General features: G+C 41.8%; 4 protein-coding genes and 1 long non-coding RNA gene across 15 annotated transcripts; 2 read left to right on the top strand and 3 right to left on the bottom strand.

The window, feature by feature from the left end:
* Nucleotides 1-10236: 10236 nt before the first annotated feature.
* On the bottom strand, nt 10237-92103 carry ZZEF1 (zinc finger ZZ-type and EF-hand domain containing 1). Of its 3 annotated transcripts, none has more exons than XM_037880229.2 (55): nt 91575-92094; nt 84768-84912; nt 82776-82970; nt 82204-82375; nt 81094-81293; nt 79706-79916; nt 75570-75686; nt 74072-74250; nt 72417-72515; nt 70490-70581; nt 67200-67348; nt 66585-66696; nt 65127-65339; nt 64344-64444; nt 62991-63160; nt 61695-61828; nt 60685-60755; nt 60084-60198; nt 59247-59406; nt 58076-58197; nt 57848-57970; nt 55907-56073; nt 55171-55252; nt 54267-54468; nt 52413-52561; nt 51887-52127; nt 50400-50479; nt 48881-48974; nt 47883-48399; nt 46979-47143; nt 45693-45812; nt 44600-44761; nt 43725-43854; nt 43289-43427; nt 42173-42338; nt 41364-41623; nt 40212-40384; nt 39480-39642; nt 36752-36888; nt 35439-35716; nt 34100-34274; nt 33379-33511; nt 31087-31283; nt 30353-30472; nt 29155-29340; nt 28718-28818; nt 27995-28130; nt 24820-25200; nt 22962-23105; nt 21676-21844; nt 19501-19599; nt 18481-18646; nt 16741-16894; nt 14808-14879; nt 10237-13443 (listed from the first exon to the last, which is right to left on the bottom strand). In XM_037880229.2, the coding sequence occupies exons 1-55, from the start codon at nt 91932-91934 to the stop codon at nt 13369-13371; spliced, it is 8973 nt and encodes a 2990-aa protein (XP_037736157.1). In that variant the 5' UTR covers nt 91935-92094; the 3' UTR covers nt 10237-13368. The 3 variants fall into 3 exon arrangements, with proteins under 3 accessions (XP_037736157.1, XP_037736158.1, XP_043387299.1); XM_037880230.2 differs by having other exon boundaries at nt 24820-25179; nt 91575-92093; XM_043531364.1 differs by lacking the exons at nt 10237-13443; nt 14808-14879; nt 16741-16894; ... (4 more) ...; nt 24820-25200; nt 27995-28130 and having other exon boundaries at nt 28757-28829; nt 91575-92103.
* An 89-nt stretch (nt 92104-92192) lies between these two features.
* LOC102936557 (neuferricin) lies at nt 92193-99420 on the top strand. Of its 4 annotated transcripts, none has more exons than XM_037880235.2 (4): nt 92193-92341; nt 92997-93137; nt 94577-94760; nt 97867-99420. In XM_037880235.2, the coding sequence occupies exons 2-4, from the start codon at nt 93083-93085 to the stop codon at nt 98075-98077; spliced, it is 450 nt and encodes a 149-aa protein (XP_037736163.1). In that variant the 5' UTR covers nt 92193-92341; nt 92997-93082; the 3' UTR covers nt 98078-99420. The 4 variants fall into 4 exon arrangements, with proteins under 4 accessions (XP_037736163.1, XP_027687063.2, XP_037736162.1 ...); XM_027831262.3 differs by having other exon boundaries at nt 92237-92664; XM_037880234.2 differs by having other exon boundaries at nt 92250-92398.
* Nucleotides 99421-103919: 4499 nt separating this feature from the next.
* On the bottom strand, nt 103920-157234 carry ANKFY1 (ankyrin repeat and FYVE domain containing 1). Of its 4 annotated transcripts, none has more exons than XM_037880231.2 (25): nt 157079-157234; nt 142579-142771; nt 140776-140894; nt 137104-137239; nt 134963-135086; nt 132859-133008; nt 131669-131834; nt 128635-128839; nt 127699-127767; nt 126421-126620; nt 125400-125497; nt 124738-124963; nt 123377-123475; nt 121183-121336; nt 119832-120000; nt 116913-117031; nt 115857-116013; nt 114394-114594; nt 112236-112412; nt 111137-111284; nt 110801-110891; nt 110232-110356; nt 109168-109314; nt 108406-108496; nt 103920-106582 (listed from the first exon to the last, which is right to left on the bottom strand). In XM_037880231.2, the coding sequence occupies exons 1-25, from the start codon at nt 157086-157088 to the stop codon at nt 106450-106452; spliced, it is 3507 nt and encodes a 1168-aa protein (XP_037736159.1). In that variant the 5' UTR covers nt 157089-157234; the 3' UTR covers nt 103920-106449. The 4 variants fall into 4 exon arrangements, with proteins under 4 accessions (XP_037736159.1, XP_043387300.1, XP_037736160.1 ...); XM_043531365.1 differs by having other exon boundaries at nt 125400-125464; XM_037880232.2 differs by lacking the exon at nt 157079-157234 and adding an exon at nt 154350-154536.
* An 8020-nt stretch (nt 157235-165254) lies between these two features.
* On the bottom strand, nt 165255-206962 carry UBE2G1 (ubiquitin conjugating enzyme E2 G1). 3 transcript variants are annotated; one of them, XM_037880431.2, is made up of 6 exons: nt 206658-206959; nt 183460-183562; nt 175081-175178; nt 173688-173866; nt 169188-169312; nt 165255-166388 (listed from the first exon to the last, which is right to left on the bottom strand). In XM_037880431.2, exons 1-5 carry the CDS (start codon nt 206701-206703, stop codon nt 169226-169228), a joined length of 513 nt encoding a protein of 170 aa, XP_037736359.1. In that variant the 5' UTR covers nt 206704-206959; the 3' UTR covers nt 165255-166388; nt 169188-169225. The 3 variants fall into 3 exon arrangements, 2 of the variants coding, with proteins under 2 accessions (XP_037736359.1, XP_037736358.1); XR_006286306.1 differs by having other exon boundaries at nt 169188-173866; nt 206658-206962; XM_037880430.2 differs by lacking the exon at nt 206658-206959 and having other exon boundaries at nt 175081-175173.
* Nucleotides 206963-216715: 9753 nt separating this feature from the next.
* On the top strand, nt 216716-220562 carry LOC119563880. The gene is made up of 3 exons (XR_005222635.2): nt 216716-217386; nt 218898-218975; nt 219395-220562. It is a non-coding gene; the product is annotated as an uncharacterized LOC119563880 (long non-coding RNA).
* Nucleotides 220563-232107: the final 11545 nt, after the last annotated feature.

Below are 232107 nucleotides of genomic sequence, written 5' to 3'. Positions count from 1 at the left end.
AGTCACAGATCAGGGCTGACAACTGGGGTAGTCTGCATACGTAAACTCATTACTATGCTGGCAACTTCAAGCAGCCTTGGGTAAGCGGATTCAACACTTCAATGTCAAGCATGTTTACTATCACGGGGCTGGTGTTTGAGCCAGCACCGTTACTTCAGCAAATGAAAAAGCAGCAAGGCCAGCCCCAGGGAGCTGGAGACCAAATAATTTAGTGGAGCTGGGCAGTAGTCAACACGCTGTCCAGCTGGACGAAGCAGTAGTTCAGATGGAAGGGGATTCTGTGCCAGCATTCCTGATGTATGGGCTACCAGACGACTGTCAAGAGAAACAATCCCCAAAATAAAGAGGCCACTGTGTGAAGCTTTAAAAGGGGGATGAGGCAGGGATTCACCCTCTGCCAGGAGCGTAACTTCAAAAGAGTCTTGTGGAGGTGGGGAGAGGGGAAATCAAGTACCAGAAAGTTTTTAAAGTTAGGGATTTGCCCAGCCCTGTTGAGATTTGTTCAGTTCATTTCACCTGGATGCTTCCCTTCTTCACTCTATAGTGCCATGTGCTGGGCTCAGGGACTGGCAAAGTGTGGCGAGGACTCTGCTGCCTTTCTTTGGGACTTGAGAGAGCTGCAAATCCTCAGGAGACACACAGAGTCCCAATCTTGGGAAGATCTCAGATCACACAGGACAGGGAAAGGCCAAGACTCAGTTTGGAGGAGACTGCTGAGAGCCGCAGCTCAGTGTACTTTGGAGAGATCACTGCTACAGTCGTTGTCTGTTTCTTAGCAGGCTGTTGAATAAAAAGGGCTGACAACTTTCTGCAAGCTTCTGTCTGACTCCCTCTCTCCCTCCTCCCCACTGGGACAGGCATGCATTACCAGGTCACTTCCCAGGGCACACACACACCTAGGAAGTACCCAAGCAAGACAGGCAGAGAATTCAGCTCCAGCAGACTTAGCTCTCCTGCCCTGGAGCACTATTAACCCACTGAGTGCTGGCCAGGTTTGGGGGCAGGAAGGTTACAAACAGTAGCAATTGCCATCTAGCCCAGTTTTCTGTAGACACCGCAGAAGCTCTCTAGGCCCCCGCAAAAGTCAGCCACATCTCGAGTCAATGAGCACAGTCTCTTCTTGAACTGACCACGCTGACCAAACTCCTGAGCAATGTGAGAATAAGCCTCCCCAATGCATGCGGAAAGTAGCTCCCACGAACGAGGGCAGAGAGAACGGCAATATACACACAACCTTCTCTCGGAGGCTCACAGACAGCAGCTCTGTGGGTGGGAACCCTCTCCGCTGCACTGAGGCTGTATGTCACTTCGCTGAAATTCTGAGAACAGGCGTTCCCAGTCTCTGCATCAGGACAGAGCGTTCTTCGCTAGCAAGTCATGGCGTTCAGCTGCCTTGATAGAAATTTGGACACACTTGAGCTAATGTATTTACCCTTGTCTATGCTTCAAGATTCAGGCAGTTTCCAGATAAGAGTAGCATAAAGTCTCAAGCTAAGGCAATATACATAACAGTCTACTAATGGCCAGGACAATACCTAACCACGTCTAGCATTCATTGTTTTGAGAGAACAGCGCTAGCACTGTGGACATCCAGAGACTACCACTGCATCAAGCATACACAAAAAATGGAGAACGGACAAAGAGTCTCTAGGAATATATGGAACCAGCAGAGAGCTAACATGCCAAACGGGCACCATCTCCAGCCCTTTGAGTTGCAATATTTGGCAGCAAGAATGAAATATCACACAAAGAAAAACAGTGCTTTTGACAGTAGCCTATGCACTTCAATCACACAAGTTAAGCCCGAGTTACGGAGCTTGCCAGGGGCCCTGCAGTTAGGTTTCTAATTCCTTGAGAGCAGGCCCCTTATTATTTATATGGCAGTACAATCTAGAAGCCTCGGTTGGGATTGGTGCTATACATACATTTCCTAAGAGAAAGTCCCTCCACTGTGAGCTAAACAGACAAGGCAGACAAGGATGGGAAAGGAAAAGCACAGGACCAGAGAGGAGAACTGAAGGTCACCTAGTGACAGAGGATGTGGAAAAAGCTAATGTACTCAATGCTTTTTTTGCCTCTGTCTTCACGAACAAGGTCAGCTCCCAGACTACTGCACTGGGCAGCACAGCATGGGGAGGAGGTGACCAGCCCTCTGTGGCGAAAGAAGTGGTTCGGGACTATTTAGAAAAGCTGGACGTGCACAAGTCCATGGGGCTGGATGCGTTGCATCCGAGAGTGTTAAAGGAGTTGGTGGATGTGATAGCAGAGCCATTGGCCGTTATCTTTGAAAACTCATGGCGATCGGGGGAACTCCCAGACAGCTGGAAAAAGGCTAATGTAGTGCCCATCTTTAAAAAAGGGAAGGAGGAGGATCCTGGGAACTACAGGCCAGTCAGCCTCACCTCAGTCCCTGGAAAAATCATGGAGCAGGTCCTCAAGGAATCAATTCTGAAACACTTAGAGGAGAGGAAAGTGATCAGGAACAGTCAGCATGGATTCACCAAGGGCAAGTCATGCCTGACTAATCTAATTGCCTTCTATGACAAGATAACTGGCTCTGTGGATGAAGGGAAAGCAGTGGACGTGTTGTTCCTTGACTTTAGCAAATCTTTTGACACTGTCTCCCACAGTATTCTTGCCAGCAAGTTAAAGAAGTATGGGCTGGATGAATGGACTATAAGGTGGATAGAAAGCTGGCTAGATTGTCAGGCTCAACGGGTAGTGATCAATGGCTCCATGTCTAGTTGGCAGTCGGTATCAAGTGGAGTGCCCCAAGGGTCGGTCCTGGGTCCGGTTTTGTTCAATATCTTCATAAATGATCTGGAGGATGGTGTGGATTGCACCCTCAGCAAGTTGCAGATGACACTAAACTGTGAGGAGAGGTAGATATGCTGGAGGGTAGGGATAGGATACGGAGGGACCTAGACAAATTGGAGGATTGGGCCAAAAGAAATCTGAGGAGGTTCAACAAGGACAAGTGCAGAGTCCTGCACTTAGGACGGAAGAATCCAATGCACGGCTACAGACTAGGGACCAAATGGCTCGGCAGCAGTTCTGCAGAAAAGGACCTAGGGGTTACAGTGGACGAGAAGCTGGATATGAGTCAACAGCGTGCCCTTGTTGCCAAGAAGGCCAATGGCATTTTGGGATGTATAAGTAGGGGGATTGCCAGCAGATCGAGGGACGTGATCGTTCCCCTCTATTCGACACTGGTGAGGCCTCATCTGGAGTACTGTGTCAAGTTTTGGGCCCCACACTACAAGAAGGATGTGGAAAAATTGGAAAGAGTCCAGCAGAGGGCAACAAAAATGATTAGGGGTCTGGAACACATGACTTATGAGGAGAGGCTGAGGGAACTGGGGATGTTTAGTCTACGGAAGAGAAGAATGAGGGGGGATTTGATAGCTGCTTTTAACTACCTGAAAGAGGGTTCCAAAGAGGATGGCTCTAGACTGTTCTCAGTGGTAGCAGATGACAGAACAAGGAGTAATGGTCTCAAGTTGCAGTGGGGGAGATTTAGGTTGGATATTAGGAAAAACTTTTTCACTAGGAGGGTGGTGAAACACTGGAATGCGTTACCTAGGGAGGTGGTGGAATCTCCTTCCTTAGAAGTTTTTAAGGTCAGGCTTGACAAAGCCCTGGCTGGGATGATTTAATTGGGGATCGGTCCTGCTTTGAGCAGGGGGTTGGACTAGATGACCTCCTGAGGTCCCTTCCAACCCTGATATTCTATGATTCTATGAAATAGTGGACCGCTTTGCACAAATTGGTTTCCCTAACTGTGGAGGGGTGATAGATGGCACACACATTCCAATTTTGGCACCAGACTGCCTTGCGACAGAGTACATCAATAGGAAGGGATACTTGTCCATGCTGTTGCGCAGGTGCTTGTGGATCACCCTGGGCGTTTCACTGATATAAACATGGGGTGGTCCAGGAAGGTGCACGACACACGCATCTTCAGGAACACTGGCCTGTACAGAAAGCTACAAGCGGGGACTTTCTTTCCAGATCAGATTATAGTGGGGGATGTTGAAATGTCAAGAGTGATCCTGGGAGACCGGGCGTACTCCTTAGAACCATGGCTCATGAAACCTTACATGGGAAACTTGGACAGCAGTAAGGAGTGGTTCAACAATAGGCTGTGTAGGTGCCAGATGACAGTGGAATGTGTCTTTGGCAGATTAAAGGTGTGCTGGCGATCCATTTTGGGAGGTTAGACCTCAGTGAGGATAATATTCCCATGGTTATAGTTGCGTGCTGTATGTTGCATAATCTCTGTGAAGCTAAGGGTGAAAGGCTCGCTCAGGGGTGGAGTGTTGAGGCAGACTGCTTGGCTGCTGATTTTGAGCAGCCAGATACCAGGGCTATCAGACGGGGGCAATTCGAATCAGGGAGGCTTTGAGGCAAAACTTTGAAAATGAGAACCAGTAATGTATATCTCTGATGGGTACTGCGAAGTTACATTACATGTAGTTTTCCTAGGAAAAATGGTGACATTTGGGGCTTTACATTCCAGTAAGCAAATGATTAAACTGCCTGCTATCTCAATTTGTAGAGAGCAAATAAAGATGAGCTACCATTCAAAAATTTGCTTTTATTGCATAAGAAACCACACAAAGATGATTGATGGGAAAGGAGGTATCCAGGAAGCGCAGACTTTCAGAGTTCTGCGTAGGTCCAGCTATTATTTTGAAAGTTGTCCGAGGGGATGGAGTGAAGGTGAAACCGAGAAGTTCCAGAAAGCAGAAAGGACTGTGCGGGCGGAGTTTCGGGGGACATGGAAAAGAGTTCTGAATATCCTGCAGGGGACAGCAGGCACGCATCTGCTCAGTCTACATCATTAAAGACTTCAGAATCTGCGTTTGCTCCTCCATGACTTTAAACATCTGCTTAGTAGCATCCTTAACAAAATTCCTGATTTTCTTTTCTGTCTTGCCTTTCGGCTTCCCTCCACTCCTTGCGTTCCCTCTTCTCTGCATTGGAAAAGTGCAGTACCGCACAGAACACGTCTTCTTTACTCAGTCTTGGGCACTTTCTTATCTAGTGGAGATGCTTGGCCAGTACGTGCGGGGTGTTCACAAAGGCCACATCTGCCAAAGCTGAAGGAACAATACACAGAAGCATGGCTGTTAAATTCACACACAGCATTGAAACATTTCAGTAAATCACACCTTTTGTAACATAACAAATCACTTTCTCACTGACCCTTGGCAAGCACACATCTCTGCAAACACCCAAAGCATGGTAAGTGTTAGCTGGGGAGTGGGGGGCGCTCTACATGGGGGAAAAAAGCACTCTGCAAGGGTTGCAGTGCAGCCAACTAGGGAAAAAAAATTCTAAAATTCTCCCACACATTTCCACAGGCAGGGGTCATTGCTGAGGGTAAGCAGGGAAGCGAGGGTTCATCTATTACACGTTTGTGGCTTTTGCCTGCATGCCGCTTTGGTCCCTGCACAAGCGATTGACGAATGGCGCGGGAAAGTTTCTTTCAATGGGGGAAGGAACAAAGCAGCTCTGCCAAGGAACCTGCAGCAGAGGATTACCGAGTACCTCCAGGAAACTTTCCTGGAGATCTCTCTGGAGGAGTCCCATGAGATCTCGGCATGCATCAAAACCCTGTTCCACCATACTGATTAGCTAGACAGGGAAATGTCCAGCTCACAGAAAAACAGCCAACCTTGTACATTTCTATACCCTGAACCCAGCTCCGCACTACACAAACCACAGCCACTTACCAGGCGTCTCCTCTCCTGCTTCTTACTTGCTGGAGAGCAACTGCTGAGACTGGCTAAACATCTCTGGAATGGTGAGCAGTTCCTGGCTGCCTGCCCCACCGGGCGACCCTGCCAGGAGCTGCATATCCTCATCTAACTCCACCTCTTCATCAATGACTTCATCCTCTGGGTTTGGTCCTCTTTCCGCCACCTCCAGACCCCCCAAAGTATCCACAGGGTTCTTGATGGTGGAGGTAGAGTCGCCACAGAGGATAGTGTCCAGCTCCTTTAGAACCAGCAGGTCTTAGGTGTAGCACCAGAGCAACGGTTCACCTCCCTTGCCTTATGGTAGGCCTGCCTCAGCTCCTTTTCGGTCTGCGGTCTGCAATGTGTCCTGATCATAGCCTTTTTCGCACAAGCCTCGAGAAATCTGCCCGTAGGTATCAAAATTCCTTAAGCGCAGCTGGGACTGCACAGCCTCCTGTCCCCATATACTGAGCAGATCCAGCAGCTCCACAGTGGTCCAAGTGGGAGAGCGTTTGCTGCGATAACCTGTGAAGATGCGATGAGACCTCTCCACGTGGAGCAAACAGGAAATGAGAATTTCAAAAATTCCCAGGGCTTCTAAGGGGGAGGGGTAGATGGTTGTTTACCTGGCTGCAGGGCAGTGGAGTTCAAACTCCTCATCAGAGCGGTCAGGATGGGCATTGTGGGACACCTCCTGGAGGCGAATTAAAGCGATAAAATGAAGTGTGGTGCCTACACCAGCACTTTGGCTTTTTGCGCAAAATTTTTGTTGACAATGTCTCTCATTGGAGTGGTTTTATTTTGTCGCCAAACCAGGGCATTTGAGGCCAAAAGTCACAATGCAGTGTGTACATATCCACTGTTTTGTCAACAAAAGCTACCTTTTGTCGACAAAACCCTGTAGTGTAGACAAGACCTAAAAATATGGATTTAACAGACAGCTGGGTTTTATGCCTCATTGTAACACACCCTGTCACCTACTAACTCTCCATTGTCCACTTCATTTTAAATGTTTCTCCTACAACACGGGTGAACCCCTAATGCTTATTCTGTCCCACCTTGTATTTAGCTTGGACTCGTTTCCTTCTCCAGCCCGGAGGAAGTGCTCTGTGACGCTCAAAAGCTTCTCCCTTCTTGAAATTGGTCTAATAAAAGATATTACCTCATCCACCTTGTGTCTCAAACAAATAAAAAGTTGAAAAACAGAATTAGCTCAGTTGACATTTTTGGTTAATATGAGTTTTACTGTAGCTGGTTTATGTAATGGAAAATGGTAAGAATGCAAGAGAGATGACCTATTCTTAAGCATTTCGATGAGAACCAAGAATTCCGTGCCTCTCTGCCCTTTTATATAGGAATATTCCTGCTTACAATAGCAGGCCAAACAAAACGTTTAAGCACATGGTTAGGTCCATCTCCAAGACAAGCACTTAAGTATTTAATTAACTTTAGGTATTTGCATAAGGCCATGCCTTAAGCATGTACCTAAAGTTAAGCATGTGTTTAAATGCTTTGATGAACAGAGAGGGACTGCACTCCTGCCGACAAAGCGCTGTTCACACTGGTGCTTTTTGTCGGTAAAACTTTTGTCGTTCGGCGTGTGTGTGGTTTTTTAACACCCCTGAACGACAAAAGTTTTGCCGACGAAGTGCCCGTGTAGACATAAGCCACAAGAGAGAACGGACCACTGACAAATATTTCAAGTAGCTTCAATCTCACCCTTCGTCAGTTTACTGACACTTTCTGCTCTTGTTGCACACTATACAGGTTAAGTCTTTCCTCTTACTTGCACGGAAGATGTAAAAAAAAAAGGCTGAAGCATTGATGGAAGGACAGGCTGTACGATGGGGAAATGGAACAAGAAACCAGGGGAGGGAGGAGGAATGAAGTGAGGCAGGAAGAGCAGGGGTGAAAAACAGCACCAGGAGAACACCTCACAGATTTGATTAAGTAGGGCACGGGGTAGGGAAATCTCTATTCACTAAGACCAACCATTGAAGCCAAGCACTAGAGTTTTTCAAGTGCACTGTCTACACTGCCACTTTCCAGCACAGAAACTTGCATCGTGTGTGTGTGTGTTTGTGTGTGTTTTCAAAGAAAGTTTCAGTGCTTTAAGTGGCAGTGTAGACAAGGCCTCAGACACAGTTATCAGCCTCCCAACTGAGAATGGCCTTTCAATGACTGGCTGGTGTCAGCAGAGGAACTTTGAAAAGCATCCTCTTCAGGAACATGTCATTGTGTGTTTGTTTCTATTTAAAAGGTTTGTTTAGGACTTTTGCCTAAAACCAAACTTGTGCTGTTTAGGACTTCAGGTGACAGGCAAGTACCGCAATCACATGAAGACAACCCGCCACTTGTGACAGTCCCTTTTAAAACAGTCCCTCGTGATAGTTCAGTTGTGTCACAAAGCAGCACAATCCTGTTTGCATGAAATACGCTGTTCATAACAAACAAGGGAAACAAAAGTATAGGATCAGAGCACTGGGCTAGACTGTTGTAGATGTGCTCAGGTTTTACACCAGGGCAGTTCCAGTGATTTAAAATGGAGTCATTCCTAATTTATACTGTTATAACAGACAGCAGATTTAGGCTCAAGGTCTACAACTAGAATTCTGTGCAAGTTGTCCAAAACATGTCAAAGGGTCTTTATATTTGATTCAGACTACAGAGGCTGTTATTCACCACCAAGGAAAATACATTGCCTTTATATAGCACCTGTGACCCAGGAGCTCAAAGCACTTCACAAACATTAAGCCAACCACAATTCATCTGAATTAGATGAATATTGCCCCATTTCACCAATGGAGAAATTGAGCCAACAAGATCGCTCCCAGTCAGCAGCAGAGACTCAACTACAAACCCAGAGCCAGTTCTCAGTCCTATATTTTAACCACTACACTACACTCTCCCTACATACATTAAACATATTTTAAATGCAGCATTCCACTGCCAATGTTTTAAGCTAATGTGTAACCTACAACCACTCCCTCAAAATGACCCCAATCCCTCTTTCATTTTCGCAGCAAGCACCTACCAGCTTCCAGACCTGTGTACTGTCGCATCAGCTTCCTCAATGATGTGTAATGAATTTACAGAAGTAAACGTAAGGCAGCCTTATTGACTTCTGCTCCATTAGAAACCAGAAAATCCATGTCTGTAAATTGAAGACAGGCAAAACTGGTGGGAGGGGATGGGGGGGGAGAGAGGCATCGCTCCATTTTACTAGCAATTCTCCACTGGCAGCTTCTATATTATCAGGGTTTGTCTGCACACAGAGTTGTCCCACTTTCACTTAGAGTGTGATTTTAAACTAATTTAGTTAAACCAGTGCGCACGCTTATTCTGGTTTATCTTAAATTTATTAGGAACAGACATAAGCTAAATCTATAGAAATCACTTAAAACCAAAATAAGCACGTACCCACAGAGATTTGGACCGGTTTAGCAGAGCAAATTTTTGTGGACACCACTTCTAAAGTCAGTCTAATATATTAAAAGGATCTAGTTTCTTAAAGGATTAGACAGAAGGCACTCGGATGCTATTAGCTGTAAGGGGTTGTGGCAACAGACTAAGAGCGTGTAGGTACAAATGCGTGGGTGGGGCAGGAAAGGTCAATGGTATTTGCCTATTTTGCTTTAAGCATGCCATTGAGTTTTGCTCTTAAAAGCACCAGGGGTGGAAAAAGTAGTGCATCCCACAATAAATGAATGCAAACAGCTAGTTTACAGCCTGATCCTGCTCACAATAATGTGAGAGGAACATCCCTGTCCTAGATTCTCCTTGCCCTTAGAGGATCACTCGAGTATAGTGCATCCTACAGTTCAGGTTATCAATATGTATTTAGTAAACACACTCATGACAAATCTCTTTGGCCTTGTACGAAAGGGGAAACCAACTTCCGGACTGGCCAAATGCTAGAGACTCCCAACTTGCCACTCCACGGAAAACCCTCATGTTCCCACCAACCAGCCTCTCAGGAAAAAGCCTGTGTAAATAAATAGGCTTTGTAGCATGCTTAGAAGGCCAACAAACTGCAGCTCTAATGGACCAGTGGGGAGAATCACCCTTGCCAGCAACCTCCTCCTATTTACAGTATGGGAGTGGCTATGGCACAGAAGTGTCTCTCAATGTAGCCAAGACTCACACTTGTACAGGAACTCTATAGGTGTGAACCACCACCTTGAAACAAATTGTGGCCCAACCCTACAACTGGATCCACACAGACAGACCCCCACTGAAGTCAACGGGCCTCTATATAGGCACAGGGGTTAGTCCACATTGAACCAATTGCAGGATTGGAGCCAAGCCAAGCCTCATGTGATGTTTGTGTGGCAGAGTGTGATATCAGCTATAAAATACTAAGGAGGACAAGCAGGTTTACTTACAGTCATCTTGCCCCTAATGATTAACACTCAAAGTAAACCTCTAGCTCTTGCTGCAAATTCAATATTTAATCTTCAGTGAGGGAAAGAAAAACAGAAAACTACAGACACCGTGTTGTACTTTTTATAGAATTTTTACAATATATTTCTCTTCATTTGCATATTTTACCCACATCTATAACTTTCTTGTTACATGTTGAGCTGAACTGGAATAAATCTAAAGGTCTGATCTATTTCAAACAACCAAAAACGATAAAAATTGCAAAGTAGTAAACCCGTAAGAAAAAAAATTAAAAACCTCTTAAAGTGTTTAATGAAAGCAAGTCACATGTATCATTAGGAACAATGTGATTTGTTTTAAATACATCATCTGTGAATCAGGACACAATCGTTTTTTAATTAGGCACATTTTTTTCTTCAGCATACCTGTTTTCCAGCCAGCTTTGTACTATTCCACAGTATCATCTGCATCCACTTGGAACTGCTGCAGGATTTCAGAGAGCTATTGGTCATAAATACTAAATTCACTTTGTTACTCCTCCTCCCCTTTTTACATGATAGAAAAAAAATCAATATTTCTTGCCCCCCTAAAAACCCACAATGAACGAGCATGTTGTAAGGCAGTGAAAGACTGACTCAGTGTCAAGCCAGGTGACAGCCCTTCAGTTCCATCTAGTGGTTGGAAAGAATATTTAGCAGCTAATGCCACTTGCAGCCCTTTGAGAGCAAGATGGCTGACTGGCAGACCTGCTGGTAAGGGTAGTAAGTGGTATGCCTAGATAGTAATTTTGGCCACTCCTGTGTCATTCTTACAGCCTTTATGCATATTGTTATATAGAAAGTAAAAATACAGTGCAACAGAAAAAGAACGAGAATGAGGAAACGCCATGATAGGATCAGTGACGGATCTCTGTACAGTCTGTAACCCTGATGTAAAAAGAGGAAAAAACCTTCTGTAAATAAACGTAGGCAGATCTCAACAGCACATCACATACCTTACATACGGCACAATCAGCCTATCGCATATCTTTACCAATTAGCCGGGACTCGTTCCGAGACAGCGGGTAGGAAATCCCACACTGTCCCAGAGCAGCAGTTTTAAAATGCTCATCTGACCCTTTGATACAATACACACTGTTCATTAAAGTGGACTTCAGAAGATGACCATAGTTTTGGTGTAATAACCCCTGCCCCACCCCAGATTCTCCAGTAGGAGTTCACACTGTCAGAAAGAGACATGTATTTGGTTGATCAGGGAAGCTCCTAGCCTCTCCTGCAGTCTGCTGACAAGTTTAAAGGCATCACGAAGAGGGAACCAAAGCATAAGACTGCAAATTCCTTTATCTAGGAGTTAAAGGTATGACAAGTAAATCTCATGTTTAGTACTCAAAAGTCTCTCATCCTGGAAAGGGAGAGGGAACTAACTTTCATTATGTAATATTGCAGGCTCGTTTTCAGAGGAGTATGCATTTCTCTGCCTCTTTCCAAACTTGGGCAGAGGACAAGTTCTTCCTCCACTCTAGGATTTGCTTTGACTAAGAGAGCCATCCCATCCCCTAAAGAAGGTGATTGCAACTTCTGGTGCCAATGAGGGTCTTCAGTTTTTAACCCCTTCATTCAGAGTACTCTTTCCAGTTTAAACTTCTCTCCCAAAACAGTACTGGCCTTGCATTCTCCTAATGGAATAGGAGCCAACTTGCTACTTCCAAGGCTGCAGCACCAATGACCACCCAAAAAATGGGGGCACTAAAGCACATTGCACATTTCCCTCCCAGAGGGAAATAGCACCGCCTTTAAGATACTCCCAGTCCCAGGTGGCTGGAAGAGCACCATTCCACAAACTATTCCCAAATGCAGGGCTCCTATACACATGACAGTGCTACCCACTGGCCTTTTTGGACAAATAAGACCAGTGAACACAACACTCCGTTCCAACACAGTCATTGTCCTTATGCCATTTTGATCAGCTTTCCAGTCTCCACTACAGATGCATCTGGCTCTGCTTTCTTCATAGTTTCATTCTGGAAAAAAAAAATCTAAGCAGAATAGAAGTTTTGGAGATTTTACATTCAACAAAACCAACCAGGCAATTAGCACACACAAAATGTAGCCCCACAACCCTTTAAGCTCTTTGCAGTCTTCTTTGGAAACGGAATAACCAGCAAATTTGGGCAAGATTAAAGCCAATTTATTTCAACACAGGGGTCTGCTATTTATTCCACATTCAGCAGGAGTAATGCAGTTATTGCTATATGAGATAAATTGGGTTAATCACTAACCCCCCCATCATCCCTTGATGCTGGGAATCAGGGTTTCCCAATGTTCACCAGAAGGAGCTCCTGGGCCACCAGTAACAAAGAGTTAAGAAAAAATTATGCCATGAATAATTTCTTGGAAAGATGCCATCTTTGAGAAACATACAAGTTATGCATCACAGCCAGTGCGCCTCAGCTTCTCATACCACATCTTCGAAAGCTACTCCAAGGGAGCCATTGTGGTTTCTGTACTAAACCAGAACAATGCATTGTACATATTTAAGACAAAGTAGGGTAAGATCAGTCGATCAAACCAAAAAGAACAGTAGAGGCTTTCACCTCTCACAAGGGTGCTCTGCCATCGGAATCTTTTAACTGCTCTTTGAATCTCTATATTTGTTTTAAAACCTAAAAGTTTAGTAATGAGTTAGTTGCTGCAGGTTTTTCTCCATGGGTAGCGGCTTTCAAAGCAAAGTGAAACATGGAAGGTTTCAAGCGTGGGCCATTTTTACTCTTACACAGTCCACCAAGACTCTTCTTCACTAATTTTACTTCCAGTGAAAAATGGATGCTACTGGTGGTACCAGCGTAAGTTCAGCAAAACTTTTCAAGCTGTCCCTTCCAGTTATAGTCACTCGGTTTTACTGGGAGCAGATAATACAAGAACTGGGCCTTCTCCATTCTCATACTTCAGAAATCTTCGCCCGTTCACTCTCTGAATAAAAAAATACTTTTCTGTTTACTCTAACATGCTACAATATGTGCGTATGTAACTGTAGGTGACGCGTGAGTTACTCCAAAATGTGCTTTTTCTTTGAAGTGCGCTTTTACTTTTACAAATTCTACATCAAAGTGGAAGGAAGGCAGGCTGCAGAGTACCCATATGCTGAAGCTGAAGTAACTTTTCCTGAACGGAGTGAAGATGTTTGTTCCAAGGTTTCTATGGACAAACTATTCTATCCCATGCACTCCAGCCATGAGCCAGTATTAAACATTCCAGAGACTTGTTGATTTGTTTGGATAGTTAATGGCAAGGCTGATAGCAGCAATGTTTTTCAAGGCCTGGAGGGGAGGAAGAAAAGGAAGTTTAGCATCACAAAGATTATCACCATCAAGTAATGGTTACTTTAAGTTCTAAAAAGCCACCCTCTGTTGTGTGCGTTTAACAGACATAGGAATAGTCTGTTCTCTATCCATCTGATTATCTTCTGGCAATGAAGTAAACGGTCATGCATCCAACAAGCTCTGGACGCTTAACAAAAAAGCAACTGCATTTCCGATTGCCCAGATGCCTCCATCTGCTAAATCTTTGCTTATGTAGAGCACAAGTCAGTTAAGGTGGATGCACCAAGCAAAGCCCATTGTAGTATCACTTCTAAATGGACAGTGGGTTTTACTAAGATGAAGAAGAAGAAGGAGTCTCATATCAAATGAGTTAACAGTTAAGAAGGAAGCTGGTGATGCGACAGAGATGTTGGGAGCGCAAAACTGAACTCAGGAAGTGTCTGGAAAAAATAACTCTTTTGGGGCCAAGGGCTGCTAATATTGAATTCAGTAGGGAAGCTCCCCTGAATTCAGTGGGAGCAGAATCGGGCTCTATGACTTAAGTGATAGGAAAAGGAATGCAGAAAGCCTGATTTGGGACATGAGTTTTGGTTTTGATAACTCTCATCCACTCAACTGCCATTATCTGTAATATTATTCTTGGGTGGCTATCAATAAAGGAGGACACCATTTGTGAGTAGTTTCATTCAGCAGGAGCGCAAAGGGACCCAAACCATGGTGTCAGGAAGGAAGATGCAGATAGTGCTGGATCTACACCAATCTTGCAAGACTACTCAAATCATCTGGGGAAGGTAAAACAACTTTAAATAGGAGAGTACTTTTTTTTCATTGCCAACCACTATACTAATAAGCAGACAACTAAATTTTATGTGTGGGCTTATAAATTTCCATCAGTTTTGCAAGATTGATACAAAAACTTACAAGGCAGTTTTCTTGTTGATTAAATTCACAGGGTAGACCACTCACTTGACAGACAACACTAAGTTAGGTGACTTGAGTCAGTCTGTAGCTCCCATTTCCTCCCCCGGCTATTTCATATTGATTTTGTGTTTCATGCACTGGGGCTGTAGTGCCATAATCTGAAACTATAAACTCTTTTTTGTAACCAACTACATTGAAATATGAACGTCAGATTGGGGTGGGTGTGAAGAGGGAACAGATGGTGTATGGATCAGGGCACTAGCCTTTCACATCTAAGGAATCATTATTCAAACCAGTGAAATTGAATTTTGGGATCTTGTGCTAATCAACAGTGACTATATATCTGACAAAAAGCTTATCCCGCAATCAGGAATGACTGGCTGTCTCCTGCAGGACGGGGCAGAGGAGATACTTCTGACAGGGATTTTTTGTTTTTTTACCTGTGCTGTGCAACGATGAAGATGCTCTTCACTATTTAAGGCAAGCAAGTAGTCCTGTAGAGATCCAAGCTCCTGAAGCCAGAAACATGCTTAGTGAGATTGCTTTAGCAAGGTGTCTTTAACAAAGTTATTCTACAGATCAGCATTACCATTCCACTCTCCATAGGATCTACAGAGCCAATTCATCAACATTTTTACAAACCCATAGAAATATAGGGCTAAAAGAGACGTTGAAAAGTTATCTAGTACAGCCTTCTGCACATACACAGACTATCCCTGACAAGTGTTTGTCAACCTATTCTTACAGTCTCAAATGATGGCGATTCCATAACCTTCCTTGGAAGACTATCCCAGAGCTTAACTACTATCGTAGTTAGAAACTTTTTCATAATATCTAACTTAAATCTCCCTTGCTTCTTTATTTACTTCTTGTCCTACACCTTCAGTGGATATGGAGAGAAATTTTTATAACAGCACTTAAAATATTTGAAGACTGTCATCAAGTCTCCCCTCAGTCTTCTTTTCTCAAGACTAAACATGTCCAGTTTCTTTGACCTTTCCTCACAGATCAGGTTTCCTAAACCTCTTATAATTTTTACTCCTCTTTTCTGGACTCTTCACATTTATCAATTTTTATTTATTTGTTAAAGAGTGACGCCCAGAACGGAACATAATACTCCAGCTGTGGTTGGCACTGGTGAGGCCTGAGTTGGACAATTACCTTCCATTTCTTACATACTACAACCCTATCAATCCACCCCAGAACATTTTATTTTTTTTTGCACTTGCATCATGTTGTTGATTCACATTACATTTGTGATGCACTATATCCCCTAAATCCTCTTTGACAGTACTACTGCCTACCCAGTTGTTCTCCATTTTGGAGTTGTGCAATTGATTTTTCCTTCTCAAATCCTTTATACTTGTCTTTATGGAATTTCATCTTGTTTTCAGACCAATTCTCCAATTTGTCAAGGCCGTTGTGAATACTCATTCTATCCTCCAAAGAACTAGAAATCCCACCCTGCTTAGTGTCATCCGCACATTTTATAAGCACAGTCTCCATTTCATTATCCAAGTCATTAATTAAGACATTGAATAGCACTGGACCCAGAACAAACTTGTGCTGGACCTCACTAGATACGTCTCCCCAGTTTGGACAGCAAACCACTGATAACTACTCTTTGAGTGCAGCCTTTCACTAGACCACATTTCCCTAGTTTGCTTAGGAGAATGTCACGTGGGACTGCACCACAAGATTTACTTAAGTCAAGATATAATCACATCTACCTATTCATTAGGCTAGGAACCCTGCCCAAGAAAGAAGTTGGGTTGGTTTGGCATGGCTTGATTTGTTCTCAACAAATTCGTACTGGCTATTACTTATAACCCTATTATCCTCTAGGGGCTTACAAATTGATTGTTCAATAATTTGTTCCAGTATCTTTCCAGATATTGAAGTTCAGTTGATAGGTCTATACCTCCCCCAGTTGGTCTATAGTTATGCTCAAGGTTACAGGATTTGAGCACAATTTTGACTTTGGGTTTCAGTGTAGATTGGCCCCATCTATACTGATAGCAATCCAGCTCAGAGAGTGTCACATTTAAACCATGTTTTCAAATGGTTATCAAACCCAGCTCTCCCCTGAGCATAGGCAAAGGCTTAGAATATGCCTCTTTTAGTACCTTAGGAAGAAATATGCCCATTATTTAAGGTTGTATAATTAATAAGGAGGTAGCATAGTACAGGTATATGTCCCTGTATTAGAACTTGACATTGAACTCCACAAGAGAAAATGCTCCCAACCTATCTGATGCCTATGAAATCCTGACCTATTTGTGCTGAGGAGCCAGAAAGCAGTCTAACAGTGCATTCTATATGCTGTGCCCATTGCTGGAGAAAGGGGAACATACGAGTAAATGGACTGCTTACATTCACTCTGCTCTCTGTAACGAAGAAGAGTTCCGTAAGTGCACGATGAAGAGGAAGAAGAAGAACACCAGGCTTGGTCGTGTCATAGCACAGGTTATTTTCCATGTGGGTGAAAAGCTGCCAGAGTGGCTTTAACAAGGTGAGGTCGCAGTCCCTTAAAAAAAAAAACAAAAAAAAACAAACCAACAACAGTCATTTAAGCAGAATGAGGGTAACTCATATTAATGACCCCATTTCCGAATTAAAGAACAATATTTTCAAGGGAGCCGAAACCTAATGATAATTGCCCGAGAGCACTATGAAGCATGTAACAAGAAGCTGATTACGAAGGTAGACTTGGGTTTCAAAGTACTTGGTTACAGAAATGTAGCAGCACAAATAAAACTCTATCCTAAAGGCTTGCAAGGCCCCTAACTTTTTTTGACCCAAGGTCAAAGCATTTAAGCACATGCCTAATTTCTTCCCCCTATGCAGCAATGCACTTATGCCCCTGCTTCACATTAGACATTTTCATGGACTTAAGCAAGTCCAAAGCACTTGCTGAATAAGGCTGAATTGCCGAATTGGGGTCTTTGAAATAAATGAATGCAGCACTTCATTAAATGTCTTGATTCCACTGGTTAGAACTTTGCAAGTCTAAGCTATAAACAGAAAGGGTATCCTAATTTTTTTTTTTTTTACATAGGTATAGGTAATTAGTATCACTTTGCAAGTAACAGGGTTTCCAACCCTGCTTCTCTTCACATTCCCATTCAAACATCGCTGTATTGTATAGTCTCTTCTACACATACGTAAAGTAGGCATCATCAAAAGAGAACTCCATTTCAGAGGCCTTGATCAGAGTACTACAGAAGAAAATTTGAAGTATTATTAGGATATTATTTCCAAAATGAAGATTTTACCCTATGTTAAATTGTTGCCCACAGACAAAGGCACAAGGGTTTTTGAGCACAAAATGAAAGAAGAAATTAGATACACATTCAGTAATAAATAACTCTGAACAATGGCTATGTACCTTTTAGCAAAGTTGCAGCTGTTCAGACTTGAATGTGGGCTAAAGTATCAAAATTCACAATGATTCATACAAATTTTGTACGTCATTGTCTGAAATTGCTGCAAAAATATTTTTATATATACAGATCAATACAACACTTCTGCATACTTTGAGCTAGAAAAAGCAGAAGGTTGCTGACGCCTCCAGGATTTTACTTAACTGAACACTGTAACTGAAGTGAGGGTCCATATATTGACCAACTGTCTACTTCTGCCCAGCACAATCACCTCTGCCACCCAGAATCAAGCATTAACTCACCTTAAGCTATAGCTCCATTTATAAAGCTTGCACTGGCACAAATCAAAGAAAGTTACCACCCTTATTGCAATACTGAATCTGGCAATGTTTTGTCTGCACTTTTTTCTTGATCTCCTCATGTTAACTAAGAGGAGGAGACTCACCCTTGGATCCTTAAATTTATTTTAATAGAATCAACATGGAATCTGACTTATTCTGACTACAGGATTTGTTCCACAGAATCTTTTAAAAAAGCCATCTAGAAAAAGAAAAAAATGATTTTCAGAACATCACTACTTCAACAGGTTTTGGCTAGCAAGCCACTGCGAATACCCATCAGCAAGCCAAACTATAGTGCCTGCTTTAAATTATGATTCTCTGGCTCTGGAATTTAGCAAACCCTCTCTGCAGAGGCAGGTGTAGTGGACAATGTGGAGCAATGGGCTTACCTGTGGCTGCTGCCCTGCACTATCTTCAGGAGTAGGTGGATGGCCTTTAAACGCTGGTGCCCAATCTGGCAGCATGCGACTCCTACCTGCCATTCCCAGATTTTGGCTAGTGGGAGATGTGGAACCACCCTTTCCTCCGACAGCATTTGCTTCAGAATCTCAAACCCTGGAATTGAAGAGAATTGTTGTTATTTCTGGAGGTAGACATTCTACTCACCTGCAAAACTGTCTTCTCCCCATAGATTTAGAATTGTTATGACAAACAAAGATAAAGATATAAAAACCAAAACTTGATCTGGAGAAAGAGAATAAGGGCCAACTCCTGTCATCCTTAGTCCTTTCTTGGGCAAAAATTAATGGGAGTTACGTGGCTAAATTCCTTACACCTATATTTGAAAATCCTAATTCTAATATTTGCAATGAGAGTTTTGCCCAGGGAAGGACAACAGAATTTGAGCCCTAGTTAATATCGGAGGGACAGCAGGCCTAAGATAACTGTAAAGCGTTCACAATCCAGATGCATATTTCAAAAGACTATTAAAAATATTATTAATCTGTTAAATAAACCAGCAAAGCTTTTCACACTGCATCTGCAAATGAAAACCAGAAGCAGTCCATCATAACCGATATAATTATTCTTTAAACACAACTTAAATTACCTCCATTTACGTTTATCATTATTATGACAGCTCTGAAGTGGCCTGTTAAACCCAGGGCATAAATTATGACAAGTATCCTGGAGACTGTGTGTGTGTGACTGGTCTCTGTGTTTTCAAGCTTCAGCATTTAGATACTGCTGTCAGTGTTAAGCCAGTGTGACTAGAAGTCACTCATCAAAACCCAAGTCACACAATGAATCAAGTCACAACACTAGATCGTCTTTTAAGAACACTTGAGGGGAAAAAAAAGCCTACGCTAAGCAACCTAAAAAAGTATATGCCAAGGAATATTTATACAAAAAAAATTGTGAAAGCATGGATCAAAATAAGTCCCTTTGGTCACACTCTGAATGGAGCTTACCTGTCTGGAACCTTCCAAGGTGACCTGCTGTCACTGTAAACTTGTAACCCCATTCAGTATTACTCATGTCAGAGGTAAACCGATAATACAGTGTATCTCCTGTGCAGCAGGGAAGGAAAAAACCATCCACATTAGAAAAAACAATAACTCAATAAGGTACTATAACAAAGAATAGAATACAGCAGAAAAGATTATTAAAATAATTTGCTTCTAGATGAAATCATCTTTTATTCTTCTGGTAATTCCAAAGTGAACAGAACATAAGACAAATGGGAGACTGATCCACAATGCAAAACAGCTGCCACCAGTGTATAAAAATACACACACAGAGATTAATGCTTTCTATATTTTTGTCAGATAGTTGCTTCAGACAAGTGGGGAGATTATAAAGGAAACTGTAGTGCACATTAATAAACCTCTTTTTTTCTGACTGTACTGAGAACGATTAATGATTTAGGAGATATTTATGAGATAACCAAAACTCTTATATGTCCAGCAGAATTTCTAGTACATTAACAAGAAAACATAGTAAGTTACTAAAGCAGGAATCACTGCTTTTAATTACCAGATGGGAGTCCTTAAGCTTCTGAAACCTCTTTTCTGTACAAAGGATGTTTTTCAAGAGGCTCCTTTCCAGGAAGCTCTCTTTTTTCCTTCTCTTTTGTGTAGTGCCTATGGAAGGCAGTACATAAAACAACGTGTCTATGGCTGTTCATTTCAATGTCAATAGCCCTTGTTTCCATGGCATGTACATAAGCTGGCACGTGACACTTAGCTATTCATGTAACTTCTGGGAGGATGCTCTGAAATGACTTGTCAGAAAAGCAGTGCAGAATTGCAGACTTCCACTACAGGAATTAAACTGTTGTATTTGGTCACTCAAAGTTGGTGACAAGTAAACCCTTCCATTCAAGAAGAGTTTTCAAAAAGTTTAACAGTTTTATGATCAGGCTGTGGAGCAACCCAAGAAGTCCTTGCTGTTTTTATATTCAAGCTATGACTTTATGAAAGGGCAAGGTAGCTATCAAACTATAATCCCAAAACACAAAATACCTCTATCCACTTGGTTACTTATAGCTGCCACCAGCGCTCCAAGTCAGAAAGCCCTTGCAATGCTGCCTCAGAAGTCTATGCTAGGACATGCAATAAGTTAATAGTCAAGTTAGTGCATAACTTGCAAAATGAGTCCAATCACAGAATCATAGAAATGTAGGACTGGAACGGACCTTGAGAAAGGTCATCTAGTCCAGCCCTGTGTACTGAGGCGGGGCAAATATACCTAGACCATCCTTGACAGGTGTTGGTCTAACTTGTTCTTGGAAACTGCTAATGATGGGAATTCCACAACCTCCCTTGGTAACCTGTTCCAGTGCTTAACTATACTTCTAGTTAGAAAGTTTTTCCTAATATCTAACCTAAATCTCCCTTGCTGCAGATTAAGTCAATTACTTCTTGTCCTACCTTCAGCAGACACAGAATAATTTATCACTGTCCTCTTTGTAACAGCTCTTAACATATCTGAAGACTGTAATTAGGTACCCTCTCCGTCTTCTTTTCTCAACACTAAAATGCCCTCCTCCCCCCTTTTTTTAAACCTTTCCACATAGATCAGTTTTTTAAAACCTTTTTTAAAATTTCTGTTGCTCTCCTCTGGACTTCCGCCAATTTGTGGGAGCCCAGATTTGGACACAATATTCCAGCTGAGACCTCACCAGTGCCAAGCAGAGTGGAACAATTACCTCCTGCATTTTACACAATGCTTCTGTTAATACACCCCAGAACGATATTAGTCTTTGGCACAACCGTATCACATTGTTGGCTTGTATTGAATTTGTGATTCATTATAACCCCCAAATCTTTCTCAGCAGTACTATGCTTAGCCAGGTATTACACATTTTGTATTTGCATATTTTATTTTTCCTTCTTAAGTGTAGTACTTTGCACTTGTCTTTATTGAATTTCATCCCTGTTGCTTTCAGGCTAGTTCTACAAAGCAAATGGAGAACACAAAATGTATTTGAGCAAAGAGAAGATGGGGTAAGAGCAGAAGTTTTGCCACAAACATCAGGGGATATAACTGACATTAAGATCTCGGTCTCTCACATCACAGGCTATCAGTAGCTCTCTACACTTGTTTGTACTCACATTCATTGTAGATCTACACGGTCCACTTACCTGGAAGCTCAAAATCAGTCCACTTCTGCAGAGACCCACTGAAACTGTGCCGATCCTGTTGAAAATCACTGCTGCTGGACATGATTAATTCATCACAACCTTCTTCTGTATTACACTGAGAGTCAAATTTGATTGAGAGATAGATAGCACCAGGGATGTGAACTTTATCCTGAGGAAGGCAAACAGATAGCACCCACACCATTGCACTGTATCTGTATACAAATATTCAAAAGGCAGATTTCAAATAAGGTATAACAAAGATTACGATATTTCTATTTAAGAGTCTTCATTAGTTTGGTTGTGGGCTAGTTCAAAGAGTGCTGTCGACACTGCCAACTACATATAAAAGAGTCTGCAAAATCTAATTTCTAGAAGTGCTCATGTTTAAATAAGCACAGTAATACTGTATGCCTGTAAACTGATGCACTAATCCAGAAAGCCAGTTTCCAAGATACTGACCTCCAGGGCACATCTTAAACGATAATATTGCATGTACTAAAAAACCCTCACAACAGAATTCCTACTGCATACAAAAGCTAAGAAAACTCCCAGGGTTGCCATGAGAATTTCTGGTTCCAGGGGACATTCCTCTTTATTCTATCCACATGCCCCCTTTCTTTGCTTCATCTCTTTGCCCAATACGGGACACTGGGGAGATGTCACTCATGGTGCTGTTGAGTGCTCTCCTAGAAGAGATGACTGCCTTTTACTCTCTAACTAGTACGGTGCTGCAAACTAATATCAGGAAAAGAGAATCATTAAGACTGTGTATAGAGGAAAGGTAGCCCAAAACTAAAAACACAGGAAGAAGTTTCATACTTAATTTTCCACTGATGTCTCAAGAATTTGAGATGCTTGTTGAAACAGGCCCTTGGATGAAAGTACAATTTGTTGCCTATTAAACCCATAAAATTCAGCCAGGTACTTCAGCATAGGTTTAGCTTTAAACACATGAGTAGTCCCAATGAAGTTAATGGGACTACTCGCATGCTTAAATGAGGCACACACTTAAGTACCTCACTGAGTGGGACCCTTACTTATATATTCTTGTACAAGGTGAAACTTTAATTATCGGGAATGTCCTGCTAACTGAAAGGTCATGAGTGAGATTTTTCCAGGGAGTGCCTCAACAGGTTAGGAACACAAGTGCCATTGCCTGAACCCAGTGGAAGGCAACGGGACTTGGGCTCCATAAGCCACCGAGGTGCTTTTGAAAATCCCACCCAATGTATTCAATTCATGCACAACCCATGCATACTCATTGCACTGTAACAAATGTAAATTACCTCAAAGTTAGTATTGTTGTTATAAGGATGTTTGGATTCCCGCACTTGGATTGCCATTCCAGGTTCCTCCATAAACTGACAGGCAGTCAGTGCCATTGTTCCCAACATGCTCTCGCTGCATCCATGCAGCACTTTCTGCAAGATCTGAGGAAATACAACACATCATGCAAGGTCAATTTGCTATCAAATCAGCATTTGCAGTCGGATTTGACAAGGATTGACAAAAAAAGTTGTTTTAGGAACACAGCCCTCAGAAGAGGGAAAACAAGCCACTGACAGAAAGTAAAAGAGAAACTCATAAATGAAATTGCCAACTGGCCTTACTAGGTGTGTGTATTGTCTCCTGTAAATGTGGACGGTTTAATTTAGTCCTTGGACTGCGTTTCAAATCCTGCGTGTTACTTTAAAGAGATTCTCGTGTATTGAGACAACTTTGGAAGGCCAGAAATTGTCTAACCTCACTGCACAGACGTTGGCATAAAAGGCTAATCCCACAATAGATTGAGATAGGTAAATAAAGCCTAAAACAAATAAGGCAGGTAATTTTGATCCAGAGAATTTTGTTAACATACCAGATAGACCCTTTACCTTCCATATCTGCAAGGAGTTTCAGTTTTAAGAAACAATGTCAAATAGTTCAGGTTTCATATTGCACAATCCTACCTACAAAAATGAGTCTTATCAAATAACCCCCTACCACCATTATAAAAGTACTAGTGTTTTATTTTAAAATTAGTCTTCTGCTGTAATGAATGTCACAATTAATATAGGTCCTATCCATAAACAAAGTGGTGATAGTGGAAGCAGAGTCTGAAATGCAGACTCTAGACTAAATGGTATTTGTTTGTATTTTTAAGATTAGGATACTCAAAAGTTGATATTTAAAACCATATTGATATAACCAGGATGTTTACTAGCAAACAACCTTTGGTTTTAGAAAAATATATGGAGAATTCCTTCAGCAATGTTCTTATGTTTACTTTAAAAAAAAATAATGACGAAGTTTAAAACACTACTTCTTTCCTCCAGTATCTGGGAAGTCCTAACATATCTATGGCAATGGATGATTCTGACTTAACTCAGGAAGGCAAAAATTAAGAATATGTGAAGACAAAATGGACTCAAATTCCTGTACATAAATTAATGAGGAAGTCCGGATAGTTCAATTTTCTTTTTGATTAACAACCAGTTCTTAACCTAAGCTGTAAGCATGTGTGCAACAGAGGCCAGGGCTGAGATGAGGCACGGTGGAACAGCCAGCTGAATAATGCAAGAAAAGATATTGGAGGAGTATTTGTTTCCTGGACATGCACACACACTTTATTAGTTATATTCCAGTAGTGTCCAAAAGCCCTAATCTGGAGACGCAACTACGTTAGGTGCTGTATGGATAGCTAGGTAGTTATTACTTGTCTTCAGCTACAATTCTGAGACCTTGTTTGCTGGTAACAAACTTTTATTTTTTAATACACAGAAGATTTTTAAAATACATACTGAAACCAAGCTAAAAACAGCACTCCAATTTGGATCCTTATCCCATTGACTTCTATGCAGAACAGAATTTTCCCCATCCTAATTGCTCATTTATTTGAAACAGCTGCATCCAAAAGAAGTATGTTTTTCAGTTTTCTGTTGGTCACAAAGTCATTTTGTAAAAATATTGTCAAACCTCATTGTTTCTGGCTGAGGACGGAGTTATTATTATAGAAGAAATATATGATTTGAAGCTTAAAGTCTTTGAAGGTTTTGTATTTATTTTTTTTAAAAAGAATCACAAGTATCTCTGGGAGTTTGCTAATCAGCTGGAAGTTTATGTACATATCGGATTGACTCAGACATACAAATGCAGCCCAATTACCTTCTCCCATCGCTGCTTCTCCTCTAGCTGCATAAGCATGTCCAAAATGTAAGTCATGTGCGCTGGGCCACTGAGCTCCAGGATTTCTTCATTTACTGCCACGTCATCAGGCCATTCAGCCAACAACGAGGCAAGTACATGCCTGGCATAAAGAACAGCAGTAGCCTCATTCACCCGATACAGGTAATCCCGCACAGCTTTTTTGCTCCTGGAATCCAGCTCTTTGTGTAAGAGTATGGAACTCTTGGTGCGACGCTGTTTGGCATAGCTAAGCTGGAGATCACTCTCCGTGTTGGTTATCAGTTTCTGGGTAATGGGATTGGATTCCTCAGTGGCTTTATCACAGAGTACAGGTTTTGACTGTAAAAGACAAGCACAAGCCTGAAAAGAGATTCAGAGCAATTTACTTCTTCATGTCTACAAATCTATGACCAAAAGTTTAATTAATTGTTTACAGGTTGACAGACTCATCAAAAATTACAAGCTCCAATCTTTCATAGAGAACACAACTAAGTCTGCCTGTGGACAATTTACCTTAAGTTTGCCCCTGGTATCCATGTATATAGTTACAAATTATATACCACTGATATTAAATGCAGGCAAGAACCAACTGATTCTGAACACTGAGAGCTTAAACTTAAGCTGAATTGTACAGGTGAAGCACTAGTGATAATGCTCCACACTTTTTTTGTGGTTCTCCTGTTAGATGTATTGTAACTACTGATTATCCCAGTAATCACAGCCACTGAAGAGGGACTAATAAATTAGCAGCTTTATTTCCTTCCTGACCCTTTGGTGAAGATCTAGCTGGCATTTCTGTCAAATACCATGGTGTTCCACAAGCCATGCTAGTCTACTAAGGAACTCAAATGCCCAGTACCAAACACGGATCTATCTTCATTCTTGTTTAGTGGAAAATGGGCCCACTTTTCAATGTCACTTTAGATAAGCCATAAATGTACTAAGGTATCAAATATGCAAAGACTACAAAGGTGCAATTTCTTTTCTTTTTTTTTTTTTTTAAACTGAAGGTAAGTTTAGTACTGGAACAGATTACCAATATATGTGGTTAATTCTCCATCCCTTGGAGTCTTTAAAATCAAGACTGGATGTTTTTCTGAAAGATATGTGCACTTCAAGCACAAATCAGTGGGGTAGATACTGGAATGACTGGATGAAATTCTATGACCCATACAATGCGAAAGGTCATACTAGATTATGATATGTCCTCTGGCCTTAAAAAACTATGAATCCATGCTTAATCTCTTTGTGGATGGTCATTAAATGAGAACATCCATAAATTACCATGACACTATATTGTAGATCTTCGCAATATCAAATACAGATTTATCATAGAATATAAGAGTTGGAAGGGACCTCTGGAGGTCATCTAGTCCAACCCCTTGCCCAGAGCAGGACCAATCCCAACTAAATCATCCCAGCCAGGGCTTTGTCAAGCCTGACCTTAAAAACTTCTAAGGAAGGGGATTCCACCACCTCCCTAGGTAACGCATTCCAGTGTTTCACCACCCTCCTAGTGAAAAAGTTTTTCCTAATATCCAACCTAAATCTCCCCCACTGCAACTTGAGACCATTACTCCTTGTTCTGTCATCTGCTATCACTGAGAATAGTCTAGATCCATCCTCTTTGGTTCCACCTTTCAGGTGGTTAAAAGCAGCTATCAAATCCCCCCTCATTCTTCTCTTCCGTAGACTAAACAATCCCAGTTCCCTCAGCCTCTCCTCATAAGTCATGTGTTCCAGACCCCTAATCATTTTTGTTGCCCTTCGCTGGACTCTCTCCAATTTCTCCACATCCTTCTTGTAGCCTTCTTCTCCACATCCTTTTGGAGCCCAAAACTGGACACAGTACTCCAAATGAGGCCTCACCAATGTCGAATAGAGGGGAACGATCATGTCCCTCGATCTGCTGGCAATGCCCCTACTTATACATCCCAAAATGCCATTGGCCTTCTTGGCAACAAGGGCACACTGTTGACTCATATCCAGCTTCTCGTCCACTGTCACCCCTAGGTCCTTCTCTGCAGAACTGCTGCCTAGCCATTCGGTCCCTAGTCTGTAGTGGTGCATTCGATTCTTCTGTCCTAAGTGCAGGACTCTGCACTTGTCCTTGTTGAACCTCATCAGATTTCTTTTGGCCCAATCCTCCAATTTGTCTAGGTCCCTCTGTATCCTATCCCTACCCTCCAGCGTATCTACCACTCCTCCCAGTTTAGTGTCATCCGCAAACTTGCTGAGGGTGCAATCCACACCATCCTCCAGATCATTATCCATTTGTAGAAGCCAGTAAGTATTAAATAAGCTGTTTTTTAAAAGAAATTAATGTTTTAAATATATGTTTCCTGTAAGTGAAGATTAGTGATGCCCATAAATACCTGAGCTTTTCCACGGATCCATGTTGGGCCCATACTCAAGATTTCCTGCATTTTAGTTGCATCCCAATACATGGCTAATTGACACTTGCTATCTAGTTATATATTCACTTAACTTCTCTTTTGCTACTAGAGTCATGCTGTCCATTTTGGCAAAACAGATTCACCATTCTTTGGTATTACTGAAACTATTCATATGGTAACATTGCAGTGAGGTGGTCAGCGTACATGTTTATGGTTGTATATTAGGTCAAATCTCTCTTGTATGAGATAAGGAATTCATAGCATTCCAATAAAGCCATAATTTGTTCTCCTGATCGAAAATCTAGTTCTTCTAAATCTTCAAGAGAGAAGCTGCAGAGAAGAAAGCTAAGTTCTTGCTGATATCTTGCCTATTCTTTTTAACACAATAAAACAGATTAATCTCAGGAGCTTTAATAACAATCTTAAATTTGGACCTTCTAAATTATTTGAATCACTAAGTCTTGTTTCAGAGTAGCAGCCGTGTTAGTCTGTATTCACAAAAAGAAAAGGAGTACTTGTGGCACCTTAGAGACTAACCAATTTATTTGAGCATAAGCTTTCGTGAGCTGTAGCTCACATGCATCCGATGAAGTGAGCTGTAGCTCACGAAAGCTTATGCCCAAATAAACTGGTTAGTCTCTAAGGTGCCACAAGTACTGCTTTTCTTTTTACCAAGTCTTGTGATATCAAATTTTCTTTTCTTCCCCCTCCCTTTTTCTTTCTTTTTTTTTTTTTTTTAAAAAAAAGAGAGCACACACCAAACATGGCAAGATGATCATGTCTGTATCCACTGCTTTTGAACTCTGCTCTTCCAATCTCAAACGCTTGCTGGGTTGCCATTTCTGGGCCAGCGTTCGGATCCTTTCATCTGTTGTAATTACATCTCCATCAAACCTTAAAAGTGACAAATTTTGCAGTCAATAAACTTTTTTTAAAAAAAAGAAGATATATTTGCATGTAAAGCTTCCCTGACTTGCATTTAGAAAGCTCTTATCCAAGTACTGCCTTACTCTTTTGTGAGGTCAGATCAAATAACATTCTTGTTTGATCTTATTAACTGAAAAATATGTTCATGTCTTCGAACTTGATTTTGTAAGAAGCAGATGGTACCAGAAGCTGCTCTGAGTGCCAGTAAGTCTATGCACATCACTCTTCCTCAGTTAGGAGGACATTTGAGAAATACTGGTATCTTGCTGACTTTCCATCCATAAAAGCAGTTTCTTCTACAGAGATATACTGTGCATGTGAGTAAAGTTATCCAAAGGAACATACAACATACTTCAAAAATGTTAGCTCTGTCCTCACATCTGCAGTTCCAAATGTAACAGGAGTCAATTTTCCAATTACATTTTAGGAAACACTACAAAGCAGTTCCATATCCTTTTCTTTACAGCAGTTTCTGCTTAGCTTCCCTGTTAACTGAGTAAAAGTTACCTTTCACATTCAATGACTTTTTCTGCTGGATTCAGTAGTTCACTTACCTCTTTTGAACTTCCAGGAAGAAAGAATCTGTTCTTTTCATCTGCAGCTCATACATGGCACGAAGAATATGCAACGGTGCATTGAGTGCGTCATGCGTCATCTGAAATAAAACTGAGGTAAGGTTAGGCGAGGAAAGATGAATTTCAATTGGGGTTATCTACACACACATTTTTCCTGTTCAGCACATGAATAAAGGACTTATGACTTTCATAATCTCTACAGCAATAATTTACTAAAAACATTAGAAATATTTATTATTGCAGTCCAAGCATAAAATTATACTTAATCTAAGCAATAATACCAGAATCAGTTTATGAATAACTAAAAATTAAAAGTAACATCTGTATTAAAGACCAACATATGGAAACAATTTTGTGTAATCCAAATGAGGCACAATATCTTCAAAAATGGGAAAAACAGTTAGTCTAATAAGTACCAAGAAACATATTTTGGTTGCTTCATCCAAGCCCTCTAGAGGATCAAGTTTGCTCTGATCCAGATCAATGGTACTGATGGATTGGTCCACGTTCTGATCTCGGTCCCTTTCCTCTAGTTCTGTATCCTCACGTTCAGCCAGGGAGCTGATCTCCTTCTTTGAGGAGTACAGCATTATTGACAAAATCTGCATGGAGAAAGGCAACATATGGTATAACACCTGTAGGTAGTATTAGTGTAGGTGCAATTGGCACTTGTAAGAACATTATAAACACTGGGACTACGTATATTAACACATGCTTTTCTAAAGAGGAACAGCACTTAAACAGCATTTCCCATTCCATAAATGCTTTACACTTTACAGGCTTCTATGAAGACGTCTCAAATAATTAACCATACATTTAAAAAAAACAGAGAAAAAACATTAATTCTTAAACAAGTTTGAGTATATTAATATTCAAGCATTCCAAGATGGGAACATAATAGAGTTAGCTGTAATCATCATCTACAGGCAAAATGGTGTTTTTTAGCCACCAGTTCCTTTCCTGAAAAATAAATAAGTTCGATATTTGGCTCCAGCATGCACAGTAACATTAACTACTCATTATTAGGAAGAGCAGCAGGGCAACACATCACCTTGGTCTTGCCAATTTAGATCAACTGTAAGCATCAAGGCCAGTACAGACACCATGAGAAAAACCTCATAGAGCTTTTCTGTTGCCATAACACAGAAAAGCACACTGCCAATTCTCCCTGCAACAACAGATGTTCAAAAGAACAAAGTGTCCAAGTGTATGTTGGATCTCCCACCAGTTACACTATTGTAATGATTCATGTGTATCTGCTTAAGGACTGTGTACAGCATCAGTATCAAATAGGTCTCCTGGAGATCTACGGATACGATTTTTGAAGTTAAAAGCTGGGATTTTCAAAAGGGCTAAAAGGAATTGGAAAAAAAATTGCAAGGAGACTTTGGCTCCTACCCCCATTAAGCCCCTTCAAAAATCTCAGATCATATCAGTTCAACACTAGCAGTATTCAAAATGTATTTTCCATCATGTTCTGGGAACAAAATAGTAAATATATTTAATATATAAATAATAATGCTTCAAAAGTTTAACGTGCGGTGAAAATGCGATGCCTTGTGCTTTTATGCCAATGGCTACACTGACTGTCACAAAATGTTGTTATTCTCTTACTTCCAAGTCTCTGAGAAGCCATGTCTTACTGAAACCAGTTCCTTTGCTGCACTTCTTCACCAGCAGCTTAAGTAAGCCCGACTGAAGAAAGGCTGCTTGGATTTCCTCAAAACCATGAGTCTGTCAAAGAGAGAGAAAAGTTACTGTGAGAGCTGCCTGACAATACACAATTCTGACTGAGCAGGACCTTCTTTATGAGAAAAATAATTCTCCTTTTTTTTTTTAAATTCCAGCAAAACTATAGAGTTTCTCACTACTCAAGTCTTTAGTAGTACTCGCAATGAGATGTGTAATACCACTACTACCTCGTTGTTGTTAGAGTAAAACTAATTGTACTCCGCACAACAAAAAAGGCCAGATGAACTCAAATGCATAATTTTTTCTTCAGAGTTTTGAGAATTCCCCCACCCATATTTCCTCCACTCTGACCAAAATCTACCGTTATGGTCCAGCATCTTCACAGTCAGCCTTATCACAGAGGAAAATTGATCAAACACATGTCAACAATATTCCTTAATCTACTCTTTTGAGCTACGCTCTCAGACTCTTTATGCAGAGGATGCAAGGGGCCAGGTCTGACAAGTGACCTTCGCTATTACAAGAACCCCTCAAGGATCAGGTCCCCATTACGTGAGGTGCTGCATACATAGGATGGCCCCTGACCCAGACAGCTCACAGTCTTCACTCCAAACTTTTATGTAGCTAGTAAGACATTTAAAAAAAAAAAAAATCACCTTAAGTGTTCTGTACAATCCTTTCAGAGCAAGAGACAAGACCCAGGTGGCTTCCACTGCCTCTGCATAGCTACTGTCCATGCTGGTCTGCAAAAGGTGGCTGGTTATAAAAGCAAAATGCTGGAGATACTGTCTCAGCTGGGTTTGGGATTCAGTGCTCTCTTGTTCACATTTCTGAGCCAACTGGTAGTCTTTTACTAGAAGAAAAAAAACCTGTCATGTTGGAGTTTTCCTCTAGGCTCAGTTTATTATACTTATCATTTGTATTAACGTAGCGTCTGGGAGACCCAGTCATGGACCAGGGTCCAATTGCGCCAGGCTGCACAAACACATAACCTGCTCCCAAAGAATTTATAATCTAAAGTATAAAACAAAAGGCAACATGTGGCTAGACACACAGACCAGCAAGAGAGTACAAGGGAGACAATACAGATCAGTAGGATACGCCGCGGTCTAAGCACACTAGCAGCCTAACTGTTAAGTTTTTTATAGGAATCACAGCAAAAGAGATGCTGGCAAGACCTCTCCTAACACTAAGCATTAAGTTAAAACTAGACAAGTATATTCAAGTCAATAATTAATGTGGGAATTAAATTCCAATAAAGCAGAATCGCATTTAAAACTGGTGACATGAATTCCTTCATGAGGGCATATAGTTTTGCTACAGCTACACATTTTCCTCATTTTTGTTGGAGCGTATTGATAAAATGTTCTCTTCCCTTTTAGTACAGAATAAAAATGCTTGGATAGTGAGCTGTCTTCTTACCACTTCCTTTGTACTGAAAATAATCGCAAGTATAGTTAAAAATAGCACATACTTCTGTTTAGCACTAGACAGAGAGTCAGTGGGCACAGAAGTACAAGTGTTATCTCATGGAACAGACAAAATGAGGGAAAACTAATGACCCAAAACTGATCTGGTGAATTAAATTATTATGTCTTCCTTTCACTATTCCTGCTAATGCCTGATCCATTTTTGACTCAACCAATAAGAAAAAAAGAGAGTCCACACCTATATGTCTGAACCTTCCCGACTATCAAAGTCAAGCTTCTTAACTAGATAATCCTTTGCTTTCCACCTACTTTTAAGTACTACAATAATTTCAATGTTCCTGGCATGCATAATAGTATTTGTTTTATTAGTTTCAAAATCTTAGTGCACTGGTAGAGTTATGTGTTGCCACTAAACACTATATGCTAAGACTGAAAAGATCAACTTTCATAATTTGTTTTGTTTACTATGCAATTTCTATTTGGGCTTTACCTTGTGATTTTTCTGAACAAGGTAAAATTACATTTTAAAAAGTCTTTACTTTGGATTTTGCTTGCAATACAACTACAGTATGCAGAGTGTCCAGTACAAACAAAAGACACCCTTTAAAGCAAATTTAAAGGTTACACTAGCAAGCCCATTCTACTGCCATGCCCCAGAATGCATCATTCTAAGATGTCAGAGATAACACATCCTCCCTAGAGTACAGATCAGCACATCTGGTACAGAACAATCATTTTTGCATTGAATGTAGCATGACTGTCAACATTTCTTGTTTAGTCTTATTGCATAACTTCCAAGGTAGATTTCACAGACTTGAAATTGTGTAGTATTAAAAAAGTAGGGTTTATCTACTACATAGCCTCATTCTTTGCAATGGGACAGGAAAAACCTGATTGGGTCACAGCTAACACAGGTCCCTTTATTGGCAATTAGCATATTTCATAGGGCCTTTCTCCCCCGCCCCCCAGACTCCATCTGCTAGTAGGTGCTCATGTCATATTTACTGTCAGAATGGCCATTAAGATATTTGAAGATTCATTTCTGGGCAGCAGAGTGAACTGACCAGCATATATTTATGCTGTGCATGCTCCTTTGGGTGGCGGGGTTAAGTATATGCTGGAGGAGCAAGTATTTTTAAATTTGCAATTAATTAAAACCTTTTAAACGCTCACAAATAAAGGACAAGACAGCAGCAATGACCAAACAAACAACTGTCATGTTAACTTCAGATACAAGGACTGTTTTGTGAGGTCTCTGCAATAACAATAGGAAGTGTCATATTCTGAGTACATTTATAAAAGCAACAATTCTTGTACCAAGTGATGTTATATTAGTTTAGCAGAAACCTAAAAAATTTGTTCTGCTTTATGGGTGGAAATCAGATATATTTTCTGTAAGGAATCCAGCTCATAAAGCTCTGTATAAAATCATTTAGTAAAACTTCAGGTTTTGGATACTCCTAAGAGATACTGTAAGGAAATATCACATGATTCTTCGATATAAGAACGTCAAGGAACCTGTTTTCCTTTTCCGGGTTTTGATGTCTACAACAACCGCCCTGTTTTTCTCAGTGAAGTGCTTTAGGATGATAACATTATGAGGCTCATTGGCATTATCCATGTACACGGAGCGAGTTCCCATACACAGCACCTGCATTAGCAAAACAAAGGGAGACAAAGGACTTCAGTTACCAGTCTAACTTCATATAATACTTATAACTTATTTTTTACATTATCTTACATATGTGGCTGCATTTTGGTTACAGTTAATACCATACTTGTTATTTAAACAATTGTCCATTGCCAAATATGTGCTGGTATTTAGACATATGAAGTAGATTTTTGTAGCAAAATACCTCAGGTGCATATTAACAACTTAATGGTACTCTGGTGATATATCAGAGATACCAATATTAAGAATAATGGCTTGTTTTATACTGGTATAAAGCCCTTTTTTGATGTTCAATGTTATGCTATTCTGGATTTCAAGTTGCTGGTTACAAGTTGCCCACAATGAAATGTATCCAAGCAAAACCAGAGCTATGTAATTATATTGTTTTCCATTAGACAAAGACTACAACCAACTGTGCAAGAGACAAAGGATGAAGTCTCAGACATATCTCTGAGTTTTGTGGCTTTTGTCAATTTATGGCATTAAAGTGTAGTTTTTAGTGTTTAAAAGTAGAATTTGTAATTATCATAGCTCAAATCATTATGTATTGATCAGTATTCCAATTACCTCTGGAAATCCAACAAGTACCAATAAGGTGAAGATATTGGTGTGTTTTAACTGGAAGGGCAGCTGCTTAATACAATGGTCTGTGAAAGCTGCAATCACACTATGCCACTGTGCAGAGGAGTTCAAAGCTCGAAGAATATCCGCCATGGAGCACGCCCAGTCCAGACCTATGCGGCTGGAGAACAAGGTTCGACTGTATTAGGTGGTTTGACTACACATTGTTACACAACTATTTTCCCTCAAAACACAAAATCATTATTACATTATTTCCAACTGTCAGATGATCTTACTTTTTCATAGCATCGCTTGAGGATTTGAATTCAGATATATGAATGCTATTAATTCCACTCATCATTTAAAAAAAAAAAAATCACATTGGCCTGCCATCTTAAATAGGACTGAAGGCCACAATGAATAAAAAAAGTTGATAGAAATTCAAGGCAACACATGGTCTCGCTAACTTTAGTTTAGGACTGGAAATTTTCTTTCCTTCCTTTGCTTCTCCTTGCACATGAGTAAGACAGGCTTGGGAAATCTGTTTTAGAGATTTAATTTGCTGACTTAATATTTTGATATAATTGGATGCCAAAATAGCTTCACATAATACAAAGGATTGTGTATTTCCTTGATTGATGAATCTCTTTATAAGACCAGTAGATTCTCCGTGTATTTTATCTTTGTATCTGCATGCTTTTCTAATTGGTTTATTAACCTTTCCAATCCCTCTTCCCAAATAAAAAAAACCTAGAGTGAAGAATAATACTTAACACAGTATTTAACAAAGCATGCTATTAACCTTCACTCTTCAAGAGTGTTCTACTTCCACTTAAGGTACTGAAGACTGTACCTTCAAAGCAACTTTACTATCTCTCCCTGAATGCAAGACTTCTTTCTACCTTGCTAGACTCCTCTACAAAGACAGCTCCCTCTATCCTCCACTATAGGCCTTGCCTCCCCATGTTGGTTCTTTCCAGCTTGACCTTTCGATATGACCTACCTTCTCCTGGACTGAGGTACATGTTGGAATTAGGAGGATAGGGAGACAGGTCACATCAAACGTTTAGGTAGTAGGACTGGCCCTTGCTCTTCTCTAAACCCCAAAATCCTACCTCTTCCACAACAGTGTCCTATATTAGCCTCTGAAAATTACCCATCTCCCAGTTGATAGCATCACGTGGCATGACCCTAAGAGATGTTGACTTCAATGGGAGCTATGGCTAATATGCACTTCACAGGACTGGGCTCAAGAATTAACCCAAATCAGGTTACACTCCTCCCCTCCTCCTGTTGAGCATATAAAATCAAGAATTCTCTTAAAGATTAACATTAAAAAAAGCACCTGTCTAAGCATACGGCTCCCAGACTGAACAAAAGATGAGTAGTCTTCCAGCCTTCTGGCACTGTAGACCCATCTCCTGCTGCAAACAGGCTGTGTTTGGCTGAAAGGACTTTTGTCACTGCAGCATCGACTTCTGCAGGCATAAGTCTCAGAATTAACTGGCCCAGAAGACCCAGGGTTAAATGATAGGTTTCATTTAAGTGGCCAGCATTGGAGATTACAACCTGAAACATCAGTGGGAGGATCTGTTCCAGGTTAATCAAAGACATAGTGCATCCCTGTAAATAAGAAAGAAAAATCTCATTAGAACAGAAAATATAGCAAAGCCTTTAGTCATAGTTATACAGTATAATGAGGGTTCGAGTAACTTATTAGTAGGTACTCAATGCTCAGAAACCTTCACCTTTTTGGCTGAAGTTTTCCAGCCTTGTATCTACATAAAGGAGGAAAATGTGAGGGAAAGTTATTCAACCACTTCTCAGCATGAGGGAGTAAACAAAAACACAATTTTTAAAAAAGTTTAAGAACTTTTGGCACGTAGAAAGTGAAGTCTGGCATGGAAATAGCTCTGGCTGAGAAGATACTTCCATTGTTAAAGAAAAAATTGCTTTTGATTTGAGAGATAAGCGCCTGTAAAAGTCATACTGGATACAGTATGAATATTGTAAAAGTCATACTGGATACAGTGAATTTTTTCTAGCTAAGCTTACCAAGTGTGCACCCAGAAAAGAACTGAGACACAAATTAACTGCATAGTGATAAGCCTACTCATTGGTGCAAATCAATAGGGACAACCAGAACTGAGGGAAAACGACTCCTGTGGCCCTTGCAAGGTGTTTAGGGGATGGGGGAAGAGGGCCTTTGGCCTTTTCAAGCTGCTTTCAGTTATGTTTCTTTTATACTGGAAATACTTTTCCCATAAAATAGGATGGGGGGGGGGGGGACAAGGAGAGGAATTTACTCTGTGGTAAAACCTGGTGCATAAGCCCAGAGCAAAAATGTTAATATCACATTTAGTTGGGCTGATTTAAAGTTACACAACAAACAAATCTGAACTTTACCTGATGGTTGGTAGTTAATTAATAATGTAACTACCTAATGTAATAAAACACTTCAACATTAGCATTTTGACATAAGCTAGCAAAAAGGAAGAACTAGAGTAGCTCTTCCCTGCCCGCACCTTCCCAGCCTCTCCTTCTCCCATTGCATCATTTGTTTCAGCTTGAATTTTCCCCATTTTTCTCATCAGTGTGTGTCACAAATCAACTAGTTTCCTGAGGGGTAGGGTAGAAGGGTTTGTACTTCATTCTTACAGATCTGAAAGGTGGTAACATAGCTGCCAGCAAGCCAAGAATCCTCTTCTGAGAGCATTCAGCAAAGACTTGCTCCTGGCTAGGCATTAGAGCCTTCTCTGCCTGCTTTTGGGATGAATCTTCTGAATTTTCAACATCTGTGTTTTAAATAAATATGAAATTAAATTAAATATGAAATAAATTAAAAACAGTAAAACTGTAGAACGTAAGTGAAAATTTGACATTTAAAGTCTGAAATAGTAAGTATAAATAGACAAATATAAAGATGATGGGCTTGTCTACACAGTGCATTAGTGCACACAAGCAGGCTGTCAATTCTAGACTACACTAGCATGAGGTTCACCCTCCGTGGACCCTGCTGGCTTGCACTACAAGTTCCTTAGTGTGCGTTAACATATAGTCTCATTTCAAACAATACTACTTTAATGCATCTTTATAACAAACCCTACACCTAGTAAGCTGGCTCACATCATTTAAAGTCACATCATTCTGATTACCATCTTGTGTCTCCTCTTCCAACTTTATCAAACCTTATTTCAGAAGCTTGTGTGTCTCGGACTACTAGAATTAGAACCACTGCTGCGTATACAATATGAATGGGTGGAATCCCAGCTTTTAAATACTGCAAAAAACATTTAACTTCCCACTTCATGGGTTCTCAAAAATACTGACTGCTAAACCTATACCTGATATGAAATGAGTGGGTGAGTATAGCTGGAAAAGACAGACTAAATCAAAAAGCTTTGCTTTTAAAGGCATGGGTTGTGATGAAGCAGGATTTTTTTGGAAATATTTTTATGTATCCTCTGTGTGCTTCAGTTTCCCCCTATACTGTGCACTGCTACCCAGGGTAGGAAATATGATTAAGACTGCTTTCAGGGCAGACCGAGAGACACAGGAGAGAGACAGATGTGTGTCTAACTATCTGAGTGGACTGAATGGGTCACTAAAAGGATTTACCAAGGCCAGCCCATATAAACGGAAAACCCTAGAAGACAATGGAAAGCCCCAATCACCGGAACATTTGACACCTAGCAACCAATAACCCAAAGGAAGGAGCTTTTCTCTGCCTTTCAGCAGGGTCTGTGAACTCCTTATGGCCCTGCCCAAAGAACAAAGCACAGAGATGACCTCCAGGAGATAAAGAGTTGGTTCTGGAGGTGGCTGGCTGCTCTCCCCTGGAACTGACTCAGGAGGTCTGAGTGAGACAGAGCCCGACATGGAGTTCACTACAGCATGGCTAGTGAACTGCTTAGTCTTGACCAGAATGCACTACACTTCATCCTTTATTTCTCTAGGCTAACCCAAGGACTACCAATACTGTGTTCCAGTTGACTAATAAATCCTACTCTGTTTTGAAAATGTAGCTTGGGTGCCACTGCAAATACTTGCCAAGGTGCATTCTTGAAGTGTACACAAATCTCTACAGGAGTCTACCTCAATGGGACTTGCTGGGCAGAGCTCACAGTATTGAAGCAGGAGTACTGGAGCTGAGAGGCTGGAGTCGGGGAGGCAAGGAGACTGGGAGCCTACCCTGAAGGAAGAAGTGGGACTCCCTGGGGATCTGCCACACTGAAGAGGTTCCTCCAAGAGACACTGTTTAAAAGCTGGGGTGTAGCACTAAGCCTGTTAATCCATGATATGGTGGTCTCCCAACTTGTCATCTATGGGCAGACTTGATTCCACAATTGTCCCCATTTCCTTCTCACTGATGCGAAGATGTCAACAGCAATCCAAAAGGAGTGAGAAATGGGTTTGCAGAGATAAATGAAGTTACCGTTACTGTTAAGTCATCTTTCTTTCTCCTTTGAGAATTGCCTCTACACATTTTCACCCTAGGAAACCCTTCATTTCTGGCTTAGGGAGGAAAAACTGACATTATGAGAACATTGGCTTGTAATTAGATTCTCCAGTCCCTTGTGAATACAGCCACACATGGATAATACTATGCATGGGATCTTAAATCTTGTTTAAATATAATTAAAATTATGTCTAACAAATAACTTGTATTATGCAAGGGTACTATTAAACCATTATTTCATTTTACTGACCACTATTTAGTTTTTTTAAAATGTAAGCGGTACTTTCTATTATATACCTTAATCAATAAAGGCATCTCTATAAAACCTCTAATTTTATACGAAAAATTTAAAAAAAGACAAGATCATAGGCACAGCACAGCTTTTGACGTACACTTTGAAGAGAACACAAAGGGAAGGAATTGACTTTAAAATAGTAGAAAAATGAAAACGAAGAACACAGAGAGGGGAAGGAAGAGAAAAAGATTTAAATCATCTCTGCAAATTAATACACGGCAAGCAGATAATGATTATATTGACTATATTCACTTGAGTAATGTAGAGAAATGGGTTTGAAATGCCAGGGAGAAATTTACTAAGCAAGAAAGCATGTTTAATTTTTGTAATGCATTAGATCCAATAGCACTATAATTTGTAATACACTTTACCGAAATCACATAACGTATGCAATTCAGGTTGATCTTTCAAACCTACTGCTAGCTGTGTGGCAATCTGTACAAATTGAAATCCAGGTAAAATGCTCTACGTATGGGTATTCCAAAGCAATAAGATGATCAGGTCTTGATGTAGTAGACTGTTTACTGAAACGGAATCTATTTACACATGTACAAGATAAGGATGGACACAAAAATACAGCTGTGTATATGTTTGGAATATGTGTATGTTGGATGAAATGGGAAATCTCTTACCTGGAAGATGTGAAGATATGCTATCATCTACAGAATTAAGAGTCAGTGTCTCTGAATCCTGGCTCAAAACATCTTTCTTTGATAAAGGAGCACTAGGAGGATTGCTTTGGCTATCTTGTTTTTCTATAGAAGACTGAATTTCATCACAAACATCTCCTTTCCCCTAAAAATAAAACAAAAATATACATACCAAGAGACTGAAGAATTTAATTCACCGAGTTAAAGCCAGAGAAAGAAACTGAGTCAATAAATTTTCACTTGGCAAAAAAAGTTATTTTAAATTATAAAAACCCTTCATTGATATATTTCATGCTATGTTCAGGCCTTAAGATTCCATATACAAAATGAAAATTACACTTTTTCCTATGTTATATGTAATATTACATCCACAAATAAGTTTCTCTTACATGAGAAACTATTTGGCCTATGAAATCAAATTGTAACAGAATTGGAAGCCCTGGGGAGGGGCACTACATCCCTGAAAACTAATTTAGGCACCCACGGCCCATTCAGAGGGAAAATGTTGTTTTGTCCTTCTCACACACAGCTTTAGGAATCAAAGTCAACTTTAGAAATGTGAGGTGACCCAGCGATGCAGGTATAATGTGCCAGTTCACTTACTGTACCCCAGATCACTGGAGCAAAGAATGGAAATATTTATCACTGTTGAGGATCATACAAGAATGGGCATCAACTGAACTGTACTTTGGAATTTCGTAAAGCAGTACTTACATTGCAATATACAAAAGAGCCTGTCCTTGGCTTTTTATTCATTCTGTTGGCTGCTTTATCACCAGCATGGCCCTCTGTAGCGCCACCTTTTGGAGGGCTCACAGAAGTGGTCTCATTCTCTGAGAAAGATTCACCTTCTGGCAACATGCAGAGGAGAGCTAAAGCTTTCAAACCTGAGGGGAAAAGATTACAAACATCTATTTAAGGATTGAATACTAAAACATGTAGCGTTTCACAACCAAAATTTGGTAGCTGCTAGCAAGAGACTCAGATTCCGATGAAGTGAGCTGTAGCTCACGAAAGCTTATGCTCAAATAAATTTGTTAGTCTCTAAGGTGCCACAAGTACTCCTTTTCTTTCTGCGGATACAGATTAACACGGCTGCTACTCTGATTCCAGGATTGTAACCCTGAAGTGGCCAGAACCAGCTACAAGCACAGTTGAGAGCTTAGAATATCACCAGGTTCACTCATCACTGGTACTCACAGTCTGTTACCATCCAATTTAGGTTCTCAGCCATTTCCGGCTTTTTTACACTTTATAAATTGGACCTGCATGACAGAACAAGCTTTTTCCAACTTTTAAAGAAAACCTTTAAACTTTCAAAACACATTTTACATAGAGCTGTATTCTGCCATCTTATGTCACACGGAGTAGAATCTTACTCTGCCAGAAAGTCTCAGTGAAGTCAATGGGACTGTTTCTGCAGCAACTTATTCCACATCATGAATAAGATTAAAACTATCTGGCCAACAGTGAAGGTCAAGAAACACTTTTTACCATGTCGTTTTTCTTCTTCCCCAGGGCCCCTGTAAACAAGATAACTGCATCCACATCTAGGGACGGTGTGTCGTCTTAAACTGAAAATTTATGAGAAGTTGTCCCAGTATATTACTCTAATTTTCTTAAGTCTTCTGTTTTTCCATCACATGTTCCATTATCACTGAGAATATTGTTACTCTAATAATAGGACTTCTAAATGGTCAGTTATAAAACCTTCTCTGTACTATTAGTGAAATGCAAAGTAGCTTCCCTCTGATATTACGCTAGGCTTTTTTTTCCTTGGAAAACTGCAAAGTGATTAATCAGAGGCTTTGCACCAGGGTCACTCTAACAACTATTGTGTTTCAATAAACAGAGGATTTGGGTCACCTTTTCCATGCTGTGCTTTCATCAGGCAGTCTCCAATGAGCTGTATACATTGATGTTGCAGAACTCTAGCATGACTGAGAATCTGCGAATCAAGTTTCTCTCCTACTTCATCCCCACTTGCTAAGTCTGCACAGTAGAGAGTCAAGGCAGCAAACAGTAGCCAAGAATAGTTGTGGATATAAGGCTGGATGAGTCTCTGTCGGTCACTGATTCGAATGGTCACCATCGGATATATTGTGATGCTGTGCGTGGGAAGGTGACTGAAAGAAAGTGTTTACAGTTTAGAACTTAAGTTTAAACGTAAGTTTTCTTTCTGAAAAAGGAAGAATAGAAAGCATGTTTCAAACTTCCAAACTGCAGATCCTTACAAGGCTCAAAGAAGCGCTGATGATTTACACTAGTTGAAGATCTGCCCCTAGAACTCCAGCTCTACAAATCAAGTTTATGTGAGCAACACTGGTAGCAAACTTGGAGTAGTGGAGGTAATAAAAGTAAATATCCATATGTGTAAGGAGGGTCTTTCATGCTCACCAACTCTATCTCAATATTCTCACACTTCTGGGCAGTGAACACTTATGACTAAAAGGTGTGAAAGATTTGTAACCAAGCTACTATGAAGTTTGGGGTAGGATTTAGAGCTGAAAACTTTTGCTGAACATTTGCTACTTTTCTCCTAAGGATGGTAATTAGATGTTCTGGAGTCAGACACAGGCTCCCAAGGAGTGACATTAGAGCGACTGTCTGTAGGAGGTGTTAATTACTGCTGTTCTTGCCTACAAGCTGGTGAGTATGGAATCGTAGACCAATACCTGTCAGAGTATTTCTTTGCAGAATAACACCCATAGCAAAGATCAAAGTCATCACACACATTGCAGTTCATCCGGCGACCTATAATAACCCCTTGGCAATGATCACAGGCATATTCCATGTTAACCATTTCATGGTCATCCTCATGACCTTTAGGTTTAACGCCACCTATGCAGAATTAAAAAAATAAAAAAGTTTGCATCTGCAATGACCTTTAGGTACAGTATCTGTATCTTCCTATTCTTTTCATAATGTAATGCCAGTATATGCTTATGTCATTTTTCTGTTCTTTTATGGTTATTGATTAGAGGAGTACATATGACTAGAGAACTCTAACCCTCTAAGTACAGAGCTTGATTTACAAGCAGCATTAGATACTCAATGGAAGTCAACACCTAATTTGTAAGTTCTGGACACCAAAGTTCTGCTAGCAGTTCGGTGAAAAAAAAGTCTCTAGGAGTTGTGAAGGTATGTCCAAGTTGCAGCCAGTGATCAGATATGCCATATTAGAGAAACTTATTTTACTATATAAATTAACCTTACCATAGGATCTACAGTATATTGTGCTTTATGAACTGAATGATCAATGTCATTCACATCACTTATATTCTCTCTTTTCCAGCTCACCATGATCCTTTTGTAGAATATTGCAATATGACTGGTTCCAGTACAACCCATTGAGTTAACTCCAAAAGAAATCCATACTAATCAACTATGGTTACATTTTTGTTTGGGAGACAAAAAAAAATCAAAGATAAAAGGAAGGAGAAAAGACAAAGCAGAAATTTTATGTTCAGAATTCCATGCCAAATTCAAGTTCAGATGACACTGGCAACTTGCAAGTTTGAATCCTACAAGCACTTGTGAATTCAAAGTCACTTATCTAGTTGTACTTATGTTAGCATGTCCATTAAAAAGCACATGATTCAGATATATATTGAAAATGTAGGCAGGTGACATTCAGATTAGAAAACACAGGAAAAATTAGAAGCGTTAAGATCTTGGGAAGTTTCCAAAAGAAAAATCTTTCCCTCACTCATTTCATAGAAAGCTTTCTAATATATTATCTGGAAAGACACTGTTTTGGCTCCAGAAGTATTTTCTGACAAGATCCTTACCTAGGAAACAAGTTTTACATAGATCCATGTCATTGCACTGCAAACAACGGTAGCGATGCCAGGGTGCAATCTCATCACAACCATCACATGATATGTCCACATTCAATAGGTCACAGTAACGAGCAACAAACATGTGCATCTGAAACAATAAATGGACACAAAACTTACATGTTGAATCTTTTTTGGTTTTGAGAAAGCCCTTTTTAAACACAAAGCAGAATGTTCCCTTCTGCAAGAAAGCATGATGAGATATCTACGTGTGCATTTCCAAGGAGATTTTCAAAGGCACAAAGGGAAGTTTGGTGCCCAACTCCCAGAAAACCAGTGGGAGCTCATAGTCTCTTTCTTTGTGCCTTTGAAAAAAAAATCTCCTGTTTAACTCCTTCCTCAAACAAGCAAGGAGCATGAAAAAATAAAAAACAAATCATGAGGTCACCTTTCTCTGCTTCTCTGGATCAGCTTGGGCTATCTTTTCATACCAGGTCTCAAACATTACATCCTGACATTCATCCATCCACTCAGAGTTTTGCTTGTAGTCTGCAATTTCATCTTCTTCACTCCACTGACTAAAAAAAGCTCAAAATTAAAGTTTGAATGCAAACAGGCTTCCTAATAATGCACTTTGGGATAGTTTATTTTAAAAACTAAAATTCAGACACAATGTGCTAATAAAACAAGACCATGTATTTCACCTAAAAATTAAAACACCGCCACAATATTCCAGAGACCTTTCCCCCCCACACAAAGGAGGTTGTTGGTTTTTTTGTTTTGTTTAAAAAAAACAAAAAACAAACAAGTGCGCACACACTGGGGAGAACGCACATCACCTGGGAAATCCAAGCTCATAGAACTGCTGTTGGGTAACTATGACAGAATATAGGCATATGAAGATTATTTCCTTATAGAAGGAACGAGCCATGGGCAAAAGGGTAAGGTTAAATTGAACACACTCTGAGAGACATGTAGATGTGATGCTCCTGGCCAGAGGAGTAAGACGATGACTATCTTGCTGGTAACTTGCCAGTAGTGTGACACTGCTTGGCAATAGTCAGTTTAAAAACAACTTTCTGCTAGTGCAGAAATTACTACTCTTCACATCTCTATAAAGTTTTCAAAAGCACTTAAGACAATGCGACTTAGGAGCCTAAATGATTTTGAAGCTTTTGAAAAATGGGACATAGGTGCTTTTGAAAATTTTACCTCACCTGTCTTCAGCATCTTTACTACTTGTTTCAAAGTTCAGAGTTCATTCTTGCCAAAAACTGTACAAAAACTTAGTTCTATATAAAAATGATAGTCTTACTGACTTACCAAATCACACTGTCATGAACACTTATGTTTTCTTGTGACATAGTCATAAGGAGAAGTGGTAACTGTATATCAACAAAAAAGGAAAGATCACTTGGTTCCCAGCTCATATCCAAGAGGTGAAGGAGGGATGTCTGCACGCAGGATAAGGCAGGGAGCAATGATCTAAACAAATTGGGAAAACCATGACAGCTTTAATCTGAAGTTGAAACAGTATGATTTTGGGGGAACAGAATAAAGGATTTATGACTAAAGCCTTAAATAATACGTTATTATGTGTTAAATTAAATGAACAGTAGAACCTTACTTTACTAACCCACAAGCTTTCAAAATTCCAATAGTTCTCGTCAAAAAGTTGATTGTCTCACTGTGCAGTTTTAACAGCAGAGTGTGCTGTGGTGCTGTCTCCTGTCACTAATGCTTGGTTGTTCTTGCCAAATATGCTACAGTACATTTACTATTACCGATACTTCAAAGTGTATACTAAGAGCCAAAAGTTACATTACATATATCAAAATAAATGAACAAAGTAATCCAGTACTGTTGAATTTTATCCTTGTCCTTTTTAATTAGCAAAATTAAGTAAAAAGTGATTTTCTGTATTACAGTAGCACCAAAAGGCCCCAATAATAATTACAGCTAAGGCTAAGATTTTGTCACACATATTTTAAGTAAAAATCAGGGACAGGTCACGAGCAATAAGGAAAATTCACGGAAGCCTGTGACCCATCTGTGACTTTTACTAAAAATATGCATGACAAAATGGGGAGCTACAGGCTCCCCACACCACCCAGGGGGGTTCCCGCGGTGGCCCGGAGCTCAGTCTCTGCAGTTCCCAGCTACCAGGGGTGGCGGGGGACCCTACAGCTCCCAAGCGCTGCAGGGCTCAAGTCAGAGAGATCTCTGGAAGTCACGGACCCCATGACCTCCGTGACAAAATCGTAGTCCTAATTAGAGCTACATACAAACAGAGGAATTTACACTCTTCTTTGACACAAGACAATAAAAGTAACTAATAATAGGAGGGAAGGTGTGAGGGAGGACAAAGGTAACAAAAATAACATTCCATGTTATATAGGTAGGCTATTTTCTGTACCTGTCATTAATGCTGTTAAATCCCTTCATGGCATTGACCAAAAAGAGAACAAGCTGATAGTAGGACTCTCGAATTTCTTTGTGCAGTTCAGCACCACAACCTTCCAAGTGTCCAAAATAACTAAAAGTTAAAAAGTCAGTTTAGCAGATGTAGAATCCACCACTTTACTTCACATAGCACGCTTTGTTCAAATACAAGTAGCAATTTAATAAAAACCATCATGAATAAAGAGGACTTTAGCTCAGTTTTAAAAACCACAAAACAGATGATGCGCTATTCCAAAAAAAGAGTTAGAAGTGAGGTGCAAAACAGGACACCAAATGCAGATTGTTCCTATGGAACTGTCAAAAGTATCAAGATGATTCATAACATTTGGCCACCGGGGCCTGAAAAGCCCAACTTAAATAAATTTTAAAAAGCAAGAAAGCAGCTAACAGTTCTTACACTCTATAATGAGAACTCAGTTTGGGCAGCAAGTCACAGGCAATCAGCTTCAGAATCTATGTAGACTAACATTATAACCACCATCTTTTAAGAGTTATGTTGAACACCTATCAGTCATATTTAAAATAAATGTATCTTTTCAAATCACAACATTCATGGCGAAGCAACTGTATGACTAAAAAATGTGCCTTACTCGACTCCTCGAGAGTTGGTAAAATACTAGCCACAGGACATTGCCAGAGGAAGCTAGTTCCATAACAAAGTATCTAACTGCAGATTAGCTAATACATTAATTTATGGAGAAAAGTCACAAAAGGGAAAAGAACTCTCCCAAACAAGTATTGCTGACAGAGCAACTAAAATTAATCTAACCCAGCTAGCCGAGCTCCAGCTTAAATTCTTATAGAAGGAATAAGATGAACTGATCCTATTTAGGCAACAGTTTAAACTGAAATAATAAACAAAGCTGAAGAGTGTGAATGTCTGAAGACTATTCTAGTCTCATTTTCTGTGTTTTCGGTCATCCAGTTAGATAACTGGGAACATTTTAATAGCTATATGCTGCGGGTAAACTGCTGACCCCTGTTGGCATAAATAGGAATACTGCAACTAATTCTCCAAGTACCACGATGAAAATGTACACGATCAAAATGCACCATAGGAAGTGTGCACACAAACTTAAATATTGATCTCAGCACAATATATGCACTTGCTCTTGTATCTGTATTCACAAGAGCGTCACTTCTCATACTCTTTTCACCCTGGGTAATCAGTATTGAGTCAGGGCATACAGACGTTATACAGAACAGTGTTAGCTCCAATTTTCTAAGAAAGATACTTACTTTGTAAAATCTTTCTGGCAGGCCAGAAGTTCCAAGAGAAAGAGTACACAGGGTGGATGGAAACAGTGAGGCTGCCCAAGAGATTCTAAGCACTGGCGGATTGTCTTCAGCACTTCTAGGATACTTTGGGCTTGAGCTTTTCTCAAAACAAGGACCTTTAAAATACTAGGAAAAACACAAACTCCCAATGATGACTTCAAAACACCCATTCTTCAGTACCTCATAATGCAATCAACACTTGAGAAGTTAAACAAGTTTGATGAGTTGGCACCTAAATTAACTGTACTGTATATTGCCTTGAACACCTTGGTAATAATAATAGGTTATTTACAAATATTTTACCCAAAGTCGCAGGGTGAGTGGCAGAGCCAGGAACAGAACCCAGGATTCCCAACTCCCTGTTCCAACCTCTAAATCTTGGGCTGGTTCTGGAAGAATGTCCTCCAGTTAAAATTTGCATACTGGCCCTTTGAAGATCCCTTCTCTAACTGTTCTAGATCTGTTATCCAAGACCCACTAACTCAGCTAGGCAGTTGTGATTTCCAGAAGCAGTTCTTTCCACATTCAACCACAGACAGGACGCAACACCACCTCACAAGCAGATTTGATGAAGCAGGGCAAATTGCAGCATAGGGACAGTAAGGAAATGTAATCACTATTCATAATCCTGAAATTCTATGTGAGTTAAATGAGTCAGATTAAATATTCTTTGGGAGTCTAAAGTAGGTTGTGAGCCATAAGTTTGATGCCTTGATATCAAAATATAATGGACTGTTTTTCAAGAACCTGAAATTAGAGAAATATTACTAAAGTAAGATAAAAATATGCTTTATCCCATCATCTGAAACCTTTGAAATCTCTCAACCTTAAATACGATGGACTGCAAATTTTCAAGTTTGCTCACCTTTCATGAGAAAGTGATTGATCCTTAATAAAGTCTAATATATTTTTCAGTACAGGATATTTCTCCTTCACAGTGGGCACTGATTTAGGCTCTTCTATTGATCTAAAAGATAACAGCCTTAGTCTTCCACGGCTGAACTGAGATTTGCGAGTTGGAGTGGAGGGAGGAGATGCTGTGTCCTCTTGCTGTGAAACTGTATTTTCAAGGAGCTTACTTTGAGATTCAGAGGCTACTTCTGATTGGGGTGGGTCTGGCACTTGCTTAATCTTTGTGTCAGAGTCTACCACTCGACCCCTTTCTGCAGAAGCAGGATGAGTTACTCCATTCGAAGACAATGAGTTTGCTGCTTGAAAATCTGCTTCTACGATAGAACTAGTCCTTCGACGTTTATCATCGTGGTACTGTTGGACATCCTCTACTTCTGAAGCAACCCAGTTATCAGAAGCAAGATCTTTTGCCTTTGCTCTCACAGGCAAAAATTTTAACAACAATAAGCTCTTCTGAATACAGTGTTTTGCTGCAGTATAAAAATTGAGGGGAAAAAGGCAAGTTAGTAGAATCACCATATCACATATTGTGTAATACCTCTCTTATGTAATTTAAGTAAAAACTGGCTCTTAATTTTTTATCTTCTGGCCAGAAAGTCCTGAAAGTATGGTTTCCTGCCCCTTGATAGTGAGTCTGGATCAACCAACATCAAGTGCCTATTCAAAATATTCACACCAACTATACAAAGCAGCGACATGTGAAGTGTCATTACAAACAAGTTTTTAAAGTGACAGTTCAATCATCAGTCAGATGATCCAGTGCACTGGTTGTTTTCTCATTCTTTAGGAAAAATCTCTGGAGACAGTGCACATCAAATCAGCTAATTTATCCCGGTCCACAAAGTTTTAAACATAAGATAGCCTAAATTGCTAATTAATTTCCTTGCGCACAGAAAAAATGAGAAGAGCTACATAAGAAAGTTAGGCTAAGCCATCAGGAAAGACACTTACCAAGGATTTCTGGGTTCACTTCACTTATTTCTACATTCTGTTTCTCTGCTGTATCATTTCCTTTACCCATCAGGAACTTCTGCTTCATTTCTAACTGTAGACAGGATATTAATTAAATTAAAGATGTGAAATCCTGCCTATCCAGATGGCATGGCAGCACAAAGACTGCACCACAATTAGAGAATCTCATTAGTCCACTCCTGAGATTCTTAAGACATGCTAAGTCTCCAATACAGGACTAGTCCTTTATGGTCTAGCACAGGGGTTGGCAGCCTTTCAGAAGTGGTGTGCCGTGTCTTCATTTATTCACTCTAATTTAAGGTTTCGCGTGCCAGTAATACATTTTAATGTTTTTAGAAGGTCTCTTTCTACAAGTCTGTAATATATAACTAAACTATTGTTGTATGTAAAGTAAGTAAGGTTTTTAAAATGTTTAAGAAGCTTCATTTAAAATTAAATTAAAATGCAGAGCCCCCCGGACTGGTGACCAGGACCCGGACAGTGAGAGTGCCACTGAAAATCCGCTTGCGCCCCACCTTTGGCACGCGTGCCAAAGGTTGCCTACCCCTGGTCTAGAACGTCTTGCTGGTCAGCCTGTGGCACAACCCAGTGAAATCCACTGAAAAGCTTGACTCTTTCAAGCCAAAAGAAAGCTAAGCTGATGATCCCAGTTCTTTCAGACATGTTGTGCACAAGTGTTAAATCAGGTAAAAGTAAGTGTGTGTGTGTGTGTGTGTGTGTGTGTGTGTGTGTGTGTGTGTGTGTGTGTGTGTGTGTGTGTGTGTCTTCTCTTTTCAGTGAAGAGATCTGATCCCTGTGCATATCTTCAACCACAGCTGGTGATTTAAATGACAAAAAACCCACAATTATTTTACTACTCTTTCCTCTCCTCCGTTTAGCACAGTAGAGCCAAAATAACTATGTGAGGGAGATATTTCTTTCTGGCTGATTCATAAGCTCTGGAATAGGCTTCCAGGCGTGATTGTGAACTCCCTGTCATTGTAGGTTTTTAAGAACAGGTTAGACAAATACCTGTCAATATCATAGAAATGTAGGGCTGTCATTAGGGAAACTCTGCCTCAGCACAACAGGCTGAACTTGATAACTTCTCGAGGTGCATTCCAGCCCTCCATTTCTAGGATACTATAATCAAAAATTCCAATTGCCAGTCAAAATTCTACCCCTGCACCTTCACTGAAAAGCCTAGGGAAGAGCTTGGCTTGCAGAATCTTTAAAGACTGGTAATGATGCATGAAATGAAAGGCCTAAAAGCTGGACTATTAAAGCCAAAATTGACTGCAGGGCTGGCAGTCAGGAAAAATATGTTTTTACTTTTAAGATGAACAAATCTGATCTGCAATCATTGAGAGAAAATAAAAACAGACCCCTCCCCACAACAAAACCATTTTTAAAAGGCATTTCAAGGTACAGTGACACAGATTCTGCACTGGGACACAGGAGCAAAAATTATATGAAAGAAGAAAACCCAAATAGAAATAATCATCCTGAATAACCTTACCATCCATATTCTAATCCCATCAGCCAGAGAATATACTTGTGCAAACTCTTCATTCAGAGGCATCTTGCCTCCACTGATGACTGTGAAAACAAAAAGAAAGAGGAAAGTCCTTTTATTCACTGCTTCAGTTTCACATCACTCAAGGATTTAAAATAAAATAAGATACCTGCAAAAGGCTGTGATAGACCCTATCATCTACCTCTTAAGGCGATGCTGGGCAGGTTTTGTTCCCTGTTGTTCTTACAGATATACTATAAAGGCTGGTAATGCATTAAAACCATCTACTGTGCCCTGACTGCAGACCTATTTGCAAAGTTGAATAGTGAATGACTATGTACAGTTACAGTCAATACATATGGGTCCTGCAAATGTACAGGCAGGACAAATAGAGGCTATTCCTAGGACTTCAGTGGGAGTTGCATGTGCTCAGTACCCCTCAGAATCAGGCCCTGAGAGTCCATACAGCACTTTTTTATTCAACAGATGAGAACTTACTTCAGATAGCATGTTGTGACATAGAAGTAATGTATTGCACATTAGAAAGAAAAGTTGGCAACCCTACTCTCTGGAAAGGTACAAGTTGAAATACCGAGAGCCAACTGCATGAGTTAGGAGCAGAATATTAACTTAAAAACCACAGTGGGTTGCAAGCTCGCTTTCCATAGCGTGACAATATTTAGCGGATTAATTTGCATTTCCTCCCCAAACAGTATTGTTAAAATATAAATACTTTGTTCCTTGCTGTTTCGGAAACATTTAATGAGAGCTGAAAATGGCTGAATTAGAGAGTTGTGTTCTAGTGGCACAACTGGTGGGAAGATAGATACCTTTGAGTTACAATCCCCGTGCAAAAACCAATGTCCCTGTGGACTTGGTTAAATCACAGCATCTCTGGCTTAGAATCATAGAATATCAGGGTTGGAAGCGACCTCAGGAGGTCATCGAGTCCAACCCCCTGCTCAAAGCAGGACCTAATCCTCAACCAAATCATCCCAGCCAGGGCTTTGTCAAGCCTGACCTTAGGAGGGAGATTCCACCACCTCCCCAGGTAATCCATTCCAGTGCTTCACCACCCTGCTAGTGAAAAAGTTTTTCCTAATATCCAGCCTCAACCTCTCCCACTGCAACTAGAGACCATTACTCCTTGTTCTATCAAAAGGCTTAGTTTACTCATGTTTAAAACAAGGATAACCTTATTTGCCTATCCTACTCAGAGGATCTGTGATGATTAGCTAACCTTTGTAAAGAGCTGTGATGATGAAAAACACTAACAAAGCATTATAATCTTATTACAGTCTATTGTGGCAAGGTCTGCCTAGTTGGTGAGTGCACCACTGTAATATCTTCTTTGTACAGGATGAAACCTCTAACCTTCTGAATATTTATGAAACTAAATACATTTTTCAAGTTTTACAACTGAATTATAATAGGATTTCTTACAAAGTATCAGCCTTCATTATTGATATATTCACTAATAGAAGAGTTACCATATTTTTGTAGCTTCCCGTATAAACCTGGAGTGAGATACACCAAAGCAGCAAATGTGGCGTTCACAGCTTGATCAACAGTGGAACCAGCAACTATATCTGTCTTTGGGGCCTGTTTTTTACATGCCTGTATAAGTCCTTTGAAAAGCTCAGAATTTTGGCCACAGAAATCCTGGGAAGGATCTGATTTTGCAAAGTCGAGAAGAAAGTTACGGCAGTCATCTGCATGAGAGTTCTTCGTCTGGAAAGAGTATTAAAGCATTTACTAAAATATCGGTTTAAAAACGCTCACATCTCATTTATATATTTGAACAACCCACACCTCAGAAAGACGTTACAGTCAAAATGACAATATAAAGGGTACAGAACAAAAATTTCTCTTCTTTGACAATTCAACAGCCCATGAGATGGCAACCTCAGCCTAGCAGTGTACAGTTAGAGATGTGTCAGCTCATTAAGCCTGAACAAAACCACTCTCATGCATAGTGTTTTCCTACCCATAAAACAGAAACAGTGGCCTAAATACCTCTTTTTTATTTTGGTGCACTTGACTGGGTTCATTTGCTTCCAAAGTCGCCTCAGGACACATCTGATGCCTGAAGACAGGTTTCCATAAAGGAGAATTAAGAACTGATGTCACTTTTGAAGGAGGCAACTCTGCTTCACTACCTAGCTCTGCAAAAACAGCAAGACAGATGGGATGTTCAATACTAAATATTTTTGTTCAATTTTATATGATTGCAAAAATGCACAATTTTAAACATCTGCCACAAAAGGAAAACAAAAGCAAATGGCGTGTTGAACAAAAAAGTCTTAGATTAACAGTTACTCATGATGTTTAGTGCCACATACGCAACAGACATCACACCACTCCAGTACCGTCTTACTGCTGGCATTAATGCAGATTAACCAATGCAATGCTACAGCATGTTACTACTGTAAAACGCCCTACACTTAAACATCTAAACTGTACTCATGACCACAGTATCGAACTACTCATTAAAAAAGGTTCTCAAAGCACTTTACAAGCTACAGACACAGGGTTATTACTTCATCCATCACTGACTTGCCATAAGCCCTAGCATGCAACAAAATGCATTAAAACATATACACTGAGGTACAGATTTTCAAAAATAGAAACCCTAAACGTAAGTTCCCAAACCGAAAGCTAGGCCTCTGCCTGACTTTCTGGAGTCCTGACAACTTAAAAGCTCCTTTTGACCTCAATGAGAACTACAGGATGCTCAGCACTTTTGAAAAATAAAGCACATGTATAAATATAGACATGGGTTCCTATCTTTGGGCTCCATTTTTTGAAAATCTTAATTCATATATGAAACATACATATACGATTTTAATACCTGTGGCCAACCCTTTGCATGCTGTCTATCTTCACAGGCCTAAATCCCCGCAAACACATACATTCTTAGCTTTACTTATGTGTGTAGCCCGATTGAATTCACTGCTCATATGACTAAAGTTAAATATGTGCATAAGAGATTGTGGCACCAGGGCCTTAAATAGCAAGCTGTCTGGGGCAGGGATTGTAGAAGTAGACAGTGCTTAATATATTGTGGGTGATACCAGAATACATGTAAACAATCAAACATAGAATTGTGACTGAAAACTTCAGGGAAAGTTTAGATAGACAGAACAGAAATCTGGCCAAATCACATGGACAGATTCTACACTACAAAGCACTCATGAAGTTTCATACTGACCCCTCAACACACACAAGCAGAAGTTAATATCAGAATGAATTTTGCATTATGGTTCAGAGGTCTAGTAAATAAACTACAGATTATGGTGACATATGGTGCTCCAATACAAGAACTGAAATAAGTGTTCCCCCAGCTGCTTTTAGATTTAAGAAATTCCAAATGATCGAACGGAACATTTTAAAGTCAGCATAAATTATGTGCTATGAATTCTTACTTTTTCCGTTTTCTGGTGTAAATGTAATGCTGCCAAACTATGGAGAACGAAATCCTCATGAAATCCAGAGAAAAGATACAGCATATGCAATGGCAATGAAAGCTTCCCCCTCCACAATGTGCTTTAATGCTTAACATGACCACCTCCAGGGGTCAGAGTAGTTATGTCTCCAAGTCCATTCTACTCCTGGCCTCTTAAGACTGCAAAGGGTGCCAATAGTGATGGAGTTTTTTTGTAATGTTCCCAGACAAAAGGTTAAAGAGTTATAAATTTTGGTCATTATCAACTTGGTCTGTAACTGGCAACCTTGTTACGACTTTCTGTTTTCAAATATGAGTGGGCTGGAACAATCTGTATTCCTTTTAAGAATATAATATATTAGATTCTTGCACCTCATCCCCATCATGGAAACATGACTGCTAGAGAAACTAATTCAAAAACTTACCCAGTTGGGATTTCAGTGCCATACTCCGCGAAGCCAAGCGCCCCATCAACCTGGACACAAGAAGCTGCAAATCCAAGCCCCAAGTAACTGCGACATCGGGTAGGCCATAAGCAGTGATGGAGAACTTGTAGCCCCACTCATTATTACTGCTGTCAGAGTGAAAGAGAAACTGCAGCCGTGGGCCAGCCTGAAAGGTCACTTTCTACAGAGCAACAAAACAATCATTTTGCCAAATGTACATGACAGGAAGACATTTCGGGGTCATGAATTTCCTTCAGCACTTGCGTTTGTCAATATTCTCATGTTTTCTCTGCAATATGTGCAAGCACCCCATCACATGACTCAAAAGCCTACAGCAATTAAAGTTTCAACTTTCTATTCAAAAGAATAATTGAAAGTTTCAGCCCACAAAACAGCTTTTGATGTTAAAAAAAATATAATGGCAGAGAAAGATTACACTGGGGTAGCTATGAAGTAGCACCTGAGTGGCCACAAGAAAATAATAAATGAATTCAACTTCCCATCTCAAGATTTATTTAAAATTAATGAGGTACAAGGGGATCAGAGAACAATTTCAACTGTATGTTTAACTGCAGTGAAACATGGTTTTCTACATAGTAACTGGTAGGGAGTTAATCATACTAGTACTGGAAAGAACCTTCTGGGTCATTCATTCTATTCATTTGCATCACTGTGGAATTACAGGATTTCCCACCACCACCACCCCCCGTCCCTCTGAGAATTAGAGGTGGGTGTGGGCACACACCCACACCAAAGATAAGAAGTTATCAGATTACAAGGTCTCTGCAGAACCTCTTACCTATGATGCTAAAACACCACAGAGTTCCAGGATACCCTAATATTAACATATGTATATTTTGCACAATATTTTAAAGTCACTCACCTTGGGCCACTTCTCAGTGCCAACCTTTGTATCATAACGAGTTTTTGCACCTCTGGCATCAGTAAACTCCAGGTAATCATATCTGTGGAGAGTGCAACTCATTACTTACTCATTTTTATTTTTAAAATTTTTGGGCTAGTTTACTTTGGAATTTCTCATACTTCCCTAACCACCCCACTCTGGAGACTCAGCAATGTAGACACATTCCCTTCAGAGACATATTTACTGCTTTAGAGGATTATATAAACATTTCATTACTTCATACAGCACATACGGTCATTTCTACAACAGAGCTCCCTGATCCTTAATATCAAGTTAAAATATTAAGCATTTCTAAGTGGCAAGCCAGAAAGAAACAGAGGTAACTTACAGAAAGGACTGAACTTTGGCATAGTTGTGCTCAAGTAAGGTAAAGTGAATGCTGGGAACATGCAATGATAGCCACAGGTTTTTCAAGCGCTAATACCAGATCAATCAACGGAAAGCATAGTTCCACTGCCTGAGGGAGCAGAGCCTTGACACTCAGGGCCTGTGCAAAGAGTTTGCCTGCACCCTTTCAAGTCGGAGCTCAGCTGCGTCAAGAATCTTTAAGCACTGGTGCAAAGAAGAGTACAGGGTGGGTCGTGCATGCTGAGGGAGAAGTTGGTGCAGTAGGTAACGATTCTCTGCACACAGTGCAGGATTTGCCCCTTTGTGAATAGTTTTTGGAGTCAGAGATGGCACACTATTAAGTTACCTCCTTTCTGTTTCACATTTTTCATCAAATTCCACCTCAAAGTAAGTTGCCCCAGGACAAAGGAAGACGGAGACCTCATGGCAATTATTTTCATAGTTGTGAGGAGATTCCATTGTCCATGTTCGCAGCACCACGGGTTGTTCTTGCTGCCAGCTTTCCATGTCCACCTGTATAATTAAATACAACAACTTTCACCTTACAGGGTACAAATTCGAAGCATTCAGTAGGAGGATTACAGCACTACATTATTTCACACTTGAGTCCATGGCTTAAAGTAGTCATATACACACATACATGTACCATAAGCACTTATCCCTCTACTTACATCACTATAAAGAATGACGCTAAGTAAGATTATGAAGCATGTAGTAGAATTTTATTAACTTTTTATTTTTCCTCTTTTATCTCTCTCCTGTCTTCAATCCTTCTCCACTGTCCTATGTATTTTACAGGCTCATCATCTCAGTGTTATCATCTACTTATCTCTCCTCCTCCCATACCCAGGCTCTCAAGAAACCTTGTCTTCCCTTCCTTTTTATCACCTCCAAAACCCAGTCTTTCCTATCTATTCAAACTACCAGAACCCTCATACAAGCTTTGGTTAACTATAAATCCTCTCTTCTCTGGACTCCCAGTCACTCATCTCTTCCAGAATCAGTCTATCCAGAATGCTGACACTGAAACAATCTTCCTCTGTTGCCATATCAATTGCATCACTACTCCTCAAAACCTTTCACCACCTTGTTTAACTAAATCACGTGCAAGCTCTTCATTTCCACCTTCAGAACAAAAGCATATTTTCACCCTTAAATATATTTTTCCTCTTACTGTCCTCCAACTCCATCCCTTGCAGTCCACTCTCCCCTTCCCTTTCTCCACTTTCATAAACTCACATACCGCAATGATTGGTGTGGTATAAGAACCAGACCAGATATACATTTCCCACTCTTGGCTCTGCGTTTCATCATGCAGTTCCATATACTTGGAAGTAGGGTCCCAACCTTGTTTCAAACTTTACAGTAACCTTTAAAAAACTTCCACTCTCTCCTTTAAACCAATGTATCCCATTAATTTTCCCAACACAGATCTATGTGTTATATTGTAAGCTCCCAGGACAAGGGTCCTCTCTTTTGTTATATATTTATGATGCAATCCACAGTGTTAATTCACATTAACTTCTTAATCTAGGAAGCGATTCTATTTTTATCACATTGTGACTGACTTAAATTCTAAGTCAGTGGTTCTCAACTGGGGGCACACAGAGGTCTTTCAGGGAGTACATAAACTCATCTAGATAGCTACCTAGTTTTACAACAGGTTACATAAAAAGCACTAGCAAAGTCAGTACAAAGTAAAATTTCATACAGAGTGACTTGTTTTATACTGTTCTATATACTATATTCTGAAATGTAAGTACAGTATTTATATTCCAATCGATTTATTTTATAGTTATATGGCAAAAATGAGAAAGTACGCAATTCTTCAGTAATAGTGAGCTGTGACACTTTTGTATTTTTATGTCTGATTTTGTAAGCAAGTAGTTTTTAAGTGAGGTGAAACTTGAGGTACACAAGACAAATCAGACTCCTGAAAGGGGTGCAATAGTCTGCAAAAGGTTGAGAACCAATGAACTAAGTTACCATAGCATCTTCATTTGATCTACAACACATTTTACGTAAGTAAATGTGATCTTTTGAAATAAGGTGATGATGAATGCATAGTCCCTTTAAGGGTAGTATGTTCTGAACAGTTTTCTTACGTAACCTGGTTGCATACTTGTAGATGTGACTTCTCAGCGAAAAAACTGCTCAAAATCACTTTAGAGAGATCCTGAAGGGACAGGAGCTCATCGGATACACTGATGGTGGGCAAAGGAGATGCAGAATTCAAAAGGTTACAGAGAATCAGAGGTGTAAAGTATCTATATCTATCTTAGGCTACCTTATTAAGACTTTCTCCAGGTTCACTACAAAGGTTCTTCAGCAGCTGTGTCAGGGTACTGAAACCCTGAAGTAGGGTACAGTGTGGAATGTCTAAAGTGCAGAAATCCAACAAGAAAGTCACCTAAGGGGGGGGAGAAAAAAAAACAAACAACCTAAAAGTTACAAAGCCTTCTTAAATATATTCACATGGAAGGAAAACGGTAGGACATTCCAGTCATTCACCTACCAGTTGACGGGTTGCCATGGCAAAAACAGAGTTACTTAATTTTTCTACTATATGTTTTCCATTGTATTGGGACAAAAGTGATTCTAAAATTGTTCTGATATTTGACAGGAACTGGCCCACATCTAAAAAAGAAAGAAAAAACATTAGGTAATAGAAAGTTAGCCAAATGGAGGATTCACTACTGGGAGTCTGTGTTTTTACTGTGCAGCTCTAGTGGGGTTGATGTTGTGCAAAATAAAGAAAGACGGGTGTTGCCCCAAAACAAGGCAGTTGGGACACAATTTTACGCACGTATCCACTGCTGGCAATAGGACACTCTGTCACTAACACCACCAAAAGCACAATTCATAGAGAAGCTAGCACTGTAATCAAACTACGTCTCCTTGAGCTAAAACCCCTGTTTCAATAACCCTACTGTAAACATCTGATTTCCTGGATCATTGTTACACTAAGGAATGAAACATGAATTATGAGCAAGGCCAGCAACTTTTAGGTATTCAGTCAGTCAATCTAAAGTGTTCAGCTAACTAGTATAAAAATAAAACTATAGAATATAATCCAGGTTTGAATTTAGAAATAGCTCAACGTTACAAAATACAAATTTAATACCACTCAACCATTACATTTATGGCCCAAGTAATTATTCAAGTAACTTTGGGATGCTGTGCTGAGACAAAGCATGCTATGGTGATATGCGCCTTAAAAATGCCTACATTAAAAGGTCGTACTACAGACAAAATGAGTTCAGCTTTTCTTGTGATTACCCATATCTACCAAAACAACATGCTGCCTCAGCCGGGGGGATATTACTTTTGAGGGAGATGGAGGGAAGATGCCCTAATAACAGACAACTAAAGAAAAATATCGAAAATGGAAGCCTGTAACTAAATTTTGTTTCTTCATAGGTTCAATAGGCAGTGAAATTTTTGGTTCAAATTAGTTTCTCATGCATAACAATAATCCAACAACTTTAACCATAGTGATTACTGTAAATTGGTCCAGACGGCTCTGGGCCAATTTTGAAATTTGTTAGGAGCACTAGAATTATAAGGATGCTTCAGATACCATGATAAGTGTCTAGAGATAAAAATGCTAATCAGCTTCTTGAGATCATATTTTAAAGTCATGTATTATTGTATACACTAGGCACTGACTCCACTCTGGAACTTACATTTTTTAAGTATTTCTATGGCAAGACTCTTGGCTGTATTATCATTGCCCTTAAGTTGCAGGTAGCACCATGAAAGGAGGCTTCCCTGTACAGACCAGAATAAGGATGACAGTACTGTGCCACTCTCCTGCTGGGCAACATCCAGCATCATCATTTCACACTGAAAAGCAATAATACAACAATGATATCCCATGCACTGCAGTGTGACAGATTATGTGATACACCACCCTCCTCCCCACCGCACACCACCAGCCACAAAAAAAGATGAAAAGCAAGAGACCAGTCATATATGAACTGCTAGTGATTAAAAAAATTCACAAAGAAGTGATATTTGAAAGCTGTTTCAGTAACTCAGTAAGATGAACGGCAAACAGGTCTAAGTAGTTACAACTACATTGGGGGCAATCAATTAAGGCTTTCAGCACATTCGGTAACATAGGCTAATTATTTTCACATGTGAAAAGTCCTTACTTTCCCAAGCACAAGTCTTTCAGCCTATGGTACCATGAATGGTTCCCACCCTTCAATCTGGTTTAATTAGCTCAATTCTTTTACAGCTTCAAGGCAGTTACTATGGAACTCTATGGAAAAACTCCTTGAGGCAACCTATTCAGTATGTTGCCTTGCTTCTTAATATTAAAATGTTGTTACTGCTTAACACATAATATTTAAATTAGTGGGGGCCCGATCCTACAATCATACATAATTAATTTTACTCATATGAATAGTCCTGTTAACTACTGGCTTCAAGCTCTTCATGTGCAACATGCCTTTGAGAGCATACCACATACTGTAGAAAAGGAGAAGTGAGAATAGACAATCTCAAAGGATAGCTACCTCTCTCGCCGCCACCAACAGAAGGGTATCCATGACTGACAGCACTTGGCTGATGTCAAAGTCCTCAGAAACTTCTTTATCTGGTAACAATAAAAGTCCACCTGGATCCTGATCACTGCAAAAAATAGAGCTTACTAAGTAACAGCTAATGACAGAAGTCTGAAACAGATGCCCTGTTGTGATGATAATCTGCAGAGATCATTTGCACATCATTTCTGAAGGAAAAATCAAATGTTCTATAAAATACCTCCACACTGATAAATTTATAGATATAAACAATACCAACTGTTTCCAAGGACAACAGTAGTTTGAAAAAATTGATCAAGGATAAAACAGTAAACAATGCTGCTCAGAGACTCTGGGCAATATACCATAACCTCAGTAATTATTTTTACCCTTGTGCAATCTTTTGTTATTGCCTTTTGAGCCAGTCAATATTAGTAAGATGTATAGATTTTTATTCTCTGAAAGAGAAAGTGCATTAACAATTTTGCTGACTTGCATCTCTTTTTTCAGAAGAATGTGGAATTATTGAAAAGGATCAGTAGGATGAAGATAATCAGAGAAAAAAAAGTTATTTTTCAATATCAAAGAGCCTTACCTGAAGTATATACACAGGGACCTGAAGGTGAGATGCACAGATTGCTTATGTTCCTGTTCTGTGATGTTTTTCTAGGAAATGGAAGAGGTTTATGTTTAAAAAACCGTTTTTTATAATAGCAAAGAATTACAAAGAATGACAGGACCACGAAATACTTTTTGCGGACTACAGAAGGATTAGTATTTACACAACTCCAAGAGATGTTTGGTCTGCATTTTCATTATGAAAAATACCCATTTTCTGAGCTTTATCCTTGGTTTGTAAAAATGTTTTAAAAAAATTCAGTCACCATTGAAATTGGATCTGTAAGTTCTCTGCCACTAAGCAAACCTTGATTTTAAAATGGCATTTAAATCACTTTTCCTCGCATCTCCTAATTGTGTCTTTTCTAAATGCTACTGTGCTTACCCAAAATTTTATTTTTATACTATAAATGTAGTATCCCATCACACATAAGAAATCCTACAGACCCATATGCACACGCAAGAGTTAAAAAAAAACACAGCACATGAATTTTATACTTTCAGTATTCCAATAGGTGCTAAATCATGAGGAAAAATAGGACATAAAATATTTTAACGGTCTTCTTTTAAGTTCTCACACAGACTTGGACACTAGAACATATGTAAAGTCACTGCATCCTGTGCCTCTGGTTTCCTCCTATATAAAATAGGGGTTATTATATGTACAAGGTTTATTTGTAAAGTGAGCAGAGCCCATCACTTAAAGACCACGAATATGTAACTTCACAATGCCATGTTCCCTGGTTAACTTTTGAGATTATACGAGAGCCTTCCTTTGAAGGCTGACATTCTAAGACAGACCATCTGAACTGAAACGACTACTTTATGGAAAGGTAAAGGCAAGCTCGCCTCATCTGGAATGAAGTGATTGTGGAGAAAAAGAGAGGAATAAACAGATACCTGCTTTCTTTTCTGCATGAAGATAAGATACCTTAGAAAATAATTCTAACAAAACCAAAAGCAATCATTTCTCATTGCATGGTTTACCATCATGGTGAAGAGCTGGTCCTGTCTGGTCTGTCTATCTGGGAAAAAGATAGCTGCTCCATTGAGCAATGTGTTCTTAACTTCCTGCTTTAGCGCTGTCATGGGTGTGAAGTTGCTATCACTCATGTCCACTACTGTTCATAAAAAAAAGGAAACTGTTACAATTTCAAATCAGTAACCAAGTATATATCTTCAATACACTATACAATTTCATTTCTTTTCCATGACACTAGTCTTTCCAAAGCACATAAAACACTCATCACACACACACACACGTAAGGATTGATCTTCAAGAACATTAATCTTGCAACAAGCTGGGATGTAAATTTACATTGAGGTAGTCTGCTGCACAACAACTGTCCATATGGACCCTGTTAACATGCTCTAACAGTTCCTTAGTCCACTCTGATCTACCCCACTTTGATATGGGAGTAGGATCAAAACGCGCAGTAAGGAACTACTAGTGTGTATCAGCAGAGTCCACATGGACAGCACACTCAAAAAGGACAGATTTCAACCCAGCTTACTGCAAACTAAATGTTACTTAAGGCTTGTCTACACAAACATGTGAGAAAGCCTTTTGAATTCTAGCAAGAAAGATCTTATGACGAGAAGACCTCTGATTCAAATGATTGATTCACTTCAGGACCTTCAATGTTATATTTATTCATAAGACCAACTATCAAAACTGGGGGGGAAAAAACTTCCGAAACGTACCACACTCAGTACAAAGTCATTCATCTATTCCTTGTTTTTCATAATTTCTTACTACGTATACTAGTTATTGAAAACATTGTACTTAAATATATAAGGCAAAATACTGGCTCCAAAGAAATCTATGACAATATTCCCATCGACTTCAACGAGGCCAGGATTTCACTTGTACTTTGCCGACCATGTGGATTCATTCTAGCACAGTGATGAGGTTAGAAACACTCGATATAAACCAATCTAATCCTTCTACTTATTCCGATACTGAAGTCAAAGGACCAAATTCTCCACTGGTGCAAGTAGATACAGCTCCACTGAAATAAAATTTGCCATTGCAACCACTTTCAGGCAACATATTAACAGGACTGATGCAAGATCACTTCTTCAGAGGCTCAAAGAAAGTACAGAAGCAAGCTCTCAGCTAAACCCATTGATCTAAAATAGCGATAAAGCACAACAATCTGAAACAGCAGCTGGCTTGGGTTTTGGAAAATTCTTTTTCCAAGTTCACACTAGTATAAACTCCTTCTTTAAAACAAAACAATAACAACAAAGTTAGTAAGTGACAGCATAATATTAACGAACCTTCACACAAATGCTTGTAGAGCTGTACTGCAGCTTCTGTTTGGCCAGAAGTTTTGCTTTGAGAAACTTCCTGAGATTTAATAGATTTATTGTTTCCAGTAAGTACAGAGAAGCAGCTTTGAAGAAGCTGCAGTAGCACAGTCTGGGCAGAGAGACACTCTTCCCTTGGGCTAAAAGGAAAACAAAAAAACAAACAGGAGTAAAATCTTCACAGGAAGAGCTCATTTCCAGCACACACTACTATGCTAAAGCAAGCATCACTGTCTCTATTCTATGAGACAGTGACACTAAGACAGGGGTGGGCAAACTTTTTGACCCGAGGGCCACACTGGGGTGCAAAACGGTATGGAGAGCCGGGTAGGGAAGGCTGTGCCTCCCCAAACAGCCTGGCCCCTGCCCCCTATCCGCCCCCTCCCACTTCCTGCCCCTTGACTGCCCCCCTCAGAACCCCTGACCCATCCAACCCCCCTGCTCCCTGTCCCCTGACTGCCCCGACCCTTATCCACACCCCTGCCCCCCGACAGGCCCCCCGGGACCCCCGACCCTTATCCACGCCCCTGCCCCCCGACAGGCCCCCCGGGACCCCCATCCCATCCAATCTCCCTCCCCCGCCCCCTGACAGGCCCCCCGGGACCCCCGTCCCATCCAACCTCCCCCCCCCACCGCTCCCTCCCGGGACCCCCGTCCCTAACTACCCCCCCCCCAGGACCCCACCTCCTATCCAACCCCCCCTGCTCCCTGTTCCCACCCGACCCCCTGGGACCCCACCCCCTATCCAGCCCCCCTGCTCTCTGTCTCCTGACCCTCCCCAAACCTCTGCCCCATCCAATCGCCCCCTGTCCTCAGACTGCCCCCATGCAACCCACCCTCCCCACCACCCCCTTACCATGCTGCTCAGAGCCGCAGGACAGGCTTATTGGAAAGCCTGAGAGGTGGGTGGGCACGCACAAGCCATGCTGCCTGTGCAGCAACAACATAACTGCAGGGGAGGGGCCGGGGACTAGCCTCCCCGGCTGGGAGCTCAGGGGCCGGGCAGGACGGTCCTGCAGGCCGGATGTGGCCCACAGGTCGTAGTTTGCCCACCTCTGCACTAAGAGATCCTCTGAGTAAAGAAAACAAAGCCCAGAACTCAAAAAGAACAACCCCTAACACCTAAACAGGAATCAAACTCACTGTACTGGAACTTAAAGGTTACAAACATCATTAATGTTATATCTAAAAAAACCAGACGACAAAACAGAGACAAGGGAAAATATCGACTACTTCAGCTTAATGGCAGAAAACATCAGCTGAATAAAATGCACTTTTTGTAAACATATTTATGGCTAACTTTGTGATGCAGGAGAGCCCTACTTTTGGTGTAGTTTATTGTAAAAATTCCAGAAAAGCTGCAAGTCAAGGCCTGTGAAGTCCAAGAATGATCTGTACTTTAATCCACTTTCTTTTTGATGAACCTAAAAGAGGCAAAGAACATATAGGATTGAAGAATTCACTCTACACAATGCATGTTTACAAAAACACAGTGAAAACTGCAACATATGGGAGTATGAAAGAAATATCAAGCTGCATCTGAAATGCCACTGCAGCTCAGGACACAACATGGTCAGGCTCCCATTAGGATGAACCAGCTAGATCTTCTTTTTGTTGTGTCAGACTAACAATTTTCACTTCCTTTTGCATGTCTCAACTTTCTCACAAACCTAACTCACTCAAATAGTGGAGAACAAGTTCTAGTCTATACACCTGTTCTAATCCTCCTGTATGCTTCTGAGAGATGCAGCAGGGCTATTTAAAAAGCTGTGGAACTTTTATATATGTTGCATTAATCACACGAAGCACTTTATCATAATGTGAGAGATATGGAAATGCAGTTCAGTTCTGGTTTCCTTAAAGAAGGCATATTTCTAACTTAAAGTGCCCTCTTAGAAGGCATCTTAGTATACTAAAAGTCATTTTCCAGACACTTCAAGTTTCATGACTTGCATATTATTACCACTGAATGTAGTTACAGCTTACTTCTTTGGCCACTACATTATTTTATAATGCCTCTTAGGTTTGTCTTTAGTGTACCACCATTTATTTTTGTAACATGACCACATGCTTTAAAGAAGTAAAGCAATGTGGAGAGAAACATACCAGGTCCTGTGCAAGTTGTTGGATGAAATGAAGCGTCTTCAGGAGAAGGGTTGTTCCACAAATGCCGTCATCTGTTGCTTTGCATTTCAGACAGTTCATGCTTCTGTTGGGCTCCCCTACCACAGGCCGAAGATACCCCAGAACATTCAGGCCTTGAACTCCTAGGCGCTCTGCTGTGTCTTGCCTTGTGCACAAGAACTTCACCATTAAATACTGGATAGAGACATAAAAATAGCACAAGTGCTGTTCATAAATCCTGATTTCAAGAGTCTCACATCTTGTGCAGGTTGTGTGTATTTTCCTCCATACTTAGCTTGCCCATGCAGCACTGCTTCATTATTAAAGGCCAACATTAGCAAAATCCACAATTAGAACAGCATTACAGAATATCAAGGTTTTATATGAGCTACATACTAGGGGGTTCTGTGACTGCCATGTTCACCTGCAAACTCAGTCATTTCATTACCAATCTAACTCATTTTGTAAACTGTGTTCTATTTCTTAATCTTATAGTGCCAGGTTTCCTTGCAAGTGGAAAATCATTAGCTTAATATAAAAACCAAGTAGAGGATAAACATTCAATGTAAATTATATTATATTATATAATTTAATTTATATAAATAATATACACACATATACCTATACACACGCACACACATTTAACTTGCAATTCTTTCCACATTAGTATAAAGAACCTGAAGCCGAGAGTATCCATTAAGGAATGCATCCCCAGAGTCCAAAAGGTATTTTTTTAATCCTGTAATCACAAAATTTGGGGAACGAATATGTACAGTACATGCCTAACAGTTCACACAGCTACTGAATAAGGAAATGGCATGTTCTGGATTCCATTATGCAATGAGGACTTTTCACTTTTGTCCCTGGGCAGGCACCTCTGGTATTTTCTCCCCCCTGGAAGAAGAGATTTGGGATCCTGAAACCAAATTAAAATTGAACCCAAAACAACAACATGCACTGGAAGACAACAAGTTTCACTTTTAATTGCCGCAAATTAAGATGCTGAGTAGTGCAGTACTCAATTAGTTCCATTCAAATCCATGGAATTACTCAAGGAACAAGGTGCTACTTATCATGAATAAGGGTTGCAGAATCTAGTCTTTATTCTGTAGTAATTAAAAGTGAGCAAATTAGAATATAGAAGAACTGTGATTGCACAGCTTGTTTCATGTTCTAATCATTAGGCTTACAGTGGAACTCATCCTCTTGACACAATAAAGTGAGTGGAAACTTTCTACACTTTTTAGACAGTAATGTCCATGCTAAATATATATAAACTGTGGCCTTAGCACCCATGGCTTTCACTGACTTTTTAGCTCTAGTCAAGGCCTCTTCTTGGGTAACAGAAACCGGTTAATTATTTAGCTGGTCTTCAAGAAAGCAGGAAGATGATCATTTCCTCATTCACACCTGAGTCAGTCTGTTCTAATTATTTCTTACTTGGGAAATTCTGCACTGCTGCATTTTGACAGCCACTTCATCCCAATCTTCTTCCACCTCAAACCAGCCAACAGGATCATCCTCTCCCAACTCATCACATGAACAATCATTTCTGCAGATAAAAGCAGATCAACCAAAGTTATAATTAAAAAAACATAGGGATTGCCCCACTGCTATGTTACCCAACTATTTTTACCTGTTAGAAAAATTAAAGATTCAGGAAAACGCAGCAGAAACATTTCACGTGCACAGACTCCAGCAAATGCATATCTGCCATAAATTTATTTTGTTTTTAAAGTCAATAATTTTACAGCATACTTGTAGAGAAAGGCAACAATACAGCTATTAGGAATCAGCACTCTGTATAGACACAGCTTCTCAAAAACATCAAACTGAGATTTTCATTCAGACTGGGCTGATCATGATTAAGTTTTAAATGTAGACCTTCAGTGGCAAGTGACTTTATTTGCAGCTACAGCAGAAGGCACAAAGAAATATTACTTAAAGACTACTTTTCCCACCTCATTCCACACTCTGAATTTCATAACAGGGTAGAAAAGGTTTGCTGCAACATTAATCTTAAAAAATTTTCATTGCCACCCTGCCCACCTTTACCTGTTTTTTAAAAATTGCCTGAATTCTTGTAGCTTCCACTTGTCATAGCTTTCAAATTTTTTAAAATGTTCCTCTGCATGAAATTTTTCCGAAGAGCTGTTATAAGCAAACACCAACCCACACTGGGCTCCAATAGCACCTTTCCGAACCTGAAAGGAGAACATAATGCTAGAGCAACACAGAGAAAATGAGGATAATGACAAAACAGTGTTTCTCCTTGTAAGGAAGAGTTACTCAAATCAAACCAGAGACTGGCAAAATTGATCTGTGATTCTTTGGAATCATATTATGTATTTATTTAAAGGAACATGACACAGAAAACGGTTACTCATCTTCTCGTAACTCTTGTTCTTCGAGATGTGTTGTTCATGTCCATTCCAATCAGGTGTGTGCGCACGCACATGCACGATGGCCGGAAGATTTTTCCTTAGCAGCATCCGTCAGGTCGGCCTGGGCACCCCTTGGAGTCGCGCCCTTATGGCGCCTAATACACAGCCCTGCCAATCCGTCACCCGTTCAGTTCCTTCTTGCCGGCTACTCTGACAGAGGGGTAGGAGGGCAGGTATTGGAATGGACATGAACACCACATCTCGAAGAACAACAGTTACGAGAAGGTGAGTAACCGTTTTTTCTTCTTTGAGTGCTTATTCATGTTGATTCCAATCAGGTGACTCCCAAGCAAAATTAGGACGCGGTGTGGTAAGAGCTGTCCACTGATTGGAGTACTGCTCTACCAAAGGCTGCATCATCTCTGGCCTGTCTAGTAATTCCATAGTGTGCGGCGAAAGTGTGTATCAATGACCAGGTCGCTGCCCTGCAGATTTCCTGGGAGGGGACTTGGACCAGGAAGGCTGTTGATGAAGCTTGTGCTCTTGTAGAGTGCACCATTATCGGGGGCGCTGGGATCCCTGCTAGATTGTAGCACTCGGTAATGCAGGCCACAATCCATGATGAAATGAGCTGTGTCGAAACAGGCTGGCCCTTCATTCTGTCCACTACTGCGACAAAAAGCTGTACCAACTTCCTGAATGGTTTCGTCCTTTCTATGTAAAAGGCCAGCACTCTGAGGATGTTGTGAGCATGGAGTCTCTACTCCCTGCTACTTGCATGAGACTTGGGGTAGAACACCGGGAGGAAAAATGTCCTGGTTGATGTGGAACTGCAATACCATCTTCGGGAGGAAGGCCAGATGGGGTCTGAGCCGCCCTACACAGTGGTTTTTTTTTTTTTTTTTAAGGGCAAGGTGCAGCTCTGACGCTAGAGCCCTAAGCTCAGACACCCTCCGGGCTGAAGTTATCGCCACCAAGAACACGACCTTGTAGGAGAGGTAGAGCAGGGAGCATGTTGCTAGAGGCTAAAAGGGATTCCCCATAAGCTAAGAGAGGACCAGGTGAAGGTCCCAAGCAGGAACCGGTTGGCGGATGTGTGGGTACAACCTGTCAAGGCCCTTCAGGAAGCGACTGATCAGGGGGTTAGCGAAAACTGAGCGGCCCTGTACTCCCAGGTGGAAAGCTGAGATGGCACCCAGGTGTACTCTTATAGAAGACAAGGAGAGACCTTCTTGCTTTAGATGGAAAAGATAATCCAAAATCTGGGGCACTGAGGCTAGTGCTGGGGGAAAGTCGCGCTGAGTTGACCAGATTGAAAATCTCTTCCACTTGGCCAGGTACGTGGCCCTAGTGGAGGGTTTCCTGCTGCCCAGGAGAACCTGTCTGACTTGTTCTGATTCAGCCATGGAGCCTCCATGCTGTGAGATGTAGCGACTGCAGGTTTGGGTGCTGGAGCTGCCCGTGATCCTGCATGAGAAGGTCTGGGAAAAGCGGCAGGGTCGCTGAAGGCGCGGGGTGCTCCGTGTCAAGGACAACGCCGTTGGGATTGGATCTCTCAAGCCCGTATCAGAGTGGGGGCACAAGGTTGCCTCCATGAGGATCACCTTCAGCCGCGGTTCCCAATCTTTAAGTGTTCTCTGGCAGAACTCGCGGCAGATCTTGCAAAGATCTTTCTGATCAGTCTTCTCCGGGCACCGAAGAAACGATGAGTGGGGATCACTTTTAGGCATGCACTTGGCGCAAGTCACACAGTTCTTAAATCCCATGCCACGACACCGGGGCCGGAATGGGGGGAACCACCAACAACTATGCTATACTAAACTTTAAACTGGTACTACTAACAACTAACTATAACAGAATGACAAAGAATGACAGATGACAGAACGACAAAGAAAACTTGCTGAACAAGAACCAAGGGAAGTTCCAGCCACTGTCCCTGGTGGTAAGAAGGAACTGAAGGGGTGGCGGGTCAGCAGGGCTATATATTAGGTGCCATAAGGGCACAACTCCAGGGGGCGCCCAGGCCGACCCAACGGATGCTGTTAAGGGAAAAATCTTCCAGCCATCATTTACGTACCCGCCTGATTGGAATAGACATGAACAAGCACTTGAAGAAGAAGAAATGTTTCAGAAAGATTAAACATCTCTGAAAGAATAGGATCAAACTCACAGCGAAGTTTCATTTTAGCCACCATCTCGCCTGGAGCCAAGCAAGAAATAAGAACCTCCATCTTAACTTTGATTCAATTTGCTTTTCTGCTGTTTTATACAAAAAGTAGTGGCAATTTTTTTTTTTTTTAAATTATAACCAGGTATCATTCCACTATAATTTTTAAACAGTTGAGATATTGGCCTCTCCTCCATCCCCAACTGATGAGAACGTATAAGCACAAGAGTCTAGTCAACCTCAATTCAGGTGGGCACTACAAAGCATGCATACATGCTTTGGTAAAGTAAGCTACAGGTTTTTTTAAACAGCTAATAAAAAAATCAAACAATGGAAAAGCAAGCTGTAGAAACCTCATCACAGCTTCCGTCCTGCTATGAGATTCTACCAACGTTTGGGGCATAAGATTTTAATTCCACACCAAAGTAATGTTGCTGTTTAAATACATGGCAAGCATTATACTACATACACAAGAACTAGAAATACCTCATTGGCCTGAATAAGATATAGACAAAAGCAACATAAAATAGATGGAACGCTTTACAGAGTACACTAGTGGCAGCATTCTGTAACCAGATGAAATTTCTATTTTTCTTTTTCTGCAGTTTCCGGTGACTCATGCAAACACAAAACAAAACCCAAACTGCTGTCACTCCATGAGGAGGCTCAAATTTCTTGCAAATTAATCACAAAGCTGTACATTCAATCAAAGGTGAATAATTGTCTAAATTCCACCACCAAGAAAAAAGCATTAATCCAAGAATCTGCTTGAATAATGCAAACAAGTTCCTTACCTTTATTCTAATTTGTGTCACCTGGAATGTAGATTCAGTTCCTGCAGAAAGAATGATACTTGCTCTGGTTTTTCCAGTCTCAGTAAGGAAACCTAAAGGAACAATGAAAATAGGATGAGGTTTAGAGGATTGTCACCTTAAAGTAAATGGATACAGAATTATAATGGGAGGAGTAAAACAAAACCCAGCACTCTGTTCTATAACAAAGATTCAGCCAGTGAATGAGACTTGAGAGTCCAAATGAAATAGTAAATTATAATGCTGGCATTAGTAATTTTGCTTATAAAAGATGATGCTGTATCAAAAGGTGTCCATACAACACAGTGTTGTGTTAGTATATCCTTCCTCAGGACCATGTCTTCACAGCCACAGTCTCTCCTGGGACTGTACTATTATTAACAGGAAAATTCTTACAACTGCTAAGTTTTAGTGAAAAGTCACTCCCAGCGAATGTTACTGGGATCACTGAATGACCATGTTTACTTATCTAAATGACAGCTTTTCTGAAGCCAGAATAACACTGTCAAGACCATTCTACCTCCTCCCTTTCCTCTTAAATGAAAGAAAAACCTCAGAATCAAATCTACAAATCACTCCTTTTGTTACAATATCCTGAAGTTTAATCTGTGGCATCAAGAGCAAAATACCAGGACAATGTTACCTGTTTACTTCAGCTAGAAGCTGAAGAAACAAAACTTTTCAATGCAAACACCCCCAAACTTTGACTGCAAACAACCCAAGAAAGACAAACCAATTTCCAATGTGCATGCCACCTCTGCAGTGCACAACTTACATGCCCCCCAGTATGTTGTGTGCTAAGCACCTCAAAAGGCGTTTTAGAGAAGTGCACGTTGCTTTGACTTGCAGAGCCATTATTTACTGCCTCATTTATACTGTTATTTCTGATTTTTAAGAATATTTTGACTAAGAGACATCAACAATTAAAGGATTGTTGACTCTTGAAAGCAAATATTCAGCCACCCAAGGATATTCTATATCATATTCTCTTCCATCCTTCCATCAGTGTTTGGGAAGCCCCTAGTGATTCAGAGCAAAATGCTGCTCTGCTATGCACTTCTTCACACCAGCCTGCTCTTCACTTTCAGCCAATGCACCAATAACCCGACCTAAGATACCAAACTTGTTTTACAAAAAGAAAAGGAGTACTTGTGGCGCCTTAGAGACTAACCAATTTATTTGAGCATAAGCTTTCGTGAGCTACAGCTCACTTCATCGGATGCATACTGTGGAAAATACAGAAGATGTTCTTATACATACAAACCATGAAAAAATGGGTGTTTACCACTACAAAAGGTTTTCTCTCACCCCACCCCACTTTCCTGCTGGTAATAGCCTTTTGCTATTACCCCCACTGATGGAGGGATGGAAGAGAATATGATATAGAATATCCTTGGGTGGCTGAATATTTGCTTTCAAGAGTCAACAATCCTTTAATTGTTGATGTCTCTTAGTCAAAATATTCTTAAAAATCAGAAATAACAGTATAAATGAGGCAGTAAATAATTACCAGCAGGAGAGCGGGGTGGGGGGAGAGAAAACCTTTTGTAGTGGTAAACACCCATTTTTTCTTTTTTTGTATGTATAAGAACATCTTCTGTGTTTTCCACAGTATGCATCTGATGAAGTGAGCTGTAGCTCACGAAAGCTTATGCTCAAATAAATTGGTTAGTCTCTAAGGTGCCACAAGTACTCCTTTTCTTTTTGCGAATACAGACTAACACGGCTGCTACTCTGAAACTTGTTTTAGGGGAAGGAACAGTTCCTAAGAGAAATTCCCTGTGAGTGAGAATTACAATTTAGAAGCGCTATGTCCACCGTAGTTCCTTTTTTCTAGCTGTCAAGCAGTGTGAAAATGTACAGATCTGAACCACTACAAGAAACCATAAACAAAAGACTATACACTTACCATCCCCTGTCCATGGCTCAACAAGGAGGTTTTCAGGCCCTGATTTATCTTCCTTTCCTTTTACATCACATGCCTGAAGGGTCAGCTGTAGCGGCTTTCCTGAACAAGCAAATCAACAGGTTTATCAGAGCTATGAAAACAAACAATATAGAGCCTGTTTGCCAATGGCATTCTAAATTCTTTACACAGAGAGAAGGTAAAAAATTAAGAAAAAAAATTAGAGAATCACAACACCACAGGATCTTTTTACCTTGTACAAAGGAAACAAATGCAAAATCCATGTTACTGCAACATTAGTTGAAATTTTAAGTGTAAAAAGACAAGAAATTAAGAATTGTTACAGCTGAAGGACCCATAACTGTCAAAATACACACATTTTGAATTAAAGAGTTCACAGCACATGAAATAAATACCACTTTTATTATGAGGAGCCAGAGATACAGTTGCTGTGGGAAACAGAAGTGACTTTCCAGAATTCTGAGCATAATGTTGTAGTAACAATATTTTATGCATAACATATTTACATTTGTCACACACCAGAACCAGCGGTTGAGTCTGGTAAATGTATTTCTCTACATTAGGTTCACACCCACATGCCTGCTACGAATGTCCAGTAATTCAGGACTGGAAAAAAGTGGTTAAAGTGATACCATCAACCTGAGATGAAGTCAATTTTAAAAAACTGATTAAAAATTATTTTTGGTACTACACCTGTTGCTAAGTCTGCATGCTAATTGTGGTTTTGCAATCACATTTTCCTATTTAAAAATGTTTTTTTTTCTATGTTGCTGAGTGAAAATACAAACAAACAAAATGGAACCTGACTACACAGAAGGAAATGGTGATATTGACCATACACAAAATACTGTTAAATGAGCAAAGTATACAAACTGAAAACTCCAAAAAAACAAAAAACCATCACTTTCAGTCATATTAACCTTATTTGTAGCTACAGAGGCTAAAACATGTCTGACAGAAGTAAAGCCTAAGTTGATACCCACAGAAAAACATTTTACTGCCTTATGCTAGACCAGGTTCATGTTTAAACCTACAAACATCATCCAGAAAAGTTTATTTATTGAAAGCGAAAACAAAAGAATTAGACCTAGATCTGAGTTACACTACATGATACAGCTATGACAAAAACGTTAACAAAAATTAAAAATGTCATTCTACTCTCAGTAAACACTGGACAGCAAAAATTCAGGAACTTTTTGTAGGAAGAAAAAGACTAATACCACTAGATAAACATAATAGAGATGCAAACACCTTTACTATTTTACTACAGAGCCAACTGCCCATGCAGTTCTTGAGCGCAGGATTACAGAATTCCTTCTCCAAGGTGACATCACCTTTGGTTCTTGGAAGGATCACAAGGATCTCAAATTCTACTACTAGCACTGCTCTGATGCAAGTACTGTTTTAGGAGACATACCTTTCTTTTCAGCTTGATAATATTCATTAAAATAAAATCCTTTTATACCCTGATTAAAAGGCCAAACAACCACTTTACACACAAAAGACAATTTGGAAAGCTGTCTGTGATCGATTGATCTCTCTCTTGCGCGCGCGCACACACTCTCTCTCTCTCATTCTCTGAAGGATGTAGTAACTATTCATTTGAGTAGCTTTAAAGATGTCCCTGAAATATTTACCGTATTTATAAAGCAGGTTTTGTCTAACAGTTGCCATGGAAGAGATGAGTGAAGAAGCCTTGTATAGTGTGTCCAGATGATCAGCGATAGCACAAAGTGAACTTATCACTTTAGCAACACTCCCTCTGGCTAGGGCAAAAGCCAACAATGTAAGTTCAACCTCTGGAGTGGCACAACAACTAGGAGATGAAAAGACCATGTATAAATATATAAGAAAGGAAACCTGCAGTTTCATAATCAAGTACATGAAATGTTACATCAATAATTTCAATTAATACCAGTGACTTATCATATGGCCTATTTATATAGCAATTTAAGCCATCTGTTTCTAAAAACTTGATAGCTAATCGTCCTGTTCCAGTTGCTGAAATCAACACTGGATGAATCATCCACTCTTTTATACAGAATCATTGAAAATGTTTTATCATCTAGTTAAAAGCTAGAACATAAAAAAGGCGATTTAGATTTATCACAGGAATTCAGTATTTAAGGTTTTGGGATATAGATTTTTTAAAGGAGTACGCTCCTACTAGTACAGCCTACTTCAACCATTATCAGTCTAGAGCCTCCATTTGGCACCCTTATTTCATTCCCTTATATTTTCTCTCTTTATTTCTTCCAATAGTTCTCTCTACTTTCTGTACACCCACATAGCTAGGAAGCACAAAAAAGTTCACATCCCAATAACCTGGTGTAGGCAGACCCGATAACCTGAAGTTTTGTTTTACTATGTCTCTAAGTACACTCGTATGGGAAATGAGTTTATACCTAACACTTGAGGTTTTTTTATATAAATATATTGCAAACATATTATTTATTCGGTCTTTTTCTTTATAACTTAAGACCTGGTTGACTAGTCCCTGATCACATGTAAACATTTCTAATAAAGTATAATTTATAAGAAGAAGTACATTAAACAAAAGGAAGCCAGTAGCAAAACTTCAAATTGATTGCAGTGGGAGCAGGATAGGGCCAGTCACATTGGTCTGTATACCAAAGTAATTCCTTAAAAGCTATTCATGATGGCAATATACTTCCTTATTACAACAGCAGTTAAGGTACAAAAAAAAAAAAAAAAAATAGGCTGAACGATGGTACCTCATGACTGCTTTTGGGACCAGATTTTCACTATTTCTAGCACGCACATTTTGGATTAATCGCTTAGAATTTATTCTCAATGGAAGAAAGGAGAAAAATGTTATTATCTCCTCCGAAGGTCCATAAACAGTTTTCACTGCAGATCTAATGTCACACCAACTTAACGTTAAATATACCTCAGCACTATGCCAAAGACGGAGGAATGAGCTTTTGGCTTCTAGGTCAGCTAAATGCTTAAATTGAAGAGCTGAGGAAACAATTTTTCATATTTATCTTTGAATTTGTCAATGTATGAACAAACAACAACAACAAATAAGGACTATGATAAATGGAAACTATTTTTGCAGTACCCATTTACTCTATCATTTGCTTACCATACAAGTACACTAATGAAATTTACCTGGTTATTCTTATAAGAAAACTATCTACTTCCTCCAAAACATTGGGAGATAAGAAGCTTGAGAAGTCTGTAGAACCCGACGTCAGGGACAGTGGCGGCATGTGCTGCAATGCCTTCCTACAAAGGGAAAAGAGCAAGACATTAGAAATAAACTCAAGTCAGACAGAACTGAAGAGACACAAGCTTCAAAAAAGGAAGAACCACTCAGAATCTTTATGCTTATGTGGCTGGATCTCTGAGTTTAGGGTAGATGTTCTCTACTGTGTGAGGAGCATTATTAATGCTCTTCCTGCATTAGAAATGCAAAGCACTTGGCTTCTAGATGGAGAAAGTAGGGCATGGAATTTTTTTTTTAATAAAAGAGGCTGTGCAAATATCACACAAACCTCAACCGTGCAATTGAATACTTGCAGGCAGACTCTAGTTTAGTGAGATAGAGCACAACAAAACCATTTGATGAAAAATTCTATGAACTTCTACCCAAAAAGAAGTCTTACACTAAGTAACTCCTTGTTTGAAACATATTTTAAAACAAAGTAGCAGTCCCTTATTAAGAACTAATGATGTGCACACATTCATTTAAAAATGTAAAAATAGCTTCTCTCACAGCAATACAAAATAACCTTTCAAAACTTTAATAAAAATCTATTTATTTGCTTCCATAAGTCAAGCTTCCACACCAGTGAGGGTAATTTTTTCTGCTAACTCTTTAGTTCCACACAAAAGGAGCACTTTCTGGTCCAGGCCAAAATGAATTCTTATGGCAGAGTTATAAGACCCTGAAAATTGGAAGTTTAGAAAGGACAGGCTGCCAGAGTCTTAATTATTAATACTATACTAAAACTTTTCAGTACTTAGGGTTTGTCTACACTATCAAAACTATACTGGTGTAACTATGTTGTGCTAATTATTATGGCATAACCCTGTAGTGTAGACTCAGCCTTCACTGATGGAAGGGTTTTTTTCCCTATTGGTATAGGAACACCACTTCTCTGAATGACCGTAACTACGTTGATGAAAGCATAGCTGTATCTAAACTGGGAGGTAGGTTGGTATAGCTACTTGGGTCAGGGTTGAGTTTTTTTTCTACACCTCTGACCTAAGTTGCTAGGTTGACTTAACTTTTAAGTGTAGCATAGGCCTTAGTTTCATGATCATTTTATTTTTTATATAGAATTATTTTCTGATTGTACAGTGTCTAGCTCAGGGTTTATGCTACACAGAAAAGTAGTTTTGTACAAAACACTTCACAGGTTGTCGTTTTCTGAATATCTAAAAGGTAGTAAAACGCAAGGCTCCAATCCCAGAAATGTTTTGTGTCCGAGGAACTTCTTCAATGGAACTGCTGACATGCATAAAGTTACTCAGATGTATAACAGACCTTTCAAAGTCTGTGCATAGGATAAACTAGGCAAATTAGAGGTAAAGTTTTCAAGGATTTTGTCATGTGAAGTAGTGGTGTTTTTTAAAAAACACATGAAAATTGAATACCATAAAGCTGTTGTGGTTGTGTTATGATTTTAGTAAGATTTCAAACTTTGTGAAGTCATTGAGCAGATGACAGTTTTACAGTTATTCAAGGAAACATTATGCAGCAAAACAACCAGTCACCACAAAAGGAATGCCTGCACTGAAATACTGTAAATACCCTACCACAGCCCAGAAATATTCTGCACAATATTAATGGAAAGAAACCTTCTTTGGGAGATAGGCATTTGGAGGAGAAACAAAACCGAAAATTATTCCTGAAAAATCAAGGTGGGACAGGCCACCACACTGACAAGAAACAAGGCACCTACAGGAGATTTTTGCCTGTCACGTGCCTGGCAAAATGTGTTTAGTTCCTTTTTGCCACTGTATAAAAACCTGTTCATCAGCACAGAAGAATTTTAATACTTTGCTATGTTGCCTCTTTGATATGAGAGCAGGGATGGAGGGGCTGCTTATCACTAACTGCAGTGTTTCAGGGGGTCTTCTCCACATATTTTCACTCATGGGATCAAGGCATCTACGTAGACACTTACGCATCAGAGGAGATACCGTCTATCCATGAAAATGGCATAACTGCAGACTGCTCATTCCATACACCACATGGGATGCAGTGCCTTTTTAGTGCCTGAAATATCTGGATATATTCAAAGAATATTCAAAATTTTTAATGGCTATTAGGATAGTAAAGGCATAAAAATTTGGAAGCCTTTTCTCCCATGAAAGGAGATGCTTTAATAAACTATTAAAATCTTATATAGGTATTGGCTATTTTGAGAATAATTAATATATCAATATGCACTGGATATTAGGGAAACGAAGAATATAAGAAAGAAAAAGAATATACTTGTAGAGTTAAGCAGACTACATTAACACAGTTAAAAGCTACAAAAATATTTGAATTGATGTGAAGCAACAACTATATGCTCTTTGAGACTACAGTAGAACCTCAGAGTTCTACTGTAGTCTCAAAGAAACAAACGTTACTCAAAAGTAACAAACTGACCAGTCAACCACAACCACATCTGGAACCAGAAGTACGTAACCAGACAGCAGAGACACCCCCCACCTCCCTCAAAAAAAAGAGCAAATCCAGTACATTTAACACAGTACTGTACTGTGTAAACTACTAAAAATAAGTTTAACAAAAGATTTGACAAGGTAAGGAAACTGTTTCTGTGCTTGTTTCATTTAAATTAAGATGGTTAAAGCAGCATTTTTCTTCTGCATGGCAAAGTTTCAAAGCTGTATTAAGTCAATGTTCAGTTGTAACCTTTTGAAAGAACCACGGTAACATTTTGTTCAGAATTACAAACATTTCAGAGTTACGAACAACCTCCATTCCCAAAGTGATCCTAACTGACTTTCTACTGTACTTTTTAAGCTAACGTGTCCGTGAATAATTATTAGCTTGAGTGGACTGAAAGGACACTGTCAGGAATGACAGGTTTCAGAGTAACAGCCGTGTTAGTCTGTATTCGCAAAAAGAAAAGGAGTACTTGTGGCACCTTAGAGACTCACGAAAGCTTATGCTCAAATAAATTGGTTAGTCTCTAAGGTGCCACAAGTACTCCTTTTCTGTCAGGAATGAGAGTCCAAATATCTCACCTATTCTATAATACAAATTACAATCCAATGGAAAAATCCCTGGGATTTTAACTGTATTCTTTTATTTTAAGAACTACTCCGTTCCTGAGAAATTACAACTCTGTTGGCTTGAAAGCAGACTTTTACTTGCACATGCAATTCCCAAAGCTGTGCTGGCATTAATTGCTGGTGCATAAACAGACATTTTGGCATGATACGGCTCTACATGACTGAGGGTTATTAAAAAAAACAACTATACTAAATTAAGCTCCATTCATAAAGAAAATGCAACAAATAAATATGCACATATATACATCCAAATCCTTTTAATTTATTTATTGCTAGCAATAAGTCTGTTGGAAAAGTGATAATAAACATACAACTATCACTTTTCACAGCAGACTAACTCAGCCCAGCAAGCCAGGGGACAAATTAAGCCTTGGATAGGGGGTTGGGGGGAGGCAGCAGCCGCCAGGGATGATGGGGGACGGGGGGAGGCACTGAGGGGGATGGAACCTGAAGCCCCACAGCTGGGGGACATAGTCCGAATCCATGCAGTCGGAGCCTGGGGCCTGCCACTGCACAGCTGAAGCCCCAACGCCCCACCCCAGGGCTGAAGCCCCAACCCTGAGCTCCACCACCCCTGGAAAGGTAGGGAACTCACTGTCTGCCTGCTCCTTCAGTGTTGTGCCCCAGATGTCTCCAGAGGGGGGCAGAGCCCATCCCCTGCTGGCGGCCCCAGCAACCAAGGCAGTGCATTTAGGAGCACCAGGGAGGGGGAGGGGCTGCTGCTCCTCCCCCCAGTCACAGCCCAGAAGGCTGCATCCACAAGAAAGGTCCCTGGTGGCCGCATTTGAGAAACGCTGGGCTAAGCAGATTACTTCTGGGCACTGGCCATGTATTACAGTGCAAAGGAATGACCATTTGTAAATTTAACAAACTGGTAACCAAGGGGATGTTTAAATATCCTAATGGAGGGACTGGAAACCAGTTATACAAGACTGTGTTTCTGTCATTTATAAACTTTTTATATCAAAAAGCAATGAAAGTTTGGGACTTACTGAGTATTTTGTAGGATAGTGTGAACAAATGCTGGATTGGTTTCCATGGAAGCCGTTACCAATGAGGTGAGCAAAGACCAGTACCAGATAGCTGAAGCATCACACACTGAGATGCCAACTTTCTTAACTCTTTGATAGCCAACAGCCCTGAGCCCATGGATTCTAGTATCACATCCATCACTAAGGCAACGCTTGATGTTTATCTGTACATCTGTTGGTAACATCAAACAAGAAAAAAAATAGGTAATTTCTTCCAGCCACTACTAACAATAATAACAGACATAAGAGAATCACTAAGTTCAAAAGAAGAACTTCCTAAAGATCTATCTGCATTACAAAAATGTATAACTAAAGAACCTAGTATGAATGTGACCGTGTGTGCATACACTATTGCACTTGTGAGCGTACACATGAACAGACTGATTTGGAAAATTTCGGCTTCAGTGGACTCACATGACCAACTACCTGAAATAGTAGCTTCTGTAACACAAAACGTGAGGTTACCTGGGGTCACAAATTATGAGTGAAAAAAGTAAACAAAATACTCCCCAAAATGCAAATAATCAATGTATTTTACCAAATAGCTACATCTCAAAGGAAAATTTCTTTAGTAAGACTCTCTGGCACTTCCATCATATGACCGTGAAATGCTAATTATTTCAAAATCAGAATATAAGTATTTAAACATGCTGTCTTAGTTCCTTTGCATAGACAATATACTTTCAGAGTTAGTTTTGAGAAAGGAGGTCCCTCTGTGGGCACGTCAGGAAGCTATAAAAAATTATTTTTTTAAAAATGGAAAACACCCATTTGAACAAAACCATTGTTCAGCTAAGATTTTAAACCTTCAGAAATTGTCATTGGGGTCTACTCCAAAAAGGCAGCCACAGATCTGTCATGCTTAAGATGACAACACTAAAGATAGTTTGTTAACATAAAAATATTTGACTTTTTGTTTAACACTTTACAAAAGTCATCTCACTCCTGTACTGACATAGGTGTGAGATATAACACTTGAGTTACGTTAATTTATTTTTTGGGTATGTTTTTTAACCAGAAGTGGGATTTTTGCTACATGCTAGCATCTAGCATATTGTGGCACTGCATAAAAGGAAATATATATTTCAGCATGCCATCATATCTTCAAAGTGAGATGCTGGAACTGCATCCAGAATTATTTCAGTGGTCTACCTTTAACAAAAATTAAAACCAGATGCTATGCAAAAAGATTTTACAAAGCGAGCCAGGAACCACAATCAAAACTCTTTTGGAATCATGGGCTTAGCCAAAAGCCTCAGTATGAACACCACAAATTTCAGCAAGCTACCCAGCCTTTCACTTTCACAAAACCAAAAAAGAAAACACCAATTGTGTCTTTATTGACTCACACATCTGACTAATGTTAGCGTTTTCCAACAATGTCACGTAGCCAGTGATATTGCTGGGAATGTGAACATCTCGGACCTCCTGGAGATTGCTGGCATTCCTTCCAACTGCTACCGTAACCTGCTGCGGCATATAACTCTGGTCATTAGCTGCCACTGCAATGGACAGATGTCTCAGAACAACATCTGGTTTCATCTTTAAACTGTAAGATGGGGAGAGAGAGAAAGACATATATATTTTTTTCTCTTTAGGAGCTAAGGGCCCAACTTTCAGCCTAGCCTCTGCCAACCTCCACTTCTGCAAGCATAAGCAACTGCAATGGCATTTATCTGCCTAGGTACTCGTACCTCATTACCATAGCATGTGAGTGCTTGAACTGCAGATGCAATGAGGTATTGTTTAACTTCTACTATTTGAGCCCATAAATACAAAAGTCACCTCTGAGAATCAGGTCCTGAAACTTTACATCATTCAGCACAATCTTTACTGTGCTATCTTGGCCATCACAGGAGTGTGAAGGCAGAACAGCACGATAATAGGACTGTCAGGTTTCGTTTCCACAGTACACTAGTACTAAATAGAATGTAATAACTGACTTACACGACAGTTCAACATGGATGATATTTGTCCTTATAAAAACTTATCTTCCACTCTATATTAAATGTCATGTTCATGTTTACAGAAGCAGTGTTACATTTTACTTCAAGACTGTGACATAATGAGTTTACCTTTAAGCACTAACAAATACAGGTATATTAACATTCATATTACAGCTCAAAAACTTTTTAAAAATCCCAGAGATGCAAAAAAAAAATTTAAAAAGCAACAAAACCCCCCTCCCCCCCAGCCCATTCCCGCATACCCAAAAACAAATGGGGAATACATATAAAACTCTAAGGTTTAACTTCAGGTCTTTTTAGCCAGTTGAAAATAAAGTGAATACTTTTCATCCCAACGTAAAGATTAAGATGATGTAGCCCACCTCCAAAAATCATGTGTTTGCGCCAGACTACTCAAAGTTACAGTCCAGTGACAGTAAAATAATCTCTTCCCACTGTAAATCCTAAGGGCTGAAACCCTAAAATCCAGGGGCCTATTACTATGCTACTCACCGTATCCAATGTGAGCGAGCACTCCCATCTGACTGCCAGAAGGATGAGGTTTCTCCATTCGTCATCTTGTCAATGTCAGCAGAGTTTGATGAGCTTTCTATATGAATATAGCACTTTGTGACAGTTTTGAGTTTGTCCATTTCTTGGTTACCATTCAGATCACTAGGGCATTCTGTAAAGACACGGAAAAAATAAGTCACTGATAAGGATAAGTATGGAAGACTAGAAAATGTATAAAGTCAAGACAAAAATTTAGGAAGTGAAGTAAGCTTTTTATTTAAAATGTCAAACACCTATTAACATAGTGCCAGTCTTACTCAAATTCTCATACAATATGCCACTTGTGTAACCACAGAAAACACGTAGCCAACAAGTTAACAGACTTCTTTTCTACTTGACAATTTGCTTTAGAAAACATACACATGGAAATGTGCGTCAGCCTCAGAAGTCACTTCCAGTAGAAGTTTAGAAACAGCTTAGGGGGATTTGTCGCTGCTGTTGTTTTTAATTCCTACTTCAAGCCCTAGTTACACCAACCACATCATTAGAGATATTTTAGCAAGTTCACATACCCTTTTCTTTTAGTAGCAGCCTATCTAAAGAATCCTTCAGTACTGAAGATCGCATAGTACAAATATTATTGAAGTACTCCAACACTGGGTATGGGATGACAGTACTGGAAATGCGGTTCCGATGCAAGAATCTCAGTATCATTGAAGCATGAAGACCAAGGTGCTCTTTCGATTCAGAAAATATGTCAATAAAACCTGAAGAGACATAAAAGTTACTTCTGTTTCCTGTACCACCTACCTCACCCTACAGCAACCAAACATCACCCTCTCCCTCACCACAATATCTTATCACGATCAGCTGCATTTAAATCAGCTAATGAATCAGCTTGTAGAAGAGTTTTCCAAAAGAAATGGTGCAAGCTTAAGACATTTAAAACTTGACTAGGAAAAGCATAAAAACACAAATATGTTTCCAGTCACTGGAACGATTTGGATAGGCTGACAAGTGTTATGATTCTAAATTCTCTATTTTGATGTCTCAGATTAAAAAGAACAGTTAAAAAGTTATTCAGTGACCAGTATTATGACTTTAACAGGGCTCCAGTGCATTTATTTTAATACTGATCTATCAGATTCGAATGCTAACTTGATAACAGTAATTTGACTTGAACAGCGTGCTACATTGGTGGACAGAATCAGACACTCTCACTCTTCTGTTAGCCAGCATGAAAAGCTGCTTGTCTAGTCCTATTAATTACATCTACATTGAGCGCTTCCTGAGAAGGATAATTACAATTATGAAGAAAATTAAGTGACTGATACATATTCCATTAAAGCCTTAGGAGGCTGAAGTCTGGAAAGTGACAGATGTTTCAAACATCTGAAATTTGGAAGATATGCAGAAGAAATTGTGATGTACATTATCCTTTTTACTTCCTCCAATGGATTACACATTAGAACATTAACTACCAGAACTCAAAACTCTTGCATATTAAAGTTTATAATGAATAGTTCAATTTTTTAGACACTTAACAGGATATGGCAGTTTGAGTTCTATCTCTCTCTAATACCTTTACTATATTTACTTTAGGTGTGTACAAACTGAGCTACTATAAGCGGTATGAAAGCTAAAATTACTCATGAGCCATGACTATCTTTGAAGTAACTCAGGAAAATAAAACAAAGTAGAACCTCAGAGTTATGAACTGCAGAGTTCCGAACTCATCAGTTAACCATACACCTCATTTGGAACTGCAAGTACACAATCAGGCAGCAGCAAAGACACACAAAAAAAAGCAAATACAGTACTGTGTTTAATGTAAACTACTAAAAAAAGGGAAAGCTGCATTTTTTCCTCTATATAGTCAAGTTTCAAAGCTGTATTAGGTCAATGTTCAATTGTAAACTTTTGAAACAACCACCATAACGTTTTGTTCGGAGTTCCGAACATTTCAGAATTACGAACAACCTCCATTCCTGAGATGTTCGTAACTCTGAGATTCTACTGTATGCAAATGATGCACATCAATCAGGACTGAAAACAAAATCAGAGAGTCAATGATAGTAGTTAATGGGTCCTTTTACTGCCTGTTATACAAAGAGGGTTGGGTGGTGAAAGCATGGATGACATGACTGCGGACCTAGTCAGATGGAGTGATAGATGAGGATATCTCAATTACCAAGTGTGATGCCGGCATTGCCAACTACATGACATTAGCCAGAAAAATCACTCTGTGATGGCCAAGTTCAATGAGGAACTTGTTTTCTATCTGTGATTTAAACCATATAAATTAAGAAATTTCCCACTCACAATGAGGAAAAAAATGTATTTATGCAAGCTAGCTTGCTGGTAATTTTGGGAAATCATGATTCTTCAAAAACTTCACTTCCGTTTCTCATTTGAGGAAATGTTAACTACTTGGAGTGAAAACAGTTCGGGGAGAAGGATTTAGGACTAAAACCATTAAATTACATTGTTTATTGCAATAGCCTCCCTGGTGGTGGTGATGGGGAAATGGGGAGGACATAAGAGGATGAGGAAACCACTCTCACCTGGAACAAGAGAGCAAGCCTGCAGCTGTCTGATTACATGACTAAGTTCCCCTTGAAGATTGGCTCCACTGGAATTCTTGAGGGCCTCCAGCATGTTCTCCACATCCACGGTGCCATCTCCCTCAGCATCAAACTGTGCAAAGGCCTGCAAGAAAGAAGAATGAAGCAAGACGGGTATTTATTCCAAACAGAAAAAGAATGGCTGTATGCGATATACTGAACAAAAGAACATTCTAAAAGGATTTTTAAAAAAAATCAACATTTCCTGCAAAACTGAATTCATGGCAACAGGAAATGCGACTTAGCTGATTACAGATGTCAATTAATTCTATGGCATGTGTGCGTCTCTCCCACAAAATCAATTAATGAGTTATATCTTAGGGCAATAACAGGCCATTTGCAACAGAGAGTCAGCAGGACAATTAAACATCTCCCAGCATCTCCTCCTAATAGGGTGGGTTCACAGGAAAACTCTGTCAATCTGTTAGGAATAGGAGATCAAGTCAGTTCCCCACTGCCATAAAAATCCATCACTCACTATCACCACACCTAATTTACAGTGGGTGCCCTTCAAACCAGAAGGAACTTCTTGAGATAATAAAGGTCTCAGAGATGTTCCCTATATTTAAGAAGAGAAATATTATTAGAACCAGAAGAAACTTTTCAAACTTCCACTACACACTGTGCTCCTAAACTAAGCATTACATCCAAATAAAGTTTGCAAAAATATCCACAAAGTCAAAACAAGAAGATAATAGGTGTTTAGAAGATTCCATTTTTTATTCAAGCGATTTCCAGTCTCCCAGTATGTTGACCTTAGTGTACATGTATGCAAATTATAAATGTTTATATTAAATACTGTTCTTTATACACTTAAAACAAATCTTTATAACATATTAAACGCTCATCTCCAGCTTTTTATTCTTCCCCAAAACACCAAAAAGGAGTTGTGTTCAACAAGGCGGCCTATAAAAAATAACAAATGCAGAATGTCTAAACTAAGCCATTTTAGAGACATGACAAACCAAAAAAAAAAAAAAAAAGTTCTCTCCCTCTGCAAAAATCCAAACTATAGTTGCATTTTCATAAAATTAGAGCTTTAGAACTCTAACTTTTATCTAACTGCCCCCCCCCCAAAAAAAACTAAACAAACAAAACCCAACTACTATGACTGGAAATGCAGCATGCAAAATGTCAGGAAGATCTGTTTCTCTTGAAATATGTAGAGGATTACCCTAACCTTAACTATGAAGAACTTAGCTGGGAGACCTATATATTTCAAAGCCGGTCAAAGCCAGTTTACACAGGGCTCCAGGTGCTTGTCTTATTTTTACAGTGTAGGAAATACAAGAAATCAAATTTATTGGGGGAGAGGATGTTTGTGTATGAATCCCTTGTTTTGTTGTTTGAATATCAAACTTAATATGCCTTTAAAAATAACATTAGAGCAGTGGTCACCAACCCATCCATCGCAATTGACTGGTCGATCCTGGAGCCTCTGCCAGTCCATCTTGATCTCCGGCCGCTAGAAGTTCGACAGCACAGCGGGGCTCAGGCCAGGAACTGGCCAATGGGAACGGCGGGGAAGGCGCTTGTGGGCGCAGGCAGAGCACGGAGACCTGATGGCCCCATTCCCCTGAGGGGCCGCAGAGGCATGCCATCAGCCAGCTGCTTTCAGAAGCGGCATGATGCCGGGACCAGGGCAGGCAAACTGGGAGCCACCTGTAGTAAGTGCCTCCCAGCCGGAGCCTGCACCTCGTACCCCCTCCTGCATCCCAACCCTCAGCCCCAGTCCAGAGCCCCCTCCTGCACCAAATTCCCTCCCAGAGCCCACACCCCCTCATGGACCCTAACCCCCTCCCCAGCCCGGAACCCCCTCCTGCACCAAACTTCCTCCCAGAGCCCAAACCCCTCACCTTCTCCTGCACCCCAACACTCTGTCCCAGCCTGGAGCCCCCTCTTGCACCCAAACTCCCACCCAGAGCTTGCACCCCTCACTCCTGCACCCCAATCCCCTGCCCCAGGCTCAGCCAATGCACACCCAACAGTTGAGACTATTACACTGATTTGTGACCAATCCCTGAAGGATTTTGGATCTATAAACCAGAAATGACACTAATAAAAAGTAAAACTCATGAAACGTCCAATGGATTCTATGAGATTAGGTGCAGTGTGACCATATGACCCCTGCACCCAAACTCCCTCCCAGAGCTTGCACCCCAACCCACTGCCCCAGGCTCAGCTGAGAGCTCCCCTCCCACACTCCAAACCCCTCGGCCCCAGCCCAGAGCCTGCACCCCCTCCCGCACCCTAACCACCTGCCCCAGCCTGGTGAAAGTGAGTGAGGGGGGAATGGAGTGAGTGGAGTGGGGCCTCGGGGAGGGGGCAGGGTAGATCCTGGGTTGATCTTAAATTCAAAAAGTGATCTTGTGTGTAAAAATGTTGGAGACCACTGCATTAGAGAGAGGTCACTTGAAATAACTAGTTAGCTCAAGATAGCTAGCCAAGTAACCATTACCTGCTTAAACTAGGTAAAAAGAAAAGGAGTACTTGTGGCACCTTAGCGACTAACCAATTTATTTGAGCATAAGCTTTCGTGAGCTACAGCTCACTTCATTGTAGGTCATGAAAGCTTATGCTCAAATAAATTGGTTAGTCTCTAAGGTGCCACAAGTACTCCTTTTCTTTTTGCGAATACAGACTAACACGGCTGTTACTCTGAAACCTGTCATTAAACTAGGTAGACTCCAGAAGATGAAGCCTAAAATAAGGAGCCTAAAAGCCTTGACAGCATCTCTATGGCACATAGCCCAGTTTCAGTTGGAGTGTTAGAGATTTCAGTTTTTCCTACAGCTGAGAATGTGTTTGCAACAATGATCAAACACTGTTGCTAGCACAGTTTCAGTGGTAGTGAGGTTATGGCATTAAGTGCAACAGCAAAGCAAGAAACTTAGAACTTTGTTTCTGAGTGGAACAATACAGTGAGAATTAACTTTATCAAACATTACTCAGGTTGTCAAAACAGAGTTCAAAGTACAGTTCAGAGTCAACCCACTGTTATCTTAATAAGACTTTTTCTCCTGACCTTTGAAGTCAAAAGATAGTGTATCCTGATTAATATTGGAAGCAAACAGTTTTTATGCTGTTAACAGGGCATGCCCTGAATATGAAGAATCAAACACACACCCTGAAATCACTTAATGACACTTCCACCCAGCAGTAAACCTGGAATTATATTTGTAGCTTCCAGAATCCCATATAAGAATATGTTTAGCCCACTACTGTTTAAGTAGACACTTACAGCTCCTGAGAGTAATAGGCTTGATCTGCTGACAGCTATTCTATCCTAATTGCTTAGGGTAACAATATATAGGTGAGATTTTCAAATATACTTCTTGACGCTCTGATTTTTTTTTTTAACATCCTGCGGTCAGGTAATTTATTTCCATACAGACAACAAAAAAGATTCCCCCAGGAGTAGAGTTAAAGCAACCTTCTGCGTCCACATGGATCCTCATTTCAGGATCAAGGTATAAGTACCCTGAAGTAGGAGAGATGGGGAGGAAGGCAGAGAGCAGATTAGTCAGTTGAGAGTATGCATTAGCTTAGTCTGTCCCTGGTCTTTTCTCAGGGAGAGGTGAGGGTGCTCCCTCCTTCTCTGAGGGCAAACAGACCCCAAGACTCACTTAGTTGCTCCTAGCTTCCCATCCTTCTTCAGCTCCCCCTCCCTTGGGACCCTTGCCCCAGGAACTGTGCCCCCTCAGCTGCTCCTCCCACACTCACTGTCCCCTCCCTCAGGGCATAGCCCTATGCCCTCACCTCTCCCTTCCCCTGGAAACTGGCTCCCTTTCTCATCACACTGGCACCCCCAGGTTCCAATACCTCCCACCACTGGGGACCCTCTGCTTCCCCCCCGCCCACCACCACTGGGGACCCTCTGCTACCCCCCCCCCAACAACCATTGGGGCTCCTATGCTCCCTTGTGTCCCACCACCAGCACAGGTTACCCTATGCTTCCCCCACCCACTAGAGGGTACCCTATGTTCCCCCCTCTCACCCTGAATCCTTGCCTGCCCCTCCCCCAGAGGCCCTAACACAGCAGAGGAAACTAACCATGAGAGAAATAGTCAGAGAACCCCGGCTCCTGGAGGAGAGGAACCTGCCTGTGCAGTGCTGCAAGTAAGAACTCTGCCTGGGGCATGCGCCACGAGAAGACCTCTGGTACAAAACTGGAGGGGGGTAGGTGCCCCCCTGCCCTCCCTAAATGGCACCCTGGCCAAGGCTCACAGCGGCTTCCCCACTGCTGTTTGTGTCAGCCCCATGCCTCTGCAGGGTGTGCATAGCAATGGAGGCAAGGGGTGTGCACTGAAACTGCCTCCCAGTGGCGAGTACAGGCAACCGGCTGCACAGAGGTGGGAGACCACCCTGTAGCCCACCCCCTGGGACACAGACTTGGCAGTCAGGCTGCACCTGACCTGCCTGTCCCAGTAACACCCGGGGGCCTGCCCCTCCACGGCAGGTACACCGCGATAGTAAGCAAGAGGGACAAAGTCTCGCACGCACGCCCAGCCCTGCCTCCTCCTCAGACAGTGATTTACATCTCTCCCAGCTGCCCGAACCGACATGCCCACTCAGAATGGCTGCCAGGGAGAGGCGCATGACTCCTCTAGTGGCTTATCTTTGCTTCCCCATCAGAATCTATTATTCTGCAAGGAAACAAACAAACAAAAAAAAATCTTTGGGGGACATGAATTCTGTGTGCGCACAGTGGTGCAGAATTCCCACAGGAATAGCACTAGGCATTCTTCCAATAATTTCCTATCTTTGCTACCATCAATTCCTCTCCACTAGAGATAGCAGCAACGGAAGTGCTAGCGTAGGTAGAGTACCCAGCAGTTGTAAGTGATTTAAATATCATCCATCTAACCTTGCTCAATACAGGTCTAAAAAAAATGGAAACTATCATGACAGCCTGTCTACACTAGTGCTACCATCATTGATAACAATACCAGATTTATATATTTGCAAAAAACAAACAAACAAAAAAAACTTAGTGTAAACAAGGCCTAAGAATGGAGCAACTGCCGAAGAGGTCTCTGTTACTCACCAGATAAATTTCACTATTGGTTAGTAATTATATTTCTGAAGCCCTCTGTCAGTTCATTTACATTTAGAACATACAATACTTTCCAGTTAAAACTCCAGAGATGTGCCTTCAGCTGTACAGACTAGAAAGATTAGCTAGTTTCCATAGCCTAAGAAACCATCATTTCTAAAAAAAATCATATGATATAATTGTTTTGCCATTTTGGGTGGAGAGAAAGCATGACAACATCAGGAAGAAAGGCCACAGTAAGCGCTTGGCAGACCCAGCTACTACACAGCTGGCTAGATGTATAAAGGTGGTGCTACAAATATCTGTGCCGCATTTCCTCTTATACCACTTCCTATTCTTCTCTGGCCTCTTCTGATCCTCCCAATCCCTACACTCCATAGTTCCTTATATGCTCCTCCGGTTCTTCTCCCTCATCCCAGTGCCCTCATTGTCCCACCTGTTCCCTCCCATCACAGCTCGTCTAGCCCACACATAACCCCCAAATGCATCTGATGATCCCTAGCCCCTCGAACTACCTCTAATCCTATTGGCCCCCATAGTTACCCTAATGTTCCTACAATCCCCCATTGTCCAAACTCTTTCAGTGCCTTTAATCCCTTCAACTCCTATTCCTCAGCCCCAGTCCTCCCGCCCACCACAACCTCCACTCAGCTAACATCCTCTGTATCCCCAATGTCACCACAACTTCCCTGTTTCCCTCACTAACCCCAATCATCACATGACTCCCCCCCCCATCCCCATACAACTCCCAGCCCCGCTCCTGTGCACTCAGCTAGCTCCCAATGCCCCAAGCACCACTTTGTTACATAAACCCCTTCAGCCTTCCTCCATTCCTATTTCTCTCAGCCTATCCTGATCCTCCCACTGCCTGCACCTCTCTCTAGCTCATCTCCCCCACTGCAGCACCCTCAACACTGATCTCCATCTAGTTACTTCAGACCCCCCCCGTCACTCCCTCCCCACCCCTCCCTCATCCCACCCCCACATCCGTCCCTGCCTTCCCACCCCACCTCTCCCTCACCCGTCCCTGCCTTCCCACCCCCCCCACTGATCAGTCACTCCCTCCCCACCTACCCCCTCATCCCTCCCCTCCAATCAGTCACTCCCTCCCCCCCTCATCCCACCCCCACATCCGTCCCTGCCTTCCCACCCCACCCCTCCCTCACCCGTCCCTGCCTTCCCACCCCCCATCAGTCACTCCCTCCCCACCGACTCCCTCATCCCACCCCTCCAATCAGTCACTCCCTCCCCCCTCATCCCACCCTCACATCCATCCCTGCCTTCCCACCCCCCCGATCAGTCACTTCCTCCCCACCTACCCCCTCATCCCGCCCCCCCAGTCACTCCGTTCCCCCTCATTCCACCCCCACATCCGTCCCTGCCTTCCCACCCCACCCCTCCCTCATCCTCCTCACCGTCCCTGCCTTCCCACCACCCCATCAGTCACTCCCTCCCCACCTACCCCCTCATCCTGCCCCTCCAATCAGTCACTCCCTCCCCCCTCATCCCACCCTCACATCCGTCCCTGCCTTCCCACCCCACCCCTCCCCCCGATCAGTCACTCCCTCCCCACCTACCCCCTCATCCCGCCCCTCCAATAAGTCACTCCCTCCCCCACATCCGTCCCTGCCTTCCCACCCCACCCCACCCCACCCCTCCCTCACCCTCCTCCCGCCCCTCCCCGCCCTCACCTCCTCGCTCTCGCTGCGGGCCCCGGCCGCCGGCCCCGAGGCGCGGCTCTCCAGCACCTCGCAGAACTGCTCCAGGCTGACGGCCTCCTCGCCGCGGCCCAGCCGCTCCTCCAGCCAGCGCACCAGGGTGCTGTGGTGGCGGGACACCAGCGACTCGGGCAGGGCGGCCTCCCGCAGCCGGGCCGTGGCCTCCCGCAGCCGGGCCTGCTCCAGCAGCACCGCGGCCGGCGGCAGCGGAGGGAGCGGGCCCAGCCCAGCCCAGGAGGCAGCCCCGGGCTGCTCGGCTGCCGCCGTCCCTTCCATCTCCTCCTCGGCCCCCTCCTCCTCCTCCTCGCTGCTGTGGCTCGCCACGTTCCCCATGGACCAGGAGCGCGCTCTTGCCGGCGGCGGCCTCAGGCCTCGCGCAGCCGCCGCCTCCGACCGACCCGGCTTAGTCAGCAGCCTCCCCCGGCCGCCCGACACCTGTCAATCCCGGAGGGAGGGGAGTCACACAGCCGCCAAGCGACAGCCGGCGTCGTAAAACCAGCACCCCGTCGGCGTTTTTACCAAATTACCGTAAAGCGAGGGGCGTCCTCGGGGTGAAGGCGGCGCCGTTGCCACACTGCCGTAATTTGACGAGTGAGGTCGTCGTGACACAACCAGCGACAACGCGCCGCCGTTCTTTTTGGCCGCGCCACCGTAAAGCGACGCAAGCGTCGTAAAAGCTAAGGCAAAAAGTACTTGCCCGCGGGCAAAATGGCGGCTGAACGCACCCGTGAAGAAACGGGGTGAGGCCCGCTGCCATTCCCGCCATTTTGATTACGGGCGGCTGCAGCCCTTTCAAGGCAGGCTTCGATGGGGCTAGGGGGGCTCGTGGTTCCCGCGCTGGGCGTGGCTGCCGCCTGGCTGCTGGGCCTCGGGCTCGATCCCAGCTCCTGGCCGCTCCCTTTCTTCTCCGGGCGGGGCCGGCTGCTGAGCCCCGCCGAGCTCGCGCGTTACACGGGCGCGCAGGGCGGCCCCGGCCTCTACCTGGCGGTGCTGGGGCAGGTGTTCGACGTGCGCCGGGGGCACAAGCACTACGGGCCGGGGGGGGCCTACAGTGTCTTCGCAGGTATCCCCTGTCGGCGCGGGATCCCGGGGAGAGCACCCCATGCCACTGGGTTTTGTCCCGGCCCCCCACCCCCGCTTTCCCCGTGGGGCAGGCCCAGAGCCCCGCTGCTCCTGCTGGCGGCAGGGTTGGAGCCAGCCCACCCCCCGCCGTCCCGTATGGATCCCGTAGCCGGGGGCAGGTAGGTTGTCGGCCTCTTTGGCTGAAACGGGGGGCAAGGGGCGCGCTGTGGATTACAGAGCGGATCCTTAGCTCGTCGGGGGGGGGGGTGTCCGTCTGCGCACCCACGAGCCGAAGCCTGTCCCAGCTGGATGCTCATCATGCCTGTCCTACAGGGAAAGATGCCTCCAGGGCTTTTGTGACCGGAGATTTCACCTCCACCGGCCTTGTGGATGATGTTTCTGGGTTATCTCCATCAGAAATGTTGACGATACAAAACTGGCTCTCTTTCTACAGCGAGAACTACATTTGTGTTGGTACGTGATCTGTAGCATAGCAGAGTAGTAATATAGCAGCATACCTGGCTTAATCCTCAGAAGCCTTGTTTGCTTTAGATAATCAACGCTTAATACTGTAGCAGATGAGCAGGCACACACTTGCATCCATAGAGTAATGGGCCCGCCAATTGTCTCGCTTCTCTAGCTGTGTTGTTATTCCAAGGAAAGCATTCTTTTAGTATTACAAAGTTACAGTTTGGGCTACCACATGCAAAGCAGCAAAAAATTCCCTTTGAAGCAGGTAGGACAGTAATGTGGTCCATATCAGTAGTGAAGACAGAGAGCTAAAAGCTGCACCAAACTCTTTTAATTCCTGAATTGTAACATGCCACAGAAAGTAGAAGAGAGTGATGTACCAAAAGTCTGTTTGTAGTTTAGAAGAATATACCAAATTTGCTGATTATTCCTCCTAAGAAGCTTGTAACAGGTGGGAGAGAGAGAGAGTTGAAGGAAAATGGGTATGTTTGAGTCCCAGTCCTATAAACACGCATCTGAATAATCCTGTTGAGTTCAGTGAGACTGTTTGCTCACAGCAAACATATTTTATCTCGGACCTGTTTACACTTAGCCAGGAATACGTGATGGAACTCAACCATGACTCTTGTATTTGTGACTAAAGGAATTAGGCAAGAGGATTGACCTTTTCATTTAGATAAACTAGAGCTTCCCTGAGCTGTTGGCTGAAAATGTATACTGACTTCTGTAACCTTACCTTCACACACAACAATTGTAAACCTGGTTTTTATTTCTGATCAATTCATCTTTTTTCACACTGGATATAGTGACTAATGTTCTCAAAGTATCTGAAATCTCCTGTGTTCCAGAAATTTGTCCCATTGACACCAGGATCCATTATGTGTACATCCATCTTACTCTGTACGTTAGCCAAGTAATTGGGTTTGGGGAGCATTGCAACAAGAAGGGAATTAAATGAGGAGTGTAAATTTTATTTTCTACTGCTACACAAATGTAATAAAATTGCAACAGTAAGAATAGTCTGACAGAAATCTATTTGGCATTTCAGGAGCAGTATTGTGAGAAAAGACTGTATAATGTGGGAAGCAGTGTTGTCTAGTGGTTAGATAAGAGGACTGATTGTTAAGACTCTTGGATTCTATTGATGATCTTCAGTGTGTGATTTAACATCTGTGCCAGTTTCTCCATCTGTAAAATAGGCTTAATTCATTATCTCTATCATGTCTATATGTTAATGTTTGTAAAATGTTTTGAGATTCCTGGTCAGAAGGGACTAAGTTGTGGACACTTAATTATGTTATTTCTAAAACAATATATGTGGGATTTCCCAAAGCAGCACTTATATAATACAGTATGCTGCTTTTGATAGGGTTCCTAGAGCTTTTTGAGGCATTTTTAAAAAAATGCTACGATCTTAGTGGCTCTTTTTGTTCCCTCAAAAGGCAAACTGGTAGGAAGATTCTATGATGAAAATGGGGCCCCCACAAAAGCTCTGGAACAGGCCAAGGCTGTCATTGAAGAAGTGCTGAAGTTCAATGGACAAAACGATGAGAAGAAGCAGTTCCCTCCCTGTAACTCTGAATGGAGCTCAACCAGTGGCAGCAGATTCTGGTGTTCCAAACAAAGGTAAACATTGCCTTCCTCCTGGTGTGGTCGGACTCTGCAGCGCCAAGCACCTTGACATCTCTGATCTGAGACCTTATCTACGCTGGTCTAAGTACCACAGACAGTTTTGGCACAGATCCAGTGGAAATCATTTTTGGTGTGGTTTGGCCAGGCAGCAAAGATGATTGTTTTGTATAAGTGTGTGGGCACTTAACCTCTTATCCCCATCCGACAGATGAGATAGCTAAGTAAACTATAGCAGAGGGAGAACTCTGCTATAGCTAAGAACTCCTTTCTGTTTGCAGGTTGATGCTAAGTGCTCTAAAACCTGCAAGGGGTTACTTGGATCCTCCCCACATTCTCCCCTCCCCTGTTCCTTGAGGTGGGGGGTCTGAGCCCCTTTCCCTGCTCCCCTCATGTGAGTTGAGACCAGAGGGTCCCTGTGCCTCTTGGGGAAGTGGGCTGAGCCTCTTTCCTTGAAATTTGAAATAGCTTAACTTGTCCATTCCTAATTCTAAGACATTTTTGAGTTTTGCTGAACTCTCATTCTGGGTGGGCTGAGATAACACAGAATTAAGGGTGCCCAATTGTAGCAAAGCTTTTTTGTCAGTGAATTATATCTAACACACAGGAGTGTTGCAAGTATTGCTTAGCAAGGCCCTTGTACAGCACTGTGGAAGTCAGAGCCTTCTAAGTACTTGCTCACTCTGGCAAGCCTCAGCTTAGTAGAATGGGTAGGAATTCTGTATTAGCATTAACATAGCCTGGGAAGTGGTATCTTCAGAGACCTTAAACTTAGAAAGTACAGAAGCTAACTTTAAGATTCTACTGTGTAGTATGTAAAATGCTGTTTATACTAACTACTATTCTGTTGGGGCTTTTTACCTAAAGATAGCAGTCTGAGTAGGCGAGTTGAGACCTGTGCGTGAGCAGCAATTCCAACAACTGAAACCAGTTGCAAGGATCTGATGGAAGCATTAGTACAAAATGAAGGTTGCAGTTTCCCAGCAGTTCTGCCCATGTAGTGAATGTTGGAGACAGTATCTGTCTGACAAAATTCATTTGAAGTTTGGCAGATGTAACCAGCATGAACTGCATTCTAATAAAAATCAGCAGAGAAACAAACACTGCCACAGATACCAGCGCCAACGGGCAAGACACATTTTTCTCTATTTACAGAAATGTACACGTAGCCCTTAAGCACTTGATTTTTAAATTAAAAAAAAAAAGGCGCAAATTGGAGAAAGTTCTGTGGAGAGCAACAAAAATGATTAGAGGTCTAGAAAACATGACCTATGAGGAAATATTGAAAGGAAGGGGTTTGTTTAGCCTGGAGGAGAGAAGACTGAGGGGGACATAAGTCTTCAAGTATGTAAAAGTTTTTATCAAGAGGAGGGTACTTGTCCTGTCCTCAGTAGTCAAGGAAAACAAGAAGTAATAGGCTTAAATTGCAGCAAGGGAGATTTAATGTAGACATTAGGGAAAACTTCCTAACTGTAAGGGTAGTTAAGAACTGGAACATATTACCTAGGGATGTTATGTAATCTCAGTCACACTGGAGATTTTTAAGAACATGTTATCTAGATCATCCTGGATGAGTGTTTGTCTAATACTTCAGGCCTGTCTACACCAAAAAGTAAGTCAACTTAAGTTGATGTACAGCTACCACAGTAATTAAAACCATGGTTCATGTGCACACTGTGCTTCTTCTGTCAGCTGTGTGCATCCCCACCAGGAGTGCTTCCACTGACTGAAGTGGGGCATTGTGGGGCACTGACAGCCAGAGCCCTACCTGGGGACTGACAGCTAACAAGCAATGGAAGTAACACAGGGAATACAGGGACCCTGTTGCCCTAATTCCATTGGCCTAAGTCATAGAACTCTTTCAGAAGTGGAGTCATGTTGATGTTCTGGGTGACTTACAGTGGCAGGAGCACTATTGTAGTGTAGACAGTTAGATGTAAGCTGCCTTATGTTGACCTAGCTCTGGAGTATAGAGTAGGCTTCAGTCCTATATTAGTGCTGGGGCCTGAACTAGATGACCTATTGAGGTCCTTTCCCCAACCTACATTTCTAGGATTCTCTGTTCCAGTGTGCTATTGAATTGAGGCCCATAGCATTTTCCTGTGGGTAATGTTTAGACGCAATACTGGATGGTGTTCAGTGCATTCAGCTCTTGTTTAAAAAAACACAGCTGTTAAGGAACTTTGCATCTTGCAGTACCAGGCCTGAGAAGAGGCAATAGTATATTAAGTTGACCTTTTCTTTAGTAACTTCAGCACAGGAGTCTATGGTATACATAATAAAAGGCATTGTTTTATTGCAAGAGAGTTTATCCACAAGAATATGAAAGGTGGGGAGGGGTGTCTGCTGTTTATGATATGATAGAAGTATATAAATCTTAAGTGGTGTGGAGAAAATGAATAAGGAAAAGTTATGTACTTGTTCCCATAATATAACTAGGGGCCACCAAATGAAAATAATGGGTAGCAGGTTTAAAACAAATAAAAGGAAGTTCTTCATTCAACACGCACTCAACCTGTGGAACTCCTTGCAAGAGGAGATTGTGAAGGCTAGGACTATAATGGGTTTAAAAGAGAACTGGATAAATTCATGGAGGTTAAGTTCATTAATGGCTATCCCTAGCCTCTGTTAGTCAGAGGGTGGAGATGGATGGCAGGAGAGAGATCACTAGATCATTACTTGTTAAGTTCACTCCCTCTGGGGCACCTGGCATTGGCCACTGTCAGGGGGCTGGATGGACCTTTGGTCTGACCCAGTATGGCTATTCTTGTGGTGTTTGGGGGGATTTTAAGAAATGGAGAAATAAAGGATGAATGTTAGTCATTTGCTCTTTGCTGGGTGAGAGTACCCAGAGTGAAACTTACTTTACAGGGTCCAGCCAACAACTTGTTGCTCAGTAGGTCCAACAAAAGTTACCAGAAAGCTTGTGGATGCTGGATAATAAGGTTGCTGGCTTCTGGAAATGCTTAGCCCAGGTTTCAGTGTATGTGTAGTTGCCCCCCACCCCTCCTTCAGAAGGGTCTCCCACTCAGCTGAGGGTGGGAAATAATATGGGTTGATTTAAGCTGTTAGCTTGTATTTGATCATATTCTTCTGTCCCTAGTGGGGGAGTGAACAGAGACTGGATTGGAGTCCCCAGGAAGCTGTACAAGCCTGGTTTCAGGGACAGTCAATGTGTGTGTGTAAGAACTACTGGACCTCCCTCTGGACAATTGGATTCTGAGCACAGTGACAGAGGTGACTTGGACAATCCTAACTTGCAAGAATACAAGGGATGCTATACACTAGCTGACTGGTGTGTGTTAAAAGATTAAGGGAATAGCCATGTTGGACTGGATATGCATTTATTGTCCTAAAATGAAATAGTTGATTAGGTACAATAAAAAAATGCATGTTTTGAGCTGCACAGTGGATTCTCTGGTATTTAAGACCAGGGAGACTTAAACAGGAATCAGTTTGTATAAATTATACTTGAGTATATGTAAACGCCATGCAAAAATGCCAGTATAAGCAATGGAAATGTGAGACAGGGAGCATGGTAAAGAAAATGTTAACGCAGAAAATCATCTTTGCTGATAGCTGTTTCTGTAGCTTGTTGTTGGTGCATTGGTACTTAAGTTTGTCAAGAAAAAATTTTTCTTCTGCAATCAAGAAGTAGATGTACGGATGGAATGGTGCCGGTGGGTGTACTAGCTCATGTGTGGTGAGTTCTGAGCTAGCACACCACTACACTGCAGACCCATTTTCATGGACAAGCATACAAACCAGCCCACCTCTCTTCTGTCCCATCACAACATGGCTCTTCTTACACTAGAGTTGTGCTAATACTCACTAATCTTCACATACCACCACCAACGTGCTGAGAAATGACTTAGCACTGCAAAGGCTTCAGTTACTTCTGTAGTCATACTGTTAAACATCTACTAGCCTGTATGGTTTAAACTATCCAAAAGCTACACTTGTCAAACGAACCCAGGACAGTAGGTGATGCGTTATCAGTGTTTCTACCATTCTTTGGGTATAGGAAACATTAAGGTATACCCAGACCTTCTCTAAACTCTCCCTCCAAATGCTTCCTATGACTTGCTATTTCCATAATACTTACAAGCCATGAGTCACCTGTTCTAACTGAACCATGAAAGTGATCCACAGGCAGGTAAATGATTTTACTACTATAATCTGTCTTTCCTCCTCCTCCTCCCTTACTCTCATTTACTACCTCTACATGTTGCATTGTCTCTAATTATATTGTAAAGTCTTTTTGTGCAGAAAAGACCCAACCCATGTGGTGTTCTAATTTGCAAAATCCAATAGTGTTGTGTGTTGCCTAAATACTAATGCAAATTAGTACTGTTATTCTGTGCAGGGCTACTCTGTACAAATTAGTGCATTAAACTGTTTTACAAAAGAAGAAAGCTTCCTGTCTCCCTTGCCCAGTTCTTTCCCCTCCACCACAAAATGGTTAACTAGTGCAAGTCACTAGTGACTGAGCAGAAGACAGCAAAGTAGTATTCAAGAACTCACATAAAGAACATGCTATGTACCCCCCAAAATTTAGAGCTAGCACACCAGGTTCACTATAGCCTGGCTTTTTTTAAATGGTGTACAGCAACAAATATGGTTGTGGTTTATAAATTTATTAAAGGTTGTTTTTCTAGTTGTGGTGCCTCTAAGTTTTATGGTACTTCTGTCTCCTAGGCTTGAAGCTTCTAGCCACCTCCCAAAGCTTCTATTGGGAAGCTGAAGTTAATACACCTTAGGTCTGCTGGAAAGGAAACAAGTAGCTGAAACTACCTTGTTTATCTGTTACAGGGGCAAAACTCCCTTAGGATGTGGCTCTGAAACATGTCTTATGGTGCTGAATGTAGCCCTAGATTTTTAAATTTATGATGTGCCTAAATTAGACTTCAATGCAGCAAGCTTTGCAAAATCTTCACTAAACTGCAAATGACAATGGACAGTCATGGTCCTTGTAGTGATAAGAGTACTATGATGCAGTCTCCCTGAAAATGGCATTGTCCCCTTGAAGCCAGATAATCCTCCTTACTTGGCCTAGGACAGTAATGCAAAATGAAGACAAAATGCTTCAAAAGGAATTTCCACATTTTGCATTTTCTTCCATTTGTGATACAAGATTTCTGGTGCACATTTCAAACAAAGGACACTTCAGATGTTGGGGGACTGAAGGTAACTTTAGATTGTAACGTCCAGATAAGGGTAATTCATTTTCTCCCATGACCCACAGAATGTGAACTTGATATAACGGACAACTGAAATAGAGACAGGCTGTCCAAAACATTACATACCGTAACAGTGAGTTACTTACATTGCTTGCCTTTTTCATGGTGGCTGTAGTGAGGTGTCTAATGGCAGACTGTTGTACTGAGATTTTCATTTCAGTCTCAAGGAAATGTTTTGCAGAAGATAAGCAGCTCAAGCTGATGGGGTGAAATAAACCTGCAAGTCTCTCCCTGGGTTAACTGATAACCTAGTCCCCATTGGGACCTGCTGCTATTAACCCAGTGCAGTATAATTGCATGCTAGGAAGCCTATGGCATTTCATTATATCATTGCCAAAAAAAAAAAAAGGGGGGGGGGGGAGGAGGTTGGTTTGCAGCAGAAAGCCACTTTTTACAGGTGAGTAGAACTGTGTTAATCTTTGCCCAACCCCCAGGGGCAACTAACAAGAAACAGGGCTGGAGAGAGTTTGGAAGCAGGCTTCCAAAAAGGTACAACTAGAGGACAGATCTGTTCAACCAAATGAACAAGGCAGACAGTAAATCACTAATGCTGAACACCTGACTAAACCTTGTAACATACACATTACTGTAGGAGGAGTCAGCTGTACAGCCCTTCCTGCTTTTAGAGAGGAGAAATAATCAGATTCCTTAAGAGCCTTAGTATTATATCCTAGTGACAACTGAGGACAGGAGTGAGATTAATAACCAGTTAATTAAGTGCCACAAAAGAACAGGAATTGTATAAAGAAAGGAAGCAGTAAGATCCTTTCAAGTACTTGTGCAATAGTTCTGCAGGGGAAAACTGTGGCCTAAGGCTGAGTTGATCAATTAAAAACAAAAAACCCACAGATTTTAACTAGTGACAGACATTTCATCTGAGTGTAGGTTGGAGGCTGCTGTGTGCACTATGAAATCCATAATAGCTAGCTTAGAAATTGCATCATGAATCAGACATCTGGTTTTCAACCAGACAACTTGGTCTAAAAGGGACCCTCCCCCAGCCTGGTGAAAGTGAGCAACAGAGGGAGGGGATGAAGTGAGTGGGGCAGGGCCTCAGAGAAGGGGCAGGGCAAAGGTGTCAGTTAGAAAGTTGGCAACCCTAATGATACATACCAAAAATCAGATATCCATTCAAGAGAGAGTGTTCATATTGAGGTGAAAGGAGTGACACTATACTCTTGGGAACCGATGCTCAGCTGCTGTAAATTGGCAGAACACCAACAGTGAGCAAGAATTCACTAGATGGAGGTGGTTAGAAGTCATTGAATATCCTCCACTCTCAGGGGTGGGGAGGGGAAGAGGGAGGTATTAAGAATAGCACTTTCACTTCAGTTATGCACATACTATTTACAACAAGGATGGTTTAGTATTTGCAGTGTTCTACCCACCTGAATTATCTAGCCTGATGCTTGGACTACAGCAAACAAAGTTAGCTTAACAGGTTACTCCCATGGAGGCTGTAGCATTCTACAGCTGAGGGCTTGGTTAACATTCCAGGAAGGATAATGGGAATTCATCAGGATGATAAAGCAAGGAGACCTTAGATACACCTCTATATTATATTATTCTGCAGGGTAGCATATAGTTCAGGGAATTACTTCCATAATCAGATGGATCAATGGTAACAAGGTATAGTTCTTCAATGAAGTTCATAACATCTCAATTAGTGATTTTTAGCAAATATTTATTGTTAAAACATATGCATCACAAATAATCCTAGCAAAATGCTTTTGGCTGGTTTTACAGGTACTCCGGAGCTTCCCTTTTTGAAGTAAAGCTGCACAGATTAGACAACACTTAAAAGTGGCATCTGCCAAGGGTAACAGGACTTTGCACTCATGGTTTTGCTTATTTCCTTTCAATTAACTTCCAACTCTACTACATTTAATGCATCTGCAGTTAAAAATTGGTTTGGGAAAAACACTGACTGAAGGTCCAGACCTGGGCAGTACAGGAAATCAGAACTACACAGGAATGACTGCAGCCAAGCCTATTGAAAGGGGTTTGAGTGCATAATTTGATATCAGTTCGGAGTACAGCAGAGTCAGTCTGCCAAAATAATGCTAGTTAAGCAATTATACAAGAATTTTACAATACATGATGTCTGGAATAATCACTATTTGGTTAAGATAATCATTTACAAAACAAGGTAAGTGGAAACAGAATTAAATCTTACTCCCAGGTAAGTAATGTTTACTGGTAATAAACATTTTCCTTCTTGCTTGGAAACTGACTTAGGGTATAAGACTTCTCTTGCTACACTTTGTCATTACTGATGCAATAGAGGATGTATTTTTGTATCCAGGTTTATAGCCCATGATGTATTTTATCTAGTTATCCTCAGTTTACTATAAGGATTCATTACAGAGTAGGAATATTGCAAAGATACATTTTTAGAATGGACTGAACAGAAAATGCCATTGTTCTAAGACTTTATTTCAGAAACAGCAAAAAGTTTCACATTATAGTTTGACGACCAGTAAGCTTCGAATGATTTTACTTTTACACCTCAGTAAAACACGCAACAGTAAATTTGTTGCAATATCCAGGTCTGCAGCAAATTGCTGTTAAGAGGGGAAATTCATCAAAATATAAACTACACTTGGTCTACAAAAAACTCCCTATGTTCATTTGTTATACAGCGGATCTTATATATGCTACGTGACAAGGAAGTTGTAGAAGCCACTGGTCTCCATACAGGAAGTCTTTAAGGCATCTGTAAACTTGTAGCAAGTTAATTAGTAATGCTTTGTTAGTACCTTTAACACCAGTAATTTCAAAACACATTCTCATTTACTAGAGTGAAACAGGTTATTCCCCCCCCTCCCCAGACTTTTACTTCAATTGCTAATTTTAAATTAGAATGAGTTTTGTGCTTGGATGAGGGGCTGGATTGACTATGCTGGAGACTGAATTCCTCTTCACTACAGAACAAGCACCACAAATTTTCCCCATTCAGCCATAAGTGCCTGAAACCCTAACCTAACAAAAAACTGCATGTAGGGCCAAGAAGGGAGTTCATTCTCATGCTCATCAAACCCTTGACATCTGCAAACAGACTGTTTAACATTTTCTAAGTTGTGAGTATCCAAAAACAGCAGGGGTGGAAGGGTTTTTTTGGTCACAGTCATAAATATACCACATAAAGGAAGAAGTGCATTATTTGTTTGCCAAGTTAGAAATGTACTGACCACCACCAGAGATCTTCAAGAGCTTTAACTTGATTTGTGCCCTTTCAGAGTATGACTACCAACCCTAACACAAAGAGCTGTGAGAAAAAAAATGCACACCAGGTAGATCGTGTTCACAGGAATTGAAGCTGAGGTGTGGTAAACACCCCCTTAAAAAAAAAAAAAGATTGTAAACAGGGTTTTACTTATGAGGTAAAAGATGGGGGGATACTAGGTAGTTTGGGCTGGCTTTTGCTCAAACTGTTTTTGGGGGGCGTTAATCTGGCAGAGAACAATGTTTATAAATTTGTTTAATAATTTCTAAGCTAGTTGCCAAGAAAACTCACAGCAAAGGCACTTTAAATTTGTCAAATTCCCATTGAGAATGTAGTTCCTTTGAATTTGCTCTCAGATGCATATTTCAGGTTGTACATGGAAGGGCTATTAATACTCATACCTACCTTTAAATTCCAATGAGGAATAGAGGACAGTTTCAGAACGAATGCTGGTGTAATTTAAAAGTGCTAGGTAGGATTTACCAGAGAATTTAGGATTGTTGCATTTTTAAAGCCACCATTAATTTCTACACCACCCCTTGAAAGTGAGTTTGCAACACAGTAGCATAGGCTAGTATAAGAAACTGAACCTGCTCTGGATCTACTCTAAAGACTGCCAAGCACTTCTCAGAGGCCTTCCCAAAGTGAAGTAAAACTGGAAGTCAAATCTGCCTTAGTGGATTAAAAAAAAAGCCTATTGATAATGGTACGGGGCCAAAACTCAATTCTACAAGTCAAATATTCTAATCCTTTTGAGACTAATTGCTGTAAAGCACTAGACAGATCAAGTCTTGTCAACTTTCTAACAAAGTCCATTTATGAATCACTATGCAAATGACTCTGCAATAACCACTCCTATCCTCTAGTGCTGCATCTTTCCTCCTCTGGACAGGTTTTAAGTGGGAAAGACAGCAAGCAAACGTGAAAAGTTACACTTCATCACTGGATGTGGTCAGTCAACCAGTTAAACTGACAAGACAATCATTTATTTTATCCATTTGCAATTTTACCACAGTAAATGGGAATTTAACTTATGCAGACCCATGATGGAGTGACTGACATTTTAAAACATGATCAGAAGTGATACATGATTATTCTTAAATTGTCCAGGATTTCTTTTGATAGTTTAAACTATCATGTTTTGTAATTAAGTGCTTTTGGAGACTCATTCATGCCATCCTTCTCAAGTGTCTCAGAACAAGTCTGCTGCAAGTTGATATTCAAAAAGTTCGTTATGCTGAAGGTACACGCTCTTTACATTAGAGAAGAACACCACCTTTTAAGAAAGTGCTAGTACTTGTCATTTCTTGAAAGAACAGGGCTATTGACATTACAACCAACATGATTTGCACTGATAGAGAATGAAAATTAAGTTGGTCCATTATTTCACTCTAGTGTTACTAAGTTCAGGGTTCCAGTTTTTGCCCCATATGTTGGAAGACCGATCAGTGAATTAAGATTCCATCTAATATGTACTAGATGGGTGTCAGGTCTTTGTTTTAATGCACAAGCCCAAATTTTGCCTAGCAAAGCAAATATCCTATAAATAACAAATATAAAAAAGTAGCACTCTGGTTTGTCAGCTCTTTTTACATATATAGGCAAAAGGTACTGGACATGTCACTAGTCCAGAAGACAGGGAAACTGAAGTTATGAATATCTGCACCCCTATTGCACGCACTGTATCACGTAAAAGTAGTGGTTAATGAACACTAAAAAAAAATATATACACAACTGATTTGTTTGTGGAGCAGAGATGGGAATGCTGCATTTAGTCTGATCTACATTTATCTCCCAGGGCTTAAAAAAAACTAACAAGGCAAGACATTTTAATTAAGTACAAATTAAACTGACTGACATCTTTGCCTATCACACAACAGTCAGTTCACCAGAGTAAGTGCTTACTAGCAGCTAAGTGATTTATGGGCTACTTTGGGGGCAGAGGAGGATGGGGGGGACCTGTGTCATTGTTTCATAGGTTCAGCCTATTTAAGAGGGGACCACAGCCAGGCCAGAAAAAACCCATTGCAGTTATAGTGTGCCAAGGTTTGACATCAGGCTGTTTCACAGTGCAGTCAGAACTCCCTGCAACCCAACCGCCTACCATTTGATAGTGAACCTCCAAATACTGCCAGTAACTGGCCATTTTGCTGGATTTGGAGACCTGTTCTGACAGTCTAGAAGTGCAGAAGCACCATGCTTTGTATCAGTGGAGTGGCTGTTCCCTCGTGCCCTGATTAACCATAGTCTTTAGAGCCAAGAAAAATACTACTAGTAACCAGCGTCTCTTGTAGGATTCACAACGCAGCCCCAGCACTATTCCTCTGCAACAAGTACAGCGACCCAATCTGTTCTCCTTTAGTGTGTCTTCAATTAGTGTAAGCTTAGATCTGTTCTTGGAGCACTTAAATTACACAAGAATTGTTTTGAAGCCAGAAAGACCACTGATGCAAATAGTACAACAAAAAAAAGTGGACTTAATCAGTTCTAGCAGCCATGAAGAAGGTCTGCCAATTAAAAGGATCCTGCATTTCCTCTTGAACATGCTGGCGCTAATGAGACATTTACTAAGGAGGTATCAATATGCGGAACTGCAATTCTGAGTCCTTTATAATCAGAGATATTGTAAAGCTCTCTCTTGTAAGGCCACGATTCTTCAGCTATGCCCCTTTAAACCCTGTTTAAAGATTTAACTCAAAATGGGTCACGGCTGTCACAGCACAGTCCAGTTTTATAAAAAGAGCCTTCTATGGAGAAAGGGAACACCTATCTTTGAAGACAATGCAAAAAGTTACTATTTACCCCTGAAGCTTAGTGCCATCTCTTAATAGCCCAAAATGGCAAGACTTTAGAGTCACTCAATGCAATACATCAGGGCAAGCACAGACCTGTGTTATTTTGATCAGCACTGGACAGCAGGCTGATGCAATTTTAATGTCCATGCCTGTGGCAACTAGGAGGGTCTAACTCAATTCAGGTTTATCACAATTTTAGATGATCCGCTCCAATTCATTTACCAGTGAAGTCTATCACAGCCCAACACATTTATAGTCATACAAAATCATTTATACTGGAATATATCATAACATGGTCCTTAATTAGTTCAGTCTATTGCCAAAGGAAGGCATGTATAGGCCTCCCCTTTCCTGTGTACAGGGCTTGCTAGCAGAGCTGCTGTCTGAAGAGCACTGACCGAGAATCCCCCTAATCCCACAACATACTAGGAGACTCCTCCCAGAGTCAAGACATCAAAGCAGATGTTGCAAACTCGAACAGGCTTGTTTAAGTCAAATTTTATGATGGGAATCTCCTTTGTTGAGCATCTATGGCAGAGCAGACGTCCACAGTGCCGGCTGCGGGGGGAGGGAGAAAAGCATGAGAGAGTTAGTTGTTTATAATCTCAACATCAAACAATGAAGACCATGTTGTATGCTCAGACACCCTGGTGAGAGTGAAGAGTCAATGTTTTAGTGTTTGAGAGGTTACAAAAAGAAGAGTCATCCTTCATAGTAAGTGGCAGTTCTTTTATTAAAAAAAGCGACCCCAGTGTCTGGTGGCAGAAAACTGCTTCCACTATAGTTATTTACCAACCACGGGTGGATTGTGGAGCCATCCTCCTGCTAAAAACACTTATTACATGAGCAGAGTTAATAGCTCCAGCTCTTCCCATACCAATACTGTTCTAGAATCCAATTGCATTTTCTGTATGAAACACGAACTAGAATCAGTTCTATCTTAGAGAAACATTCCAGCCTAATCAGAGGAGAGTTAATACTAAGTGAGTGAGGAAGCCTCCCGTTTTTGGAGTCTGTTCCTAATTCCTGAGATCACGGATACTGATCCTTCAACACTGGAAACCGTTCTGCTAGTCCCGCCGAGGGAGCTACAGTAGTTAACACCAACTTTTCATCTCCCCATCTAGGTGATGTTTGTCCCTCACATGCATCTTGGCTGTAGGACTGATCAGTCCCTACTGAAAAGGCCTAATAGCAGCCAACCTATGCAAGCCTGAATTACGATTGGGTTTCTACTACAGCTTCCCTGATGAGCGTGGACATAGAAGCCCTCACTTTGAACCCAATGAAAAATATTAGCCAAGAGCAGCCTATATCAGCTTTGCAGATTAGTTCAGAAAAAGCATCTATGGCCACATAGGTCAAAGAAACTGTGGTGGACTCCTGCTAGAAACACCTGCATTTAAAGCACTTTTCACACAGTCGAACCTCAGTTACGAACACCTTGAGAAAGGAGGTTGTAACTGAAACGTTTGTAGCTCTTGAAAGAACCATAAACGTTTTGTTCACCGTTTACAAGAAAAATGCTGCTTTCCCTTTGTTCTTTAGAGTTTACATTGAACACAGTACTGTACTGTATTTGCTTTCCCCCCTCCCCACTCATCTCTGCTGCTGCCTGATTGTATACATCTGGTTCCAAATGCGGTGTGTGGTTGATCGGTAAGTTCGTAACCGAGGTTCTACAAAAATGCGTACAGGACCACAATCCAATAAACTGTCAGACTGCTTTCAGAGTCCCTATGGTTTTCCTTCTTTGCTACAGCTTGTGAGCCCTGCTGTAACTGACAGCAGGTTCCCAAGGCAGTGTGGGTGAGGTAATATCTTTTATTGTCCCAACCTCTGTTGGTGAGGGACAATCAGTTGTTCCAGTAAAAGATATTCCTCACCCACCTGGTCTCATATCCTGGGACCACCATGGCTACAACTACACATCTTACAGCAGGTTTCCCTCTCCAACAAACACAGCAAGTGGCTTCTCGCCCCAATGAAAAAGGAGTTCCCTTGACAGGCAACCTCCTTCCTTACATGCAACTCCAGGCAGCTGACTGCCCAGCAGCTAGTCATTCAGATGGTAACCTGCACCTGAGAGCTGTTTCAGCCAGGCCATGGGGCTCTGAAAAAGCCCTCTTCTACCTAGCAATTGAAGTAGGAGATGGAAGAGGGCTTTAATTCAGAGGGATCAAGTACTCATTTATCCACATGTATTTTATAGCACTCCAGAAGATTATGCTTCTTCCAAGATTGCTTAAACCAAGCCAGTTATATTCTGAAAATTAGTTGGTTTTTTGTTTTTTGTGGGTTTCTTTTTTTTTTTTTTTTTTTTTTTTTTGGGGGGGGGGGGGCACTACTTCTGTAGTAATATGTTTAATACATTTAGTTACCAATGATGCTTCCTTGTTGTGACTCCAAACTTGGCAGTGCATTCATAGCAGTTGGAGCCATCACACCAGGGAGGTTCTTTTGACAGCATATCTGTAAGGAAGGCAAGATAAATCCTTAAAGTACCTGTACGTCCCTTGAAACAAGTCTCTCCCCCTTCATAGCTCAAACATTTTTATGACTATATTTAGAATGGTCACCTTGCCCCTGCTTTCAGAGCTTAGATCACTGCCATCACAGACTCAAACAGCTGAACAATTGCCCACCAACCTTAATGAAACTGTATTTAGCATATTTGGTGCCAAAGTTCAGAATGTTTAGTAGAATTTTCTGAAGTAAATGGAAGCTGGACCCTGCTGCAAATGTTTGCAACTAGAGTGCAACATTAAATGAGAACCAGAAAGACAGTTGTTCTCATTGTCCAAGACACGTGCAAAGAGCATACTGCAAGTGGTCAAGGGGTATATTTAACAAATGTTCCATTTTGAAAACCAATGTGATGTAAGTAGATAAAATATCCCCCTTTTAAGAAAGGGTAAGGTAAAGGGTTATGGCCAGAGTTAAAGCCCAAGTGCCTGAAGCGAAGCACAGATCCACTGAAGAGGTTGAGCAAAGGTATGAGCACTTGCAACTCTCAGTGAAATCTGTATGAGCCCAGGTCCCCTCAAAGTCAGACCACTAATTTAGGGTCCCAACTTTAAGCAGGTCTCACTGATAAAAAAGGCCTAGGCTTTTGTTAAGCCTTGAGTGCCAAATGTACTTACCCAAGAGTCTAAAGAGAAGCTGTTTTGTAGCAACTTGGTAGTTGAAGATATTGACTCCTTGGTTATTGTTAACCCCAAGACGAGCCCCAGCTCTCACAATAGCACGGCACAAGTTAGCATTTCCCTTCATATAGGCCAACAGAAGCACTGAAAAGCAGAGGCAGACATTTTCCCACACTTACAGATGCAACATGTGGAGACACTTGTGTAACAGACAGTATGGACACACGCAATATTCAAGGACTACTGCGTCAACTTAAGTGTTATATGGGCTAGTGATTGTATTCTTAACTCAATGGGGGAGATACACGGTTTCCTGCAGGAACTGAAGTTACTAGGGAATAAATTAGTGCAAATCCCTAGACAGGTAACTCTGGAGAAAAAAGTCTCAGTCCTTGGGGGAAAATTGGAGAGACTAGTTTTATTTGGTTCAAGAGGCCCGGCAAGCAAAGAACAAATGTATGACATAGAGAGGTCACATACACTGCATCCAAGAACTGACATGGAACTATGACCAAGAGAGACAAACCTTGCACTACTTTAATCCTACCAGAATCCCTAGGAAGAAGACAGGTAACTGGCTGATAAGCTAGGCCTGCTGTTTATTCAGAGAAAAGTATTTACAGAGAAGATGCATCTTTACAAATAGTATTTCACTTTATGAAACCGGGATGGTCACTGGTTAACCCTGTCATTATCCTTGAAAGCCCAGGAGTACTGGTGCAGAACTGAAGTCATACCTGCTGATATAATCAATGAAATGCAGGAGTTTGCAGCCTAAAACTCTGGAGAGAGGTGGTCCTGATAGCTAAAGGTCTGAAGTGTAAGGGAGGCACCCTCTAAGAGCCCATAAAGCGATCACAGGTACAGTTACCTTGAAACTGTGACAACTTTTAGTTTGGTCTTGCAAAGTAGTAGTAGATTTAAAATTTATTAACTGAATATGTGCATCTCAGTTTTACAAGTGTAATGCTAACTAGTCTTGCTTTTCTCAGTTCACATCCATCGTATAGTATTTAAAAAACAGCAACATTCAGATTCTAGACATACTATATTCTGGTTACCTGTGTTTCCTTCAGCATCAGGTTTGTCTAGGGGATATTCTGGCATACACTCTAAGAAGAGCTCACAGATGGCTGCTGCATTATCTTTCCCATAATGTCCCAGAATGTGCATTGGTGACTGACCTCTGACAACACAAAAGACACTCAGATATTGGAACAGATCTGCATGTAATGCAGACCAAGGTGTGTTTATACTATATTTACTTCAGTCAGCTTCAGACTGACTTGTCCATAAAGCAGTGTGGGAGCCAGTTTTAAAGCACATCATGGGTAAATAAAGTTTACATTGTTTTCTTGAATCAGTGATTTAGAGTTCAATGCATGTGATTTAAGTGGTTAATTCATGCTGAGAAAAGATAGTGAAAGAATTGTTAAGAGGTGTTTGAATAAAGTGAATTTTGAACATTTGCTTTGTGCACTTTCAAAGTGCATCAATTGTCAACTTCTAAGCTAGATCTACAGAATTAAAAGTTTTGATGCAGTCATATTTATATATACACAATTATTAGATCATAAGCAACTTTTTAAAAGTCTGTTCATGCAGAGTAGTACGCAACAGCAGTATTTACCGAAGATTAAAGGCTTCGGCATCCACATTACATTCCGTCAGGAGGATACGGATATTGTTTAGACGACCATGCATCACGGCCAGATGAAGAGCTGGGGAGGGGGAAAGACAAATCCAAGGTTCAAGTGGCATTCCTGACATCCCAGAATAGTTAGGAAGCCTGGCAAAGTCACATACCCACATTTTTTAAGTTTGATTTCTATGACTTAGCCTGTCCCTTTCATACTCTTGAAAAAATTGGAATCCACTCAGCAGCCAGCTCCCAAACCAGAGGATACCAAGAGCTGGATTGCTAAACTGCAAAGATTTGCAAAAGTTTAGAAGTAGATACATTTACCATTATTTCCATTTTCATCCACAGCTGCAAAGTCCACTCCATTCTCTAGAAGGACGGAGCAAATTGTGGGCAGGTCCTGCTGAGCAGCTAGGTGGAGAGCAGTCTGGCGGTGCTTAGTCAGCTCATTCACCTTTGCACCTGCAAGAAGCTGTTAGAAAACATGAGAATGAAGAGATCCCTAAAATGTCTCCTTTGAGAACATTAGCAGCCAGTACACTAGATAATTTCCACTTCAATGTATTACATAAATGCTTTCCAATTAGTTCTTACACCACCTCTAGGTGTGAGGCAAATATTATACAGAGATGAACTGAGGCAGAGATTAAGTGGTCATATGAAGTTTGACCAAGACTTGGTACTATGACACATGGATCTCAACTCACAGTTTAATGTTGTAGACTGGGGCGGGTAAACTTTTTGGCCTAACGGCCGCATTGGCTTTCCAAAATTGTATAGGGGGGCCAGTTAGAGGAGGCTGTGCCTCCCCAAACAGCCAGGTGTGGCCCAGCCCCCATCCCTTATCCAACCCCCGCTGCTTCTCTCCCCCCAGGACCCCTGCCCTATCCATGCCCCCCGCCCCTGGCTCTGTCCCCTGACTGCCCCCAGAACCCCTGCCTGACTGCCCCCCCCGCCAACCCATCCCACCCCCCCTCCTTCCTGACCCCCCCCATTCGCCCCCCCTGTTCCCCGCCCTCTGACCACCCCACAAACTCCCCTTCTCTCTATCCAACCCTCCCTGCCCCCTGACAGGCAGCCGCGCCGCACAGACGACTGGGTCAGGCCTCTGCACTGCCCCACCCCAGGAGCTCACAGCCCTGATGCCCAGAGAATTATGCCGGTGGTGCAGTGAGCTGAGGCTGTGGGGGAGGGGGAACAGCAGGGGAGGGGCCGGGGGCTAGCCTCCCTGGCCAGGAGCTCAGGGGCGGGCAGAATGGTCCCACGGGCCAGATGTGGGCCGCGGGCTGTAGTTTGCCCACCTCCGCTGTAGACTCTAGGTGACTCCTGAGCTATTTTAGGAAGGTTTATAATCTGCATTGAGACACTTGAAGAAAGTCAAGTACATTAAGCTTCTATCATTCGAATCCTCTTGAGTACATACCAGATTGCGCACAATGATTTCTGAGCCCGCTTGTACAGCTAGATGTAAAGGTGTTAGCTTAGAAGCATCCTGGACTCTAGAATTCACATTTGCTTGGACACTGATCAGGAAGAGCACACTCTCAATATCAGAATTCTGAACAGCTACATGGAGGAAGTTCCGACCTTTGTTATCCACCTGAAGCAGTGAGAGAGAGCGCGTGCATGTATACAATGAAGCTTTACATAAAGGCCTTCCTGAAGAGCAGGACAGACCAAGTCTATTGCTGGATGATCACTGGAGCTCTGTTTTTAACTAGACGTATGTTCCAAGGCACAATGTCTCAATTATTGAATCATCCTTTTCTCTGGCTTTGAGAAATGCAGTCTTGCCCCACTCACATCCTTTCAGAATGCTACTGCAAAGATCATTTTCCTACCCTGTCACTTTGACCACATCACCCTTCTCTATGCATCTCTCTGCTGGTTCCCTTTCTATCATACCAAACACAAGCTACTTGGTTTCACCTACGAGGCCCTTCACAGCCTATCATTTCATTCAGTATAAAAAGGTCAGCCTCCCCCTGAAATGGCCAGTGATGCCAGCCTCCATCGCCCACTTGTTAAGCTTCCAAACAAGAACCGTTTTCTCCCATGCTGGAGTTGCCTGTAAACATTTGCAAAAACTCATCCTTCTTCACATCTCTCCTTAAAGAGAACTGAGCTGTGCTGCCCACAGATAAAACTTGACAATCTTTTAGGATGGTGGTGTACTGAGACATCTGCCCATCATGCTCACCAATAATGCCCCATTGTTTCCTTGTGTTGTCTGTATATCCATATGTTTTCTCTGGTCTTATATTTAGACCAAGCTCCATAGAGAAAAGGGATTGTCTTTGTTCTGTTTGTACAGAACGTGGTCAACAACAGAGCTCTTAGATGTTACAATAATACAAATACAAGCAACCTGCTGCCCTCATCAGTCATTACCTGCAAGCACAGAGCCAGTTCTCATTCTTTCACTATTAAATCAGAAGTTAGAGATGGAGGAGACCCACTGGATAGATCAATTCCCTGCAACTGATACTAAGTTGCCAAGAAATATGGTTGAATGCATTTGCTAGCTCTTAAAAAGGTCCTCCATTTTCAAACCAGTATTTTACAAGCTTGTATTGTTTCATATTTTTGTATCTTTCTACATCTCATATCTTGTAATTTCTAGGTGTAATTGCAAGATGGATAATATTTTAATGAAACAGGCAAAACAGGTTAACAGTTCTGTTATTTGTGGAACACAATATTATTTTGGTTAAATGTATTTACAGGAGTAAAACGGTTAATGCAAGGGAAGGCAACATACAATCCTCACACACTAATGCAAGATGTGCTTACATGATTATTCTTGGTGGGGCAGAGGGGAAAACCACTGTTCACATGTGCCTTAAAGGCAGAATTAAGTAGTGCACCACAGATTTTAGGATGAGGTTATACTTCACAGAAAACAAGGCTTTTAGATAGTGCAGGTAACAGATTTAACTATGCACCCAAAATACTTAATAGGTAGTTAACTTACACAAGGTAGGAGAAGACTGCTGAACAGATGTCCGAAATTTCCACCAAGAAGCCTGACAATACAGGTGAAGGTTCCACAGTTTTACATTGCATTGCTAAGTCATAATTAAGAGTGGTGTTTTCCTGCTTCAGAACAAGCTGTCCAAATGCCAGTACTTGACCAACGAAAGAGTTTAAATTTTAAGAATCATTTATAACACTGTTCTAGCATGTTTACTTCAGTAGAAGTCCATAACATAAGACAGCTTGCAACAAGTTTTATTTCACTACAAAGACTTAACGCACTGCTTCTCTTGGCTTTTTTTTTTTAATCTGTCTGGGCTCACCCTTCAATTTATGCTGAGGAAGATGTTGAGATAACATGTCTACAGGAACTGACAAGACACTATATAGAACAATGTGGACACAAAGGCTCAGCACACCACTTCAACACAGGCAGCCTTTGGTTTCCTAGCAGACCTTGCTTGCATGCCACATTGGATTAATATCTGGAATAAACTAGTTAAGAGCAAAATAAAGCATGATCTCTGCAGGGCATAGGCTACTAACACACCTGTGCATCTAGTACAGTTAAAGAACCCAGTACGAATATCATGTCCCCACCTTACCTGCTCAGCAGCTCCTGCCTCCCGCTTCAAGATTGCTTCTGCTGCTTTGTTATTCTTGTAGGTCATAGCACATGCAAATGGCGTCATGCCCTGCCGATCACGCATATTCAATCTGATTTCTGGATGTGAAATCATCAGCTGAATGATGACATTATGCTGGTTGCTAATGGCAACGTGGATTGGAGTCCTTCCCTCTGCATCCTACAAAGAGACCATCAAGTTCACATTGCATATCAAAGATACAGTAATAGGCAGAAGTTTCCTCTTGTCTCCAAGACAGACAAAAGCAGTACAGCAAGAGTGGGATATAGAGTCTCCTGATGGGGAGATTTAAAGGTACTAAATGATTTAAGAAAACAGTTAAAGCCTCTGTTATTTTAACAGTAACACAGATTGAGTCTTATTTGTTATTTGGCTTTGTCCTTGGGAAACAGACTTTAATAATCTGGACTATCTGTTCAAACAAACAGATTCACATTCTCAAATACTGCTTCTCCCTCTCCCCTAAGAGCCACACATTTTTGGAGTAATGAGTATTTAGCAGTTGTGTCCACAATATATGGCCACTAAAGAAACCATCAAGCAAATATCAGTAAGACTTACTATTTCAGCTATGGACTACTTGAACATTCCCCTCCCCACACCTCCCACCTGCCTATTTCAAGTTAAAAAGTGGTTTCTTTGCACTTCCTGCATCATGCAAGCACATTGATAATTGCTTTAGGGTCTTAGTTACCTGTTATTTTTATCTACTCTATTTGTGTTAGATATTGAGACATTTAGGACTTCGTTTCTGGAGGAGAAATAAGCACTGAAATACCAGAAAATTCCATGGATCAAGCAAACAATGCTTTAAAAAGTTGATCTAAAAGTGTCTTAATTGATGCAACATATAAACAGATACTTTCAGGATTACCTGACATGCATACTATGATGCGTTTTCAGATTGGTGAAAGTTTTGGAATGGATCACTACCTACATGCATGTAGGTACATATGGGATTGCAGTTCTAACAAACCAATGCCACACATCTAGTCAAACAGAACATTTTGGATAGTCAGGCAGGACCTTTAGGGCATATGTGCACTCTAAGTTAAGGGTTTTGTTTTTTTTTTTTAAAGAATTCTTAATGGTTTATTATTTTTTAAAAAGTCAGTTTCTATAATCCAGAGAGGAATGACAATATATGAAAAGAAAAACATCTCTGTTATGAAGTTGAACACACACGTATGACAGTTGAGTAGATCTCCCCAGTCCAATCAGACAAAATCCCTTCCTACCCATACATTTGGAAGGCTGAGCACTGAATATTCTGTTTTATTTTAGAGATGCAACATACGGACACCAAAATAGTGACAAAAAAGATCCCCATGTTAAATCAAAAAAGTCTCAAGCTAACTGAAAAGAGAGCTTACAATAGAGTGTCTTTACTTTTTGACAAAAACCTACACATTTCAACATACCTGTGCATTTACATTGGCACCAAACTCTAGAAGGCACTGTACCACCTCTTCCAGCCCCCAGCAAGCTGCCAAATGCAGAGGTGTCTGTCCATCACGAGCTTCCTCTTCTCCTTCTCCATTAGCACCTGGCTGTCTAGGACTATTTACATCACAACCACTAGAAGGAAAGCAGCAACGTACCAATCAAATATATTTCCATGGATGAATTGATACTAGCAACTCCAAACCAATATGGAAAGCTCTTTCCTTACAAGCCCTTCACTAGCAGCTATTGCATGTGCATGTGTTAAACCTCTCGCAAGAGTTCATTTTACCCTTATCTATGGTTACAGTAGCAACAATAGTGAGAATTTATACATTAACCTTCATCTTGGGAAAAGCACTTTTACTACAAAAGTGTTGAGCTTTTCATTGTTTGACAATTCAGAACAGCAACTGTGCGAGCTACCATGCAGTGTGTACCTGGTAGCTTTGATCAGTGCTTCATAAATAAAGCCTGTTCCACACTAAAGAGTAAAATCTAGACAAAAGAAAGACAGTTTAATGAGAATGATCAATCCATTAAGATTAGCGACATGTGCATACCCACTGTTAGCTCGAAACAAAATTAAGATGTACAGTTACCCTCTGCCGGTGCACCTATGCTTTGTTTGCAGACATTAAAGCATCTTTTCTGGAGTACATTAAAAGAAGTTACCAAACTGATACATTGGTTAATGCTGAACACAGCATCCACTGGGAAAGCACCACTCTCCAGTATGATGGGACAGTGCTGTTTGAAGGTTCTAAACAAGGAATGTGTGCACAAACAAAAAGTTTCCTTTGTAGCGCAATAAGGTGAGTGAGGTAATCTTTTATTGGACTAACTTCCAAACTTCTGTTGGAGAGAGATACATGCTTCTGAGCTACACCAACCTGAAGAACTGTATGGCTCAAAAACTTGTCTGTCTCACCAACAGAAGTTGGTCCAATAAAAGATATTGCCCTCACCCACCTTGTCTAATATCCCGGGACTGACATGGCTACACCACTTTGTAAAACAGACTCATATCTGACCTGCGAATAAGGAAGCATGCTATTTGTTCACTGTTTTCATCAATAGCTCTGTGCAGAAGGGTCTGTAAGCATCCACCTGGTCCTGGACCCCAGCAAGTTGCATCACAGCCATGTCTTACCTGAATTAACAATGAAGCACAATAAGCTAAGATGCCTGCATCTCACTTACACAGTCATTTGGCTATTTTTTTTTTTTTTTTTTTTTTTTTTTTTTTTTTTTTTTAAAAGAGTAGCAATGAAACGCCTCCTTCCCCACCATGATGGTGCCACCACAATTTAGGTTTTTTAGATTTTTTTATTCCTTCATTAGTTCTTGGCTTTTGTAATATATTCCCCTTGTGAAAAGGTGGATTAGGAACTGCTGTCTCTAGTCTTGTGAAATATTTGTAGGAGACTGCCATAAGGGGAACAAGTTTCAGATTTGTTTGGGACCAGATGGGTCATCCGTCCAGTAAGTGGAAGGTGGTTTGTAACTCCAGCTCATCAGATCCATGGTAACTCTCACCACACACAGCAGTAAGTGGGAGATCCAGGGCATCTAATAGCACTTCCTATAACCCCATTCACAAGGAAATTAGCTGTACGTCAAACTTTATTAGTCATGCTCAGTGAAAAGGGACCTAGAGCAGGACGAGGAACCAAATGTAAGTGCACCCTTCTAGGCAAGAATGGAAGAAGTAGTCAGTTAAAAATCATTCGGAACTATAAATGACATTGCTAGAGGACACTCATTCTTTACAGAAAGATGACATCACTCTGCCCCAACTCTTTTATGCACGTAGAAAGTAATCTACAATTCTGTCTGAACTTAAAATCGCTACATCAAACCCCATTTGTCTGGGAACAAGATCTTCTGGAATAGGAGAAAAAAACTTGAAGATAAAGCTCCTTTGAAACTCTGGCTTAAAAAAAAATTTAAAAAAAAAAGTGTGGGGGGGAGAGAAGCTGGCCAGCCAGTTCTCTCAGGAGGTATTTTGAGATGTATTAAGTGCTCATAAGCTTTCAACAAGAAGCAAGAAAGCCTTTTTAACACCACAGGAACATACCTAAGCTAAAATTAAAGTAAGTTCACTGGAATAATGTAGTCTTGTTATGAATAATGTAGTTGCACTTCCATTTGTTAAGGAGTTAACTTTGGCTATAAAAATTGCTTCAAGCTGGAGTTTGACATAAGTAATTTTTAAATTAAATGGCTATTACGATTTATTAAAAGTGATCTGCTTGCTAAGTAATATTGTAGCAAAAGCGATCAAGTTATGCAACCACAAAGGTGTCTAAAGAATAGTTATGGCAATTGAGACAACTTGGAGACATTGCTATTTAACAACTGGCTGCATAAAAACTTGCAGAACATTTACCTTTCCTAACTTCACATACATATACAGCAAGACGACTGGCATAAAAACTGGTCCAAAGTTCCCAATCGTATCATTGGGTCAGAAATGAGAGTAATTGACTTGCAGGAATAATTCTAAAAAAAGCTGCAGTTGAATATTCCTAATATAGCCTCAAATTCCATGCACATTTAGGGCACTGTTTTCCCCAAGAAAACAGTAAAAACAGGACTAATTAAATTTCAATGACCAAATACTATTTTACCATATATTTTAGAATAACAGGTACTTGGAATCTTGCTCTGCTAGGCAAGCATGAACACAAGACAATGCTTAAATTTCAGAAAAATCACATCTCTAATAATCTGAAGGAGGAGGATAGAAAATTTTAAATTTTCAAATGTACGGACTTAAAAAGTGACATCAGCTTCCCTTAGTGTTGGGGGTGCTCACTCTATCAGTAAAGTAATGAAAGTTGGAGGTGTCAACACCTTTGATGGTCAGGCCACTTGCATTTCAGAGTTTTGAAAATTTTACATTTCCAGTTTTGACCCACATATTTGTGGTTCTACATTTTATCTTCATATACTGGAACCCTTTAGAACAAGCTTTTAGATCCTTCCAGATAAGTTGCATTGATTTTAGTAGTGCTGTACTGCAGATATATTTGCTAATACTCACTGCCATTTCATCATATGCCTTATGTTTAGGCCATTCTCTGCAGTAATAGCCAAGTTTATTTATTTGAAAGTTAGTCTTCCCATCTCAATATAGTATGTATTGGTCCCACACAAAAAATCATAGGCTTAAAAGAAGCATTCTTATGGAGAACAGTTATGAAGCCAAAATTTCTCAACTTGTCAGCTTTTTAAAAAACCTTCTGATTTAGAGTTACAGTTCTTTTCCTCTATTTACAGGTCCCTTGCGGAAGTAACCTCTGAAATACCCTCATGTCTCCAACAAAGAGGACCTAATAGCAGTAAGAGCATTGCTAGATCCCCTAATGCTTGCATGAGATCTTGTCGGGGGTGGGGGTGGGCACAAGTTGAAGCCCGTTAAACTTTATAAAAACACCAAACATGTTAAAAACCTGATGCAGCAGTAAGAGTTACATGAGGGTATGTATAAGCTTTAGTGTACCTTTACAGACTAGATCCCATACAGAAAGATGAGCATGTGGTCCAGCAAATACTTAATTCCTGCAGTACCACATTTTTGTTGGTTCTTGACATTTTCCAACAAGTTCAAGGAACCTAAAAACACTAGGGAGGGCAAAGGATGATATAGATTCAAGAGTCATGAAAGCTTAAAGACTACATTGGGAGGTGTGTGCTGGTAGGGGGCATTTAAGTTTTGACTAGAAACAAAACCAAGAGTTTGAAGAAGAAGTCTTCCAAAAAAGTTTAAAAGCTTACTTCGGTACCAGATTTGACAATGCTATAGAAGCCCATATGTTGCTATTGATTTTTACACCATTAGCGTACTAGAAATTAATTTGGCTTCTCAACAGAATTTGATGACTAGTGAACCACAAAATCTGACAAACGTAAACAATTTAAGGACACAGTGAAAATGCTTGTCTTACCAGAGTCGATGCAATGTCTTCCAAATTATTTTCCAGGGCAAGCCATAGTGGAGGATTCCCTTTCTCATCTGGCACGGACATGTCTGCCCCTCTGGTACAAATAGCATCAACCACAAGGGGAAGCTGGTTTTTTATAGCTAGCTGAAGAGCTGTCTCTCCATCCTTAGTTCTGTAATATGCACAGTTGCTGTATAAGGTCTATTGTCACCTCATTAAAAATAGACATTCTGTTGCAATGATTTATTGGCAGACCAATGAGTATCAGCTCTTGATTCATATACTTGGGTTTTAAACTCCTTGGTTAAAAAAAGCATCTAGTTTAAGACACTTAGGAAGGGCATATCAACACATTTAGTCACTATCCACAAGCTTACTGTGTCTTTTCACTGTTTTTTGCAACAATTATCACTGCCATAATGTTAAAGGTGCTGTATTAATGGACAGCATCAAGATGCTGTTGGGCATGTCTGTCTCCGGTACACTTAGATAACATCTGTTGAAACCAAAGATTGCTTTTTAGGGAAGTTACTGCCAGGGAGCAGAGTCATCCATAATGAACCACTACGTCAGAGCAAAGGTGAACCAGAGGCACTGGATTGACAGGGAGGTTTGGCATTAGTCCAGCGGTGTCACTTGGCCTGTTGACTGGCTCCCACCCATGAGGTGTTTATCTTACATTTCATTATTTTATGTTTCTGGCCATAATGATTTGGAAGAATGTCTTCCAAGGATGAATCAAGTGTAAACCAACGCTAATGGTCTTCCTGAGTCTGCAGACATTAACAGCTCTAAAGACCCGAGGTGCTTCCATTCCTCTTACTGGGGTGAGAATTTTGAAACCTATTGCTGAAGACTGGATTCTCAGATTTAAGGATTCACGTGATTTTGTAAAGTTACTAGACCTGGGCACCTGCACACACAAGTTTCAACAGAGAGCAGATATAGCACTGAAAGAATTTCATGACCCTCTCTCCCCATATCACTACACTGAGTGACTCAAAGTACAAACACCAATAGTAACTAAAAAGTTGAGTTAATGCTAAGGTCATGTTCTAACCCTTATCTTTGGGCAAGCCTCCCTTTGCTATCTGTAGGAAATCTGACATTGATAGAGGATAGTATGTGTTACCAACTTGGTAGGTTGTCCATCAACCATAATTAAAAATATAACAACTTCTCCCAAAATGAGAAACTCCCAATATCTTTGAATTGAGATCAAGAATTAGGCACTTTTTACTCTTGAGCTGTTCATTTAGAGGCAGCTTAATTCAACCACTTTTCCCATGTATTCTTCCAATTCAGAGCTACATCAACAGATATAAAAAATAAAAAAAAAAACCAAACATCTTACCTGACATTTATATCTGCTTGATGTTCCAGCAAGAAGAGAGCACTCTTGCTATCCTGTCTCTGTATTGCCATATGTAACAGAGTCTGTCCATCTGACATGGTGTCATTGATGGATGCACCAGACCCAAGTAGCTGAGCTGCTATCGTGTGCATGCCTGGAAAGTGACAGCTTGTTAATATTTATCCCTACAGAAACTGAGTTACAATAAGGATCCTCTGTAAAGGTTTTATCCATGAAGATATTAGTATCAACACCTTTCAATTTTTAATATAGTGAAAAAATTAACCTGAAACTTGCTTCAAATTGAAATAAAAATCTTTAAATATATTTTGATATAAAGCAATAGGTAAAACTCAGTCTCTACCTGTAAACCATCACTAGCTAATTTTAACATTAGTACAATTATCTTCACAAGTATGTGAGGTGGTAAATTTTTCCATCAGCCACACTTCTAATGCCCCTGTTTAAGGTTGTTTGTCTGTCTTAAATGGAAAGTGGATTTAGTATTCATGAATATTAGAACACTTGGAGCCAGGTATAGCCAGGGGCTTCCAGCATAGCTCTGATGATACTTCTTTAGCTTGACCTTCATCACCATGGCTAGTCTAACTCTAGGCCTCTCCTGATCAGAGGGTGACAGCAGCTAAACTGTAATGATTTATGTTGTGAATAAAAATGTAGCTAGAATGAGACCATTGTTTTTCCCTCTAACTGAAGACAGGATTTGAATTTGGCTAAAAACAGCTTAGTGCACCAGCTTTACATCTCACTTTGACATTTCATCTTTGGCACTCCTAGAATCCTAAGTGTCCGTCATTATAGTATTTAGGTGCCTAACCTATCGCACTGCCATAGTTCCAGAACTACACTTAAAAATGCCAAGCTAGAATAAAGACATCAGTGGAATCTATTTTGGCTATTATTGCTTTTAAGATAATTAAACTGATCCAAAATAGGACACTCAATATAATGCATAAATATCCCAGCTATTACATGATCTCAAGTGGCTGTGTACCAAAATGTCTGACTGCAAGTAAAATTAAGCATATTGGCTTGTCTTTGATGAAGTGCAGATCTCACTGACAAAGAGCCAGAAAGCTATCTTACAGTACACGGAGGCAACACAAACGAAGTGATGGCTAGATACAAGTGTCAGAGCCAGGAGTTATGGACTTGTCGGATTCATTTAAGTGGAAAATAGCTTTGGAAAAAGGAGGAAAGGGAACATATCCCCACCCCTAGACTGAGGAAAGGGTACGTTTTCCTTTTACATGTACAGCACTATGCCTTCCATGTGCCTGAAAAGGGGGGAGGGGGCAGTCTTTCCATCTGCTGGCTCATTACTCTCAGTGTATGAAGCAAGCCAAAAGACAGATCTGTCATACAAAGTAGATACAAGGCTTTAAAAAGTGGCTATAAACTTAACCCTAAGTGTTCTCTGAACTTTGCACCATGGAACTACAGTGAATTTCCATTAATTCCTCGGATAAACTAGAGGAAATAAAATCTTAAACAAGGTGTCTTAAAAAAAAAAAACAACCCTTCCTCCCCCAACAATGAAAGATACACTAAGTCTCTGAAGCCTGGAGTTGGACAGTTACTGTACTATAAGGCCCTTAGTTTTTACCCAAAGTATTCCTGGGTTTTACAAAAGCTGTTTGTTGTTTGTTACTGATTTTTCACCCAAATTTTGGGCCACTCGAGTAAATGACAATATTTATTATGTTAAGAAAATCCAATATGTTAGGTTTATTCCCCTTAATAAATTAGGTTAAGTGTAAATGCAATGTAAATGTAAGTGTTAAATAAGTTATTGTAGTGGAAGATATCCATGCATGTATACATGCACTGTTAATGAACAGTTCAAGAATTAAAACCAGAGCATTAAACTGCTTTTACTTTCAACATGTAGTTCTCTATTAGTTTTTTCTTTCTGTCTTCTTGTCCCAATGTTAACCCTGATATTTACTCAGAAAACTGAAATGTTTTGCATCAGTTTTACCCACTTTTCTATCCATTCCTGCAAAGTTTTAAATAAAATGAACAAAAACACAAAGGGCCTTGACTATACAGTAGTTCCATAAACAGAAAAGAGCGATTGTCAATACAATTCCCCTCCTGACTTGTGTGTAGGATTCACAGTAAGTCTCACAATTATTTTTCCCACAAAGACTGAGAATTTATAAATCCTTACCAGTCCATAATGCCAGTCCCAATACTGTCTGGTCTCTAGAGTCCTTGAGACTGAAGTCAGGAATGATTTGCAAGTTGTTGGTAGCATGAAGGGCATTAGCTGAAAGACAACACCACAGAATTTGAACCAATGTTAAAAAAGCGTTCCTGTATTTTTAAGCATCAATCTCAAAACCTGTTTGCTATACTTGGATTTCAACTGACCCAAATGACCAAGTCACTTTTTGCAAGCGTTACAAAAATTTTCCCCAAGTTAAGTAGCTCTTAGGATATTTAAGGGAAAGTTGTTGGCAATTCTCAATGCTCGACATCCTTCACCCATAATGTAAAAAATAATATGATGCCAATAACTTCCCAGGATTTTAATCAAGTCCTGCCTCCCAAGGAAGAGCAGAAATATCCATCCACTGTCCTTATGTATTTGCTGCAATTAGACATCTAGACATAAGTCAAAGGTGAGCAAACTACAGCCTGTGGGCCACATTCCTGCCCAGCCCCTGAGCTCCCGGCCGGGGAGGCTAGCCCCCGGCCCCTCCCCTGCAGCCTCAGCATGCTGTGCCACCGATGCTCTGGCCTGCCGCTCCTGCCGGGCAGGGCAGCAGCATGGCTGTGAGCTCCTGCCACCTTGAGTGGCATGGTAAGGGGGCGGGGAGGGGTTGGATAAGGGGCAGGGGATCCCGGGAGGTAGTCAGGGGACAGGAGGGTTGGATAGGGGGTGAGGTCTTGGGGGACGGTTGGGGCAGGAGTACCATGGGGGGCAGTCAGGTGAAAAGGAGCGGAGGGTTGGATGGGGCAGATAAGGGGCGGGCTCCAGGCTGTTTGGGGACGCACAGCCTTCCCTACCCGGCCCTCCATAAAGTTTTGCAATCCCAAAGTGGCCCTTGGGCCAAAAAGTTTGCCCACCCCTGTGATATGTAGTTACAAAGATCCTAGCCTGGAGTCCTGCCATCCACCTGAACTGAATATTTTTCTTCTTGGTGACACGAGTTTACAATTTTCTATTGTTAGTCTGAAACACAGGGCAAGAAAGAAACTGAAGGAGTCAGTATTTGTGTGGGTGTCTTCCACCTCCCACATTCTAAGTCCAGCCTCCAAGACTACAGATCTATCCTGGCACTCCCTTTACACAGCAGGGGAGTATATTAAATTATGGAAAAATACAGAACTAGACATTCCAAAGTTTCAGCTTGTGCTAAACTAGCAACTGAGAAGTTACTCTTGGAAAACAGTAAAGCTAAATAATACTTGGCCTACAGGGAGATAGATCAGACTCATATAATAGGATTTGTAGCTTGCCATGGTATGCAAGTTGCCGTAATCACACCATCCAGTAGCAGCAGTACAGCTTGAACAAAAGCCTACCTTTCTGCTCCAGTATGACTGATACCACATCCGGGTGGTTATATGCTATAGCCATATGAAGGGGAGTCTGCAGATACACATTCTCTGACGCAGGTGGTGAGGATGCATCCTTCTGACTAGACGCTGCTTCTTCAGTCTGGATATTAGGATTGGCTCCTTGTTGTAGAAGCTCTGCTGTAAGATTTGATAGGCCATGCCGACAAGATGTATGCAATGGAGTTTCTCCCTTTAAACAGAAATAAAAAAACGTTTAGGAGTTCTGAAACCAACAGTTAAAAACAGGAAGCCCCCCTCAGTTAGAATGGTGTACAGCAGCTTCCAAGACTGCTTTGTTTATTGTGTACTAGTAAACACTATACTCAACTAGCCTAATTTTAACTGAATTTCAGCATTTCTAAACATGGACTGTTGACAGGCATTATTGGGAGAGAAGTGTTAACACATCACTGCAGTATGTAATGCCATGGGAACAGAGTACAATTGTCTGTACACCACAATGTGGTCATCACCACTCTAGCATTCCAGATTTTCATCAACTGGTTTAAAAAACCACCCACACACCACATACAGTATGGTGGGGTTAGTTACACCTGGATTCTGCCGGGGGGGGGGGGGGGGGGGGGAAGAGAAGAGAAGGGTAATAAAATCTAAATTTCTCTTACCCATTTGTTTCTATGGTTCACTTTTGCCCCATGGGTTGCCAGGAAGAGAGCAGCTGCCTCATTTCCTGCCCCAGCTGCTCTCTGCAATAAGCAATTTCCTAAAAGGGAATATGAAAAATGCATGCAGCGTTAAAGTACTATCCACTGATTTAAAGTTATAATTTCGAACATCTCTAGTATCCTACCCCCAAGAGATTTAGAACTTGGAAGACCTGTAGCAGAGATGCTGCTTATTGAAGGATATGCATGTCTGATCAGTCCCTTCAACATTACATTTGTTTCCAAGCTGCCACTACAGAATAAGCGACACATTTTGGAAAGGAAGGGAGGACAACTACAGGACTTGAACGGCATGGAATATTCCTGACTTCACGGACCATCTCAGGATTTTCCACCCATTCTATAAGCCTCCCCCTGTGACAGCATCTAATTCTCATCAGGGAGCATATACATGAACTCCTTTCAAAGTTTTATTTAGCCATTTATGGTTTAAGTTATTTTAGCTTAAGTGTGCAGCTATGAATCCGCATTCTAGACAATATATAGCAGGGTTTAGAGTCACTGTGCCTTCCAAGTCTATCCTCTAAAGATTTTTGACCAATTCTACCCTATTAAGGTTACAATAATAGGGCCTGTGGCACTTCAGGCCTCAGTAGAGCCAACCCCCCCTCTCCCTCCCACCTTACTTTGAAGCAAGATGCTATAGATAAATTCATGGAGGATAGGTCCATCAATGGCTATTAGCCAGGATGGGCATAGAGGATATCCCTACCCTCTGTTTGCCAGAAACTAGGAATGAGCGACAGGGGATGAATCACTTGATTATTACCTGTTCTATTCATTCCCTCTGGGGCACCTGGCACTGGCCACTGTTGGAAGACAGGATACTGGGCTAGATGGACCTTTGGTCTGACCCAGTAAGGCCACTCTTATGTTATTAAATGAGCATTTATTCTAATTGCTGCATTTGTGACCTGGTCATCCAACCTTTTGTCTAACCATGAATACAAACCTCTTTTACCTGTTACTATGTCAGGTGCATCTGTATTGCTGCCTCGCTGGATTAGTCTTGCTGCAAAGCTATTCTCATCAAAGGAGGTTCCATTTACAACAGGGACATCGTCAAAAGGGTTTATAGACAGGTCAGAAGACACTTTGATATACTGAACTGCAAGCCACAGAGCTGTGCTTCCCTCATGATCCTTCAATTCTAAGTCTAATCTAACAAATAAAAAAGTTACATTTTTAGATAGCCTCTAAAAAAAATTTTAAAGCCCCCCCCACACACTGTACCAAGGAACACCTTCCAAGAATCTGATCAGTAAGACTCCATTAAAAAGAACCACCATTACATAGTTCTATAACCACAGCTGCTAAGGTCTTACTAAGACCACTATTCCTTAGACCTGTATTTACAGGCTTTTAAACCCAATGGTGAAATTAAACTGAACAAGGGAAAAAAATTCTGAGGCTACAGTGAAACCTGTCTTATGACCACTCTAAGATAGTCACTTAAAAGGGGCAGGTTTCTGTTGGAGATATAGCACTAAAGACTCCGTTGTAGATTCTATACACATGTAACTACACATTTTACCTAGAGCATGCATGAAGGGACTGCTCTCCTGAAGGCATCTGAAGGGCCCTATTAGTCTCCCAAGGTTAATGGGAGTCACTCCCCATGGAGCTGAACTGGACCCAAGAAGGATTTCAGACTAGCTATCTCAAGAGCTTGATAATGGCTCATCCATTTTGCAATTCTAGTTCAGAGTAGTACTGCTTTATTTTACCTACCCCCAAAGACATTGCTGTGCACTTCACTTCTTTGCAAACTAAGGTAGTATTAGAGGGGGAAAAAGCTTTTTTGCCTCCTCTATACCAAGCCAGAACACCAACTTCCTTAGCAATACAAGTTTCCATTTGAAACTTTGTATGTAATAGCTAGCTCTTATATAGCTCTTATCAGTAGACCTCCATAATGCCTTCCAAAAGGAGGTCGGTAAGAATATCCCCATTTTTACAGATGGGCAAAATGGAGGCACAGAAAAGGTGAAGTGACTTGCCTAAGGTCACCCAGCAACAAAGCTAGAAATAGAACCAAAAAGTGTCATAGGCCACATTACCTCATGCAGACTTGCACAATTTTGCATCCACAGAATCTGGCATCTAAGGAATGCTGAGTGGCTAGGATTATTGTTTAACAAAAGAAATAGCTTACAGCTATTCATTCCTCTCCACTGTATGACGTGGTTTGGAGTACCCTATTCAAATTAAAACCTAAAAAATAAACAAACAGACTTACTGTTTGCACTGGAGAAGCTGACTGAATACAGGATCATTCCTAACAACAATTGATGCATGTAATGGGGTCCTGCAGAGAGAGAGTCAACTACAATTAGGAAGACATTTTTCTGACATCAAGATCTAATTTCACATTTCCATACAAGTTTGGAGACTCAGGTCAGACTTTGCTCCTCCAGCACCTGCCCACTGACTTTCAAAGTCAAAGGCCAAGTACAAATCTGTCTCAACAGAAAAGGAGGTACCAGAAGCCTGTTTGGATTGGTGAAGACCCAAGCAGTTTAGCTCTGTCAATCTTAGGCAGCACCCTGAAGATTTCACTTCCCCTAATGGTAAATTTGGGTCTTTCAGATTGTTACCTTAGTCCATTTCCTAGTACTCAGACCTAGCAGTCTTGCACATTCCACAGCCTACTACTGTTCTTTGATATGACATTTGTTACCCTACCAAAAGAAAGCTTCAAAATGTTTTTGCATATAGGACTCAAAAGTGTGGCTGTGCCCAGAGTACCTAGCAAAAACTGTATCTTTGTTAGCAAGCTAAGCTGATATCCAGGGGATCCCAAACACTTTGTGACAACTGTTTGCTGTTTTGTCTCACCTCTTATTTCCATTGCTTAACTATATATTGCTGATCAGTAAAGTGTACAATTGTTCTCCATGTATTTCACCAGCCACTTCCCTCCTTCACCTCCTTTCGAAGGCAATGCCTTCAGTTCGGTAATGCCTGACAGAAGAATGCTACTTACTAAAATACCATTGTCTACCAGTGAGATGAGGGTATCTGCAGGTCTCCCATTGAAATAATCCAGCTTGATCTTTTTTGAGACATCTCCTGGTCTATTCCCATGAAGGTACAGAGCCTTCTCAGTAAGCTGCAGCACACTGATTAGATAGACATGGTTACCAAAGCTAGACACTGCTACCAATATATTCACCTTCCTTTGCAGTCTTGCATGTTTGGATTGGCTCCAGCCTGTAAGAGGGACTCTGCAATCTGTGCCATCTCTGACATCACATCTGGCAAGTGCTTCTTGGGGCTGTACGATGCAACAAGGTGTAGAGGAGTCTCCTGGTCTCCCAGTGTAGCAGCATTCACACGGGCACCATTTTTAATGAGAAAATTGGCAGCAAACTTATCTCCTTTTGGGACGGGCAAAAGGGAGAGATTACACATCTGATTTTAAGATTCATTATATGCTCTACATAAGCTATTTTCAGCAGGTTGCAATCTGCATTAGTTACATAGGCATCATGAAATGTGTTCTTGTATAAAAGTGCTGCTTGATATTAAGTTCCTCCCTGCTAGAAGCCAACAGCTGCAATGTACACTGTAAAGCTTATGTCAGGCTGGCCCCTCCAAAAGATGCTAAGGGGGAAAATGTAAGGGGCTTCCTTAGAAAGCCAGTGTTTGCTACTAGAAGGTTAACTTAAGTCTGTTTGAACTAGAACATAACTACTTGGCCAAAACGTTTTAGGGCATACTGGAGCGAGTTCCTTAGTTCCTATGCCAAAATTGTGTCGTGTCAGTTAGAGAAAAAGGTTCTTCTCCCCATTGTCCTGCTATGGCAATGATCCTTTATGGTGTCATAGGACAACAGCAACAGATAAGAGTAGTTTACACAAGTTAAAGTTTGTTATATAAAGCAATAGGAAAGTCTCATTCTAGCTATTCTTAAGCTTTTCAGAGTGTAAGTCTGTATGACAGGCTATAGCTATAGGTCATTTTGGTTCACACTTCCCTCTAGTTCAAAAGCTATCAGTCTGGGTGACATCAACAGGTATCAGAGGCTGCTAGCATCACGTTGCTAAACTGGAGAGAGTCTGGGTATGTGGAACAGCTTGAGCCACTGCTCTAGTTATTTAAGATATTTACATTACACTGTAGTGCCTACAGAAATCAGGGCCCTATCATGGTAGGTACTGTACCTAAACGTTTTAAGAGATTTCCTGCCCAAAGAATTTAAAATCTGCCCAGACAAGCCAGAGAAAAGTAGTATCCCCATTTTACAGAGAGATGAAGTAACTTTCCACAGTCAGAGACTATTTGTGGGAGACCTGGGAATTGACCCATAAAGGCCAGGTCCCAGTCCAGTGCCTCAAAGCCATCCTTCCTTCCCCTGCCATGTTTGGTTAAGTACAAGAATGCGCTTCCAGAAGTTACTTGTCTTTAAAAACATTTTTCCTCTGCATGCTTCCAAAAAGGGTTCACAGGTAGCAGTTTTGATATGGCAGCGAATCATACATCAGCAGCTTTGTATGCTCTCTCTATAGTTAAGGTCCCATTAAAAAAAGTGGGATTTTTCAGGAATCTGAGTAACTTCCCTCTCAGTCAGGAGAAGTTAGGCTGATCCTGGAAATAAAGTCAGATCATTGGTTTGACTCACAGTCTGTTCCACCAGAATACAACTAAAGTCAAACAGGATGCTATAGTAATACAAATAAAACAGTAACTATTTGATTGCATCTTCAAGTACCAGGAAGTAGTCAACTGCAAGATTGAAAGATCGGTTTCAAAGTAACTGGCAAGAAAATATAACTTAAGTATTCATGTTTAAATGCTAAAATTAAGAAGTTTGACAGTGGTGAAGCCCTGAGAGAGTTACCCTTCTGCAAGGTTTACACGTGGGAAGGCAGCATTTAATAAAACCACGAAAAGCCAGTTCCTAGAAGGCCTTGGCAGTGGGAGTCAAGAGTAATCAGCTCCCTTGCAAGTCATGCTTGGCATTTCCTAGGATCATGCCTCCCTGCCATACTCTACTGGTAGAGTTAGTGTGACTAGCCTTAGGTTAATTGCAGTTAATGAAGGAGCTTTGCTTGGCCTTTTGAACTCCTAAACTACTTCAGATGTAGATAAGCTGTTTGTATGAAAACTGAGAAACATCCCTGTGGGAAGCATTAATTTACTGTTCACCAAGTGAACACACAAGCAACAGCAGCATCCTACTGCAGCCAGTCAAAGCAAAGAAATAATGACTGCAACAACAAAAGGCTAAGTAACATACAATGCGGTCACTAGGGTTTATACTGGAGAGACTCATGCTGCCCTATCTGGTCAGGAAAGATGTAAGCCAAGAAGGTGTTTCTCTGTTCTTAAGCCTCCTGAGCATTACTGCCATGGAAACTGCTTCCTACTTGGTTCTGTGAATACTCACATGTATCTGCTTTCCTTCTTCCAGTGTTGATAGCAGCTCAAGAGTCTTCAAGTACAGTCACTGACTTAAGTACCAATGATACTTTATTGCCCACTGGAACTTGAAGTTAGTCACCTATACAAACATCTGCCTACTATTGACTGTCATAAAAGACTAGGGTCCTCCTCTAACCAGCTGATTGGGGGGCAGGCCACTACTGTCTGCAGGAAGGGTGAGAAGCTACTCTCCCTATTAGCTATGCAATCCTGAAAGGGGGGTGGCGGGGGAGGGAGAAAATAAAAAAAATGAAAAAAAATAGGGAAGAGACTCTTCTCACCTCTCCTAGATATATCTGCATGAGCTATTGAGGTTTTAGCCAGTCTAAACAACTTACTAGGCACTGAGAGTCACTCCTCCATTAAATGGAATTAGGATTCGAACATCCACGTTTGGAATTCTCTGCCCCCTCACCCCCACCCCACTATTTCTAGGACAACACCAAAGTAGTTTGTATGAGAAACTAGCAGTTTCATTTCAGTTGCCAACCCAGCAAGCAAGGTGTTTACTTCCAAAAAGAATCCTTTTCATGAAGCTTAATGCTGTCATTTTATTCATGTTAATATTATTTATATTAACCTAAGCCTGGGACTTCAGCTGCCTTCTTTTGCCAAAGAACTTTTGAAACTAAAATTGAGTCATTGACAGAAGATATTAAGAGATGCATTAAAAAAAAAAAAGCAAACACCAGTCTCAATTAGGATATACTTACTACTGGAAAAAGTTGCAAAAGCAAGTTACCATTACAGTATAGGATAACCTTTGTATTCAATATCCTTACCTCTTTGGATGGCTTTGTGTAACAGACTCCAGCCTTTCTTGTCCACCATATCCACATCAGCTTTGTAGTTGACCAGTGTGGTTGCAATACTTTCCAATCTTCGAGAGAGGGCTAAATCTAAAGCAAGGTCTCCATTGTGATCCAGTTCATTGAGCTTCCCAGGCAGCTACCAAAAAAACCCACACACAAACAAAAAAACACCCCACAATTTAGTGGGCTGACAAATATATGCAGGGGAGCATTCAGAATATGCAGCTTAAAGTTGCATATTGGATAACGATGATTACTGTTAAAGGAAAGTTTCAATGTAACAAACGCTAGTACTATATCTAATTAAATCTCTTTAGAGACTTATCTTACATACACAGAGTAAACAAAGAGACTATCTTGAGACTGAATTAAAGCACAACTGAGAGCAAGTCCTCTCTAATTGGAAAGCTGATCCTGAAGTTAGTTTTGAAACAATTAATTAGTTTTGAAATTTGGTCTTCAAGTTTATGAGAAGGCAGAATCTGTCCCTCAGGGATTCTCTACTGGTCAGAGTTGTATAAGTGGAGATACTGAATTAGATTTTCAACAGCTCTCAAGCCATACATTTATACTGAATCACATAGGGAAACTAATGTGTTTTGTGACTTCAGAAGAGACTTAGCAGTACATGTTATTTCTTCAGATGTAATGGTTTCAAAGAAAGTGGCAAATATACAATAGAAAGGAACTGAGCAAGCATTTAACAAAATTAACTAAAAAAGGTCACACTATTACCATAGTCCTAATGGCAAGAAAAATACAAGTTATATTACCGTGTAAAGGATATTAAAGGTACTGGATTTATACTGGTTTTGTCCATGGATGTCATTTCAACACCTGTAGCTGAAATGCTTGTATCATACCAGACAAGTACACTCCATCCTCATTCCTATTAATACATGGTATTTTTATACAGCACCTTGCAAACATTAACTAGTGAATTCAGTACCTTTGAGATAGGTAGCTAAACATTATGTGCTTTCTAAACAAACTCTCAGTATGTTTCTTTTCTTAAACTTCTATGATTTCCTTCACAGTATGTCACTCTCCAGTCCTTCAAGTCAAGTTGACAGTTAAAGTGCCCAAGCACATACCTAGCATCAAAGAAAAATATGTCTAGTTCACTCCATTTCAAACAGATACAGTAAAGCTCACCATACCTGTGAATCCATTTCAATAAGATACAGGAAAACAACATCTTCTCTCTCCACTTTAATAGCTTTATGCAAAGGATATTCAGTTTTGGATTTGAACATTTTATACAACAGCTGAGCACTCATACTGCTGAAGTCTTCTTTCCGCAAGTCATCCTGTGAGTAACAAGAAGAAATCAAAGTGAAATTGGCTTGTTTCCATATTGATGCTCGTACTTTTTGTTTGTATTAAGCAGAGTTTTGGTTGTTTGCCCTTCACAGTAATGTTGTAGTATGGAATGCTGAAGATAACTGATTTCAACGCTCCATTTGGCTCTGCTTTGGAGAGGTGTGTGACATGTACAAAGGGCTCACGGGAATTGTCTTAACAGATTTCTGCCATCCAGTGGTAATACAACAAGTCTTTCTGTAAATCTGGGAAGAGATAGTTGTGAATGTTCTGATTTTACATCTACCTACTTTGAAATTTCAACTATTAGTTCTAATGGAAGTTGCTTAAATTTGCATACTTACAGAAAGACACCTGAAAAATGCATTTTTAAATCCTCCTTCTGAGAAATAAAGGGCACTTTATTAAAAAAAATGTAAAGGTATTACAGACTGAACTAGTAAGAGTTCCACAGTTGTTAGAGGCCTTCCTCCAAAAAGTTTGTCTGCTTAAGACAGCCTTTGCACACCTATCTAGTGGAGCATAGTTTGCTCCTTCACACTTCCCATCCACTCGCACAATTGTAAAACACTCATTTTTCCAAAGTAGATAATGAACAAACATCACTCCTTTTCTGTATTTAATATTTGGAGAAAGTATATACCCTGAAATCTAAATACCAGAGGGTCTTTCTAGTAACTGGGACTATTCTAAAGACACAGGTCCATTTGGCCACTGAAGAATGATGGTTTTCATGGAGAGGTTCGGATCCTGCCCTCAGAATTGATAAGCAAGTCTATTTACTTGAAAGCAGAGGTGAACAGTTCACTTTTGGAAAGTAATAACGAGCAGCCCAGTGTGTTCTAGGATGAAAGAAGTGCCACCCTGAAGCTCAGATAGTATGTATCAAGAGTTGCTCTTTGTTTCTGGCCCATAAATGCTGCCAACAGCTGTACTGCATGGTTAAATACAAAAGCCTTCACCATCTAAGGTAGCGAAGATTATCCTCTGCCAAAAATGCAGTCATTATTGATGGTATTTTTGGACAGAAAATAAAAATCCAGATAAATCTGATTTCCAGAAGTTACACTGAAAGTTACTGTAAGTCTTGTAAACCCAAATATAGGAGCTTGCTGTTAGCAGATAAAATAAGACTTCCAGTTATGAACAATCCTTTGTCATTTGGTTAGACAAACTTTCATAACCTGACCTTGGAGAGAAGAAAAGTAGAAGTTTGTATATCAAAAATGCAAAATTGCCTAGAACTCCTGTGTTGGAAAAGAAATTGGAAGCTAAGTATGTAGCTTTTTATGGCTTGGCTACTACTTCTGATGGCAATTTTAAGAGGGGAAATCTGTTTGTGTAAAAGCAAGAATCCCAAATTCCCCACAGTCCAATGATGGGCAAACCTCAGACTGTTCAGAATTCACTGTACTTATACCAGTCTGAACTGGTAGGACCCATTAAACTTGGCTGAAAACTGAATCTTGCTGGAAAGCCATTTCAATAACTAACTTCTTGCCATAGTTTCATTTCTACTAAGTCAGTTTCAGTACTTTTGATCCCAGAAGAAAACAGGCACAGGAAGATAAAAACTGGAAAGAATGGTTTGGGTTGCTTTCTACAAATGGTCAAACTTTCAGGGAAGAGGTTTGGTTGAAAACAAAGGCACAAAGAGGGTCCGTCTCCTCTCTTCCCCTTCTCCCCCACAAGAAGGTATGCCTGTTTCAGGGAGGCACTGGATGTGATGAAGAGGCAATCTTTTCCGAGACAGAAAAGCAAGTCTTAAAACAGTGTGGGTTTGGATCCATTAACACAGTACTAGCATTTAATGCGATTATGAAGTTTGAAAGTGATATATATCAATACAATCCAACACTAAAATTTAAAGTTTCAAATCTTTACAAAGTTTTTCAGCCTACAGGCTACTCTTTCCCATGCCCCTTCTATTACAGTACTTACCCAGTGACTAGCTATTATTTCAGCACAGTAGTTCAATAAAGTGCTAGCATTTAGCTCCTCCGCAGTTTGATAGAAACGAATGCAGTTCCTGACGTTTACTAGTGACATTACTCCTTTTTCACACCTGCCAGAATGAAAAAATGGAGTTTGGATCAGTTATCAGGAAAGAAAGATTTTTCCTGAAAGGTCAGATTCCCATTTCCAACAAAAGCTGGTCATTCAGATACAGGAACATCTGAAGGCTAGCAGTGGTGAAGCAATGTCATGTTTACCAGTACTATACAAATTCCTGTTATTTATACAACTGCCTCCTTAGAAAAGCTTCAACAGAAATGGCTTTATGAAACAGACCAACCTAGAGACTCCCATAATAGTGTATTTCACACCACTCTGGAGAGAGCAGGATGTTAAAGAGTTCCCTCCAAAGTAAGGGAGGGCACCCTCAATCTTCCCATTGAGGTAGGCTGAAATACATTTGCTGCTGTAAGGACAGTAGTTGCAACAGTCTCACATCACCAAGTTAGACACCCAGTGGAGCTGCTCCAGCTTTCACACTTAAGAATGAACACTGTAAAAGGTACTGTAAAATGCAGATGTGTGAGGAAGACAGGAAAGTGAAGACTTATCCTTGGGAAGAGGTCATTCCCTTCACACTTTTTGGGCGTACAAGAACATGCATTTTTGCAAATCCTACAAACTTACAAAATAGCATGTTGTATACACCAAGGAGACCGAAAGTAGTTTTCACATAGTCAAGGGATCTAGTTATTTTGGACCCACCATTAATGGCTATCAGCATACTTGTATAATTATACCATTGCCTCCCATCAATTACTGGAAGTTTACCTAGCAAAATGGAGAAGCATGGTAGAAGACACCAGAAAGTATCTACAGTTCTGCTAAGGCTGTAGTAAGACACTGGATAGCAACCATTAGTATACTGGATTTTTTTAGTACTATAAAAAACCCAATTACAATAAAAGGCTTAAAATGTTTAAAATTTTGGCTTGTGTTCGCCACAATGAAGAAAAAAGTGCAAAGATGAGGTTAAGTGCTAGACTTAAGGCACCACTCAGTAACAGGGCCAAAAGCAATGGAAGATCACTAGGTACAAACTGCACTTTCTTAATTGACAGGATATACGACCTGGAAGTTAAATCAGGGAAGTTTGCTCCTGTGGATTGAGCCAGTGATCTCTGTTTTCCAGGAAAATGTTCACACTATGCTAAGAGCCCTACTTAATGCTGCCAATGCCTGCTAGCAGGTTAAAAAAAAAAAGGAAGTAACTGAGAGGCCATTTCAGCAATAACTGACAGAAGTCCAGAATAAGAGGATGCTTTATTTACTGACCTTTAGGGTCATTTCATAAGGAAGGTCCAGACCTCTTTATATAGTCTTTGGAAGAGCGGGTGAGGAACAACATTAATCCCTGTGGTCATTTTGCCCTGCCTCCCTCCTACTCTCCATTCTCCCCAAGCATGTCATTTAGCAATATTATTTTTAGTTTTAAAAATCTGAAGAAATTTATAATTAAGAGGATGACCCAAACTTGGCATTTAAAATAGCCAATATGTTCAAGATATATTGCTACTATTGATAAGGTTGCATTTTCATTTTAGCCAGTCACTGAACCAGCAGAAAGAAAAAAAAAAGAGCTAAAGAGTAAAGCTTTCATGCCTAGTAACTCAAAAGCCATTTCTTGTCAATACTGTAACAGATTTGCTTTGTTATAGGAAAACAATGTCAGGAAAGGTAATTAACTCAACAATACCACTCACTCAGGTTGTCTAGTCATGTCACATTAGTGGCATGGGCTTATGGGTAATTGGTGAGTTAGGGGGAGTATACAGGAATAGTTCACTCTTTAATCAAGGGAGTGGCTTGTTTAACACTGTAAGGACAAGCTTGATTTTTCTGCTTATGACCAGCTGAAATTCTTGTTCTACAATTTAAAAACCAACATCATTTTCTTTTAATTATACCTCTCATCTTAACTCACACCCATGAGTTAATATCTGCTAGCAATAGGATGTAATGTAACAGTTATTTACATTAGCACAAATAGCAGATTTCCAAGAGCCTGGCTAATTAGAGCCCAGCCACAACATTCTAGAAGCTTGAACGTATTCACAGCAACTTGCCTTTCCCTGAGGAGTTGTAGTTGAAACCGATTAGCTAATTTCATCAGTTCTGTCAAGAATACATCATCTTCTCTCAGTTCTAGCTCATCTGTGTAGATCCAACGCAGCATTGCCATGGTCACCTCAGGGTCAGCATCTGGTGAAAAATCCAGCTACTTAAGTCTCCAATATTTGCAGTTCAACTGAAATCACTGTAATTTTACCACCCAAAATCAAGTGTTTCTAAAAGGACACAATAGGTCTCTCGTCATACCATCTATCTTAGACCTCCAACTATGCAGGGAAAAGGTAGGTCAACAGTTACCTGAGGGATTAAAGAAAACCCAAGGTGCTGTAAGCAGCGTTACTGCAAGTCAGAAGGTGGCACGCTTCCTTCCTTGTCAGTACTGATCCAACTCAATGTTATGTGATACTAACGCTCAAAGTTACCCTATTAAGACAGCGGTTGACCTTACTGCACGAGAGCCAACATCTCTTCTCTAAAAGAAGGTATTAGCCCTGATGTCCTAGTCAAATTCCAACATGAATAATTACTTTCTGCCAACTTATGTCCCCACAAGGCAGTTTCACTTGTATAAATTGCTCTTCCTGCCCTATACTGTGCTATAGTGTTGCTGCGTGCTATTAATAGCTGCTTATTACCACCCAGAGGTGGTTGCAGCTATTCTTATATCTAGTACCAGTGCTGTTTGGGATCCTTCCATAAGAAAGATGCTTGAGAAAGGCAAGATTTTTTAATTTATCTTTAAATGGTTAGATTAGTAGAAGACATTTGATTTAAATTTCTTAACTCTGCAGGACTCTTACAGTGCCTGCACTCCAGTATATGAAACCCATTGCCACAAGAGGCCAGAGGTATCAATTCTTGTAACACTGCAAACTGCTACTTATTCTAAAAAAAGAGTTATAATAGGAAGCTGTCTCAGCTAGGTTTAAACTTGCTCCCGATAACAAGACATTAATACAGGTGTAGACAGGAGCCTTGATGAGTAGTAACATGCATGCCCTCATAATTGGAGCAATAAAGATACTATTAGCAATGTTCCATCAACTGAGTGGCTTTTAAAAAAATAGGCAAGACACTTAATAAATTACTTCTGTGTTGAATAAGCAAATGTTTTAAAAATCAGGTTTGTTGGGCATAAGCAGGGAAATCCCAGAGTTTCCATACAGTGTTAAGATTTTCACATAGGATGTTTTAAATAGATGTATCCTGTAGACCCAAGTTGTATTTACAAGCCATGCATTAAGTATTCTTCCAGTTGCCACCTGGTACAGAACTCTAAGCAACAGCGCTCCGTGCCAGAACAGTAAGGTAAACACCTCAAGCAGAACAGGCCAAGCTATTTTAAAGTAGCTGAAGACACAAGGAGGATGAGGTAATGTATCTTTTCATGGACCACCTTCTGCTGGAGAGAGACAAGCTTTTGAGCTGAGAGAGAAGCTTTCAATCTTACACAGAACTGCGTAAGTTCAAAAGCTTCTCTCTATCACCAACAGAAGCTGGTCCATAAAAAGATATTACCTCATCCACCTTGTGTGTCTAACATCCTGGGACCAACATAGCAAGCAGCTAGCGAGTAAGTTTTATCCAGCTCTTTAGTTTGCACATGGTCATTTAGCATCTCCTTTTCCAAAAAAGGAAAACCTAAACTATGGTAAAATCTCAATATTTCATATTGAGGTTTTACAGATATTTACCATATAGGCTATGGAACTGTACTATTTAGACAAGTTCAGTAGGCTTTTATGAAATTTAGCCAATAGGCTCAGAAACAGATTTGAGCCTAATTTCACATGCACATTCCAACCGTTGGGTGCATAAGTCTGTCTCTCGCTCTCAAAGAAAGACTAACAAAGATTCTGGATCACCTAGTGTAATAGTCCTAATGAGCATCATAACCATGTACAATTGACTCAAGACACTTAATAAAGATGACTCTGTCCAGAGGGAAAGCGCTTCCTTTTACTACAATTTCAACTTAAATGTTAACTGGATATTCAGTATTTGTATGTTACAATTCTTGAAGTGAGGATATAAAACTGCTATGCCTTAATCTCTCAGTGGCTAAATTTGAGACTTCCCAATAAAGTGTTAACGCAAGTTACCTTACACTTTGTATCAGGAGCTTTGGAACGCTAGCACTAAGGTTCTCACAACCAGAAGTACAGTAACTGGCATGAAGAGCAGTTTATGTAATACAATATCTTCTGACCTATTTCTTGGCATCAGTGATCTTCGGGCTGTTTGAACAGCAGGAAGGTGTGGTAACTTTTCTGAAGTGAAGCTTCTGCAAAGAAGCTTATTTGCTACGGCTTGCTTCTTCCCAAAATATGGATTGTTTCTAGGATTCTTGATTAATCAAAGGCTTTGACAGCAGTGCCTGAAGTTTAGTCTTGCAAACTGACAAGCCATACTTTAAATTTTTCTCTCATTTCCATCTGCAAGTTGCTCTTGCTCAAAGGATAAAATTATCTTTTCTTCCACTAGATCAGGTTGGGGCCAAGACATCCTGTTAAGAGGTGCACAAACTTTTCTAAACAGCCATCAGGGACCACTATGGCAACAGAACAGAGGAACTATGTACAATCCCTGAACCAAGATACTATCTTTAACAGGTAAGATTAGTTCAATAGATGCGGTATCATTCTAGTCACAGCTACTCATACTGTTTGAAATGGACACTGCCCAGCCTTCTCTTAAGTTTCAGTTCTCTAGAGAGTTTAATCAACGTTTTCATCCAGTTAGTAAGCTAGAAGTTAAGAAAACTACTTACTCAGTCCAGCATTGAATACGAATCACTTTTCATCATGTAAAAGCTACATTTAAGAAAGCTTTTGTCAGTTGGCAATTCCAAGACTTGCGTTGATTGTACCAGTGTTGCTGAAAACTGGTTTCATGCAACACTGTCACTGAGCATCACAAAGAGGTAGTCAAACAAGTTTCTAGTGTTTTGATGAAAAAACTAAAAACCTACTTGATCAATATTAGTTCTACAGATATTGAAAGCAAACAGCAGAGGAAGGAAGTTTTCAAGGAGCTAATTCCCTATGTTCACTCTCAGAGGGATTATAAATAGTACCCCATCACTGTACAAGCACATGAAATGAAAAGCCTGCTATATCCAGCATTAAACTCAGAAATGTTATTGTGAATGGCAATGTGATTACTCCCTTTTTAACCAGAACTAGAGAGAGTGCGTCTCAGAGAAAATTCACAAGCCATTTGGGTTGAGCAGTAAGTGCTGTTTTTGCAGCCTGGGTAAGCTATTTGACCATAGGTCTCTAAAGACCATGTGCAAGGGCACACGTCCTCAAAGATATCAAACAGACTAGATTCATAGAATACTTAAAGCAAAGGAGTAATCTGGCTCTTTCAGACAGCTTTGTTTCACCCCGCCCCCGCACTATGTTTAGTTCCCTATCAAGAAAGGGAGTGAATCACCACACTTACCTTCCACATCATTAAAATGGAGAGGATGGGTTATTGATTTAACTAACATTAAATTTGCAAGTCTGTTACAGAGAGTCTAAGCTTCATAATTAATGGAAAAAAACTCCGTAGTCAGCATAGTATTGTGAATGATGAGATCTAACCTTTTCCCAAAGGGCCTTTTCATTAGTTGTTTCAAAGACATTCAAAGCATCACACACCGACAAGCAGCAACTAACCTGACAGATCCAGTTCCTCAGTTGACACTAGGCTGGCTAGACTCCAAGTCTCACTGCGGGCTGCCAACACAAATTTGTGAGCTCTGATGCGCTTGTCCCCAACCTTTATCTTCAGATCACTGATAGACGAAAAAGCACACATGTATATACAAACATACCCCTTGTGCTTAGGCACTTATGGACTCTGCATCTGTCAAATATCTACAATGTAATAACATTTAAGCATCTAATTTTACACTGAATTGTTTACTATTAGGTAAAAAGTCTCTTGCATTAATATATTAAAGGCAAAACAGTAGGTTCATTCTTTCAACGAGTTAAGAAAAATTTTCAAGAGTAACCCAACTGTTATCACCACAAGGAAAACGCAAGCTCAGCCCTGTGATGAACGTTCATTAAAAATATATATATATATTTATATTTTCAGTAAGTAGTTCATACAGCACAGACCAACATCAGTAATTGACAAGATGAGGTGTGTGTAGACCCACGATTCAGCCCAGAGACAGGCTCAGGCAAGATTACTTAAAGGACTATCAAAGCACATTTGACACAACAGTCAACCTGTATAAAAGTAAAAACCCAGAAATACCCCATTTCCAGTACAGCTGCTGTCAGGGAACACTGATCACACAGAGCATTCTTTTTATTCAGAAACAATACATAGACTGATCATTTTCCTCCATCTAACATTATATAGTTAAGGTGTTATGTTCTTAAACACGTTGGATTATTTTTCATCCACTTGTTCTTGCTAACAAAAGCTATATACTTTAACCTTCACCACCACTACTCCCCACCCCACCCCAAAACAAACAAAGCCTTACTTGGGAACTTAAATGCTTGTTCCCAAAAGAAACCATTTCTTTTTGGAGCTAATATTTGGACCACTACCCTATTCCTATTTAAAAAAAGGCTATGAAATCCTGAACACTCAAAGCAGAGCAGATCTAGGTTCGGATTCTTTTTTGTGTATCAGTGCTTTCATACAAACTCTTTTGGCTGTCACACTTGCATAAATTTGTACAATATACATGGCAAGATTAATAAATACTACTTTGCAAATTTGATTCTACTAGTTTCCCCATATTGTCTTTAAAAAAAAAAGACCCACAACACACTCAAAAAACACCCCCCCCCCCCAAAAAAGTGCAAGGAATGCTCTTTCAGGATCACCCAAGTCTCAGATAAGAGACTGCCTACAAAGTGCCAGCAAAGCGCACTAGAGGGATATGATTTGTAAAGTGCTCTAACTGCCCCGTGTAAATCCCGTTGGCTCCCTCTACTTTCACATTAATGGTCAAATTAGGTACCATTTACGGAGGGCCAGAGGACACCATCAGGGTCAAGGGGGGTGTAAAATGGGGAAGAACAGTTAGAGCACACCACATTCGGGTGCTTTACAAATCACACCCCTTTTGCATTGCTATGCCATGGAGACAAGCCTAAAGAGATGGTTTTAAGAACACTTTGTAAAAATAAAGCAGGTGTTATCTGAACAAAAAATAAGAGACACCAGCATCAAACTTCACACAGTAAGTTCCCCATTAAATTATCCTGAAGCATACCATGTTTGAAGAGAACTGGTTTATTATATTTAGTTTTGTCACCAAAATTGGCAGGAAAAAAAAATAAATAAAAGACAGGCTGATACTATACTTAATTTTAGCCACACACAAAAAAAAGCCACATACTAAGTACAGACAGTCTCTCCCCCTTAGAGCTCAGAATCTGAAATAGCTGGTGAGGAAGAGATTTACAGTTTCATCAATATAGCTTCTATTTCCAGGATGCATTTCTTACCTATACTGCTCCTGCTCATAAAGCTCAGCTACAATGGTGAGAAGTCGACTGATGAAGGAGTCACTGGCATTCTCTTTGTTAGACTGGGCAGCCAACAGAGTACACCTCCTCTCTGTATCGGCTAGCTTCTTCTGCAGTTTTACATACTCCTGGCGGAGAAGCATTAGGTGCTTCTCCAATTTGGCCACCTCCTCTGCAAAATAGAAACATGCAGTTCAGTTGAAAGGCTGAACAAAAGCCTTAATACACTTCTTTTGGAAATTCTGTGGATATCATCCCCTCCCCCAATTTCAGCAAATCTGTTCGCCTTAATTTGCTCACTAGCATTATCTACCTGCAATCATCACTAAACTCTCATTTTTATATGGCTGGTCAAATGGAAGTTTACCAGTCATTCCCTGTCCCTTAGAGTGAATGCTTACACCAGAGGTTCTCAAACTGTGGTCAGCAGACCATTGCTCCATTCAGGTGGTCTGGGGATAGTTCCTTCTAAGGTGCATGCCTGAGTGGCTGCAAACAAGAGAATGAAGGGCCACCCACCTAATTAGTGGAACCACACAGGCGTGGCTCCACTAATTAGGTGCCTGGACCCTGGAGAAGACATGTAAGATGAGGTGGTGGCCTTGTGGGGGAAAATAGGGGGTAGGTGGGAGAGGGCAGTGGGGTGAGGGGAATTTGGGACATGCAGGGCTGTGGCAGCCAGAGAAAAGAGGTGACTTTCCCCAGCTCCAGGGCTGCAGCTGCCGGCCCTCCTTCCCAGCCCCGGCTTGGGGGCTGCTGCGGCAGGGGAGAGGGCACACCCATCACACTAGAAAGGTAAGACTACTAATATTAAAATATGAGTTGAGTGCTTTTTTTTGTAGAACAAAAAAGTTAAGTGTTTTTTTAATATAGTGCTTTTATCCAAAGCACTTTACAATAGTTATCCAACAGTACAAACATTTGGAAAGATTAAGTGGTCCGCTGAGACCCTCACCAATTTTCAAGTGGTCCATGGGGAAAAAAAAATTTTTGAGAACCACTGGCCTACACAGTGTTATACCAATTTAATGGTAATACCAGGGTGGATAAAAATGCTTTTTTTAAAATCAATTTTTATTTAAGTCGGATGTTTTTGATAAAATGCTTTTAAAAGGAAGACACCTATCTAAAGATAGTTTTAATCAAGATACATTATATAGCTCAAAGATAGCTCATCATGGAATAGGGATTATAAATCCTAATTCTAGAGTAGGAGACTGTATATTCATGTAATGTTTATATGTTTTGTAAAGGAGTTCCAATAGTTCATGGATTAGGGACCTAATCTTATGGGGTTCCAGGAGCTTCTGTATAGATTTAGGTTAATCCTTCTATCTACCCAATGGGACTCAGTGCTCAGCCTAGAAGGTAGCATCCGAGATGCTTAGTTTTGCAGTTCTCAAAAACGGTGGGTGTGTGTGTCTCCAGAGATAACATGCTTGTTAACAGCAAAAATGTTTTAAAAATATAAAGAAATGAGAAATAACAGACCTCAACCTTATTTTCCCCTCTGCAAATTTGTGTACAATCAGTCCCTGACCTCTCTAAAAGTGCAAAGTTTCAAAAAGTTCAATGAATTGTTGGGGGTGGAATAGATCTGGACAAGGGGAAGAAGTCTGGAGATAAATGTGAGAAGGGAGGGACAGGCAGCAGAAACAAAAGTGAAACTGTTTGAGCAGCATATTCCAGAAGTCTTGAGGTCTTTCTGAGTGTAGCCTTCATTGACTGGAGGAGATCTACCATACCTTTCTCTCATGAGAAGGGAAAAATCTATCATGGCAGCAGGTTGTAAGAGACCCCCAGTTTGGGTCTCATCTATCTCTGAGTTGTGAAGAATATGTTGGTTGTTATGACCTTAATACAAGAATGCACTTTTATGTAGAAATCCATGCTTAAATAGAGAGTCTTCCTGACTAGTGATTTAAATCAAATTAATTTAAATCAAATCCACTCTGGGTAACACTTTCCAAACCAACAGTTAAATTGGTTAAACACTAATTAGACAAAATCCGCAAGCATCAACAAGCTTAAAAAAAACACAAAACTACACCACATCTTTTACAGACAGAAAGCAAAAGCAGACATTTGAAATTTTTGCAAGTCTGATGCTCTGGGGAGCACTGGGGTTAGTACAAGCTCAGTTTGATCACTTCTCCCCTACTGGGAATTAGTGGTTCAAACCTTCCCCTTATCTCCCCCTCAAAAGCCAAAGATCTAGATGTTTCTACTGCAGTCACCATGATATGAGACTAAAAAAGGCTCAACAGTACCTCTCTTCAGGATCCCACAATCAATCATGTTCAGGGAGTATTGCACAAAAACAGAAGTCACTGAAGGATGCACATATCGCATTTTAAAGCTTCTCCACTGTTACTATCACCTAATTGCCTAGGAACAGAAGGCCGAAATTTTGATCCCTGCCTGGCAGCTATTATAATTTAACTTAACAGAAGTCCCATCTCCCAGCCTGGCCAAAATGGAGCAGTTAGATTGTGAATGTGCCTATATCCAGAAAGAAAAGGAGTACTCCTTTTCTTTTTGCAAATACAGACTAACACGGCTGTTACTCTGAAATATATCCAGAAAGTTTCTAGCTAAGGCCATTTTTTTAAATGGGATTCTGTATTTTAAGACCATGTATGTTGTTTCTGGAATTAAAAAGACTACTATGTCTCTTCCGTATCTGGACGGAGCACTGACAAAGACATTATAAACCAAATATATAAAAAAACCAATGAGAAACAATCCATCCCATACTGACAGGGGAAGAGATTAGATGACTGAGGTCTTCTCTAATTATAGTTTAAGATGCTACAATAGCATTTCACTCAGACTAGTTTGCATGGACAAACATGCAGATATTGACACTTTCGTACAAATATTCTAAATAGCTTTTAAACGAGCACCATGGCTTGAATGGTCCCCATGATCCTTGTCCTAAAGAGAACATTCCTTTTTAATGGATGAAAAGACAGGTGGGTTAATCATTAATATGCTTGTTAACGAACCTGGGACAACTTTAGGAAATTTCCTTTGAACACACTAGTTCAGGGGTGGCCAACCTGAGGCTCCAGCGCCACATGGAGCTCTTCAGAGGTTAATATGCGGCTCCTTGTATAAGCACCAACTCTGGGGCTGGAGTTACAGGCGCCAACTTTCCAGTGCGTCTGGGGGTGCTCACTGCTCAACCCCTGGCTCTGTCTCAGGCCCTGCCCCCACTTCACCCCTTCACCTGAGCCTGCCATGCCCTTGCTCCCCACACAGAGCCTCCTGCACACCACAAAACAGCCAATGGGGAAGCACTGATCAGCAGGGCTGCTGGTGGGCGGGAGAGCTGATGCGCTGCTGATGTACTCCTGGGGCTTTTTCCAATGTACATTGGTAAATTCTGGCTCCTCCTCAGGCTCAGGTTAGCCACCCCTGGGCTAGATGCTCTTATCTTTTCAACCTTACCTCTGTCTTATCAGCCACAGGCTCACATTACTTACTCTCACTTGCCATGTAAAGTTTAGATAAAAGCAGAGCTGGGTTTTTTTTTTTTTTTTTTTTTTTTTAATAAAGTCAAAATAGCCTTACTGTGTGTTTAATAGAGAGCATTCCATGAGATAGTCTCTTGTGACTTAAACCTAGAAGAGATGCAAGACTTAATGTTCTGTACAGTTGGGTAAATAGAGATAAGTGACTTGCCCAAAGTCACATAGCCAAGCACTAATTTGGGTTCTGTTTCCAGAGTTACCAGCTCCAATCACTAGACAAAACTTCTCCAAGAACACAGATACAAAAAAAATTTCCAAAAACGCCATTTTCTCCTCTAATATGTAGATATCTTACATGGAGAGCAGAAGTCGCTTAATAGAATGCATGGAAAGAACTCAAGCATAACGTCGACCCTTATACTATAGAGGATAATACAAGACTGTTTGCTCTACTTGGATTTGATTTTAACATGTGGAGGTGCGGATGTTTTCTAGAACGAAGCTGTCACTGTAAGCACATCATGAGATATTCCAAGAAAAGTCTTCAATTTCCATTGCCCTATCGCTCTGTGGTAAGACAGGGCCTATCAGCAATGTCCGAGAGCTTTACAGCTCTTATATTTGCCTTAGCAAGGATGTATGCTTAGTTTTGAAAGTAGATTTTGTGCATTGGCATTGCACAATGCAGCCATCACCCACAGAGAAATGTATGCCATTTTTTTTAAAAGCATAAATACACAGAACCATTTATCTAGCAGACCAAAGATTCCTACCAAACATACATCTGTTACAGTAGTACCTAAAAAAAGTAGTACTTGTGGCACCTTAGAGATCAACAAATTTGAGCTCACTTCATCGGATGCATGCAGTGGAAGATACAGTGGGGGATTTTATATCCCCAGAGAACATGAAACAATGGGTGTTACCATACACACTCAGATGACAGTGATCAGGTAAAGTGAGCTATTACCAGCAGGAGAGGGAAAAAAAGCCTTTTGTAGCGATAATCGAGGTGGGCCATTTCCAGCAGTTGACAAGAACGTGTGAGGAACAGTAAGGGGGAAAAATAAACATAGGGAAATAGTTTTACTTTGTGTAATGACACATCCATCCCCAGTCTTCTTTCAAGCCTAATGTAATGGTATCCAGTTGGCAAATTAATTCCAATTCAGCTGTCTCTCATTGGAGTCTGTTTTTGAAGTTTTTTTGTTGTAATATCGCAACTTTTAGGTCTGTAATCGAGTGACCAGAGAGATTGAAGTCTTCTCCAACTGGTTTTTGAATGTTACGATTCCTGATGTCAGATTTGTGTCCATTTATTCTTTTGCGTAGAGACTGTCCAGTTTGGCCAATGTACATGGCAGAGGGGCGTTGCTGGCACATGATGGCATATATCACATTGGTAGATGTGCAGGTGAACGAGCCTCTGATAGTGTGGCTGATGTGATTAGGCCCTATGATGGTGTCCCCTGAATAGATATGTGGGAACAGTTCACAACAGGCTTTGTTGCAAGGATAGGTTCCTGGGTTAGTGTTTTTGTTGTGTGGTGTGGGGTTGCTGGTGAGTATTTGCTTCAGGTTGTCTGTAAGCAAAGACTGGCCTGTCTCCCAAGATCTGTGAGAGTGCTAGTTCCCACCCCCATGTTACTCACACCTTCTTGTCAACTGCTTGAAATGGGCCATCCTGATTATCACTACAAAAGTTATTTTCCCTCCTGCTGATAATAGCCTACCTTAATTGATTTGTCTCATTAGAGTTGGTCTGGCAACCCCCACCTTTTCATGTTCTCTATCTATATCTTCCTACTGTATTTTCCACTCCATGCATTTGATGAAATGGGTTTTAGCCCATGAAAGCTTATGCCCAAATAAATTTTTTAGTCTTTAAGGTGCCGCAAGTACTCCTCGTTCTTTTTGCTGATACAGACTAACACAGCTACCACTCTGAAACCTGTTTCCAAATAAGGTACATGCATAACACTCCATCTTTTGAGGATATACAGTATATTTTCCATTGCGTAAATGCCAAAGAAACTGTTATAAATGGATTTTAGTACTTCTACAAGCTTTAACGTTCTTTAGAGGAGGACAAGTCACACTCAAAGATGCCAAATCTTTTCAGCCTAGAAGATAACAGGAATTCACTTTTACTCTATCCCTTACAACCACAGAGCCATTGATCAGTACAAAGGGACAATTAGCATCAAGAGGAAGTGTGTTTTGGAAATACTGTTTCATCAATATCTAAGTTATCACTACAAGCAGGGATCAACAGAACTGAATTCTATTACATAGTATTTAGACCTAGACAGACAGGAACTTGGCTGAGCTCTTGAGAATTCTGCAAGGCAGGGCCCTTAGGGCAAATCATCCCCCTATCTAGTTTGACTGCAGATAGAATGCATCATTTAGAGATCATGTCAACATTCAGTCTTTGCCCAGGGACCGTTTGACTAATGCTGCTTTAAGAGTTCTTTAAATAGGACATAACCTTTCATCCAATAAGGCAATTGTTTACATCAATATTTTGCCATGAAGAGTAAAACGCAAACTACAGAGCAGGCTCATTGGGGTCACTGCCAAGTTTAGCTATGCCATTAGAACTAGGTAGAGTGAGATTTGTAGCTGTAACTAAAAACCTTAGCCTTTACAATCACTTGTTTTACAAAGTACAGTACAAGCTTAAGTGTCTGCTAGGTAATAAGCAGTATCTGGAGTGACCTTTCTTTAAAGAGGATCAAATTGTTTTATTCTTTAACAAGGAAAGCTCATTTCACAACACAGGCAGCAGCTACCTATGTTGCTGTACTTCGATATGTTAGCTATTTTACTTCATTAGTTACTGTCAGTGGATCTTCCTTTGTTTTGTTGAAGTAGATTGAACTGGAATGTATTAAGGTCTTTCAGAAAGCTGCAACCTACACTTACATCCTTAAGGATGTATCATTAAGGACAAGCTTCCAGCCTTTTTTGGATCATCTTTGCACGTAATTCATAAGCAAGCAGTTTGTGTGTTGTCGGAAACATGACTGTATTGGTCTGTTACTAGATGGAAATGGCAGACTTAATAATGCACAAAAGGCAGAAGTGTTCAATAGTATTTCAGGGGAAAAAAAACATAACACTTTCAATTCCTCTAGTATCTCAGGAGGATGCTGAACAGCAGTTACTAAAGTCAGACACTTAAGTCAGCAGGCCCAGATAACCTGTGTCCAACATTTTTAAAAGAGCTAGCTGAGGAGCTCATGGACAGTTAATGTTGATTTTCAGTAAGTTCCAGAAGACTGGAATAAAGCTGATGTGACAAAATTTAAAAAGGGTAGAAAGGATTACTAACTTTTTTTTTTGGTATAAGAGGTTTGGCTGATAAAGATAATTGTATTACAGTAACACTGACTTTCACAAGGCATTTGACTTGGTACTGCAGGACAGTGGTTAAAAACTAAAGATATAAAACTAACATGTAATGTGTGCCATAGATTAAAAGCTGGCTAATGGATAGGTCTCAAAATATAACTGTAAATGGGGAATCAAATGGGTGTTTCTAGTGGGTTCCTGCAATCGTCAGTTCTTGGCCCTACGCTATTTAAAGATATTAATGACCTGGAGAAAAACAATTGCTGATAAAGTTTGCAGATGACAAAAATGGGGCGAGTAGTAAACAACAAAGACAACAGCTCTCTGATCCAGAGCAATCTGAATTGCTTGGTAATCTGGGGATAACCCAACAATATGCATTTTAAATATGGCTAAATGTAAAGTGTATACATCTAGGGACAGAGAATGTAGGCCATACTTATAGGATGAGGGACTTTAATCCTGGAAAGTAGTGACTGAAAAAGATCTTGGGGGCATGGCAGATAGTCAGCTGAACATGAACTTCTTGTGTGAGAGACTGCAGCCAAAAGGGCTAATGGAATCCTTGGATGCATAAACAAGGGAATCTCAAGCAGGAATAGAGGTTATTTTCCCTCTGTATTTAGCACTGCAAACGTTGCTGGAATATGGTGTCCACACTCAAGAAGGATGTAGATAAGAGATAAGGACATTGGTTTACAGGAGAGCCTCGAGAATGACTCAAGGATTAGAAAATCTGCCCTATAGTGATAAGCTAAATGGATTGGGCTCCTGGAGCCTAATAAAGAGAAGGTTAAGGGGTGACTTTATTACAGTCTATAAATAGGTACATGGGAAAACAAATATTTAACATCTCTCTCTCTCTCTGCTAGACTGAAGAGAGCAACTGTCAAGCTTCAGGTTCCAGCCACTGAACTTATTTTCCAGTCTGAATTAAGGCATAAAATTTTTAACAGTGTAATTAGCCATTGCAACAACATACTAATGATCATGGTGGATTCTCCATCACTGACCATTTTAAAATCAAGATTGAATGCTTTTCTAAAAGATTCGTGCTAGGAATTATCTTGGGTAATTTCTATGGCCTATGTTGTATAGATCAGATCATCACTGCAGTCCCTTCTGGCTTTGGAATCTATTGACACTGACACATCCACAGGCAACAAGAGACCTATTGATTACTTAAAGCACAGGACAACAGAATTAGGTAGGAAGCAGTGTATATCAGTCATTTTAGGTCAGTTAAAAATAAGACTAGACATTACAATGTCTACAGTAGTCATGTTAGGAGCAAGAAAAGACTGAACCGGAAGTATTAAAAGGCAAGAGTACAAACAAGAGTTCTTCAAATGTTTGACACCTCATAGCACATATTCTATTTATAACCCCTCTCACCATGAGGTAAGTTTCAAAAATTGCACACACAGTTTTAACAGCCCTTTCATTTTTCAAGTATGGCCTAAACTTTTATGAAGGGCAGACAGCCACAGAAGCCAGGAATCTCTTCACATCCTGTTTGACAGATTTCTCTGGCCTTGGGAAAGTCATTTATCCTATCTACCTCAAATTCATCACCTACAAATTGAAACACTTATTGACAAACACGTCTCAAACTGACTAATAGATGTTTGCAGAACCACTTAGAGGAGGAGGAGTGCTTAAGCATTAAGTTGCTACTATTACCTAAAAAAACAGCCTCATGTCAAAACCAAACCACCTCAAACTAGTATGGTATATTAACAGGTAAAGACTTCTATATACAATAATCAAAACTTGTCCTTCTCCTCTCCTACCTGAAGTCTCTTAAAATCAAACTAAAAGATAGATTGAACTTGGATAAGTATCCAATACAAGGAGAGACTGCCATAACAGTTACTACTGGCAGCTTTTCAAAGTCTGAGACTACTAGGCCAAGCCAGAGACCGAAGGATGGAGATTGCCCTTTTTTAGGTTCAAGGGCAACACATTTGTGAAAAACCCACCCCCTTGCCATGTCTGGCTGCTAAGAAAGATACTGTTTACTACAATGCTGTCCCTGAACTATACATGAGGGCCATCTTTCATATTGACTTCTGGCTGGTAGTCATAAGTGTCAATGCACTCCACCTCCTTCTAGCTGCTGATTTTTTTTGTATCTTCTATTCTCTCTCTCCCCACACACACACACACCCAAAAAACCCTCTGCAATCAGGAGACTAGGAGGGATGGGGGAAGAGAAATCCCAGGATTTCCCTGACCATCACCAGGAGAGGGGAAACCCAACATTTGCTACTTCCTCTACCTCCCCCTTCCCAAACACACACGCCCAATCCTCCTCCACTTTGAATAATTTAATTGGTACTTTCATGCAGCTCAGGGCATCCCCCCCATCAGCAGAAGCATGAAATTAGTAAGCTTGATACAGGCACCATTGTCCACAAGAGTCTGAATAAAACCTGAAACTGACCAGAGTCTTTCTAGTCTCCCTCAGCTTGCGAGACCACTCTACCCGTGGCTTACACTGGTTAGTCTGTATTCGTAAAAAGAAAAGGAGTACTTGTGGCACCTTAGAGACTAACCAGTTTATTTGAGCATGAGCTTTCGTGAGCTACAGCTCACTTCATTGGATGAAGTGAGCTGTAGCTCACGAAAGCTCATGCTCAAATAAACTGGTTAGTCTCTAAGGTGCCACAAGTACTCCTTTTCTTTTTACTGGTTAGTTATTTTCACACCCTAAAAAAGGGTTTGGTTTGTGTTTTTAAACTGAAACCTTAAATTCTTATAAAATCAACAGTTTACATCTCCTCATTCACCAGGGACAAGAGAATTAGTCAAGCCTTGACAGGCCACTATTATTTCCCATTGTTTGCTACAAATTCACCAGAATATTTGCACAGCAAAAGCTAGGCATTCACTTCTTATCTTGCATGCATGGGTGTGTGCACCCTATATGTTTGTAAAAGTCAGCTACTGCACATTCACAGGCATACACAGTATTAATCTTGTGAGTTGTATGGAGTAGTACACAGCTGCTTTTAATATGAAAATGAAGCCCTGAATATCCAGCCACTAATGATAACGGCAATCTAGAAATATAAACTTCACAGAAGTTTGTCACAAAAAATGCTACTTTGGTCCATGGTGAGACTGCCAATTTCCACCATAGTTATTTCACTAGTAATTTTTCAGAAAGCACATAGTAGCATTCAAATGTTGACAGCATCAACTCTGTACATTAATCTCCTTACAGCTATACATTAGTATGAAGTTTCTCCTGCATCTGATTTCCAGGATAGTTATGGAACACACTTTTATACAATTTACGGTTAGTACCATTTTGCAGAAGCAGGACAGTCAAAGTCACAATAAGAAAGCAAGAAGAGTACTACTGAGTTTTACAGATACATTTAAGGACCTATAGAAAAACATTAACTAGAGTTATGTGAACATTTTAATACTAATGTTGATACTGTGCGCATTTCTGGCCCTTTTGTTGAGATGTAACAAAGGATACTATGATTCTTGGACTACTCCAAGTCTGGTGTTTGGTGCTTGGATAATGAAAATTTAAGCAAGCTTCACTTTCAGATTCTAAATGGTTCAATTGTTCAGGCTTTAAACAAGACAGGGAAAACTTGTTTAGAAAGTTTTCACCTGGAATGTGTGAAGTCAGGAAAATTTCTATTACTCTTTGGTTTAAAAAAAAACAATTGTATAAACAAAACTTGACGTTTCAGCCAGCTCTGAGTTGACCATGTCCTTTTAAGTATGCCAAATACACAGCACACTAATATTTAAGCATGAAGCCAGAAATTAAAGGAAAATTTCCAGTACAAGAGCTTCAAATTACACTGTCAAAACTGAAGTTTAAGGAATGATTAGCTGTTACTACCACAGTAAGCAATAAAGCTTAGCGCAATAGAGCTGAACTGCAATTCAGACAGTGACGGGGAAGGACCTCGTTGGTATCAGCCATAGAAGTAACTCCTTGGGAGAAGCAAGTGGGACCAAGCAATTCACTCCTGAGCATGGCTGAGGTCAAGCCTCATTCCAAGTATGTTCTGTTCGGGGAGAGGAAAAGTTTGGGCTGGTCAGCTAGTCAACTAGCTCAAAGGCAGTCATTTCTGATAGAAAAGCAAGCAGTTTAATTTTCCAGGTAAGTCACAGTAGCCTTACAAAAGTAAGCTATAATTTGATTACTTCTTGTTTCAGAACAATTTGATTTCAGGAGGAAGATGGTATCTTCGTTGAATAAAAATATTTTGAAAGTGTATAGAACACAAGCCACCCTGCTTTTGTATCCCAATCCTTGAATCAGCAGAGGGGATTATTAAAGACCATGGGGACAAGCAAGCACAAAGCACGTGGTACCATATAACACAAGAAATGCACTAATATATTTTCCAAGATTCATGGTAACCTAAATATCAATAGTTTTCATGACAGATGAAGCTGTTTAAGTCACAGGAAGTACAAGAAATCCTGGATAAGGCCAGTTTTTTTGTGAGAACCAATTTTCACATAAGAGCAGAGCAATCACGTACATGTAAAGAAGGACAGAAACCATGTGTCCCCCGCCCACAAGGGTGATATCACTAAATTGGATCTCCTTGTATTGTCTTATAGAGCAAAGTTTTACCAATGCTCCCATTTGCTAAACTGGATTTCAGAGACATTGGTAACTCTGCAGCTTGCAGGAGGAAAAAGTGGCTTTAATCATGGATCAATTTATATCACTCATGGAGCGGAACACCTTCCCAAGGCAGGTTTCTTAGAGTAGCATCTCAAATGCTCACAGAAAGCTAGACTTATTACTACGCTCTCTGATGAAGGGACTGATAAATCTGTAACTAAACAAGAATCTGTGTACATCTGAGTAGGATTGGCAAACTTGTACTATTTGCGGATAGACTTGAAACTGAACTGAGTATCAGTTACCTCTTCCCTCAAAACTCAGCTCTCTACACAAGGCTTGTTCTCATTTGCAATGCAATCCGGGTTTCCACTCCGCCATCCTTTGTCCAGTACTCCTTCCTCCTATTCCCATCTCCTCTTTATCCAGGATTTCTCCACCCTCATGTGCTAGTCCAACAGCAGCTGTAGTGTTGCACATCCTCATGACTCATCTAGCTCCCTCTGGTGGTGCTGGGTTCTATCAAAGGGGACAACACATTTCTTTGACAGAGCAGCCACAGAACCAAGTGTAAGTCTCGTCTACATTAGAGACATGGATTGTAGCATCTCAATCAACTGGACTGCACCTTGAAATAATCTTTCATGTGGATGCAATCAACTGAAGTTACCAATAACCTGTAGGGAAAAGTGTTGATCAGCTTCTGCTCAGATGACTATGTGCTAGCTGATAGCCCCCTCAGTCAACAAGTCTCCTTAAATTGCCAGCTGAGTCTTGAAATGCTAGAAACCCACTGACAATCAAGTGGGAGGTGCTGCTCCAACAGAGCATCACCCTAATGAGGCAAAGTGAGTCTCTTAATCTGGCCTTGTAGAGGGCACACTTAGGGTAATGGAGCCAGCCTGCACCATGGCCCTTGCTTTACCTTATTATAAACTGACTGCAATCCAATTGCAAATCACTGGCTTTGTGCTTTTGGGTCAAAGCGAAAGGGAATTCACTCATTCAGGGAGGTCCTTTGGGGAGCATGAATCTCTCCTTATTAGCAGAAGCTAGTGAGTGCAGTCTCAGGCAACAATACACATCTGGCTCACTGGTCAAAAAACCTGAAGCACAGAAGAGGCATTTCAGAGCCTACTGGGGACATGGTATCATGGCAGCACTCGCTTGGACAACTAAGCAACTGTATCTTTGGCAACCACTTCACCTGACTCCACAAAAGGCAGCCCTACTGGGGACACAGGGGCACGCCTAACGAAGATCGAGGGTTGGTAGGCTGGACACACTCAAATCAATTACCTTCAGTTGGTGTAATAACAATTGCTTCAAAAAAATACACTTGCCTACCATTTAAGTCACAAACCAAATTGTAAGTCTTAGCTGCCTATAGATAAAAGATAGGAATTTGTTCCCCAGGACTATTTTAAAACACCCACATTTGTCTGAAAACAGTGCTTACTTTTTTAAAACAAACCTAAGTTTATCAAAACTGAGAAGCTAGCCAAAAGAATCTTTATTCCGTTTACTTTGTGCTTAACAGCTCTTTGTACTGAGTCAGTTTCCTGTATGTAGGAATACCGAAAGGGATTTTGCTGATATTTTCAGCAAGGGAGAACCTAAACGCCAACATAAGATCAGTAGAACTCTTACAAATATTTTTAAATGAAAAGTTTCAGGATACGCTATTTAAAGGTGCTCTCAAAGTGGATTTTATTAAAAGTTAAAATTCCAAAAGTATCAGGTTGTGTCTTTAAATACTAAAACAACAAGACTGAATTTTTAACTAGGTTTGCAAAAAATTAACACTTGTGTTTTTAGAAATTGCAAAGCCTAACAAGGGCTAAATTTGAGGCTACTCTACTGCCTCTTACAAGATTAGATTTTTTTCCAATAAAAATAAAATAATTGTGGATTGTTGTGGCTCTAAAAGATCATATCAAACTTCTCTTTCCACAGAAGGCCTGATAAGTGAGAGCACCACTCCACTTAGTTTTACTGGATTTGTTATAACTGCACACTTTTTGGTATAAATGATTCATCAGTGAGTTTGAAACTGGGTGCCTTTCACAGCAACATCTCACCTGTACCATGCCAGCAGCCACCACTTTAAATTATCTGAATCTTACATCTGTGGAAAGCTTCCCAACCAGAATCAACTGTGTCGATATCACACACCCTGACTCAGGAAAGGAGAGATGCATGTGAACCCCAGTATCACCGCCACCTCCTCCAGAGAGGGAGGAAAAGAAAACCAGGAAACTGACACTATCCTGTATTCTCTCCTTCCTTGGAGAAGGGAAAGGAGCAAGGTAAGGCAATGCTAGTTACCATCCAAGTGTCGGAGGAAGGGACTAGGGAGAGGCACGCCACAGTTGCCTGACACACAGAGCAAATGGAAGTAAGACAGAGAAGGCGACTGAACCCCCGTAACAGCTCAACGGAAGCAGTGTGAGGCAGACACACAGCAGAGAGGTTTCTAATCCTAATCCCTTCCCACCCACCCCCCTCTCACTTTAGAAGTGACTTGACGGTCCCCAAGGCACCGGGGGGGAAGGGCGGGGGGAGACGACAGTCTCTTCCTCACTACCAGGTGGAGGGAAAGAGCAGCTCAGCCCGAATGAGGAGCCGGGATGCAGAGCAGGGGCTGGCAAAGCACCAGCCAGACGTGTACACCGCCCCCCCACAGAGACAGGGGAAGGAGCCCCCCTCCCTCCCGGCTGGCGAGATGCTCCCTCCACCCAGAGAAACGGGAAGGGGGGGGGGAAGACACCTGCTTGATCCCCCCCCCCGACACGGCTGGGGAAAGCGGCCCCCCTCCAGGCTGAGGAGAGACTTCGCCCCTCTGGGCTGACAGGGGACAGGGACGCCCCCCACGCTGGCGGGAGCCGACCGCAGAAGAGACGCCCCCTCCCCCTCGGGAGAAGCCGCCTCCTCTCCCCACGCAACGGCCGGGAGCGGGCAGGGCACAGGCCAGTCGCGGGGCAAGCGGCGGAAGCCCCAGCCCAGAACTTCTGCCCGCCTCCCCCGCGCCTACCTTCCGCCATGTTGGGTCCGGCCGCCTGCGCTTCTCGCGAGAGCCGCCACGCAGGGCCCCTTGGCCAGGCACTCTCGCGAGAGTGAGACCCGACCTCGCCCTCCCAGCGCGCGCCGGGAGCCTACGTCTGGCGTCTAGAGCCCGGTGGGGCTGGGCAGCTCCCGGCCTGCCCCTTTATGCAGCGGGCGCTGCAGCGTCGCCGGGGCACCAAAGGGAACCTCCAGGGACACTCCCCCTCCCCCCCCGCGGGGGGGCACACTCCCCCTCTCCCACCTCGGGCACTATCCCCATTCCCCCCCTGGGGGACACACTCCCCATCCCCCACCTCGGGCACTATCCCCATCCCCCCCCCCGGGAGGACACTCCCCATCCCCCACCTCGGGCACTATTCCCATCCCCCCACGGGGGGACTATCCCCATCCCCCACCTTGGGCACGATCCCCCTCCGGGGGGACACTCCACTCATCCCCCCTCCAGGAGACTCTCCCCATCCCCCCCCGGGGGGGGCACTATCCCCATCCCCCCCTCCAGGGACACTCCCCATCCCCCACCTCGGGCAGTATCCCCATCTCCCCCCGAGGAAACGACACTCCCCAACCCCCCCTGTGGGGGCGCACTATCCCCATGCCCCCCTGTGGGGGCTCACTATCCCCATCTCCCTCTGGGGGGACACTCCCATTCCCCCCCTGGGGGACACACTCCCCATCCCCCACCTCGGGCACTATCCCCATCCCCCCCCCCAGGGAGGACACTCCCCATCCCCCACCTCGGGCACTATTCCCATCCCCCACCTTGGGCACGATCCCCCTCTGGGGGGACACTCCACTCATCCCCCCTCCAGGAGACTCTCCCCATCCCCCCCCGGGGGGGGCACTATCCCCATCCCCCCCTCCAGGGACACTCCCCATCCCCCACCTCGGGCAGTATCCCCATCTCCCCCCGAGGAAACGACACTCCCCAACCCCCCCTGTGGGGGCGCACTATCCCCATCCCCCCCTGTGGGGGCTCACTATCCCCATCTCCCTCTGGGGGGACACTCCCATTCCCCCCCTGGGGGACACACTCCCCATCCCCCACCTCGGGCACTATCCCCACCCCACCCCCAGGGAGGACACTCCCCATCCCCCACCTCGGGCACTATTCCCATCCCCCCACGGGGGGACTATCCCCATCCCCCACCTTGGGCACGATCCCCCTCCGGGGGGACACTCCACTCATCCCCCCTCCAGGAGACTCTCCCCATCCCCCCCCGGGGGGGGCACTATCCCCATCCCCCCCTCCAGGGACACTCCCCATCCCCCACCTCGGGCAGTATCCCCATCTCCCCCCGAGGAAACGACACTCCCCAACCCCCCCTGTGGGGGCGCACTATCCCCATCCCCCCCTGTGGGGGCTAACTATCCCCATCCCCCCCCCGGGGGACACTCCCCATCCCCCCCCCGGGGGACACTCCCCTTCCCCCCCCCCCCCCATGGCCACCTGGAAAGATGCACTGAGACCACTGCATGCATCACCAAGCAAACAGGAAGGGGACTTTCAAATTTGCAAAGGAATGTACGGGGTGAGGAAGACGGTTGGTCACCTGAGGGCAGGGCAGTAGAGTTCAAACCGATGACCAGAGAGGCGAGAACGGGCATTGTAGGACACCTCCCAGAGTCCAATCGCAGTGCTGTAATTGCCACGGTGTCTACACTGGTACCACAGTACTGTAGCCCCAGCGCAGAAAGCTGTACTCCTCTCATTGGGTTGGTTTTTTTAGGGCACTACAACTGCGCAGTTTCTGCACACAGAGTGGCTTGGCTGTGTGTACACCTCAGGAGTTACAGCGCAGAAACTTGCCTGTGTAGACAAGACCTTAGAAAATGCTCCTCGTGTTCTTGGTTCCTGCTGCATTTGGAGACACAAGACTTTGTACATTTCTTTTAAAAGACAGCCTCAAAGAAAATACCAGACTCCATCAGTTACTTCGTAGTGGAACGTGCCCCCAGGCCCTGAACTTTAACTAGCCGCCCTGATTGAAAAGGGGCAACAATATGTATTTGTATTCCAGCAGTGTCATTGTTTCAGATGCTGAACAAACATTTAGTAAAAATGCAGCTCCTATCTCAGGGATCTTATAATCCTGGTAAATGACAAGACACAACAGATGGGTGAAATAAACAAATGTCTGAGAGTGGAAGAGAGGGAGGATGAGGTAACAGTAATATGAGCATGTTTTTGAGCAGACGAGCAATGCAACTCTAGCTCGCTACCTGCCCTTTTTATTTCCAAAGGATCCTACAGGTCTTTGCAGCCTCCAGAATGATAATATAATATGTTGTGCATGTATGGCACCTTCTATCCACTGATTTCAAAGCACTTTGCAAATAATTAATTAAGATTCACAACACCCTATTAGTATTGTCTTTGCTTTACAGATAGGGAAATGGAGGCACAGAAAGGGTAAGTGACCTGCCCAGGGTAATACAGGAAAATTGTGTGGTGAGGTTGGGCATAGAAATCAAATCTCCAGACCCCCACACTCCCAATGCCTTTACTTCTTTACTATATGTACAGGTATCACTACAGATAACTACTGGGGTTGGGATATGACAAGTCTGGCAATGCTACACAACATTCTATTGAGAGAATGAGCTAAACCCACCTGCACAAGAGAAGACTGTGTTTTTAATACTGATGGCTTCTGGTGATAATATGGAAGGAAGCTCACTGAGCCCAGGTCTACACTAAAAAGTTAGGTTGACCCAGCTACACCAGGGGTGTGAAAAATCCATACCCTTTAGCAATGTAATTAAGCTGACCTAACCCCCAGTGTAGACAGTGCTAGGTTGACAGAAGAATTTTTCAGCAATGTTTCTAATGCAGACATAGCCTGAGATTATACATGTCACCCAAAGACGCTGATAAAAATCCAGGCACATAATAACAGTTTACATCTATACAGAGAGCATTTCATCTGCAAAGATTTGAAAATCCTTTAGAAATCTGACAAACTGATACAATGGTTTTATAAAGTAATTTTTCCAGACATAATGAAATCCATCCACGTCTGGGATGTAACATGACAACAATTTAATAGTGCATAGGACCAGTACACATCACAGTTTAGTTTAGGACACGATGTGTATACTTTCCAAATACTTTATACTTTCCACTGTTGTGTATGCTGCCCTGGAGGTCAGCAGTCTCAGGCTATGTTAGGAGGCTAATTCTAGAAGTGAGGACTCAGGACATGGGCTTCAATCTCCAGATCCTAACTTCTAGAGACTGGTAGCAAGAGCACCGTTCCTGATCTCCACTGTCAGGGCAGTCCACCTGGAGAGAGCAGCCTGATCTAGTGGATAGGCCCCTGTGCTGGATATTGGGTGTTATGGGTTTTCTTTCTGGCTCAGCGACTGATCTGCTGGCTGACCTTTGGTAAGTCACTTCACCTCTCTGCCTTTGTTTCCCCTCCCACTCTGTATTATCTATTGAAGGGAGGAGGTCTAGACTAGTAGATAGGCATTGGAATTGGACTTGAGGACTGGGTTCAATTCCCTGCTCAGCCACAGACTTCCTGTGTGTGATTTTGGGCAAGTCACTTAAGCTACCCTGTACTTCAGTTTCCCATATGTAAAAATAGGAATACTGTAGTACTTCTCTACATCACATGAATGATGTGATAAAATCCATTCATAAGGGTGAGGTGCTTATGACAAGGGATATATAAGTATCCAGAGAATAACAGAGAAGGTCTGTCGTCTATATGGTGATATCCAAGTGACTTTCCTTGCTACATCTCCTTTGGTTCTCTGGGTGTAAGTTACACTTGTTTTACACCCCAATTGTATGCCAAAGGGGTGCAGATTACACAGCTTTGCTATTTACATAATTTACAATGCACACAACATACATCACCCTGCTTTATGCATATCACTAACTGATTGGTTGATGTAGCTGTGAAAAATGGTCACTATGTGGCCACTTTTGGTCTCATTAGTTTATTAATAATCACTAAACAGGTCACTTTGGTTGTGCATGATTATATGTTATATATTAGAAAGGAGTGCGGTCAGCAATCCTGTCTCTTCGCTTTCACAGGGCACAATGCAGAGAGATAGGAGAAATATTTGTATTTTAGATTTCCTCGTTCCTGAAACCCCACGGTCCTTCCCTTTTTGGAGTGCACCACCAGTGCAACCCTCTATGGAGATACAATATCACATGACATGGGACACTGCACTATTTGTATTCCAATCGCACCTATTTGCTTCAGCCCTATTATGCCAAGCACTTTACACATACAACGAAGACCAGTCCCTTTTCTAGGGAAACTTACATTCTAAAGTTTTAGAGTAGCAGCCGTGTTAGTCTGTATCCGCAAAAAGAAAAGGAGTACTTGTGCCACCTTAGAGACTAACCAATTTGTTAGTCTCTAAGAGGCCACAAGTACTCCTTTTTTTTTTTTTTTTTTTTTTTTTTACATTCTAAGGGTACATCTACACTTAAACAAGTACAAAGGCACAGCTGCAGTGAAATAGCTGTGCCACTGTAGCACTTCAGTACAGACGCTCCTTATGCCCACAGGAGGGGTTCTCCTGTCAGCATAGGTAATTCACCTCCCCCAGAGGTGATAGCTAGGTTAACAGAAGAATTCTTCTATCATCCTAGTGTTGTTTTATGCTGGAGGTAAAGTCAGCATAACTATGTCTCTCAGGGGTGCAGATTCACCCTGAGACATAGCTATTCTGCTGTAAGTTCCCAGTGTAGACCAGAGGTGGATACAACACAGTATACTTATCCTAACTATCTCCCTGTTACTATTCTCCAGCCACTATTTACTAATTGCCTAGCCCTTGGTGAGCATTTTCTAGGCATTGCAGCAAAGGACAGATTTATAGGAGAGCAGTGCAGTGGCCTCAGAGATTTTTACAGCAAGCTCCTCTGATGCCTAAGGGGCAGCCTGGTGGAAAGTGCAAAGGACATTGATAAGTGTGGTTACCACATTTTGAGGAAATTGAAACAGTTAAAATACCTATTAAAATGTCCCCAATGCTCATGCTTTTTGTATTTTCCAGTCATGTCTCTACATCTCATTAGAAAGGAAACAGAAGCACAAAAATAACTAGGAGTCTTTCCCACTCCAAAACCCAAAGAAAGGTGTAGTTAAATAACAAATGCCTAATTCAGTGGCAATCCATGTAAAATTTGTACTGGTTGCCAGATTTCACAAGTGGCAATAACTGTGATTACTTTAGTAATTCACCTTGCGCTCACTGATGGCATGGCATTATTCTGTGAAGATGACAATGTTTGTAATTACTGTAGCTGCTTACAGTAGGGCATGGTGTCACAAGGTCACCCACTGGCATCTACATCAGTGATACTCACTAGATCTGGCAGCAGTGTCTACAGCCCCTATCATACTTCTCCCTGCAAGTGTAGGTGGAAGACAAAGCTGAGGGAGTAAGTTTTTACTGCTCTTGACCATGCCAAACTGACCATTTCCATTCACCTATCAAGGCAGACTCAAGTATAAGCAAATATTGATTTTTATTCAAAATATACATATTGTGACCCACCTTACTAATAACTTCTTAACTCGGATACATCATTGGGATGCACATCTGCTGTAGTGCCTCACATCTACACAGCAGTAGATGTCACAGTAGTAATAGTTCTGTTTCAGCAGTTAGGGAATTTAAGAATAAAACCTATGGTGGATCACTAGTTTAAAAATCCTGGATGCTCCAGAATGTAACAAGAGCATTACCAGGATTCCCAACAAGCTCCTAGTACCAGTCTTGGTATTTGCTAGATTTAGGTAGCCCAAGGTAAGTGCTCAGATGCTACCTTGGAACGAGCCATACCAGAAGCTGGATGAGCCAACTATTGGAAATTTCATATTTATTGAGGTAAGGGCAGCGTTATCTCTAGTAATTAACTATCACCCCACACAAGGCCAACCTCCCAGAAACTTAGCAGTTATCCAGATTTCTGTGCAACCTTGCTCTAGGCCAGCAAAACTGAGAACTATTGCCATATAGTGCAGCCTCTAAATTGCAAGGGACATTTAATTTCTCCTTTAATTGTGGTAGAATAGCTTACTTAAGCATTTAACTCATATTTTACCAAGTATGGATGACCTTCTCAGCTCCAATAGGGGTGAGGGCAGACTTTCTTTTTTTTAAGTCATTTAAAGATAAAAGTTGTTTTTCTGGGCAGATAATAGATGTGTACAAACATTCAACTTGGCCCCTGTTCATGTTTTTGGCACTTATGCACTATAATCCACAAAAGAACTCATTGTCTTGTGTTTCTCTTTCCGATGTTGCTGGATATTACAATGGTTCAACATGCCAGCTACCTAAGGCAAGGTTGTCTTAGCTCTCCCTCTTCAAAAAGCAAGCAGCTCTGGTATGTGGAATATAGGTTCTAAAAGTTAGCTTGAGCTTAAACTGATTGACTCGGTTATTTGTGAATGTAGTTATGATTATATGTATGCATTTGTTTTTAAATGGGCAACTGCCTTGTAGGAACACAGAGCTCAACCTGCTATAACAGCAGCTATTTGGCTAATTCTGGGTGCAGCTGGCTTTCTGGAGACACCTCTCTTTTAGGTCACAATAGTTGTCCTAGAAACAGTGGATTTTTCTTAATGCTTTAATTATGGAATAGATGGCACCATGCTGCTGGGATGCAGTACAATCCTGAGCCTTCTTATGTAAGTGAAAGGGAGCAAATGGTAGCCAGCTGGCTGGCATGAAGCCTCATCCCCCTCAGCAGGAGCCAAGCAATTTTGGTTCTCATTTGCTTATGTCTAAAAATCAGCTATTGTGTCTGGGCACTAACAGCTCTGAAGCACCAGATACATCTGTCTTCCTACCAGAAGAGGCCACTTAATTAAACACAGTTGAATTCATGCTTTGCTGAATTATTTTTAATGACCAAATATAGAAATGTAGATAATACAGTAAGTACTTCTACATTTATCTAAAGCCATAGGAAGAACCTTCCATTTTACGTTTTAATTAGTGCTTGCTAATTGGCTTTTTACTGTGTGGCTGCTGTAGCACTACTAATTAGTGCAGTAACTACCCCCCGACTTCCATCTCCTCTCCAGAAGCCTGCCATATGCTGTTTTTGGTGCTCACTTTTGTGAAGCTACAATCTAGAATTAAGTCCAGCCAACTGTTCAGTCCAATGATTATTCAAGGATTTGTTGCAGGATGACTACTAGTCAAACTGAAAGTGTGGCTTATCAATTAACACATCACGGCTATTGTACTAGAAAGACTTCTGGTGGCAAGAGTGTGCCAACACTTGTACTCCGCTGTCAAGTCTTAAATACTAAAGGTTTATCTTGGAGAGAGAGATTTATGTAACATTGTGTGGTAGTATGTATTACTGCTCATCTGAGGCCTACAATTGGCTGTATAAAAGGAGAGATTGCATTTTTTACTTCAGTTTATAAAGCATGCTTTGTTGCACCTTAGGTCACATGTAACAGAGCACATGAAAAGACCTGTCACCTCTGAAGAGGGGCACAGGGTTCTATAGTTTGACTTGGACTTTACTAGATCAGAAAGGGAAGAATTTCCAACTCAAAGGCTCTGAACTAACACCACTTTGGCACCAGACCTCAGCCAACTGTATCTAGGGAACATATTCTATGTCTTGCAGCGTATACCTCACAGTATAGAGCCTCCTGTGCATGTCTCCCTCCACCCATCACACACCTTCTACTTACTGTCCTTCTGTAAGGGATGAGAGAGGAACTGGCTTTGATGTTCTAGTGCCTTGTTACATTTCCTCCTTTACTGAATCTCTAATGTTAGTTTCCTCTCCGTGGTTTTAATAATTTGATAGTAACAAGTCTCTCCTTACTGGAGGATGCACTGAGTGCTCTGAACCTTGAAGCAGAACCTGTTTTTTGCTGCTTTGAGATTCTCCATGCTAGTATTGAATCTTCAGAGCAGATGCCACGCCCACTGGGCTCTGTGATGGCTTTTGGGCTCTACTACAAACATTTAGTTTAATATAGACAGCACCCAATATGGTCTTTAAAAAAAAAGAAAGAAAAAACACTTGATCTCATTACAATGGAAGTAAAGCACCTACTCAGGCCATGACCTGTTTGAAGCTTCTCTAACTACACTTCAAATACTAAAAAAAAAAAAGCCAACTTGACACAGAATTATTGGAAAAAATTATATTTTGGAAGAACTCACTACAGAAGGTGACAGAATTCCAAAATCAAATTACATGAAAATATACATCGCAATTCTCTTTGTACATTAGGTGAGGAAAATCTGCAGTAGAAGAATAGAAGGCAAAAATATGAAGGACCACAGGAGAGAGAATAGGGATAAGAAGGGAAATGGTATTTCCAATACCAAACCCAGAATTTACTAATTTGAAAGCTTACAAATGTGCATACCTTTTAAATCCAAAACTTAAAAACAAAGGCAAGAGGCAAAAAACCAGAGAAAGCAGCTTATCCTATCTTGAGCTTAGTCAACTGATCACTTTCAAACCAAAGCTCTCAGCCCTTTGAAAAAAAATAGCAGGCTCAAGGGTGCTCCATAGCCAGAAGTTTTATTGCTACACCCAATCCAAGAACTGTGTGCAACGGAGTCAAAAAAAAGGGGGGGGGGGGAAGGGGGGGAGAAGAGAGAAAAAAAAAAAAAAAGACCTTTTCGTTGTCAAAAGTCATTAGAGTCAGACAGTTGCTTATAGATCCTTTCAGTGTTTGATTAGGAAAAATCTGAACCTTTGAAGAGATACAGGGTAAGGAGGGAGTGTTTTTTCCAAATAGATACTAAACTTTAATAAGTGAAAAATTTTAATTAAGCCTCAATTGTTCAAAGAAAAATAAAATGGAAAAAGCTTTAATCCTAATCGGTTTTAGTTTGACATGCTTCAAGGAGGTTTTGTTTTAAAAAACTGATAAGAAAAAACAATGAATAGGGAAAGAATTTGCTAAAATCTTTTAGAATGTACACGATTCTTATCCTAACTACAAGACAGCATTATTTGGTACAATGTGTATTTGTGGATGTACATGAACAGTATATATATTATCCGGATCATGTTGTGCTATGTACACATCTTTACAATTCTTCCTGAAGGTTAAAGCAGTTCATTAGATTTCAAAATGCGTAATCATCTTTTTATGTTGGCACTTGTTAGGCTCTTGTCAGCATTGATAACTGGCATGTTTTATTGCAGCCCAGTTCCAGCCAGTGTTTGCCAACATGTTACAACAGAAGTCCAGCAATAGGTGGGTAGAGTGCAGGAAAAAACAGTGCCATGTTTCTCAACTGGAGACCTACAATACAGAAGATAAAGCCGTATTACCACATTGAGCAACTAAAGATCTTGCATTTCATCAAAGATGGGAAACAGTGTTTGTAGCCCAATAGAAAGTTATTTATGGCTGTCTATGCTCAAAACCAGTTTACTTGAACGTGTATGTCTTTTGCTTGGTGTTTAGCATTAACTATGCAGTCATCTCAAGGAAAGGAGTCTAACCAGTGCAATGCTGTAACACTGGTGGTAAATTTGAGCCCAAAACCTCTGTCAGTTAGATTTTAATAAAAATGTCTTAAGCATTTGCATATATTATATATGTAGGTTTCTCATATGCATCCAGGACTAGGCTATAGTTGAGTATTTTGTATAGCAAGCAAACATTTTAGCTATTGAATGACTGAAGTCTAGTCTAGTAGTATTTTACAGAACGGAGCATGAGCTGCAGCATAAAGCATCACTGTTATAAAAGTGAGCGTACTTATTTTAGGTCTGTCATTGGAGCCAGGCTCTTAGTCATCACAGTGCTAAAACTCAATGTTAAAGAACTTGCCTTCCATAAGCAAGATGGCCAGCTTACTATTTCCTTCTACTCTTGGACATCATTCATGCCAAGTTGCACTATTGCACTTGTTCAATATGGCAACATGCTTTTAAAGTGAATTGGGGCTACTATGGTACCTTGGAAGCAGCAAACTGCCTTGTTTGCTATACCCACTCCAGTTAGAGAATTCCCATGCTCTAGGTCTGTTCCCCTTATCTCCTGAGGGAGAAATATCAGTCTAAGTTATTGATGTGTTTCCCATGTATCTCCTTTAAATTTTACTAGAAAGAACAGTCCACTTGCTCTTAAGCACACACTTTAAATTTTAAAGTCAATCCTGTCTGACGGTTTGCTATGGACAGCACCAGTATCAAGTGGGACTGACTTGAATAATTGTGAAGCTAGAGTACATGAAACCTTTAGAAAAGATTTGCTAACGTTAAAAGCAGTACGTCAGGAAACAAAAATTAGTACAACTAGCACAAGTTGTTCCAAGTTGTGACAGCTTCCTTGAAAGGTCAGTTAAGACAATTCCTTCCCATAGTGAGGGCATTCAGCAGCCCTATTTCTCCATGCAACTTTGTTCAGGGTACTGAATGCAAGGAATACAGGTTTATTGTGGTGGATAAGATGTGGCTTACAGATTGGAAGGAATATTTGTGCCAAATCAGCCATTTAACACAAGACTTCTAAGTAAGTGACATCTCACTCTGGAAATCAACTGACCTAGCTGAACGCAGAAGTTACTCCTGGGCATGCTGCAATTCAAGTTAAAAGGCTTAAAACCCTTTTCAGGTGAAGATACAATTCAAAAAGCAGTGAAGAACACTAAACAGGAAACGTTTAGTCACCTTACTGACCTAGAGACTAGTTACAAAGTAGTAAGAGTATAGTACTTTGACAATTAGTCATGTGGACTAGCAAGATGGTTATATAGGTTGTAACACAATTTGTCCTTTTATAGCATTAGGTCTTGCAGCCTGCCACAGTTTACATTTTAAATGGAAGCTTCCAGTTCAGCATCCCCCTTGCTATCAGAAGTAGGTTGCTTAAGGGCAATGGTCTAACTAACTACCTCTCCATCCTGAGGTTTCTGATCTCAGGGCATAAGAGTTACAGAAGGAAAAGGTCTTAAAAAAAACTCATTTGGTACTCAGTCTAGCCTCTGTTCTGCAGAGAAGTTACTGTAGGAGTAAAGTTGTTGTGAGACATCTCTAAAAGCATTACAATTCTTTGTTTCAAGTTACACTGAAGAACTCTTAAGTCAAAAATCAAAAGTTGTCGGGGCGGGGGGAGAGACGAGACCTTTTTCAGTCTTCAGCCTGTGGTTGTTGACAATAAATATTTGACAAGTGGTATTAAGCCCGGAGTTAAAGCTTGGAGAGAAATTCAAGCGTGTTATAAAGTTCAGCTCCCAAGCAGAATTACTGCCGACTACCATGAGGAGTTGTCAAGTGGATTTATTTTCCCTGAGGAGCTACTAAAATTAAGCATCTTGTATTACTACTATGGGGCAATGCAAGACACTTTCTTGGTGCCATATGTTGAGATTGACTAGGGGGAAAAATTTTTTTCTATATATCTCCATCCATCCTAAAAGTATTACAAGATCTTTAACTCACCAGAAAGCTTAAAAAAAGGCTGACATGTCTTCCCAACCACTGACTGATCCTAAGACCCTAAAAATAGATGGAGCCTGCAAGTGGCCTTGCTATCAGCATCTGTGCACAGATTGACACCACATATACATCAACATTTGCAGTTTTGGGCTGGCAACGGACATCTGAATTTTAAAGCTTGTTGGGAAGCCTGCTTGGGCAGGAAGCTATAGTGGATGTCCACTTTTGATGCTAAATATATTACAAGTGTATTTGTCGCCACTAATGAGATTAGTGAACTGGTATAAAATACTGCCAAACCAAATCTAATCTCAGGCTTTGGGCAGTGTATTGAAGACATGCTAATAAAATAATGCAAGTTTACTAAATTCTTTGTCTGGGTAGGTAGACAGTAATGCATGAAGGAAAAAAAAAAAGTTACATTCAGTGTCTCCATAGCCTTGTAGTCTTTGGCAGTGCTGGTCTACAGACATGAGGCTGCGGAGATATTGCCACTGAAACGGAGTGTAATTGGGAGAAAAAGAGCAAAGTTTTTTTGAAAGATGAGGGGAAGGTATTTATGCCTGAATCCAGACTGTGTTGTACTGTTAGTTTGTCCTTCAAGCCTCCTACTAATGGAGGTGAAGGGTCTTTCTCTGAAGAAATTACTACTTACCCTGAAAAAAAGTGAAGCTACTAGCTGCTGAATAAGTGTCACTCAAAAGCAGTCTCTTGGCTTTTTCTTACACAGCGGGCAACTTTCCTTTTGAATTCTCCATTTCTGTCTTCTCTCCATTCTTTCTGTAAAGAAGCAGTTGGACAACTTTGAGTTTAGTGCTGCGATAGGCTTATTCTAGCAAGAAGTTTCATATTTAAGTTTTCAGTACCTAGGGGTTCTGAGTCCAAGAGATTTTCTTAAAAGGTGTTTAAAGCTAGTGAACTTGTTCCTGGAAGTAGTCATGGCATTCAAGGCTTGGAGAAAAAAAAAAAGATCACGCTAGGCTCCTGGAAAGCTTGTCCCTAAAACTATGGACACCTAGGCCATTCTACAGTCTGAGCTTTCATCAGAAGAAGTATTTAGCCCTTGTGGTTGCAAACCCTTCTCTCCACCTAGTCTCTTCCAAACAGGAGCCAGATTTCAAGAGACTATAGTGAGTTGTTTGGTCTGTTCCAAAGCATCTGCAAAGCAACAGCAGATTCATAGATAAGGCCAGAAAGACCATTATCATCTCCTCATCTGATCTCCTGCTTAACATAGGCTATAGGATTTCCCTGAATTCATTCTTGTTTCAACTAGAGCATAGCTATATCTTTCAGAAAAAACAGAATCTTAATGTAATTGCTCATGATGGAGAATCCACTACAACCCTTATAGTTACCCTCACTGTTGGAAATTTGCTTTTTTATTATTATTACGAAAGAGCGAGTTGGTCTTGCTTCAACTTTCTGCCATTAGCTCATTACACATTTGTTAGATTGATATAGGGCTTCTCAAATGTCTGTTTTCCATGTAAGTACTTACAGAATGATCAAGTCGGCCCTTAATCTCTCTTCAAGCTAAAGAGACTAAGCTGCTTTAAGACAAGTTTTCCCAATTCTTCACTCCCTCTCATAGCTCTTCTCTGAACCCTCTCCAATTTATCAAAAATTCCCCAAGTTATTAACTTCAGTCTTCCAGTTCTGGTGTCAACACCACACTTGCTACTCAGAATCTCATGGGCAGTTGTGAAACAAGTCAGTTGTCCAATGGTGCTTAGCAAAAACTACAAGCCGAAGCTGGTACTATCGATATCCACATGGAAGTTATGCCCATTATCCTGCCACTTAAAGGGGTACTCAAGGGGTATAGTAAGGAAAGGAAAAAGTCTATTTCCTTATGGCATTTAGAGGATGCAGGAAGTTAAGAGATACGTAATAGCCAGACATGGACAAGAGTGCACATACAAAATCCCATTAGAAATCTGAGCATCCTGAGGTGGCAAGGTGACCTGGACTTTGTGCCAGGACAACTCTATTCCTCACCTATGCAGCCCTTTCCAAGACAAGACAAAAGGTAAAGAGGAAGTTAGGTAAGCAAGAAGTTTGAGCCTGGTATTTGTACAGCATGATGCATTGTACATATGTTTGCAGTGGCATTGTTACTGGCTTGATTTTGTGCCTATCTGGAAGGTGCTTTTTATGAAGAAAAGCTATACACACACACACACACACACACACACTTTTTAAAAAACAGAAAAAAGAGTTAGATACAGGGGAGCAAGGCACCATGGGTTGCTAGTTCAAGCCATGTTTCATAGAACGTGAAGAGAGGAGAAACTTGACTTATAATTGGACACTAATTAGTGAGTGATCGATACTGAAGGGCCCACTCCCTCATAAGTTTGAGTCTGTGGAGAGGGGTTAGTTTAGATTTCCAAGCCTCGCTTATACCGCATGTGTACAGCGTTGATAACTGCTCTGTACAGACACCATGTAGGCCATGCATGCAGGAGACCTCTCCATTCTTTCCAATAGCAAGTGTTTGCGGTATTTCTGTGTAAGATATTTACAAAGTCTCACTACTGTTACTGCACTCCAGCTGGTCAAGCCATCAGCTAGTGGCTCTTTGAAGGGGCTTCATGTTTCCCTCTCTTTTGGGGTAAGAAAGCCAAACAAAAACGTAAGAGCTGTAAAATATGACAGAGGAAGTGAAATTAAGACCCAGAAAGAAGAGATGACAGGCAATAGACTGTACAGCAAATGCACACTCCCAAGGAGGCAGGCATTTGCTGTGTGGCCTCCTGTGCGTTCAACTGCAGAATTAGACACAGAACTCAGTCTTTCTAAGGAGTTGTGCTCCAAAATCTTAGCTTAAAAAAAGTGGTTTCTAATCCTTATGGGTGCAGAGACCTTAAACATTAGAGCATCAACTGAAGCAGGAATGCCTTCCAAAGTCAGAGGACCTGAAACAAGAGCTCTGAAAGGCATCAACTGCCTCAAACATAGCAGGCAGGACCCTTTGGACTCCTCCTCACCTCCCCCAGATGTGTGGCAAATTAAGCAGCAAATGCAACAACATGGATTTCAGACACTGCTTTTTCATTCCCACCATGCCAGCCATCAGCCATCTCTTGTCGGTAGTCATCTGTTCTCTAGATTCCCCAATAGGAAGATACAGTAATCTAACGATCAGGAAATCAGGGAGCCAGATGTTGAGTCTTGCCTGTAGCCAGTAAGCTGGGCAAACCAAAAGCAGAAGTTAAACAGAAGACACTGGTGTAGCAGAGACCTAAGGAGATGAGCTGTTTAAGCGATCTATAAGCTCCCTTCTCTGGGGCACACTGGCCAAGGGGTAAAAGCAAAGAAAGTGAGACAAGATCCAGTGAGAAATGCTGGGCTTCCTGGACAGCACAATAAAATCCCACTATCTTGGGGGGAGGGAGGGGAGAAGTTTCACATCAATGAGTATTTTGACTATGCACTAAAGTTTCGCATGTTTGTGTGGGGATGGGAATTAAGGGTATTTCACAGCAATAGCATTTCGTCCTATTACACTAGGCCATGCAAAATGCCTATATTTAAAGGACTAGACTCCAGGAGGGTATTTTCTAGAGACACAGCATGTTTACAAACCCAGCTCAAAAGAGTTGAGACCTGACAAACCCACACTACTTGTGTGGAAATTAATATGAAGCATACTGCAGGATGAAACCTGAAGCCTTCCAACTTCTTGCCAGCAATTTTCTCCCTACCTTTGGAATAACTTTCAAAAGTTTGGACATTTGGTCTAGCATGTGCTTTTATAGATTCGCAGAAGGAGTGTCCCTTTCACAAAATACCTACTGGGAAAGCAGTAGCACACTTTTCAAAGAAGCTAGTTACTGGAAGTTTTGGTGAAAGATCACCAGATGTAGTGTGTAAAAATAAGTATGTAGAAACCAGAAAAAGTCAGCTACAGATTAGTGTTAAATTGTCATTAGAGAACTAAAATGTACTACACACTATTGGGCATTTAAAGCACAGTTTGCTCCTCCACAGGATTCAAGTTTGCTGTATGAAAGATCTGTGTCTCCTTGATACTCAAGTCTCCAATGGTAACATGCACAGCATGAGTGGTTGGATGTGTACAGAAAAATAACCAAGAACTGCTTTCTTTGATAGCTATTTTGTATTGGGAAAAGACTGTTTCCACCACTGATTTGAGGACAAGTCTACTAATCAAGACTGACCCTCATACTGTACCACTAGCTTTCCCAGACTTGGGAAAGCTGAGCTCCCACTTCAGCAGAGTGACACTAGACACACATCCCTACAGCCTCCTGCATTATTAAAGACCTTCTCATCTTAATTTAGATTTCTCCCCCTCTCCCAACTTTAAGTGGCAATTCCTCCACTATTTAAAGTCTGTAAAAGAAGACATTAACTCCCATGTATACACTGTTTAACTCTATACTCATGACACTGACATAGGCTGACGTTTTAGGGGCAAGAGGAAGAACAGATACATTTTTATCACCAACTTTTCCTGCTGAGATCCCTGCATCAGTTTCTATGGTTAGTCTCATCCAAGACACAAAAGACTCCCTAAACAAACCTTTTCTGCACTACATGCTAAGTAGCATATGAACCATCAGAAAGGGTTTCCAGCATAGACTGAAAGACACAGGAGTTGTGAGCTACAAGAGTTGTATTTTACATCTTCAGATCACTGGTTGACAAGTTGTATCTAGTCATAGTCATAGCCACTTACATCAAGTTTCACTGCTATGGAGACAGCTGAAGTTTTTCGATTACATTTGAGCAACCAAGCCCCAAAATTTACTGCAGAAAGTCTCTACCCTGCCTGTTTCTGTATCCTGTGTAAGCTGCTATCTGACAAGTCTGTTTCAGTGTCTGCCTTGTTCAGCCTATAAAGCAGGAGGATTTTGTCTGTAGTTAGCAACAAATACTTGTTTACCAAGAAAAAGTAATCCACAAAGCAATTCTGGGGCGGAATTTCAGACGCTAGCCTTTAAGACTAGCTATTAAGCTTCATTACACGTACATTTTTACTGGGCAAGAGTACAGTCTTTGCTTACCAGTCATCTAATACCATGCTTACCAAGTCATAAAATATGCCCTTCAGGTTTTTGCATTTACAATAAATAAGCTTTCTGCTACACATAGCACCACTGTATTTACAAACCAGGAGTCTTACCGCTGCATCAACATTAGCAGGAGAGTCACCATTGGGATCTGCCAGCATAGAAATGACACTAATCATTATAGTTTCCACTGTGTGGATGGGAAGCCAGCGTTCCTCAGGTTTTTCATAGCCATATTTGTCTTCTCCTGGCTCATGAAGAATGGAAATGCAGACATCACCGTTCTTGTCAACTACAAAGTCAAGCAGTCACATTAGGTATATTTTAGTGTTGATTAAATTGCTGGCTTCAAGGTATTATATGGGGATGCTATTCTCCATCCAAACAAGTGTTCTATCCAAGTACCTTCAAAACAGTTAGCTGTGGGAAGTTTCAGGGAAGACATTCTTTCAAGACACTGTCAAGTTTATATCACTGTTCGAGGACTTTACAAAGAAGCTGCAAAAACTGAAATTTGGCAAGACAGTAGGCTTGCCCTAGTCTACTTTAATTTATTTAAAGCAAATATCTACCTTAATATGGGTACGCTGAGTACTTTGACAGTTTAAGTGTTCAGTTTAATTGTAGCCCTTTCATATTTCTACAAAATCAGATCTTCACCTTTTTCATACCAAAAAGGTTACAGTTTAACTGTAGACTAATCACTTATCTGATCCATCCAAGAACACATGGAAAACTAAGTGGCCCTGTGGACCATTTTGATACCTCCATTTTCAGTTTAGCGGCTATTTCCCCCCCCCACTTGTGAATGCATAAATCTGAGTTCAGAGTCTTTGATGTACAGCCAGCAAACCCCCCTGGCAGGGCAGGTGATCTATACCTTAAGGAGTGGGTATAAAGCCATGTCTTCCCTGTGGATGTCAGTCAGTCAATGTATGTGAAAGTTGGGATTTGACTTGATGTCACTATTAGGCCTCTGTCTCTTCCCCATCTCACGGAAGCACTTTGTGCTGGTTTGCTGCTAAGCTTTACTACAGATTTATGGAACTCAGTAAAGTTCTTCAGCCCAATATAGGTGTGACTATAGAAACTTTGTCTTCAGAAGACAGAAGGGAAAAGTCACTTCTTTTCACCTTCCAGCTTGTATCTGCCAAGCCAGTGATGTAAAGTTAACCCAAGGACCCAGTTTTTTTCTTTCCCCAGACCAAAGACTTACATTAAGGAGAAGGCCCCACCTGTTTCTCTGGGCCAAGACACAGCACATCAATACATGCTGCCTAAACCTTGGAAAGGCTGATGCAGATGCTTGGAGAGCAGACCTCTAGACCCCTGAAGTGTCAAGTATGGAGAGGAGAAATAGTATATAACAAGATCTGGCAGTTAGCTAAACAGTGGGGTTGTTACAGGTTTCTTATAACAGAAGACGTCAACTCTGGCTAATTTTTTTTAGCCACACCTTCAATTTCATTTACAAGTAGAGAAAACTAAAACGGTAGCAATTCTTACCATTTGGATGCCAGATTTCTGTGATGAACTTCATCTTCGGCGGCCTGAGAGGATAGTCTTTTGGAAAAGTGAGATGAGCCTTGAAGACGCCACCTTCACTGGGTAATTAAAGAATTATCAGTAAGTAGTTCTTTGCAAGGCCAACACTAGAAAATTGAGTCAGATGACACTTTAACCTGTATTAGGCTTAAAAATTTTCTAACACTGGCACTCATGGTAATAGCATTAGCTTACACAATGGATGGATAAGAACTTTACAAACTACTTGCCATCCCCTCCAAATCTCAGACTACAATGTTTAGGAGTATTTTATTTTTCCAGAGGACAAAGTGTCATTTTAACTCAAAATTCCACAGAGCTCTCAGCTAGCTAAGTGAGTAAGCGAACATTTAGAGTCACTGCTTATAAGTCACCCACCAGGCTCCCACTGCCTTCTCATGACTGGGGATCCCATCAATACCCCCAGTTCAACTCCCAGAAGAAAAGCAAGCACACAACCCAGATACCTGTTCATGTTCCACATGTGGGTCACCTCATCAGTTGACAGGCCTGCTCTATAGCTAGGTTTACTGGTGCAGTACTAGATTTAGGAGTACCTACTAAGTCAAGGAATCTCAGGAACACTTGCCAAATCAATAGTCTAAACAGTGTTCTCAGGACCCTTAGTACCATCATTCTTGACCAATACTTCCAATATCAGATTTCTGCACTCTGATATCAAGGGGCTCATTACCAGCCCAGCAAAGTTATTTTCTAGCATTAACAGAGATGATTATATTTTGACCAATCTAACTGGGTTGGAGTTAAACAGGAGAGAGGTCCCATTTTAGCACTGATTAGGTACAAATGCACCTAGATTCAAACTTAACTGATCTGGTGGTTTAAGTATGGCGGTTTGAAGCCAAGGAAGATACAGGCTTGGTAAGTGTGAATCCCTATATAGACGGAAAAGCGAGAAACAAGCAAACATGTCATGTTAAAAAGTTTATTTCCCCTCTTACCACACACTGCCCTTATTCCCACTACTTCATGGAGTACATGTAGAGAAGGCCTGGCATTGGAAGTTGGGAGAGAGGTTGAGACTCTAGTGCTATGAGTAGAATACTATGACAAGCCCCTTTGCAGTTGCCATTGCTGTCAGCTACAGCTTAAAAAGGCTTGGACTTCTAATGAAGAAGACACTACAATCTGAAGAGGAGACACTGATTGGATGTTGGACGCTCATGATAGGCAAGTTACTGCCTCAATATAAGAGGAAAGATTGAAGCAGCAGAGTGGTGTTCAGGAAGAGACGGCTAAATACTTGATGGCACACTAATATAAAACTAGTGCAGAGGCATCAAGAAATCCCAAATCCTGAGAGGAAAAGAAAATTGAATTAGGGGCTTGGGTAGTGTAAATTGTAGAGCCTTTTAAAGCTCGATACCCTCAGTAAATTTTTTGCAACACTGATGCACCCAGCTGGGCAATATTGATGGTTTAAAAGAAAACAAAAAAGTTATATCTAGAATGGAAGTCCCTAAAGGAGAATGCAGTATTTTGAGTCATACACTAAGCCAACAATAAGTCTTTAATCCTTTCAATTAGAAAGCCTATTGCCATATACAAGCTGATTTACCTTTATAAACTACACCTTTGCAGTTTATATGTATTGCCCTGTTAAATGTTGTGACTCATAATAGGTGTTTCCCATTTCATACTGGGCATAGTGAACAGCACTGACAAGACAGGACTCTGGCTGCTGAATCCAGATGCTTACAGGAGCAAGCTAGAAAGATAATTACTTTGCTCATACAGAACTTAAGTTGCAGTCTAATGATTATAGCAGAAGAATGAGTCAAGCACCCAGGGTTCATTTAGTTTGATACAGACAGACTCACTTAGACCTTAAACAAGCTGTTCAGTTCCCATCTGAAGTCAGCCAAGTTGAGTCAGAATAGGACATTTCCTGAGATCAGGAAATTGAATCGAGTGCAGCAGTGAAATTAAGCCAGTGGCGTCCAACCTGGGTGCCAAGTTGCAAAGTGACAGAATCTTATTGTAAACTCATCATTCTGAGCCCTGAAATTTAGAGAGTTGCTTGAATCAGTCAAGTAGGGGCAATGCCTCCCTCACTGAAGCAGCTACTATCCTCTCCCTGCTGCAGATGCTCAGCAGTCCCTTGCAGCAGGCAAATCAGTACTATAGGCAAGGGATTAGTCCTGGCGGCTCCACTGCTAGGCTGGGATGGGGGCAGGAAGCATCTCAGGGAAAGCAGGATACTACTTTGTTTGAATCTGCCTGAGCATAAGGCAGCATTTCTCAAACTGTGGATCCTGACTCAAAAGGGGGTCACAAGGCCAGTGGGGGGGGGGGGGGGGCAGGGATTACAGTATTGCCACCATTACTTCTGTGCTGCCTTTAGAGCTGGGCAATCAGAGATCAGCAGCTGCTGGCTAGGTGCCCAGCTTTAAAGGCAGTACCACTGCCAGCAGCAACACAGAAGTAAGGGTGGCCTGATATTGGAGGTGTCAACTGCCTGAAATATTTTCAAAGGGGACCCCAGCAAAAAAGTTTGAGAACCCCTGGCCTAGGGAATATCTAGCAGAAGGTGGTTACCCTTCTCCCACAGGAGAAGGAGGAAAGAAAACAAAGTTGAGACCCTAACAAGTTACAGCTCCCAGATTTCTGCCCTAACTGTAGTTATAAGCAAATCAACAGCTACAAAGTGCCACCCTGAACTATGATTTACATATGGCTGTTTGCTACTGTGAAGATTACGTCATGGCATCTCGTGCACTCTCACATCTGTGTAATTCGATTTGCAAGCAGCAAGATTGCAAACAGATGTCCTACTGGCATGCTCCCACTGGAGACAAGGCACGATGCTTGGTCCTTCCTTCTCACCTCCCCCCCACCCCCCCAAAATTCCCCCTCTCCCCCCACAACAGTCACTCAAAATGTTTACAACCTTTAATAGTTGTCCCCCATTCAGGTCTGTCCCTGGCTCTGTTTGCAACGAGAAATACTTAGGCCACACGAGTTGAGATGCTGCTTAAGGGTGGCAGAGGCATTTACACTGACCACCCCTTGCTGCGTTTGAGTTTCAGCTCATCTTATATGCCCCCAAAAAGTCCAGCACCCCCACTTCTGATGTGACCTGTCCATCAAAGCTGAGCTTCTGATAACCATTGTCTCAGTGTGGTTTGTTCCGTTCCCCTCCCCGCCGGATGAAAAGTTTGATACTTGGTCTTGCCAGCAGACCTTCAGAAGAGAGCAAAGACAGCATTTCTCTCACCTGTATAAAGGGATGCTACACTGAATATCAGTTTTGATGACAGTGATGATCTGCTGATAGAGTATCCTGTGATGAATGACTCAAAAAGCCTGGCTTGCCTTTATTTTCTGTTTGGTATTTCTTGAACCAGGGAACTATCACTTGAGATGGGACTACCACAATATGTGAAGCGTTTGACATTCTTTTTATACCACTGAGGAGGATGTTTGTGCAGTGGTTGATGGGACTGGTTAGAAAAAGATTTCATTTTTTGCCCCCGGTTGATGGTGAATCCAAATTGTTTAGGTTTCAGAGTAGCAGCCGTTGTAGTCTGTATTCGCAAAAAGAAAAAGGAGTACTTGTGGCACCTTAGAGACTAACCAATTTATTTGAGCATAAGTTTTGTTTAGCTGCCTCTGAAAACTTGTCCAGAATAAGCTGTAGATCACTTACACTATGACTAAGTAGAGCACCATGATTCACAAAAAGGACTTAAACATACTAGTTCCTCAAGGACTTGTGTTGTAAGCTTTTTGAGACTGAAGAGTTTTCTATCAGTTCTTTGCCTTATGTACAGGGCCCTACCCAATTCATGTTTCCATTTTGGTCAATCTCACGGTCATGGGATTTCAAAAATTGTAAATTTCATCATTTCAGCTATTTAAATCTGGAATTTCCCAGTGTTGTAATTGTAGGGGTCCTGACCCACAAAGGAGATGGGGGTTCACAAGGGCACTGTAAGAGGGGTTACAATACTGCTACTCTTATTTCTGTGCTGCTGCCTTTACAGCCTGGCTGCTAGAGAGCGGTGGCTGCTGGTTGGGAGTGCAGCTCTGAAGACAGACAGACTGACCGCCAGCAGCAGCACAGAAATAAGGATGGCATGATATGGCATTACCACCCTTACGTCTGCCTGCAGAGCTGGGCCCTCAGCAGCTGCTACTCTCTGGCTGTCCAGCTCTGAAGACAGCAACACAGAAGTAAGGTGGCCTTGCCTGGTATTGCCACCTTACCTCTGCACTGCTGCTGGTGGGGTGCTGCCTTCAGAGCTAGGCACCCAGCCAACAGCCACCACTCTTTGGCTGCCCAGGTCTGAAGGAAGTGTAGAAGTAAGGGTGGCAATACCATGACCCCTATAAAATAACCTTGTAATCTTCCTGCAACTTCCTTTTGGATCAGAACCCCCCAGTTTGAGAAACACTGGTCTCCCACCCCCCAGTAGGGTAAAAGCACACAAAAAGACCACAGGGGGGAGGCCAAGTTTCATTAACTAGGACACATTATTCCATGGCTGTGAATTTGGTAGGGCCCTACTTATGTAAATGCCCTCTTGAAGGTTGTCCGTTGCATAATTCAGAGTGGCTATGAAGGATACTCAAGAGGAGCGATGCCAGCATGCAGCTGGTTTCACCCCATCAGATATGGGGGAAAATGGTTTGAGAGGCCACTATCAGATTTTGATTATATGGGTATAGAAGGAGAAGCAGTACTTCTGAAAATCAGGACAGTTGCACTCTGAGTTTCTTTTTAAACTGATCCTCACTTTGCAGCCAGCTCTCACATAATAATGGCCACACTGCATCAGACCAATGGCCCATTTAGCCCACTATCACATCTTCTGAAAGTGACTAGTGCCAGATGCTTCAGAGGGAATGAACAGAAGAGGGCAATTTATTGAGCAATCCATCTCCTATCATCCAGTCTCAGATTCTGGAGGTCAGAGGTTTAAGGGACGTCCAAAACATGGGGTGTGCATCCCTGACCATCTTGGCTAATAACCATTGTGTGTACTTACCACAACATGCAGCCAACCTATAGAACTCTTTGCCAGCGGACGTTGTGAAGGTCTAAGAATTAGATAAATACATGGAGGACAGGTCCATCAATGGCTATTGACCAAGATGGTCAGGCATGCAACCCCACACTACGGTTGTGGCCCAGTGGATGGATCTCTCAATAACTGCCTTGTTCTGCTCATTTTCCTGAGGCATATGACAGTAGCTACTGTCAGAAGATGGGATACTGACCCATTGTGACCATTCTTATGTCAGAGCTTGGTGCAGAAAGATGAGTGAAAAATGTGACTGTCCTGACTTGGAGGTACTACCTCTTTTACACCCCAAGTAGCTGCCAGTAGGCAGCAGTAGCCGTCATGGCCCATGACACTGGTTCAACTGGCAGGCTAAGCCAGGTACAGGGTTGCCATGCAGGGAAATGCCTCTCTCAAATATACTAAGTCTTCTTTAGCAGACTTTGGAAAGACACTAAACACAGTATGAAATACATAAGGCTTGACAAGGCACAAAAGACATCAGTGGCTATCTGCTGCAGCTAACCAAGTTACCAGTTGTCTCAACCTTTCGTGCCACTGGTCTTTGATATTCTATGAATGATATACTTACTACGATTAGAGCCAAGTAACTTTTGTAGCACTCAAAAGGCTTCAGTCAGCTATTGACACTGCTTAGTCTACCGGGTCAAAATTTCACTTGGTTAAATGAAGTACCATCAATTAAAAGTGCATGCTCCAATAGCCCTTTGAAGCAAGAGTAATGGCAAGACAGTGGTTTAATTCTTCGATACAGCTTCTACTTCCATAAACAAAGATTTAGGACTTGCCATAAGGGCATCTTAGTAGTCTTCAGGGTAAAGGCTTGACTATCCTAACAACTGTTACCCATCCATTTATATCAGTACATTCAGACTGCTTCTAAATTTTACTTTATAAGCATGTTCTAGGTTGAGCGATTCCAGGCACTGGAAAGAGGAATAAGCATTCTGAATTTGGGTCCCAAGATTCATGGGCAGGGAGCACCTTGCATTACACAAGTCAACTGTCCTCTAGCCCCACCCCCGAATCTTTAAGTGAGTTATTTGGAGCCCTGTTGGGCATTGGAGGGAGGGAACGTATAGCTCGAGAGATCTGCTGTAGACGAAGGGCTACGTGCACATGGGTGACTGGGCAACAAAATAGCAGATGAAATTCAATCTTGATAAATGCAAAGGAATGCACACTAGAAAACAATTCCAACTGTAATTATAAAATGAGGGTCTAAATTAGCTGTTACCACTCAAAAAAGATTTTTGAGTCATTGCAGATAGTTCTCTGAAGCATCCACTCAATGTGCAGCAGCAGTCAAAAAAAAAAAAAAGGAGGATAATGTTGGGAACCATTAAGAAAGAGATAGATAAGACGACAGAACATATATTGCTTCTATATAAATCCATGGTATGCCCACATCTTTAATACTGCATGCAGATGTGATCACCCCATCTCAAAAAAATATATTGGAACTGGAAAAGGTTCAGAAAAAGGGCAACAAAAATGATTAAAGGTATGGAACAGCTTTCATATGAGAAGCAATTAATAAGACTGGAAGTTTTCAGCTTGGAAAAAGATGACTGGGGGGGAAATACGAGAGAGTCTATAAAATCATGATGGATGTGGAGAAAGTAAATAAGGAAGTGTTATTTACTCCTTCTCATAACACAAGATCTAGGGGTCACCAAGTGAAATTAATAGACAGCAGGTTTTTTTTTTTTTAAAAAAAAAGAAGTATTTCTTCACACAACGCACAGTCAACCTGTGGAACTCTTTGCCAGAGGATGTTGTGAAGGACAAGACTAACAGGGTTCAAAAAAGAACTAGATAAATTCATGGAGGATAGGTCCATCAACGGCTATTAGCCAGGTTGGGCATGGATGGTAACCATAAGTTTGTTTGCCAGAAGCTGGGAATGGGTGACAGGGGATGGATCACTTGATTATCTGTTCTGTTCATTCCCTCTGGGGCACCTGGCACTGGCCACTGATGGAAGACAGGATAGTGGGATAGATGGACCTTTGGTTTGACCCAGTATGTCCATTCTTATGAGCAAGTAGAGGATCCCGGAAGTTCCTCTATTCCCTCCCCTCCCCAAAGAGAAGTCAAATAAATGCACAATGAAGGATCATTTTTCATGTTCCACAGAGAAAATGACCTGTTTAGAACTTGCAAATAGTTTTGCTATAAGAGGTATTTGCAATGTAAGACCCAACACACATTCAGTAATGCAGCTACGTCTGCTGTAAAAAGAGCACCAAGTCATTAAAGCCTTACTCTTAAATTAGGGTTAACGTGAACACTACTGTTAGGATATAGATATTCAGGTCTGTCTGCAAAGGCCTATACTTTAGCTCAATGATAAACATATGTACCTAAATTCTCAGTTAGATGTACAAAACAAGAATCAAAATCACTCTGCCTGCTTATAGGCCTTCTCTCCCTAGGATAGTCTGAGGCCTTGTTCTTAGGCTAAGGTCTTTGGCTAAGCAGCAGAGGCAGCCATAAGCTAGGAAGCAAATGATCACATCATCACCAGTCACACTGAAATAAGGCAGTTTTGGGCTGTTAAAAAAAGCGATCCAATCTATCACCTTCAGAGAAAGAGAGGAGCCTAGAAGATTTAAATAAAATTTAGTTTGATAGCATCCTGTCTGGCAGGAACTCACTTATCAATAGCTGGGGTGTGAAATCCTCATTTCTTTGTTGTTCCATCACTGTCGTCCCCATTTCCCTATTGTTTGTCTGTATAATCTCTGCCTGGTTCTGGGATTGTTTCTGTCTGCTGTATAATTAATTTTGTTGGGTTTAAACCAATTAAGGTGGTGGGATATAATTAGTTAGATAATCATGTTACAATGTTAGGATTGGTTAGTTTAACAAATCATTTTACTGAAATTTAAGTATAGCTAAGCAGAATTCAAGTTACACTATAGTCTGCAGTCTATCAGGAAGTAACAGGGGGATGGGAACAGGGGTGGGGGAAATTGGAATCATAATTTGCTAAGGAGGGGAAAATGGGAACAGGGACACAGGTAAGGCTCTGTGGCATCAGAGCTGGGAAGGGGAACACTGAGGAAGGAAATTGGAATCGTTGCTTGTTGGAAGTTCATCCCAACAAACACTGAATTGTTTGCACCTTCGGACTTCGGGTATTGCTGCTCTCTGTTCATGCGAGAAGGACAGGGAAAAGAGAGGGTGAAGGAATAGGCTCTCTAACTACACATTGCGATTAAAATCTCAGCAAGAAGTTTTAACAAGCCAGGGTACACTCTGTTTTACTAGGATTGCTAGTACTTACTACAATGTATCTGGAGGACCAATAATGAGGACTTCCCATCGGTAAAGATCATTGTCGTCTATTAAACCTGCTGAAAAACCTTCCACTGGATTTTTGTTGAGCTCTGTTTAAAAAAAAAAAAGAAAAGAAAACAAGCTTGTGAACCTTTGTGCACTTTAATATAATCTGCATACTTAGCTAGCATACAGAGGTTGGGAGGGGGACTGGTTATAAAAATAAATAGTCACTGGTCAGGGTCTGGTGTCCCTTAACTCATCATCCTCATCACCACCTGCAAAAAAATTTTACAACTCACTTTATATGTAGTAGGTCCCTAGGCTCAGTCCAGTATCTAGTAGGGACTAAATTCCTATCATGATCCCTAATCTGCCTGCTTCAGAAGAAAAGCCAAAGATCCAGGAGGGAAATCCCTGAGAAGGTAAATGCCAGAACAAGTTTGAGGCTCAACAGGCAATGCCAGAGGACTTTTAATTCAGTAGTCAGTCTTGCAGACCTCAAAATTGACACAATAGCAAGGGTACTTACTATGTAGTGTGGTATCCCGAGTGTTGGAGGGTACATTTTAGTCTTATGAGCCACAGCACAGGAGCAAGATGGGGAGATTATTCTTGCTGTATTTGAAAAGTCAGTATTTTTAACCAGTATTTTCTCTTTTGAAGGAACTGAAAAGTCTTTCAGGATCCAGAAGAGTAGCAGAACCAAGTCAGTGTCCCTACAACTTAGTCACAAGGTAGTGGTTCACAAGGACCAAAAGGTAGTCTAGTGGGATTAGGGTTGGGAAAAAGACTAGAAGAGACTAGTGCCAGGGGTTCTATTTCATGTCCCCCTCATCCACTGGGAGGCTATTTGTATCTTGCTTGTTGTGCTTCCAGGCTGGCCATATACATTATGGCAGCAGTTCTCCAACTGTGGGTCAGAACCCGAAAGTGGGTCATGACCCCATTTTAATGGGGTTGCCAGGGCTGGCTTAGACTTACTGGGGCTCAGGGCTGAATCCCAAGCCCCACCGCCCAGGAAGGAAGTTGAAGCCTGAGGGATTCAGCTGTCAGGTTACAGGCCCCCTGGCTGGGGCTGAAGCCCTTGGGCTTTGACCCCTTCCCTACCCAGGGCAGTGGGGCTTGGGCTTTGGCTCCCCACCCAGGGCAGTGGGAATCAGACAGACTCATGGCCCCAGGAGGGAGAACTGAATCCTGTAGTAATTTATGTTGTCAGAAGGAGGTTGGGGGTGCAGGAGGATGCTCAAAGCCCCCTTGTTTCCAGAGAAATGGTTAAGTGAAGTACATTCAGATAACCCTAGCAAGTGACCTGTACCCACATTCTGTAGAGAAGGTGAAAACCTTAATGTCACTGCCCATCTGACCTAGGGGAAAAATTCCTTCCCAACCCCACATCGTGATCAGTTTGACCCGAACATGAGAGCACAAACCAACAAACTAAGTGTATGAGACAGATAGGACTCTAGGTGGGGTGGGCCAGAGCTCCGAGGTGGGACTGAGCACTATCTCCAGCCATGGCCATTCCTGATGCTTCAGGGCAAGGAGATAAGCTTCCCAGAACGTTTTTTTTTGGAGGGGGGAGAAAGAATCCCTTCCTGATCCTCACAAGTGCCTGACTGAAACCCCAGAGCCTGAACTTTAGGAATGTAAGAAACTAGAAGTGAGCCCCAAGGCTGTTGAGCCCTGCCCTCTACCATCACAAGCAACCCTGTAATTCAATTGCATCTTATTTATCCAGTGGCCTTAAAAAGCTAAGCAAGTTGTCTGCCCCCACAACTTACTGGGAGTCTGTTCGAGAACTTCACCCCTCTGATAGTTAGAAACCTTCTGTTAAATTCCAGCCTTAATATATTCATGGCCAGTTTATACTCATTTGTTCTTGTGGTCATACCGTCCTTTAGCTTAAGCAGCTCTTCACCCTCCCTGGTACTTACTTCTCTTAATATATTTATAAAGATCATATCCCCTCTCAGCATTCTTTTTGCCAGCCTAAACAAGCCAACCTCTTCCAGTCTTCCTCTCATAAGATAGGTCCTCCATTCACCTAATCATCCTACTAGCTTTCTGTACCTGTTCATTTGTTTTTCCTTGAACGTCGATGACCAGAATTTTACACAGTATTTCAAATGAGGTCTTCCCAATGTCCTGTACAACAGCATTCATACTTTTCTACTGGAAATGCCTTTCCTAATGCAATCCTAAAACTGCACTTGCCTTTTCAGCCACACCACACTGGTTGCTCATAGTTATTTGTGATTGACCTACATATCCAGGTGTGTCTCCTCCTCTGTTGCTTCCAACTGATGAGTCCCAAGCTTGTAGCAGAAATTAGAGCTTAAGTATATGACCTTGTACTCTGTACTATTGTGGACTGGAGAGAAATGGGGTGAAGTTTTGATGTCATCCAGATCTTCCTGTATAATATTCCCATCCTCCTCTGTACTGACAATGCCTCCCAACTGGCTATCAGCAAGTTTCATTAGTACACCTACTTTCTGTGCCAAGGTCATAAGTATTTTCACTAAAGATCAGTACTTGAGAAACTCCACTACTACTGACCATCAGTCTAACATGCCAGATTTCAGTATTCTGGGAGGTGGAAGAAAAATATATGTAAGAGCTTGGTTTCCATTTCTAGACACTCATTTCCATCAGCTGCACTGCCTTCATGCTCCATATTATTGAAAACTGACGCATTTAGGTTTTGGACCACATCTAGTTTATCTTTAATCTCCTTCTCACCCACACAGCATAGCAGCTCAACCTCATCCATCCTTGTTCATACAACTAAAAAAAAAAAAAACAAACCACCACCATTTTAATTTCCTCAATAAACACTAATCCATCTTGACATTTAGCAAACCTTACTTTATTCCCACATTTTCTAGCTTCTGCAATGTAGTTTTCTTTGCAGATCAATTCTTTTCTGTTCCCTATAGGCTCTCTACTTACTCCTAAGCTTTTGAGGTGATCATTCATTCAGTGGGGTCTGGAGCCTTTCCCTACAAATTTCCCCTCTTGTTTGGGATGAAAATTTCAGATGGAGTTTCTTCAAACCAGCTATACAAAAACTAAGCCTCCTTCACATTTAAGTCACTGAGCTCTTCAGCCCAATTGACTTCTTGAATTCATTCCCTTCATTTCCCCAAGTCTGCTCTTTTGAAGTTAAAAAAAAACAAAAACCACACACACAACAAACCACCAGTTGTTGACATGGTTTTGATTAGCCTTCTATTTCATTCTTACCAAATTGGCTCTTGATCCAAGGTTATTTCTGACAGCCAGCTCTAAGATGTTCTCACTCTGAAACCTGTCACTACTTACTAAAACCAGGTCTAAAACTGCACCACCTCGTTACTTCAGTGACAGCTTGATAAAGAAAAAACGGTCATCTATCACACCCACAGGTAAAGGGGCCCTACCAGTGCTGGTAGCATTTATTCTCCATCCCTATCCAGGAAATTAAAGTCTCCCATTATGGCATAATTCCCCAAAGTATTCCTTTAATATTAAAGAAATCACTATCCATATATGAAGTTTTGCCCCTTGAAATGGAAGCATAAATATGTATTGGCTCAGGTGAAGGCGTAAGACCTTGCCTAAAGGTTGTTTCAAAGTTGTCCTTGCAAAACACAGAGCAGAATGATCACCACCACCACCACCACGGCTTGAATCTCACTCATCCTGCAAGCTGAACTGGTGGCCACTCAGAAAGCAGGTAAAACAATCTGATGCTATTTGAAAGGCAGTTATATCAGAAGCAAGGACCATAACGGAATCCCATACAGAATGGCTAGACAGAGGAAATACATTTGCAGTTTCAGAAATCTAGGTACTGTTGGAAAACAGACTGAGAAATCTTGTATGAGAGAATGAGAGGCTGATATTGTGGCCAAGTGGACTCAAACCAGTTTACAGCTCAAGGTGTCAGGAATGGACGTTTCCAGTGGATGAAGGCAATGTTTACTAGTCCACTCAGAGAAATGTTTCCTTTTGTGCCCATCTTAACCTGATGGATACTTACCTGCTCTGAATGAAAGTCCTGAAACTACACCAAGCAGCTTCTATCCATGTAGGTCAACCAACCAGCATTCAAGCTGTTAGATTCAGCCCAATGTTCCCTCTAATTTTTCAGACACATGTGCAGAATTAATTGTGTGGGATACAACCTCCATATTGGTGCACATAAAATTCATATGGTGGAGGTGGGGCTGAGGGTTGAGATGCAGGGGTGTCAGCTGCCTGAGGGCTGGGGGGGGGGGGGGGGGGGGGGGGAAGGAGAGAGAATTCCCCTCCCCCCCTTCCAGCTCTCTTCCCTGGCCATGGCAGGTCTGGGATCGGGCAGAGGGAGGGGCATCTCTCCCCGCTGCAGCTTGAGCGGTGCTTAATAGGCTGCTGTGCGGCCATGCAGCTTAGAGGGAACTTAGATACAGACTGCAAATTTGGATGAAGGATTAGATGATAGTTTTGCGAAACCAGGTCCAGAAGAGGTGGTAACAATAGGTGGTTAACTGTAAGATGGAAGAGTTCCAAAATAAAAATAAAATAAAAACTGGTGTTGCCAACCTGATGCTAGGAGTATCAAATGGTTCCCTCATATCATCCTGCCAAAGGACTCTGGGAATTAGTGGAGATGGTGGGAAGGCCTATATGAAGTGGCTGCCCCAGTGAATCAGAAGAGCATCTTAGCTGGAGCTTGACTCATTCATCCAAGCAGAAGATGTCATATTTTGCCTTCTAGATGGTCAAAGATATCCATGAGTGGGAACCCCAATAGGATATGGCTCTCAAGTCCATTTGTGCATTAGAGAAGCTATTTCTTCTGATATGAACCAGATTGTTGTGTCCCCCAATATATAGAGCTAAAAGGTTGATGTAGTTCTGAAGACACTGTTCCTACAGAAGAGTTGCTTCCTGACAGGTGTTGATCATGCCCCTCCTTAGCATCATAGAAATGTAGGGCTGGAAGGGACCTCAGAGGTCATCTACTCCAGCCCCCAATGCTAAGGCAACACCAGGTATGCCTAGACCATCCCCGACAGGTGTTCGTCTAACTTGTTCTTAAAACCCACCAATGTTAGGGATTCCACAACCTCCCTTGGAAGCCTATTCCGGAGTTTAACTAGCCTTATAGTTAGAAAGTTGTAAGTCTCCCTTACTGAAAATTAAGCCCACTACTTCTTGTCCTACTTTCAGTAGGACATGCCAAATAACTGTTCAGACCTCTTTACAGCCACCCTTAATATATTAACCTGGGTTCTCCCCTCCCACCAGTTCTGTCTCAAGACTAAACATGACCTGTTTTTTTAGCCTTCCCTCATACATTAGGTTTTCTAAACCTTTTGTTGTGTGTTGCTGTCCTCTGGACTTTTCAAATTTGTCCACATCTTTCCTGAAGTGTAGACAATTCTGGGCACCACAGTACCTTAAACTGAGGTCTCATCAGTGTTGAGCAGAGCAGGACGATTACCTCCTGTGTCTAACATACAGCACTCCTGTTAACATGTGAAAAAGGACTAGTATTCTTCGTCAAGTGCACCACATTGTTGACTCTTATTCAAGTTGTGATCCACTATAACCCCCAGATCCTTTTCATAAGTTACTCCCCATTTTGTAGTAGTGCAGTTGATTTTTCTTTCTGAAGTGAAGTACTTTGTGCTTGTTTTTGTTCAATTTTATCTTGAATGAAGACCAGGTCTCCAATTTGTCAGGAGCCTGCTGAATTCTAATCCTGTCCTCCAAAGTGCTTGCAGCCCCTCCCAGCTTAGGGTCATCTGCCAGTTTTAAAAGCATACTCCTCACCTGTTGATATACACTGCTGCAGTATTGCCTGTCAGGATCTGACTAGTTGCTCCCTTCACAAGGGGTAGAAGCTATCTGCAGGTCTTATTTCAAAGATATTTGTAAGACTGAGTCCACAGGGGACCCCATAGCCTGAGTCAGAGAAAGGTGCACGTTTGCTCCCCAACTTTTCCTTCAGGAGTCAAACTCCTATAACCCCCTATAATTTCATACTGTATCTGCTTGGTTGAAAGACAACAGCGGTCTGAAGTGAACTCAGACATTTGATGTCAAGAAAGCCATGTGCCCGAGTCATTTGAGGCAGACTTAATGAAGTTATTGGATGAGCCTGGAGATCTGATGATTTGTCAAAAAATACTTGTCATAAGAAAAGCTTTTGCCACTGTTGAGGTGGTGATTGCTTCTATGAGCTCCAGTAACTGGGTGGGAATGTACACCTAAGTAGGTATCACTTCTAGTTTGGCATCAACTCTGCACCTGTCATTTGCTGACAGTTGACAACCTGTGGTACCATCAATCCTGGTACCCTCTATTGCATCTGGCTTGGTACTGAACAGAGGAGAATTTCCTTTCTGCTTCTTTTGACATAACTGCACGAGTCTGCAGTATCACTCTACCCTGGCACAAATCCCCTCATTTCCACCCACCTTTACAACATCTAGGCATTTGAGGATCTCTTCTGAACCCTGTCTCCTTTGCTACATGTTTCACTCCTATCTGTAGGCTCTAAATCCAGTCGAGTATAAAACTTTGGTTACTGGCAATGGAAAAATTACACCTCTCTTTGTTGAGCTGACTTCTCATGGAGTCCTGCTACTCCATAGGGCATAGCACCCCCCATAGGCAAGTTTTATTGTTTATCTTAACCTGCATCTTCTAGAAGCTGCTACTTTATCACCCAAGACACACAGTGAGGAGAGCTGAGGAAAAGTGACATCCCATTCTATCTAATCATAAGCATGAGGTGGACAGAGCTCAACTCCTGTGGATGCCTCCTCCTTCACCCGACGTGCCTCAATATAGGACGCAATCCTGGCCACCTTGGGCATCTCATTCTCACTTTGTGGTTCCATTCCACTTTGTGGGACATCTTGCTCCTATGCATAAATCCCTTATGTCACCGGAACCTCAAAACGATTCAGCTACCTCAACCTAAAGTCGCTCATGTCGACTATCAGGACATGGAGGGTAACTGAACAAAAACCACTGATGCATAGCTCTTTTGATGCTTAAAGTCTCTAATCCCCACAGCCTGGGGTTACCTCTAATATCTGGAGCATTTGCTGACTGTTTAAGGAGTGCACAACAGACTTGCTGGAACAGTTTGAGTCAGATGGTCCCTTCATAAGCTTTTTTAAATGCACCTCAAACTGAGTGTACTTGGAAGGAGAACACTGAGACTGTTCCATCTTGTTGTCATGGGTGGTAAGAAACTGAGTGGCATCTGGATTGCTCCACCCTTTATGCCCTTGAGAGGAATGCGGGTATGTAAGGTACAGCTACTGCCTTCACAGATGCTGCTGGTTAGATTCTGAACTCATGCACATCGTGTGCGTATGCACTGGGGGTGGGAATCTATGTGGATACTTAAAAAGGCAGTTCCTTAAAGCTCACCGCATGAACTGAAATGTCTATATCTCTTAAAAATAACTGAGACACAAAGTTGGATTTACGTCCTTCGTTGTGTTGTATGAACAAGGCCTTAATCTTTCCTCGGAAGAAAGAAGAGGGTATCAAATTTAAATACATTTTTGCTAACCAGGAGTTGCTTCCTAGATATCTGATGCAAGGCTTACATGATTTTTTTTTCCTACCTTGGAAAATACTAAGTCCAACGTAAAAAGCCAAGCAGGATTTTAAATAAGGATATTCACGCCTTTGACTTCAACAGAAGAGGTCAACCCCAATTTCTCTTCCTTTCAAGGTCATCTTTAGGATTCCATTATGTGTAGTGGAGTATCTTAAATGAAGTTGTGACTACAGCTTTTCTGTAAATATTAGTCCATTGTATCTATGGAGGCTTGTGGGATTGCATGTCCAGTGCCAAACCTACAACAATTCTAGAGAAGTTGCAAATGGGTCTTCTTGAGCATCGAGTTACAGTTCTAGATGTTTGGACCTCCAGCCCATAAAAGCCATATGCAGCTTCAGTTTCTTTATTGCCCTCCACTAGCACAAAGAAGCCGCAGGATTCAAACGTAGAAGGGATGGACAAGATGTGGTTTGGAAACAGTATTACAGAGGACTAACTTCCTTTACAGAGGAGTTAGTAACACTGCCACCACCACAACTCGAGCATGGACTGATTAAATTCATAACTGTTCCCCAAATAATCAGACCAGGATACTAAGCCAAGAAATTATGCTGCATTAATAGGTAATATCATGACATGATATTTTTACTGTGCTTGTAAAAAAAAAAACTGTCTCAAAAAGGGCTTTAGACCTAGTAGTCCCAGCATGTTCATGGGCAGTACGATAATGTGAAAGGTGTGGTCATAACCAATTTCATTGGGACCAACATACCAAAATGGCTTTTCCTCCATTACTTATCCCACAAAGATACCGTTAGTACTCCTGGGGGAATTCTGTACACAGTGTTTTAGAGTTCTGCATATTTTATTTGTCATATCATCACACCAGTTTCCAATTATTTTGGTAAATTTCAAAATACCTGTCAGCAAGTATGTCTAACAATACAGACAACAAAAAGATTCCCCCAGGAGTATAGAGTTAAAAGAAACACTTAAGACAACCCAGTTCCTCTTTCCTCTGTTATGCTTTTGTTGGTTCCTTCAGTCTGGGTGTGTCACACGTGCCAGCTGGGCACGTCTTGGGGGGGGAAAAAAAAAAAAAACAAAAAAAAACAAACACACTCTACCCCTCCAGTCTCAGGCACCCTCACCCCCCAGAGCCCAGCCATGCTCTCCCCCTCCACTCCCACAGTCCAGGGATTCAGATAGAGAAACTGACTGAGGCTGGGTCCTGGGCTTGTACAGAGTTTCCTGCACACAACCTCTTTCCCTCAGGACATGCTGGGAACTATAGCTGCCCAGAACCCTCAGCTCCCCATCTTTCTCCCCCCGTCCTCCTGCCAAGTGTCCTATATTTGCAAGCTGAAGAGCTGGGCCCTGCTGGGTCCAGTGGCCCCTAGTGGCAGCCAGCAGCTCTGCAGCACCAATTATGTATAGGAAAATGAAATTCTATGCAGATCATTAATTCTGCACAAATTCTGCATTGCAAAGTCATGCAGAATTCCCTGAAGAAGCAAGCAAGCAGTAAACTGCTTTACAGCAATCTCATCCACCTCACTATTAGAGATTTGTCTTCAGTGTTAGGCATTATAGAAACTGCTGTATTAAGTAGGAATGTGTGTATTGCTCCCCTTTCTGCATGTGGTGTCATCCACTTACATTATTTATCACTTCTTAGGAGGATGACTTCTCCATCCTAGCCTCTTTCCCACATCACCTCTTGTATTGTAAGGCAGAGATGGACCATGTAGAAGTAAATTAAGGAATTCTCTCATATTTCCTACTCTCTCCTTTTCTGAGACATTGACATTTCTATCCTCCCAACTGCTTATGGATTGATTTTTAGGAGGTACTGAAGACAACTCTAACTGAAATCTAGGCAGGATGGATTTTTAAAAAAGTTTTAGACCAAAAAAAGATTTTAAACAGATTTTAGAAAATAAACCTATTAAATTAAAATAGCAATCAGCCTATGATGGGCCTAAACTTAACATAATTAAAAAAAATTAAACTCAGTATAGAAACCCATAAGGCAGCATGTTTCCTGCTGAAGTTTTAAACTAGTGGAAGTCACTCGATAGGCACCTGGAACCAGTGTGTTGAAATGTTTTTGATAGCAGTAGCCTCTTCTGCAGGTGCAGAGAGAATATTTTCTTCATTTTAGTCTATTCTTCTAGTTTGGTTCAATGACTAGTTAAAGTTACGAAAACAAGTGGGAGTTGAAAAGGGAGAAAAGCTGGTTTTTCTTTTCCAATCTATGAAGAAAAAGGAGATAAGACTGAGATAACTAGTTTTAAAATACTGAAGTTTGTGACCAGAAACAATAAGTACAATTCACTATAAATACAGCTGTTTCAAATACAAAATGGTTTCCAGCACATTCACAGTAAATTTAATATAAGTTTGTATTTAACTGAATTTGGATCTCTATACAAATAGTGCTGAACACAATTAGTTAAACCATCCAATAAATAATGCATAGTTCACCTATCTGAATATAAATGCAAGTGAAGCTATAGAATTGTTTAAATAAGTGTGTATAGATATACTGTATCCTCCTGATTAGCAAAACAAAAATACAACTTTAGTCTAAAGGCTATGTTTAGTCGCAAATCAAGGTGTCTTAATAGTTCAAAGCCAATGAGAATCAACCTTGCCCCCACTCCCCAAAGGCCACGTACAAAACAGAACAATTAAAATTGATTTAAATCAAGGTTTCCTACTAACTTAAATTATTCAAATTGGAGGAGATTTAAATTAATGCCCCCCTGAACTGTCTAAAGGAGCTACAAGGGCTCAGCATTTCTGAACTATCAGGCCCTTAGGCTTACAAGCTTAAAACTTATTCATTCTTTCACAATCAAGCACTTGCACCTCTACATCCTCATTGATGAGATGCTTCATGTCATGGGTCTCATGTGACCTGCTGGACTCCTCTCAAGCCTTTATCAATTCCCCCTCCCCAACTCTTTAAGCATCAGATTCAGACTCCTTTCCTTTCAGGTGAGCCTTGAGCACTGCTGTTGCTTAAGCTAGTAATGCAGTGGGGATATACCACCTCTTATCTGCTAATTCAGCTACTGTGCCGATCAGGTGTTATTCTGCACTGTGATCACTCTCTCTAGTTAAGCTAGCCTGAGCTAACTCTGCAGTCGAGACAAGTCCTTGGTCTAGCCTTTTCTTCAGGCATTAACTTTGGTCCTACAGGCTATGGAAGCAATAGCTTGATTTTATTTATCAGTGAGTGGGTGGATGTGTTGTGCACGATGAGACTGAGGGAGAGCAAGTCAGAAAAATTTAATTTTGTTTGGTTCTGGAAGTGGTGTTGTCCTTAGTCACTCACTTTGCAGGAGTCCAATGTCTAGTCCAGGGGTAGGCAACCTGTAGCTTGTGTGCAAAAGGCTGCGCGCAAGCTGATTTTCAGGGGTACTCACACTGCCTGGTCCTGGCCACCGGTCCAGGAAGCTCTGCATTTTATTTTAATTTTAAATGAAGCTTCTTAAACATTTTAAAAACTTTACTTTAGATACAATAGTTTAGTTATATATTACAGACTTTTAGAAAGACCTTCTAAAATGTTAAAATGTATTACTGGCACGCAAAACCTTACATTAAGAGTGAATAAACTAAGACTTGGCACACCACTTCTGAAAGGTTGCTGACCCCTGGTCTAGTCTATAACCAGTTAGAAGAGCTGGCTCCAACACTCATGAGCCATCATGGAGGACTAGGCAGTCCCAGATAGCTAGAGCCAGTCCCACGTAGGACTTTGAATATCAGGCTCTCTTGACTCAGCTCTGAATTAACTCCCCACTGAACAGAGCAAAGCAACTGCAAGGAGAAGGGAGCATGCACAGAGTGTTCATAGCAAGCTCTAATGCTATGCATATGGGCTGCTGTGTCTTGTACTGGCTGGAACCTTTAGTGATTGAAGGACTCTGCATTTACCGGCACCAGATGAAAACATACCTGTTTTACAGTGATTTATAAGTATGTCAATTCCCAACTGAAGTAGTTACTGCTTACAGATGGGGTAAGCTGTTCCTAAGTACAGATGCATGGGAGTTAGAGGAACTCCCATGCAACAGGGCCCAGTAGTGACATGAACAAATTAAAAAAAAAAAAAAAAAAAAAGAGGGCTCCAATGCCTGAAGCCTCCCTGTACAACTAGGCAGCAGGAGTCAACCAATAATTGGTTTTAAGCACCTCACTTGTCTTCTTTAGCCTCTTGATTTGATTAGTTTTCTGTATTTAAGTTTCTGAAATTAAAGTTTGCAATTCTGTTTTAACTATATTCATAATCTTTGCACCTCAATTAAGATGCAATTTACTTCTTTTGTCGGTATCTCAGCCTTCAGTTCTGCAGTACAAACTGTTTTTGGTTTGTGCTGCACCTATGGAATCAGCCAGAAAGAAGCCTTTAATACAAGTATTACATGGGCTGTGGCTTTAGTTCATGTGTTAATTAAATGCACACCAAACTACAAGCATTCCCCTACCTTTATATAGGCCTAGAGCCCTTTAGACAGGCCTAGAGCCCTTTAGACAAAACCAAAAGCAAGGCAGAGGTGTCAAAGTGACTAAGCAGAAAGAGCCCCATGGCTAAATGCAGCAGCTATGTATGGCATTTAAACTTTTCAACTTCTACTCAGACAGCCCACCACTGCACATGAATACTTCAGAGTATTCTGCACTACGTTAAAGAGTCATTACTCTGCTTAATACTAGATTTAAGAGTGTAGTTTGACGATTGAACAAGTGGTCTTAAGATCTCATTAAGAGGTTCAGTGGATTAAACCCAGGGCGAGAGATACCAGTCTACAGCCACCTATACAGCACTGTTGAAGACTAGGGCTCAGACTACTGAAGTCTCATTTTCTAGCAGCTTGTATTTCCCATATCAAGCTGTGACTATTACCACCAGAGCAGTTCTCAATTACAGTAGGATATAACTAAGAGTTGAGTCTTCCGCTGCATCCCTTCTTTGTCTGCTCACCCCACCCATGACACAGCTACTGGTTCTCATTCTGAGTAGCTTTAGATTCTTAAGTGCCACACGCTTAAGTAATTTCCTGCTGCCACTAAAGCGTTCCTGGAACATGCCAGACTGTCCATATCCACCCTGTGCTGGCTCAATCGACAGACTGCAGAGATCTGGTCCAGTCAACAACACTGTCCTGTTAAATATAGCCTTTTGGAACAGTGTGTGCTACCCACTGTCCTGGGAACCTTTTCTGCCCTGGTCCTCTGCTTGAGGAGTTTACCTTAAGCTAGTTGCTTGCCTGGGAGTCCCTTCCAGTGCCTCACTCCTCCATTCAGGGATTGGAATAATGTTTCTCTGCCTCAGTAGAGTGTTTTGAGTTCTCGTACTCAGATTTTATTAGTACTTTTAATCCCCGGATTCTTCATGATATTTGAATTTTATTTGACCAGCAATTGAAAGTTCAGCCAACAGTGGTGCAAATGTACATTTATGAATAAGTGGTTTTATACTGCTTTGAAGAAATTACTTCAGACTCTTCTCATACCCCTTTCTACCGTCTGTTTCTGCAAAATATAGTTGGTTCAACAGCAGATCGTATCAGGTTTTACTTCAGTAAGCAAGTCCTTATGCAGGTTTAGATTTAGGTACACCACTATTACTACACTATCAGTCATCTGTTTGGTTTAAGTGAGATTTTATCTGTAAAGAGACTTTAGCTTGGAAGACCTGAGCTCTTTCAAGCTCACTGTTCAACTGGTAAGATGCTAGACAAGTTACTACTGATTCACTAATAAAAATTCAGATAGTTCCCAATTAAGTCACAAAACAGGTATATTATAATGCTCTACATATATGCCTGTCATAAAGGGAAGGGTAACCACCTTTCTGTATACAGTGCCATAAAATCCCTCCTGGCCAGAGGCAACATCCTGTTACCTGTAAAGGGTTAAGAAGCTCAGCTAACCTGGCTGGCACCTGACCTAAAGGACCAATAAGGGAACAAGATACTTTCAAATGGGGGTGGGGGGTTGGGGGGGGGCACAGCAGAGGCTTTTGTTTGTGCTCTTTAAGTTTTGTTCTCTCTTGGGACAGAGATAGGCCAGACAGAAATCCATCTTCTCCAACCCATCCTAACCCAAGTCTCCAATATTGCAACCAGTATAGGTAAGCCAGGCAAGGCAGATTAGTTTATTTTTTGTTTTATGTGATTTTTCCCTGTGTTAAGAGGGAGGTTTATTCCTGTTTTCTGTAACTTTTAGGTTTTGCCCAGAGGGGGATCCTCTGTGTTTTGACTCTGAATACCCTGTAAAATATTTTCCATCCTGATTTTACAGAAATGATTTTTTTTTTTTTAAATAAAACCCTTCTTTTAAGAACCTGATTGATTTTTCATTGTTCTTAAGATCCAAGGGTTTGGGTCTGTGTTCACCTGTATGAATTGGTGAGGATCATCATCAAGCCTTCCCCAGGAAAGGGGGTATAGGGCTTGAGGGGATATTTTTGGGAAAGACGCAGGACCATTTTAATGATACAAACTAGGCTACAACACTGTATTGCACAACCCTTATTTCACTAGTTGGGAGGAGCAGCTTTAACCTAAAGCCACCAGGCAAGCAATTAGCTGGTAGGTGCTCTCATCACAACACAAGCAACTCATGCAAGACCAGGGTGTATTTAAAAAAAATTCCATGATTAAAAATCGAGGCTCCCTGACTAGTGATTTAAATCAATTTCTGACAGTCGGCTGCTTATCTGCTTGGAGACAAAGCAACCATTACTGTGGTATGCTGGGGGGCGCGTGCGGGTCTGCTGCTGTCTGAACTTAGAAGACAGCATGCTCATACTCTCAGCCCCCCAAAAAACCCACTCTCCCCCACATGCACACTCCTATCACACTCCACCCCACCCCTATTTGGGAAGCACCTTGCATGCTGAGATAGCTGCCCACAATGCACTGCTCCCAATGCTACTGCAAGTGCCGCAAGTGTGGGCACACCAGTGCACTTGAAGCGGTCAGTGTGGACAGACTGCAGCGCTTTCTCTACTGCGCTCTCCGACAGCTGCAAGTGTAGCCATGCCTTAAGTTGATCTACAAAGGGGCAGTTAGAAGATTCCTTGAGTAACTCAGGAACACAGAAGGCTTACAGGCCAAGCGCCACCCAATAAACACCGCAATGTTCTTTGAGTGTACTAGTAGATAAGACAGACCCATGTTAGAAGACAAGCACTGGAATCCCGAACAGAATAGAACTGATCCACTGTAAGACAAAGGAAAGGTAGTATTATCACAGCAAATTAGTTTATGTAGCACATACTGCAGAAGTAGAAGACAAGACTTAAGCCAACCTTGGTTTTACCTCACTGCATTTAGTTTGTGTTTCTGTACAGTACTAGTTTCTGAATGCTGAAATGTGGCCAGGAAAGCTTTCAACTAATCCTAAACGTCCTGTTATGGTGATACTTTTCTGTGGCTTAGTCTAGTCAAGTCCCAAAACAGCTAAATGATCAGGCCGTTGTAAAGGTTACCTTGAAGCACTGCTATTTATATTTCCATCCTCAATACACACACACACCCCATCTTATATTTCTTATCTGAGAAAATCTTTTAAGTGTGAAGAATGGCATAGGACCACTACTGTTGAGTTTCCTCTATCTTCCTTTAGGAGAAAATAGCATCAAAAATTAAAGGGGAGATTTTATAATTACCCCCTCCCTTCCATCTTTGAGGGAGTACAAGTTGACAGATGTATGCCCCCCAAATCAAAGAGCAAACTGGGGAATTAGCAGAAGAGTTAGGATACCCATGAACCTCTGAAGGCCTTTATCACATGTAAGCATTCTAGGTTCAAAACAGCCATTTGAACTATCTGGTCTTGTTTTCCCAGAAAGCAAGATAATTCACTTGATCACATCATTTCCACAAGGTTTACTACCAGTAATAACCAAGTCTGACATTTTAGTTGATTTGCCTGCAAGAAGGAAACAGGCACAAGTTACAGCAAATTGCAACTGGTACATTTAGGAAACAGATTAAGGTAGTCACAAATTCAAATCCTTAGAAGTTGCATAAGTAATTGTCTCGCTTACTATCTCAGATTATCTGAGTGTCTTTGGTGTGAACCCATAACATACTTGTTATGAAAGTGGTCAAACCCACCCATTTTCAGAGTATGAAACTTGAGCCAGCATCCATTTATGCTGTTCTACATAAGAATAGCATGCATTCCAGGGAATCCACCCATCAGAAGGGGGATGACAGCACACAGGAATATGCCATATAGAGATGTTAACATTCTAGCACTCTGCCCCAAAATACCAAAAACAAAAGCCACATAACCATAGCACCAGCAACATTTCCCAGAACACGCACAAGAGAACTCAAAGGCACCTTTTCAGCTTCTTTTCCCTTGCTAACAGCAAAACACTAAACCTGTTATTCATAGTTCTAGGCTGCATTGTTATTCAGAACTGCTGTAAGACAAGTTGGTTCTCTCTTCAAGCAACTCTTCAGAATACAGTTTGTGAATACCAGGTTTGAGTCACTGCAGCTAGCTTGATTATCCAGTTTTAGCTCTCAAGTATTTAGTTGATTTCCTACAGGAAATCACATTACAACCTTCTTGTTCAGAAGATATAAACTACCTTTACCAATTCTACCAAGGCCAGGAAAAGCATTACTATCATTTGAGTAATTTGTTATTAGGAGATCCAGTTATTTCTATGGAATCCTATTACATTTAGATAGCTATACTTAGCGTTCTTACAGAGGCTAGACATCTGATCAGTGCTCCAGTTGATCTACCCTGGACTCAAAGAGCACAGGGAAGTGTATGCCTAATAAGCATGAGTGTTGCAGGGTGGCTTAGATCACCAAATCTGAAGGTCCTGCCTTTGGCAATATCAAATAGATCTTGCCAAAGCTCAGTCTGAGGGAAGGTCTACATTACCACTTTAAGTTGATCTAATTTATGTCACCCAGGTGTGTGGGGCGCGGGGGGGGGGGCGGGGAGACAAGAGGAGGAGGAAAGACACCCCTGAGCGACAAAAGTCAGTGACTTAAGTGCTGTCTGCACCAGCGCGATGTCAGCAGGAGATGCTCTCCCGTCAGCATAGAGCATCTTCACCTGACACGCTGAAGCTGCACCAATGTAGTGCTTCTAGTGTAGACCTGCCCTAAGAAAGCATGAATTCCACTGGCATGGTGGCCTACTCCTACCATTACCTGAAAGGATGTACAAGTGGAAGCAAAGTTACAGTATGAAAAAAAGCAGTGGAGATAGATCGGTAGGACTGATATTAAATCGCTACACGAACTGGTTAAACATAATTAGTTTACACATCAATTCTAAGATCAAGCATAAGATATGAGAACTCTCCTTCCCACTATTTCCTAGATTTTTACTTATTTTCATATTTACTCTGGTTGACATTTGTATTATCCCACTAACCCTACACTTCACTGAAAGGCCTTTCAGAGTGGCAAGCAAAAGTTACTTCTTCCAGTTTCAATTTAACTATACTGGGTCCTCAATACCAGCAATAGCGACAAAGTTGCATCAAGAGGATCTGGCATGAGTTAAGATGAGTGCATAAAAAGTTAGTGTTATTCCTGCAGAAATAGTTCAGACATGCTTTAGAACCATGATTTCAAGGCTAAGTTAAGACCCTGAAAATGTCCCAGCAAGGGTGCCTAGATCAAGAGATGAGAGTTTGAAGTAGCCATTCTACAAGAAGGAAAATGATCCAGAACACTGGTATTTCTGGCAGAGAAGAGTTTAATTTATGAGGACCAGTTATTTTCAGTTGGGATGTTTACAGCTGTAGAACTACAGCTTTGAAAGAAAAAAAAGCTTAAAACAAATGCCTATTTAATCCTTGCTGAACTGGAGATGTAGTTATGTTTTCCATTAGAAAAACACAAGAGAACACAAGCAGAAGGCAGTCTTCGTTAGTTATAAAAAAGTAACTTTTTTAAAAATGAGGATTAAGGAAAGACGGACCAAGCATAATGAAGTTATATTCAAAAAGAAACTATGATAGAAGTTAGTCTATTTCCTGTGAAGCACGTTTCTGAATCAGTTAGCTGTTTCAGAAATACTAAAGACGAGACTGAATTTTTGCCATCATCATGAACAGGTAGGTACCTGGAAGTCAGGCTCTCTCAAGGAATTTGGGTGAAAACACACCCAAAAATTAATCTGCCTAATAGTATCAAAACAAAAAGTTTCTTCATTGTGGGCACTGAGAAGGCACTATGATTGTTCCTCATTCCACAGTATCCCTTGTTAGTACTTCATCACTTGATGATTACCTGTTCTGACAGTGGCCAATGCCAGGTGCTCCAGAGGGAATGAACAGAAGACAGGATACTGGGCTAGATGACCTTTGGTCTGACCCAGTATGTTTACTGAGATGTCTTGTACAAGCCTTAGATACTTTCATCTTTTTCCATCTAGGCATGTTTTCCAACTTCTGCTATTCTCCAGGAGCAGGCAAAGACATCACCATCATCAGAAATCTAGAGTTATTCATACTTCAGGTATTACAACTCAAAAGAAAAGGGTAATTATGCTTCTGACAGTTTTTTGTAGTGTGAAGAGGAAGAGAAAAAGTTTAATGGTCACCTTGGTTACATCACCACCAGAAATTAGAAAATCCAACCAGAACATGGTTGAGTTGGCTGTGTTGATGTCTGGCCACTTAGCTTCCCCTTCCTCTCCTTCCATTAAGGTAAATTACTAGCGTTAATTAAGTTATATTTCCCAACAAAGGATTTGCTGGGGAGGAAAGACCACTGGAGTCAAAAGCCCATCCACTAAAGTTTAGCTCCTATTTTGTCACTACTCGCTCTCTGGTACAGCTGTCCCAGAAATACTGCTGCTCTGGTGATGATAGTAATTAATGCTTCCCCTTCAAAAAACAAAATCAAAGTTGGACAATACCAACTAATTACCAGCTAAATGTGAATCTTATATCTGCCTGTCCCATCTAAAGTAAGGCTTGTCATGTTAAATTTGACTATTAATATTCTGTTACACAACAGGACTCCTTTAGTCAAGATTTGACAGCTTCTTGTATTAGTCCAGGATCTAGTTGATATACTGAAAGTACATGCACATTATAACACTGACAGTGTCTGTAATTTGATATGTGAAATGTGAAAAGTTATATCCCTTCTGTCAATGCATCCTTTACAAAAAACAGAACTGTCTAGTCCACGTTGAAGAGAGACAGACAAGATCTATTAGCATCTTAGAGAAGGTGGAAAGAAGAAGTAAGTTGGATATGAAATCAGATATATTCACATCCGAAGTCAGGTTGAGAAATTAAGCTGAACACATATATAGCTTTAGATGTTAGTGTTATCCAGGACAAGAAAAGGGTTAGCACTTGGACTATGACTATTACTTTCATACAGACAAGAGGATCGCCCTTTCAGCTGACAGGAGCATTGACAGAAGCTCAAGTTACAGCACTACTGGGAACCACCATTCTGGTAGCTAGACTTCCCACAACGCAAAAGATAACCAGGGTAGAATATTGTTGCAGATTGTACGTGAAGAGTGCCTACAGCTTTCCCTATTGTCCTTACATCGCCATGGTTAAAGATTTAATTAAAGGTTCTGCTCAAGTTTGTATTTTCTTTTAGAAAAAGTTAATTTCTAGCTAGTGGGGAAGATGGCTTACTTTAAAGCTAGTGATACCCTGGTCTAAAGCAGCTCTTGGATACATACAGCACGAACCAGCTTCTGTTGCAGTCTATGGTACTTTGCCACAGATTGGGGGGTGGGAGGAGGGAAACAATTTCCTATACACCAAGTACTTTGCTGCCAGTAGAAGGAAAATGGGATGGGTACTAAGAAGAGTCCTAGGGGCTTATAATTGCTATCTAGGATCTCACTTCTCTTGCCTAACTGCACTGGAGAATGCAGTTAATCTCTATCCCACTCCCTGCCCTACTAATGGCTCTTAGATCCACTAATTGTTTCTCCACCTTCAGCTCTCCTACCTCACTCATCCCTTGCTCCAAGTCTAACAGCTCTGATTCAGACCTCCTGTGCTCAGGTACCACTACTTAAAAGGATACGGGTATGATCTAGAGCTATTTTATCAAACTTTGATCACACAAAGCATCTCAGACATGTATTTGCTGTCTTTACTCAGCCCATGCCCTTAATCCCATCCTGTGACTCACCAGCCTTCCTACTATGCATAGCACTGAGTGTGAAGTATTAGTCCCCCCAGAAGCAAACAGTAATATCAGAATATTAGTATGTTACATTTTGTTTGGAGGTACAGCAAATATTGTGGGTGTGAAAAAAATGAAACTGAGACTTGGAAGGAGGCAGCCAACAGTGGGTCAGATGACAGACAAGTCCAACCTCTCTGCATTAGGATTTCAAGTGGCCTGCTATCAAAGAGAGCACTGTCTGAGAGTCTCAAGTTTCTGCTCAATTTGCTTTTTAGAAATCCCATCCATGCTATTAAAATGTGGAGAAGTGTCCTACTTGTCAAAATGATAATCACCCAAAGTAGTAGTACTTCGAAGACTCCAAGGTTCCTTTACCTCCCCCTTCTACCTCCCAAACGTTTAGACATTTACCATAGGTTCAGCACCACAGAATCCTACAATGGGAACCCACGTGGGGAAGAGCTACCAGCTGTATCATCATATAACACCGTGGGTTAGATCTGTTCCAAGTACTATTACAGAGAATTTGCAGTTACTCCCAATACTGTTGAATTAGTGATGGCAATGGTGACAAGTTTTAAAGTTGTCTCACTAGTCATCTTTTAAAGACTCAAGTTTCAAATAAGCAGGATTTCATCAACAGAAAGGGCATGAAAGCGAAGCCCAAAGCACTGAAACCAATTCTACCTGTACGCTCCAGTGCCCATTCTCTGAAGTTACCCACACTTTTTCTTGTTAGCCCTATGCTGGAGTGACCCAGGATTTCAGAGACTCCTTACAGAAATCAAATCTACATAGTTTCTTTACCATTCTTTCAAGAAATCCAATATCAAATTATGCAATCTTCAGGAGTAATGCCATCAAAATAGTAAGGTACTGTGTCTATTGATTTAGGCCATCATTTGGTCTTGTAACTCTTAAGTTACATAATATAGAACCAAGAAATTTTGGTTTGTGATCATAAGCCATGTCTTTGAGGCATTTGATTATTCATTTTGTCAGGTAAGCATCAGTGACTCGAAGCAGAAAGTTGGAGAATTCTCAACCTAACAAGTCTTTATTGCAGTTACTGAGCTTCGCAATTACTACAAAATAGACCACTTTCACTACATACACTCAACGCCCATACACAGAAAGATGCGAACAACTAAGCCCTTCTAAGGAGCTATAGGATTTCTGGACAAGTCTATACCTATCAAGATTAATGTATCTTAGCAGGCACTCACACTGAGTGTAGACACCGTAAGATTTTCAGTACCACGAAAGGGAACAGATACACATTTAACATTGCTATTGCTAACACTAGTTTTAGCTACATTATGCACTGGACATGTTCCTTACAACTTTTTTTCACACCATCTTTAAGAAATTATATACTAGTTTACACTGTTACACATGTGTAGTTTACCAGACAGACAGGATTCATTAAATCAGTGAACACACAGGAACTTGGTTTTTAATCTGCTTAGCAGCTGGAGTTCAAACCTTAGAGGAGCCTGGGGTTGAACTCTAGTTGCTAACCTGAATTAAAAGCCTGGTTTTCACTGTTATTTTAACTAGGATGACCAGACATGCCAATATTATTGGGACTCTCCCAATATTAGGGGCTTTGTCATATATGCAACTAAACCCCTCCCGCCCACCCCCTAAAAAAGTGTCCCGATTTTCCACACCTGCTATCTGGTCACCCTAGTTTTAGTTCACATTAGCTAACCCGAGTTCATGCACTCTTTTGCAACTTAGACATACCCACTAAAAGCTAGACACACCAAGCAGGAAGTTGCATTTTAAAAAAGTTTATATAAAACAACATTCTAAAAATTGCTTATGTCACAAGCTAGGCATTAATACTGGAAGAGAGCTACTGGTCATCTTGTTCCCTCATTCTGCTTTGGACGGACTGCCCTGGTACACTATGATTTCTACTGCTTCCCCCTCCCCCCCAAGTCTAATACCAGTAATTCCTCTGACACTAGAGCTACACTTTGGTTTCCATTGTCACTGAATGACTCCTTCCCCTGTGCGACTCCTCCACTCTCTAAAGCCTCCTTTGTCAGAGTTTAGTTATACTTAGTGCCATATATTTCCTTATGATGTGAAGCAAATTTTTTTTTGCACAAGACAAGAGGAAGGCCATTAGGTCTGACTAACACCTTAGTCAAATACCGGGTAAATCTGTTTTTAAAGATGATTACTTCATTCTGGTAGCAGGAAACTAGAGGGATCAAGGGGGAGCATGTGCTCCGTAGGGGAGGGAGAAGAGCGAAAATGACACGCTGCTTGCTGCAGCCGACACAGCCACAACTGCTGGATCATTTCTCTTTAAATCTGGCAGCGAGCTGCACATGGAGCTGCATTGTGAGGCCAGCCGCCCGGGCGGCCCCGCGCATGCTCGGCGCTGCCGCCGGGACAGGCCGAGCCGAGCCAGGTCCCCTTGTATCAGCAGCAGTGGCTGAGGCACACTGGGCTAGCCATGCAAGGCTGGTCAGGCCAGGGACAAAGGAAGGGGGAGGGGAGATCGAGACGCGAGTCAGAAAGTGAATCAAGCAGCGACCCCGACCTTTTCTATCGTCTCCACTCTCCCAAGACACCTGGGGCAGAGCCGGATCTCGCTATCTTCTTCCATCCCGCGCCCCCAACCCCAGCCCCCTACCCTCACTTGGCACCCACACGCCTCCAGCCCAGACCCCGGCTTGTCAGATCCACCCCCCCCCCCCCCGCTTTCCCCGAGCCTCCTACTTTAGAGCTTAACACAAAAGAAGGGAGGAGGAAGATGCCCACCCTTCCCCGCAGCAGGGGGGAGCGCCATGCCCGCTGCTCCGGGGGAAAGAGGGGCTGTGACAGCTGCAGCCCCTCAGATCCTCCCCGTAAGGGCGGGGGGGGGGACGGGGGGGACGGGGACTCAGCCCCACACAGACAAGCCAAGCGATCGCCTCCTGGAGCTTTGTTGCCGAGCAGCACCCCAACCTAGCAAGGGGAGGGGGGGAGAGACCCTGGGCACGTTCACAGGGGGGAGCACAAGGGAATCCCTCAAATCCTCTTTAGGCCCCGCCCCGAGAGAGCACAAGGAGACACCCCCCCCCATCCGCCTGCCACCTGGGGGGAGGGGGGGGGAGAAAGATTCCAACGCGCCCGACAGCGACCTCCAGCCCCCCCAAGCACCCCAGCCTGAGCCCCTCCCCCGCTTCCACCACGCAGCTCCCCTCCCCTGGATCCCCACGCAGCTCCCCTCCTCCCCCCGGCGGCCTACTTCCCTCAGCTCCCGGCGTGAGGGGGAAGGGGTGCCCCAATCTGCCCTCCTCCCCCCCACGCCTGTCCACACAGCCGGCCCGTAACTTACCCCCCCCACCCGCCGCCCTCATGCTCCCGCCCCCCACCGCCAGCTCCCGTCCGCCCCAGGCCCGACGCAGCTTGCCCCCCTGAGCAGGGCTCCCGGCCCGCCACCCCCAGCCCGGGCCCCAGCCCGGCTACCTGCTAGTTGCCTCCGCAGTAGCAGGGCGGACTGGAGCTCCGTCATTCTCCCCCTCTCTGCCCGGGGAGGGAGTCCGAGCGGCGGCGAGGCTGCTGCGGCGAACGAACTGGCCGGCGGCGGCGAGTCCCCCTCACGCCGCCCGCTCCTGGCCCCCCCGGGGTCTGGCTCCGCGTCGGGCGCCGCCGTAGCACACAGGGTCCCTAACCGGGGCTTAAGCCCGTCGCTCCGTGTCTGCCGCTCACTCGCCACCTCCCCCCGCCCTCCCGGAATTTCACTGCACTCCGGGCCCCGGCGCGCAAGCGCACTCCCCACAACCGGGCTCCGGCGGCCGGCCGCCCCGCGTCGCCATCTTGGGGAGGGGGTCCAGGTGGATCCACCCCCGCCGCCATTTTGAGAAGGTCAGGCGATGGCCCTCGTTGTAACCTGGAGGAGGAGGAGGCCCACGCTTGGTGCTGCTGTTGGCCTTGGCAGTGGCCCACAGCCAGGAGGACTCCCAGTTCCTCCTCTCGTGGAGCAGGGTCTTTCGCTCCTGCATCTTCCTGATAGTATGTCTGGGGGACACAACTCTCCCGAGTGAAGCCCGGCCCAGCAGCCTCCTGAGGCCATGCGTGCCTGGCGGTGGGGAGCTGGGTCCCAGCGGAGTTACCTCAGCAGCTCAAGGGAAGGGGGCAGGACAGTTACTCTGCATTTCCACAAGCCCTGATTTATTCAAAGGGGTGCAGCAAAAAAGGGCTGCCCCTAGATAATTATCCACCAAACCCCTGCAGCCCTCAGCCTACCCAAGTACCACCTCCTCCAAAGCCCCAGAAAATAACGTGGGTTTTCAACGTGAGGCCGGGCGAGGGCCAACGCTTAGGGAAATGGCTGAGGCTAGAAGAAAACTCTTCTTTCTCTCTACCCTGTGTGGGAGCGCTGCAAAGTGTACGTACTTTCGCTTATTGATTGTGTGATGTGAGCTTTCTCTGAATGAGCTCAAGGAAATGAAGTAGCACAGGAAAAGCTCAGTCACCAGCTCTGGCTCTCCTGGGTCAGCCCAGAACAAAGGTACTCTGGGACTGGGGTTATGGAAGCTAGGCTGGGCAGTAAGGGGAAGGATTATAAAAGAGGTAGCCCCCCTGGTAATTCCTTGAGAAAACATAAAATCTATTAAGAAAAGGAGTACTTGTGGCACCTTAGGGACTAACAAATGTATTTGAGCATAAGCTTTCGTGAGCTACACGAAAGCTTATGCTCAAATAAATTTGTTAGTCTCTAAGGTGCCACAAGTACTCCTTTTCTTTTTGCGAATACAGACTAACACGGCTGCTACTCTGAAATAAAATCTATTGTGTTGCTTTATAGTTGAAGGGAATGGGGATGGTTGTAGGGTCTCTATATGAAACATCTAGGAAGAGGTTTAAAACAACAATTAAAGGGCTGAGGAAAGGGCCTTGGGAGCATGGAAGTTGTCTGAAGGGAAGTGATTTAAGCTAGAAATCCGGTAAATAATCTGGAACAAGTAAGAGCTGCTTGTGTGATTGTCTCAAAGGGTTGTTTGAGCCCTTAGAAGAAGTGCAGGCCTCTATGCTGAATAGTGAAGTGTTTTGTTGGATTCTTATTATTTATATTGTTTATTTAATCCTGTAAGAAGTGGAGTCTTTGGTTAGAGGACTGAATTACACAACTAATGAGGAGAAACTGAGGAAGTAGCTGTCTTTCTACAAAGATAAGGCAAACTACATTTGCAAAGGGCTTTACTTTGTGATGGCTCTCTAAAATAAATAAATAGGTCCTTTTCCCCCAAAAAAAGTCTCCTAGAACTATGGAAAATACTTTTCTTATTGATGGAAGGGCACTAGAATTGGGGTTGGTCACAGAGTGTGAATCAGTAATTTACTAAGGGAAAGCCACATCAGAGGGGGAAACCTTGCATTGAGTTCTGAAAGTGGAAAGGCGTGCAGCGAGTTTCATTACTATTGCTTCCTATCTCGTCACTCTGCCTCACTGAAGTTCTAAGGCTTATGTGGCATTAGCTCAAATCATCTATATCCAAGGTAACTTCTCTTGAGGTAGTCTAGTGAGACCAGTCAAATTGCACAGAGTGGTTATATTAGCTGCACAGAGTAGCTGAATCCTGGCTGCTTTACTAGCTCAAGATTCAGAAGCATTCTAACTTCAACCCATGCCCCCAGTGAGCCAGTTAGAGCAAATTTAAAGCACCTCTTCAGTTGAGCTAGAAATGTCTGTGTGTGTGGATGGGAGTCTGGTTAGGGGCATCCCTGGACTTACTCCTCAAGCTAATGCTGCAGTGAAGCTAACCCCACATGTGGCCTGAAAGCTGGCAATTCAGCTGCTCTAATGCATTGGTCATTCTAACACTACCCCTCCTCCCCCTGTTACTTCTGCTATCGCTCTACTGATCTTTTTGATCAAGGCTTGGTCCTCTTATGTAATTCAACTGAGATAACACAAGAATTTCCAACACAGATGAAATATACCCTCTTTCTTCCCTTCACCAATATTGTTATCATTAGAGGGAATCACACTGAGGGGATAGAGAGCTGAGACCTATTGTGAGGGGTGGAAATGGCCACCCATTCATTGGGATGTAGACTCTGATTCCAAAACTTATTTCACACAGCTCCCAACCTGCAACGCTTTGTCAGTTTCATTCAGTTCTTAAAAACAATATTTAATTTTTATGTTAAAAGTCTCTAGTGTGGGAGTTCATTTTGCACTTTATAGTAAAAAGAAAAGGAGGACTTGTGGCACCTTAGAGACTAACCAATTTATTTGAGCATGAGCTTTCGTGAGCCACAGCTCACTTCATCGGATGCATACTGTGGAAATTGCAGAAGACATTATATACACAGACATCATGAAACAATACCTCCTCCCACCCCACTCTCCTGCTGGTAATTGTTTCATGGTGTCTGTGTATATAATGTCTTCTGCAATTTCCACAGTATGCATCCGATGAAGTGAGCTGTGGCTCACGAAAGCTCATGCTCAAATAAATTGGTTAGTCTCTAAGGTGCCACAAGTCCTCCTTTTCTTTTTGCGAATACAGACTAACACGGCTGTTACTCTGAAACCTGCACTTTATAGTGCTAAGCAATGAGATACTTTTAAGGAGCTATGATGGGAATTGGGATAGGGATCCAGAATGCAGTGATACTGCAACAGTTGCAGGGAATACTTTTTATGAGCCTGCTATACTGGTAACCCTGAAACATAATAGGTAATGTGGATGTGCTGGTATAATTCTTAAATGTAGAAAGGACTTCAGCAAACCCATTGTTAAGCAGGACCATTGTTGTAGGCTTACTCCAGACTAGCCAATCCAGACTGAGATATTGAATGTTTCTCAGGTCAGTGGGTTAATAGTTAAAAATGTGGTAAGATATGTATTAAATCTTTAATGAAAAAATCTCAAACTCTAAAGGTAAGGAGGATTTTTGATAGAGTAGATCAGAAATATGTCAATAATAGTCAGGGCTATTCTAAATTTTAGTTATATAATTCATGTCATAAAGTTAATTGAAACAGAATTTCAAGGTTCTGACAAGAAGACAAAGACAAAAGTCAGAACTTGTCTCATACACAAACACCAGTGGTATGACCCAAAGCAGTGTGTATGGGAAACCTTTTGCTTGATGTTAAATGTTGCTGGATTTGGGTGGGGGAGGGGGGGTGGCTGGATGGCTCAGGTGACTGGTAATAGGAGATGGTGCTTTTACCCAATAGGTGGTTGTTTTTAAACTCCGTTTGAGTTAGCATTATGATGGCTGGTGGTACACAACATGCAAAATGAGTTGGTGGTGTGAGAGCAGTTCATATTTCAGCTGTCCTTATCATGAGAAACCATCACCACAGTGAGCACATACTGACACTGTTGTTAGCAGACTTGGAGACAGTGTGTTGTGAACTACCCACTCGCACTGAGAAGTGGTCACTCCAACTCAGAGATAGGGCATGTTTGTGGGGAGCATAAGTGAAGCTTGTATGGATTCTATATATGTTCTGTGCATAAAAGGAAGCTTTAATTCTCAATGCCAGTCAAGCCAGTACTAAATTAATTCAAGTTTCTGTTCTAGCTGTCAATCCAGACATGAGTACATATTTCTGACAAGTCTATTACTAGATTGCAGTTCCAAGAACAGTTCTGTAGCCTATTACAATATAACCCAAATCATACTGTACCTAGCCATGAGGTCACTTGTTGGCAAAGTGTTCTTTCTTAACCATGGGGAGTTTCATGGGGGTGACTTGTGATACGGGCTCTCAGCGCTGGGCAGCACAATGCCTACACAGGCACTGCACCACCCTAACTACATTGACCTAAACACTATGCCTCTCGTGGAGGTGGACTTACTAGGTCGGTATAGTGGGGGACTTACACTGCTGGAAGCAATGCTGTAGTGTAGATACTTCGACTTAGGTCGACGTAAGGCAGCTGAGGTCGACCCAACTCTGTAATAAGAACAGGAGGACTTGTGGCACCTTAGAGACGAACAAATTTATTAGAGCATAAGCTTTCGTGGGCTACAGCCCACTTCATTGGATGCATAGAATGGAACATATAGTAAGAAGATGCCATACAAACTGTAAGAAGCTAATTAATTAAGATGAGCTATTATCAGCAGGAGAAAAAAAACTTTTGTAGTGATAATCAAGATGGCCCACTGTAATATAGACCTGGCCTTAGTAGAAGTAACAAGGATTGTTTGGTCAGAAGCTGAGGGTAATCTTTCCCTTGCACCATGATAACTATCTGCACGGGGCAGATTAGGGAAAAGTGGTGTGCTTACCACACCTAACTTCTGTATACTCATGACACCAAATGACGCTCTACTCTTAGTAGATAGCATAGATCTCTGTAATGCAAATGTATTTCATGCATGCTGAGATCAATGAAATGAAATTTAAATTGCATAATTGATAACTATCATTAGGCTTAAAACTTAATCCCACTAAGACAAATGAGAGCATGTCATACCTCTTATTGTTTCAGACTGTTTGCAGATTTGAGCAGTCACCACTGCGTCAGTTTACATCCAGCTCACAATCTGAAGTTTTTGTTACATAAATAGTAAACAAACAAACAAAAAACCCCTGTAGTCCTTATGGTTAGAAAGGCTTAGGTTCTCGTACCCAAGCAGTCACCAGGGGAAGGACCATTTTGCTGCGCTGCTGTAAGCAAGCCCGCTCTAAGCCTTTACCTTTTTATAGTGCATTCCTTAGCACTGGTATCTGAGTGACTAAACCTGAATGAGCTTGTGTGTGTGATGAGGGCCAAATTTTCTCCTGAGAGATAGTATGAGGGCAGCATTTGGCTTCAACCTTGCAAGCATACTCAGCTTCATGCCAAAAGCAAGTATTCTGCAAACTCTTCTGTCAGTGAGGGCTCAGGGGAAAAGAATAGAGCCAAGCACTGGGTTCTTCCATATACAACACCCTGTTTCAGGGATTTATACAATGGCTTGAATAACAGCACAGCAAGGTCTAAAAGCTGTGTTATTTTTCTGCTTAAACTTGATCTATAAATAAAGTGGGAAGCTGGACCCTAGGACCAGTACTAAGTATGGTCAGAACTATTTTATCGAAGTTCAAACCCACTCCTGCATAACAGGTTCAAAAGTTCAACTCCTACTCAAATGTTGCTGGGTTCATGTTCCACTGGGAAGAGCAGGAGGAGTATCCAATGAAAAATAGAGCAGAGACCAGCACAGTGGCAAACTGTAAGGGAAAAAAGTGTGCACCTACCACAGCACATCCCTTAATAGAGTGAACCTCACTGAAATATCTGTTGTTTATTTGTATCACCCTAGTGCTTAGATGCCCCAACTAAGATCAGAGCCCTGTTGAGCTAATCCTGCATAAACATGTACTAAGATGTTTCCCTGTAGAGTTTACAGTCCTAACAGATAACATAGACAAAGGGTGGGAAGAGAAACAATCACATTGTGCTGAAGTGATTTGCCCAAGATCTTACAGCAGCCTGTGTTGGAGCAAGAAATAGAAGCTGGGTCTGACTCCCAATCCAGTGCCCCACTGGCTCTTGTCTTACGCCCAGGCCTCAACACACACAGGGCACATCTACATGATAACAAAAAACAATCCTGTGGCAGCAAGTCTCAGAGTCTGGTTCAACTGACTCAAGCTCACATTGTGGGGCTAAAAATAGAAGTGTAGATGTTTGGGCTCAGGCTGGAGCCTGGGCTTCAAGACTCTCCCCCTTGCCAAGTTTCAGACACTGACTCCAGCCTGGGCCCGAATGTTTACACTGCTCTTTTTAGCCCCACAGCACAAGCTCTAAGAGCCTGAGCCAGTTGACCCGGGCTCTGAGACTCACAGGTTTTTTTGCTGTGTAGACATACCCACGGAATATTGACTTCTGTCTTGCATTTAATGTAATTGGCACCAGTCTGTTATGCCTTAATGAGCATAGCAGTGTTCCATACTGCTCAAGTTCTTCTGGTTCTCTGGCAGAATAACATTTGGGGGGAGGGGAAGAGTAGAGTGGAATGACTTGGGTTGGGAGGAAGAGCAAAAAGATGATGATGGGTTGGGAGGGGGGCAATGCAGCAGTCTTAGTCCTTTCATAAAATTCCCATTGCAATCAATAAGAAAGGAGTGTAGGATTAGGTCATAATTAAAGCAATCTATTCTCTATTGCTCCTGTGGCCACAACCCACGAAGGGATTATCAGTATTTGTCTGGCTCCCAGCCCTGCGTCTAGTATTCTGCTAAAGCAGAATTACACAGCCACTTATAACAAGGTCCTTGCCTGATGCCAGAAGTGAACCATTTCACAGATTCTTGAAGTGCCCCCTTTGAAGTGGGAGCCTGAATTTCTAGAGCAGGGGTTGGCAAACATTTTGGCCCGTGGGCCACATCTGCATATGGAAATTGTATGGCGGGCCGTGAATGCTCACAAAATTGGGGGTTGGGGTGTTGGAGGGGGTGAGGGCGCTGGCTGGGGGTGCAGGCTCTGGGGTGGGGCCAGAAATGAGGAGTTCAGGGTGTGGGAGGGGGATCAGGGCTGCAGCAGGGGGTTGGGACACGGGGGTGGGGCTGGGGATGAGGAGTTTGGGGTGCAGAAGGGTGCTCCTGGCTGGACCGAGGGGTTCGGAGGGAGGGAGGGGGATAAGGGCTGGAGTGGGGGGTGGCTCAGGGGTGCAGGCTCCAGGCGGCACTTACCTCAAACGGCTCTCAGAGCAGCAGCATGTCCCCCCTCTGGCTCCTACACGGAGGTGCGGCCTGGTGGCTCTGCTGCGCGCTGACCCGTCCTCAGGCACCGCCACTGCAGCTGTCATTGGCTGTGGTTCCCAGCCAATGGGAGCTGTTGGGGCGGTGCTTGGGGCGGGGGTGACATGCGGAGTGGAGTCCCCTGGCTGCCTCTACGCATAAGAGCCAGAGGGGGGACATGCCGCTGCTTCTGAGAGCCGCACAGAGTGGCCCCCGACCCTGCTCCCCGGCTGGAGCGCCGGAGCGGGGCAAGCCCCAGACCACACTCCCCAGCGGGAGCTCAAGGGCCAGATTAAAATGGCTGACGGCCAGATATGGTTCATGGGTTGTAGTTTGCCCATCCCTGTTCTAGAGCCCTGTGCAGATACAAAATTTGTATCCGCGTCTGATCCATGATCCCCAAACATGGTCTGTGGATAGCCGCATCTGCATCCACAGATATAAAGCGGATTTGAAGGGCTCTAGGTATAAAATTTATCCATTCGTAATCTGCAAACATGGTCTGCGGATATCGACAGATTTGCAGGGCTCTACCTACTTCAAAGAGCCATGGAAGCCAGTACATAAGATTCTGGGGAACATCTAAGCACGATTGCTGGCAAACAGCTGAATGTGTAGGATGTGTTATGGAAATTATGGATGTATTATGTGATTATGGTTGGCAGACCTGCTGAATTAGCAAAACAGATAGATTTGGGAGTCATTAGTAGCTGTGGACCGGATTCTCCTCTCAGTTACACCAGTGAACTCTATTGTCTTCTGGAGGATTTGGCCTTGTGAGTGGGTTTTTGTTGCTACTTCCACTAGACTTTTTTAAAAACCTGCTCATGCCCTTACATGGAGAAAAGTATAAAACCTAGAGCATTTTGGCCCTTCCTTTCCCAGTCTACAAGATTATTTTTGACTATAAAAGCACTTACAACAAAGAACTATTCTGACCTGAAATTCTGTATGGCAAAATGGGGCTTAATCTTGCTCCTGTCTGAAGTCAATGGAAAAACTTTACTGACTTCAGTGAAGCAGGATTGAGCTCTGAATCTGCAGCATAACTCCACTGAATTCAACATTTCTTGGGGGATGAATTTGTTTCCATATGTACTCCTGTCTATATACGAGGTATAACCAAAGCAGCTATCGCTTTGGAATTTAAGCTTTTCTTCTGTTCCTCTGATCCTTGTTTTGATGAGGTTTGAACAATGTTGGTAAGTGTGTAACAGTAACTACAGATGAGCTGTTCTACAGAGAAACAGTTTCAAAACAGATAGGAATCAATTAAACATCTGAATCTTAAACAACCATTTGGTTTTAAGCAGCCTAAAGCCCTTTAAAAGGCTGATGTAACTGTAAATGTGTCCTTAGGAAAAACACAATTTTAAAGTTGGTGAAAGGGGGAAAGTCCATTGTATTCCTGGAAACTGATGCAAAATGTTTCAAAAGCTGCTGTATTTTGGGTGCATCAATATTTGGGTGCTAGGTGCTTGAGGCATGGGCCATGAAGCCTTATCTCTTTAAGGCCAGGAATTCTGGGGAATGTAGTCTTGGAGTTATATTACTGATCATGTGAGCAAGGCCAGATATAAAAGGAAAAATCTGATGCTTACTCTGGGGGAGACTTGGATAGAACAGGTGTTGTGTTTGGGTTAATCTATGGAGAATGCCTTGGAAGGAGCAGTGATTTTTGGAGCTGAGGAAAAAGAGGCATAAATATAGTCTGGAGAAGAATTCCAAGAAGGAGTAAATGATGTGTAAATGTAGCCTTGGGCTTAGGCTTTGTGGACAGATTCCTGGTGAGAAGGAGCCTTGAGGGGAAGAACTGGAAGGTAATTGGAAGATAGTCTGAAGAACTGCTAGAGATTTTATGGTGGTGGCAGAGGTGAAAATAAGCCGGTCCAGTATGCTGTGCCGGACCGGACCAGCTTCCCCAGCTGTGATTTAAAGGCCCTGGGGCTCTGGCAGCTGGGCTCTGGCGGTGATTTAAAGGGCCAGTTGGCGCCAGCTGCTGCCGGGAGCCCTGGGCCCTTTAAAGTGCCGCCGGAGCTCCAGCAGCAGGGCTTTAAATCCCTGCCCGAGCCTGGCTGCCAGAGCCCCGGGGTAGCGGTGGCAGGGCTCCTGCGGTGATTTAAAGGGCCCAAAGCTCTGTGGCAGCTGGAGCCCCAGGCCCTTTAATTCGCCCCTGAGCCCTGGGGCTCTCAGCCACCTCTGCAGCTGGTAGCTCCGGGGTGATTTAAAGGCCCGGGGGCTCCCAGCCACAGCTGGAGCCACGGGGCCTTTAAAACTTGATTGGCCTCAACTGGAAGAGGCGGGGCCTTTAAATCTTGATTTAAAGGCCCCGCTTCTTTCAGTTGAGGCCACGCCCCCTCAGGACTCCAATTTACCTCCAATTTAAAAAGAAAAGGAGTACTTGTGGCACCTTAGAGACTAACCAGTTTATTTGAGCATGAGCTTTCGTGAGCTACAGCTCACTTCATCGGATGCATAGCATATCGTGGAAACTGCAGAAGACATTATATACACACAGAGACCATGAAACAAAACTTCCTCCCAGCGGGGGAGTGAGGTGGGAGGAAGTTTTGTTTCATGGTCTCTGTGTGTATATAATGTCTTCTGCAGTTTCCACGATATGCTATGCATCCGATGAAGTGAGCTGTAGCTCACGAAAGCTCATGCTCAAATAAACTGGTTAGTCTCTAAGGTGCCACAAGTACTCCTTTTCTTTTTACGAATACAGACTAACACGGCTGTTACTCTGAAACCTCCAATTTAAATCCTTCAAGTTATTTTCACCCCTGGGTGGTGGTGAATCACACTCTAAGAGGGGTAGCTCTGTTTGAGATTTCATTAAAGCAGAATGATCTTACCTTGAAACTGGTAAGTTTGTGCAATTACACCAAAAGCACTAACAGATGGGGAAACTGAGGCATGGTCCACACAGGAATGTCAGGACAGAGATAAGCTGACTGTGTGACAGATGTCCAACTTGATACAGCCTGGTCTTGATTCTTCAGAAATGCTGTGTCCCCAGTTCCAATTGGTATTCTATTGTTCAACAGTGCAATTAATCATGATTAAATTTTTACCGTGATTAATTTTTTTGAGTTAATCGTGTGAGTTAACTGTGATTAATTGACAACCCTAGTATAGTGTCACTGAAGTTAGTGGTTATACCAGTGTAAAACTGGGGTACATTAGAGGGGAATAGCCACAAGAAATTTTGAGTTTGACTCTTTTGATGGCCTTGGACCTGCCATTACATCTCATCATATCCTCATGTCTAAAAGGGGTACTAAAGTGTGTTGTGAGAATTAATCAATCAATGGGTGTAACCTTGTGATTTTTTTTTTTTTTCTTTTTAGGTGAGTTGGAAGATTTTTGCTTCCTCACTTACAGAGTCTGGTCTAACTCAAAAGACATCCAGTTTTGTAGCACTTTGCAATCTATCAAGTGAATTTCAGGAGAAGAAATATGGAGGAGTCAGTGTTTAGATTTGGCTTGTCTGAGGTTGGTATGTTGTCAGAAGGACACAAATTTAAGTATTCTCATTTGAAGAAAATAAGAGGCTACACTTCTGTAAATGAGAATATGACATGGTCTCATGATTTGACCAGAGGGCCGGGAGCCAGGAGTTAAAATACTGGCTTTGGTACTGACTCCTTTTCTGGTCATTGGCTGGTCACTTAACAGCTCTTCCTCAGTTTCCTCAACTGTATAATGGGATTATTATCTAGCTCGTGGGGGTTTTGTGTAGATTAAAGCACTTTTGTTAAAATACTTTGCATTCTTCAAGTCTCTGTAGAATGGGGATGTTGCTGTATATTCATGTAATCAGGAGAGACACCAAATTTGAGGCAGTAGTTCCCTGTAAATGTCATAAGTGGAAAAGTTATAGAAAGAGAAGACTATACTAGTGCGCTAGGTAGTTAGGACTGTTGTCCTCTTTTAATCTGAATTAATTTGTTACCCATTATCTCCTCCAAAAATGCACTCTAGAGATAACTGTACTTACAGCCCTAGTGCTTGTCTTCCTTGTACATTACAGGCATAAATTGTGAAGCTTTTAAAATGATAGATGGCCAAAATTAACTGCAGTGATAGAGAATCTTCTTTCTGAATGATATTTGACTACATAACACTAAAAGTTATGTAAAGTTAACAGTAATATGAGTTGCATCTTCTATTGCAGTAGCACAGAGCCTTGGAGAAACAAAAATATTTTTAAAAAGTACACACATTATTGTCAACAATTTATATCAAACTTGGTGCACAAAACAAAAGCCAGCTTCTATGCATGGCAAATAACTTTTTTTCCCTGGTATTTGTTAGTATCTTTCAATCTGTAACCAAGGAGTCTTCCTACAGAGACCAATGGGAGCAATGGCTCTGGGTGTGACTTTGTATAGCAGAGCCCTAAGAGGTCATCAGCAAGCAGTGAGGCCTTGTCTATGCTAGAAAAGATTTTGCACTTTAACAATACTGGTATAGTTAAATCTGCAAAGCCCCCTACTGTGGATGCAGTTATACCAGCATAAAAGTGCTTATTCCAGGCTGGGAAGCAAAATAAGGTACACTAGTTTAACTGCTTCCACTCTTGCACTTACATTGGTATAACTATATAGGTAAAAAATTGCATCCCTAACCAAAGGTTAAATCAGTATAAATTTTTCTAGTGTAGACGAGACCTAGTAAGTCCTGACTCAGTTTTCACAGATGCCCGAGGGAAGGAAACGCTATAAAGTCAGCTACTGGGGAGAGTGCGGGGGGCTGAACTAAAGGGAGAATGCCTTGTGGAGGAAGGTTTTCTATCCGGCCACTTTGGTGCTCAGGTCATGCTCAAGTGTTGGGTACTTCTTGGCTTGATTTCTGGTCATGTAAAATTAGTGTTTTTGTTTTCGCAGCTATTGTGCTCTGAAGGGGGAAGAGAAACACAGGTGGCTTGAGTTATATTTGTCTGTTCAACCAGTTGAATCACTCCACCAGCTTACACTTGTTTCCTTAACTTCTGTTTTTTCCAGGAGCATCTTCATGCAATGGGCCTGAACACATTTCACCAACACAAGTGAAGTAAGCCACAGGAGTACAAGCCCTGTAAGGTAAGGAAAATCAGTATATTACAGACTGGAATATTGAAGCATGGAGGCCAAGTGACTTACCCAGGATCAGAGTATTCCTAAATTCGAATTTTCATCTTCTGTGACTGTCCAGGGCTTTATAAACAAAGTCCTGCTCAACTCCATTTAACATGTCATTTACATTGGTAAATCCTTATAGCTTTTATTCAGAAAGGTAGTCCCACTGTAGTCACTACCGTAGTCACTATGTAAAGCTGTAGGATCAAGTATATGGATCGCTTTCAGCTTTAGAACGTCTTTAGCTTATGAAACAACAAGGTTGCTTCACAAGGTAGCATGGCTGAAAACTAAGGATTACTACATTGGAAGCCAATCGGGTATATTAGAGACAGTAATTGAGTAGATTATTTATAAGGCCTGTTTTCTGACCTTCCTTACAGAAACGGAATAAAGAGGGAGACCATAACTGCCTATTCCTAAATGAGTCAGAACAGTAGCAGAGACCATCATTTTTCACCAAAAGAAAATATACCATTCAACACTCATAAACCTCAGTATGCTGCCTGCTCACAAGAACAAAGCAGACAAGTACCTGGTAATACTCCATTTAAAATACAAGTAAGCCACACTATTTTACCTGCCTTTCCAGTTTACTTGGATGTGGGTTTCTTCTATATGCTTGAAAGAGACTACAGGTCACAACTCTGTCCTGACAAACTCTAGCAGACTACTCTGCTCGAGACAAAGTAGCAGAAACACCATGACAATAAAATTCTGGTATTGGCATCTTGACCCTTTGTTTCAGGAACGTGAAATAAAACAGTGACAAAACAATTGTCTGGTGCAGTTTCAAGGTGGGGAACAGCCAACATGTCTTTGGGTAGGGAAGAAAACAATGACTAAATTTCTGTAATCGTATGTAATCTTCTGTTAAGTACAGTGTGCCTTCAGAGGCCATGTTCACACTTATTTATATTTGGATATGGATGCTAGATGGAAGTGGAAAAAATAAAAAAAGGAGTGTCTGCTTTGGTAGCCAATCCTATGAGTATTTAGTGATCCTGCAAGTAGTTGACCATAGGCCATGTGGGCAGGGCTGTCAAGGTGTTCCGACTTTGATTTCTGGTTGACACACACTGCAAAAGCCACTGTTCCAAGAGAGTGAGATATTTTCAGAAATGTTTTAAAAATAAGGCCAAATGAGAGCTCACTCAAAATAAGAATCTCAGCAGGTCTTTCTTTGTGGTTTGTCTGCCTATCTTAGGTGTTTATATTGCCCCCATCACCATAGTATCTGAGAACTTCACAGTCCTTCATATGTTTAGCCTCACAACACCCACGTTTTACAGATGTAGAACTGAGGCACAGAGACTTGCCTATGATACATAGGGAGACTGTGACAGAGCAGAGACTTGAACCCAGGCCTCTGGAGTCCTCAGCTAGTGCCCTATTCAGTGGGTCATCCTTCTTTATTTGGTTAGTATGCTGACCCCAAAGACCTGCTACATAATATCTTGTGACCACCAGAGACTCATAACAGCAGATTATCCTGGGCCTGATCATGCTCCTATTCTAGCAATCTGAGTCTGGGATCATGCCTGATGTTTCATGACGAGTAGGACGGCAGATTTGTCACATCATTTTTTTTTAAATAAAAAATCACAGAGAAGTTGTGGTAAATTTAATGAAAGTCATGGGTTTAGTGACTGCTCAGTGATTTTTTTATGAAAAAATGCACTGGCAAATGAGGGGGGTACTGCCTACCTGAAACAGCATCCTCCATCCTGGCACCGCAACCCCAATCATGGCCTCGGTGGGGCCAAGGGTTGTGGGGGTGAGAGCACAGCTGGAGAGTGAGCCTGCCCCACATTCACCTCAAGCAGCAGCGGCTCCTGTGTTCCACAGGGCTAGGCCCTGGGGTTGAGAGTGAGCTGCCCCATACTCACCTTGGGCACAGACAGGGCCAGCTCCTGACGGAGGGATAGCCAGGCCAAACCTGAGTGGTGCTGCAATCCTGCGTTCCTGGTCACAATGCCCAGCCCACAGGATAGGAGCCACTGCTGCAGGGTGAGTCAGTCTCTGTCTCTCACATTCACACACACACACCATGGATAAATAGGAAAATCCATACTATTTATGACTCCCCCATCCCCTACCAATGTGACAGTCCTGCAGCCATAATCATGAGTTACTCAATATCTCACTCTGATTTCTTATGCTATTGTAACCCTTCTGCCAGGTGGAGCCAGCAGCAACCAGGGTCAGGTTCTATATCTAGGGGTTCCTTTCTAATAGAACCATAGAAACATTGATACAACACAGAACCGGCTCAAGCTCCTACCCAATAATCTGGGAAATGTACACACCACCCCTGGACGCCTCTGAGAGGCAATACTTCCCCATTCACAAGCACAGAGTCTGAGTGTAGAAAAGAAACTTTTAATAAAAGGAGGGAAGTAACTGGGTGTTAATTTGGGAAAACAAGGCAAACAGAGTTCATAAACATAAACCATGAGTAAAAGACCCACCCTCAAGTAGGTTGGGCAGTGTCTTTTCCCCTCAGATTCTTAAATCCAGCAACCCAAAAGTCCCTTTCACGTGCCCGACACTTCTCTGCACCCCACTCACAGTTGCTGTCCCTGGTCAGTGCAGACCCAGAGTTCAGAGGTGCATCTACAGGGTTCACCTCCCCCCTTGGTGGGGTAAAGAGAGACCTTATTTGCTCCACTGCTCGAGCACTCATTTGCTGCCCCTCTCTGCCAGCCACTCTGCTGGCTGCTCATCGCAGCTGTCCACCTGCGCCCTGCTGGCTGCCTGCTCACCACACCTCTCCATCAGCCGCCCCCATCGTGCCTCTCCACTGCTCCAGCCACTCCCGTTCACCAGCTGACTGTCAGTCACCTTCTGCTGCCACCTGCCTCTCTGCTGTGACCTCTGCACATCAATCTCTTAGTAATTTTCTGCAAGCTGGGCAGAAACACTGCCCTATCTCAAGTTATTTCAGCTCTCAGTGATTTTTATCTCTTAGCAGGCAGAGCCAAAACACAGTCCTACCACAACTGATTTCAGCTTTGATAGGGCATTTAACATAAGAAAGAGGTTCCTACTGAAGCCTATTTAGCTCTGTTCTTTGAACAGTATGGAGTAACAGGTTAAACCAGTCTAGGGAGGACCCTTGATGAGGGTGTGCAGCCTCCTGGGTGGGGATTCCTGTCCCCACCTGTGATAAATGAAGGAGTGGGGGGTAGCTCCCTTTTATGGACACCCAGCCAGCCAGTTAGCTATAAAATCCTTGTTCGTAGCTGTTCTCTACTTGGTTTACCTAAAAAGAGTTTAAAAAGTCCATAGATAAAGGGAAGGGAGTAGGCACCTGACCAAAAGAGCCAATGGGAAGGCTAGAACTTTCTAAAAATTGGGGGGGAAAAGATTCCCGTTTGCCTGTCTGTTGTTGTTCTCCAGAGGGAGGTGACAGTTCTGGAACTATGCTGTAAAAAGCTTGTGCCAGGTATGAAAATCATCAAATCATACCTAGAAACTACTCATTTGAAACCCCAGATATGTAAGTAGATCAGGAAATGTCTAGGAAGACACGATTAGGTTTATCTCTTTTATTTCTTTATGGCTTGTGGACTCCTCTGTGCTAACCCCAGGTGCTTTTGTTTTGCTTGTAACCTTTAAATTGGACATCAAGAGCGATCTTAATGCTTAATCCTTGTAATTGTTTTTTTTTAATCTAGCAAAAAGCCTAAATTCCAAATGTATTTTCTTTCTTTTTTGTTTTTAATAAAATTTATCTTTTTTTTTTTTTTTAAAGAACAGGTTTGGATTTTTGTGTCCTAAGAGGTTTGTGCATATGATGTTTAATCAGCTGGTGGCAACAGCTGATTTCCTTTGTTTTCTTTCTCAGCTCTTCCCGGTAGGGGGTGGGTGAAAGGACTTGAGGTACCCCACAGGAAAGAATTTGCAAGTATGCCTTCCTGGATTCCAAAAAGGGGTTTTTGTACTTGGGTGGTGGCAGCATCTACCCCTACAAGGTCAGAGAGAAGCTGTAACCTTTGGGGGTTTAATACAAGTCTGGAGTGGTCATTATTAAATTTTAGAATCCTTGCAGGTCCCCACTTTCTGCACTCAAAGTGGCAGAGTGGGGAATCATCCCTGACACCATCCCTCTTACTTTCACAGGGCTCTGGCAATGGAGCCCCTGGCTTAATGACGTCCTTTCAGCTGAAGGTGACCCCCCTCATTTGGGACAGGTTAAACATAGTCCTGCTTCCCTGTACTCCTCCAATAATTACAACATTTTGGTAACAGCATTTCACTACCCCTGCATTCAGTGATTTGTAAAAATGTACAAAGTGATTTGTAACCAACACCCACCAAAATTGATTCCTTTGACACTGTTCTATGTGCTGAATATCTAAGCAGAGCAGGAGCAAACTGTATTTACATAAACACACCCAAGTCTCTCCCTCTCCCAGCTAGTTGTCCGGGAAGCATTCATTCAGACCCTGCTTACACTATGAAAATAGGTTTTTATTACTGAAAGATACAAACAAGAATCTAGCAGACAGTGTAGTGGCATATCACATTAGTAAATCCCTAACAATGCTTATTTATCACTATTGTATTTAAAATTCTACAGCCATAGAAATACTGAGATTGTATGAGATGACAAATGCAGACAAACAATATGATAACCTGGAATGATACAGTACTCCAGAAATGAGACTAGTTACCGTGGATTGCTTTTAGGTCCCTCTAGTGATGTCCTCCTGTGCAGACCTGAACTAAGGGAAAATGGGGGCGCAAAAATATATTGTAGATAGAAAAGTGAGTTAAGTTTCAGAGCATGTGGATTGCAGCCAAGGTGTTGATTTGTTTCCAGTCAGAATAGCACATCCTCAGAGACAGTTCTCAACTCCCTGGAGGAACAGATGAAGGAAGACTTCCTTTAAGCATTCAGAGAGTTTGAATGCATATTTATATCTGGAATGATGTCAGCAGACCGTTCATGTTAATGATTGTTTGCTTGCAAGTGATAGCAATGCTGAAGACCTAGATATGTATCTGTGGTTTATACTGTAGAGCATTTTCTTCAAGGATCAATACAACAATTCATACAAAAAGGGATAGCTCAGTGGTTTGAGCATTGGCCTGCTAAACCCAGGGTTGTGAGTTCAATCCTTGAGGGGGCCATTTAGGGATCTGGGGCAACTATGGGGGATTGGTCCTGCTTTGAGTAGGGGGTTGGACTAGATGACCTCCTGAGGTCCCTTCCAACCCTGATATTCTATGAACAACAGGCAAAACAAAGCACTAAGAGGCACGCAAGGAATTCTAAAAACATGTTATACCTTAGAGTCTGCTAGATGAAGACAGTAGTGGGGACCATATGAGTGTGTCACAGTTTAATGTATTTATCCTCTCCTCACCCCTCTGAGGGTAGTACGGTTATCCTCATTTTACAGATGGGAACCTGAGGCACAGAGACTAAGTGACTTGCCCAAGATCAGACGACGTCTGTGGCAAAGCAGGGAATTGAATCAGATTCTCAGGCTTGCACCATAGCTTTTGGACCATTCTTCCCCTCTGTAAGTGACAGCTCTTGTGTTTATGGAATAAAATATATACTACCCATAAATAGCTGCGTTCTAACTGGCTGTGGCTTTTCTAAACTTTATCAATCAATGACCTGGGTGTAGAAAATGGACGCTTCAGAAAAGAGCATAATCATGGTCAGTATAATGGTAAGCATAGAGTACACTAATCACTGGCCAAAACTTCCCTTTCCTTTTCACTCTCAAGAGTAAATTGTAGGCTGCCCTCCATACTGGATATGGCTGCCTTCCAGTGATGCTGTATATAGCTTGTGTAGGAATTTGGGATGAAAAAGGCTTTATGAATGTAAAAGAATCTCCAAAGGCAGATGTATGTAATGGTGAATCATACCTAATACAGGTGTGGTTGGTTACATCTAATGTTACAAGAAGGCCTGGTGAAGAGCTGCCAGAAGAACTTTCCTTGGTGAAACTATAGATGCTATGTATATGACACCACTTCCATGTTGGCTAGCTCTTCAGGGATGTTGTCAAACATTTCACTGTTTTTCTTGCTTGGAGTTCTGCCACTTAATGGTCTGTACCTGGAAAATTAAAACCTTTTTAGGGATTAAAACATTTTGGGAACGCTACATGATATTGGTCTTACCTTATACTTGCATTTACTTCAGTTATAATTAATGTTGGTTTAAATACTTGCCACAATTAGGTTATAACAAACATTGTTTTCAGTTGCTAACCTACGTAGTTCTATACAGAAGGCTCTATTCTCTACCCTTGCAGCGTCCTAACATTCTAGAGCAGGGGTTCTCAACTTTTTCTCCCTGAGGCCCCCTTCAATGTGCTATAAAAAGTCCAGGGCCCGGCGGGGGCTTCAAGGCAAGGGTCTTGGGCATAGGCATAGTTTGACTTCTATTGGGTGGAGCTGGGGCCAGCGCTCCAGGGAGGGAGTGCCACCTCCACCCCCTGATTCATCTCAGCAGGCCACCCGCCTGTCTGGGTTGCGGGAGGGGGTGCAACCAAAAATTATAACTCAACGATGGGGGGCTTACCTCAAAAAGTTTGAAAACAGCTTTGGGCGCAGGAAGGGGGTAGCTAGGGCTGTGTGTGCATGGGGTGGCTGTGGGTGCAAGAAGGAGGTAGCTAAGGGCTGTGTGTAGGCAGGGGGTAGCTCAGGGTGCAGGGAGGGTGTAAGAGAGGAGTACTAGAAGCTGTGTGCTGGGAGAGCTCCCCTGCGGTCCCTGTTCCCAGAGGGGTCTGCCAGCCACGGAGCCGGGTCTCCCCACCCTGGCGGCTCTTACCGGCTGCCTCTGCAGGAGCAAAGGGAGCTGGGACTCCAGAGCTGAGGAGCAGCTTCAACCTGGGGCACCAGCAGGAGAGGAGGGAACGCTGCGGCTGCCTGCTCCATGGCACCAGCCAGAGCAGCAGCTGCCCCGCCTTGCGCAGTGTAACAGCAAAAACAGCAGCTGGCACATTTTTCCACCAATAGCAGTTACCTACTGAGCCTGCTCAGTTTGGGTGGGCATTGCTCAGTACAACCTAGATAGGAAATTCTGCCATGGGGATCTGTTTGTGCCACTACATCGGTTCTCTCTTCCCGCCCCCGACCTGGCCAGGGGGTGAGAAGAGCAGTGGCGGCAGGTTTGTATCATTTTTGGTGGTGCCTAGAACGGGTCCAAGTCCCACCCCCTCACCACACCTGCCTTGTAAGCTGATATATATTTTTTAAAATAATGTAAAAATGGACTGGAAACAGTAAGCGTTTAACAGTTTCCCTATATTGCACAATATCACTATTGTAAGAAAAATGTATTTAACTAAGAATATCAACTTTATTTATACTCTTTTGAATACGGAAACAACCAAGCACTCTTGGATCAATAACCCTCAAAAGCAAAACGCTCTGTCTAATTCGCTATTGTACTCCAACCACGTAAATCTTGACAGCCAAGACTGATGAAAACTCTTTTTCTGATCTTTTAGATTTGCCAGATCTTTCTGTTGTCTAATTTCATTTTGCAAGCTGAGTGTTGAAAATGAGGCCGTCACTTGATGAATTACCCTTTTGTTCCTTTTCTCTGGGTAACTTTATTAAGAATTTATCCATTGTTGATTATTATTACACAAAATTAATGGGGTGGGGCCAAGGGGTTTGGAGTGTGGGAAGAGGCTCCGGGTAGGGCAGAGGGTTGAGGTGCGGGGGTGAGGGCTGCCGTGTGGAGCCGGGGATGTTGGGTTCACGGTGCAGGAGTGGCAGAGGGTTGGGGTCAGGAGGGTGAGGGCTCCAGCTGGGGGTGCGGGCTCTGGGGTGGGGCTGGGCCAGGGATGAGGAGTTCAAACTTTGGGGTACAGCAGACAGTCTGCCTCGGGGCTGGGGCCAGATAGGAGGACTCCCCCCAGCCCTCTCCCTGCTGGCAGTAGTGAGCTCCAGGGGAGGGTCCCCCTCTCTTCCCTCCACCCCCTGACACTCACCCAAGCCCCAGGCTGCTGCTCAGGAGAGCCAGACAGGATAAGCCCCCTCGGAGTCGCCTGCCGTAGGGGGTGGGCTGCCATACTGCTGCGCCTCCTCCCTCCACAGGGAGCTGCCAGTGGCCGGCAAGGGAGCGCAGCGTGGAGCTGCAAGGGGCAGCCGCCCAGGGCACAGGTGAGGCAGGGACGCTCAGGGGAGGCATGCGGGTGGGGCTGGGGGACACTCCGGGGGAGGCGCACAGGGGCAGCAGGTGGGACCGGGGGAAAGACTCGGCCCCGAACATTGGTGGAGCCAGGCCCCCAGGGCCCTGAATTTGCTGGAGCATGGGCTCCATGGGCCCATACAACTCACTGCCCCTGGGGAGAGGATGCGGGGGAGGTGTGGAGTTGCCCCCTGGACTGCCGTGCTCTTGCACTGCAATTTGGGGGGGGAGCAATGCCCTCCATGTCCCCAACTCTACCTATGGGCTCAGGGCTTCTGCCTCACAGGGAATACCAGGGCTCAGGGATTCAGCACCGCGCCTCCCGGATTCAGCCCCATGGGAGGCGTCATGGATCAGGCTTCAGCCCCATGGCAGGCACCAGGGATTGGGGCTTCAGCCCTGCGTCTCCTGAGAGTTTTGGCTTCAGCCCCCTGGGGGCACTGGTGGGGATCGGGGCTTCAGCCCCACGCCTCCTGGCTCGAGCCCTGTGGAGGGTGCTGGGGTGTGAGGGGGCGCTAAGGCTCAGGGTCTGGGTTTCAGCCGTGGGACCCCACAATTCCCTTGAAAGGGCTCGCGGACCCCTGGTTGAGAATCGCTGTTCTAGAGGGCAGCCTGTATTTTTATGATAATTTGGTAACTCATCATTAATCATGTTAAGTAACTCCTGATCTGTTGTTGCATCTTAATTAAGAGAGAACCCAATGGATAAGTGACTAAGACTGCATGGATCTCTAAATGGTCCTTCCAGGGTTTAGTCTCTCACCTGGTACAAAAATGGACCAAACAAAGATTAAGCAATATTGTTAAGACATTCAATGCTGTGGCTTTCCACGTGAGTTTCACAACTAGATTTTGAAACTTTGATTTGTGATGAGAGGGCGTCCTTACAGTTTTCAGAAATGGATTTGTTTTTATTTCAACTAGCTACGTGAATACCAGATAAATGGTGGTCCTAGGCTGAAAAATGTTACCAGTGCTGTCTTGCAAAATGGGGAGACCCATGAAGACCAGCTACATTGGTTATCAAAATAATATCCTTAGGCATAGTAGATAATGGCCAACTTTTACTAGCTTACATAAATTATCATTTGCTCTTATTCTATGCTTGAATGAATCCCAGATAGAACAGAAAGCAGAATTCCAGCTTCATACTCCTTCAGCTGAAGTTATGGCAAAATGCTCTCACTGCAAATCAGTCAAGATTTTTCTTGCTGGGGAAAAAGGCTAGTGGGATTGTGTTGGGAGCTTGCTTGTGTTAAATGTGGGTGGGAGGGAATTCAGAGCAACTTTTAGTGCTAAACACATGTAACTCCACTGAAGTCAGAGTTGTATGGGTGTAGTTAAGAAGCATCGTGTGTGGCTTATTCAGATAAGGCTGCAGTATAAAGTTTTGGTAAAGTCACATTTTAGTTCTCTTTCCGTTGGCAATAGTAGATGGGTCTGAAATAAATCCTCTGATCTAAACATCCCCTTAACTCTGTTGAAGCTTGTCTCTACCTGTAGTTTAGGCCCATCTCCTTGATATGTACAAATAACTCGTGCACGCTAGAAAGTTTACAAAAAAATTATCTACTGGAAATACAGAACCAAATCTCGTTCCATCTGGCATTTGTGTAATGCCAGTGAAGTCAGCGGGATTGATGAATCTAATGGAGGAGAAATTGTCCCACAATAGAGCATGGTGAAAACAAACAAGGATGGGATGGCTAAAAATTAGTAATCGTGCTCACAAAATGTGAAGGTTGGTTTGACGAGGATATTTTCCCCATATATGTCAGTACAAAAGACCAGTCTGACTTCTTGTATTATCAGAACATTTTTATAAAAAGATGTTACTTGTGAAGTGTACTGTACTCAGAAGACTAACTTGAAATAAGTCTGCTAGCTTGCACAATTCAGACCCTCACACATCTTAATTTCATGCTATGATAGCCCAGGAAAGCAGAGCCAAATCAACCAAGACTTGAATGAACTGAAACAGTGGTTCCCAAAATGTCACCCCTGGTCTGCAGGGTACTTGCTGGTAGTCTGATCATGTTGTGCTGGTTTTCAATTTTCAGCTGCTAAATTCCATTTTTAAAAGTTAAATATTTTCCTAGTACTACTTTTCCAACAGTACAACTACTGCAATTAAACAACTACTGCAATTACCATTAGAATTATTAGATGAAACCATTAGATTAAACCATTATTTCATCACCAGTGAGTAGTCCAATGTTAAATATCAGTGCTGGGTAAATTTGGCAAGCTATGAGTCCAGAGGTTCTCAAACTTTTGTAGCCACACCTTCATGATGGCACTGACCACATCCCTCACAATACCTATTCCAATGTGACTAAAATCCTGAAAGATGTACGTAAGTCAGAAGGACACCTGAATGCCAGAAAGATGTACACAAATTGTACTCCAGTCACCTTGGAGATTTACTCCGGTTACCTTGGAGTATTACAATATGGCCTCTTGCTAGAATTAGAGAGGCTATTGGCATTCTGCACTATAGTGCTTCTGAAGTCCCAAATCACAGTCACTTTCATACCATTTCACATTGCAGACTTTTGTAACTTTCTGTCCCTCTTAATTGCCACATCTGTCATTGCTAGATGTTGGTTCAAATAGCAAATCAAATTTCCATCTCTTCAGACATGCATCAGATTCTAATGTCTGGATCCAAAACAGCTCCAATGTTCTTGGTGCTGAGTTGGATCCAAAATTGGAAGGACTCTATTTTCTAAATGTGGTTCAAATACAGATCAAGGTGACATCTCAAAAATCTTGGTTGTGGAACCCAAATCCTCATGTAAATCGATATGGCCTGGATGTGTGAACCTAATGAGAGGACAGTGTCAAAGATGACCCTTAGATTATAGGCCCAATGTGCTCTGGGCTACTTTCCATGGGAGAGCAGGATGTTACCCTTGCTTGGTAACTTGGAGTTTTTTCTAGCTAAGTTGGGAGGGAGAAAGAGGTTTTATCAATATGGAGATTATGAGTGATTTCTTGCCTAGCTGATTAACAATACTCTCATTTAGCCATTTTAGTTTCTATTCTTGGGGAGAGGAATTTATGACCTTGGCTGATTTGTGGGTCCCTAGCTTGTGTCTCACATGGTGTGAACCATTTTTTATTTACTTCTAGGTGGCTTTGGCTCCTATTTTGGGATAAGTAGAGATGGACAGCATTTCTAATTTCTTTTGAGGGCCAGAAGGAGATAGTAGTTATTGGTCCTTCAAGGCATATCTGTTCTATATATCTCTTACACGAGGTACTTGGCAACAAGTGCAGTAGCTGATGTTCAGAATGCTGTGACAATGCAGGACATACCCTGGAGCCAACAGAACCTGAAGTTGTGTGAGTGTGGGAGGGGGTCCCAAGGAAGAGGGGATTTAGACTATCAGAAGTGGAGATGGGTCCTGAGTAGCCTTCCATTCAATGCCTGCTCCTGAAGCACAGACGACTCGATTAGGTAACAAATTGGGTAAGGTGGGGCAGTGTCTCTATACAATTAATAGAGCAATAGATCCACCTTGCCCTTGTTTTGAAGGGATGCTTAAAATAAAAACAATGGATAGCTAAAACTATGAAGGAATTTTCATTTTTAAATTTTGGTTAACTGCATATATTCTTTGCTTTGCTTAGCTTAAACAGTGAAACTCAACTGGTCTGTTTCACTTCCTGTTTACAATCAGCCTCACTTTCTGGTTAAGCACTAGAACAATGGTGCTTTTTGACTTTCCAACATCCTAGGACAATATTTTTACTAACACTTTTGAAAACCCTTAAACTAACTTAAACACTTGTAATATTAGGCCCAAACATAAGCTGCCTTAAAAAACAAAACCTACTGAAACCTAAATTACTAAAGTGTTACTTTAAAGGAGAAACTTAGCTATTGAAAACATAACCATGGCTGCATCCAAACTTCTAACACTCCCAGAGATACTGTTTCACTGGCCGTAATGTTCAGTGCCTGAGTTTAGTTGAATAATGCTAGGGCAGATTAACAGTCAATGTTTCTGAGTGTTAAACTCTTTAAAAAGTGTATGACTTATTAATAGTGAAGCTGGCCCACAGCAGCCCATTGTGTGACTGAAGCGTGAAGGTGATATGAAATACAACAGGAACCTTGGACAAGGCATTCCATATCTTATGCTGCTTTTTCGTACTTCAGTGACATCTGGTGGCCCACTATCCTGTTGACTTAAACTACACTCATTATGCCACATAGCTATTTCCTAGGAAAACAAACAAACTAAAAGTATATTGGTGTTCATTCACACGTATTCAGGATTGAAATCAGAGCACCCCCTTCAATTTCCTTAAACCCTAACTCTGTTGAAAGATTAATTACTGAAATCAAAACAGCAGTCTGTCTAGTTTAGGAATACTTAGCTATGCAAGCTCAGTTTAAGAATTGCTATCTCCACCCTAATTACCAACAATGGTAGCTTACTTTAATTGCAACAAGGTTCTCTCATCCTTTATTTTTCCCAGGTATTTGTAGCCAAAAGGAATGTGACCACTTGTATGCACTAAAATATAGTTAATCCTTTAGTTACTGGACTAAATATCCTCCAAACCGCGTTGGGTGACATGTGAAGCAGAATACTTGTGGCAAAATTAAGCTATTCTAATTGTCATATGCAGTTGGTACAGAGAGACAGTACTGGAGAAATGTCATGAATTAGGTTTTGGAAGAACTATGAACAAATGAGTTTTTAGAGTATATCTATTGAAAAGATGTTTAGTTTGTAATTAAAATGTTCTTCCTTTAGTTTTTGCAAAACTAAAATCTTGCTTAAATTTCACTAGGGGCAGAATCAAACCCTCTGGTTCACAGAGAGCCAGATCTTCAAGAAAGCAAGACGATAATATTGCAGTTTTTGTCCACTTGCAATTGGGGCCAGATTGTCAAAGGAATTCAGC

This window comes from Chelonia mydas, chromosome 17 (genome assembly GCF_015237465.2).
Source record: "Chelonia mydas isolate rCheMyd1 chromosome 17, rCheMyd1.pri.v2, whole genome shotgun sequence".
Taxonomy (NCBI): domain Eukaryota; kingdom Metazoa; phylum Chordata; order Testudines; family Cheloniidae; genus Chelonia; species Chelonia mydas.
Note: the sequence above shows the minus strand (reverse complement) of the source record. Positions and strands in the feature narration are given on the sequence as shown.

Excerpts from the sequence above, each read along its gene's own strand:
- ZZEF1 (XM_037880229.2), bottom strand. The coding sequence starts at position 91,934 with ATGGGGAACGTGGCGAGCCACAGCAGCGAGGAGGAGGAGGAGGGGGCC. Across the intron at positions 82,971-84,767 it reads GGCTTGCTCTCTTGTTCCAG|GTTTTATTGACATATTTTCT; the intron begins GTGAGAGTGGTT and ends ATGTCTCTTCAG. Across the intron at positions 28,131-28,717 it reads TTCCTGGAAGTTCAAAAGAG|GTTTGATGGAGATGTAATTA; the intron begins GTAAGTGAACTA and ends GTCACTTTTAAG.
- UBE2G1 (XM_037880431.2), bottom strand. The coding sequence starts at position 206,703 with ATGACGGAGCTCCAGTCCGCCCTGCTACTGCGGAGGCAACTAGCAG. Across the intron at positions 175,179-183,459 it reads GGTCCTCCAGATACATTGTA|TGAAGGTGGCGTCTTCAAGG; the intron begins GTAAGTACTAGC and ends TTAATTACCCAG. Across the intron at positions 173,867-175,080 it reads AGAAATCTGGCATCCAAATG|TTGACAAGAACGGTGATGTC; the intron begins GTAAGAATTGCT and ends TTGACTTTGTAG.
- LOC102936557 (XM_027831262.3), top strand. The coding sequence starts at position 92,409 with ATGGGGCTAGGGGGGCTCGTGGTTCCCGCGCTGGGCGTGGCTGCCGCC. Across the intron at positions 93,138-94,576 it reads CGAGAACTACATTTGTGTTG|GCAAACTGGTAGGAAGATTC; the intron begins GTACGTGATCTG and ends TTCCCTCAAAAG. Across the intron at positions 94,761-97,866 it reads TTCTGGTGTTCCAAACAAAG|TGGGGGAGTGAACAGAGACT; the intron begins GTAAACATTGCC and ends TTCTGTCCCTAG.
- ANKFY1 (XM_037880231.2), bottom strand. Across the intron at positions 128,840-131,668 it reads ACACAAAGCCATCCAAAGAG|GAGATAAGTTTGCTGCCAAT; the intron begins GTAAGGATATTG and ends CCGTCCCAAAAG. Across the intron at positions 117,032-119,831 it reads AAGACATTGCATCGACTCTG|GTAAGACATGGCTGTGATGC; the intron begins GTAAGACAAGCA and ends TTGTTAATTCAG.